Genomic DNA, 240,738 nt, shown 5'->3' on the forward strand with positions numbered 1-240,738 from the left:
TCCAGGCCATGCCTGAGCAGTCTGCTTATAGGGCATCAGCTGGTAGTGGGTTGTAAGAAGTTAAAACACAAAACCCCTATTTGCCTTGTAAATGGTTACACCTGACCAGGCTTGTAAGACTGAGGCACAACTTGAAAAGGAATTTGAGACCTGGGACTTGCTCCCTGGTATGGAGAAAGGCCTTTGGCCTGGGGGTACCTGAGGGCAAGGCTTTTCTTGGTTAGCCCCTCAGCCTGGAGAACCATCCCTGCCTCCTGTGCGCAGAGAGCAGGGGCTGCTGGTTCAGCCTTACCCAGAGGGCACCCACAGGCCTGGGGCTGGATTAGTGGGGCTGGTCAAGTCCTCAAGCAAGGCTGGCTCCTTCTCCGCACAACCCTGGCCATGGGAGTCTGAGAAAGCCCCCTCCCCTCTGGACCCAGGGTCTCTGTGCAGTGGGGGTGGGACAGAACAGTGTCTGGAGTTCACAGGATCCATGGTAGGAACTTGCTTACAGGGCCCACCCAGGAGCAAAATCAGGACAAAGTGGCAGGAGACCCAGGTGTGTCCTTGGCTCCCAGGCTGGGGGCAGAGGGAAAAACTCAGGTCTCTACTTGTGGTCCCCTTGCTGCCTATAGTCACAGGCTCCATGTCACTCCTGGCCTGTTCTTTACCCTCTCAGGGCCCAGCTGTCCTGACTTTCCCTCCTCAGTGCTCTTTTGGGTCTCTCATCAGCAGTGCCAGGTCTCCGCCCCGGTGTTCCCTGTGTGGCGGCCAGCCCAGCTCCCTGGGGAAATCCTGTCATTGTGGCTCAGAGCCTAGGTACTGCCTCTTGCCAGGTCAGCTCCAGTCCTCTGGGTCCCTTCCAGGTCCCCAGGTGGGGCCCAGGAGCCCAGAGAGGTTAGGGAAGTTGGCAAAGGCACCCAGATCCCCAGCGTGGCAGACCGGGCACGGTGCCCAAGACACCTGACGCCTGGGCCGTCCTGGGCAGACGCACCGGCAGGTCTCCCTACCCCACTGCCCACTCTCTGGGTGACCTTGGCATGTCCTCTACTTCTCTGGGCTCCCTCCCTGAGGCCATGACTTACGGTCAACCCAGCCCAGGCCCTGGCCTCCAGTAACCGGGCTCCATGAAAATGCCCAGATTTGCAAACTGGGTTCCATTTGCCTTTCATTCCCTGGAGTCACACACCCCCTCATCTGTGTATTCAAATCAGCCCAGGCCCTCCTGGGTGGGTCATTCACAACCAGCTGCTGGGGTGGAGGGAAGGATGGGACCTGGGCATGGGATCTGCCTTGGACACCTCACAGCACTATCTGCTCTGAGGGTATAAAGTAACAATAGCCAGGCACTGTGCTGAGTGCATTCTTTAATCTTTACCAGCAGGTTCTTACACCCCTTACACCCCTTACACTTATACCCCTTACACCCCTTATACTTATACCCCTTACACTTTAGAGCAGGTTCTTACACCCCTTACACCCCTTACACTTATACCCCTTACACCCCTTATACTTATACCCCTTACACTTTAGAGCAGGTTCTTACACCCCTGCTTTATAGAGCTGCACAATGAGGTAAGAGCCACACAGTTGATACATAGGAGAGCAGAGCTTTGAACCCAGGCCATCTGGCCTCAGAGCCCAGGCTTTTAACCACTGTGCTATTCTGCTTGTGCTGGGTCCCTAGGCAATGCAGGGCTAGTTTCCTAACCTGGCTCTGACTCAAAGCCCCTGCTCATGACCACTGAGTTATACAGCCTGGTGAAAGCTCTGAGGAGGGGCCAGGGTCCCCAACATGCCATCAGCATCCACTCCAAGGTCCCTGAGATGGCAGTCACCCTTGACTGGGGAAAGAACCCCACCTGAAAAGACCATAGGCTTTAGTTTTTAATCTCAGCTCGCTGCGTGACCTGGGACAAGTGACTTCACCTCTCTGAGCCCCAGTTTTCTCATCTGTAAAATGGACAACATAGTAGACCTAAACCCACAGGTCATTCTGAGTGCTAAGTGAGCTGGTGTATCTACAGTGGCCAGCATGGGCCTACTGGGCTGTAGATCCTCAGAACCCATCTTTTACTTGTGTCCACTTCCAAGGACCCAGCCTGGTTCTGCCCTGTCTTCCCCAGGACACTCCCCCTCTGGTCAAACTGTCTGTGACCTGACCAGGAAGCTGGCCAAGGGCAATACCCACCCAGATCCTGGAGGCAAGACGCCAACAAGCAGGAACAAAGAATTTTCCATGGCTCCGCAGTTAATGAGGAACTGACACTCTTCTGGGCCTCAATTAGTCTTTCATCCTCCTCTCCTTCTCTCAGATTTCCATCACTGGTGATATTTACATTGGAATTCTTCCCAGGACTTCAGGAATCCAGCATGGGCAAGTGGAAAACAATACAAAAAAAGAGATAGGTGTATTTTTTTAAAGGTAGTGTTGGCAAGTTTGCACTCTTGGTTATAAAACATATTACAAAGCAGCAAGTATCAAAACCAAATGATTTTGTGTTTAAATCAACTCAACTGGGCTTCTATTTTCAGACATTGCTGAAATACAAAGAAGAGAAAGATGTGGTCCCTTCCCTCAAGAGGGTCACGGCCTGGCTGGTACATACCCAAGTAGCAGATACTTAAGCATGTGTAGTAGTTAAGAGTATGCTCTCAGGAGACAGACCTGGGATTAAACTGCTACTAGTTACCAGGCATGTGATCTTGGACAAGTTACTAAATGAGTCTCAGTTTCATCATTTGTAAAATGGGATTGATAACAAGACCCACCTCAGTGGACTGTTGTGAGTTTAACTGAGAAAATATATGGCATTGATAGCTGGGTACCCAACATAGGTGCCCCCATTTTGTTAACAGAGCCCTGACTTCACTCCAGGTAGCAAAGACTTTGCCCCAGCCCAGTGCATGAATCATGAGTGATTTAAGCCAATCGCAGGCTAAAATCCTCTTTGCCAGATACTGGTTTTCTCAATTTCCTGGCTGCTGAGGATGGCCATGTGACCCACTTATAGCCAGTGAGGTATAAGGGGAAGCCTGCTGAGGGCTTCCTGAATAAAATACAGAGGATGAAGGCTTTGCTTTCCCTGCTTCCTCCCTATGAAGAGTTTTGATGCCTGGAGCTGCAGCAACCATTTTGTGGCCATGAGGCATTCAGCTTAAGGATGAGAAACCTACCCTGAGAATGGCCATGTGAAAGGAGGTTGAGTGGGGAGGCATTGTTGAGCTGCAGAACAGCCTGAGATCGCCCACATCCAGACTTCTTGTTCTGAAAGATGATTTTAAAAGTCTTTATTCAAAGCAAGTGGAAGATGAGTTATGTAAAAGATAAATGGTGTGGGTCACTCCACTTGCCTTTCCACTCAGTGTGTAAGTGGAATGGAGCTGTGAATCTGCTGGACCCGAGTATCTCTCAGGACCTCAAGGTGCAAAGGTAGCCTTGGGTGTGGGCTCCACTGAAGAAACCAAGGCTGCCCCATGCCTGGCTGGAAACCACCGACAGGTGATGGCATCTGGCTCCCCACCCCTTCCTGGAGGGTTTCAAGGGTAATTTCACTCATCCCCAGTTTTTGCCTTATGCGCCTGGGCCGTCCGTGCATTTGAATCAGAACTGCCGGAGGTGCCCCTTACCCAGCTAGATGGAACAGGTAGAGGGAAACCAGCAGACAAGGGGCTGACCCCCCACCAGAGAACAAAGGGAGGAAAAGGGAGAAACATAGCTCATTTAGAACCTAAGTGATTAATTAGTCTGAATTCATGAACCAAGGTTGTTCCCTACAACAGGCTGCCTGTGACCTCACGCAGGTCTTAGCCCAGTGTTAACACAGGCTCTGGGGTGAACAACTTGACATCTCAAGAGCTGGCTGCATTTTACATTAAGTGCCAGTGAAGACAGGGAGGGTCTGGGATTTGTGATAAAGGGGGGCGCCCAACCAAGCTGAAGCCCATTTGGGGTCTCGGTACCCAACACTTTCCAGTGGTTAACTTCCTGGGTTGTAAATATTCTGAATTGGGTTTTTTTGGTTGCTTTTTTTTTTTAACAGGAGGCAGTGTGGTTAAGTGGAGGTTAAGAGTGCAGGCTCTGCTCTCTGTTTCGCTGTCTGAGAAACGGGAATAATGCTAGAACCCACTTCATCCGTTGCCACGTGGCTCTGAGCACGGGGCCTGCCCTGAAGGACAGCCTTCGTGGTGTCACTCCACCACCAGGCAGAGAAAGGCATTCAGAGCACAGACCAAGAAGCGGTTAAGGGACCCAGTGCCCGATGAGGTGCTGTGGCTCTGTCCCTCACCTTAAAAATGATAAAATAGTGGAACCCAGGGCATCTGACCTGGAAAGACCCCTGAGTCATCTTCTCCTGTCTTCTCTCCTTGCACAGGTTGGACTCGAAGCCCGGAGAGGCCGGGGACTGTTCCAAGGAGAAACAGCGAGGCCATGTAGAGGGGAAAGGGGTCAGAGTCCTGAAGAAACAGGGAATGTTGTCAGCAAGAAGATAAATGAGGACAGATGAAAATGATACACGTTTGTGTGATGACATTTTCTACCATAAATGTCCAGAGAACAGCCACAGAACGGGAGACACAGAACAGCCACAGGATGGGAACCACCTGGGATGGCGATGCTGGTGGCAGCAGCCACACGCTCTTGCTCACGGATGGCAATGCTGGGACCTGGCACCAGCTGGACCACCGCCCACAGTGGAGGGAAAACCCGTCCCCGCAGGTGCACATGCAGCAGCCTGTTGCTGGGGAAAGCAGAGACTGTTCCTTGCAATGAAAGAAATGTAAGTTATGCATCCCAAGGGTAATCTACATGCCTATTAAACTAACACAAATTAGAAGAGAATAATAAATCCCAGTCCTGTCAGGGACCAAAGGAAACAGGGGCACTGGTAGGCTCTTGGATGTGTTCATTAAAACATGGTCTTTTCTTTCTGGAAAGCAAGCCAGCCCCATGCAGCACGGTCTATACCCTTCGATCTGGTCTTTCTAACCTGAGAATGTAAACTTTCCCTGCCCCACCCCCTTACTGCCGCCCCCCTGTTCACTGCCCAGGAGGCTGTTGGAACAGTTTTCCCAGTCCAATGCCAGGCTTTGTGTGTGTGTGCCCTCCTTTGTTTCCTGAGCTGAGTCTGCTCTGGATCTTTCCCTCTGACCGAGGGCCCAGCCCAGATCTCAGTAGATTCGCATTGTGATGCCCTGATGTCAGCCCCAGGGTTGAACAGTAAGGTGCCGACCCGACTCCAAGTCTGGACACCATGGACCCTGTCGGCCAGCCCAGCCCATGGGCACAGCCTGAGGAACCACACGCCCCGTCAACCCCCAGCCAGCCTGGACACAGGGTCCCGGGGGATGGGGGGACCCCAGATGCCTGGGAAGCCACCAGGTGCTTCTGCTGCCGCTTCAGTAAACTAGGCCATCACAGAACATCCCTGCCCGGGAACTTCTTGCACTGCCCCCTCCCCTTCAGAGAGAAGGGCCGGTCTGCGCTCTGGAAGGGAGCCCCCTGCAGGCTGCAGGGCTGGTGTGTGGCTTCTCCAGAATTCGGCCGGGCTTGGGTGGGCAGGTAAGATGGTTGGGGAAGCTTCTGCCAGCTGCTGGAGACTGTATCTGGCCTTCCCAGGAGCCATTCTAGCTGTGGCCCTAAGCAGGGGCAGCGGTGCCCTGCGGCAAGCTGACAGTATGCAGCCTGCCAATGACTGCGAGTACACCATTAGGGCTTCCTCTGTAAGAGAGCACCCCCTGGGAGGAGAGGTTAAACAAAGTCCCCCCTGACTTTCCGGGGACTTGGAGGGACCAGGTGAGAGGAGGAGACATGGAGGAAGGAGGGGGCTGGAAGGGGAAGCGGAAGCGGGGGCTTCCTCGAACACAGCAGCAGGGCCGCAGGCTCAGGTCTCAGCCAGCTTCCCATTTGCTGAGTGACCTTTGGCAAGTCCTGCCTGTCTTTAGCCTGCCTGATTTTTTGAGGTATCCCCTTCTCCAGGGGAACTAAGGGCACCTGCTACAGAATGTTCATGCCTCTGCCCAACTCAGGGACAGACGCACAGACATGTGATCAGACAGTCGTCCTGGTCCCTCACCCTCACATCCCCCACTGCCTGCCCTTCCCCCCCAGGCTTAGAGAGTGGATGTGCCTGGCCTGGGAGCTGGGAGATCCCCATTCCACTCTGCACCTGGGACCACACCTGCTGTGCAAATTCTGGCAGACCCCAGCCCCTCTTTGGACCTCAGTTTCCCCTCTTGCACAGTGGCTGGGGGATGGGGATGTATGGGAGGGATCAGGTGGTCTCCAAGGCTCTCCCCCTCCAGTTCCAGGTCTGTGACATTTTACACTGTTTTAGGCAGAAACGTTTGCTCAGAGGAAACCTTCCACAGAGCGTCAGTAGCGGGTGTGGGGGAGGGGCTGGGGGTGGGATGGGGTGGAGCCTCACTTGCTCCGCTACAACCCCTGAGTGGACAGAGCCTGCCCAGCTGCTGGGACCTGGGCAGTCCCTGCCCCTCTGGCCTCAGTCACTTTGCTGGCAGAGCGGAGGCTGAACAGGATGGTCTCACCAGCCCTTTGAGTTTCCCTCACTTCACAGCCTCGAGAAACCTCTCCAGGTGCACCTTGGGCATCCTCATGCCTTGGGACCAGGCCCCTGCCCTGCCCCAGCTCCCACACCTCCACCAACCCTCGCCCACTGGGGTCTCTCCTGGTTTGCCTCCTCCCCTCTGATTGGGCCTCCGGGGTCCCCTCAGTCCCTTTAGTCTAAGCGAGGAGTGAGTGATGTAGGCCAGCAGGAAGCCAGTCACGTGCCTGGGATCTTCCAGAGAAAAGGAAAGGGGCATCCGGAAGGTCCCCAGAGGTCCAGCAGAGTCTGAACTGGATGTGGTGGACAAATCTGGTCTCTTTTCAGTTGCAGGGGATACAAGCCCAATTTAAATAGGCTGAAGCACAAATGGGAAACTATTGGCTCATTTCTGTGAAAAGTCCAGGGGATGGAGATGGCTTCAGAAACGGCTGCATCAAGGGTTCTCAAATTATGAATTGGAGAATTTGTCTCTCTCTGCCTCTGGGATGTTTCTTCTGTGGTGGCTCCATTTTCAAGAGGGTTCTCTCCTCATGGTGGTAAAATGGCTGCCAGGAGCTCTACCTAACATCTCACTTGCATGGTCACCCTAGAGGAAGGAGATTCTCTCTGCCAACAGTTTCATCAAAAGCCCCCGATTTGAGTCTCCTATCCTGTGCTCCCATGGGATGTGGGTCCTGTGCCCCTTCCTGAACCAATCCTTGTCATGCTCCAGCTGGCTCTACGGAGTCATATGCTCTAAACCCGGGAGATGGGGGGTGGTGAGGAGGAAGAGGGAAGAGGTCAACACAAGGGCTGAAGGGGGTTCCTCAAAGGACAGTCAAGGTGCTGAACCTGGAAGAAGGGGTGCTGAGCAGGCAGGAACATGAAAGGCCACCACCACTGCGGGAGCATGCCAGGTCAGGGACCTCCTCCACAGGCACTAAGAGGGGCCAGCTCTGTGTGAGCTTCTGTGATGGTCCCAGGGGGAAGGGAGGAGGCTCCTGGCCAGCCCCGGGCTCCAAGGAGCCCCAGCAGTGGCACAGTCCTCAAGGAGGAGGCATAAGGGCACAGAGTGAGTGCTGAGTGCAGAGCAGCCCAGAGACGAAGCCTTATGGATGACGGAGGGCTGAGGAGGGCCCGTGGCCTTGGTGGACAAGTCTCTCTCCTGGGAGGCTGGGAGACTCTCGAGGGAAATGCCATCTGATCCTTATTCTTAGAAACAGGAAGTGATAGCTTCCCGAGAGCAAACTGACCTCATCCCCAGGCCCCGAGCCATCAGGGGTCCAGCCACTTCCAAAGGCATGTGGTTACAGTTCACACGAGGAAGCATAACTAATAGATCCACATCTTGCCTCTCTTTCCTCTTCTAGCCTCAAAGTGAATCATCATCCCCTTAAATAAAGGTACCTCTTGATCAGGCCCTTAGTAAGGGAGCACGGGTGGCGTGTCATAAACTTGATCCATCCCACTGAATCTTTCTGACTTTAATACCTTTCAAGTGTGACTGCCTCTCATGTGCTAATACTGCCATGTGCTAATTACCTCCTTGTGTTAATACCACCATGTGCTTATGCCTCCATGTGCTAATTATCTCCCATGAGCTCACACATTCTGTGTGCCAGTGTCTTCCAGGTACTAGTTTCATTCTGGGCTTGTGAAGGGCTTTAAACAGCACAAGTTAGTACTCGGAACTACACTCAGTTTTACCTGGGTATTGACGGCTCCTTGCTCTGAGCATCAGTCAAGGTCAGAGTCTGGACCATAAAGGATAAGGGCTGTCCCCAGAGTCTCCTGGAAATGATAGTTCAGAAAGAAATACCTGCTGTTCCTCTGCCAGCCTTTCTGGCTGGGAGAGCAGGGAGCAAGCAGAGCAACTAGAGCCGAGAGGCCAGGGTGCTGCCCTTGGCCCTGGCCCTGGCTCGCTGGGTGACCTTGGGGAACTCCTTGAGCTTCAGACCTCCTCAAGCCACCTGGTAGGCCCTCTGGATCTGTGCTGGCAGAGTCCGGGCTCCAAGGTGAGCCTGGGCCAAGCCACAGCCTCCCTCCTCTGGCTTCCACTGCCACCTCCACCCGGCGGTTCCCATGGCGGCAGCCTCGGTCCTCTGTTTACTCTGCTCTCTGTGTGTGATTTTTCCACAACAGGCCATTGAGGACACAATGCCAGCTTCCCCCCAAGGAGGTGCTGCAGAGCCCACGCCCACAGCCAAACAGCGGATGTGACTCTCCAGCCCGGCGGTGGGGGGTGGGGCGTGCGTCTCAGACTCCCACGGCCCCTGGGCCTAGACCTCAGCCTTCTGAGAGGGGTGCAGAGAGCCCGGGTCAGATTGGGGTTCCATCCCCAGAAACATGCGGGAAACCTACAGCAAGTCACCCGCCCTCTGAGATGACTCCCAGGCTGTAAAAGAGGTCATGTGCCAGCCTGGGGGCCTCTGTGAGGCTCCAAGAGCCCACCGCCGACAAAGGGTCTGCCTTAGCTCCTCCCAGAGGCAGCCGCTGCCCGGCGTCCCCCGGCACGAAGGGTCGGGGACTCTGGGCAGCAAACGCTTCCTGCTGCAGCTGGCTCCAAGCCAAGCGCTGCCTGGCCACGCTCAGGTCAAACCAATAGTATGGCTTTCGCCCCGGCCTCCGGTCCCCAGCCAGGAGCAGGCCCCGGGTGAAAATGCCAAGACACAGATCCTAAGCGTCACTGGGTTTTGTGCTCATAAGTGCATATACCATCATTGTAAAAAACTAAATGTAGACATAATTGGAAAACAAGTGTCCTTAAACTTCTTGGGTTCCTGGCATAAGACAGTAACTGACACTCAGCATGCAGTATGTGCTAGGTGTAATCTGAGCACTTTGCCTGACCTTACTCCCTTTATCCCCACTGAGGTTTTCCTCCTTTGATGGTTTACCTGGGCTCAGAGAGGCTAAGCGACTTGCCCAAGGGCACATACTTGTTTATGGTAGGTTCAGGAGCTGAACTCTAACAGTCAGGCCCCTGAAATTCAGAAGGCTGATCTCTGTGCGAGGTTGCCTGGAAACGCTGACATCTATTGTTTTGAGGTGCGGGGTGGGACCAGTTATTTTTCCAGGAGCTTAGAACAGTCCACCAGGCACTCTAAGCCTGGCATCCTCTAAGGATCCTTATCCTCAGGGCCATCCAGGCAGGGTGGGTGAGGAGCTTTCAGCTCCAGGACTTCTGTCTCCTGCCTCAGCCTTACCCCAACCCCAGACTCTGGGCCCTTTGGTCACTGGTGGGCTCCCCCTCCCTCCCAGCCAGCCTGCCTCCGGTCCCCTCATTTCAGTGTCCTCCCACCTTCTCCAGCTTATTTCCCCACTTGCTTTGTCGTCTTGTCCTATCTTTACTCATCATATTCCTTTCTCCTAGTCTGTCTTTCTTCATCTTCCAAGACCCAAACCATCCTGGCCTGAGCTGGGTCTGGCATTTAGTAGACCTGTCCTTTCCGAAATGGTGTGAGTGTGTCCCCTCTTCAAGGTTCTCAGGGGGCCTGGGAGACACCCAGCCCAGGGGTCTGTGTGGCTGGGACAACTGGATATTCACATGCAACAGACTGAAGTTGGGCCCTTACCTCACACCATACACAATAGTTAACTCAAAATGAATCAAACAGTTAAAACTATAAAATTCTTAGAAGAAAACATAGGGGTAAATCTTTATAACCTTGAAATTTATAATGGTTTCTTAGATATGACACTAAAAGCACGAGCAACAAAAGACAAATAGATAAATTGGACTTCATCAAAATTAAAAACTTTTACAAAGGAGGCAAGAATATACAATGGAGAAAAGACGGTCTCTTCAGCAAGTGGCACTGGGAAAGCTGGACAGCCACATGTGAAACAATGAAGTTAGAACACACCTTCACACTATGCGCAAAAATAAACTCAAAACGGCTTAGACTTAAATATAAGACTTGACACCACAAAACTCCTAGAAGGGAATATAGGCAAAATATTCTCTGACAGAAATCATAGCAATATTTTCTTAGGTTAGGCTCCCAAGGCAAAAGAAATAAAAGCAAAAATAAACAAATGGGACCTAATCAAACCTATAAGCTTTTGCACAGCAAAGGAAGCCATAAACAAAACAAAAAGACAACCTATGGAATGGGAGAAAATATTTGCAAATGATGTGACCGACAAAGGCTTAATTTCCAAAATATACAAACCGCTGATACAGCTCAATATCAAAAAAAAAAAACAAACAACCCAATCAAAAAAATGGGCAGAAGACCTAAATAGACATTTCTCCAAAGAAGACATACAGATGGCCAACAGGCACATGAAAAGATGCTCAACATCATTAATTATTAGAGAAATGCAAATCAAAACTATGGGCTGGCCAAAAACTTCGTTTGGTTTTTTCTGTACGATGGCTCTAGTAGCCCTTAGTTGTCTTTCACTTCATTTGAAACAACTTTGTTAGATTGTATTGTGACAACTGTCATATCAGTGTGCATTTTTAAAAAACTTATCAAAATTGGTGAGTTTTTGTGTAACCATTTTAATATTGAAGATGGAAGAAAAAAAAGTAACATTTTTGGCATATTATGCTTTATTATTTCAAGAAAGGTAAAAACGCAACTGAAACACAAAAAAAGGTTTGTGCAGTGTATGGAGAAGGTGCTGTGACTGATCAAACATGTCAAAAGTGGTTTGCGAAGTTTTGTGCTGGAGATGCTCCATGGTCGGGTAGACCAGTTGAAGTTGATAGCGATCAAATTGAGACATTAATTGAGAACAATCAACGTTATACCACACGGAACATAGCTGACATACTCAAAATATCCAAATCAAGTGCTGAAAATCATTTGCACCAGCTTGGTTATGTGAATCGCTTTGATGTTTGGGTTCCACATAAGTTAAGCGAAAAAAACCTTCTTGATGTATTTCTGCATGTGATTCTCTACTTAAATGTAACGAAAATATTCCATTTTTAAAACAAATTGTGATGGGCGATGAAGAGTGGATATTGTACAACAATGTGGAATGGAAGAGATCGTGGGGCAAGAGAGATGAACCACCATTAACCTCACCAAAGGCCGGTCTTCATCCAAAGAAGGTGATGTTGTGTATACGGTGGGATTGGAAGGGAGTCCTCTATTATGAGCTCCTTCTGGAAAACCAAACGATTAATTCCAACAAGTACTGCTCCCAATTAGACTGACTGAAAGCAGCACTTGATGAAAAGTGTCCAGAATTAATCAACAGAAAATGCATAATCTTCCATCAGGATAACACAAGACCACAGGTTTCTTTGATGACCAGGCAAAAACTGCTACAGCTTGGCTGGGAAGTTCTGATTCACCCACCATATTCACCAGACATTGCACCTTTGGATTTCCATTTATTTCGGTCTTTACAAAATTCTCTTAATGGAAAAAATTTCAATTCCCTGGAAGACTGTAAAAGGCACCTGAACAGTTCTTTGCTCGAAAAGATAAAAAGGTTTGGGAAGATGGAATTATGAAGTTGCCTGAAATATGGCAGAAGGTAGTGGAACAAAACAGTGAATACGTTGTTCAATACAGCTCTTGGTGAAAATGAAAAACGTGTCTTTTATTTTTACTTAAAAACCTAAAGAATTTTTTGGCCAACCCAATAAAATGAGGCATCATCTCACACCACTAAGAATGGCCATCATCAAAAAGTCTACAAATGGGAATTCCCTGGCTATCCAGTGGTTAGCACTTGGTGCTTTCACTGCCGAGGGCCCAGGTTCAATCCCTGGTTGGGGAACTAAGATCCCACAAGCCGCGCAGTGAGGCCAAACAAACAAAAAGAGCCTACAAATAACAAATGCTGGAGAGGGTGTGGAGAAAGGGAACCCTCCTACACTGTTGGTGGGAATGTAAATTGGTGCATCCACTATGGAAAACAGTATGGAGTTCCTTAAAAAAATTAAAAATAGAGTTACCATATGATCCAGCAATCCCACTGCTGGGCATATATCCAGAAAAGAAGAAAACTCTAATTCGAAAAGACAGATGCACCGCAATGTTCACAGCAGCACTATTTACAATAGCCAAGACATGGAAGCAATCTAAGTATCTATCAACAACAGATGAATGTATAAAGAAAGTGTGGTATACATTTATGAAGGTATGAAGAACAATGGACAGTCCCTCCCATCAGGAAACTTGCACAAGCCTCTTAGATAGCCTCATCCACCAGAGGGCAGACAGCAGAAGCAAGAACTACAATCCTGCAGCCTGTGGAACAAAAACCACATTCACAGAAAGACAGACAAGATGAAAAGGCAGAGGTCTATGTACCAGATGAAGGAACAAGAAAAAACCCCAGAAAAACAACTAAACGAAGTGGAGATAGGCAACATTCAGAAAAAGAATTCAGAATAATGATAGTGCAGATGATCCAGGACCTCGGAAGAAGAATGGAGGCAAAGATCGAGAAGATGCAAGAAATGTTTAACAAAGACCTAGAAGAATTAAAGAACGAACAAACAGAGATGAACAATACAATAACTGAAATGAAAAATACACTAGAAGGAATCAATAGCAGAATAACTGAGGCAGAAGAACGGATAAGTGACCTGGAAGACAGAATGGTGGAATTCACTGCTGCAGAACAGACTAAAGAAAAAAGAATGAAAAGAAATGAAGACAGCCTAAGAGACCTCTGGGACAACATTAAATGCAGCAACATTCATATTATAGGGGTCCCAGAAGGAGAAGAGAGAGAGAAAGACCAGAGAAAATATTTGAAGAGATTATAGTCGAAAATTTCCCTAACGTGGGAAAGGTAATAGCCACCCAAGTCCAGGAAGTGCAGAGAGTCCCATACAGGATGAACCCAAGGAGAAACAGGCCGTGACACATAGTAATCAAACTGGCAAAAATTAAAGACAAAGAAAAATTATTGAAAGCAGCAAGGGAAAAATGACAAATAACATACAAGGGAACTCCCATAAGGTTAACAGCTGATTTCTCAGCAGAAACTCTACAAGCCAGAAGGGAGTGGCATGATATACTTAAAGTGATGAAAGGGAAGAACCTACAACTAAGACTACTCTACCCAGCAAGGATCTCATTCAGATTCGATGGAGAAATCAAAAGCTTTCCAGACAAGCAAAAGCTAAGGGAATTCAGCACCACCAAACCAGCTCTACAACAAATGCTAAAGGAACTTCTCTAAGTGGGAAACACAAGAGAAGAAAAGGACCTACAAAAACAAATGCAAAACAATTAAGAAAATGGTAATAGGAACATACATATTGATAATTACCTTAAATGTGAATGGATTAAATGCTCCAACCAAAAGACACAGGCTTGCTGAATGGATACAAAAACAAGACCCATATATATGCTGTCTACAAGAGACCCACTTCAGACCTAGGGACACATACAGACTGAAAGTGAGGGGATGGAAAAAGATATTCCATGCAAATGGAAATCAAAAGAAAGCTGGAGTAGCAATACTCATATCAGATAAAATAGACTTTAAAATAAAGAATGTTACAAGAGACAAGGAAGGTCACTACATAATGATCAAGGGATCAATCCAAGAAGAAGATATAACAATTATAAATATACATGCACCCAACATAGGAGCACCTCAGTACATAGGCAGCTGCTAACAGCTATAAAAGAGGAAATCGACAGTAACACGATAATAGTGGGGGACTTTAACACCTCACTTACACCAATGGACAGATCATCCAAACAGAAAATTAATAAGGAAACACAAGCTTTAAATGACACAACAGACCAGATAGATTTAATTGATATTTATAGGACATTCCATCCAAAAAGAGCAGATTACACTTTATTCTCAAGTGTGCACGGAACATTCTCCAGGATAGATCACATCTTGGGTCACAAATCAAGCCTCAGTAAATTTAAGAAAACTGAAATCATATCAAGCATCTTTTCCGACCACAACGTTATGAAATTAGAAATTACAGGGAAAAAAATGTAAAAAACACAAACACATGGAGGCTAAACAATACGTTACTAAATAACCAAGTGATCACTGAAGAAATCAAAGAGGAAATTAAAAAATACCTAGAGACAAATGACAATGAAAACACGACGATCCAAAACCTATGGGATGCGGCAAAAGCAGTTCTAAGAGGGAAGTTTATAGCTATACAATCCTACCTCAAGAAACAAGAAAAATCTCAAATAAACAATCTAAACTTACACCTAAAGGAACTAGAAAAAGAAGAACAAACAAAACCCAAAGTTAGCAGAAGGAAAGAAATCATAAAGATCAGAGCAGAAATAAATGAAACAGAAACAAAAAAAAAATAGCAAAAACAAAGATCAATAAAACTAAAAGCTGGTTCTTTGAGAAGATAAACAAAATTGATAAACCATTAGCCAGACTCATCAAGAAAAAGAGGGAGAGGACTCAAATCAATAAAATTAGAAATGAAAAAGGAGAAGTTATAACAGACACCACAGAGATACAAAGCGTCCTAAGAGACCACTACAAGCAACTCTATGCCAATAAAATGGACAACCTGGAAGAAATGGACAAATTCTTAGAAAGGTATAACCTCCCAAGACTGAACCAGGAAGAAATAGAAAATATGAACAGACCAATCACAAGTAATGAAATTGAAACTGTGATTAAAAATCTTCCAACAAACAAAAGTCCAGGACCAGATGGCTTCACAGGTGATATTCTATCAAACATTTAGAGAAGAGTTAATACCCATTCTTCTCAAACTCTCCCAAAAAATTGCAGAGGAAGGAACACTCCCAAACTCATTCTATGAGGCCACCATCACCCTGATACCAAAACCAGACAAAGATACTACAAAAAAAGAAAATTACAGACCAATATCACTGATGAATATAGATGCAAAAATCCTCAACAAAATACTAGCAAACAGAATCCAACAACACATTAAAAGGATCATACACATGATCAAGTGGGATTTATCCCAGGGATGCAAGGATTCTTCAATATACGCAAATCAATCAATGTGATACACCATATTAACAAACTGAAGAATAAAAACCATATGATCATCTCAATAGATGCAGAAAAAGCTTTTGACAAAATTCAACACCCATTTATGATAAAAAACTCTCCAGAAAGTGGGCATAGAGGGAACCTACCTCAACATGATAAAGGCCATATATGACAAACTCACAGCAAACATCATTCTCAATGGTGAAAAACTGAAAGCATTTCCTCTAAGATCAGGAACAAGACAAGGATGTCCACTCTCACCACTACTATTCAACATAGTTTTGGAAGTCCTAGCCACGGCAATCAGAGCAGAAAAAGAAATAAAAGTAATACAAATTGGAAAAGAAGAAGTAAAACTGTCACTGTTTGCAGATGACATGATACTATACATAGAGAATCCTAAAGATGCCACCAGAAAACTACTAGAGCTAATCAATAAATTTGGTAAAGTTGCAGGATACAAAATTAATGCACAGAAATCTCTTACATTCCTATACACTAATGATGAAAAATCTGAAAGAGAAATTAAGGAAACACTCCCATTTACCACTGCAACAAAAACAATAAAATACCTAGGAATAAACCTACCTAGGGAGACAAAAGACCTGTATGAAGAAAACTATAAGACACTGATGAAAGAAATTAAAGATGATACCAACAGATGGAGAGACATACCATGTTCTTGGATTGGAAGAATCAATATTGTGAAAATGACTATACTACCAAAGCAATCTACAGATTCAAAGCAATCACTATCAAATTACCAATGGCATTTTTTACAGAACTAGAACAAAAAATCTTAAAATTTGTATGGAGACACAAAAGACCCCGAATAGCCAAAGCAGTCTTGAGGGAAAAAAACGGAGCTGGAGGAATCAGACTCCCTGACTTCAGACTATACTACAAAGCTACAGTAATCAAGACAATATGGTACTGGCACAAAAACAAAAACATAGATCAACGGAACAAGATAGAAAGCTCAGAGATAAATCCACACACCTATAGTCAACTAATCTACGACAAAGGAGGCAAGGATATACAATGGAGAAAAGACAGTCTCTTCAATAAGTGGTGCTGGGAAAACTGGACAGCTACATGTAAAAGAATGAAATTAGAACACTCCCTAACACCATACACAAAAATAAACTCAAAATGGATTCGAGACCTAAATGTAAGACTGGACACTATAAAACTCTTAGAGGAAAACATAGGAAGAACACTCTTTGACATAAATCACAGCAAGATCTTTTTTGACCCACCTCCTAGAGTAATGGAAATAAAAACAAAAATAAACAAATGGGACCTAATGAAAGTTCAAAGCTTTTGCAGAGCAAAGGAAACTACAAACAAGACGAAAAGACGTATCTCAGAATGGGAGAAAATATCTGCAAACGAATCAACGGACAAAGGATTAATCTCCAAAATATATAAACAGCTCATGCAGCTCAATATTAAAGAAACAAACAATCCAATCCAAAAATGGGCAGAAGACCTAAATAGACATTTCTCCAAAGAAGACATACAGATGGCCAAGAAGCACATGAAAAGCTGCTCAACATCTCTAATTATTAGAGAAATGCAAATCAAAACTACAATGAGGTATCACCTCACACCAGTTAGAACGGGCATCATCAGAAAATCTACAAACAACAAATGCTGGAGAGGGTGTGGAGAAAAGGGAACCCTCTTGCACTGTTGGTGGGAATGTAAATTGATACAGCCACTATGGAGAACAGTATGGAGGTTCCCTAAAAAACGAAATATAGAATTACCATATGACCCAGCAATCCCACTACTGGGCATATACCCAGAGAAAACCATAATTCAAAAAGACACATGCACCCCAATGTTCACTGCAGCACTATTTACAATAGCCAGGTCATGGAAGCAACCTAAATGCCCATCGACAGATGAATGGATAAAGAAGATGTGGTACATATATACAATGGAATATTACTCAGCCATAAAAAGGAATGAAACTGGGTCATTTGTAGAGACGTGGATGGATATAGAGACTGTCATACAGAGTGAAGTAAGTCAGAAAGAGAAAAACAAATATCGTATATTAACGCATATACGTGGAACCTAGAAAAATGGTACAGATGAACCGTTTTGCAGGGCAGAAATTGAGACACAGATGTAGAGAACAAATGTATGGACACCAAGGGGGGAAAGCGGCAGGAGGTGGGGTGGTGGTGTGATGAATTGGGAGATTGGGATTGACATGTACACACGGATGTGCATAAAATGGATGACTAATAAGAACCTGTTGTATAAAAAAATAAAATAAAATTCAAAAAAAAAGTATGGAATATTACTCAGCCATAAAAAGGAATGAAACAATGCCATTTGCAGTAACATGGATAGACCTAGAGATTATCATACTAAGTGAAGTCAGTCAGACAGAGAAAGACAAATATCATATGATATCACTTATATGTGAAATCTAAAAAAAGTTACAAATGAACTTATTTACAAAACAGAAACAGACTCACAGACATAGAAGACAAACTTATGGTTACCAAAGGGGAAAGGGGAAGGGACGGATAAATTAGGAGTTTGGTATTAACAGGTACACGTTACTATATATAAAAATAGATAAACAACAAGGACCTACTGCATAGCACAGGGAACTATATTCAATACCTTGTAATAACCTATAATGGAAAAGAATCTGAAAAAGAATATATATGTATATATGTGTATATATATATGTATATATGTGTGTGTATATATATATATATATATATATGAATATATATATGAATCACTTTGCTATGCACCTGAAACTAACACATTGTAAATTAACTATATGTCAATTTAAAAAATTTAAAACTTTAATGCATCAAAGGAACTATTAAGAGAGTAAAAGGACAACCCATAGAATGGGAGAAAATATTTACAAGTCATATATCTTTATCTTTACTTTTATCTAGATAAAAGTCTAGTTTCTAAAAGACACAGGATAAGCAGGGTGTATCTTACTTTTACTCCAAGATTTTTGGAGAACACATTCTTTAAATGTTAAGACATAATAGTAGAGAATGCAGAATTTACACAAAATTCTAGCTACCGTGGGAGACTTTAAGAAATGTGGAACGTGAAGTCAAGCATGTGGGGGGAATGTGAGTTCAACTTCTTGCTCTCCTGCCAACAAGGGAGTTGTACAGGAGAGTTTACAAAATCTGCAGGGTTCTGTGGATGGAAGGACCCAGAGAGCTGCCTTGCTGGGCAGGCTGGTGGGGAGACCTCAGACAAGGTCAGCCACCAGGAGGAAGCCTGGACCTTACTGGGTCTGTCTGTCACCGCCACGTCCCTGAGCCTGGCACAGCACCTGGCTCCTAGCTCACTGAATTAGGCCTCTTTTGGTTGCAGGTAACAGAAGCTGATCTCAGAGTAGGTGTGCAAAAATGGGAAACTCTCGGCTCCTGTGACTGACAAGTTCAAGGTAGCTGGTGTCAGGATGGCTGTATCAAGGGATGAAGCATCCTCATTCTTAGGCTCCTGACAGGAGCGCAGAAGGGCCGTGCTGATGTTCCTGTGTCCCAGCAACCCCCGTAGAGAGAGAACTTCTCTTTCTCCACAGTTGCGGCAAAGGTCCTGGGACAGAGTTTCATTGGAATGACTTGGGTCACGTGCCCACCCCTGGATGAATCACTGTAGCAGGGGAACAGAAGGCTCTGATTGGCCTGGCCTGAGTCCAGGCCAGGAGCGGGCATTCTGCTGGGTGAGCCCCAGAGAGGAAAACTTCTGTGAGAGAAGGGAAAATGGCAAGAACAGGTGCTTTATGTAATAATATACATGTATATTTACTGACATGTAAAAACGTTCACAGCGTATTACTAAATGAAAAAATAAGTTATAGTGTCTACAATTTTTTGACCTATAGTGAAAATCTCACAACATTTGCAGTAAAATATTAACATTGGTCATCATTGGCAGTGAGATTATGGGAAATATTCTTTTTGCTTATCTGTATTTTGAAAAAAAATTTTTTGCAATAAACGTGTGGTACTTATTAATAAGAAAGGAAAATAAAAGTTGGTTTTTTGTGTTTTGTTTTTTTTAACATTCTATTGTGAGAGTTTGCTTTTTCAAGTTTTGTTTTTAAATTTGTCACAGGGTTTGGCTTTCTGAGCTCCAGGCTGGAATATGTGGCGGGTTTCCTGCTTGGGGAATTGTGTTTTTCCAGGTTGCCTGAGAGGCACTGGGAGTTTGGAACAAACAGGAGCTGCCCGTTTCTCATGAAGCCCTGACCCTGGGGCAGCCCCTGGACCTGGGTCACCACACCACCCTTAACGCTGAGCCCCACATGCCAGGCCTCAAGCCTGCATATCTAATTTTATCCTTATTTGCACGAGCACTGTTACTCATGCAATGTTAATGTTGTGAGACTTTTCCTTATAGGAAAAACATATTTTTTCTTAAATAAATGGGATTGTTGACATTATTTATATCTTGTTTTTTTCATTTAGTAATATGTCTATCTTTACGCCAGCATCACACTATCTTGAAATTCTGTTGCTTTGCAGTAAATTTTGAGAGTGTGAGTTCCCCATTTTTCTTTTTTCAGGATTGTTTTGGCTATGCAGGGTCCCTTGTCATTCCATGTGAATTTTAGAATCAGTTTGCCAGTTCTTCAAAGAAGTGAGTTGGGAATCTGACAATGGATGGCACCGAATCTATAGATCAGTTTGGGGACTATTGCCATCTTAATAGCAATAAGTCTTCTGATCTATGTATATGGAATGTTTTAAAATCTATTTAGATCTTTAATTGCTTTCAACGTTTCATGGTTTCCACCGATAAATTTTGCACTCCTTTTGTTAAATTTACTCCTAAGTATTTTATTATTCTTGATGCTGTTTTTTGTTTGTTTTTTTGGAATTGTTTTCTTAATTTCATTTTCGGATTTTTCATTGCAAATATGTAGAAATATAATTGATTTTTTATACATATTGATTTTGTATTCTGCAACCTTCCTGAATTCATTTGTTAGTTCTAGTAGTTTTTTAGTGAATTGTTTAGGATTTTCCATATACAAGATCATGTCATCTGCAAATAGAGATAATTTTACTTCTTCCTGTCCAATAAAGAATCCTTTTATTTCTTCTTCTTGCCTAATTGCCCTGGCTAGAACCTCCAGTACAATGCTGAGTAGAAGTGGTGAGAGTGGACATCCTTGTGCTGCTCCTGATATCAAGAGGAAAGCATCCAGTCTTTCACCAGTAACTATGATGTCAGTGGGTTTTTCATAGATGCCCTTTATAGAAGAAGATCTCTTTTACTCCTAGTTTGTTGTTTTAATGAAAGGGTGTTGGATTTTGTCAAATGCTTTTTCTGTGTATTTTGATGATCCTGTGGTTTTTGGTTTTATTCCATTGATATGGTGTAGAGCATTAATTGATTTTCAGATGTTAAACCAACCTTGCGTTCCTGTGATAGATTCCATTTGCTCATGGTGTATAATTTTTTTCTGTGATGTGGATTTGTGCGAGTATTTTGTTTAGGATTTCTGAATCCAATTTCATAAGAGACAATGGCCTATAGCTTTCTTTTCTGGTGCTATCTTCACTATTTTGGTGTCAGGGTAATACTGGCCTCATAGAATGAGTTGGGAAGTATTCCTTCCTCTTCCACTTTTGGAATAGTTTGTGAAGACTTCTTTGGTATGAATTCTTCTTTAAATTTTGGTAGAATTCTGCAGTGAAGCCATCTGGTCCTGGGCTTTTCTTTGTAAGTAGTGTTTTGATTACTAATTCAATATTTTGTTAAAGATTTTCTATTTCTCGGAACTCCCTGGTGGTCCAGTGGTTAGGACTTGGCGCTCTCACTGCCAGGGGCCCGGGTTCCTGAAGGTAGTTTGTATCTTTACAGGAATTTATTCGTTTCATCCAAGTTATCTAATTTATTGGCATACAATTGTTCATAGCCTTCCTTTATAATCCATTTTATTTCTGTAAGGTTGGTAGTAATATTCCTTCTTTCATTTCTGATCCTAGTAATTTGAGTATTCTTTTTTATTTTCTTGGTCAATTCAGCTAAAGTTTGTCAATATGGTTGATCTTTTCAAAGACCCAGGATTTGATTTCATTGATTTTTCTCTATGTTTTTCTAACTCTATTTCATTTATTTCCACTCCAGTCTTCATTCTGCTTTCTTTAGGCTTAGTTTGCTCTTATTTTACCATTGTCTTAAGGTAGAAGTTAGGTTACGGATTTAAAATCATTCTTTTTTTAATGTAGGTAGTTACGGCTTAAAATTTCCTCTAAGCATGGCTTTAGCTGCTCTTTGGTGTTTTGTATCTTCATTTTTATTCACTTCATTTTCTAATTTTCCTTTTGGTTTCTTCTTTGACTCATTGGTTATTTAGGAGTATGTTATTTAATTTTCATATATTTGTGAGCTTCCCAAATTTCTTTCAACAGAATAACAAAGAGACACACTTGTGGGACTTCCCTGGTGGTCCAGTGGTTACGACTCTGCGCTTCTACTGCAGGGGGCACAGGTTCAATCCCTGGTCAGGGAACTAAGATCCTGCATGCGGCACGGTGCGGCACAAAAAAAAACAGAGAGACACACACACACACACTTGTGCACATGTTCTAAGGTTTCTGGGGGATACGTTCCTGGGTGTGAAATTGCTGGGTTAAGGGTAAATATATTCAGCATTTACTTAGATCTTGCAGAAAGGTTGCATCAGTTTGCACACCCACCAGCAATGTGTGAGACATCTGGGTAAGGTAGAATTTTCTAGTTTTTGTGAACCTCATGGATAAAACAGTTGTTTGAATTACATTTCAATTATAAATGAGATTACGCATTCTTTTTCATATGTTCTTTGGCCAGTTGTATTTCTTTCTCTGGAATTTATATTGATGTAAGGTGTGAGGTAGGAATCAAACTTTGTTTTCCACATCTGACCCAACATGCTTTCAAGCTTTCCTCTCCTTTGCAATAGTTCTAACTTTTGAATAGCCAAAGTTGTCCATCTCTCCTTTATGGCTCCCATCTTTGATGTCATGCTGTTTGACACTGCCTCTGTTGGACAGAGCTCTTTATGCCTGGCTATCCTGGGCCTCCGTTGCTCAGGGCCTCACTGAAGATCTTGTCAGAAGCTTCTCTTAAGGAGCAGCCCAGGGCCCCCCTCCCTTAGCAGAGAGGCAGGAATGGGATGGCTGTTTCTAAGAAGGATGGTGGACCTGTAAGCTTTGTGACTGACATGTCTAGGACCCACGTTTATCCTCTTTGCTTTTTCTTTTTAAAATTTTATTATTTTGGGACTCCCCTGGCAGTCGAGTGGTTAAGACTCTGTGCTTCCACTGTAGGGGGCGCGGGTTCAATCCCTGGTCAGGGAACCAAGATCTCACATGCCACGCGGCACGGCCAAAATAAATAAATAAATAAAATCTTATTATTTTATTTTTAATCTTCATTCATTCCTTTCTGTTATCTTGCCTACATTTATTTTGCTTTTTGATTTCTAACTTCTTGACATGAACACTTAGTTCATTTAATTTTGCTTTCTTTATGTTAGTAAAAATTCACTTATGGTTATGATTTTCCTTGAATAAAGCTTTGACCACCCTCCACATGCACAATTTTTATATTTTTTCACTGTCATTAACTTCAAAATAGTAATTGCAGTGTGGATTCTCTTTTTCACCAAAGAATGACCTACGATAGTTCCCTTCCCTTCCGTTTCCTTGTTCTGGTGGCTAGATTTCTAAACCTTTTGTTAATAACATCTGGTCTTACGGCATATAATTTCTGCTTTAAGTTTTTCATTGAGATATAATTCATAGAACATAAAATTTACCATTTAAAAGTCAAACACAATTTAGTAGTTTTACTGTATTTACCATGTTGTGCAACCATCTCCATGATCTAATTTCAGAGTATTTCCATCACCCAATTTCTGTTTTTAAAATATTTATTGAGAAGCCCACTCACATTAAGTCAAGTAAAAAGGGGAACACTCTCACAGAAATGAAGTGGAGGAACAATAGCTAGACTGCAGAGGAAAAAGAAAGTACCAGGAAGCTACTCTAGGGCTGGGAATCTCTTATTGAACCTCTTTCTTTTCATCTACTCCAATATCTACTCTGTAGATTAGTTTCATTCACTTGAACATGGCTCAACATGACCACCAGCCCCAATTTTATGTAATTCTTTAGATCCACGGTTTGCCACAGTTTTTGTGTCCTAAAATCCTTATTTCCTAAAGGGTCTGATTGCCGTAAGTTGGGCCAGGTGTTCACTCGTGATCCAATCACCTGTGGCCATAATGGATGGTTACTTGCTCACCACCCCCCCAGCTGGGCTAGGAATGGGGTCAGGTTCCCTTAGAAAGATTATATGGGAAGAGATGTGGTGTCCAGCATATCTAATACCATGGCTGAAATAGGATCCATTTTTAGGAATTATCCATGAGCACTGGAAAAGAAGGCCTCCTCTATGGGCATGATCTACATATACACACACAAGCACAGGTACGCACCCACACTTACTTAAGAATAGAGCAGTGCTAGTAACTGCTGTAAGACTCTTGAACAGAGAGACGGTGGGTGATTGTGTTGTGGTCTAGCCAGCCTGTTAGTACCATGATGGGAAGTTGAGTGGAGGTGTCCCTGTAGGAACTAGACATTTCCACTGCCCATCAGCCTGGGAAGAACTGGACCTGGGAGAGAAAGTGAGGACTTGGAGCAGGGGCTGGTGTAAGGTGCTTTATTTATTTTAAAATTTATTTCATTGAAGTATAGCTGATTTACAATGTTGTGTTAATTTCTACTATACAGCAAAGTGATTCTGTTATTTATACATATATATGTGTATATATATATATATATATACACACATATATGTATGTGTGTGTGTGTATATATATATATATACACACACACACATTCTTTTTCATATTCTTTTCCATTATGGTTTATCACAGGGTACTGAATATAGTTCCCTGTGCTATATAGCAGGACCTTGTTGTTTATCCATTCTACATATAATAGTTTGCATCTGCTAACCCTAAACTCCCAATCCATCCCTGTATAAGGTGCTTTAGAGAGAGGAAAAGGTAGCTCCTGTCCTTTCTGAATCCTGAAGGGTACTTCCTCCCATCCTTTGACTGATGACCAGAGCTAGCCAGTCACCTGTGGTAGATTTGGCTGTGCTGTGGCTCCTGCCTGCTCTGCCTTGGCCATCTGACAAGCCTTGATGAGCTGCCCAGCCCAGCCCTGGTTGTGTCATGGGGAGTAAGAGGAAGGCCTATGTCCATATCCAGCCTGCAGGGCAGAGGGAGCACAAGGCCCCCAGGGTAGCATGACATGGTCCACCCGGAAGGGGACCCTCGGCGACGGGAGGCAGGCCTGGGAGAGTCAAGGCCTGGGAGGGTCAACTGCCCTCCTTCTCAGGAGGTTCTCTCTCCATGGGCAGTCTCAGCGAAGGGGAGCTTTGTCATGAAAGCTTCCGTACAACTCTGCTGTTCTTTTTTTTTCAAATAACCTGCTGGTAAATGAGAAGGATGTCACCTACCTTCCATTACAATTGCTCAATTCTCCACACATTTCTAGCAGTGTTTGCCTTATGTAATTTCTGGTGGGATTTGGTACATAAAATTGTTTTAATTGCAAATTACACTCTTTAAAAAAAAAAAATATATATATATATATATATATATATATATATATTTAGCTGCGCCAGGTCTTAGTTGCAGCATGTGGCTCTTAGCTGTGGCATGCGGGATCTAGTTCCCTGACCAGGGATCGAACCTGGGCCCCCTGCATCAGGAGCGTAGAGTCTTAACCACTGGACTACCAGGGAAGTCCCACAAATTACCCTCTTTATCCACAGAAAATATTGATCCATAAAATGACATTTGGTCCAGTTTAATTTTTTTTTGTCTTGAATTGTATTGCCTAATACCAAATGACCCTGATTTTCTGGTCTCATCTGCTTGATATACCTGTGCTCATTCTTTTCCATGTAACCTTTTTGTTTTTAGATTGGTTGTTTTTGGATGTTTTTCTCCACTTCTGTATGGGAAACGTCTATACCACTAATGGACGAGGGGCGTCTTGCCCGGCAGGGTAGCTGAGTGGTCGAGCAGGTGTGCTGGCGTGACCCACAGCACACCTGCGTGGGGCTCTCCCGGCACATCTCCTGCCCCGTTGTCATGGACGCTGTGCTGCTCAGCAGTTCTGGGCTGACAACCTGCAAACTCATGGGTCTCCCAAGTAGCTTTGTAAACATGAAGTTAAATCATGGCTAGAAAACATCAGTTAACAACTTAGGGAAGCATCACGTGAAGAGACAGTGAGAGGCTGTCGCCACCGGGGAGTCAGTGGTGGGCAGCGGCCAGGTTGGAAAGGACAGGAGAACCATCACCTGGTTCTTCACCTTCACCTTTGTGAAAACCCAGGAGGGAAGCACAGCAGGGGAGGGAGGGGGAGGTGTGGGGAGAGACAGACAGACTGACCTGGAATCTAGCTTTGCCTGGAGCCAGATGCAACTTGGGCTTTTTCAGTTTTGTAAGTCAATAAATTCTCTTTTAAATTAAGTTAGTTTAGAGTGGGTTTAACTTGCAACTGAAGAAATCCCAGTAAATGCAGGGCAGCGCCTCCAGAGTTAGTCTGGAACTTCACTGAGCATGAGCAAAGCTCCGTACCAAGAATCCCTACAAAGGAGAAGAATAACTTGGCAATGGCTGCAGCTTAATGTCATCTGTGGCTTGACTGGACACTGTCAGAAGTCTCTTTGATTTTATTTCAGGAATTTTTACATATTTGCTTTCCATATACCTTTCATATTGACGTGATGAGACAGAAGTACGACATTTTTTCGAACTATTGGAGCCAAAGTGTTGCATAAATTTGGGTCAGAATTGCTTTCAGCTGTTAAGAGACCGCACAACAACATATTCTCTCTCATTCTCTCCCTCTCTCACACACACACATACACACACACACACACACACACGCGCGCGCGCGCACTTCTGGAGGTTGGTGGTTCTAGGGCTCATTCAGCGCTCAGTGTAATTAGGGGGTCAGGCTCTTCCTTCTGCTGCTCGCTTTTGCCCCGTGGCAGCAAGACTGCTGCGGGAGTGCCAAGCATGATGCTCTCTCACCACAGTCAAGAGGAACAAGTGGGGGCCGGGGCAAAATCCCTTCTCCAAGGCCTCCCAACAGGCTTAAGCTGAATTCTCTTTAGCCAGAACTGGGTCACACAGGTACCCTGACTGCGGGAGGGGCTGGAAAAGTGAACATTCAGCAAATAGAAATGAGATTACCGAGACGGATTTAAACCAATCGTGACTTTCCTCAGGAGCTAGCGGAAGGTCCTATCTTTCTTGAGATTAAAGTATCTCCAGTCGCCACCTGCAAAAAAATTGGATTCTGTTAGCAGGGAAGGGGAGTGGGTGGGAAAGGGCAGTGAGTAAGTGACAGGGTCCACCATATAGGGCACACAGGGCCATGTTTACATTTGGCCTCAACCTGGAGGCTGGTTTTGTTTTTTTGTTTTTAATAGAAATTACCATTTTAATTAAAATGCAGACTGGAGAATTTAGTATATGAAGAGGAAACACTGGGGGCTTAAAATCCTTGAAAACATCAGAATTTAAAGCCAGAGCCTGGGTTTTTAACCGGGTGGTTTACATGAAGCTCCAACACCTAGCATAATGCTGATTGGTTGAGGAAATTTGTTTGTTGAATGAAGGAGCCGGTGCCTACCATGGTGATAGCTTTGGGGCTGGTGTGTCAGGAGCACTGAGCTGGTCTGGCTCTGCCACCACTTCCTGTGCGATTTCAAGCTGACCTCTCACAGCTTCTAGTTCTTTCTCAAATGAGGAGGCTTGGCTGGTTGAACTGTGTTTCCCTTCCGTTCTTAAAGGCTTGAGTTCAGATTGCTTTTGACCTCTGTGACCTTCTATTGTTTATTCGTGGGTTAATCTCAGCAGGCAGCCTTTCCAGCCAAGCAAAAGCAGTGTCAAAGCAGCAGCACCGGGCTCAGACGGACAGAGCACAACACAGCCGGCCTCTCCAGGCCGACTGTTTGGAGTAAAGGCCCAAGAAATCAATGTTGCTTAGGTAACACTGTGAGACAGGAGAGGGCGGAAGCGTCACCAACAGGCTCTAGAGGGAGACTCAGCGGCTGCACAGGCCTTGGGAGCATCCAGTTCCGCTGAGCCTCACGCTGATCCAGTTTTCTCTCCGGCCTCAGGGGTGATGAGGGCTGAGTCTGTGTCCTGGGTCCTGGCCCCGGATTCCTCAGAAGGCTGTCTGGGGGCTTTAGGGGGGATGTATCAAGATGCTTTCAGGCCGGAACAGATGGGCCTCGAAGGTTGGTTCTGTCCAGCTCCCACCAAAGTCTCTCTTCTCTCATTCATGAGACAGCCCTCAGCACCAGGAAAGTGGCTGAGAAGGGGGCAGAACAGTAAGTGGCAAACCAGCGATGTGAGGGAGGAAGCACAAGACCTCAGAATGGGTAGACGTTGGCCTCGTGTTTAGTCAGAAGCAGGTCCAGAGGCAGGCAAGGAGGAAACCGGGCCCTGGAAGGGCAGCAGCCTCATGACCAGACCCCTGCCTTCCTCCTCTCGGCTGGCTGCACACAGGTCCTGTGAGCTACAAGAGGTGAGGGGTGCCTGGGATGCAGTTGGGGTGTGCGGCTGGAGAGGCGCTGACCGGGGAGAGAGCGTGTGTATGCACAAACCTCTGAGTAGCTGTGCAGAGGGACAGGCCCAGGGAGCAGGGGCTGAGCATAAGCCCCCAGACCATAAGCCCGAGGGGAGGGGCGTCTCCTGTACGGCTACAGTCAAGGCAGGAGGTGCAACTGGGAGGGGTATCGGAGCTAAGAACCTTTCTGATTCCTTTCTACCCTGAGGCCATGGGATTCTAGAAATTCATCAGGACGGACTTGGTAGAAACTCCAGGTATCATCTTCGTAAGAGAGGCAGAAGGAGGGGAAGGAGAGGAAAAAAAGAAAAGCCCACACACAAGTGTACCTTTTTATATAGAATTTGTACAATATATTTCTCTTCATTTGCATATTTTACCCACAACTTAACATCCTTTATACAGGCTGAACTTACTCAGCTGATATAATCAAAATTCTTTCCTTCAACCAAATAAGAAAAATTCAAAATCGTAAACCTGTAAGAAAACAAATTAAAAACGATGATGAAAATAAGTCACTCCTCGTTAGGAACAGCGTCTGTCTGTACAATATACATGGTTTGGAACAGATTTCTTTATAGATTAGGCACATGTTTCCACAACACCTTCATTCCTGCCAGTTTTATCTCATTCCAGGCAGTCCCGCCTAAGAAGGATCAGAGGGATGTTGGTCTTGATGGAAATCGCGCGTTCGGATGCTGCCGGCCCAGCTGGGGACCAGGGAAGCGGGGCCTGGCTCAGCGGCGCCACCCAGTGGCTGGAAGCAGAGGCGGATGGGATGCAGGGGAGCTGGGCCAGGCAGGGCCCTGCCAGGAGAGAGCAGCAGTTGTGTGTGAAGGGGAAACCGAGGCTTATTCTGTGCAAACTGAACACAGAGACCAGAATAGCAAGGGTGGTGTACAGAGAGAAGCTATGAGGAGTCCAGCGTTTATTTACAGTTTATCTTCCAGGCGGGAGGATGGGGAGCAAAGCTGGTGGCTGCTGTCAGTTTGAGGCACGGAGGGGTGTCGGGGAGGGGGGGGCACGGCGAGGGTAAGCAGTGAGTGCACCATCTCCCTGTTGACCTTCCGTGGAGCCCCTCAGTGAGCCCAAGCCCGCAGGAGGGACCTCTCCTCCCAAGCACAGCGCTTCTCTGTGATTTCCCTCCTCACTGCGAGACCCACCTGGGTCTGGGTGGTACGGAGCGTAGGCCCTTCTCTGGGGATGCAGGCAGAGCAAAAGATGAGAAAGCCGCTTCTACCAAGCCAGCGGCGCCTCACACCTCAACACCGTGGGACACCGGGCCAGGCCCGGGCCTTTCCGACGCCAGGGTGATGGGCTTCAGGTCACCGAGCTTCAGGACCTGTCCTGTTTGTTTCTGTCTCCTTTGAATTCTTCCCTCCATAATGGCTCCATATGCAGCTTGGGGCTGGGCTGAGAATCCAATTCCAGGGCTGCAGAAGGTCGCTGCACCTTGGCCTCCTGACCCAGAAGGCAAAAGTGCTCTTGTGGTGAGATGCTCCTGGGACCAGGAGTCTTGGGCCCTGCAGAGGGGGCTTCCGAGGCCATGGCAGTGCTGATCTGCTCAACTTGGCCCTGGCTATGATGAGCCTTCCTTGGGTTTGGCCCTGTGTGTGGGGGACATGCTCGGGCCCAGACCCCCGCCCTTAAATGGCAGCTGGCTCAAACATTCTTCAAGTGGCGAGTCCCACTGAGGCTTATCCACGGCACACGTGCCAACCCAGCCTCACACTCCAAAGCGTGGCTTTGGAAAGAGAATAGTAATCAGCACTTCAGGGCAAGACTACAACCACAAAAAAAAAAGGTGGAAAACAGCATTCACTAGAACTAATGTAGTTATTGCCAGACAAGTGACAGCCAAATAACCACGGAGAGTCCCAGAGGTGGATTACCACGACCGTGGAGCAGAAATACAATCATGTGGTTTTGTTTGTTTGTTTGTTTTTACTTCTAAAGTAAGATATCCTCTGATTACACTTCAAGTCTTTACGTACAGAAGCTAAAGAGTATTCTTCAAGTTCTGCTACTTTGACACAAACCAGTTTGTCCCCCTGAATGACCGACCCACTGGTCATGCCCCCGAGCCTCTCTCAAGGGAGTTGGTGTGGTTCTTTCTAAGAACATGAGGTGGGAACCGAAATATGTTAAAACAACAACTAAAACAACGCGGCTGTGCTGGGAGCAGTGCACAGGCGGACGTGCACGGCGGCCTGCTGGCTGTTCCCAAGGGCACTTTTTCTCACCAAGGATCTCTCCGGGACGGCCGAGGCTGTGCAGGGGGCCAGTGCGGCGGTGGGTTCCGTACTGAATGGTGGGGACCAGGTGGCAGCCCCGAGCGGCTCTCACTGGTTTTGGTTTGGATGACCCAGTCTCAAGAAGCAAAAGCAAAAGAGGAGCTCCCAGGCTGCTGCTGGAGGTCCTGCTGAGAAAGGTGGCCCAGGGCAGACCCTGTCTTCCTCTGAAGGTCAAGTGCAGGCAGTTCCAGCTCAACGGAGACAGAGCCCTTGCCAGAGCAGCTGCAGCCAGGTCTTCTTGGGGCTGCGGCTTCTGCAGGGACAGACCCTGGAGGAGGCTGGCCTCTGAACAACCTTCTCAAGGGCCTGCTGCCTGCCCTTTCTGAATAATTTTGCACTGGTCTGCTTATTCTCACATGCTATGGTACGTGCGGGTGCTGGGCCTGTGACACGGGAAGTTCTCGGAGACGTGGCAGCTTGGCATTCTAGTTGGGGTGGAAGGGGGAGCTCAAGGAGAGCCAGGCACCAACGCCACAGGAATCTTCCCGAATGAGTTTAGGCATCTGCTCTAAGGTCCTTGTGGACAGATTAGCTAGTTCCATGCACACCATACCAAGGGCTAACACTCAACATTCCAGAGGCGGGTGGCCTTGTTTGGGTAGTTGATGGCCAGGCTGATAGCAGCAATGTTCTGCAGAGCCTGTGGAGGGAGAAAGAGTCATCACCAATGTCAAGAACCGGTCACCTGCTGGGTCACTAACTGCTGACAGAACAAGACCCTCAGCTGAGCACCTGAGGGGGGCAGGGGAGAGGCAGACGCGAGCCAGATGTGGTTCCCCTCAGCAGGGGAACCACAGTCTAGAGTGAAAGACAAAGCTAGCAAGAAAGACCACATGGAAACTCCAAATGTAGGCAGAATCATCACTGTCCCGAGAGAGGAGCAGGGGCAGTTCTGCGGGCTCAGAGGACACATCTGCGGGGGGTCTGGGAAAGCCGTTTAGGGAATGGGGACAGCAGCACAAAGGTGCAGAAGGGAAGAAACAAACAGCCAGTGGGGGGGGCCCCCCCGGAAGCAATGCTGGGAAGGCAGAAGCCCTGGAGCCAGGCCAAGGCTGGTCTCCAAGCCAAGGCAGCAGGAGCCGGGGGAGGGGGGGCGCTGGGGAAGGAAGAGGTGGAAGCAGGGAGAAGAGGCAGAGCGCCGGTCCAGCGAAGCGGACAGGCTGTAGGGAGGGCCAGAATGAGGATGAGGAGACGGGACACAGCGGCCGGCGAGAGGCAGGAGCCAACAGGGATGTGTGACGCTAAGCTTCCGGTGTCAAAATGGTCAAATGTCAAGACTTCACTGTGTGAAATCTTGGGACACCACGGGTGGTGATGGCAGGGCTGGCAGGCACCTGTCGGGAGGGGAGGGAGTTTTCACTCGGCCTTCGGGTCTCAGGACAATTCACACAAACCCCTCTGTAGTGGATGGGGGAAGCCCGCTTCTAAGCAGGCACTCTGACCCCTTCTTGTAGGAGGACCGCAGGTTCACTGAGAAAACTTGCCAGGAACAGAGCGCAGGGCGCTGGCCGGGAGTCCCAGCTGGATGTCCCCTCAAGTGAGACCGCGGGCCAATCTTTCCCTTCTCTGAGCCTCAGTGTCCCCATCTGTCCACTGTGGATGCAGCCCACACGCTCTACGATGTTCAAGGAGTCTGTGAGCCTAAGGTTCTCAAAATGTAGTCTGGAGCCTGCGGGTTCCCCAGACCCTTTCAGTGGCTCCGCGTTGTGAAAACAATTTTCATAATAATACCGAGACATTATTTCTCTTTTTTCACTTTCATACTCTAACGAGTATACAGTGGAGTTTTCCGGAGGCTACTGTGTGATAACAGAACAACTGAAAGCAGAAACAGATCTGTGAATCCAGCTGTCTTCTATTAAGGCAGACATTAAAGAGATCTGCAAAAATGGAACACAACGCTACCCTTCTCAAAAATTATTTTGTTTTGAAAAATACCGTTGTTTTTCACAACTGTAGTACTAAATAGAATGAGATTATTTTAAAAAACAAATTGAGAAGTAAGTGTTTAGCATGTAATTTCTAACTTAATTACTAAATTTAAAATCTAATTTAATTCCTAAAGGTATATATCAATATATATAACGCACATAAACAAAAGCTTTTGGGGATCCTCAGTAATTTAAAAGCGTAAAGGGGCCCTGAGACCCAATAGCTGTCAGAGAGGAGTTCTCCTACCAGGGAAGAAAGTTACATCCAAAAATATCTGAAATCTAAAACTCTATGGAAACTTCAGGGATCGGCCAAACTATAAATTTAAGGCACTGGTTGTTCTGGTCTAAAAGCCACAAATTCTTGCTAGTGTCTACTGACCCCACAGTTTAATACGAACGACACTGATAAATGGGGCTCCGCTGCTCTCTGTGACACCAGCAGGAAGTGGCCGACTTGGAACACAGCCCCGTGTAAAGCCGGGGTGGAGCCTGCACGGGTGCCGGGGGAGGTTCGGCTGCCCGGGGAGGGCGTACCTGCGCCGCGCAGCGCAGAAGGTGGTCGTCGGTGGTTAAGGCCAGCAGGTAATCCTGCAGCAGGCCGAGCTCCTGCGGAAAGAGCGGAGGGCAGCTGTCAGAGGCCACCTGCTAGCGGACACCCACCCACGACCCACGACCCACGGCCCCAGAAGACTCGGGTGGGACACTGCTGCCCACTCCGCCGGGCATCTCACTGCCTGCTTTCCTTGGGAGCCACAGAAGGAGCGGGACGGAGGGAGCCAGGTGTCCTGACTCACCACAGTCTCCTCACTATAAAACGAGGGCTTAAGCTAAAGAGCTCTGAAAGGCCCTTTCATCTCTCACAGTCAATGAGTCTATTGTGCTGAGGGGAGGGAAAAGAGGAAGAAGAAAGAACCCGTTGGTTTATTTTCCCAAACTCACTGCTGTCAAGGGTCGATGCAGGGCAGTTTCCTTCCCCCTTTGGCATCAGGCCTGAGCAAACAAGCAATCTCAGGGAGGGCCTGGCTCCCTGGGGCGGGAGAGAGGGGAACCCTGGGCCCCAGGCCACGCCTGCCTCCCTGTGCGGGTTTGCCAAGCCCCCATGACACCCCGGGCTCTCAGAGGGCTGTGACCTGAGGCCCAGCGCTGGCCCCAGGTGGTGGGGAGGCAGGACAGGCCCTCACCTGGGCGCGGTTCTCAGTGACAAAGAAGAGCTCGGTGAGGGCGCGATGCAGGGGCAGCAGGATGCCAGGCTGTGTCACGTCCTCAAAAAGGCTGTACTCCATTTGGGTGAAGAGCTGCCACAGGGGCTTCAACAGCATGAGGTCACAGAGGTCGCTGTGGGGGAGGGGTATGGTTTGCTGGGGTCACGCCAATCAGACGTCAGATAGACGGAGGGTAGTTGCCGGGCACTGCAGCTCCAACGCTCCCCGCCCCGCCCCCGTCCAGTAAAGGCAGGACAAGACAGTTCCAGTCACCTCACACCCCCCAAAACAGCCCAAAATATTCACCAATGGCAAATAAAAAAAGGGGCAGCATCTCAACTTCAAACCAGGACTCCGGGGAAAAGGATATCCTCAAGCACATTCACGTAAATCAACTGCACATCTTTAAAAATGGTTGTTAAAAACTTCCAGTGACAGCGGAAAAAAATCTCAAGATAAATGTTAAGTGGAAAAGAGCAAATACGCAACATAAAATGTAAAAATTTAAAAACTGTATATATAGTATTGTGTGACCATATTAAAAACAATAGTAAATAAACATATAAAAAATGTTATCAGTGGCTGTCCCTGTCAGTTTTCTAGATTTTCTACAATGCTCATTGCTTTAATAATCAGAAAGGAAAAAAAAAAACTGATTTAAAAGATAACAACAACCACTGTTATGATCTTAGGCTCATAAAAGAAGAAATATGCTTATAAAAAGTTGCTCAGGCCAGAAGTCTTTCTAAGTAATGCAGAATCCTTCTCACTAGACAGACCTCTGTTGAGACTGCACTGAAGTTTTTTTTTACCCAGAGGGAGGTTAATTCCAGTTCAACATCCTTCAGAGGAGAAACATGATTCTGGGACTTACTACATGATTTTATACATTTATAATCTTAAATTTTGCTTTTTCTCTTTAATATATGATTTTTAAAAGAATTTAAAAGAATTTCAAAAGAAGTATAATCTTGGGGCCAATCACTTTCTCCCAGAGGAATAAGTCTTCGTAAAGTAAACCAATGGGAAAATGAGGTTTGATTTAAAGAGACAGCTTTACAGCTGAGTTTTCAGGAAAGCACTAGAGTGGGAGGTAAAATGCACCTGCACGGCTCACATCTGTGGCAGAACTTAGGCAGTTCTTCTGCTGGCCATCCTTCCCCTGGGGGCTGCCTTTCCCCTCTGCCCCCTCCAGTCTCGGCCCCTGGGACCGAGGGGCTGTGGGACAGTCCCTACGGGAAGGAGGGTAGGCGATGGCCAGCACACTGCAGGAATGCATCCACAATGCGGCTAGGAAGGGCCCGCCGGTCTGAAGACAGTAGAGATGGGACACGTTTCATACACGTGACTCAACCAGACAGTTCTCACTGGAGGCCGCTCTCACAAGAACGGAACTAAGTCCCGTGGGCCAAGTGACCCCTGATGTCTGTGTATGAGGACACAGTGGTGGCAGCCATCATGCCCAGCTTTCCCCTTCTCCCTCCCTTCTGCCAGCCTGTACATAGACTGACTACACAAGTCATCACTTTATCTTTCCTGACTTGGAGAGTCCTTTATTTTTTGAATAACAGCTCCATATTACACGACGAGACACCATGTTACTTTGAGTATCATCACTCCACTCTGACTAGCATTCTGTGAGTCTGTGTGCCTTAAAAATGCCGGAAAAGGGTGCACTGAACTCCTGACACGTGGGGGTCTAAGCAAGGAGGGTAGGGACTGAGTGCATGGATGATGTGTGTGGCACAGTCACCAATGCCTTCCCTCTGAGACTCTTATGTCTTCAATCCCCAGTTCCATTCAACACTCTACTGGAGGTCCCAGCTAATGCAAAACGGCAAAAGGGAAAAGTTTCTAAGGATTGAGAGAAAGAAATAAAGCTTACTATTTGTAGATAACATGACTGTGTGCCGAGTGATCTGCATATATACTTAGAATTAACAAACAGAGCAAGGTCACTGGATACAAGGGCAACACATGAAAAGTAATTATATACCAGCAGAAACAATTAAAAAGCAAAAAATTTAAATACCAATTACAATTGCATCAGAAACATTAAATACCTAGGAATAAATCTAACAAAATGCTGTGCAAGTCCTCTACATAGGAAACTATAAAACATTACTGAGACTTATACAATGGAGGACTGTGTATTAGAGAACTCAATATTCTGAAGACCTTGATTTTTCTCAAATTGATCTAAAGAGTCCATCAAAATCCCATCAGGTGAGAGAGGTGCACTCATGTGTGTACAGAGAAAATCAGGAACAAGACAAGGATGCCCACTCTTGCCACTTCTATTCAGTATAGTACTGGAAGTCCTAGCCAGAGCAATTAGGCAAGAAAAAGAAATAAGAGGTACTTAAATTGCAAAGTAAGAAGTAAAATTATCTCTGTTTGCATATGCCATGATATCATATATAGAAAATCCTAAGGACTGCAACAAAAAACTGTTAGAACTAATAAATAAATTCAGTAAAGTTACAGGATACAAAATCAATATAGAAAAATCAGTTGCATTTCTATACACTAACAATGAACTATCAGGAAGAGGAATTAGGAAAACAATCCCATTTACAATAGGATCCAAAAAATAAAATACTTAGAAATAAATTTAACAAAGGAGGTGAAAGATCTACACTGAAAACTATAAAACACTGATGAAACAAATTGAAGAAGACAAAGTAAATGGAAAGATATTCTGTGTTCATGGATTGGAAGAATTAATATTGTTAAAATGTTCATAGTACTCAAAACAACCTACAGCAATCCTTATCAAAACTCCAATGGCATATTCCACAGAAATAGAAAAAACAATCCTAAAATTTATATGGAACTACAAAAATACCCAAACAGTCAAAGCAATCTTGAGAAAGAAGAACAAAGCTGGAGGCATCACATTTCCTGATTTTAAACTATACTATAAAGATACAGTAATCAAAACAGTATGGAGTTGGTATTGGCATTAAAAAAAGACATATAGAGCAATGGAACAGAACAGAGAGCCAAAAAATAAACCTATGAATATATGGTCAATTAATTTTTGACAAAAGTACCAAGAATATGTAATGAAGAAAGAATATTCTCACCATTCAATAAATGGTGTTGGGAAAACTGGATATCCACATGCAAAAGAATGAAACTGGACCCCTATCTTACCATACACAAAAATCAACTCAAAATGGATTAAAGACTTGAATGTAACACGTGAAACTGTAAAACTCCTAAAAGAAAACATAGGCTGTAAGCTCCTTGACATTGGTCTTGGCAATTTTTTTTTTTGGCCATGCTGAATGGCATGCAGGATACTAGTTCCCCGGCCAGGGATCAAACCTGCGCCCCCTGAAGTGGGAGTGCAGAGTCTTAAACACTGGACCACCAGGGAAGTCCCCTTAATATTTTTCTTTTTTTTCGGCAATGATTTTTTGGATTCGATATCAAAAGCAAAAATAAACAGGTGGAACTACATCAAACTAAAAAGCTTCTGCACAGCAAGGAGAACAATCAACAGAGTGAAAAGGCACCCTGTGGACTAGGAGAAAGTATTTGCAAATCATATATCTGATAAGGAGTTAATATCCAAAATACACAAGGAACTCATACCATTCAATAGCAAAAAATAACCCAATTAAAAAAATAGGCAAAGGACCTAAAGAGACATCTGTCCAAAGAAGGCATACAAATGGCCAACAGGTACCTAAAAAGGTGCTCAATTATCACTACTCATCAGGGAAATGCAAATCAAAACTACAATGAGATATCACCTCCCCTGTGTTAGGATAGCTCCCATCAAAAAGATAAGAGAAAACAAATGCTGGCAAGGATGTCGAGAAAAGAGAGAACCCTTGTGCACTGTTGGTGGGAATGTAAACTGGTACAGCCACTATGCAAAACAGTATGGAGGTTCCTCAAGAAATTAAAGCTAGAACTACCAAATGATCCATCGATCCCACCTCTGGGTATACCCAAAAGAAATGAAATCATTATCTCAAAGAGATTATCAGTACTCCTATGTTCATTGCAGTATTATTCCTAATAGCCAATGTCTGGAAATAACGCCTGTCAATGGACGAATGGATAAAGAAAATGTGGTGTATATATACACAATGAAATATTATTCAGTTATGAGAAAAAAGGAAATCCTGCCATTTTCGACAACACAGATGAACCTGGAGGGCATTATGCTAAGTGAAATAAGCTAGATAAAGAAAGACAAATACTGCATGGTATCACTTTTATGTGGAATCCAAAAAAAAGTCAATCCTATAGAAACAGGGAGTTAGAATGGTGGTTGCCAGTGGCTGGGAAGTGGGGGAAATGGGGAAAGGCTGGTAAAAGGGTATAAACTTTCAGTTACAAGATGAATAAGGTCTGAGGATCTATTATACAGCATGGTGACTATAGTTGATAATAGTGTACAATACTATAACACATAACAGAAATTTGCTGAAAAGCAAATTTCAGCAAGAGGGTGAAATTTAAGTGTTGTCACATACCACAGAAAAAGGTAAACATATGAGGTGACGGACGTGTTAGTTAACTCGATTGTGGGAATCCTTTCACAATGTATAATGTATTATGTATCAAATCATTACCTTCTACACTTTAAATACATTACAATTTTATTTGTTAATTACACCTCAATAAAGCTGGGGGGGAAAAAAGAAATAAACTAATTCTAAAATTTACATGGACATGCAGGGTAAAACTAGCCAAGACAATCTTGAAGATGAAGAACCAGTTGAAGGATTTATACTGCTAGATAACGTAAATTTGCTATAAAGCTACAATATCTAAGTGTGGTACTGGCACAAAGATAACCAAAAAGACCAATGGAACAAAAGCAACCAGGGATGGATCCATGTGTATATGGACACCTTCTCTGTGATGAAGATGGCACTGGAGTGTGGTGAGGGGAAAGGTGGGCTTTTGAGTTAAGTGGAGATCCATGTGTGAGAAAAAGCAAAGCATGACCCTACCCTTCAAATCATGCACTAAAATTCATTCCATGTGGATTGTAGACCTAAATATGGAAGAAAAAATAATTAAGCTTTATCTTCATGACCCCAAGGTCAAGTAAGGCAAAAATTTCCTAAATAGGACAATGAAAGCTCTATCATAAAGGAAATGAGTGATGAACTGGAAGACATTAAAATTAGAAACTTCTTTTCATCAAAGACACCACTAACAGAGTGAATGGCAGGCCCCGAAGTGGGGGGAGATATTCACAATACAAATACCCAGCAAGGGACTCGTATCCAGAAGGCAGCTTACCTGTGGGTGCAGCATCGCACGATCCTCAGGAGTAGGTGGATGGCTTTTAACCGCTGATGACCAGTCTGGCGACAGGCCACACCCACCAGCCATTCCCAAATTTTGGCCAACGGGAGGTGCGGCACAACTCTTTCTTCTGACAGCATCTGCTTCAGAATCTCGAATCCTGGCAACCCGCACACACAGAGACATTTAAAAACTGTAAGCTGCTCAAGTTTTAACGAATAGGAGGAAACCACTGTGATCATTTACATTTCGCCTGAAATTATGCCTTATGTAAAAGCAACATAGGAACACTTTCAGTTCTTCCTTTTTGCAGAATGCCCTGGCAAATTTTAAGAGAACAAGCATCTTTCCTAGGTCCTGACAGATGGCTCTTTAGAAGTTACAACCTGCCCAACTCCAGTACATTCACGAGTGACGTGCGTGGGCCTTGTGAGACAAATTCGTTGAAGTCTCAGAGAAAAGTACCTGGTTTGATTTTAACAAAGATCAGTGACATAATGGCACCGACCCCCAGAGTGTCCCGGGCCGGGAGATCATGCAAACGGAAAGACCAGAGCACACACCTGTCTGGAATCGCCCCAGGTGCCCAGCCGTCACAGTGAATTTGTAGCCCCACTCGGTGTTGCTCATGTCAGAGGTGAAGCGGTAATACAGAGTATCTCCTGGGGCACACAAGAATCAGAAACAGGTCAGGATACTGCAGCAACAGGGAAAGGCAAGTGAGCGCTTTCCACTGAAACAGATTCAACACAGTTTTAAATCCTTCAACAATTTCCCTTCTAGGTACTTAACGTTAAGAGTCTGTATAACTCAGTATTTATTTACTACCTGGAAGCTCAAAATCTTTCCATTTCTGTTGAGACCCACTGAAGTTGTGTCGATCCTGCTGAAAGTCACCGCTGCTGGACATGGCTAGCTCGTCACAGCCTTCCTCTGTATTGCACTGAGGATCGAATTTGATTGAGAGGTAGATTGCACCAGGAATGTGAACTTTATCCTAGGAGGGAAAACAAGGACACTCCTGTCATCGCTGGCCACTGGACAGTGACTGAGGGCTTCCTTGTGCCAATCCTGCAGTTAAGACTGGGCATGTAAGAAGGGGTGAGTCACAGCCCCTGCCCTCCAGGAGCTCTCGGCCCAGCTGGGTCGGGGAGCACGCACATGGCTGCAAACACGGCAGGAAGCACACTGTGCAGCATGGGGCACAGCTCGAGGGGGGGGGCGGGGAGGGGAGGCGAGGGCAGAAAAGAGTCCCAGTGAAGGGATGTTTGGGTTGCTGTGGAGACTGGGGGCACAGGAGCAGCCTGTCCAGGAGGAAGGAATGGCAGGAGGCAGGTGAGAGAGAGACGAGCACCTGGGGGTGCATTCCAGGCAAAGGAAAGAGCACTGACTGGAAAGCCTGACATGTTCAGGGAATAACAGGAGCTTGATGTGTCTGAGGTACAGGTTGAGCTTTGTGTGCACATATGCTTGGGAGATGGGGGCAGGGGTGACGTGATCCTGGAGAGGCCGGCAGGGACAGATGCAGAAGGCTTTGTGTGCTAAAATGAAGCGTTGAGACTTGTCTGAACAGCAGGGGGAGCCCTGGAAAGACCGTAAGCAGGAGAAAGCCTAGGTTAGGTTTGTGTTGTACCAGGATCACTGTGACAGCTGGTGTGCAGCAAGGCCAGGGCTGGGGCAGGCCAGCAGTGGGGGATCAGAGAGCAGCAGCGGGAAGGACCCAGGGGAGGGGAGGAGTCCGGGCAGCGGAGAAGGTAAGGCGATCGCTCTGAGGCAGAACTCGATAGCTCACTAGGTGTGTCTACGTGGGGCTGGGGGAGTGGGGACAGAGCCTAGGAGCCGGGGAAGAAAAGAGGCTTAGAAGGTAGAGTGAGGAGGTTTATTCTTCTGCAGAACGAAACCTCAGCTGGCAACAACCATATCCAGGGTTAGTTTCTCTATCACCCACCACTGTGGCCACAGGCCGTCACCTACTCAGAACGACAGCTCCAACATTTTGAAAAGAGATGAAGAAATGCAAGCAGCACTAGGTCAGTGAAGATAACTGAGGCCGCCCCCCTCCTGCCTCATCCAAACTCCTGCATCTCTCTGTCCACGTACGGAGTTAAGGATGCAAGAGATGAGGCTTTTCAGTTCTGGGTAATTAAACAAAGGGGTGGGAGACTCCAAGGTGTGGCCAGGTCATCAGGAGATGGACAGAGTGAGGGCTGAACCCAGACCCACACTCAAAGTCTCTGCCAGACACCAAGGCCTCACTCTCAGGAGCTTGCTGCAGGAAGAGGAATCTCTCCTCCAGGGCCGGGTGGCCCCTTGCTTTCTATTAAAACAAGGTCAGGAGAAGAGAGGACTTGTTTGTATAGATTCCCGGGACTGGCTTCAGGGAGGCAGACTGCTGCTGAGACCATGGGAGCACTTTCTAGGCCATGTCTGTCCAGGCAGAAAGAGCCGCAGCGGGAGTTGATGAGATTCATGCTACTCAGCAACCCTTGCAGGTCCTGCCAGCTGCGTACCCTGAGGCTGGGCGAGTCTGGCCGACCCTGGATCGTACCTCAAAGTTGGTGTTGTTGTTATACGGGTGTTTCGACTCCCTCACTTGCACCTCCATTCCTGGCTCCTCCATGAACTGGCAGGCAGCCAGGGCCATGGTGCCTAGCATGTTCTCTCGGCAGCCCTGGAGCACCTTCTGCAGTATCTGGTGGGACACAGGCAGGAAACATGGGAAGACGGTGACAAAACTTCGTAGTTCAGCTAGAGACTGTGCCCAGGGCTCCTGAGTTCTGCTATGTGGGTCCCCTGGTTCTACACAGAAGGAAGTAGAAGAGATGCTTCCAGCCCTGTGAAAGTTTGCTAACCCAGCACTACTTCAAAAGACCAAGTTGAAGATCTGATTTAAAAACAAAACAAAAGATGATCACCACTTGTCAAGTTGAAACTTAAAATCAGAGCACTGGAGACTTTCCTGGCAGTCCAGTGGTTAGGACTCTGTGCTTCCACTGTAGGGGGCACGGGTTTGATCCCTAGTCAGGGAACTAAGATCCCACATGCCGCACGGTGTGGCCAAAGAAAAAAAGAAAATAGAGCACTGGACTTAAGAGAATGCACAGACTCTGGTAAGACCCCACGTCTGCCACCCAGAAGCTGGGAGCCTTGGACAAGCCTCCTGGGCTTGATTTCTTCACCAATAAAACTCTCTGGGTCACAATGTAACACAGGTGTAAGTGCTGGCAGAGTGTCTGACCTGAGGTAGACATTCTAGAAACCATGGTTTAAAACAGAAGACGTAAACCTTCCTGGAAGGCTTCCTGTATTACGGGAACAGGCTGTCAGAATCATAATTAACCCTGTCTCCCAGACTTCACACTGTGTGAGACCCTAGGGGACATGAGAAGAGACAGGCTAGCAAGGAGAGTTAGACTCATAAGTCTGAAAACAAAAAAAGAAAGCTGCAAGGGCAGGTTTCGTGGGATCGTTACATCAAACACTCTCTGAGCACCAAGTCTGCCTAGGCCATGAGCTCGGCTCCAGGCCAGTACTTGGGAGAGTTTAACAGCGACCTGACCCTGCCTTCGTTGCGTTCACACCTGTCAGGGGGCTGTACAGCCACACAGGTAACCTCACTCCAGGAAGGCACTCACTAGAGGAAGCCTATTCAAACCCCCCGGCGGGGGGCTGGGAGGGACACAGAGGAGGAGCAAGTGGGGTGAGTGCCCAGCCCGGCTGCCTAATTACCTTCTCCCACTGGTGCTTTTCTTCCAGCTGCATGAACATATCCAGAATGTAGGTCATGTGGGCAGGGCCACTCAGCTCCAGGATGTCCTCACTCACCGGCACGTGCCCCGGCCACTCGGCGAGCAAGGACGCGAGCACATGGCGGGCGTACAGGACTGCTGTGGCCTCGTTCACGCGGAAGAGGTAGTCCCGCACGGCCCTCTTGCTCTTGCAGTTGAGCTCTTTGTGCAGGAGGGCGGCGCTCTTGCTGCGCCGCTGCTTGGCGTAGCTCTGCTGCAGTTCACTCTCCGTGCTGGAGATCAGCTTCTGGGTCACGGGGTTTGACTCTGTGGTGGCCTGGTCACAGCGTGCGGGACGGGACTGCAACCCAAAGACCAGCGTCACAGAGGCCTGGCCTGCTCACAACTGGGGTGGGGGCGGGAGGGACACCTTGCTTCCCAGGTGGGGCGACATACCAAGCATGGTAAGATAATCATGTCTGTATCCACAGCTTTGGCGCTCTGCTCGTCCAGTCTCAGACTCCTGCTGGGCTGCCACCTCTGAGCCAGGGTCCGTATCCTTTCATCGGTGGTGAGCTCATCCCCGTCAAACCTGAAGAGAAGGAAGGAACACAAAGTTGGGCACCTGAGTTACAGAAAGGCAAGAGTTTAACCTGCAGTGAAACTTACAGAAATGCCGATCCGAGTTATTTTCCTGTTATTTTGCAATTACGTTATTACGTTCCATATTTCGCACACTAGATTCACAGTGTTCATCTATTCATGCATGCAAATGTGCACATGAACGTGCACGCGTGCCCATGTGCCCACAGCAGAGATGCAAGCCATCCCTTAGGATCCATTCTTCCTTTCATTTAGAAACAAAGTTCCCTGAAGTTTTAGCAAGATACACAATCACCCAGCTGGAGACACAGTTCCCAGTCCTCCTAGCAGCAATGCAACTAGGGTCACGCCAACGGGAGGCCAGTGAGGTAACGCGTGCCATTTCCGCAGCCTGCCCTCAAACAACTGGGTTAAGGATGAGCTCCTTTACCCACCTTCCCCCTTTCCTCTGGGCTGGAACAAAGAGCTGGTGTCGGGGAGCCAGGTCTGACGACACAGGTGAGGACAGCACCCTTGGGGGTGCGGGGTCCCTTGTGAAGCAGACCGCCCACCCACCCTAGGCTGCTGCCTACCTCTGGACTGCGCCATGAGAGGGAAAACAAATTCCATCCTCCTTGACCATGATACTTCTGTGTCCTAACTGATGCAACCCTGCCTCATCTCACAAAGGATCTGAGGCAGTAGATAATACATACGGGAAAATAGAAATATGAAATAACAAAAGAAAATTAAATTGGAATTGGATATAAATCAGAATAGGAAGTCAAAACTAGGATGTGGGGGATGGAGGAGGAGATTAGTTGCAGAAACATAAAGTTCTCCACAAATTTAAGAGCTGGGCCCGAGAACTAGCTCTGAACTTCCTGGCCAAGAGGAAGGGTATATTGTTAATTTTATAATAATCCTTGAAGAAAAAACACAAAAATAATGCACAGAAGTGAAAAAACAAACAAACGAAAGGACACTTTTGACCAGAATGTACCAGAAGGTCCTGCTCTGCACCGTTTGCTCCCTGGGCTGACATGGGAGAGAAACCTTGGCGTCTGTGTCAAAACTCTGCCCCCACAACGAGTTTACTCTAAGAGGCAGACTGCGAATATAAAGTTCTTCCTAAAGGAGAAGCACACAACACAACTCAAAGATGAGCCATGCGGTGTGGCACAGCCAGCTTTCATGTCGCTTTATGAAGAACTGAAAACCAACTGCTCTTTGGCCTGTCAGGAGTTTTTATCCACATCTTGTTGGCAGGAGGTAAACAGAGTCCCGCCCTTATTTGTTGCCTCACTCACTACACTTTGGCTGCATCTAAATGTCCCTTACCTCTTCTGAACCTCCAGGAAGAAAGAGTCGGTCCTCTTCATCTGCAGTTCGTATATGGCCCGGAGAATGTGCAGAGGGGCATTGAGGGCGTCGTGAGCCATCTGAAGGCCACAAGGAGGAAGTAGAAGAGAGACAATTTAAACTGCTTTAACACATTATTGATGATCTGACCTCAAAAGTGATAAAACAATTATTTCCTAAAGTTACCACAAGTTATAATTTAAGAACATCACATGGGCACTTCATGCATATAAGATTATAAGCCCTAAAACATGGACTGTAAAATCTGCATTACTGTTATAAATTCAAAGGAAGATATAAAACATGGAAACACCAAAAAAAAAAAAAAATCATGCAAACAGATGTACTGCTAATAGGCAGTAAGTACCCACCAAATTGTATCCATTGCTAGCTTCTCTGCAGCAGCTGCCTTGCACTCAAGTTTGATAAGTGGCACACAAATCTAAGTACTGGACTTTCTTTTCATGTTTTTAAAAACTGTACTTGCTTTTCTTATATCCACCCCATACTCTCTGTTTACTCTTCACACAGTTAGATCCTTTGAAGTCCTAGCCCTTGCCCATTTTCACATCATTCTGAGGAAGAGTGGATTATCCAGGGAAAGTAGGAGTGTGTCTGAGAAACTGTGAGGACAGACTGTCGTCTGGGGATTTATGGACAGGCCTGAAATTACATGTAAAATTTTACAAAAGTATTTGCAAGTACAGTTTATGGGAGAAACGATCTAAAGCTTTTGGGTCCATGACCCCCAAACATTAAGAACTACTGTTGTAATAGGGCTTTTCCATCCCTCTGGACGAATTCTGCACAATACCGACTGAGTCTTCAGGAAGTGCATTCTCAGGACATCAGTCTGAAGCATTTTCACATGGAGGCTAAAACACAGTCCAAGTCAAAGAGAATCCATTCCTTAGAGTCCCTTCCTCAGTCCACACTGTGACCCAAGAACGTACCAAGAAACATATTCTGGTGGGCTCATCCAGGCTTTCGAGAGGGTCTAGCTTTTTCTGCTCCGGCTCACCCGGGCTGCTGACTGACCGTTCCACCTCCTCCTCCTGGTCCCCTCGCTCATCCAGCTCCAGCTCTCCATGCTCAGCCAAAGTGCTGATCTCCTTTTTTGAGGAGTACAGCAAGATGGACAAAATCTACACAGAAAGAAAATCAGGCAGGGCAGGAACATGAGTGTTTAGTGGGTGAGATCTTTAACCCTCAAAGGGTAGAAAACATCTGACTGAACCTTTTAAAAGACATCAGAATTCACAAAAAGAATGTAAGATTAGTAAAGAAATATGAAAACATGTTCAACCATACTTATAATCAAAGAAATGCTGACCAGAAACTACAAGGGACCTTCGCGTTTAACTCTGCCCCTGACGGTGTAAGTTGTTATCACCCTTTTAGAAGGCATTTTGGTGAAATGTAAGGAGCTATACAAATGTTCATAACCTTTGACCTGGTAACTCATCTTCCAGGAATAATGTACAATGTGTAAAAAGCTATACTCCTGATATGGTCAATGAAGCATTTAATAATGGCAAAAAAACTGAAATCCATCTTTATGGACCATCTGCAGCCATTAAAGATGGTCGTTATGAAAACTACCCAGCAACTTAGAAAAATGGCCATCACATGACCTCAATTTATTTCCACAGTGTGCTTCATTGTACAATCTAAACCTATGTATGTAATATAAACACAGAAGGAAAAAAATTAGAAAAAGGAAATACACATAATACTAACAGTAGCTCTATTTGCGGGGGATGAAATTTGGAGTTTTTCTTTCTTTTCTATTTTTCAAACTTTCTGAATATAAAAAATATAAGTTTTTGAATGTAAAAAAAATTTACTTTAAAAATATTTCCTAAAGAACAAGAGCTCAGATGTTCACCAGGTTAGCCATTAATATGTTTTAGCGTTATCTTCCTAAAACCTAACCAAATCCTCCTGTGGCAACTGAGAGCTGTTTCCTGGAGCTCAGGCCTCTGTGTGACTGAGAATGGCCAGCTGAGCACCCCCATACAGCAGCAGCCTTTTCTGACCTGAAGCTGACACTTGGCACAGAAACGCCCCAGGGAACCACAGTAATTCCACTAAGAAAAATCGAAGGCCTATGGCGAAAAGTAATAAAATGAAAATTATCAACTAAAATCCTACATAAAATAAACATAAGTGAGGACAAATTTAGGAACTGATTTTAGCTCAAAGGAAGTTTAAAGGGAAATAATAATTCAAGGGCAGATTTACTACCATGATATAATTGGTCAACCGTGCGTTTCCACAAAATACTTCTCTTCCAATATTCTTTGAACAAACACCAAATTCATTTTCCCTGACAAGGGAGGACAGGTGTCATAATCTCTATTTCCAAAGGGGAAGACAAATATAAGACACTGTTTTAACAACTGCACCAGATGAGAGTGCACAGGGCAGAACCAGCTGTAACTGACTGGTGGTTCTAACTCCCAGGCCAGTAAATCTGCAGCAGGAAACAGCAGCAGGAATCACCCTGGTCCCTTACTTCCAGGTCCCGGAGGAGCCACGTTTTACTGAAGCCGGTCCCTTTGCTGCACTTTTTCACCAGCAGCTTCAGCAAATCAGTCTGAAGGAAGGTAGCATGGGTCTCTTCAAAACCATGAGCCTGCCAAACAGAAAAAGAATGATCTGCAACTGCCTCAGAGTGAAGAAGGTAAGGGTCACTTGGGGAGAAGCAGGCCTCTCTGTCAGAGCCCAGTCTCAGCTAGTGGCCCAAGTTCACCTTCTGGTGAAAATTCCAGAGTCAATGGGGAGGATGAAACTCTGAACCTGAGCCATAAGCTAAGTCTGTTTGCTCTCTAATTCATTCACTCAACAAGTATTTCGGAAGCCTCGTACACTCTATGTGCTGAGTCCTGTGCGAAGAACAGAGGTTTTATGTCCCTCTCCTGCTCCCTACCTTCCAAAAGCTTCCCACTGCCCTGTAGACTGAAACCCGAGTCCCTATTCATAGCGGACAAGGTCCTGCAGGCCCCCTGCCTGTCTCCGTGGTCTCATCTCCTCCTCGCACTGTCCTCAAGCCCTGAGGTAGCCCCTTCTACTCCCTGACAACCAGGCCTGGAGTTGGACCTCTCCCAGGATGTAATGCTCTGCCCAGACTCCTCATCTATCACCTCAGATTTCACCTCCTCAGAAAGGCTCTTTCTGACTCATGGTGGATTTCCTTGCAGGCTCTTTGTTGTCTCCCTTGCAGTTTAGGCTGAAAGCTCCACGACAGCAGGGACCTTCTTTCTAGATCAACACTACGTACTCAGTTCCATCTGGCCCCTGGTGCTCGACAAATAGACAAATATTTACGGAATGAAGGATTCAAAGACAGAAATGGTCTCTGCCCTCAGGGAGTTTATTTTCTCTTTCCTACTGTAATGCAAACAACTAAAACAACAGTAGATTGTGATAAATGCCATGAAATCAACAAACAGCAGATGTGTGGTCTCAAGCCTAAAAATATAAACTCTCAGGGCTGGGCCAGAGCTGAAATGCCATCTAGTCCAATCTCCTTGCGGTGCTTGAGTCGTTCCATGGCCTCCTCGCCAGTGTTGCCAAAGTCAGGGAACGCATAAACTTTCCAAATGAGATCCTTCTCCCATGGCTAGTTCTGTTGGAAAGATCCTCCCTATCGATGCCCCTCAGATGGTAGAAGAATCATGTTCCCCACAAGTCAAGGCTTCCCATCTCCGTGTCAATTATCGCCCAGCTCTTTAACTTGTCTGTCTTCTCTCACACCAAATGCCAAATCTATTGCTCCAAGATCCCATAAGATATTAGCCCCCTTTATTCTTCCTAGGATGAACCAGAAGGGACCGTGGTTCAGAGGGAAGTGAGAAACTGTTCAATTTTTCTTCTCATCTTCCAAGGTTACGGGCCCATTAGGTAATGGCACCTGGTTCCATGAGGCAGGACTGAAAAATTACAGAGAACCAACTGTTGGGAAAATTCTGTTTCTTCCTTAAAGTTATCCATGTGCAAGGCACCAATTATTTCTAAAAATAATCAAGATCCTATGATTAACCATCCATTGAAATCAGATAGTAGTATTTCCTTCTAGTTAATACCCTGCAGGAGTTAAATCACAGCCAGATTCATCAGCAAATGGAAGAAGCTCACCACTACCTTTAGTGTTTTGTATAATCCTTTGAGGGCCAGGGACAGGACCCAAGTTGCTTCCACTGCCTCGGGACAATGGCTGTCCATGCTGGTTTGCAGAAGGTGACTGGCAATAAAGGCAAAGTGCTGGGAGTACTGGCTCAGCTGGGCCTGAGAGTTGCTGCATTCCGGTCCTCCTCCTTTCTGGACCAGCTGGTAGTCCTTCACTGAAGGGTGATGTCAGGCAGGAAAAGAAGGCACAAAAAGCACAGTTAATACTTCCTGCAGATAAGTTTCTTCCCCAGTAATGTGCCTTACTGAAGCAAGAACTGCAGACCCCAAAACACAAATCTCTCTGGCTTCAAACTTAGCCATTATATTTAAGGCCAGCTTGCAGCTGAGCACAAAAGTGGTACTGGGCCACCTACCCACCAAGCAACCAAGAGATGCAATTCACATTCCTACCACTCACACAAACAGGTTGTCTCCAAAGGTGTTAAAGGAAGTTCATAAACACAGAACACATGAGAGACTTCCATTTCAGAACAAGCCTGAGTAAAAGGGATCGGATTTACTCTCTTACATTAAACAACCAGAACCCTGGAAAAATACATGAAACAATGGTTTGCAGACACTGGGCAATAGGTAGTATAGGACGATGACCCCTGAAAGAAGGGACACAAACCAGGTGAGCCTTCCAATAGCCCTGGCTATCTGGAGACTATTTCCAGCCTGCACAGCATGGAGTGGAAATCCAAGTCTAGTTTTAATGAACTGAGGAGACAGAGGTCAGAGTTCAGGGAAGTCAAGGCAGCTAGAACTTATGGGGTAGAATATCACAGAGAAGGGAGATGCACAGAGAGAGGGGTGTGTGGGAGACCCCTCTAGATATCTACAGAGGGTTCCCCATGAGTCTTTGGCTGAATACTGATCTACACAAAGGTGAGAGGAAACTATCTAGATAGGAAACTACCCAGTTCTAGGAAAGAACTGTCAAAAAGCAGTAGGCAGAACAATTCTTGGAGCTCACAAAGAACTCTGAGAATATTCTGTCTTCCCACAGTGAGAGTGGAAGTGTCCTAGTCGGGGGCAAAAAACTATTTGAAGACATAATGATCAAAAAAATCCCAAATTTGATGAAAACTATAAATCTATAGATCCAGGAGCTCTTTAAACCATCAAGCAGAAGAAACATAATGAAAATCATGCCAAGGCACATCATAATCAAAATGCTAAAAAGCAGTGATTAAGAGAAACATCTTAAAAGCAGGCAGAGAAAAGAGACACATTTTGAAGAGTAACAGAGAATGACGGCTTACTTCATGGCAGAAACTATGCAAACCAGAAGAAAAAAGATCAATATCTTTAAGGTATGCAAAGAAAAAACTCCCAGTTTACAATTTTTTACCTAGAAAAATTCATCTCAAAGATGAAGTCAAAGTAAGTATTTCTTTGGTTTGGTAGGACAAACCAAAAAAACGATTTTGTAGCAGCAGACCAGCACTACAAGAGTTATTAAGGGAAGTTTTTCAGGAAAAAAAAAAAAATGATACCAGGTACAAACTTGAACTTATACAAGGAATGAAGAGCACCAGAAATGGTAAATATGTGGCTAAATATTAAAGTTATTGTTTTCTCGTTTTAAGATCCCTTTTAAAGTATGTGACTTTTAAAGCAAAATAAATAATGTATTGTGAGGTTTATATCATGTAAAAGTAAAATGTGGGACAACAACAGTCCAAAAGATGATGGAATAAAAATAGAAAACCTATGTTTCTTCACTATATGTGAAGTGGTAGATTGTCTGAAGATAGACCACGATGAGTTAAAGGTGTATATTATAAACCCTAATGCAACCAGTAAGAAATTATTTGAAGGTAAACTACTGTAAACCCTAAAGCAACCACTAAAAAAATAAGATATACTTTAAAGCTAATAGTGGAGATAACATGGAATCATTAAAAAAAACAAAAACAAAAACGACTCAATCCAAAAGAAGTTAGAAGGAAAAAAAGAAAAAAGAACAGATGTGACAAACAAAAAACAAGCAAGAAGATAGTAGAGGGGCTTCCCTGGTGGCACAGTGGTTAAGAATCCACCTGCCAACGCAGGGGACATGGGTTCGATCCCTGGCCCAGGAAGATCTGACATGATGCGGAGCAACTAAGCCTGTGCACCATAACTACTGAGCCTGCGCTCTAGAGCCCGCGTGCCACAGCTACTGAACCCCATGCACCTAGAGCCCACGTTCTGCAACAAGAGAAGCCACGATAATGAGAAGCCCGCATACCGCAACAAAGAGTAGCCCCCGCTTGCCGCAACTAGAGAAAGCCCGCGCACAGCAACGGAGACCCAACACAGCCAAAAAACAAACAAACAAACAAACAAATAAATAAATAAGAAGATAGTAGATTTGAACTCAATCATCCTGATAAGTGTATTGAATACAAATGGTCTAAACATCTCAATTAAAAGGCAGGTACTGGGGAGGGATAAATTAGGAGTTTGAGATTAACAGACATACACTACTATATATAAAACAGATAACCAACAAGGATCTACTGTATAGCACAGGAAACTATACTCAATATTTTGTAATAACCTATAAAGAAAAGAATCTGAAAAAAGAATATATATATTGAATCACTGTGCTGTAAACCTGAAACTAGCATGACACTGTAAATCAACTATACTTTCATTAAAAAAAAACAACAAAAAAAAGGGCAGGTATTGTCAGACTGGATTAAAAAAGAAGACTCCACTATGTGCTATCTACACTTGAAATGTAAAGACACAGGGAGGTTAAAGCAAAAGAATAGAAAAAGATGCATCACGCAAATGTTAGTAACAACAACAACAAAAAAGCTAGAGAGGCTACCTAAATATTAAAGTAGATTTCAGAACATGGAATATTATTAGGGATAAAAAGGAACGTTTCATAATGAAATGAGAAACAGACCATACACGCAATTATAGCTGGATACCTCAACATTCCTTTCTCAGTAATTGTTAGAACAAATAGACAAAAAATCAGTAAGAGTATAGAAGACTTGAACAGCACTGTCAAATGACTTGATCTCAATGACATCTATAGGACACTCTACCAACAACACAGTATATGCATTTTTTTCAAGTGCACATGGAATCTTATTTGAAACAGACTAAATTTTTGACCATAAAACAAATTGCAGTAATCTTAATAGGACTGAAATCATTCATAGTATGTTCTCTGACCACAACTTGCAATCAATAACAGAAAGATATCTGGAATATCCCCAAATATTTGGAAATTAAACAACAAAATTTTAAATAATCACAGAAGAAAGAAAAAAATCACAAGATGAAAAGAAAATACTGTGACCTGAATGAAAATGATAACACAACATATCAAAAATTATGGATGTGGATAAAGCCACACCTAACAGGAAATTCACAGCATTAAAATGCTTCTATCAACAAAAAAAGAAAGGTCTCAAATCAGTGATTTAGACTTCCACTTTAAGAAACCAGAAAAAGAAAAAAGAGCAAATTAAACTCAAAGCAAGAAGAAATAAGGAAATTAATAACAGAAAGATAGAAATCAATAAAAGAGAAAACAGATATAACAGAGAAAAATCAATGAAACCAAAAGCTGGTCCTTGGCAAAGATCCTATAAATTGATAAATCTCTGGCTAGTCTAGGAAACAAAAAAGAAAAGATACAAATTACCAAAACCAGGAATGAGAAGAGGCATCTGATACCCCATGTGAGGTTCAGAGAAATTAAGGATCTACATTTTATAAGACCCAAATTTATCCCATAAGTGAATGGAGAGATATACCATGCTCCCAAGTCAAAAGACTCAATATTGGTAAGATGTCAGTTCTCCCAAATGGACTATAGATTCAATACAATGCCAATCAAAAGTCCAGCAGGTTCTTTAATAGAAACTGACAAGCTGATTCTAAAATTATACAGAAAGACAAAGGAACTAGACTAGCCAACAATTCTGAAGAATAACAAAGTTGGAGAACCTGATTTCAATACTCAGGAGAAATCTACAACAGTCAAGACAATGTGGTATTCCCATAAGGACAGATATATAGATTAATGGAACGTAACAGAATCCACAAATAGACACAAACATACACGGGTCAATTAATTTTCACAAAGTTGCCAAGATAATTCAATGAAGAAAGAATAGTCTGTTCAACAAATGGTCATAGAACAATGGGATAGTCATATGCAAACAAACAAACAAACAAACAAATAAATAAACCTTGACTTTTACATTGCACAGTACACAAAAATAGCACAGACAGTGCCTAGTGCTGAAGCTGAATGATAAAGCAGATTATTTCAAGAGCAGACCTGGGCACATAATGATGTACCTTCACTGTTCTATTGATGAAACAAAGTGGAAAGTGACATGAATGCCAATACAATTATGTGAAGTTATTTTACAGTCCTGTAGCCACCTGACTCCATCATATATTTAAATTACCCATTAGAAAACAAATGACACTGGCAAATGAAAAAAGTAACTGTTCAGAACCTAAACATCTAGCCAACCCAAAAACACAGAGCCATATACACAAAATAACAGTGTGGAAAGGGCCTTCAAAGTGATTCCAATTCAACCACATCACCTCAGAGACAAGCAAAAAGAAGTTCAGGGAGCTATAACTTGTTTTTTAAAAATTCACACGCAGGGGCAAGAACCAAGATATCTTAACTGATTTTAGGGTATACAGAGATTAGACAACTGTCTCTCATTCTTAGAAAAAATAATTATGCTTGGGACCTGTTTTCCTCTTCCGGGTTTTGACATTGACGATCACAGCCCTGTTCTTCTCAGTAAAGTGCTTCAAGATGATCACATTATGTGGTTCATTGGCATTATCCATATAAACACAGCGGGTCCCCGCGCAGAGGACCTGAACATGACACAGACAGAAAAGGCAACTCAGCAGCACATACAGCACAGTGCCTTTTGCTTGTGCCGCTGACTTCAACAAGCACTCAAGGACAAGGTTCTTCCCATCTCTAAGTCCAGGGCCTGGCACAGGCCTGGCACAGAATTGGTTTAAGTGCTTGCTGGATAAAGCCATGTTTTCACAGTTCTCTTCGTCCCAACCAGTTGAGAGACGTGAAAAGTAGAAATGAGATCAAGATGAATGCCAAAGTGAACAACTGTATTTTGAAGTTCTCTGTAATTTAATATATTACAGTTACCTATTATTCAAAGCCAAGAAAATGAATCAAATGGCTAAACTGTTAAAAATGCAAGTTGAACAAACCATCCCATAATCTTGAAAATATACCAATACTGTAAAGGCAAATTATACAACTAAAGAAAAAAAAACTTCCAAAGATATACGCTGTGCACGTGATGAAGAGGAGGCCAGGCCTTCAGTGGCGTACCTGGGGGAAGCCGACCAGCACCAGCAGCGTGAAGATGTTGGTGTGCTTCAGCTGGAAAGGCAGCTGCTTGATGCAGTGGTCTGTGAAGGTGGCAATGACGTCACGCCACAGGGGGGCGCTGTTGAGTGACCGCAGGATCTCCGCCATGGAGCAGGCCCAGTCCAAGCCCACGCGGCTAGAAGGCAAGAGCTCCATGAGATGGCAGCGCACAGGCTCCAAATTCAACTCATCAGGTCGCCACACTCTAAGGCAGACCCAGAAGCATGCCAATGAGCCATTCATTATATTAATTTAGAAACTACCAGAATGTTAGACAACTCTTTATCTGATCAGGAGCCTACTCCTCTATTCTTCCTTTACTTAAAGGTTTCCTTTAAATCATGAATAGATTGTTGTGCTTTATCAAATGATTTTTCTTCACTGGTTGATATGATCACATTGTACTCCCTCACTCCCATTTTGGTTGTTGTTAATGTAGTGATTTTAAAACTGTAAACCCTCCTTGATTTCCTGGAATAAATGTAAAGTAGTCAAAAACAAAACAAACAAACAAATAAACTACCAGAATGATGCTTTTGATATAATGATAAGTGTGTGTGGGGGGGATATCAAGATTTGTTACTTTATACTTTATATATACTCAAGTCTACAGCTATGCTTTTAAAAATCTCTATAAAAGGTCACGCACACATATGCACTTGTGCACACTCACATTCACGCACAGGAAATATATACTAAAATAGCACCAGGGAGTTCCCTGGTGGCCTAGTGGTTAGGATTCTGGGCTTTCACTGCCATGGCCCGGGTTCAATCCCTGGTCAGGGGGCTGAGATCCTGCAAGCAGTGTGGTGGCAGTGGGGAGAATAAAACAGCACCAGATGCATTGATGTGGTACAAGGCAAGGTGATTTTTTCCCCTCATTTTGGTTTTCCAAATTAGGTATTGTGATTATGTTACTTTTTTTTTTTTTTTTTTCTTTTTTTTAAAAAGTGCACCTGTGATTCCATTCAGGTTTTTTTTTTTTTTAAAGGTGTTTTCGTAGGTTAGCTAACTGAAATGCTACATTTTATTTATTTATTTATTTATTTATTTATTTTTCTATTTATTTATTTATTTATTTTTGGCTGTGTTGGGTCTTCTTTTCTGTGCGAGGGCTTTCTCTCGTTGCAGCAAGCGGAGGCCACTCTTCATCGCGGTGCGCGGGCCTCTCACTATCGCGGCCTCTCTTGTTGCGGAGCACAGGCTCCAGACGCGCAGGCTCAGTAATTGTGGCTCACGGGCCCAGCCGCTCCGTGGCATGTGGGATCTTCCCAGACCAGGGCTCGAACCCGTGTGCCCCGCATTGGCAGGCAGATTCTCAACCACTGCGCCACCAGGGAAGCCCTATGTTACTTTTATATAATGAAAATAGATCTATTTTCTTCAACCCCAAAGCCTACACTTATTACTCTCAGGAAAGAACAAACCAGAATATATATCACCAGAGAGTGCCCAGACTGCACAGCTGTCTTAATGTGGGTTTTAAGCGCAGTTTTAATGTTGGTTGACAGTGTTGCTAATAAAACAAATTCCACTCTCACAAAAGATCCCTAGACAAGAGCACGGAAGCACGCTGAAATTAATCAACAGCCAGATCACTGACCTAAAGAAATGAACACCAAGGTGGGGTAGAGTGGGGGTGGCTACCTGTCCAGACACACAGCTCCCAGGCTGAAGAGCAGGTGGGTGGTCTTCCAGCCATCTGGCACAATGGAACTGTCCCCTGCTGCAAACAGGTTGTGTTTGGCTGAGAGGACCTTGGTCACTGCGGCATCTACCTCCACTGGTGAAAGGCGGATGATTAACTGGCCGAGAAGACCCAGGGTGAGGTGATATGTTTCATTCAGGTGGCCTGCGTTTGAGATGACGACCTGGAACATGAGTGGGAGCACGTGCTCCAGGTCTATCAGGGGGACTGTGGGATCCTGTCGAGAGAGGAGAAGAATCTGTTCAATACAAAAATCTATGTAACCACACCAACTAAACACTCCATCTCCTTCATATAGTATTTATAACTGGCCTGGTGCCAAAGGAATTATGCAGTGTCTTTCACAAATGGCTTAGGGACAATCGACTGTGAAATAAACATTCTCAGGTATCATCTTACAATCCTACTTTACTTTATAATCCTACCCCAGGGATATACAGATGACTGCAATTAACAGTTAATTTCAGTATATGGCTTTCCAAAAATTTTTTCTATGCATAACACTACCCACCCCACCCCCCCTTTTTTTAAATGCCAATTTGTCTCTTACCGAGTTTAAGGGAGGTAACATGGCTGCTAATAATCCCAAAATCCTCTTCTGGGAACACTCAGCAAACACCTGCTCAGGGCTTGGAGTAACTGCCTTTTCCTCGATGGGCTTCTGACACGATGCTTCTGAATTTTCAGCATCTGAGTTGTAAAACACCAAGCTTTCAGATTTTGCCAGGTTCTATGTGTGTATGAAGAGGCAAGTAAACCACTGCACTGTTCCTGTGCCACTACAGAATCAAGCTGGGACTTTACAAACCTATTGCTGAACACGTCTTACTGAAGGAGGTCTGTCCTGATCACCCTGGTTTAAGGTTGAGCCCGCCCTCCGATCTCTCCCAGCCCCTCTGCGCTCTCCATTCCCCTGCTCTTTTGCGCTCATGGCATTTAATTACCTTTTAACACACCATATTATTTGATACTGATTGTTTACCGTCTGGCTTCCCTTCTAGATTTTTGTTTCTTTCAATGATGTATCACAAACACCTAGAAATGTGTCTGGAGCACAGCAGCTACTCAGTAAATACTCGATGGATGACTAAACTGTACGTGAACCGGGACGCTGCTCCTCAGAGGAATCAGACCAGAGTGGATTTTGATGACCTGCATTGACATCGAGTGTCAAACTGTTTTCTGGACCTTAGAATTATAGGCCCTGCAGAGAGGTAAGCGTCAGCCCCGTCTGAGAGCTGGCCCCACGGACGGGGCAGGATGCCGGCGCTCACCCCTGCCTGTCACAGAGCGGCCACGTGGGGAGGATCCCGCCTCCCCGGGCCCCCCTGAGGACAGGCTGGCATCCGCTGCCGGCGCTCCTTCTGCCCACAGCGCCCCCTCTCGTGGCTCCTCAGTCGCCCTGAAACAGCCCTGACCTTGCTGTCATCCCCAGCAGGTGTGCGAGGGCCTCCACAGCAGAGTGTACAGCACCTCTCCACTCCCTCCCTCCACACCTGCCCCCCAAGGGACTGCCTGGATTCTCTGGGGGTTCCCACTCTGGGGCCTTTGCTCCTGTAGTTCTTTCTGCCCTGAACGCCCTTCCCCCCAGCAGATCTCAGCACATTCAAGGTCCCATGCAGGCCTTATTTACAAGGGCTTTACACTGACACAACCTGTTCCAGCTACACACCCATCACCGCTAACACCCACTTGGGCCTCTCTCCTGGACAGAATCACATCCCAGCTCAAATGAGTTACACACACCTTTGTCTTAAACCCTTCCAGACTGTCAGCACTGTGAGGGCAGGAGCTATGTGTCCATTTGTCTGACTTGGTCCCTGTTTCATCCCCAGGGCCTAGCATAGTGCTTGGCACAGAGAAGGCACTCAGTAAATTAGGGAATGAACAAGGTAGGAAAGCAGGCAAGATGAAGGAAAGATGACTTTCAAAGTGTTATCAGTACCATCTGATGCAGAACTGAGAAACCATGCACCCTTGGGTGCTAGCCAATTTTAAATTGTGTGCAAGAAATAAGTCAGGGACGGGTATGCGTGCATTTTAAGATGAAAGAGATCAGGGTAACTGTCAGAGTGTTTACCTGGAAGTTCTGTAGGTGCGCGGGCATCTGCAGGTGAGTCTGAAATCTGCGTCTGGCAGGAAGGACCCTTCAGTAATGATGCACCTTCCCCTGCCTTGCTCCTCTGCTTGCAGTCTAAAGGTGTGACTTCCTTAGGGACATCCCTCTTCCCCTAAAAACAAAACGGTGAGTGTAAAAGAATTAAAGTTTCTTTCTTATAAAAGTTTACTTGTTAAAATAATACAACTTTTAAAATCACTAGCCAATCAGTCTTCACAAACAAAAATACTTTTGAATTAGAGAATGCCCCTCGTTTCTGATGATAAATCTGTACTCTAATTAAGACAGTAATCACTGCATCACATCCCCCCAACACCTTCCAAATGCCACTCTGTCAGAGCCTGCAGTCACATAAGCAATGGCTCTGGTACAAACCTCTAACACATTCTATTTATCTTCCAGAAGCCAGGTATGGACAGTTCTTCTCTTGGGGAAAAAGAAAAAAAACAAAGGTGTGGATTTCCTTCTAGCACAGTAAGCTGACTTTACACTTTTGAGAATTCCATTTTGGCAGAGAGACTTACAAAGGGGGCCCTCATTGGAGCTGGGAGGGTTTTCCAGACTCAGGAGTCTGGCAGTGAGCTGCCCAGACTGGCAGGGTGACAGTCCTTGACCTGAATTTCCTTAGGAGTCACTCAGAGTCACCCCAAAAATCACCTGCACTCCCTGGGCCCTCAGGGTACTTTTCCTTGCTGTCACACAGGCTTATATATGGAAACCAGGCCAGGCAGGAAGTCTTCTGTGCATGGTGGAGGCATCCTAGCTCCAAAGAGTCTGCGAAGGCAGGACACTTTGGAGCCAAAGATGGAGCGCTGTCCAACACTAAACACTCACGAGAAGATCCTGGCATCTCCCAGCGGCAGCTGACTTATCCTCCCCTCTCCAGATACTGTAACCTCAACAATCAATCCTACCCTCAACACCCCCCTAAGAAGAAAGTGGCTGTAAGACTGTCCAAGAGATTTGCCCGATGCACACCATGGAACCAAGACAAGAATGGAACTTGAATCTAAGCTTGAAACTGATCACAGCACCAGTTCTGTTTGACCACAGGATGATAGGAGCTTTCTGAGGTTTGTGGTAATCCTGCATCGAGCAAGTCCATCAGCGACATTTTTACAACATACTTTTTTAATTAAGGCATTCTCTATATTGCCCAAGATGCAGAAGAAAAAATGGAAATGGAAGAGAAAAAGTGGGCGCTTGAAGAGTGGACTGGAAACTGGAGTACCACTTACTTGGCTGCCAACAATGAAAACACGGTAAGTGAAAATGGACCACTAAGGATGCACTTCTGCTTATTAACGAGTCATCCAATGGTGACATCGGGGTCACCTTTTATCGAAGGGTTAATTGTACATGTCAAAGCTTCAGCCTCCTTGCGAAAAAAACCTGTGGCTATCTGGTTCAGCATGCTCTACTCAGGGAGGGACTAATTTACACACACTTCCTGATTGCAGGAAGGTATGTATTATTTTTCTAGTCAACATAAGTGAGGACGGCTTCATGACTTCCCTGACGATGGCCCTTGCCAAAGGCCATGATCTGAGCCCTGAAGACTATGAGGTTTTCAAAGAAAACACGAAGCAAATGGCTGTTCCAGTCAAAAATATCATTAAAGTCAGTGACACAGATACCTGCCCCCGTGACACTAATTAGCGACTCCTCCCTGTCCTCATGTCACTGTCGGTTTTTCCCTATGTTAAGTCAGCTAACTGCTTTCTGCATCTGGAAGATAACACATCTAGATCATGAATCGACGCATTATCAGCTTCATCCACATGAAGACAAATGTGCCTTTACTTTCCACTGTGTCCCCTACTTTCTCTCTCCCCTATGAAGCTGAGATCCATAGACCTGACCTTTTTTCCCAGCTCTGTTCCTGACTTGTTTCTTGATCTTGGATTTCTCAATCTCTATGTAAGTTTAAATACAGTTATTTAATAGAAAAAAAAAAAGATTGTCCAAAAAGGGGACCGAGACTGGGAGAGCTACCTGCCTTGTTAAAAATGTACCCTCTGAAAAGATCTCCAACACCATACTCTCTGTACTATGTGGCCCGTTGTGAAAACAGTATAATTCCAAAGTTCTGGCTGATAATGTTAGTCTTGATCTTCTTTCCTGTTATCACAGGACTCCAAAGAGCCACTGCAGTTGCACCACATGGCACTCAAGAGGGTCTCATTACTGGCCAGAGGCCGTTGTAGACAGATGATGTCTCTGGCTGAGACTGCCTTCTCAGTTGTTTAAAACAAAAAGTATCTCTAGACATTAGAGGGAAGGAGGGACAATACCCTTAATACAGCCTAGGATTGGCCAGAAACGCGTAGAAGTTCAAAAACAAGTAATTTGTACTCAGGGCCCAAATAGGATATGGTTCTTAGGACCACTGTAGTGGGGACATTTGGGTTCTGTTGTGGGCACAGTGTTGGAAACTGCAATTTGCTAGATAGAAGACTAAGAGCCAGAGCCAGAGGCAAGGTACCCTGGGTGTACCCAGCTGCTGATGGGACGAGGACCCAAAAGAGGTAGGGACACCTCAGGAATAAAAATAATGCCCTGGGAGATCCTTAGAAAAAAGCTGATTCCAGTCCCTAGGCAGGGAAAGCCTAAGATAAGCCTGAAACATCTTTTTGTATCAAAAATTAAGAAAGTGCATGGAGACATATCGAAAGGACACAAAAGCCAGCTGGAAGTTTCCATTGGCCAAACACAGGACAATTCGAGCATCAAAATAAGTAATAAAAAGTAAAAGATTTTAATCCATTGAATAAAAAAAATTCATTGAGTCCATTTTCATATAAATAAATGAATAAGTAGATACATGGGGAGCGCTGTGCTGATGGGTAGCATAAGATGCTGGGAGTCCACAAGAAGATACAATTATTCCCAGGCTCAAAGGTGAAGACAAGACTGCTGATTTATCCTGTCTCTGCTGATAATGTTCTTTCTGCCCCACCATAATCTGTGGGTGGGTACAATGCTGCCTGGAGAAGGGGTTTTGTGGTCAAAACAGGCTCGAAGGTTATTATGTCACCTGTCCTGTGCTGGCTCTCTGGTGGAATGAAGCTAATAGAATTTTCAAGTTTTTGCCAGCCATCTTTGCTTTTGCCTTCCTCTAAATGACAACAGGATCCCAGTGAGCTATAACTGCCAAATGGGGATCCTCCACAACAGAGACAGAGGACAGAAACAGCAGCAGCACTTAAGGCAAACAAAGCCAGGGGCATTTACAGCACCAGCTCAAACTTTGGAGGCAGCGTCGTGGAAGCTCTGCTTGCTCTTCCACAGAACAATCTCAATGTCACTGTCACAGGTTCCACCTGGATCCAGGAAGGCTTTTCTTCTACTTACACAAGCATTTGTAAACTACTGTAAACTACATACGTAAACTACTTGGTAGGTAGTAAGCAATTAGTATCACCTATTTGTTGGCTGAATATAAAAATAGTTTCACATATATAGTGTTCACCATAGGTCAGGAACCAACCTCTTTAGGTGCATAATCTTGTTCAATTCTTATAAAAACCACAGGAGGCAGGGAACAGGAGTAATTAACACTGACAGGGAACTTAATATGAACACTGCTTTTCTTAAAAAAATGTTTACTTATTTATCTATTTATTTATTTGGTTGTGTCAGGTCTTAGTTGCGGCATGGAGGATCTTCGCTGCTGCGTGAGGAAATCTTCGTTCCAGCATGCGGGCTCTTCACTGTGGCATGCGGGATCTTCAGCTGTGGCATGCGGGATCTTAGTTGTGGCATGCAGGATCTTAGTTGCGGCATGCGGGATCTAGCTCCCCGACCAGACACTGAACCCAGGCCCCCTGCACTGGGAGCACGGAGTCTTAACCACTGGACCATCAGGGAAGTTCCTGAACACTGTTTAAAGCACTTTACAGACATTAATTCAATGTATGTCATGCATGTAAATCCTCACAACAATCCTAAGGAATAGGTATTATCATTATTATCCTTCCATTTTTACCGACGAGAAATCCAAAGCGAAGAGATTCTGGTGACGTGCCCAAGGTCTGACAGAGGATCTGCACCCAGGCAATCTGGGTCACGAGCCTATACCGTTAACCTCTGTACTCCAGTCCCTCATGAGAAAGCTCTGAGCTCACCCGTGATTCTGCCCAGGGAAGGACTGTTACTTACACTGCGGAGCACAGGTGGGCCCGCGTCGGCTGGCTCCACAGCAGCCTGGATGGCTTCTGCCTCTGGCCGCTCCTCTGGTGTCTGGGTGGGCACAGTGACCGGTGGGGCCGGCTTTTCTGAAGTAGAGTCACCGTCTGGCAACATGCCAAGAAGAGCTAGCGCTTTAAGACCTACATGGGAAGCAAATAAGAGAATGGTTAAAAGTTTTATAATCAGGATTATTCCCTGCAAATGCCATAAATCACTTTGCTACTATATGGAAATACATGGCTGAGTTCTCCACAAACTGAACCAAAGAATACTCAGTCCAACCCTCCACCCTCCCACCCCGCCCCGCCACGGCTGTCCAAATCTACTCAGCTCCTAATTTCAGACACCGAAAGTTTCGATAGTGGGGGATACTTGTACTTTATTAACAACAGAGGACAAAAGATACAGTAGGATTGTCTGTTCAGAAAATCATAAACATTAAAATTTTGTAGTAGCCCCACACAGCCAGACTTCTAAATTTCCACTGGCAAATAGATAACGAAATAGCTCTGAAGCACTGGTATTACCCACCTGCTACTTCATCCAAGTCTGATTTCCCTAATGTTTATTAGAATGGGGAGTTAGTCCATTATTCTGAAAGGAATTTAAATTACTCAGAAGTTGAACATTCACATTATTTTTCTCCTTGGCACCCCTCAGTAGAGGCAAAGTCATCTAGATATTTTATTAGTCAAACTTTTTTTTAAAAATATTTATTTATTTACTTATTTGGCTGCGCTGGGCCTTAGTTGCGGCACGCAGGATCTTCGTTGCAGTGTGCAGGATCTTTAGTTGCAGCATGCAGGATCTTTAGTTGTGGCATGTGGGCTCTTAGTTGTGGCATGTGGGACCTAGTTCCCTGACCAGGGATTGAACCTGGGCCCCCTGCTTTGGGAGTGCGGAGTCTTAACCGCTGGACAACTGGGGAAGTCCCTAATCAAACTATTTTAGTTATAATTAGCTCTCATCTAGAACACAGTTGTGTGGAAGTAGATTTGCACTCCAGGTTAAAAAAAGGCTGCATTCCTTTGGCAAAGTTAAGTCTGGTGTATTCAAATACTAAATACTTCATCCCCAGACATCAAGAGTTTTAATTATTAATTTTTTTTACATCTTCATGAAATATTTTAGAGAAACTAAATGCTACTTTAATGCCAACATTTCTCTCAAATGAATCTGGGGATTTTTTTTTTTAATATTTATTTATTATTTATTTATTTATTTATTTTGGCTGCACTGGGTCTTAGTTGCAGCATGTGGGATCTAGTTCCCCGACCAGGGATCGAAGCCGGGCCCCCTGCATTGGGAACACGCATTCTTACCCACTGGACCACCAGGGAAGTCCTGCATCTGGGGATTTAAAATTAGGTTCCACTCCAGGGTGAGCACCTCTTGTGGAAAACTGGGTTTTACTGCCTCTGAACTGAGCACTGCATTTCACTTCCGCTGGGGCTGTTGCTTCACAAGCAGCTGAGGGGTGGTCTGGTTTCCATGCATGAGGAACAATTACCTTTTCCCTGGTGAGCCTTCATCAGACAGTCACCGACGAGCTGCATGCACTGGCTCCGCAGGGTGGCAGCACTGCTGCGGGCCTGGGGATCCAGCTTTTCGCCATCCACGTCCTCGGCGCTGGCCAGGTGGGTGCTATAGAGAGCCAGGGCGGCGAAGAGCAGCCAGGAGTAGTTGTGGATGTAGGGCTGGATGAGCCTCTGCCGGTCGCTGATCCGGATGGTCACCATCGGATGGGCAGTGATACTGTGGGTAGGCAAGTGGCTGCAAAGGCAAGACATTTTTAAGGCCTACAGGCCTTTGTGAGCCCCCAAAAAGGGAGAATGGGGCCTCAGGTGACCACCTGCATGGTCACGACTGGGCATCAGGTACCTCTAAGACTGTGGTTATTGAAAATTTAAAGACAGAGCTTCCCTGGTGGCGCAATGGTTAAGAATCCGCCTGCCAATGCAGGGGACACAGGTTCAAGCCCTGGTCCGGGAAGATCTCACATGCCGCAGAGCAACTAGGCCCGTGTGCCACAACTACTGAGCCTACGCGCCACAACTACTGAAGCCCGCACGCCTAGAGCCCATTCTCCGCAACAAGAGAAGCCACCGCGATGAGAAACCCGTGCACCGCAACGAAGAGTAGCCCCTGCTCGCCCCAACTAGAGAAAGCCCGCGCATAGCAACGAAGACCCAACGCAGCCAAAAATAAATAAATAAAATTAATAAATTTATATAAAAAAAAATTTTAAAGATGGGTATGGGCCCTCTCTTCAGAAAAAGGAACAAACACTGCACATTCCATTTTGGGATTTCACAACCCCCAGAAGACTGTCTATGGATACCAGGTGAAGTAAGAATTCCTTACTGTGAAGTTTCGCAGGGTGTGGTTATAGCATTTTGGTAACGTGAGAAAATGACCATAATCTTTAGAGATGGATATGAAGTATGCAGGAAGGAAATGATTTAAGGTTTGGAATTTGCTTTAAAATACTTTAACAAAGGGAAAAAAAAAAAAAGAATAAGCTAAGCACACATAGCAAAATATTCCTAATTGTTGAGTCTGGGTCATTGTTACATGAAGATTCATTGTACTACTCTCTTTACTTGTGGGTATGTTTGAAATTTTTTATAATGCAAGTTTTTTTTTTAATTATTAAAAAAAAGGCAAAGGAATACATGAAGAAAAGTTTACCAGGCTAGAGGTCATCTGAGACATACCCATAGGAATACTTCTTGGCCGCATAGCATCCGTAGCAAAGGTCAAAGTCATCACACACATTGCAATTCATCCTCCGGCCTATGATCAAACCCTGGCAGTGGTCACACGTAAACTCCATGTTGACCATTTCGTGGTCATCTCCGTGGCCCTCAGGCTTCACCCCACCTGGGGGAAAAACAGCAGCGTGAGGTGGATTGGGCAAAGGGCTCTTAGAAGGGCTAGTTTCCAAACCCAAACCAACCCCAGAAGAAGCAGGGTTGTTCCCAACAGACTGATCGGGGCGTCACGGGCCACAGGCATCTTCTGGAGACCAAGGGTTCCCCAGGTGGCTCTTAGCATATGCACGATGTTCTTGGCATGGAACATCTTAGCAATGGTACCGTGCATTGACCCTGCTTTTCCAGCGCAATACGGAGTCTGATCAAACAGGTCACCAATCCCATCATGACCTCCATCTGGCAGCACAAGTCCACACACCAATTTGTGGGCTGTCGCCCATGACCCCTCCTCTAACAAATATTGGTGTATTCTTCTTAACAGGCACTGAGAAGTTATCAGGTATTTGCTCTTACTTTTTCATTCCCGAATCACAGATGAAAACAGACTCCATAACCACAGACCCACTGAGTGAGAAAGAACGTTAGTCACGAAAGAGACTGACAGCTCTGGTCTCCTTCTTACTCTGAGTCCAATGGGTCTCTGAGCCCCGTCATACACCCTGATCAATGCTCCTTACCTCTGACCCACTTCAGTTCCCACTGCCAGGAACCCAGTCCAGGCACTAATCCCCTTGTCACTATTGTGATTGATTTCCTAAAGGAAACTCTTACATGGACAGAACCCCCTTTCTCTAGCATAGCTCTGGTCATGTTAACACCTTTCTTGAAAAACCTTCCCCACTGTCTGTAGACTCATTCAAATTCCTGAGCCTGGTATCTCTGGGTCCTACAACCTGGGCCCAACCTGTCTCAACCTATCACTCAGCGGCAGACACTGGAGAGTCTGTCTAAACACACTACATATGCTCACTCCTCTGTCCCTGGACTTGCTCAGCTTTGGATGATGATGCACTCTCCACTGTCTCCTTCACATCACCCAGTTCTAACTTTCTTCAAAGACCAATTCACATCCCATCTCCTCCACAAGTCTTCCTGCAACGGTAGCCTTCCTTACTTCTGAACTTTTCCAGAACAATCTATACTGCTCATCTGTAACTCAGCATGTACACTCTTGTCCTGGAATATACATTTTGTGAGCAGGTCCAGTCTCCTGCTAAGACTATAAATGCTTCCAGAGCAGGGGATGTATCTTATTCGACTGGGTGATGCACACAAAGAGCCTTCAACTGCTTACTACTGACAACCTGCTTTATCTCAGCACCTACAAGTCAAGAGGATTCAAGACTTTCTGAAGTTTGCTTGTGTGTATTTTACTTCTTATAAACACTGCATGATTCAGAAGGCAAAATCATTTCCTGAAAACTCAACTGAATGTACATTCATTGGTGCTGAGTGTTTATCAAGTGCCTATACCCAGCAAGATAGAAGATGACAGCACATCACATAACAGAGCTCTAGAGTTTATCATTCAGTTGGGGAGATAAGGGCCATATTCGCCAACAAGTCAGAGAACATTGCTGGGGCAGTATTGTTACTGTACAGTGGGAGTTTAAAAAATGACAAGATCACAGAAAATACAAATGCTTATTCCTTTTGGGTATGGCACACTCAGGCCGTGAAATTTACCTAGGAAGCAAGTCTTGCAGAGATCCATGTCGCTGCACTGCAGACACCGGTAGCGATGCCAGGGGGCAATCTCGTCACACCCATCACAAGAGATGTCCACGTTTAACAGGTCACAGTAGCGAGCAATAAACATGTGCATCTATAAGATGAAATAAAACACAATTAACCAACAGACTTTTAATGTGGCCACTATTCAGTAATCAATCCATCCTTCAGTATGTAGTTAAAATATTCCAGGCACTGTACTAGGTGCTAGGATTAGGAGATGAAGGAGCTTAGTGTCTAGCTGGGAATTCCCTGAAGCAAACAGATGACAGTATACAGTACGATAGGGGCTTGGATAGACAATTTCAGGAGGCTTACAGGGCACGTGGAGGTTTTTCAAAGGTGCTAATTCCTCAGGTGAGACCTGAGGGGCAAACAGGCATTAGCTGGGTGGGGGTAAGGGTGGGGGGCACGCCGGATAAAAGCAATAGCAAGTTCTACAGGAGGCACAAAAGGATCAAGACAAGGGCTCATGAACTTGGCAATAATTCCGTATGTAGAATACAGTGTGGAGGGGGGATAACCAGATAAAGTTAGAAAGGTTAAACCACAGGTGCCTGGGATGCTAGTCTAAGGAGTCACGGACGTTTTAAACGAAGAGTAACTGAGCATTCTGAAGGCCCCTCTGGTTGCTGAGTGAGAATGGATCAGAGAGGGCAAGACTGGAGACAGGGAGACCGACCCTGACAGCAGCTGTTAAAGCAACCCCCCAACAGGCGATAAGGGCTGGACTGGGCCAAAAGTGAGATGGTGGAAGGTGGGAGAGCTGAGAGGTAGTAGAAGGCAGAGGTGAGGAACCTTGGGGGCTGACTGGTTATAGGGGCCCGCGAAAGGGAAGGGTCAAGAACAACATCTAGATTTCTGGCTTGGGTACTCGGCTGGACAAGGGTAGTGTTCACAGATACCGGAAACACTGCAAAAGAAGCACTGTTTGCTGGCACTTAAGAAGAAAAACTTTCTGGGGGAAGAGTAAGGGCACCATTTCATGAGCAAAACAAATTGTTTTACTGCAAAGTCCCTGGAGGCTACAGTATGCTTTATCTTTACGGCCTAGAAATAAGGGAAGTAAACCACTAAGTCACCATACAGTAGTATAGCATAGCAAACATGCCAAGCCACCTTAGAATGGCTCCCAGTAAGGTATTAACATACAAGAGAGAAAAATCGCAAAGGCCAAGTTGGTGTGCTCCGTCCAAGTACCACAGAGATGCCAAATGAGCAAAGTAACTGGCACATAGTAGGCACACAAACTAAGAAAATGAATGCACCTGAGGTAGCAGATGCCTGGCATAATGTGGTGGTGACAGATAAACCCCTAATGTGGAGATGGACATGGCAGGCTACGTGAGCCTGATGCCTCTACACATATGAATCATGTAACTGATTCTGGGCACACATGGCTGCTTCCACGCTCACCAGGCAACCTTCTGATTGAAACATGACTTCCCAAGTTGCTTGCCTACAGGAAAAGAATGTACCACGGACACCAGAATCCAGGGCCTTCAGCAATTCTATTTCCCACTATAAATTAATAAACCGGCACCTATTATTTTACTTTAGCCCCACGAGCCTATTTCCTGCAGATCTAGTTCTACGGGAGGGAACCACCACCTGATTGTGGTCAAGTCAGGATTCAGGGCCCCTCAGGTTAAAGACCAGGCTGGGTGATGGCCACTCACTAAGGTACTGACTGCCGCCTGGAGCCCTCTCAGGGGACAGCCTGCTGGCACTCCCCCGCACAGACTCTCCTCTCCAAACTCCTAGCAAGTCACTTCAGGTTACTCTAGTTGAGAGGTCTTACTTTCCTCTGCTTCTCTGGATCTTCCTGGGCTATTTTTTCATACCAGGCCTCAAACATGCCATCCTGACACTCATCCATCCATTCTGAATTCTGCTTGGCATCAGCAAGCTCATCTTCTTCACTCCATTGGCTGAAAGAAGGACATAAAGAGAGAAAAGCATGCCTCTCCCAATAATCAAGGAAAGTGCTTGTTAGCAGACTCTGTGTCCTACGGGTCTAATACACGAGGCACTTTTAAACTTCTGAAGGGAAGAGGTCAATTTGGTTTTCAAAGCCCCAGGATTTGCCAGATGTTTGACAGATATATACCAATAAAAAGGGAGAAGCCCCTTCCAGAGTAGACTACAATGGGTGAGGAATTAGAGCTTGAAAGGTTGTACCTACGTGGCATAATCCCACTCAACAACCATTTGTGGTGAACCTACTATGTGCCAGGCACTGGAGCCAAATAAAGCAATTAAAAAAAAAAAAAGTCCGATTTGGACATGCTCAGCACACCCTAGTGGCAGCAGCATGAGAAGGGAGTCAGCAGACCCTGGGGCCTCAGCTCTCCCGCTGGCTGCTGTAAGAGCTGGACACAGCACTCAGCCCTGGTCCTCAGTTTCCTCATTTCTAATAGATAATCTCAGGGACTCCTTTTGGGTGCAAAATTATAGCTTTCCATAATTTCAGTTTACAGTTTGTTTCAGCAACCGGAATTTTAAATACAAAAGTATTTGCTCGACAGCAAATGCAAAACATCTACCAACCAACAAATACACATTTGTTCATTCACGTGTTCCAACAAACTGACTTCAGGCCCACTCAGACTGAGCTCTGCTGCGGGTGCTATGGGGAGTGGCGAGGAAGGTGCGGCCCCTACTCCCGAGGACTGGGTCACGTAGGAGCAGGCGGAGCTTGAAACAAGGAGCAGACTGATGGCTGAAGAGCCAGCACGCTGATGCCCCAGCCACTCCCCCCCACCCCGTGCTGTGTCCCAGCCCTCCGCCAAGAGCGCCCTCCGCCAAGAGCGCCCTCCGACAGCAGGGCAGTGGCTGCGGTTTGTGAACAAGGAGACCGCTTAAATTCTATCTCCTCTTCCCAGGATATCTCTTCTGAGAGAGTGAAAATTGGTGTTGACTCATTCACTGATTTCCTCCTAATTATCTCCTCTTGCTCTTCTTCCCCCTTTCTCTTCTTTCTTTTCTACAGACATGAGTGATTAATGGGTAAGTGGAATGAGAAGTGGAAAGAAAAAAAAAAAACTTTGCATACTATTTTTTCCCCTCATACCTTAAGTCCTTGTAATGTGCAAGAGGTTATAGTGGCTAAAAATCACCTACACACACCACCACCAACAACAACAGAAAAGGATTCTCTAATTCAACGAGCTATATGAGGATCTCCAAAAATGAGGAGAAAACTCATGCTGAGTTCACAATACCACCACCACCAGTTTATATACAACACCATGCACCAGATACCTGCTAAACACTGAGAAACAGAACTCATTCATTCTTCGCAGCAATCCTGAGGTAGGTACTGTTATTACCTCCAGCTCTAAGGATGAGGAAACTGAGGCACAAAGGAGTTTAAAAAGTTGCCCGAGGTCATCCAGCTAGTATGTGGCAAAGCCAGGATACTCCCCAGAAAGTCTAGCTCCAGGCCCGAGCTCTGAATGTGCTACGATCCCTGTACTTGACGAGCTACTGTAGGAACTGCAGAGTGCAGGACTGTGTCCTTACCTGATCACACTGTCATGGACACTTATATTTTCTTGTGACATTCTCATGAGGAGATCTGGTAACTGAATGTCAACAAAGAAGGTGAGATCACTGGGTTCCCAGCCCATATCCAAAAGATGAAGCAGGGCCGTCTGGACACAGGACAAGGCAGGCAGCAAGGACCTGAAGAGGCCACGAAGGTGAAAGTTACTAAAGCTGCCCATCACCCACAGAGACAACAGAAACAATGCGAATCAGAGACCTGGTGTGTTTGTCAGTGGAAAACAGAAGGGAACGCCAGATTGCTAGTTTGGGTTCCTTATAATCTCATTTCAAATTTCTCAGACTCCATACAAACCTTCTTCAAACAACAGCTTAAGCAAAAGAGTTCTGAAAGCATAAAGAGAAAGGTCTCCACCCTGCTAGGACTACCACAGGGGACACTTTACGGTAAAAGACCGAGTAGTAAAACTCACCTTTGATAAACAGCAAGGTCAGGGCCAGGCCCAATTAGCCTAGGTTATACAGCTCAGATGTAGAGAAGAACCATTTGATTTAAGGTTTATGTCTAAACCACTTACTATGGAGGAGACTGGGGAATGGCTTTCTATTCAAGTTTTGTTTGTTTTTAATTTTTATTGGGATATAACTGATTTACAATGTTGTGTTAGTTTCAGGTGTACAGCAAAGTGTCTATTCAAGTTTTTAAAACTGAAAAAAACAGGTCACAAATTTTCAGATGAACCAAAACCTATCCACCTTAAAAAACTGCACACACCATATAGAAAAAAGGCTGGGAGAAAATATACTGGTAAGTTAACATTAGCAATTAGCTCTGGACGGTAAGATTAGGGGTTATTTTTATTTTACTCTTTGTGCTTTTCTGTATTTTTAACAGTGGACATGTATTTCTTTAAAAAATCAGAAAAAACAGAAATAATTTTTTCTCTAGAAATCATAAAATTATCCCGTACCTGTCGTTTATGTTACTAAATCCTTTAACTGCTTTGACCAAAAACAGAACAAACTGATAGTAAGTGTCTCGAATTTCTTTGTGTAGATCGGCACCACAGCCCTCCAGGTGTCCAAAATAACTAGAAACAGAAGAAATTACCAGTCACTTAATTGCCAGAACATTAATCACTTAATTGCTAACGAAGTGGCACAGAAACTTAACTAAATAAAAACATAACTGCAGAAAGTAACAGACAAAACAGCAAGTGACTCATCTGCTTGGATCAAGAAGGTTGCCCACCAGGAGTATGGAGATGACAATTATTAACCTTTCTTTGTTAGTATAAAAACCACCCTTCCCACCACTACCTGAGCGCCTGGTACCATGTTAAGTATTCGTCACAAATTACCAAACTTAATCGTCTCCACACAGTCACGCCCACCCCTCTGCCTCCCTTCAGTGACGACTTTAGTGCCAAGCTCAGTGTCTTTCCGACCCTGATCCTTGTCACCTTGGAGACTCCAACACCCATGGGAATGATGCCCCAGTTCCGCCGTCTCTGGATTCTCTGCCATCTTCACCTCCAGCGATCTTCTCCTCCAGCCCCTTTGCCATCCCCATCTGAGGGTCATTTCCTTGACCTTGTCACCCCAGTAACGGCGTTACCTCTGAAATCCTGACTTCAGAACATCCTGCTCTGACTGTGACCTCTCACCCTGCTCACCTACACTGCGACTCCCACCAATCCCAGGGAGCCCCAAGCCATGACGCTCCCTCACGTTGACTATCCACCACTGCCGCCAGGCTTTCTCTTTGCCCCGTACTCAGCTTCAAGTCTATGGCCCGTCACCATAATCATACCTTAGCAATCACCAAGTCCTTTGCTGCCTTCTCCCTCCACATACTTGCCTGAGAAATCATATGCCTACATCAAAATAGCTAATTGTTGCTGGAGGAAACACCACACAACCAAGCTGACTAGTAGCACTTCACGTTCACAACCATAATTCTCAAATAATCTCTCCAAACTGTCAGGCGATCAGAACGGCTGTCTCAATTTTCACTACTAAGTTCAAACCTTCCTGCTTCTCCTTAAACTTCCACTGCCTCCTCCTAAGCCATTATTTAGAGCTGATAACTACCCTCAAATTTTATATTTTGAAAACAGAAATGATCCCACAGGAACTCCCCCATCTTCGCACCACCAAACCTACCAACCAACTTGCATCTTTATCCCAGTGCGTTTCCTCCTGCTGCCAGAGACAGTCTCCCTGGCTCTCAAAGGCCGACCACTCTACTTACACCACTGCTACTGCAATTGAGTCCTCCTTCCTGCATCGAGTTTTCCTCACTACTGACCCACTCCCGCCAGTGTACAGTATACTCTGCTATCTCTTCAAAACCCTCAGTTGATGCTACATCCCCTGCAATTACTATCCTAATCCTCTGCTCCCCTTTAAGGCCAAATTTCCTGAAATAATTGTCTAGTCTCCCTCTCCATTTCATCACCCCCATTCTCTTCTCAACCCAGTCCAACAGGGCTTGTAGCCTCATGGCTCCAGTAAGACTGCTGTCAAATCCACTGTGTTCTTATCTCGCTCAACCTCTCACATCAGCATGTGACACAACGGACCGTTCCTATCTTTTTTTTTTTCTTTTGGCTGTGTTGGGTCTTCATTGCTGTGCACGGGCTTTCTCTAGTTGTGGTAAGCGGGGGCTACTCTTTGTTGCGGTGCGCGGGCTTCTCATTGTGGTAGCTTCTCTTGTTGCAGAACACGGGCTCTAGGCGCATGGGCTTCAGTAGTTGTGGTGTGCGGGCTCAATAGTTGTGGCTCACGGGCTCTGGAGCACAGGCTCAGTAGTTGTGGTGCACGGGCTTAGTTGCTCCACGGCATGTGGGATCTGCCCGGACCAGGGATCGAACCCGTGTCCCCTGCATTGGCAGGTGGACTCTTAACCACTGCGCCACCAGGGAAGTCCCATTTCTACCTTTTGAGATACATTCTTCTGTCGGCTTCGACGGCACCACCATCCCCTGGTTTTTGCTCTTGGTGGTCACTCCCTGGTCTCCTCAGCTGACTCCTCTTCCTGTGCTTGACTTCATCTAAATAAAGAAGTGCCCCTAAGGCTCAGTCCGGGGCCCCCTCTTGTCCATCTCTCTGCACTCTTTCTAGAAGGTCTCATCTGGTCTCACGGCTTTACGTACCATCTATATACTGACAACATCCAAATTCTATCCCTACTCCTGGTTTCTTTCGAGAACTTTAGACTCTTATCTCTATTTTCTCATATTTACTTGGGTATGAAAGAAGCAGTTCAAACTTAACATGGCCAAAACAAAACTTTTGATTATCATCCCAATCTGTTTCTTCCATTCTCTTCCCCTCAGTAAAACCCAGCTGCTCAAGCCAAAATCCTAGAGGCTTCTTGCCCCATGACTCTTTTCATTCACCCTCTAAATCTAATCCATCAACAAGTCCTTACAATTCCACCTCCACGGTGTATCTTGAATCTCATCCTTTTCTCTCCTTCTCCAGTACTATCTCCTGGTCCAAACCACCTCCACCTCTTGCCTGGGCTACTGCAACAATCTCTCCCAGTCTCTCCACTGCTTTTCTTCCTTCCACTCTTTTTCATGTAGTAGCCAGAAGTATCTTTCATAAATATATATCACAGTGTGTTCCCCTTGGGCTTAAATTTCTCCGGGGACTTTCCATCTACAACTCTGGGTAAAATCCAAACACCTTAAACCATATCCTACAAAGCTTTACATAATATGGGCCCTGATTTTCTGACCTCACCTCCTCCTATTTCTCTCGCTCAGGCACACTGGCTGTCTTTCTGCTCCTCGGGCTAACCCCCCACCCTAGGGTCTGTGTGGTGGTCCTTCTGCCTGTAGTGTTCTTTCTCCGGATCTCAGCTGGTCACTCATGCCTTGGTTCCATGTCCTCCTCAGCCTGCCTTCCCCAACTCCACAAATTAGGTCACTCTGTATGAAATCACCACATAGCCAGATTACCACTATATATGTATGTCTGTTTTTCGTTTGTTTGTGTTTGTTTTGTTTTGTCTGTCTCTCCTAAATAGAATACAGGCTCCACTAGAACAAGGATCTTGTCTGCCTTGCCCACTGCTATATACAACACCTAGAACAGTGGCTGGTATAGACAACACTTGGGAGGTATTTACCAAGTGGCTGCTGAAACAACCTTGTGAGGTACTTAGATTTATGTTGTTACGGTAAATGAGCATTAAATTTGGCCCACAGCTTCCAGGAGCCAAATGATGAGTACGGGTACACAGGCAATACCACCCTCATTGGTAAAATAAAGCTGATAAATTCATCAAGAGGAATAAACATGTTCTGGTATTTACTTACTAAAAGGATAGAATGAGAGATAGAATAGAATAGATAGAAGGATAGAATCATTTCCTTAGAATGAGAGAATGAATTGTTCAAAAACATAAATTTGTATCCTATATGGAAATGATAGAGCTCTTAATTAGAGAAGACAATCAGGATTTCTTTAAAACGACCCCTGCTTGTTTCCCTTGCAGGCTCGTACTTTGGACTTACTTGGTAAACTCTTTCTGGCAGGTCAGAAGTTCCAACAGGAAAAGTATGAAAGGCGGGTGGAAGCAGTGAGGCTGCCCAAGGGACTCCGTACAACACTGAATGATCCTCAGGACCTCGAGGATGCTCCGGGCTTGGGCCTTCCTCAAGGAAAGAACCTTTACAACACTGGAGACAGAACTCAAGTCAGGAACACCCAGAAAACTCTCGAGCTGGGGCAGAAAGAAAACAGACCCCTACCCAGGTTCTGATGCCGTATTAATAAAAAGGAAACACTATTGTGAGGTATCATTCAGGAAGGATAGCAAGACCTGTTTGCTACTTTTAGTCATTACTCGGCAGCACTACAAATCAGTTCACTGTCCAGAAGCCCAACAACTCACGTTGAACAATTAACTGATTAAAAAGGAACTCTGTCTCTGTGGTAAACCAGGGACAAACTTAGGACAGGAAATTAAAACATGCAATACTTTCAGAGGTATAGGCCCACTGACAAGTGATTTTGTCAGAAAATATCAAATCCTGAATTTCTCCCAGCGTTAAAATAAGACAAATCTATTTTGGCAGCTACCAAGAGGAATGTTTCTTTTCTTATCCAAATGGTACATTATTGAGATATAATGTACATACAGCATAATGTACAAATCTCAAGTGAAAAAAATACTTCTTTAAAAGAAAAAAAAAATATTAAAACTTTTTTCTTGAACATTCTAAGACAAATCTTGATCTGTCCTCCAAGTATCATTTGCTCGTTTTTAACATGAACTTCAAGTCTTTGACGAGACTGGCTACCTGCTGCTTGAAAAGAGAAGGCACTCACCTCTCGTGGGAGAGTGACTGATCTTTAATGAAGTCCATGGCATCCTTCAGCACAGGGTACTTCTCTTTTACTGTGGGCAACGGTCTGGCCTCCTCCACTGAGCGGAAGGAGAGCAGCCGGAGCCGCCCCCGGGTGAAGGGAGGCCGCCGGGTGGGAGTGGAAGGTGACGAGGGCTCTTCGGCTGTGGCAGAGGACACTTCTGCGGCAGGAGCGCCACTGCTGGGCGGCAGCGTGGGCTGGACATCCAAGCCAGGACTCCTATCTTCCACAGCAGGGGGCGCTGCTTTGGTGGGAGATGCAGAGGCTTGGAAATGTTCTTCCACCACAGAGCTTGTCCTCTGGCGCTTGTCCAGTGGTCGCAGATGATCTGTGTCATCTACAGCCACCAACTTGCCACAGCCTTCTTTTGAACTTACACCCATGGGCAAACATTTCAGTAATAGCAGACTCTTCTGAATACACTCTTTCGCTAAATGCAAAAAGCAAGAAAGATAATGAAAAAAAGTCGAAATTAAACTTGTTGCCTACTTTTGCAGTGAAAGTAATCTACTTAAACTCTACAATTTAGGACAAGAAATACCCCCATTAACACAGTGATATACACATCTACTGACAGGACAGAATCAAATTTTCTCTCATTATATACATCAAAGTCTCCCTAGCACTATCATCAGCACACTTAAAGTTTTATTGTGGACATTTTCAAACATACATAGAGAGAGAACAGTATAAGGACCCCTCCCCTTGCCCAGGTTTAATAGCCATCGATCCAGGGCCAGTCTTCTTTCACCCACTCCCACTCCATGGATTATTTCCATGCAGATCCCAGGCATCACATTATTTCATCTGTAAAATCTTCAGTATATTTCACTAAAAAAAAGTTTTAAATAATAACGTAACCAGGAAATTTAAAAAATTAACAGTAATTCCTTAATTTCATTAAATATTTAGTGTGAATACACTTCAAAAACATAACAAGATGTAGCTCAAAAAGCACTTCGTGCCTCCTAAGGAAAGTAATTAGAAAGATGCTCCGTCTGGATCATGTTAATAAACAATTAACAACTGGCACTTCTCTATTTGTGAACATCCTTGGAAAATACATTTAGTGCCTGTGTTACCTTCCCTAGGTAAACACAGCTTCAACTAAACTTATCTAGAAGGTGGGTCACTGGTTTTCTACAAAATGGAAACAGAAGGCCCAGTGACGACAGCCGGAGCTGGCACTCACCCAGGCTCTCGGGGTTCACCTCAGCAGCTTCGGACCCGCGTTGTTCTTCTGCCTCACTCCCCAGGCTCATCTGGGACTTCTGCTTCATCTCTAACTGGGGAAGGATTTGAGCCACATAATTACGCTGTCCAGACAGGGCAGCAAGGGCAGCCACAGCAAACTACTTCAAAAGCACACAGTGTTGAGATCCTGGAGAACTTTACAGTTCTGTGCACAGCACTGAGCTGTTTTTGTTTGTCCTAGAAATAATTCAGGATTTGAAGCTGCCTAAAGGTCTACCTGCAAAACTTCCTCCTTTTCAACTATGTGTTATTTGGGAGGGATTTGTAACCATGACCCTATTCTTTAAAAAATTCTAGAACCCTGGATTTGGAGGGGCCCTTACCTAAAGCTGACCTAGTACAGATAAAGAAGTGAGGTCTCGGGACTTCCCTGGAGGTCCAGTGGTTAGGACTCCGTGCTTCCACTGAAAGGGGCACGGGTTCAATCCCTGGTCGGGGAACTAAGATCCTGCAAGCCGTGTGGTGTGGCCAGAAATCACACACCCGGTTTGCAGCAGAGGTTCAACCACAAGTTGATCTCTATTCTCCTCCGAAGGAGGGGACACCTCTAAGTGATGCTGAGACTGCCAGGCAGAGAACGGTGCTTCTAGTACCAGCACAGGCAATGGTCACAGTTTGGGCCATGGTGCTGACAGCCCAGACAGAAGACCACGTGTGATGTATGTAGACCAAGGTCTTAGAGAGAAGGCTGGTATCTCGTCCAATCATCGGCAGTCTGTCATATGCTAAACCAGAAGCATAATCTACAATGTGCTTTGTCACAACTGCCAAATCCTTTTTACTTGAACTGTGTGTGGCCGCTGACTTTATCGGACACTCTTTCTTAAATTGCTATTACTGCCTTGGTTCCTTTGTCAACACACTCTTCTGATTCACCCGCCACCATTCTGATGATGATACCTTTTAGTTTCTTTTGAGAGTCCCTGTTCATTTGGGTCTCCATCTATCTATCTCGTCTACATTGAGCACCAACAATGTTCTAATCATTGTGGATTTTGTCCAAGGCTGTCTGTTCCTGGATAAACTCATACATTTTTTAAAAAAACTATTACCAATGATTTGAAGTTATCGTTATCTCTGCCTTGACATTTATATTCTTTCACATTTACTAAATTCTCCAGCTAGATGTCTTAAATAACCTAGATGTCCTCATACTTAACATGTCTCAAACTGAACTTAGCACCCCACTCCCAGATCCAAGACCATTCTTCCTATTCTGGTCAACACTTCTACCCACCCACCAAGTCACCCAAACCAGGAACACAGAAACAGTCCTAAATTCCATTTGCCTGTTCACCACTCAGATCAATCACACAGTCTAATTATCTTATCTCCCAAGTAGCAGAAGCCATCCTCATCTAATTACCACAACTAGTCTCCTGCTTTCAATCTTATTACCAGCCTCTACTCATTTATTTTAAGACTGCTTTCTCAATTACTATACAATATTTAAGGTGGTTGTAAATATATATATAAATAATACTAATATATACTCATCTCCACACCTAAGAAATAAAAACAATTCTCCTGAATTTGATGTTTATCATTTCCATGCATCTGTATAATTTTACTACATATTTATGTACATAACAGAGATCTAGTTTATGTTTAAGCTTTATATGAGGAATATCATACCTATGCATTCTTCTACAACTTGCTATTTTTTGCTCATCATCACATTTGTGAGCACCACCCATGCTGATACAGGCAGCTCTACTTCGTTCACTTTCACTGTAATACAGTATTATACAGTAATATAATATATAATTTTTTTGTCCGTTCTATAAATGGGACATTTTGTTCTTCCAGTTTATTGCTGTCATGAACAATGCTGCAGAACTACTTTTCTAAAATGCAGAAAGCCCTCTCCTTTGAAAGAGTGCTCTCCTCTGCCTAAAACTGTCATTGGTTGCCCAGAATCTAACGCAGTGCTTTTCCCCCTGGTCTAAAAGGTTAGGTTCCACCGAGCAGCCTTTGGGTTACAGAAGGAGGTGAGGGGGGGGCTCAACTGAACCCTATTTACTCTGACAATCTCAACATTCACCAAATTATGATTTCAAGGGTTCTAAATTATTTTTTAATCCATTCACATCACTGAACTTTAGTTTTGAAAAACATTCCTAAAGTTAAATTCTTGAGAAGAGAGCTACTTACCTTAATTCAATGATATCACGGTGGGAAAACTCAAAATATATAAAAATCACATGCAAAGGAAAACCTTACCATCCATATTCGAATCCCATCTGCCAAGGAATACACCTGTGCGATCTCCTCACTCAGGGCTGTCTTGCCCCCACTGTTTACTGGGGAAAGGAGAGGTTACATTCAGTTAACACAATTCACTACTGCAACATGAAGCCCAAAGTCACCTCCCAATCTCCGCAAAGGAAAACTCTTCCCCTGACTTTCGCACATGGGGGGTCGTAAGAGAGGACTGGGGGGAAAAAACTATCAATTAAACCACAAACACCTGTAATGGGTTCTCTGTGTTACTTCAAACTAACTTTTTTCAAACAAACAGCATCTGAAATGGATATACTGTTAAAGTAAAATATTAAAAGTAAAAATATAAAAGTAAAATATAAAAAAATTAAAAGCAAAATAAAATTATTAAAAGTGAGTAAAAAATAATTATTAACATGGAAAATCTACAAACAATAAATGCTGGAGAGGGTGTGGAGAAAAGGGAACCCTCTTGCACTGTTGGTGGGAATGTAAATTGATACAGCCACTATGGAGAACAGTATGGAGGTTCCTTAAAAAACTAAAAATAGAATTACCATACGATCCAGCAATCCCACTACTGGGCATATACCCTGAGAAAACCATAATTCAAAAAGAGTCATGTACCACAATATTCACTGCAGCTCTATTTACAATAGCCAGGACATGGAAGCAACCTAAGTGTCCATCGACAGATGAATGGATAAAGAAGATGTGGCACATATATACAATGGAATATTACTCAGCCATAAAACGAAATGAAATTGAGTTATTTGTAGTGAGGTGGATGGACCTAGAGACTGTCATACAGAGTGAAGTAAGTCAGAAAGAGAAAAACAAATATCATATGCTAACACATATATATGGAATCTAAAAAAAAAAAAAAAGGGTTCTGAAGAACCTAGGGGCAGGACAGGAATAAAGACGCAGACGTACAGAATGGACTTGAGGACATGGGGAGGAGAAAGCGTAAGCTGAGACGAAGTGAGAGAGTGGCATTGACATATCTACACTACCAAATGTAAAACAGATAACTAGTGGGAAGCAGCTGCATAGCAGAGAGATCAGCTCGGTGCTCTGTGACCACCTAGAAGGGTGGGATAGGGAGGGTGGGAGGGAGACACAAGGGGGAGGGGATATGGGGATATATGTATATGTATAGCTGATTCACTTTGTTATACAGCAGCAACTAACACAACAATGTAAAGCAATTATACTCCAATAAAGATGTTAAAAAAAAAACATGGAAAAAAGTTCATGGTATATAGTAAGTAAAAAAGGCTGGTTATGAAACAGTATGTACAAAATTATCTTATTTAAAAAGAGTATACATAGTAAAAACATGGTGTGTATATATACATATGTACACATATAAATATACCTAAATAAAAGGCCAGGTAGATATATAGAAAAATGTTCTTGAAGTGGTGAGATTATAGTTGATTATTACTTTAAGCTTTTCTGTACTTTGTAAGTTTCTACATGAATAGGTATTATTTTTATAATTAGAAAAATAACAAAAAAGTTTTCTTTTTTGTCTTTTTTTTTTTAAAGAAAGACCCATGAGGCCTGCCCCTTTTCATCTAAAAACCAGAGGATAAATTACTAGAACACGGTGACGCTCTCTGTTGAGCCAATGTAAATGCAGTGTATTTTCTGAATACCTAGAATGTGCCAGGCTCTATACCAGGCACTGGGAAATACAATGCTGAAAAAAACAAACATGGTTCCTGCCCTCAAGCAGCTTAGAGTCTAGTTGAAAAACTCCTCCCGTACATTTCTAACCCAAAAGGGTGACAAATTTTTAGACAAAGATGAGCAAATTAGCTAGACAAGGACCACTCTCAAAGTAGTTCAGTCTTGAAGAACCCATGAATAGCCCCTTAGAGGCAGGGACAGAAAGAACCGGGAACCACCTGCACCTCTTTCAAAGCAACAGTGGTAGGTACTCTAGAAACAACTTGTATTTGGTAAAATATTTCTAGTTCCTACATTTGATTGTGTGTTTCTTAACTGCAAATAGGTATGTGATAGCTGAACACGATTTGAAAAAGAGCCGGGGGAGAGTTCTACCTCTCAGCTTTTAACTCACAAGGCTTTTATCCTTCCACTGAAAGTTCCCACAGGTAACAAAGGTTGTCCAGTTGTCTTACTACAATTTGATTATGAAAACATTTACCGAATTATTTTTTTCAAAACCATACAGGTCAGCTGGCCCCTCATCCCCAGGAGAAATATACTCTCCCATGTGACAGTTGTTTACTTAAATCACTCATGCTTCAGTATAGTTTTATTTACTTGAGCAGCTTCTTAAAGGAAATACTAAGATTTGAAGGAGTAATTGAGATGATTTAGACATCAGGAAATAAACTCTGCAATGTGGAACACACAGGACTAAGCAATAAAGGTAGCAGTGCTAATAATATCAATAATAATAATAATTAGAGCAATAAGCAATTACCTACTCTAAGGAAGGAAGCATTTGTTCCTGATTCTTTCATCGGCACCATAGAAAGAACACATATCCTGCCAAAGTGCTTGGGACAGCCCATAACTTGTCTTTACGTTGGGTTTGAAATGTTTTTCCCCTGAAAGATTATGAGTAGGGAGAGACCCTCCCTCTCCGTGGGTCCTGTTAGGCTGCAGTCTACACTTACAGTAAATACACAGAGATGGTATCCCTGGGGGACATGAGGAAAAGAAACGGCAAGGAGCAGGCTATCAACAAAGGAAACCAAGCAGGGATGGTGCTGCAAAGAAGCTGCAAGTCTAAAGATGGAGTTAATACCTGCATTTCCTCCTTGGTTATTAGCACATTCAATTACCTAAACATCTCAGGTTTAAATTGGAATTTCTTAGCATGTTAGAGCTAATCAACTCTAAACTTTACGGATAAGGATACTCAGGTGCAGAAAGGTTATCTGATTAACCTGAAGCTGCACAACTTCTAGTTTGTGAGCTGGGACTACAACCCAAGTTAAGGTTTCTTTCCATTAAACTTCTCCACAGTTTTCCATGAGAATTCTGGATAAAGACAAATTACCTGCTCATTAGGAAACTCAAGGCTACTTGCTATATACTGCAATCTGCTAACTATAAATTGGTCACAAATCTTTTGACTGGCAAAGTAGGACTGACAAGATGAAGTCTATAGTTGTAGAAGTATGTTTATGTTCCAAAATATTTTAACACTTTCACTTAAGATAAGCTTTCTTAAAACTTAGCAATTGGCCTTCAGATCAAAAACATTCCCTGTAATATAAGTTACCATATTTTTGCAGCTTCTCATATAAGTCTGGAGTGCGATACACCAGAGCAGCAAAGGTGGCGTTCACAGCTTGATCAATAGTGGAACCAGCAACTATATCTGTCTTTGGGGCCTGTTTTCTACATGCCTGTATGAATCCTTTGAAAAGTTCTGAATATGGCCCACAGAAGTTCTGGGCAGGATCTGACTGTGCAAAGTCAAGAAGAAATTGGTGGCAGGGATCATCAGGGATGTTCTTAACCTGGGAACAACAACAACAACAAGAAAAACCATCATGTTTAATGCATTCATTCAAAAAATAAAGTTTACTGAACACCTACTAGGCCAAAGCAGAAGTATAAAACGCGGTGCATACTCTCAGGAAGTTTCAATCTACTTCGGGGAGATCAGACAGATACATGGGTTAAAAAAAAAAAAAATAAAAGGTAAACATAAATAAAACATTAAAAGCATTAAAACTACCACTACTGTAAAGCATAAGATTATCAAGTGCCAAATGCCTAGAAGGGACACCCAGTGCTGAGAATTCACAGGAGAGAGCTCCTGGCAGGTTAAAGTAACTAAAAAAAGCCTCCTGGAGGGGATGGGCTTTGGACTGGACCCTGAAGACTGGGCAGGTTTGGCCCTGAGGAACACAACCATGAGCAAAAGTTAAGAGTCAGTGGGGAGACTGACCTGGCCTGAAGTCTCAGCTGGGGAGTGGTGGGAACTAGAGTCAGATAGGTAAGGTGAAAGGAGACTGTAGAGAGCCTTGACTGTCACACTGAGGAGTTTAGACTTCACCCTGTGGGCAACGGGGAGCCATTAATGGTGCTTGGCAGTGGAATGACAAGATAATGCAGTGATTAAAAAAAACTTGGTAGGTACCAATGTTAACAATGCAAGTGCAAGATGAGGGTCTGAATAAAGATGGAGACAGAGGAAACAGACAGTGATGAACATCTCAAGGAAGAAGCCACAGGGCTTGCAGCTGACTGGACAGGAAAGGTGAGAACAAGGTGGGGATAAAGGCGATGCTAGGGGGCAGTGGCTCAATGCCTGGGAAAACAATAATGACAGTAACAGGAGCGAGAAGTCCAGGGAGACGTCCTGGTTTTACACCTCTGAGTTAAAGGGAATCAGAACACTGAAATGGAAATACCTAACAGCAAGATGGGGATACACGACTGGAGCCTGGGAGAAGAACCAGGGCTGGAAACTGACATTTAGGTATTTTTCACACAGATATGACAACAGAAGAGAGGAGACAGGATCAAGTCTTGGTGGGGTGCAGGAAAGGGGAGAAAGCCCAAATGAAGCCTACTCTTTAGAGAAGGAGGAAGAAGAGAGGTCAATAAAGGAGGTAGATGGAATGGTGAGATCAAGAGAAGACAGTGGGCTGCCATGGAATAAGAGAAGAGAGGGTCTGAAGGAGCAGAGAGGCAAAGGAGAAGAGAAGCTGAGCAAGAACCCCTGGATTCAGCAATTAACTACTGAAGAACTGGGGTAGGGGGAGGCAGGAAGAAGGGAGGAAAAGTAGTAGAGCAGAGAGAGAGGGGCGGAGAGATGAAGAAGAGACAGTCGGCAAACTTGTTTCGTTTTTAATTATTATAAGCCTAAATAATGTGTTACTGTTCCATGGAGAACAAATAGGTACAGCATAAATCATTTATTCTGAAGTTTGACTCAGCGGGCACCGGAAATAGACTCGACTTGTTTGTTTAATAACTCCATCAAGAGAGATTTACTGAGCACCTACTGTATATCACTGAAGAATCAGTCAGTCAATACTTCTGAACACCCATTACACTGGCCCCTGTGGGGCACACTGGGGACCCCAAGTGAACAAGGGATAGTTTCTGCCCTCGAGGAGCTAACAGCTTAGTGGGGGTGATAAGATACAAACACAGATGTTTATAATTTAAAGTAATAAATATTAGTAAACATTTCCCATTCCAAATACAAAGACAAGAAAAGAGTAAATACCTCCTTATTATCCTGGGGTGGGTGAGTGGGCCAGCTTGCTTCTAATCCCAACTCTGGACATATTTGGTGCCTGAAGACAGGTTTCCACAAGGGGGAGTTTAGGACTAATGCCATTTTTGCCTGAGGTATTGCCATGTTACTTCCTAACTCTGGAAAGAGAAAAAGAAGGCTGATGAGAGCTCTATTTTTTCCTTAATATACTGAGAATCTTTGAACTGGTGAAGAAAAGGTTTTAAAAAAACTTGGGCATTAAGACTTGGAGGGAATTCACACACATTTAGCAGAATGTAATTGTGATACTTCATAAACAAATACCCCAATGAACCCAAGCCATCCGGCAGTCCTGAAATGTTACCATTCTGTACGACAGCTTCAGTTACAGGTTCCTCTGAAATGACTAACCTGTGTAGTAAGTTGAAAACAGAATGGGAACTACCTCTAGGGTATAACAGGAGACCATTTAGAAATGTTTCATTATGGGGACATGTTCACAATTCGTAAACTTAAGTTTGTAAAAAAAATAACAGCAATAATTAAATACCCACCATATATGTGTTTATGAATAAACAAAGAAAAAAGATTAGATAGAAATATATTAAAATGTTAATAATAGTTATCTCTGGGTATTAGGATTAAAAATGGCTTTTCCCCTTGGCTTTTTTCCATTACGCAATTTTTCTATGATATTTTACTTTTAAAGTGAGGAAAAACTCAAGACATGATATAGAAATAAAATACACTAGAAAGTTTCATTCTATTTCTTGTTTCACTCATCCTTGGATGAATTTAACAAATAAGTTGAAATCACTTTAAGGCTAAATCCACGTTCACATATTTATACATATTCACACAAATATTCACATAATTAGAGAATATACAATTAATTTATTCCATATTTCTGCCTTCTTGTTGGAGTACGCCAAAACTGACTCACAAAAAAATGATGACAACGCTGCCAAAACTCAGCTCCCCCCCCACTTGTCCTCCACAGACAGGGAAGCCACCGTGTCCTTCCTCGGCAATGTCCCCAGTGTCTGAGTCAAGCAGCTTGATGAAAATGGTGTCAATGTAGACATCTTATTCTGGTTTAGTTTAAAGGAAACTGAAAGGGAATTTTATCAATCCCCTTTGCTCTGTCGCTATGTGGAGACAACTTACACGAAAGGGGTACCACCTTGCTCTTCAGTGTGGCTGTTAGCAAGAAGGGAAGGGATGGTCTGTGGACTTACGATGCAGGGATTTGAGTGCCATGCACTGGGAAGCGAGGCGTCCCATCAGCCGGGAAACAAGGAGCTGTAAATCCAAGCCCCAAGACACGGCGACATCAGGCAGGCCATAGGCAGTGACGGTGAATTTGTAGCCCCACTCATTGTTGCTGCTGTCAGAGTGAAAGAGAAACTGCAGCCGGGGACCAGCCTTAAAGGTCACTTTCTAGAGACAAACAAAGAAGTCATGTGGTCAAACTGATTAGAGAAGGTAGCATTTCAGTAATAAGCATGTTCTTCGCGACTCAAAAAAATCTAAATATAAGATTGGTCTAAATATAAAATTGGTCCCTGGCGGTCCAGTGGTTAAGACCCCGCGCTTCCACTGCAGGGGGCATGGGTTTGACCCCTGGTCAGGGAACTAAGATCCCGCATGCCACGCGGCCAAAAAAAAAAAAAAAAAAATTGGTCTATATTCCTACCATTATATCTTATCACCCCCACCAAAACTACTAAAGGAGAAATGTATAACGGAGTGACTGAAACAGAAAATTCACAACTGCATGTTACGAAGAAGCAAAGTTGAAAACTGCTGGTCGGTTTTCTAAACCTCAGATGTCCATCTGAGGCATGCTGCCCGCTCCTCTGCTCCCAACCAGGACCGTGGACAGCAGAGAGAAGGTCAATGGTGAAGCAGCACTTAACTTCCCAGCCCCAGAGACCATGCGGCCCTAACTGTGAGGGAGATCCTGGCTTTCATCACCATGGTCAGGGCCCTCCTGGACTCACTGGCCCTTTCTTGCTAAGGATTACAACTCCCCATTTACTCTGACAATGTGATATAAACCAGGGGTGGCAAACTGGTCCTATGAAGAACCAGAGAGTAAATCATTAGACTTTCTGGGCCATACAGCCTCTGTTGCGACGACTCAACCCCACCACTACAGTGCCAACGCAGCTACAGATGAAACAAACAAATGGGCACAGCTGTATCCCAAAAAACTTTATTTACAAAACAGGTACTGAACTCTGCTATAAACACTTCCCTTTACGAAAAGTGTAATATAAGTGCTTCCCTTCAAAGACCATATCTCTATTACCGCCTGAGGCTGACAAAAGGAGAATTGACACAAAAGCAAGTATCGCATGGCTCTCTGGGAACACCACTCACCTTGGGCCATTTATCAGTGCCAACTTTTGTGTCATAGCGTGTTTTCCCACCTCTAGCGTCGGTAAATTCCAGATAATCATACCTGTGAAAGCATAATCTCTATCACTTTCCGTCTCTCATTTCTGATCCATTATTGCTTGGGGAAAAAGAACAGGTGAGTTGTACCTTTTTTCAGTTTCACATCTCTCATCAAATTCCACCTCAAAATAGGTTGCCCCTGGGCTAACAAAGACAGACACCTCGTGGCAGTTATTTTCATAGTTGTGAGCAGACTCCTTGGTCCACGTATGTAACACCACAGGACGTTCCTGTTGCCAAGTCTCGACATCCAGCTACGTAGACAAACGAGTTAAGAAAGAAGGGTTTTCATCACTCTACATCCAGCCATACACAGGAAACTGTGTTGTGCATCAGTGCCCCAGACAGTAGCCTTTGACATCCCTACTCAAATCATCACACAGGCTAAAAATATACCTGACGTTCCCATCTATACATATCGATCAACATACATTTACTCAGCAGAGAAGACATGGGGTTTCTATTGCGTTATAGTAACTCTGATTATCTTTTATTTTTCTAATATATTTTATTTTTCTAATATATTTTCTATATATGACTATCTGTAAGAACTATTTCTTACAAACCAGTACTAGCATGAAGTTCCAGTACTAGCATGAAAGACCTTACACTTCTATTTGAGACCTTGGCAAACCTGAGCCCATCTTGTCTTCTCCCTCCCTTTTTCAGTCTTTGCTTTTTTTGTCTTTAAAACAGGCTTTTAAATATATGCCCTTTCTACTCCCACAGAGTTGTGAGATTCAAACAAGACAGTGAAAAAGCTTTTTGTCCTATAAGGCTGAGTAAGGCAGAAAATGCTTTTAAATACCCAACCCTCTAATTTGCCTTTCAACACAGATTTTCTCTTCTGGACTTCAATTTGGTTAATCATTCACATGGTTTTTATATAATTTCATGTGCTATAGAACGATGAAATTAATCTATGTACAGCTTCCTCTGTGTCTCCCGTCTAATGCTGACCATGCCAAATCAACTCAGACTGGCATTTATCCTTGCTGGCAAAACCAACACTGATAAAGTTGATAGACACAGATAAAGTACTGATAAAACACAGAGGGGGCTCTTCTAGAGGTAACTTATTCGTGTAGACCTGTAACTGAGTGGTATGTCTCATTACGTATGGTCACAGCGCTCCTAAGAGGGGATACAAAGCAGGTTCAAATGCCAGCTCGAGGTACCTTGTTCAGTCCTCCATCAGGGTCACTGCAGAGCTCCTTCAACAGCTCTGTCAGGGCACTGAACTCTCTCAAGAGCGTGCAGTGTGAAATATCTAATGTGCAAAAGTCCAGCAGAAAGATCACCTACAGGAAGATGAACGAAGCACTTAGCGTCCACCTCAGACTCTGCCCCCTCCCACCCCTTACAAATGGCTGCCACTCTGTCTTACCAGTTGACGAGCTGCCATTGAAAACACCGAATTACATAATTTTTCTACTACGGTTTTCCCGCTATACTGTGACAAAAGAGATTCCAAAATCACTCTCATGCGTGCCAGAAACTGTCCCACATCTGTCAAAACATAAAGAAAATAATTAATATTTTATATGGTAGAAACATCACTTGCTTGGTCATCATCAAGGACAAAGCTGGAGAGGGTCACAGAAGCTGTGGAGGGAATTCCCTGTCAGAAAGACCACGAGACCATTTAAGTGTCATACAAACGTTTTCCTCTGGGAGGGAAAAGCACTGCAAATCTCAGTAAAAGTTTACTTTTAAAGTGAGTGATTTTTTTTTTTTTTTTTTTTTTGTCTTTGCTACTTTTCAATGGGGTGGAGATATCCCTTTTATAAGTGAAGGTACATGGCTGACCAACCCAGTTACTGGTCTGCCTCTCCCTTTGTTTACAAAGGGCCTGTCTCTAGGTACGCCATATGGCAGGCCAAACTTGAAGAGCCAAGACTCAATACTGTAAGCATTTTTGACATGGCTGCTGAGACCAAGTTTGATGGAACTGATTTTTCTACATACAAATTCTCAGAACCTGTTGGGTTTCATATAATTTTCTGTGGGTTTATGGGACATGAATCTGAATATTTTCAGTACCAGCAAAGATCACAGAAGTGCTCACATGTACCTTAGATTTTTAAAGTTCAAGACTTTCTTTTTTGGATAATTTGATTAAAACAGGGAAGACAGACTCTACTGAAGAATACAGTATCATCTAAGAGTGCTGTATGACCGCAGAGGCAATGTTTAGGCCGTGAAATTACCCAACCGTACAATAAAAACACTTAGGCATACTACTTCATTCAGACAGGAAACTGAGCAAAAAGACATGCTACAGAATTCCATCTTAAGAAGAAAATAACAACCTGAAAACAGATCTGATTTGTAATAATGAAATGAAAACCACACACACTCTGTTCTATGCATGAGGTACTAAGAAGAGAGCACACACAGAGTCAAACCCCAACATCTATCTGTTTTCATGGATTTTGTACTGAAACTCACATTTTTCAATAAGGTCAGCGGCAAGATCTTTGGCTCCAGAGTCCGTGCTCTTCAGCTGCAGGTAGCACCAGGACAGCAGGCTGCCTTGGACAGACCAGAACAGGGAGAAGAGCACAGAGCCCACCTCCCCTTGGGCCCCATCGACCATCAACAGCTCACACTACAAGGGAGGAGAGAAATGGAAAGTGTTTACAACAGGCCATTCACAGAACACAGCCAGGGGCGTACTCTAAGAGAGCAGCTGTCAGAGACAAAGAGATTCTAGAGAAGTGGGGAATATTCAACCCAAAAGTGACCAAGAAAGATGGTATTATGAAAACCCCTCTCTTGCCCTCCAGCTGTTCAGAGCCTTTACAGATGGTTTGGACTCCACGTGCCATCCCCCTTCCACCCCTTAGGAACCTTAGCCACGGTTATCTCGCCCCTCTCTCCCTCTCTCTCTCTCTCTCTCTCTCTCTCTCTCTCTCTCTCTCTCTCTCACACATCTTCAAAAATTCCTTTTCTCTCCGGCTCCGTCCCCTGAGCCTTCAATCAAATCTCTCCCATTTTAAAAGACAATTCTTTATCCCACTATGGCTCTCTAACCATCATCTTTATTCTCCAGTTTCTCTGAAGAGTCAAATGACCTCTAGGGATAAATTCTTGCATCTACAAACCACAAGATATATTACTTCCATGTAAATGCCCCGAATTGGAAACAACCCAACTATCCCTCCAAAGTAAAATGGATAAATAAATTATGGCAGATTCATAAGGGGAATATTGTGTGCCAGTGGGTTGGGGGTGGGGGGGGGGGAGAACTGCAACACATACATCAACATGCATGAATCTCAAAAATGCTGTTGAGTGAAAAAAACTTGTCCCAGAAGACTGTATGCCACTTGACTCCATTAAAGACCAAAACCAGGGAAAACAAGCCTGCTATGTAGGGATAAGTAGAAAGAAAAACAAGGAAATGATGAACATAAATTTCAGAATGGTGGCTACCTCTGATGAGGAAGGAGGAAGGTGAGCCATGGAAGGGCACTGGGCAGGGGGGGCAGACTGCAAAAATATTGGTAATGTTCCACTTCTTAAAATGGATAGTTGTTTCTTTAAATTGTCCATCAATATACATATTTTTTGTACGTGTGTTCCGTTTGAAAAAGTTGCCTACACCTGCTGTGCTTGCCTTTCCCCTCCCTGCCATTCTACCCCTCCTGCCCCCACCACTCGTTGAAGCCATTCGTCAAAGGCATTAGTTGCCACCTAGAGAGCAAAGCCTCCCCACTGAACCTCAGCCCTGGTAGCTGTGCCAACCACGGTCCTACTTGAAGCTCTCTCCTCTCTCAGCTTCTGTGGCCCCTGACTTTCTTCCTGCCTCTCCTTCTCACTCTCCTGGCTGCCCTTTCTACACAGATGCCCACAGGCGATGAGAGGACATTGACATTCATGGCTTCAACTGTCACCTGCTGGTGAATGACTGCAAATCCCCATCTCCAGCACTGACTCAGCTCCTGAGGGTCCAACCAGACACTGTCACCTGAAGTCCTACCAGAACCATAAACCCAACATGTTCAAAGCCTGGCCGTTACCATTCTCCTCTTCAAATACCTGCTCCTCCCCATCTTGTCACTGGCCTGTTACTTATGCCGTTCGATTAAGAACACCCCTTCCTCTATGCCTGATCAGACTCCGTTCGTGGGCTCACAAGGAGCTCCAGCACCACCTCCTCCAAAAAGCCCTTCTCAAGCTCTACTGCCTTCTCCCACCAGATAGGGTCAGGTGTGCTCTTCTGTACCCACAGGACCTATGCTTTTAGGCCCTTACTGTGTTATAACTGATCACATGTTTGCCTGCTCCTCAAGACTGTGCTCTTTTGGCACTGTACCCCCGTGCCTCGCACAGGGCCCGGCACATAGCAGGCTCTTAGTGGATCTCTACTGAATTAACAGACTTGCGAGAAATTTTTCAGACTAGGTACATTTCTGACCACCTTGAAAAAAAGTTTTTTTAAATCTAACTCTTCTTCTTTAGTACAACCATAAATGTTTCTTACTCAAAGAGATAATTCAAGGAAATATCTCAATGGCTGCAGTGATCCCTGGCCTGGGAGGTTCAGTGAAGTTTCTAACTTCCTTTGTATCACAGGAAAGTGACAGGGAAGAAAAGACAATCATGTGATCTCCAAATAGTGAAGATTATAAGGAATTCTCTTGGACAAATGCTATCTCGCTCTCTACGTACAACTCACAGCACACCTGACCGAGTGGAAAGGGGACAAGACTAAGAGTCGAATAGCCTGTGTTTTAGTCCTGGCTCCAGCACATACCGGCTCACGCAGGAGGCAGAATTAACACCCACGAAAACCAGTGAGAACACTGGAGACTTGTGCCCAGGGGCACTGATGATGGGAACGTAGAACTTAAGAATTCAGCGGTCTGGGAAACACAGAATTTAGATGAGCTCCAGAAGAAAGGGCAAGTGTGGGAAATGGCAGAAATAAAAACAGATGAGAATGACACACGGCTAACCAGGGCAGAGCAAAAACTGATGGGCAGTAGGCTGGAGTAAGATTTTTAAGGGAGACTCAAGAGATGGGTCTGGAAAGAAGACAGAAAGGAGAAAATAACCAAAGAGAACATTAACGTGACAGCAGAAAATAGAGCATTGATTAAAAACAGTTAAGGCTTATAAAGTCAATACATTACCTTAAAGAACACAGGCATCACAGTAAAATAAAAATAACCCTGAATTTAAACTAATATTAGGTCTAAATAGTGGCCAGCCCAGTGTGACCTAGCACACTACAAATGACAACCCAGCACACTGAAAGCTCTCTAAGGTCCCTGTGAGCAAATGGGGGGGTAAGTGCTGAGTGGCCTACCACCGCAGGCAGCTGGGAATGAACTAAATCACGGCTCTAGAAGCAACCTGAAAACAGCAAAGCACCAACAAAAACATAAGAGATTTAAAGACACCAAGTTCAGCCACGTCATTAAACACATCAAGGGTGTGGTCTGCACTCTCTCCACAACATCTCCTCTAACTCCCTGGTTCCTGTATTTTATCCAGAGAGGCAGTGCTTGGTCCGCTACTACAGGGCTTCTGCTACTTCAGAATCTCTGGGGGTGCTTGATACAATGCAGAGTTTTAAGCCCTACCCCCAGAGATTCTAAATCAGTAGCTTGGGGTGGGACCTAGAAATCCAAATGTTTGCCACAATGTACCAGGCGATTCTGATCCAGGTGACAAATGGACTACGTTTTGAGAAACAAAATCCTTCATGTTAAAAAAAAAAAAAGAAAAAAACTTTAAAATATCATTAGCGCAGAAAAAAAGAGACCATCTTTTCAGATTTGATTAGCCTGTGGGTTTGCTAAGTAATCTTAAATTTTAAAAAAAGTTAAAGGCTTTTTCCACAGAATTCACACCACAAATATAGGACTATGCGCTGGGCTCGCTGACTGACACCACGAGGGCACTCAGTAAATACCCACTCCTTTTCAAAGGGAGTCTTACTGAGCACTTTCAGGTATTTATTGCTGGCTGACTACCAAGGCGCAGGGAAGCACCCTCTCGCTCATCTGCAGGAGCTGCTGACTAGAAGCAAAGGCAGGCGGGGAAACCTCTGTGCACGTGTGTGACAGTCACCGGCAAAGTTACAATCGTGCTGTAAATGAGGGCTAAAGGGGAAGGAGCCATGACTGCCCCACCCCGTCTCCTAAAGGCAAGAGGCACAGGAAGCAGTGCGGCATCAGTTACCTCTCGAGCGGCAACAGACAGCAGAGCGCTCACGGCCGCCAGCACTTCACTGATGTCCACGCCGGCCAGGTCGCCTTTCTCAGGTAACAGCAGAAGGCCGCCTGGGTCCTTATCACTGGAAGGACACAAATTAGTCATGACACCTTGTTTCAGGAAGGGGATTTTCACGCTGTCTATCTCAAAAGGTTCCAAAAGGGAACCTAGCAAGATTTCACTGTCAGTTCTATGGGATGTGAGGAGTTTGGGTCAGGAAAAGGCCAGGGTCCCAGCTGGGTCTGTGCCACTGTCTGTCCACATGTACTTATGTAAGCACAGGCCCATAAATCTGCAAGTCCTCAGAAAAGATTCCAGGGAATAAATACGATGAATAAATCACCTTGGCCACCAACAGGAAATACACCTAACCTCATGACTGCTAATCTGACAATCCAGGCTAAACACTCCCTGTGTCTTCAAAGGTTCTTCACATGAGCCCCAGGCTCTTTCATCATCCTTGATAGTCGATTCTGAAGACATCTTATACAGTCCTCTAAATCGGCCTCCGTACCAGGTATAGTCTGACCTGCAGACAGTTGCTCAGGCTTTTAGTCCCCTCCCTCCTTCAAAAGTCTATATATACCTCTAATAATGCAACCTACAGGCCCATGAGCTTCTTTGGGAGTCAAAGCAGGTAATGGTCTCCATGTCACCCCTCCCAGCACAGTTTTTGCTAAACTACCACTCTGTGCCTCTGCAGTTGGGCTTTAACGTATCTGGGTTTTTAGACTTGAGGACTGGACTCCAAACTCCTTCAGCTTCTGTTTTTGTCTTCAAAAATCATGTAGAAACTGAAGCATTCAAGGCGATTCCCCATGGGTTCAACTCTGAAGTGTCTTACAGTGACTGGGACTTGGAGCAAGCTCTTGACAAGACTATTATTCTACCACTGTTTTGGTCACTTCTGAGTCTACTGATACCTCACTCTAGAAACCTGGCTGAGTGAGGGAAGTACTTGGTTACTCCAAAAGCACGGGAAAGGAAGGGAGAGCTCAAGAAAACAACGCTGCAAAGATCTGAAATACTGGACTGCTGAAAAGAACTGTAGACTTACCTAAAATACGTGCAGAGTGAGCGGAAAGTGAGCTGCAGGGACTGCTTGTGTTCCTGCTCGGTGACATTCTTCTAGAACACAAGAAGCTGCATAGTCAGGAAATCTATTCCACAACATTCTAGAGCCCTAGAGCAGCACAAAATGCCATGGCCCACTGATCCCAAACATGGGGAAAGCCGGGGTCAGCACACCACCTGACGGGCCCAACTTAGACCTGGCCCAGCGCGAAGAGGGAGCAGAACCAAGAGACGGCAGGTGTACGTCTGTTCACTGCGGAAGCTGACATTTCCAAGCCTTCCTGCAGGAAAGCTTGATGCAAATGTTAGGAAGGTGACTTCCAAAAGATGTCTATTTTCATCCCTGGGCAGGCCATCCCAAGAGGAGGGGGCAGAGACAGAGCGCCTTTCTGGTGAGCTTTCTGTTTGTTTTTTTAAACAGGATCTAAGCTTTCTCTGTATAAGTCCAAACAGCCTACGGGGACAGTTGAAGGAATCACATCCCCTGATGAGGCTATGGGTTACTCTGCGGGCACTTTTTTTTTTTCTTAATTCAATAAATGTGTTGAACACCTACTGCTATGCAAGGCACTGGCAGAGATTTCCAGAGGATTTAAGACCCGGGGCCCTGCCTGGTGCAAGAGGGCGGGAGAGATAAGATATGGTCACAAATGACAGCAGTTTAATTCATCTGCACGAGAAGGGAAAAAAAATATAGACCTTACCACTGCTGTCAGATAGATGGGCAAAGGAAAAGTTAATGGGCTGCTTTACTAACACACAGCAATGTCATTCAAGAGGTCGCATGTCCTCTATTTTTCTGTGTGGGACACGAGCTAACAAAAAAACCATTTGCTCAGCTGCCTGATAAATGCTTCCAGCAAACAAGTGGGACAGAGATTCTTCCACAATTCAGAGTCAGCTGATGCTGTCAAAGGTTAAAACTCACGAAGTAAAAACTGATCCAAAGGGAACCCCTCGTGCACTGTTGGTGGGAATGTAATCGGTGCAGCCATTATAGAAAACGAATGGCTTTTGAGGGTGCTCAAAAAATTAAAAACAGAACTACCATATGATCCAGCAAATTCCACTCCTGGATATTTATCCAGAGAAAACAAAAACACTAATTAGAAAAGATATATGCACCCTTATATTCATTGCAGCATTATTTACAATAGCCAAGATATGGAAGCAACCTAAGTGCCCATCAACAGATGAACGGATAAAGAAGATGTGAGATATATATATACACACACACACGATGAATGAATATTAGCCATAAAATCTCGCCATTTGTGACATGGATGGACCTAGAGGGTATTATGCTAAGTGAAATAAGTCACACAGAGAAAGACAAATATTGTATGATTTCATTTATATGTAGAATTTAAAAAACAAAACAAATGAACAAACATAACGAAACAGGAACAAAGTCATAGATACAAAGATGGTTCCCAGAAACAGGTGGTTCCCAGAGGGGAGAGGGGTGGAAGGAGGGAAGAAATAGATGAGGGAGATTAAGAGGTACAAACTTCCAGCTGCAGATTAAATGAGTCCCAGGTATGAAATGCACAGTGTGGAGAATATAGTCAATAACTATGTAATATCTTCATATGGTGACATATCATAAAATAGACTTATCGTGGTGATCATTTTGAAATGTACAGAAATATTGAATCACTATGCTGTATAACAGGAAATAATGTAGTGCTGTAGGTCAATTACACTTCAAAAACAAACAAACTCATAGAAAAAGAGATCAGAGGCAGGGGTCAGAGGAATTGGATGAAGGCAGTCAAAAGGTACAAACTTCTAGTTATAAGCTAAATACTAGGAATGTAACGTACAACGTGATAAATGTGATTAACACTGCTGCGTGTTATATATGAAAGAGGTCAAGAGAGTAAATCCTAAGAGTTCTCATCACAAGGAGAAAAATTGTTTTTCCGTTTCTTTAATTTTGAGATTTCTTTAATTTATATGAGATGATGGATGTTCATCCAATTTACTGTGATAATCATTTCATGATGTATGTAAGTCAGGTCATTATGCTGTGCACCTTAAACTTATACAATGCTGTATGTCAATATATCTCAATAAAACTAGAAGAAAAAAACCTGATCCCTCAAGCTGATATGCAAATTTTGCAGGCAGCTGAAAACAACCAAAGATCCTCCCTCCTCTCGGAAACCTTCCTCCATCACTTAACCTGAACAAAATTCTCCTCTAAACACCTATTGCATATAGGGTCAGTTTTTCCTTGTGGCAGTGCCCCCAACTGGACTGCAGTCATTTGGCATCAGGGACCACATTTTATGCTTCTTTTATTCCCTTTTTTGTTTCTATGGGGCTTTATGCATCCGACAGGGCACTTTTATTGCATTTACTAATTAGCTGTTACATACAGAAATGCCCTTTTAAATGCTGCATCTCGTTTTCTTCATCAAAGTCTTCTCAGTAATTCTAATAGTTGTTTGTCTAAACAGACAAAGAATGATTATTTGTTTTATTCTTTCTAATTGTTATTTTTAAAATTTCTTTTCTTTGTCCTACAGCACTGGCTAGGCCTTCTAATATAATATCAAAGAGAAGCAGTGACAGTAAGCATCCTTGTTTTATACCTCATTTTGGAAGGGATGAGTCAGTGTCCCAAAGACCAGTACATTGTTTATTGTAGGTTTTGGATACATGCCCTCCAAGAGATTAAGGAACTTCCCTTTTATATCAAGTTTGCTAATGGTTTTGTTGTTTGAATCATCATCAGAAGTTAATCTTATTAAAATTTTTTCTGCATTTATCAATATGATTTTTTTCCTCTCTGATTTCATTGACTGATTTTCTAATGTTAAACCATCCTTGAATTCCTAGGATAAATCATAATTTTGGGCGGGAAGATTAAAACTTGGTTGTATTTTCTTTACAGATATAAACTGAAATATTTATGAATAAAATAAGTCAGGGATTTACTTTGAAATAATAAAGAGGGGTGGGAGTGGGTGAAGTATATTACAGATGAAACAAGATTAGCCTAAGTTTATAATTATTGAATCTAGGTGATGAGTACACTTAGGGGGTTGGAGGGATTCATTATATGTATTATTTAGTCTAGTTTTGTATTTAGATTTTCCCATAATAAAAAGTTAAAATAGGGGCTTCCCTGGTGGCTCAGTGGTTAAGAATCCACCTGCCAATGCAGGGGACTCGGGTTCGAGCCCTGGTCTCGGAAGGTCCCACATGCCGCGGAGCAACTAAGCCCGAGCGCCACAACTACTGAGCCTGTGCTCTAGAGCTCGTGAGCCACAACTACTGAGCCCATGTGCTGCAACTACTGAAGCCCGCGTGCCTAGAGCCTGTGCTCCACAACAAGAGAAGCCACCACAATGAGAAGCCCGCACACCAGAAGAAAGAGTAGCCCCCACTCGACGCAACTAAAGAAAGCCCGCATGCAGCAACGAAGACCTAATGCAACCACAAATAAATAAATAAATAAATTTATTTAAAAAAAAAAAAAAGTTAAAATGTTGGAACCTCCCTGATGGTCCAGTGGTTAAGAATCCACCTGCCAATGCAGGGGACTAAGGTTTGATCCCTGGTCGGGGAACTAAGATCCCACATGCCACAAGCAACTAAGCCCACGCGCCACAACTAGAGAGCCCTCGTGTCGCAGCTACAGAGCCCACACACTCTGGAGCCCGTGCGCCACCAGAGAGAAGCCTGTGCACCACAACTAGAGAGAAGCCCGCGCCCTGCCACGATGAGCCCACGCTCCGCAATGAAAGATCCCATGTGCCACAACTAAGACCCAAAATAAATACATAAATAAAAATAAATATTAAATAAAAGGTTAAAATGTTAAAAAGAACACTTGGTTGTAGGCATGTCATAAAGCTGAAGGAGACTAAGCTCTCCCTTTGTGATTCAACGGGTTCTAAAACGGAGGTCAGGATTATCTGTCATCCCCACCCTGAGTACAGTGCTATGTCCTTAGATACCTGTGTCCCACACAAAACTTTGCACACAGTATTAAATACACATTTAGGAAACTGAAACTGAGAGGATATTCAGAGAAAACAAAGACTAATAAGTTTCACCCCAACAGAGTTCTGGAATGGAATCCGTACTTTTAACGTAAATAATTACCATCATGGTGAAGAGATGGTCCCGCCGGGTCTGTCGATCAGGAAAGAAGACGGCAGCCCCATTAAGAAGGGTATTCCTGACTTCTTGTTTCAATATTTCCATGGGTGCAGAGTCTCCATCCACCCTATCCACCACTGATAAAAATGAATAATCAGCTTTAATATATCCCACCTATTCACTTACAATATATATATCAGCTTTAGCCCATAAACTCGCTACCAGAGCAAAGAAATACTTCTGTACAGGCTAGGCAGTGTAAAGAAATTATTTTTTTATTTGTTTACATTTAACAAAAATAAAGACTCTATGTACCAGCTTTTATTTCATTATTTCTGTCTTTTTGAGACACAACTTGGCGAAGCTTTAAAAATAACTTCAGATGATCACGTGTTTTATTCTCAATTAATATTATCATCTCCCCACCTCAATCTATCAGCCTCATCCCCGTGTCTCAGTTGAAGTGAAGACTGGAGTGTGACAGCAATTACTCTCAATATAACACAACTGTATATCAGAAACCAGGAGGAAGTCGTTGAAGAGGGACTAAATCCTGAACTGCAAATAATGATTCAAAAGAGGATCACGGAAACTCATTTTCCAAAGATGTAAACCCTTTCCTGGGTTTGCATGGTCAGAGGACCCCCTGTTCTCTAAAGCAAAAGGCCCTGCAGGCTACGAGCTCAGGGTCACAGTAAAGAAGAACCCCAATCCCTACCATCACATAGGTGTGTGTAGAGCTCCTTGGCGGCCTCTACCCGCCTACAGCTCATGCTTGGAGCCTTGGCGTCCTCAGAGGTGGCCGACGCGTCTCCTTGCAGCACGGAGAAACAGCTCTGGAGGAGCTGCAGAAGCAGGGTTTGGGCACAGATGCATTCTTCCCTTGGGCTACAGAAAGACAAAGAATGTCAGAGAGCAAAAATGCAAGTTGCTTTTACCCTCCAAGCCAAACAACTATCTACAAAGGGCTCTCCCCGCTAGGCATCAGGCTCAGTAAAAAGAATGCCAACCAGAGGCAGAAAGGTGGAAAGGAAAGAACAATGGACTGGGTAGAGTCTGAAAACACAGACCCTGTCTGACTGTGCCCACTCTGGGTAAAGAAATGCACCTCTGATTCTGTTTCTTCAGTAGTATAATGAGAATACTATAATCCTTGACCTGCTTATCATTATAAGGTTGTAATATAAATGACAAAATGCTTGCAAAAACACTGCCCAAATAAAGCACTTTGTAGAAATGTAAGATGTTTATTTTCAACAATAACCAAATCTTTCGAATCAGAGCAGTATAAACTAGTAGGAAGTAAAAAATCTTGGAAGAAAAAAATTGTCCTTTTAGAACAGCAAAACTCAGTGTTTTCAGTTGTGCTTATCAATATACGATTATCATCTTGTAACAAATTCTGACTTACTTTTGCTTTAATTTACTGTAAAAATCCCAAAAGATCTGCAAATCAAGACCCGCGAAGTCCAGAAAAGATCTGTATTTTAAGCCACTTTCCTTCTGCTGTACCTAAAAAATAATAAAGACCAGAAAAAATAAAATTGAAAAATGCATTTAGAGAAATATTGTAATGGCTCATTTACTTCTCACTGTTAAGGGATAAGGTGGCTCCGCATGTGTAAAATTCCAACATAACTGATGCTTAAACTAAAAAGTCCGTGAACAACTGTTTTTGGTGTGAAACTTTCTAAAATACGTGTGTGTGTACATATGTACGTGAATGTATATATACACGTAACATATACACACACATCCCCATGGAAGCTCCTTGACTTCACAGATACTACACCTGGAACATAAGTGAATCTTTACTTGGCGATGATTATTGTCCAGGACCATCCTGCAGCATGCTTTGACCCTTCCCTGCATGTAGGCTGAAAGATCAATTCTGCTGTGATCGCTTCTGCTACTCCTACGCATCTCCCTCTCATTTGCTGTTTTCTGCTGTGATAGGAGAGCTCCAGTAACAAAGACCAAACAATCCATATACAAATTGAGTCACCAGCCTCTGAATGTGCCCTGAAGCAGAATGCAGGTCAAGAGTAGACACTGTTGCGTACCACACGTGAGAGGGCTCCACCGGATTCCTGAGTGATAAGCCATGTTCTCTGTAGTGATGGCTGCAAGAACCTTTCTTTGAGTAGACTGTCACTGTGTTTTTATTAGTGACTGTAGAAGTCAGTATCAAAAACACAATGTTCACAGCAGCATTATTTACAATAGCCAAGATATGGAAGCAACCTAAGTGTCCATCAACAAATGAATGGATAAAGAAGATATGGTGTATGTATACAATGGAATATTATTCAGCCATAAGTAGAACGAAATTTTGCCATTTGTGACAACATGGATGGACCTGGAGGGTATTATGCCTAATGAAATAAGTCAGACAGAGAAAGACAAATACTGTAAGTTTTCACTTATATGTGAAATCTAAAAAATGAAATAAACAAACAAATATAACAAAGCAGAAACAGACTCACAGATGCAGAGAACAAACTAGTGGTTACGAGAGGGGAGTGGAGTGTGGGGAAGGGCAAAAATAGGTGAAAGAGATTAAGAGGTACAAACTACTAGGTATAAAATAAAATTTAAGTTACAAGGATATAATGTACAATACAGGGAATATAGTCAATATTTTATAATAACTTTGCATGGATCAGATTACCATGAAACTAATACTGTAAGTCAACTATATTTCAATTAAAAAAAAAATCCTGTTATTATTTTTGGTACTTTTAGTAAACAAACAGAATTCACCTAAACTTCAGGAATAATTCTAGGGCTTAAAGAAGACATAAATCCCATAAATGTGCTTTGTCTCCCTGGCAACCAAAGCTGGGGCTCTTTAAGATCTGTATGCAGGTCTATCCCAGGAAACCTCACAATGGTGACCACATGCCACTTCGTCTGCCACTGACTGACGCCATCAATGCCCAACGCCTCACTCCCCTTGGCCTCCCAACGTCATCACAGCAGCCCGATGCCTGCCCTCCTCATTCGTACTGCATGGCTTCAGCAGGGCCAGGTTTCACCGGCTGGTGTTCCTTTCCCCAGACGCTGTCGTTACTCTTCCCAAAGGAATGAGGTCTAACAACTGAGGAAACACTACCAGGTCATGGGCGAGCTGCTGGATGAAGTGAAGGGTGCTGAGAAGCAGTGTGGCCCCACAGACGCTCTCCTCCACGCCCTTTCTGCAGTGAGCACGGACGATGCTCTGCTCCGCTTCTGCCCTCGCGGGCCGGAGGCACCCACTGACGCTCAAGCCTTGTACTCCCAGGCGCTCTGCCGACTCCTGGCGGGTGCAGAGGAACTTCACCATCAAATACTGGAAAAGGACAAGACAGAGGTGACGAGAAGGACTTAGAAGCCCCAGGTACTGACAAAAGGGAAATAAAGGCCTTTCTGGGCAGGTCTTCCTGTGACTTTAATAATTAATGAGGTACCACTATGCCTAGCACTGGAGACACAAAGTGTAAGTCCAGCAACTACAACAAACAGGGAAGAGACAATACAAACACTGAAGTCAGGTTTGGGGAAAGATCACAATATGAGAAACGGCACTATTCCTGCTTCAAGGCAAAAACAGGATAAGACAGGATGAATAAGAGAAGGACGTCTGTTCTGTGGCACAGTCATTTTGAAAAAGACAAGAGCTATATGGTGAAAACAGTCAATGACTGCCCTAAGGGATCATCTCCAAGCCCCCACTTACCTGTAATCCATGTGCTGGGAGCCCAGGACACAGCCTTGTCTGCTCAAAGCTAAAGCCATTTGCAAAGCCCAACTTCTATGCACACTCTCTGCTTATTATAGTGAAAGATCCTTTGTTGAGGGCCTTTCAGAATCCACTACTTAGCTGCGTAAATATTTACTGAGCGCCTACTATGTACAAGTCCTGAAGATAGTTCTTGTTTCTCTTATTTAAGCTTCTTACTAAGATTCACAACGGAGGTTAAAAAAAATTAAGTAGCCAGATAATCATTGTTTCTTTCATAGCTACGGAAAGACATCTCTCTTGCATTTAGGCCTGTGGACTTACTGCTCCCTCAGCCTGAGAGGCCTTTCTCCACACCTCTCAGCCTGGCTAAAGATGACAGCTTAATCAACTTTCAACACTTGGCATCGCACCAACTTTCCTGGGAAGCCTTCCCTAGTGAATTCCAGGCTGGGTAAATATTGTTCCTTCGGGCTGCAACAGCCCCGTGTGTCTCTTTATCAGCCCATATCACAGTGTCTCATACATCTGTGTCTCCCACTAGACTCGGAGCTCCGTGAAGGTCATGATCACGTCTGACTCACCTGCAGGGTTCCAGTGCTGGCACAGGACTGGCACACAATAACTGCTTGATAAACACAGTACAAAAGGAGGGGAGTGGGCAAGTGCGCGAAGGCCACACCTCACTGATACTTACCTTGGCAACCCTGCACTGTTGCAACTTGACATCTGCTTCATCCCACTCTTCCTCCAGCTCAAACCAGCCAATAGGATCATCCTCGCCAAGGTTATCAGACGGGCAACCAATCCTGTAAACACAAAGGTAATCACAAAATGTTCTCCTATTCCTAAACTTCTCAAGGGTCTAACGAATAAGGCACCACCTAAATGGCATTTAACTTGTTTACACGGCCTGTCGGTTAACAATCGAGGACGGGGTGTGGCACGTGGTGCCTCTCTGAGCATACGAGGGAGCTGGTGGTAACATCCTCCCCACTTCTCAGCCTCCTCATCTGTGCAATGGGAACTATTATTAGTCCCAAATATAACCTGGGAACTAAGGGAAGTTTGCTTCTCTAGATAACTGGCTTATCTGAAGAATGAGACCTGAAGTCAAGGCATCTGAGATGAAGATACTCAGGAATAAGGTACAATGCAACAGCTGGTGTGTGCTTCTGGAAAAATCCAAAGGAGAGGCAGGTTCAGTTTTCTTTCCCTAGGTCTGGCTAACATAGGTACGACTGGCCTGAGATTCACAATTGCAACAGCTGAAGGGTAAAAGCTGAGGAGCTTTCAGATCCTGGAGCTCCAAAAAAGGAAAACTTCAGCCTCCACAGGCCTCAGGATTTTTCCCTATTACTTAAGAAGTCCTGGGCTTCCCTGGTGGCGCAGTGGTTGAGAATCTGCCTGCCAATCAGGGGACACGGGTTCGAGCCATAGTCTGGGAAGATCCCACATGCTGCGGAGCGACTAGGCCCGTGAGCCACAATTGCTGAGCCTGCGCGTCTGGAGCTTGTGCTCCGCCACGAGAGAGGCCGCGATAGTGAGAGGCCCGCACACCGCGATGAAGAGTGGTCCCCAGTTGCTGCAACTAGAGAAAGCCCTCGCACAGAAACGAAGACCCAACACAGCCATAAATAAATAAATAAATAAATAAATAATTAAAAAAAAAATAAATAAGTGAGCTGATGGACAGGCAAACTGCTCTAAAAAAAAAAATAAAAGTCCTTCCAGGGAAGCATTTCAACCCAAAGGCTGAAGAAGTATAACTGTGTGCCATTTCTTTTCTTTTTTTTTTATTATTTATTTTATTTATTTATTTTTGGCTACGTTGGGTCTTCGTTGCTGCGCACGGGTTTTCTCTAGTTGCGGCAAGTGGGGGCTACAGTTTGTTGCAGTGCGCGGGCTTCTCATTGCATTGGCTTCTCCTCTTGCGGAGCACAGACTCTAGGCACGCGGGCTTCAGTAGTTGTGGCATGCGGGCTCAGCAGTTGTGGCTCACAGGCTCTAGAGCGCAGGCTCAGTAGTTGTGGCGCACGGGCTTAGTTGCTCCGTGGCAGGTAGGATCTTCCCGTACCAGGGCTCGAACCCGTGTCCCCTGTGTTAGCAGGCGGATTCTTAACCACTGCGCCACCAGGGAAGCCCCTGTTTCTTTTTAAAATTGGATACTTGAATGGTACTTCCTTTTCAGGAATTAAATAACTGAGAAGGAGAAAATGGCAGTCTTTTCAAGTAACATTCCTAAAACTTTAAACTATTTAGTCTGTGATACGGCTAACAAGCTAGCCAACACATGAGTATTCTGTATGGATAAGATAAGCAAACACAGGGATTTACAAGAAGAAAACAGCAAGAAGAAAAAGACAAAGGACCCAGAGTAGGTTCTGTAACAGAGAGAAAAAAACGTTCTCTTCTTACCATTAAGTCTTTCTTAGCATAAACCTTTCATGATATAGTTAACCCTAAAACCAATGGGACAGGTGGTATTCCATCTTAGCCCCAAACCATGTCAATGACTTTCATCAATATGGTGTGTTTGAGGATTTTTCAATTCACCCTTCGGGAGTCATCAAGGAAATCCTTGAGATACAGAGAGCTGGCAGGATGTCAGACAGTGGGGAGAAGCAACCTTGCTCACTACACCAACTCACAGGCAGGGTGGAGAAAACAGAGCTAAGTATCAGTCCTCTTAAATATGTACAGCAACCAAACAGCTGGTCCCAGAGTGTGCTGACTGACCGATGTCTGACCAGAGGGCAGACAAAAAAAAAAAAAAAAAGGCAAGAAGACAGACACATGTCTATTACCATTTTGATCTCCAAACTGGAGAGGGACTGATAATATGTAGCCCAAGCAAATCAGGATTTCAGAGTAGTTCAGGCTGGAACCAGGAGCTAAAATCAACAAGGGACTAGCAAATAAGCCTGCATTTAGGTTCAAAAAAAAAATCATCCTATATAAGATGTGAAAGATCTTGTTTGACAGCAGGTTTAGGGAAAAAAAAAACCTATATTAATATGTCCCAGGAGTGCGACACAGCTATTTAGAAACAAGTGTAATCTCTAGTTATTGTTTAAAAAGAAAAGCATCTTTTTAAAAAGCATGTATGCGTGATGGGAGACAGATTTGTTTCAATTCATTTAGAGGGCTGAAATTAAGACCACAGAGTTGAAATTACAAGTGTAGATTTCAATAAACATAGATAGAATATGTTACTGAAGTGCAGTGAGTTCTCCATCATTAAGGATATTTATTCTAGGGAGGCTGAGTGACCCTTTGTCAGGGATGCCACCAAAGGAAGTCCAGCAGAGAGAGGAAGTTATTCTAGATCCTTGTTATTCCAAGTGTGATCCGTGGTCGGGGAGCATCAGAGTCGCCGGGGAGCTTGTTAGAAATGAAGGTCTCAGGGCCCAGGCAGAACCACTGATTCAGAATCCGCATTTTCACACAATTATCGGTGGTTCATACGTACATGAAAGCCTAGTAGTACAGTACTCAGTGATAGTAAAAACTCCAGCACCCCATTACCTGTGAAATACAGGAGCAAAAAGGGCAAGTCTCGGGCTCAGCTGCATGAGTTTTAACTTGCTACTAGTAATTAGGGATGTAACACTGTCCAAGAGGTCACCAACGACGTCTGTGGCTAAATCCAACAAGTCCACTTCTAGACTTACCTCACCGACTCCGGGGTAACATCCAACACCGTTGCCCACTCCCTACCTCTTTAACCACGATTTTCCCCTGGCTTCATGAGGACACTTCCCTGGCTTCCCTGCTGCTTCTATGGCTGTTTTTCTCAGCCTCCCTTTCTCTGCTGCCCCATAAATGCTGGTGCCTCTCAGCATGTTGACCTAAAGTCTCTGTTCTTCCCAGCCCACACACTCCTCCAGAATGATCTCTTCTAATTCATTTTAAACTATCACCGAAATGTCTCTCATATCTCTGCCTTCAGGACAACATCTCTTCTAGGTTCCTCACCTGTTTATCCAACTAGCTGTGGGATATCTCAGAGACTTCCTAGAACCTCAAATCCAACAGGACCAAAACTGAGCTCATCATCTTCCCACAAACCTGTTTTCCCCGAGGTATTTTCTGTCTCAGAAAAAGGCGCTACCAATGTCCCCTCTGGCGAGCCAAAAATCCAGGACTCACTGAGGCCTAAGCCTCCTTCTCTCTCCTGCTGTACATCAGTCACTCACCAGGTCCTGCTGCTTCTCCTTTCTAGCCGTCTCTTCAATCGTCCACATCTCTCCATGGCTCCTGTTGCTGCTCTAGTTGAGGTTACCCACACTCTGGCTTCCCAGGTGACCGTGACAGCCTCCCCCCACTTCATCTGGCCTCCCCGCGCGCTCTCCTCCAGCCCACCTCACACAGCAGGCTCCAGAGCAGCACTTCCAAACCACGAATGCGAGCTCTCCTCGTTCTTCTTGAAGCTCCTCAGCAAACACTCCACCCTGCTCCCTGCCCCTGCCCCCATGGCTTTCAAGATAAAGTCTAAACCGTGAAACAGAGACAAAAGGGCCTTCAATGACCTGACCCTTCCCTAGCTCTCCAGCTTCACCTCTCCCCACTCTCCAACTCACGGCACACCTCAGCAACATGGGGCTCGTCAGTCCCTTGTGTACGCCAGACCCCACCTGAGCTCTCAACTCTGCTCTGCTCTTTGCTCAGGACACTCTGCTTCCACTTCTTCAAGTAGTTAATTAGCTTTAGCTCATCCATATTCAACACTTCCTCCAGGAAGCCTTCCCTGATCAGGTCAGGTGCTCTGCCATATGCTCCCAGAGCACCTTATCCCTCCTAGCTACCTCGCATTTATAGTACTGTGACACTGTAGGCTTTATCATCTGTCTTCTGAGCTAAACAGTAGGCTCTATAGAGCAGGGAACGGGCCAATCTGCTCATTACGGTATCTTCAGTACCTAGCATCAGGTCTAGCACATCGTAGGTGCTTAATAAATATTTTCGGTAAAAACACAAAAATAGGAGGAGGGAAGCTGGGGCCTGGGTAAATTTTCCAGTGGCTAGATAAGACTAGAGACCTCAGGCTGCCCACAATTCAGGCAGGTATTATTACCCAACCATTTTGAAGATGTGTACACCTGGTCACAGAAGGGACCGAGTAAGAGACTATGAACAAATTAAAATATATGTCTTCACATGTGCTGCCAGAAAGCAATGAATGCTCATGGCCACTGAAGATGGGTTAGTAGCAACTTTTCTATAAAGAAAACATACTTCACCAATAAGAGAATGTATACAATCTTATTAACTATAAAGATTTTTATTCTGTTCCTTACCTGCTTCTTACAAATTGCCTGAATTCCTGAAGCTTCCATTTGTCATATTTTTCAAACCTTTTGAAGTGCTCTTCTGCATGAAATTTATCAGAAGATGAATTATAGGCAAACACCAACCCACACTGGGCACCAATGCCACCACGTCGAACCTGGAAATAGAGATCTAAATAAAGTACATCACAGGGACCAAAGTTCTGTGGCCATTTTGTTCCCAAATAACATGGTCAAATTCAAATAGCTTAACGCAAAAATCAAACCAACAAAATGAGATTTCAAATACATTAAGTCCTGGAAAAGTAAGAAAGCTGCTTCCCTAGAAATGATTCCTTACTTTTCTTGATCCTTATACTCACACCATTTACAGACTTAACAATCTATTCATCTTTGTGCCCTTGCCTTCTGCTACAGGCCTGACACAGAATAAATAATCACTAAATGTTCAATGAAAAACCAGTGACATGGACCTTTGAAATACAATCCTATTTTTAAAAATAGTAGTAACATTTCCTAAAGAAGGCAGAATAAGAATTACCATAATTCTGATCTGAGTAACTTGGAAGGCAGATTCAGTTCCTGTAGAAAAAATAATACTTGCTCTGGTTTTTCCAGTCTCTGTAAGAAAACCTACAAAAAGGAAAAACTAAAGTTAGGATGACTGAGGCACCTGTAATAACCCTAAGAACTAAGACCAACAAAACCAAAGCATATCCTTTGAGGCAGAGGGCATCTAGTCTATCTGGTTCTCTCATAAAAATTAGAAAGAGAAAGAAGAAAATTAGAAAAAGAATTCCCCTCTGGGCAGAAGCAACCCCCCTGATAGACACCGAGGTAACAGATCATGGTCCAGGTATAACTTGGTCAGAGCACAATCTTTTCAACTTTTCAACAATACAGGCTGCTCGGCTCTGAGGTAACGATAAAGAAATAAAAAGTTGATAAGGACTGTGACTTTAATTCAAAGAGACAAAAGACTGGACAATCAATCATCTTTCTGAACCATTCCTAAAACCATGACTGACGTTTGGCTGGGCTGTTAGAAGCAAGCAGGCTTAAAGGCTGAGAGAGGAATTAGATAGTTTCTTGAATACTCTGTCAGGAAAGACTGTAAAAGTCTTTGAAATGGGCAAAAAAAGAATGCTGGGTGTTTGTTTAGTGCACTCTTTGGGTCATCTCCACCTTTCTTTGTCTCTGAACTATTTTACAACTCTGTAAATTGTAGAATAATAACAGTAATGCAAAAGATTCTTGTCCACAGAAATAAAAATTGTGTCTATAGGAACATAGCTGATTATTCCTTATGAAGACTGACCAATTTTGCAACCATCTGTAGATTCATGTCAGCATTCTTACTGGTCTACGTGTATTAATGAGTTCTCCTTTGACCTGCTTGTAACATCTTACTGGTTCCCTCAGTAATTAATGGGATAAATAAAAAGATTGACATGTGTTCATTTTATATTTGTATGAGAGTTGTGGTTCACCTCTTTTGCTGTTGTTAATTATCCTTTAAAAATTTACAAAAAGGTCTGTTAAATCCAAGGCTGCTTTTCTCTTTCCAACCTCTGTAAATTATATAACTTACACATTTACTCAAATCAGCCTGACCACCCATTCTTCCCGAAACCATGAACTGCTTTCAACCACTCTGCCTTATCAAGATGAAAAGACTAAAACCAATTTCATGCTTATTTTATTACACTGAGTTCAATAAAACAAAAATTTGTGAAGTTAAATCTCCATAAGACAATATGCATTATTTTTCACCAAAACCAAGAAAATTAAATCCAAAGGAACCTTTACTAAATCACAGGGAGAAGCTATTATTGACCTAATGCTATCAAATAGTAATTCTACAGACAATTTTAAGAAGCCATACGGCCAGAAATTCACACAATTCTACTAACAGTAATACTAAAAACTATCCCAATTATTGAACTGTCGCCTTTTCTCGGAGGTCTGGATGCCTCTAACTAATCAAACCTACTGTAAAGGCCGAAATGCTGCCTGGGAGTAGCTGCCAGTTTTCATTAGTCTCAAAGTAGCTGAAGCAATAATTTAAGTCAAAAGAATCAGACTCTTTTAAAATAACATTGCCATCAATTTTTTTAAGGCCCAAATAAATACATACATTAAACAAACAAAGCTTAAAAAGTAAATAAATAAAACCTCTGTGCTTCCTTTTCTTGGTAAAAAACCAGCTCATATGTCTAACCTATAATATTTTAAAGCTACAACTGTTTGGACACCATGCCCCGCCTGCCCAATTTACTCTCTTAAAATGACAAGAAGAAAATAACCAATCTCAAACGTAAAGAATTTAATAACCCTACTCCTTCCGTTCTATTGGCAGCAGCCTGCACTCCTTTAAAACACCAGACCCGTGGCTGTGGCTCACAGGCGGTCAGCCCTCGGAGTGCCCACGTTCGGGTTCTCCGGGCCCTCTGTGCAGCAAGGGGGAACGTCCAGTGTTTCCCAGCAGCTGGGGAACTTGAAAGGTAGCAGTGAAAAAGAGCTTTGGCCCCCGTAAGGGGAAGAAACAAATCACTCCTCAAAAGCCCACAGTTCCAGCTGTGAGGACTTTCCTCTGTCCTCCCTGTCTCGTCAGGTTCATTTTTTTGCAGAGGACCGAATCCTAACCTGAGTTACAAGAAACAGACAGTGACGGTTGTGAACGGAGAGACCAAGGGAAACCAAGGCTCCTCCCCACGCCCAGTCACACCCCACCTGGGTGCTCATCAGAAACACAACAAAAATAACAAATCCACACACTACAACTAGTTTATGCAATTTATCCATGCAAGGTTAGGTGGAAGGCAGGGAGGAGAGGTGGATGGATAAGACACAGGGAGAGTAACAAACTATTCAAATCAGACCAGGCAGAAGAGCTGGCAAACGCATTTCAATAGCTACAGAAAAACCTGTGGTGCTTTCAGACTTAGAATGGTGTTAAAAATCCAGACTGATTTTAAGGACAATGAAAACACCCTGTATGGTATTATAATGATGGATATAGGTCATTATACATTTGTTCAAACCCACAGAATGGAAGACATCAAGAGTGAAGCCTAAAGTAAGCTATGGACTTTGGGTGATTACGATGTGTCAATGTAGGTTCACCCTTCGTAAAAATGTACCACTCTGGTGAGTGATGTGGATAATGGGGGAGGCTCTGCATGTGTGGGGCAGGGGGCATATGGGAAATCTCTGTACCTCCTTCCAGTTTTGTTGTAAACCTAAAACTGCTCTTAAAAAAAAATAAAGTCTTTAAAAAGAAAGACTAGATGGAGATGATTTGAAATTGTTATAAAAGTTTAAAAAAGTAAGATAGAACAAGAGAGACCTTTCAGTAGATGATGATGAGAGTATGAAAAAAAAATCCATACACTGGTTTTAAGAAGATTCTGCCTTACATACTCCAGAGACAAAAATCCCAATTCTTCAGAGAGCAAAGGAAAAATGCAGGGGGCCTTTGGTAGAGTGGTCTTGCCTTTCCTGAGTGTGGGGAGGGGGAAACTGGCAAAGAGCTGCCACCGCCTCCTCCCGACCCCACTTTGGACGGCGGGTGACTGGGCGGTCTGCGGTGGCCCTCAGGGCGGCAGGAGATGAATGTGGGGGAGGAAATGTGTCTGCAGGGGCTGAGCTGCTCAGCGAGGACTGCAAGAAGCCTGCCTCGTGAGGCAGTCACGGTTTAAGAAGACCACCGGGAGGAGGTGTGACTGGTGAAGCACGTTTTCCCAGGCGTCTTTACTTCACTGGTGCTAATGCCCACAGGAAACAGGACAGAGAGGAGGCGACTACTGAGAAGGCACAAGGTCTGCTCTGCTGTGAGGAGAGCCAAGGGGAAACCAAGTCCAAAGTGGTAAGGCCAGTTCCCTTCAATGTTTGATAACTGCTGGAACATTCCACGTCCTCTTCTGAACTGGCAACATTCAAAGCAGTACAGTGAGTAGAAAGGGGACACGTGCAGGAGACTAACCAGCTGGCCAACACGATGGATGAGGAAGAGACTCACAAACACTCCCTGGATGAGGAAAAGAGCCACAGTGCTGAACAGCACATCAGCAATCACCATGCTGACGCCAGGCAAGGAGTGAGGCTTCCTTCCAGACACTTCAAATGCCAGAGCAGCCATATGGAGAAATACCCTCATCTTAAGCTACGTTTTTAGCACTGATCCACTGAGTTTCTCAATACTTTGACATAACACAACAGAAAGACAATCTGAACTTAAAAATGGTAACTTTTTATATTCCAAGAGGAGAAGTCTTTGCTTTTCAAAACTGAAGGCTCTCAAGTACTTTTAAGTTGTTACAGGTGCCTGACACCTAGCAGGTGGCAACGCTGTAGTAAAGAAATCACGCAAACGGTTCAGGAACCACTGAAGCCAACTGAAGGACATCACAGCGAAGACTGCGTATCTTGAAAGTTTTGAAGACCACAGCGCGGTTTCACACAGCCTCTAGTGAGCACCATGGCCCTTTTTACTCACTAAAACCCGACAGGTCCACCACTCACCGTCCCTCGTCCACGGCTCAACAAGGAGGTTTTCAGGTCCTGACTTCTCTTCTTTTCCCTTGACATCACAGGCCTGAAGAGTCAACTGCAGAGGTTTACCTGATCAAAGAAAAGAAAGAGGGAGAAAGAGACAGCCGGAAGCTAGCACTATGAAAAACTGGGAACTAGAATGCTCGTCGGCGCAAATGCAGAGCCTGCGGACACCCAGACTGCTCGGGAAACGTGCACCCATTTAACAGCTAAAATAGGAAGTAATATTAGACAAATGTTGACACCATCCTTTTCTGCTTTCCTGAAAGAGACAAAGTACAGCTTACGTCCCTAAGTAATTCTGAGGAGAATCATTCTAGAATAACCACTAGCTGGAAACAAAGCGCATTATAAGACACAGGTTAATAGCACAGGCTCAACATATTTGTGTGTCGAGTCAGGGGAAGGGAGGAATTCCTAAGACACTGTTTTGGAGCCAGTAATTAATTTTATTGTAATTGCATTTAAATATATAAATAATGTCTTAGCGTTCTGGGTCTTGTTTCTTTAAAACATCTCCAGGCAAATTTTGAAAGTTTTCAAAATTATAAAAATCAACTTTTGCTATAATGATCTGAAAACTTTTCTTTTTCTTTTGTTTTAATAATATAATGAAAACTTTATAACCCTATTAACCTATAACCCAACCCAGAACTAGAACATTATCAATAATGAACAGTCCCCCTATGCGTTCCTCCTCCATCCCATGCTCCTTGCTCAAGTAACTGCTAAACTGAATCAAAAACCTTTCTGGAGAATATTTTCCAGACACTACGTATCCCTCCCATTTGGCTGTGCCTTCTACGGGCCCCTACCCCTCCAAAAAAATGACCTTTCCAAAATTGGGGAGGGACTGGATTTACAAGACATCGATTGTCAGACTTAAAAAATTAAACATAAAATACATTATTAAGTGATATTAAGGCAAAGGTACAAACATCATGAGGAAATATCACAGTATTGCCTCTATTACTGAAGAGGATGGGATCCAATGCTGTACTTGTGGACAGAAGCTTTAGCACTAGAGGCCAGGACAGCACATGGCCACTGCAGTCATCTGAGAGTAGCTGTACGGACTCCAGTGTTGGGAAGGATTAGGAGGCCCCATCCTGGGTCAGTAGAAAAGTGCTAAGATGGATGCCGTTGGGCCCAGGAGGGGAAAGTGGTGGCAGGCATGTATGTATGACCATATATGTGGTTCCAACCAGCTATAAACTATCACGAGGATGCAGAGGGATGGATTCCAAGACAAGGATCCTTTGCTCTGGGTCTGGGGTAGTTTCCTCCCTGCTCCAGATGAGAGGTACTCCAACTTCCCAACCTCTTGACCTACACCATGAGACACTCCCATACTTTATCAAAGACGGCTGTGTTCAAATGGCCACCAAGCCTAAGTGGTTAGGCCAGTAACTCCTGGGAGTACAGCGTAGTGAACACTCAGCCTCTTCTGCTAACGCATCCATAAATGAACTAACATCTCCCTTCTCCCTACCAACCCCAAAGAAGATACGTTCTTCCAGAAATCATTGTATAACTATAACGACCGAGCCCACAAACTACACAAAAAGATAAGAAGATGCCGGGAAGACCCACGTTGGTGATGGTTTTATGACGTGTGCATCACGCAGAGGTCATTTACCATATTTAAGGAGCAGGCTCTGCCTGACTGATGCCATGGATGAGATGAGGGATGAGGCGTCATAGTGTGTGTCCAGGTGGTCAGTGACAGTACACAGGGAGCTCAGCACTTTGGCAACACTCCCTCTTGCTAGTGCAAAAGCCAGAAGAGTCAGCTCCACCTCTGGAGTAGAACAGCAGCTATAAACAAAGAACAAAAAACACTTCACTTCTTAAAATTATGAGAAAATCCAGGTAGCTCAAACTCTGTGTAACTGATTACATGAGCAAAATCAACCTGCCATATGCTTTCTCTGTTTTCCAGAAATACTTTTTCAAAATCCTTAAGACAGCCTAAAGAAAAACTAAATCAACCCAGAGGACCAGGAAATTAAATTCTCACTCCTGTAACCTTCACCTATAAGTATTAAGTAATGCTATCAACTTTAATAAGTCAAACTTTATAAACCAAAAATAAATAAGCTGTTGTAATAAACCCCTGCTATGAAGAAGCCTCGGGTAATAATTTGGCTTGGTCAGAGAGTTAAGGCTTGTTCCTTCAAGCACCAATAACATATTTTAGATCTATTCCACATCACATCTGCTTTTTTAAACATATTACACTGAAACTTTTAAACCTGTCTAGATGGGGACTTCCCTGGCGGTCCAGTGGTTAGGACTCCGTGCTTCCACTGCCGGGGGCATGGGTCTGATCCCTGGTCGGGGAACGAAGATCCCCACATGCCACGTGGTGTGGCCAAAAAAGAAAAAACAAAGAAAAAACCCTGTCTAGATGGCTCAGGGCCTGGTTTGTACTCTAACAGGGCTCACTGTGACAGAGCTGAGTGCCCCCACACTACGTGACCCCTCAAACAGCCTGCAGGGTGTCCTTTCCCAGGTCTACGGACAATCAGGCTTGTTAGACCTGTGCATGGAGACAGCAGGTGCTGGGCTGGGGATGTGAGGGAACTGAGAGGCTTTGCATTCTGGACTTTGAGACCCCTGCTCTAGCTGAATCCGAGGACTACTCAGCACCCACCCCCAATTCCTGAGGGCAGCTGTGCTGCTAGATCATGGAGTTTACATGGGTGCACCGTTATTTCACTGTCCCTTCAGTCACTACAAATGATTCTTAAAAAAAAAAAAAAATCTTTAAAAGATTTTAAAATTTAAAAAAACAAAAAAGACTTATCAAGCACATATGCCCTCCATCCCCCATCAGCCCTTATCAACCTTAATTTTTTTTTTTTTTTTAAACGGCTCTGATGTCCTGCTAGCCATCTTTTTTTTAATTTATTTTATTTATGGCTGTGTTGGGTCTTCGTTTCTGTGCGAGGGCTTTCTCCATTTGTGGCAAGCGGGGGCCACTCTTCATCGCGGTGCGCGGGCCTCTCACCATCGCGGTCTCTCCTGTTGCAGAGCACAGGCTCCAGACGCGCAGGCTCAGCAGTTGTGGCTCACGGGCCCAGCTGCTCCGCGGCACGTGGGATCCTCCCAGACCAGGGCTCGAACCCGTGTCCCCTGCATTGGCAGGCGGATTCTCAACCACTGCGCCACCAGGGAAGCCCTCAACCTTGATTTTACCTAGTTATCCTTATGAGGAAGCCGTCCACTTCTTCCAGAACGTTGGGAGACAGGAACGTTGAGAAATCTGTAGGTCCTGGCGAGAGGGAGAGTGGAGGCATGTGCTGCAGTGCCTTCCTAGGAGTGTAAGATGTGCGATCAGAACAATCCCTGGCAAACAATAAACTTAATAATACAATTTTAGACCAAAAAAAAAAATTGTTGGAAGCTTGTTTGGATTAATCCCTTATCAACAAACAGTGTTCCCACAGAGAACCTGGTACATAACACAGATCAGCCTTTTTCCTGCAGGGGTCCTGGTGCTAAACAGTTTAATGGGTTTTCTTTCTTTTCTTTTCCTTTTTCTTTAAGAGTTCCATTTCCCTCTATAAAAGCTCATTCAACCCTCTGGAAGCAAGTGTTCATTTTAAGTAGTATGAGCAAAAGACATATGTCTACAGAAAAACCCTGAGTTCTTAGAAAACTTGACCCCAGGGGCAGAGCCGTTTGTGACACACACAAAAAATTCATCTTCAGATCTCTTGTATCTAAAGATGCATCATGATATGTTTATTTTATCCTAAACATATCAGCACCTGTCACCTTCTCTATTCCTGCCTGTGTTTCTTGGCCTTTCTACCTCAGAGTCTGCTTTAATGTTTCTCTTTTCTCATCTCCTTTTACAATAGCTTTACCTCCTCTGGACCAGCAGTCATCTAATAAATTTATGCAACAAAATATTACTGAGACCTACTTGTGCCAGGAACTGTGCTAGGCAATGAGTGCACCACGAACAACGTGAAGGTACAGAAAAAGTCACTCAAAATTCTACACTTGATAGTCATTTTATGATAATAGTAGTGGGAATCCCTGAAATTATTTAATTTCTACATTTCACAACAGAGACAAAACAGCAAGGCTAACACTGTGTCAGCTTCCACTCTGCTCTCGTTTCTTGTCCCCTCTATATGAGCTGCATCAGTAGGGCAGCTACACTAACATACAGTCGATCAACAAGGTCAAATGCACCTAAGTGGCATGCAAGGATTTACAGAATTTATTTCCACTTTTGTTTCATAATATTTTTTTCTTACTTATTTTTCCTCATTGATTTTTAAAAATAATTTTTAAATTTTAGAATAGTTTTAAGATCACTGATATTTAAAAGTTAGGAGCGAAGATACCATTGCCAATTAACTATTACAACTGTTTAGGGACATATCTGTTCTTCAACAACGTGGCGTAGCTTCACAAAAATAAGGTAGAAAACTTTTCCTCTTCCCCTTCCTGAAAATTCAGTCCATAAAGTAGGGCTGTGCAAGGTAGGCACTCGTGTGTCCTTGGGTGGGTGGGGTGCATGGTGGCCCAGAGTGAGGTATTGGAGTGGGGTACGGAGCAAAGGGACAGCCTGGCATGGAATGCAAGCACCAAGAGGGTGAGGAGGGTGTCCAGGCAAGGGCCAGGGAGGTGGGAGACTGGTTATATAGAGCGGGATTGTTTAAATAAGTAAATATTTTAGGGATGATGGGAGCCAGGTTTCTCACAATCATAGAAGGGAGTTACAAATAGAGAAAGGGAGAAAACTAGAATGAACAGTAGTGCTGGATTAGAATTAGAAGTTATCAGAGTTTATTAGAAATATAAACTCAGAGTTTTCAGTGTTACAGATATAGAAATAAATATAGGTGTCAATGTGTCTGTGCATACACATATGCGTCTATTACTTACACACAAACATGTATTTCCCAGCTGTGTACACTGAGAGAAGCAACACTCCAACAGCAATGAGTTTAGTTTGTTTAGTTTCTAAACACAACTCTCCACTAAGAGTGACCATGACTCTTGAGCAAAACAGCTGATTCTAAGACTATGGCAGGGGACATTCAAGATAAGCCTGGAATATCTTGTTGTAAGGAAGTGTTCCAAGAAGATGAGGACATATCAAAAGGACATATGAACCAGACTGAAGGGGTTGCCATCGGCCAAATCTGGGCCAATCTGACCGCCAAAACTGTGATGGATTATAACTCAGGGAATAAAACAGCAATCTTGAGTCATACCAATATAGTTTGATGAGGAATGGGATATTTACATAGTCTCGAAGTACCTCCTCACAAAATATTTATTAATTACAAAGGGAAAAGAATTCTTTTACACTGGAAAAGTCTGGCAGACACCACTTTCATCAAAAGGTCGAAGTTAACATCACCAAACTAGTAATAGGACAATCTGAAGCTGTGTGTCGCTGATGGGATGCAATGAGAACCCATCATCACTTCTATGATATTCCTGCCAAAGATACAAAATCTAATTTTAATCATGATGAAACTTCAGATAAACCAAAACTGAAGGACACTCTTCAAAATAACTGACCTATAATTTTCAAAAGTGTCCAAGTCTTAAAAGTCAAGGAAAAAAAAAAAAAAAGTCAAGGAAAGACAGAGGAATTGTTCCTTATTAAAGGAAACTACAGATCCATGACAATGAAATACCAAGTATGATTCTGGACTGGATCCTTTTGCTATAAAGGACATTACCGAGACAACTAGCAAAATTTGAACGGGATCTGAGAATTAGATGGTAGCAATGTATATCAATGTTAATTTCCAGATTTTGATGGTTGTAGCAGCATGTTCTCATTTGCAGGAAATACATACTAAATAAAATATTCAGGAACCATGGGGCATCAGGTTAGCAAATTACTCTCAACTGGCTCAGGAAGAAGCCACTTTTTCTTTTTGCATCGAATTTGCAATATTTCTCTAAGTTTGAAATTTTTTTTATTTTTTAAATTTTAAAACAGGCAGGAAGAAAGGAGTCTGGCCAAATATTACCCTTCAGATCTAGCACTGCCAGCAGTATTATTTGCTGAAGAGTTTTATTTAATAGCAATAACAAATCTCAAAAGACATCTACAGAACAAACTATTAGCTATCTCTTTTATCTGATATTTTGATAGCCTGCACTAATAGTGCCTATTATCAGTTATTAAACTTACATATAATACTAATACTTCATTGCTACTGAAGCTAGTTGTTTTGCCTTATCTATTACTACTGAGTCTTTTTGCCCTAACAGTTTTTAGAAGAAAATTTTCAAAGGTACTCTACATTTAAAAATAAATTAATTTGGTGTCCTTGAAAAGATTTGACTCTTTAGTGAAAAGAGCTTTCAACCTAGGGCCTAGGTCCAAAGACCTAGATTCAAACTGATCCATCACTGCCTGGTCATATACCTCAGGGAAGGTCACTGTATTCCTGTCTATAAAACAGGGATAATTTTTACAGATACATTTTATGACATAAGTAGGTAAATAATATATAGCATCTGAAGGTGTTTTATCCCATATAAATTGCTATGTAAATGTGAACAACTGTTCCCCAGTGGATAAGGAAGAGGAATGGCATGTGGGACCCCCTCACAAGATAGGAGCTGAAGGCACAAACAGGAAACAACAGGGCACCTGGGGCCCAGCTGTTGACTGAGTCTCGATGATCAAAGGCTGCTTGCTCAGTGACTCGCCCTAAAGGGTTAGAGAATGAGCGCCCCGTGACAAGACTGGAAAGCAAAGCGACTTACTGAGTGTTGCGTAGCACTGTTTGGACAAAGGCGGGATTTGTCTCCATGGAAGCCGTCACCAGAGATGTCAGCAGAGACCAATACCATATTGCAGAAGCATCTGAGACTGAGACCCCAGACTTCTTGACTCTCTGAAAGCCAACAGCCCTCAGACCATGAATTCTAGTGTCACATCCATCACTAAGACAACGCTTTATGTTAATCTGGACATCTGTCAAGCGCAAACAACAAATTCAGTATTGGATTAACTTCTTCAGTTCAGCAAATGCTAGGCTTCCAACTAAAAGCAAGATAGTAATTCACATTTCGAAAAGAAAATTCTGAAGATATACTTTGATGCCAGAAATAAATGATGTGTGCAATGGAGCTAGTATATATAATAAATTTGTCAAAAAAGCATTGACCAATCTAAGGAGTCAAAAGAATCATGTGTAAAATTAAGGGTGGCTTAAATCTTTATATCACAAAGCTTCACAGGCATTTATGAGTTCTAATAATTAACACAAAGTGCATTTTTAAAATCCTGATTAAATACACGGGAAGAAAATGTCTAAAAATTTTTCCTAGAGTTCCAAAATTTGGATGTTGTTATGAAACAGCAGCTGGCTCATAGCAGTTGTGAGAATTTCTTTTTAATTATCAAGTCCAGATAAATGGCATAGGCATGACTCACTTTTAAGAGCTGTCATAATTTCTTATTTGGGTTGGAAAGGAGGTGAGAAGTTTAAAAGGACACAATTTAGAGAAAAGACCACCACAGTATAAGACAGGAAGCTTCTACTCCACAAGCTTAACTACTTCTTTGCCCAGGGGTGAGACACAAAGACTCTACCTCCCCAGGCCTCAGTTCCTTTGAGCAAAGTAAGAATACTTCTTTTGGCCCAGGAAAGCATTAGAAGAAATGAGACAAAACATGAAGCATTCCGGCTCCCTGAATGAAATAAGCCTGGAAAGAAATCACAGAATTGTGATTATTTCCAAAATGCTATGTGTGAAGCAAGGTTATAATAGTATAAAAATGGAAACAACCTAAATGTCCAAGAATAAAAGGCTTGTTAAAATTAAGGCATATTCTTACAACACTAAATAAAGGTGTGCATGAATATATGATAAGACAACACGTTAAAAAGTTACAAAAGAGCACGTACAAAATATCACCATTTTTTGTAAAAAGACATGTATAGATATATGTAAATATATATATATGCAAACCTATTTTTTATTTTTAAAAATGTGTATACATATATGTGCGTGTGTGTGTGTATTTATACACACAGACATACACACACACAGAAATATAAGAAAAGGTCTAGAAGGATCCATACCAACGCATTCACAGCGACAATCTCTGGGTAGTGGGATTTTGAATAATTTTTATCTAAATATTTCTAATTTTCTAATAAGAAAACAAAAATAAAATATTTTTAATTAAAATAGGTTTTACTGCTTTTCTATAACTTTTAAAAACACTGAATAGGCGAAATAATGACCACTTTCATGTATATGATGAGAAGCAAATCAGATCTCCAAAGAAAAGTAAACAGCTTTTCTACTTCAGAGGTCTTCCCGCCAAAAAACATGACTTCTTCCTCCCCTCCCAATCCCCTTAGTTAGAAGGGCAAGACGTATCTTGGTTGACTCACAGAGCTGACTGATGTTGGCATTTTCCAGCAGTGTCACGTAGCCAGTGACATTGCTGGGAATGTGCACGTCACGGACTTCCTGAAGATCGCTGGCACTCCTCCCCACAGCTACAGTCACCTGCTGCGGCATGTAGCTCTGGTCAGTGGCAGCCACTGCAATGGACAGGTGCCTAAGCACAACATCTGGCTTCATTTTCAAACTGGAAAACACGGAGAGCAGAAACTACAAGTGTTTATACAGGTTGAGAACTGGCAGGGCCCACAAGTCCCATCTCTAAGATCTTACATGTGATATACCCCAAGACTGATTCCCCTAAAAGCAACTAACTTCAAATGCTGGCTATTAGTTTCAAAGTCCTTATGACCTTCCCAAGTTTCTAAAATTCCTTTCAGTTCAAGATCAATCTTCTATTTCCTTTTAAGCTACTAATACAAGCAAGAAAGTACAATATGAACAGTCTAACAAAATCCCTTTACCTGGCAGGAAGCAAATTTCTAAACTGCATGCAAAGAACTGGGTATATTCCCTCATGTATAGATGGCTAAAGAGCATATTTATCCTCTATGAGAAAACAAGGTAATTATTTCTATTTCCATCAACTGAAATCAGCCCATTTTCTGAAGGGACAGGTGAAATTTTAGATAGCAGCTTCATCATAGTTTACTATCATCAATTCCACTCCAGTGGGGGAGATCCCTGGCGGTTCAGTGGTTAGGACTCCGTGCTTCCACTGCAGGGGGTATGGGTTCGATCCCTGGTCAGGGAACTAAGAACCACCCCCCACCGCGTGCTGTGTGGGGGTGGGGAAAAAAAAAATTCCACGCCAGGATTCCTGACCACCCCTGTTCCCTCTTTCTCTACTAAACTGGCCAACTTAGTTGCACACAAATTTTTTAAACGTGCAGAAAAAATCTTAAGAAGTAAAATCACATCAGATATAAGAAAAGCACATGTCCCTTGTGATATTAATCTTCCTGAAAACTAGTGAAAAAGAACTGAAATCCGTATCATAAAATATTAGTCAAATGCTAATTTTCTCCCTTAAAAGACCAAGTAAAGAAATTATCCATATTTATGAATATATGAACCAGGTTAGATAATTTTACATGATTCCTTTAACTTGATTCTTTTCTTTTTTAATAATTTTTAAAATAGATTTATTTTTTTAATTTATTTATTTTTGGCTGCATTGGGTCTTCGTTGCTGTGCACGGGCTTTCTCTAGTTGTGGCAAGCGGGGGCTCCTCATTGCGGTGGCTTCTCTTGTTGTGGAGCATGAGCTCTAGGCGCGCAGGCTTCAGTAGTTGTGGCACGTGGGCTCAGTAGTTGTGGCTCGCGGGCTCTAGAGCGCAGGCTCAGTAGTTGTGGCGCATGGGCTTAGCTGCTCCGTGGCATGTGGGATCTTCCCGGACCAGGGCTCGAACCCGTGTCCCCTGCATTGGCAGGAGGATTCTTAACCACTGCGCCACCAGGGAAGTCCTAACTTGATTCTTAAAGCATCTTTCCAGATAGTCACAAGAAGAAAAACACTAGCCAGTTAAATAGAAAATATTCTAAAATTTAAAAAAATAATTTTTTAACACATTGATGGGATAAGAGAAAGAAAGTGGGTAATTTTCTTGGACTTTCACTCAAGAATTGGTATTACAGCACCCACCGAATCCAGTGTGAGCGGGCACTGCCATCTGACTGCCAGTATGATGACGTTTCTCCATTTGTCATCTTGTCAATGTCTGCAGGGTTGGAGGATGTTTCTATATAAGCATAGCACTTTGCTACTGACTTGAGTTTGTCCATCTCTGGACTTCTAGTTAGATCTCCAGGGCTCTCTGCAAGAAAAACCAGATTTTATCATGACACCTCTTTCACAAAGAATTTTTAAAAAGATCATTTAAAATATCTAGCAGAAATATGCTTGGCACTTTGGCCCTAGAAAAATAAATGCTCCTTAAAAATCTCCTTCCAAATTGGAGAACACGTATAAAGCAGAAGGACTGCTCCATGAGCTGACTGTAATACAACACAAATCCATTGATATATCTGCAAAACCACCAAGAGATGAATATGATGCCTTATAGTTTGAATTTACATTTCTTTAATTATGAGTGAGATTTTTTTAAGCCACTTGTGTGTAAGCCACTCGTGTTTCTGAGTATGGCCTGGTCCTACCCTCATCTATTTTTGTTACTGGGTCACAAGTCTTCTTATCAATTTATATATTTTATGTACATTATGTAATGTATATATACACATACATAGTAAGTAATATTTACTGACTGTTTACTGTGAACCAGGCACTTTTCTACACATTTTTATGTATTAATTCATTTTAGAGATGAGGAAACTAAGGCAATTAAGTAATTGCCCAAGGTCAGAGTTAGTAAAAAAAAATTGAGTCTGTCACAATGTTACAAAATATACTTTTGTTCCCTAAAATGTCATTTGTCTTTTGACTCTGCTTATATTTTTTGCTGTACAGAAATTTAAATTTGCATACAGTCTAACTTATTAATCTTTTCTTCTGTAGTTTTTGAGTTTCATGTCCTGCTCAGAAAGGTTTTCCCATGTCAGGGTTTTTAGCTCTTATAGCTTTCTTTTTGGTTGAACTTTTTAATCCATCTGAAATTTATTTTCGTGAATACAGTGGCTTAAGAATCTTGTTTCATTTTTTTCTGCAAATGGCTAACCAGTTCCCTAACCCAACTTGTTTGCTAATTCACCTTTCCAACCTGACGTGTAATGCTAACTATATCTGGTACTAGATTCCCACATGTATTTGGGTCTATTTCTGGACTCTTATTATGTTCCACGGACCTGCCAATTCACAGTATCAACTTTTGTTGTGGTCACTAAGTGAGTCTGTAGTGTCTTCCCTCATTTACTGAACAACTATTCACAGAGTACCTACTACGTGGCAGGCATAGTTCCAGGTGCCAAGGATAATGAAGCGAACAGACAGACAAAAACGCCAAGTAAACACTAGTGCTACAACTTCAGATGATGGGAAGCGCCATTCAGACTATTAAACCTGCAAAGGGGATAGTAACAAAAAGGTGGGGAGTGGCGGGGGTGGGGGCACTAGTTAGATAAGGGTAATGAGAAAAGGCCTTCCTGAAGTCACACCTGAGCAGAGACTTGGGGTTATGAAGAGGGGGAGAGGGAGGGGAGGGGAAGGAGAGGGGGAGGGGAAAGGCAGAGCAGGTCACATTCTTGTGCTACAAACTGGTCACTATTACGTTTTCAGAAATAAAAGCAGGGAGAAGTATTGGCTCGTCCTATCAATAAACAGCACACTGGGAAGAAACGATGATCACGCCTTTCTCAAGAACGCCCCCCACCCCCGCACACGTACCCTTTTCTTTTTGTACCAGTTGATCCAGAGCCTCCTTCAGAACAGAAGACCTCATGGTGCTCATGTTATTGCAGTGGTCCAGCACAGGGTAGGGGATGACGGGGCTAGAGAGCCGGTTGCGATGCAGGAAGCGCAGAATCATCGACGAGTGAACATCCAGGCCCTCCTTGGACTCTGAAAATATGTCTATGAAACCTAAGCAGACAAAATCCATCTTTGGTGTTTTCGGGAACCCACCACAATAGTTTCTACATCCCCTGCCTGGCAGCCTCTCTGAATTAGCTGAATTAAAAGCAGCCGGTAAGAATCCTCACTGATAGTTTCAGTTTTAATCATTGAAAAATCTAAAAAAGCTTTTAAGAAGTGAATCAGTGGTAATCTCAATTTAAAAATTAACTTCACTGTAGTTTAACAGAAAGTTTAGAAGACTTAGAATAGTGATTATTTGTTTCAATCCAAGCTTCAAATTTTTATAAGTTTAATTTATAAACCTAAATACTAACTAGAAATTTTTAAAGAAGTTTTGCCTATAGAATGTGGGCTAGGAATAAAGTTTATCACGTTAGAGAGTAAAGGCATAACTGCTTTTATACTAAGCTACAGAAGACCACAATAATGAAAATATAACCACTGCCCTGACCACAATTCCCGATGGCATCTTATAGTTTTTAAGGTCCTTCCACACACAGCACCTCTTTTGGTCCCCACAATAAGATGGGGGGTGGAGGGTGGGGGGGAGAAGGCCCCGAAGGTACTGGTATCCTCCTCTTACAGCTGAGGAAAATGAGGCTCAGGTGACAGACCAAGACCACAAAAAAGGGGCAGGACCGGAAACAGCTCCTCCCACTGCCTCCGAGTGCTCCTTCCACCATTCCAGTTTTTTCTCTCCAGTGTGGCTCCTCTGGAGTCTCCCCCATCTGTCCATCCCTCTGGCCACTGCCCAGGCTCTGGCCTCAGCACCGCCCATTCATACACCTCCCCAGATATCCTAAGCGGCTCCCCTGGCTGCATTTTGTCTGACATTAACTTGAGTAATCTTCCAAAAACACAAAACAGGCCATGTCTACCCTGTTTAAAATCCTTTCATGGTTCCTCATAACCTACGATAACATGCTTTGAACTGAGGTGCACATAACCCAGGCGGTTAAGTGAAGAGAGAATAAACATGGCAGCTTTTCCTGGAGCTCAGATATGCTTGTAGATTTGGAGAGGATTTGTTTTTCTTTCTAATTAAAACAAAAGTACATATAATTGTATCATTTGATAAACTGTCACAAACTGAACACACCCACATAAGCAGCACCTGGAGCAGGACTCCAGACGTCCACAGGAGAAACTACTTTTTTTTTTTATTTTTTATTAATTAATTAATTTATTTATGGCTGTGTTGGGTCTTCGTCTCTGTGCGAGGGCTTTCTCCAGTTGCAGCAAGCGGGGGCCACTCTTCATCGCGGTGCGCGGGCCTCTCACTATCGTGGCCTCTTTTGTTGCGGAGCACAGGCTCCAGACGCGCAGGCTCAGTAATTGTGGCTCACGGGCCCAGCTGCTCCGCGGCATGTGGGATCCTCCCAGACCAGGGCTCGAACCCGTGTCCCCTGCATTGGCAGGCAGATTCTCAACCACTGCGCCACCAGGGAAGCCCAGGAGAAACTACTTTTAAGTGTGGAACAGAAACATTATATGAGAGCAGAAGGAAACTTTGCATTGATTTTTAAAGATAAACATAAGATTGAGGAGAAATTGTGCCCTTGAAGCGGCCCATTTGATTCTGCCCCCTACACAAAACCCAGAGACACTGATTTGATTTCCCAAGCCGCAGAAGTTGATGCCATCCCTTGCCTCTCCTCTTACAGTTCTTTTCTAAGCAGATGCCCACAGTAATACCCAAGCCTCACGTGATGACACTGCTGATGCTGCACTGATCTCAGAATCCGTGTGACGCCTGTAACGGGAAAACTTCTGTCATATGCTGAAACAGTCCCGGTAAAGGGACTGTCTCTCTTTTAAACATTCAGCACCCATACAATGAGAAACAAAAGGAATAAATGTCAGTCTGGGTTAGACAGAGGGACCAGGGAACTAGGATCCCACCAGAGAGGTGAGGTCAGCTCACCAAGGTTCAGCCTAGGACTGCGAAAAACAACTCTTTTAAGTTGGCTGTTGATAAAAATTTTGAGTAGAAAGTCCTAACTCATTGGGATTTCCCTGGTGATCCAGTGGGTAAGACTCTGAGCTCCCAATGCAGGGGGCCTGGGTTCCATCCCTGGTTGGGGAACTAGATCCCGCATGCATGCCGCAACGAAGAGTCCGCATGCTGCAACTAAAACCCGGCGCAGCCAAAATAAATAAATAAAATAATAAATAAATAAATAAATAATTTAAAAAAATAAAGTAGCGCTACCTTCAGTGTTGTAATTAAAAAAAAGAAAGAAAGTCCTAACTCACAATCCTGCTAATAAGGTAAGAACCTTGGGATCTGGACCCCCAACTTTTCTAACCTAATCTCCCCCTCTCCTCAAGGTCACCCAGAGCAATGGTGCACTAAGTAATGGTGGATCCCCTGGTCTCCACTCCTTTCCTCTCCTCCCAAAACATCTCTTTGAAGTGTTCAAATAAACTCCTGATGCTATCCACATGCTGGTAACACAGAGGTGGGAGTAATACGTAAATGCCAAGATGTAAGTTAGTTATGCATAATTCAAAGCATAATTTTAACTGCCATGAGAATAGGAGAAAAGTTAACATGTACACGTTACCTATAATGCTCTATAAAAATTACGCAATTAAAGACAATTTGAGGAAGAGTGGAAATAGGCATTCTTCGTTGAGATACAGAAACCATCCTTCCCTAGCTCAATAGATCCTCAGCAGGAAGTCAGAGAGGTCAAGGACAATCAGAGTTACATTTATGTATCCAACAAGTCTATCTGCCTCCTTGCTGCCCGAGCTCAGGCTCTATACTAAGTACTATGACTCCAAGTGCACAGAGCAGGAAAAGCTCTTGGATAAGATAAACTGAACCAAAAGGATGATATGCCAAGTTTGGTTTTTTTTTCCCTTTCAAACACAATTGTTTTCTCACTAGAAAAAAAAAAAGGTAATTTTATTTTGAGTCTGTTTCTGAGCCCCCTAAAGAAACCATCAAAAACATAGACAAAATTTTTTCATAGGTATAATGTAGAAGTATTGTTTAGTTTTAAGCTATTTTTATTCTTAGTTAAATTTCAGAGTGATAGCTTTCTAAAAAAACACTGGGTGCCTACCATGTGCCAAAAATTGTACTAAATGTGAGGACACAACAGAAATAAAAGAAAAGGTTCCCTGCCCTCATGGAGCTCACAGGATGAGAGTGAAGACAGACATTTACAAATAAGTGAGTAATAATTAATTAATTAATTACAACGGTAATATGCTGCAAAAAACAAATGCAGGATGCTAAGAGAACATACAGCTGGGGCCAAGGAAGGCTTCCTGAGAGACTGAAATAAAGAGATCCACTAAGGAAGGCAGTCTCATGACAAAGGTTCATAAAAATGGTAGAACCGCTCAACCATCACTGTACTGGGGAACAAGAGAAATGATTATACTGAACACTAATTCAGACCACGAGCTTCCTGAAGACTATCAGAGAAGTACATTTATTTCATGGTGCCCACAAGCTTGCCTAATTACAACCCATATTACAGCAAAGTTCATTTGGGCTTTAAGAGAGCGTTCTTCAGCATTCAGCACTCAGATGAGAGCCTTACCTGGAACAAGAGAACAGGCCTGCAGCTGTCTGATGATATGGCTCAGCTCCCCTTGAAGATTAGCTCCACTGGAATTCTTGAGAGCCTCCAACATGTTCTCAGCATCAACGGTACCATCACCCTCGGCATCAAACTGGGCAAAGGCCTAAAAGACGAGATGCAAGAAAATCAGGTCTGTTCCAAATCCTGAATAATTTTTTTTGACACTTCCCAAGACCAGTGATTTTTGTTGTTATTGTTGTTGTGGGAAGAGTTCCTATACATCATTCAAAGAACAAATACATTCAGGATAGTAATTCACTATGCTCTGCAGAATGTGTGCATAAGTATTGCTACACGTATGCACAATTTCATCATCTCATCTCTCAAGAGAGTAAGCCCCCTTCCCCCAAATAATTTCAGAAGAAAGCAACCACTGCAAAAATGTTCAACTGGTTACAAAGTGCCAAAAACAAAGCATTGGCTTATGGTAGCACCTCAGGTTTATCTGGGCTTTTTCTTTTAAACATTCTTTGGACACGAGCGCTAACTTGGTTTATCTACTTCATAGCCCTGTTTTCACTAACCTTTAACCATAATCTAATTTGCTCCCTGTTCATGTTGGGCCATCTGGGGAACTGGGTATAGCATGGGATTTGGCTTGAATCCTGCTCTGTCACTAACTGGCCATGAAACTTTACACACATTTCTTTGCCTCCATAAGCCTCAGCTTCTTGATCTGAACAATGGAGCAAATATTATCAAACTCACAGACTGCTGTCTGGATTAAGTAACATTGGCACAGAGCCCAGGATAGTGAAAGCAAAAGGAGCAGTGCAAAGTGGTCCTCTTCTCCTTTCTAATCTGCACTGTTACCTCCTCTTGTGTCCCTGACCCTCTCTCACATCCTAAAGACTTTCCTCACCTAGCAGCTGCCCCTCTCCCCAGATCTCAAGTCCTCCTTCATCAGGGGCTTCTTTCTTCCTGCAGATACACTCACTCACAAACATCCCTCACCATGAAATACTTTAGGAGTCTTCTACCTCCTTTCTAAGTAATCCTCTCTCTTTCTTAAAACCCCTGCCCTCTTTCCTTACTTCCCCCCTCCAAGAAAAATGGAAATGTACCACTGACGATTCATGACTGACACAAATACCCTTATTTCCATCACAGACCTCTGAACAATGCAGTGTTTAATAGGAACATATGCAAATTCCTGTGTTTGGGTCCAAAAACCACGGACATAAATGCAGGAAGGGGGACAGAGTTTAGAGGCAGAATGTGGGAGAAAGATTATAGCATCCTTGGGGAGGGGGGTGGGAGGGAGGCTCGAGAGGGAGGGGATATATGTATACATATAGCTGATTCACTTTGTTCTACAGCAGAAACTAACCCAACATTGTAAAACTATTATACTCCAATTAAAAAAAAAAAAGATTGGGGCTTCCCTGGTGGCGCAGTGGTTAAGAATCTGCCTGCCAATGCAGGCGACACGGGTTCGAGTCCTGGTCCGGGAAGATCCCACATGCCGTGAAGCAACTAAGCCCGTGCACCACAACTACTGAGGCTGCGCTCTAGAGGCCGTGAGCCACAGCTACCAAAGCCTGCGTGCCACAACTACTGAAGCCCACATGCCTAGAGCCCCTGCTCCGCAACAAGAGAAGCTACCACAATGAGAAGCCCATGCACCGCAGCGAAGAGTGGCCCCTGCTCTCTGCAACTAGAGGTAACCTGTGCACAGCAATGAAGACCCAGTGCAGCCAAAAATAAAAATAAATAAAATAAATAAACTTATTTTTTAAAAAAAGAGATTATAGCATTCTTTTTGCCTCTACTTCTTTTGGGGGATTATCCAAAGAGTTAACAGGCTACATTAATCCAAAAAGTTATCAAAGGCTACACTAATGAAGGCATAATGCTCAGAAGGAGGGAAGATACCATCCTGTTCTTTTCTGATTAGACCCAATCAGGAAAGCTGAGCTTAGCTGGGAAGTCACACACCCAAAGTAAATGAAATAGAAGAGATCAGAGGAAAGAGACCATGATGAAGAGAAGACGAGAATTGTGAGAAGAGCTGAAGGACCATGGAATCTTCAGTAAGGAGAAAAGATGACTGGGAGTAATAGACTCCTCTTCAAATACCTGATGGGTTGTAACGGAAGGAGCAGTTAAGGTCATTAGATAGAAGCTAGAGGGAAAAGCTCATCATAAAGATGCACATGTCTGGATGAATGGATAAAGACGATGTGGTACATATATAATGGAATATTACTCAGCCATAAAAAGAAATGAAATTGGGTCATTTGTAGAGATGCGGATGGACCTAGAGTCTGTCATACAGAGTGAAGTCAGAAAGAGAAAAACAAATATCGTATATTAACGCATATGTGTGGAATCTAGAAAAATGGTACAGATGAACCTACCTGCAGGGCAGGAACAGAGATGCAGATGTAGAGAACAGATGTTTGGACATGGTGGGGAAGGGGAGGGTGGGATGAATTGAGAGATTAGGTTTGACATAAATACACTACCATGTGTAAAATAGATAGTTAGTGGGAACCTGCTATATAACAGGGAGCTAAGCTCGGTGCTATGTGATGGCCTAGTTGGGTGGGATGGAGGCGGGGCAGGGAACAGAGGTGCAAGAGGCAGGGGATGTGTGTATGCGTATGGCTGATTCACTTCACTGTGCAGCAGAAACTAACACAACATTGTAAAGCAACTGTACTTCAATAAAAAAAATAAGTAACCTGCTGTATAAAAATAAATAAAATTCAAAAAATAAACAAATAAAATAAAATGAGATCAATATTTTATAAAATTCTTAAAATACTTATGCTTCATCAAAATAAAAAAAGATGGATGTGTCTGCTGTTACTGGGGTATAAAGATGGATTAGGAGGCTCTAGAGGGAATGCCCACCTCATCCCTCAAGGCTTCAGAGCAACAGCTAGACAACCAGCCAACAGGAGTGTTCAAAGAAGTCATACTAAACAAATGCATGTACCTCTGCTCCCTCATGAAATCCCACTAAGACAATATTATAAAGGGATTTTTTTTTAAAAAAAAAGCATAAGGACAAAGAGAACAGGAGATGTTGCAATAGCAACAAAATTTTGGAAGCTGGGAAGCAGATGGATGAATAGTACCTCTCTAAATAAAACTGTATGTACACTGGATATATCAGCCATAAAGGAAGATCTGTGGGACAACTGGATAAATTTTGGGGGGGACTGGGTATTACTTAAACAGAAATTAATGGAACAGTGAAGACCACTAACTGAAAAAACTAGGCTACAGAAGAATATTAGAGAATGATCTCCTGTTAGTTTGAACAAAAAGCAAATATGCACTTCCCACTTTGGTACCAAATATAGATAGATAGATACATAGATATATCTGAAAGAATAAACATCAAGATGTTAATAGTGGTAATATAGTAATCTACATATGTTGCTTTTATAATAATAAAGAGGAAATTATAAATATTAAGAAATTTTAAGCACACCCCAATATAAAAAGTAGAGCCAAGGGATATGGAGGGAGGTAGAGCAGAAGCACACCTCTGTCTGCCCTGAGGTCCCAGGATGTGAATACGCAGTACCGATGACAGCTACTTCCCAACTCCTTCACATTACAGAATAGTGAGAAAATAGTATTTGTATGACTCAGCGTCTGAGGGGATTAGTACAGCTGTAACCCATTAAATTGGGAATGACAGATGGTTGGGGAAGCTCTGAATTAATATTGAGCACTGGCTAAATTTTAAGCAGTGTACATATCATTTATTCCTCATAACAGCAAAAGCCCTTACTATTTAACCTCCCCATTTTACAGTTGTACAGAGAGGTCGGAGAACTTGCCCAAGGTCACACAGCTAGTATTCGACTACAAAGCTCCCAGAGCTCATGTTCTTCACCACGACTCCATTCTCCTTCCTTTGACCAGATAACCCCTGGGGTTCCTTGCAGTCCGGAGACCAAGTGTTCAAAAGGCCTCTCTTATCCATCTCTTTCCTCCATCTCTAAAACCTGCTCTCAGCACCTTGTGCTCATGTTAACTCAGTATAAACCTTAAAACTGAGACTCACCCTCTAAATTTCAAATAGCACTCAAGTCCTACTCCTACCAGAACTTCTGCACTTCGAGTGCCACCTGCATCTCAAGTGCTGTTTGTTCCCAAATTCCCACACAACTCCTGCCGTTTATGGCTGATAAAAATCCTATATAAGCAAGGCTATACAAACGGTGACATTCTGCTATTTTTAACAGACTCTGCTGATCTGTCAATAGTTAATGGATATGATAAAGAGAATTTTCAAACAAACAAAATAAAGACAGGTCGGGTGAGAAAAAATATCAGAAGAGCGTTGCTAACAGCTTCACCAAACAAATACATGATTTCCTAACACTCAGAAATCGTCCTTAAAGAGGGGCTTCCCTGGTGGCGCATTGGTTAAGAATCCTCCTGCCAATGCAGGGGACACGGGTTCGAGCCCTGGTCCGGGAAGATCCCACATGCCGCGGAGCAACTAAGCCCGTGCGCCACAACTACTGAGCCTGCGCTCTAGAGCCTGTGCTCCGCAACAAGAGAAGCCACCGCAATGAGAAGCCCACACACCGCAACAAAGAGTAGCCCCTGCTCAACACAACTAGAGAAAGCCCTCGCGCAGCAACGAAGACCCAACACAGCCAAAAATAAATAAACAAATAAATAAATAAAAAGGAATCGTCCTTAAAGAAAAGAAATGCACACGTTTTAAAATCTAACACTTAACATCTGGCTTGTTTCACAGAAGCCAATTTACTTAGCACTTATTCAACACCATCCGACGGGCAGCCATATACACTTGACCCATGCTTGGGTATGTGCATATTGGGATTCAGGGCGTAGTCCTTGCTCTCCAAAATCCTTACAGCCTAGAAGAAGACAGATACATAAACCGAGAGCAGCAATGTGATAGGTGTGATAATTATAACATAGAAGTAACAGCATAAACAACTATAATAGCTGATACTTCCTATTAAGTAAGCATTTGCTAGGCACCAGACAGAGTTCTAAGTACCTCACCTGGATCAACTCATATTTTCCACAACCCTAAGGTCGGTACTATCGCTTTACTAGAGAGGGAAAGAGAGGTTAAGCATTTTGTTCAAGGTCACATGGTTAGTACTGGTAAATGATAGAGCTTGGATTCCAATCCTGGTTTGATCTGGGACCCCACACTGTCAACCATTATGCCATGAGCTAACAGAAGCACTCCAGAAGCCAGAAGCCCAGGAGGGGTAGGGGCGTTTGGAGGAAATGGTCCTCAGAAAAATGACCCTTGAACTGAGCCTTAATGAATAACTAGGAATTCGCAAGTATATGAAGACAGGGAGGCCATCCTGGGTAGAGGGGACGGAGTGTGAGAATAGACACAGAGTGCACCACAGATTGTGAGAACTATAACCTACTGGTGGTGTGGAAAGGAGGTGGGGACGGGGGATGAAGAGACACACAGAGGTCAGAATAGAGAGAACCTGGCCAATCAGGCTACAAAGCTCAGATCTCGCAGCAAGGGTGCCATGAGGCTGCTGGAGAAGACTAAGGGTGGAGGGGGCCGAGCATCCCAGATCTATAAAGGCTCCCATATTGGAATGGACCTACAGATCTCTTAAAATATGTTCCTTTATACTGCTGAACCCCTTCTCCAGTGTCTCTGTGACATACATTGGTGATGGGAAGCTCATGTCTTCTGGCCAGTTGACAGCAACAATGCTCTTCTCTATATAAGAAATGGAAATCTCCCTCCCTGATGTTACCACCCCGTGGGACCCTTCAGAACACATCTGTTCCTTCTACCCCAACACAGCCTGCAGATCACTGGAAACACTGATCAGGTCCTCCGAGTTTCTTCAAACCCTCCATCCTTCAGCCAGTTGTCTATCTGGTATGGCTTTTGGTCTCATTCCCATCCTGGCTGCCCCCTCCAAGATCCCTCCAATTTGACAATAAACCTCAGAGCAGTGCTTCTCAACTTTCATCGGCTGATCCACTATAAGAAATACATTTTATATCATGAGCCAGTATACATGTAATTGGTATAAAAGTTTGGTGAAACAATGTAGTTTTTCTTATCAGATATAATGTACCCTGATCTTTTCTATTCCATTCTACTCTTTCATTTTTTTTTAACTTGCAGGTTAACACTGACTAAATAGATTTCCAACCCACTGAAGGAACAGTCTGAAACTCACTGCCCTGGAACGTGGGGCCCCAGACCCAACTCGATACACTGGGTCTAGCCTCATGGTGCAAAGTAAAGCAAGTCTACCTTCGCCTCTCTGCATACAGAGCAAGACCCCCAATTTCCATGGAGTCTCCACATAGACAGCAACCTGGACTGATCTGCTGTATTCCTCCTCCTCCTCCTCTCCCGCTCCAGGCCTCCTCCTGTCACACCCGCTACGGGCTCTGCCATCCACACGACAGCTATGCAGGCAGCTCCCAAGTGCCGGCATTATGCTAGAGAGCATGCGGGAGATAAAGAGTATAACACAGTCAGACTAAGGGGAAATGTGGACAAGAGGTAAGTGTCACATGGACCTCTTACTTTCTGTGAGACCTGGGACAAGACTCCTGGCCTCTCTAAGTCTCAACTCCTCTTCCCACCCAACCTTCCTTCATAGCTTGTTGTGAGGATCCAAAGATTTCATGAACAAGACTATGCCTAGTAAACTGCAAAGAACTATTAATACATTCTAATTAGAGGCCATAATTGATACACCTCTCAGACAAGAGACAGAAAAGTGGGCTGGCTGACTACAGATTTCCATCCATTCGCCTTGGCCCGAGGGCAGCATGGGGCAGGGCTCAGACCATTCCCGTCTAACCTTCTTAACCACTACTGGGATCAAGACCACAGTACACATAAGAGAATGAGCCAAGATCATCGCAGGCCAGAACTGTGGGCTCAGACAAGCAGAATGCCAGGCTTACATACAAAGGCTGCGCACTGGTTCAACTTGGAGAAGCACACTCCATCAGAAGTCAAAAGATCTAGGTCTGGTCCTAGTTCTGCCACTTGTTGGCTGAAAGGGTCACTTATCCATTTAAGGCCTTAGTTAACTCATCTGTAAGACTGTTTCACATTCCATGTCTAAGTGAAGTACTGAAGGGCTGTCACAGAAGATGGAGTATACAATCCTAGAGCAGAGACAGAACAACAGAATAACACCACTAACAGCAACATTTACTGAGCATTAAGCATGTGCCAGACACTGTTCTAAGGGCTTTACATGAATTCATTTAATCCTCACACTGACTATATAAGGTAGATACTATTATTATGCTCATTTTATAGGTGAGGCAACTGAGACCCAGAGTGGTCATGTAAGTCAATCAAGGTCACACAGCTTGAGGATGGTGGAACTAGGATTTGCCCACAAGTAGGCTGAGTCCAGGGCCCAATTCTCAAGCTCAGTCTAAAAAAGAACAGTGGAACAGGCAGACTTATAAATCGGCAAACTCGGAACTTCCCTGGTGGCACACTGGTTAAGAGTCAGCCTGCCAATGCAGGGGACACGGGTTTGAGCCCTGGTCCAGAAAGTATCCCACATGCCGTGGAGCAACTAAGCCCATGTGCCACAACTACTGAGCCTGAGCTCTAGAGCCCACGAGCCACAACTACTGAGCCGACATGCCACAACTGCTGAGGCCCATGCGCCTACAGCCCAGGCTCCACAACAAGAGAAGCCACCACAATGAGAAGCCCGTGCAGCACAACGAAGAGTGGCCCCCACTCACCACAACTAGAGAAAGCCCGTGCACAGCAACAAAGACCCAATGCGGTCAAAAATAAATAAATAAAATAAATAAATTTATTTTTTTAAATGTAAAAAATAAATAAGTAAATAAATCAGAAAACTCGCTGATACCTTTAACACGCTAACTGTCCAGGATGTTACAGAAGGGATCCTGGGGCAGGTGAGGGACAGGTTGCCTGCAATGGCTACAAAGGTCCCGGCCAACTCAGACTCTAGACCAGGTCCCAAAGAAACATCATTCCCCAAGTTTTGCTTTCTCTCACTATATTTGCACATGCTGTGCCTTTCAAATGGAATATCCCTTTCTTTCTTTTCCCGGCAAATTCTTTCAGCTTCTCAAGCTTTGGTTTGGTGAAGCCTTTCCCAAACTCCCATGCTACTGTTAAATGCTTCTATGTGGTCCTTGAAAGTGGAAAGGGCTTAGGAGGGAGCAAAGGGCTGAAGCGAGAGAAAGGGAGCAAAGGACAAAATTCCCCTCATATATGGGAAACAGTAAATGGACACGGCTGGCTAAATAGCACTGGGAGGTAAGAGTGGAAGGGTATAAAGACCTACATGTTAGACTAACATTTGATTGTGAAGGCAATGGGAAGCCACTGAAGTTTCTAAAGCAAGACAGTCCATAATGTAGTGGTATTCTGGAAATCAGGGAAAGGCAAAACAGATCTGTGACCTTTCCTCCATAGCTCTCATGGATTGTGAAGTTCTCCAAAAGAAAGCCAATACCATCACTCCCCCCAAAGCAAAGCACAAAGAGCCTGAATAACCTCCAATTCCCCCAGGATCTTCCTCTTCTGCACTGCCTCATCACTATCAATGGCCAACGCTTACTGAAGTCTTCCTGTGTGCTGGAGAAGTGCAGGCAGTGCCTCAGAGCCCCATGGCAGAGCAAGGGTACACAGTGTGCTCTAGGTGCCGGAAGACCTGTACAGAACAGGAAACAAGAGCCTCAAGGGTAGGACTGAAAATATGATCATACAGAAGCCATCCGAATCATGCCACAGGAAAGGCTCGGTCCCCACCAGGTGATGGTGCCAAGGCAGGGAATCTTGAAGAACTCATAGAAGCAAGGTCCACACACAGGACAAGGCAGGTGTCCCACAGGGGACAGAGGTAGATAAGGTCAGACAGGGAGACAGGCTGGCCTGTGGGCTCCGACTCATTCAGAGGAATATGTACTTGATCCCTCAAGCAGTGGGGAGCCTCTACAGACTCTGAGCTGAGGGTAAGCAATGCTTGTAGCCTGCTTCCGCGTTACGGTACATTCACATGTCTCTCACACTCTGTGTCTTCACAGGGTACAGAATTACATCTGCATAATTCTATTTGCATAGTTCTTGGGCTCAGAGCCATTCTAAATTAATTGATCAATACTATGACATGATAATGCTAAGATGGTACTTTTCTCCAAATTTCCTCTAAACCCAACAGTGACTAAGAACCTTTTTAAGTTTTCACTAAAACTGTATTTAACTGTTTCCTCCAATGTCAAGAAATACCTTCTTGGGGATTCCCTAGTGGTCTAGCGGTTAGGACTCTGCGTTCTCACTGCTGAGGGCCTAGGTTCAATCTCTGGTCAGGAAACTAAAATCCCACAAACGGTGCGGTGTGGAAAAAAAAAAAAGAGAAGAAAAATTTTCTTATTAAAAGGTTACGGATTAAATATAAAATATAAGGTTGGAGAATGAGGACTGTACCATATTCAGTCTGTCAAATCAAACTGAGGGCTCCATGGGGAAAATACCTACTGAGCACTGGCTATGAGTTGGGACTGTGCTAAGACAGTAAACAAATGAATAAAAATGGTCCTTCCTTAAATGGACAAACTCTTAGAAAGGTATAACCTTCCAAGACTGAACCAGGAAGAAATATAAAATATGAACCGAACAATCACAAGTAATGAAATTGAAACTGTGATTAAAAATCTTCCAACAAACAAAAGTCCAGGACCAGATGGCTTCACAGGTGAATCCTAACAAACATTTAGAGAAGAGCTAACACCCATCCTTCTCAAACCCTTCCAAAAAACTGCAGAGGAAGGAATACTCCCAAACTCATTCTATGAGGCCACCATCACCCTGATACCAAAACCAGACAAAGATACTACAAAAAAAGAAAATTACAGACCAATATCACTGATGAATATAGACGCAAAAATCCTCAACAAAACACTAGCAAACAGAATCCAGCAACACATTAAAAGGATCATACACATGATCAAGTGGGATTTACCCCAGGGATGCAAGGATTCTTCAATATACGCAAATCAATCAATGTGATACACCATATTAACAAATTGAAGGAGAAAAACCATATGATCATCTCAATAGATGCAGAAAAAGCTTTTGACAAAATTCAACACCCATTTATGATAAAAACTCTCCAGAAGGGCTTCCCTGGTGGCGCAGTGGTTGAGAATCTGCCTGCTAATGCAGGGGACACGGGTTCGAGCCCTGGTCTGGGAAGATCCTACATGCCGCGGAGCAGCTAAGCCCGTGCACCACAATTACTGAGCCTGCGCATCTGGAGCCTGTGCTCCGCAACAAGAGAGGCCACGATAGTGAGAGGCCCGCGCACCGTGATGAAGAGTGGCCCCCGCTTGCCGCAACTAGAGGAAGCCCTCACATAGAAACGAAGACACAACACAGCCATAAATAAATAAATAAATAATTAAAAAAAAAAAAAAAACCTCTCCAGAAGGTGGGCACAGAGGGAACCTACCTCAACATAATAAAGGCCATATACGACAAACCCACAGCAAATATCATCCTCAATGGTGAAAAAGTGAAAGCATTTCCTTTAAGATCAGGAACAAGACAAGGATATCCACTCTCGCCACTACTATTCAACATAGTTTTGGAAGTGTTAGCCACAGCAATCAGAGAAGAAAAAGAAATAAAAGGAATACAAATTGGAAAAGAAGAAGTCAAACTGTCACTGTTTGCAGATGACATGATACTATACATAGAGAATCCTAAAGATGCCACCAGAAAACTTCTAGAGCTAATCAATGAATTTGGTAAAGTTGCAGGATACAAAATTAATGCACAGAAATCTCTTGCATTCCTATACACTAACAATGAAAGATCAGAAAGAGAAATTAAGGAAACAATCCCACTCACCATTGCAACAAAAAGAATAAAATACCTAGGAATAAACCTACCTAAGGAGGTAAAAGACCTGTACTCAGAAAACTATAAGACACTGATGAAAGAAATCAAACATGACACAAACAGATGGAGAGATATACCATGTTCTTGGATTGGAAGAATCAATATTGTGAAAATGACTACACTACCCAAAGCAATCTACAGATTCAATGCAATCCCAGCAAATTACCAGTGGCATTTTTTACAGAACTAGAACAAAAAATCTTAAAATTTGTATGGAAACACAAAAGACCCTAAATAGCTAAAGCAGTCTTGAGGGAAAAAAACAGAGCTGGAGGAATCAGACTCCCTAACTTCAGACTATACTACAATGCTACACTAATCAAGACAATATGGTACTGGCACAAAAACAGAAATATAGATCAGTGGAACAGGATAGAAAGCCCAGAGATAAACCCACGCACATATGGTCACCTTTTCTTTGATAAAGGAGGCAAGAATATACAATGGACAAAAGACAGCCTCTTCAATAAGTGGCGCTGGGAAAACTGGACAGCTACATGTTAAAGAATGAAATTAGAACACTCCCTAACACCATACACAAAAATAAACTCAAAATGGATTCAAGACCTAAATGTAAGACCGGACACTATAAAACTCTTAGAGGAAAACATAGGAAGAACACTCTTTGACATAAATCACAGCAAGATCTTTTTTGATCCACTTCCTAGAGTAATGGAAATAAAAATAAAAATAAACAAATGGGACCTAATGAAACTTAAAAGCTTTTGCACAGCAAAGGAAACTACAAACAAGATGAAAGACAACCCTCAGAATGGGAGAAAACATTTGCAAACGAATCAACAGACAAAGGATTAATCTCCAAAATATATAAACAGCTCAAGCAGCTCAATATTAAAAAAACAAACAACCCAATCCAAAAATGGGCAGAAGACCTAAATAGACATTTCTCCAAAGAAGACATACAGATGGCCAAGAAGCACATGAAAAGCTGCTCAACATCACTAATTATTAGAGAAATGCAAGTCAAAACTACAATGAGGTATCATCTCACACCAGTTAGAATGGGCATCATCAGAAAATCTACAAACAACAAACGCTGGAGAGGGTGTGGAGAAAAGGGAACCCTCTTGCACTGTTGGTGGGAATGTAAATTGATACAGCCACTATGGAGAACAGTATGGAGGTTCCTTAAAAAACTAAAAATAGAATTACCATATGGCCCAGCAATCCCACTACTGGGCATATACCCTGAGAAAACCATAATTCAAAAAGACACATGCGGGACTTCCCTGGTGGCACAGTGGTTGAGAATCCGCCTGCCAATGCAGGGGACACGGATTCGAGCCCTGGTCTGGGAAGATCCCACATGCTGCGGAGCAACTAAGCCCGCGAGCCACAACTACTGAGCCTGAGTGCCACAACTACTGAAGCCCGCGTGCCTAAAGCCCGAGCTCTGCAACAAGAGAAGCCACCTCAATGAGAAGCCCACGCACCACAACGAAGAGCAGACCCCGCTCGCCGCAACCAGAGAAAGCCTGCGTGCAGCAACGAAGACCCAACAACGAAGACCCAATGCAGTCAAAAATAAATAAATAAATTAAAAAAAAAAAAAAAAAAAAAAGACACATGTACCCCAGTGTTCACTGCAGCACTATTTACAATAGCCAGGTCATGAAAGCAACCTAAATGCCCATCGACAGATGAATGGATAAAGAAGATGTAGGGACTTCCCTGGTGGTGCAGTGATTAAGAATCTGCCTGCCAATGCAGGGGACACGGGTTCGAGCCCTGGTCCAGGAAGAACCTACGTGCTGCGGGGCAACTAAGCCTGTGCGCCACAACTTCTGAAGCCCGCGTGCCTAGAGCCTGTGCTCCACAACAAGAGAAGCCACCGCAATGAGAAGCCCGCGCACCACAACAAAGAGGGGCCCCCGCTCGCCGCAACTAGAGAAAGCCCATGCGCAGCAATGAAGACCCAACGCAGCCAAAAATAAATAAATAAAATAAAATAAATGAATTTATTTTTTAAAAAAGATGTGGTAATGTATACAATGGAATATTACTCAGCCATAAGAAGGAACGAAATTGGGTCATTTGTAGAGACATGGATGGATCTAGAGACTGTCATACAGAGTGAAGTAAGTCAGAAAGAGAAAAACAAATATCGTGTATTAACGCATATATGTGGAACCTAGAAAAATGGTACAGATGAACCAGTTTGCAGGGCAGAAACAGAGACACACATGTAGAGAACAAACGTATGGACACCAAGGGGGGAAAGTGGCAGGGGGTGGGGTGGTGGTGGGATGAATTGGGAGATTGGGATTGACATGTACACACTGATGTGTATAAAATGGATAACTAATAAGAACCTGCTGCATAAAAAATAAATAAAATAAAATTCAAAAAAGAAAATGGTCCTTCCTTCAAACTTTACAACCCAACGAATTTCACAAAGTAGGCACCAAAGCTAATACAGAAAATTACTAAAATAAGACCTATTCGTACTAAATTCCCACATTCAAGGCATCTGCTATCATCCTGTGTTCAGCACTTTTTTCCTGCTCCAGAGCATACATGATTCTCTGGAAGCTTATCATATTAAGAGCACAATATCTAATCTCTAATCTCTGATGTCAAATAAGAATTTAACTCTAATTCCTCTTCTACATAGGAGTCAATTAAATTAAATATTGCTCCCTGTGAGCAAATCAAAGAGTCCTTCTCCATGGACCACACCCACCAAGAGAAAAGGTGTGTTGTACTATAAAATGATAACGTTTCAGACTTTGGTCTTTGGTACAAGTTCAAGAATTTTTTTAGGACAACACCTCAAGCAACTGAGGTCACAGGAATGTGAAGACAAGACAGCTGGGTACACATGGATGGCAACAGGAGCCGGAAGAACCAACATGTACAACTTGGAAACTCTTACCATTACACTAGTAAATACTATACACCGATGAGAACCTGCTCTACAATCTGGTCCCTGCCTGCTTCCTAGCCTTGTTCTCCTCCTGCTGCAGTTTATGAAATTGTAACCCAATATCTGTTTTCCTCTTCCTCAGTAATTAAATCCTGATTTTTAGCTGAATATACGGCCATGGAATAAGGATCTTTCCCAGCCTCCCTTGCAGTTAAGTGTAGCCATGTGACTGGGTTTGGCCAAACAGGTTTGTGGCCCTCTCCTTACTTTTCCCTTTCCTGCTGGTTGTGCAAAGCAACAGCAACAGGTCATTTGGGTCATTAAGTAAAGGTGACTGTGGAGGATGACAGCACAAGAAGATGGACAGAGTCAGGTCCCTGATAACTGTGAAACTGCTATATCAATCCTGGACTGCCTAAGTGGACTTCCACATAAAAAGCTTCTTTATCATTTAAAGCACTGATGCACTGGATTTTCTGTCCCTTGAAGCAGTTTTGTAACCATAACACATCCTACCATTTTTTCTGATTCTCTATTCTCTGGACTTGGGACTTGTGTATTCGACTCCCTCTGCCTGAAACACTGCTAACACCTCTGTTCCTTGTCTGCTTTCAGCCTTCAAATCAGAGCTGAAAAGTTAACTTTCTCAGGTAAGTCTTCCTTGACACCCTGGATGAGGTTAAGTACTCCTATTTTTTCACTATGCTTTCCCTTGGATAATACTCACCACACCTATAATTGCTGGGTTAATGTGCATCACTTTCAGTACTAGATACTCTTTAAGAACAAGTTATCTGCTTTGTCCACTGTCATCCAAGTGCTGAGCACTCAGTATATGCCCAACAAATATTTGCTCAATGAATGAACGGATAACGTCACAGCCCTTGAGTGAATTCTGGACCACACCTCGAGGACTCCTGGCCTTACATTACGGGAGTCCTGTAGCTCTATTCCTGTCAGACACTCTCACAATGTAAACACTGTTTCTCTCCATTCTCTTTTGGACAATTCTGAAATGTGCTAACTCCTTCAAGAGATCTGCACAGCTCTTTCTGACACTGCTTCATTTTCTCTTTATACACCTAGGACTAGAGTGGAAAGTATTGGGAATTCCCTGGCAGTCCAGTAACTAGGACTCCACACTTCCACTGCAGGGGGCCCAGGTTTGATCCCTGGTCAGGGAAATAAGATCCCACAAGCCACGCAGCATGGCCAAAAAACAAAACAGAACAAAACAAAAGATAGAGTGGAAAGTATTATGTATGCTCCTGGAATTAAAAAAAAAAAAAATGGAGACACTTCACTAAGTTATATGACCAACATTTTCAAAAGTCAGGATTCTTTACAGGTATTTTTAAAAGGAAAATATAAGAAACACACAAACCACATTATATGAATTCTGGCCATGTAGAGGAAAACATCCTTAAAATATTTTAAAAGCCTCTGGTTTTAAAGTGTACATCACTTTTTAATGGCATTACAAGTACCTGTCAGTTTACTGTTTTATGCACTCACCCTTCATTGACACTGAATATACTACATGGTTTACCCATTTTCACAAATTAAGCACCTTTTTGTTATAACATTGTGGAGTTAAAGAAACAGGGCTCCAAGAAGGAGGTAGTGTGATGTAAGAAAAACAAACAAAAAAACCAAGAGATCTGAGTGACGGTCTCCGTTTTGCCAATGATTCACAGGGTGATCCTGGATCAGTTCTTAACTCTAAAATGAAAAATGCAGTACAGATAATTTCTAAGATCCCTTTCTAGGAAAATATTTTGTTGCCATATCAATTTGCTGTTCATCACTTAACTGAGACAATGTTGGTGATTATGCCCAAAACTATTACATATAATTACAAGTAGTGACAGGAAACCTGGTATTTGCCTATCAGTTTTAGGTTCTAGGTAGGTTTAAATGAGTGGAAAATATGACTTTTCAAAGTTCTAAAACAAATGTGTGTTTTGGAAAAGCTAGTTTCTGCATGATGAGAATGGCTTTCAGAATGCGAAAATTTCCAATATGTGTTATTCTCCTCCCACATTCGTCAGGCCCACACACTGGATTCAGAAGGGTCTCTGCGAAAACCCACTGGCCAATAAAACAGAATGGTTTTCATGGCCACTCCCTTGATCCCTAGAGCACATCTCCCTTAAACCATTCTGGAGCATGATAGGGAAGCTCCAGAGGGTAGTTGATGCAGCGTCAGGCAACAGCACAAAGGTCTATACTACAGCAACATGCAAAGACATCTACACTTGTCCAGTACTTCCGAGCAAGAACGGCCTAGTCTAGGATTTCCACACCTCTAATAAAGGTTAAAGAGATTCACAGTCGCCTCCCGAAGTGAACAGGCTGGAAGCGCCCACTGTGAGTCCCGGCACACTCATGGTCCTATTCTGGGAACCTGCAGACCCTATGGGTTCCTGCCCAGCCTCTCCAAAGCCACCGCCCACCTCTTCACGCCCTTGGGGGCGACCGCCCTGCCCCCGCCCCACAGTCGCCAGTCAACCCTGACCTCCTCGAACCGCTCGCCCGAGAAGCCGGCGCCACGAGCCTCCAGCAGCTCCCCGAACTGCTCCAGGGTGACGGACTCTTCGCCGCGGCCCAGCCGCTCTTCCAGCCAGCGCAAAAGCGCGCCGTGGTGCCTGGACACCAGAGACTCGCAGGGCGGCGCGGGCCGCAGCGCAGCCGCCGCCTCTCGCAGTCGGGCCGGCTCCAGTAGCGCTGCGGCGGGAGGTAGCGCCGGAGCCGCGGGGCCCGGGCCGGGGGTCGTGCCCGAGTCCTTGGCCCAGTCCTGGTGCGGACCCCAGCCCTCGCCCCCGGCAGCTGCCGCCTCGTCTTCACTGCTGTGACTCGGAGCGTTCCCCATGAGGTCTCCGTCTCGGGCGCCCGGCTCTGCCGCCGCCGCCGCCGCCTCCCCGCCACGACCTGTCAACCTCCGACGGCACCCGGCGGGCGGGGACGGGGAAGGGACGGCGGCGGCTGCGGCTTCCGGCTTCCTCGCCGACAAGCGAGGATTGATGTCGCAAAGGCGCCGTCAAGCGGACTCCACCTGTCGTGAGACAGCTAGCTAGGGCAACCTGATTTCCAAGACGGCGCGTCTGTCATTACGTCTACGTCATCCCGCGGCCTCCTTTGCCACCGTCTTTGTTGGGGGCAGATAATCTGCCGGCCAGGAAGCCTTCCCGCTGCTCACTTTCTCGGTATCCCTCCACAGTCGCTAGCTATGCTGGAAAAGTACGAGAAAGAGTTGGAGCCAGGGAGTGAACTTTTCGCCAGACTTTCCCCTTTCAGTCCTCCGTTGTCCCCTTGGTGACAGGCGGACACAGGAGAGCGCGCGTCGCGCCGGTGACGTCGCGGCCGGTTCTCCGCCATCTTAGCTGTGGACAGAGAGGCAGCAACCTCGGAGGAGCCGAGGCGGTGCGGCTGTCTAAATGCTGAGGCTCGGCAGGCGTGGGCTCTGGCTGGGCCTGGCCGCGGCGGCGGCGGCGGCGGCCGCACGGCTGATGGGCTGGTGGAGTCCCCGCGCTGACTTTCGCCTTTTCATACCCGAGGAGCTGGCCCGCTATCGCGGCCGCCCTGGGGACCCGGGCCTCTACTTGGCCTTGCTCGGACGCGTCTATGATGTGTCCTCTGGCCGGAGGCACTACGAGCCTGGGGCCCACTATAGCGGCTTCGCAGGTATTAGCGGGGCGGTTCACGCCTTTTTCTGCTACGACGCGGGCCGGTAGGCGCCTGCGCTTCATTCATTCACTTATTCATTCGTTTATTCATTTCCTCTTTTCCTCCCCACATTCGTCAGACCAGCATGGGGACCGGGCTCAGCTGCATATCCTTCTGGTCTGTTTTGACTCGGGCAGGACTGTGGGCAACTGTTGCCGGCCTCTGCTTTGTCTTTCCCCACCACTCTTCCTGAGTTAGGCTGGAGAAACACATCTCTTGCCTCTTACTAGTTACTCTTTACCTGCCAGCAGAAGCCCCCAGTACCTGCTTTGTGCCACACTGCGTGGCTCTCAGGGCCCAGAGATGAGTGACGCCCTGTCCCCGGCCTCAAGAGTTCCCCAAATGGTTGGAAATGATTCCAACCATTTCTTCAATGTGCCCCAATCGGAAGCGATCTTCCTTTCCCCCCACTCCAGGTTTCCCCTAAAAGTAGTACATTTGGTTTGAGTCGTTCTTGCTTCTAGTACAAATGCATTTGTCTGCCTTCCTTAAAAAAGTTTATCAGGTTAGAGCACAGGGAAGGAGTCTGGCCCCATTTACAGTCCTTCAGTACTTAGAACAAAGCTGGCACGTTAGGCCTCAAAGAACATTTGTCAAATGAGGATTATTCTGTCCTCCCTATTTTATATCTTGGGGGATTGGAGGATGTGATTTGCCTAAAGCCCTCACAACTAAGTCCTGACAGCACTTGAACTAGGAGCACCAGCCTATTACTTTTAGAGATGTCGTTTTACCAGCCCAGAAGAATGACTATCTCCTAGATTAAAAAAGAAAAAGAAAATGACGAGCAAGCCTACGGCCAGTGACTAAGCTGATATGAAATAAGCATTTCCCCCTTGTCATTATCTCAGGAGAACTGGGAAGCTGCCTCTGGTACTTAAATACAAGTCACTTCCCTGTCTTTAGGGAGAACTTTTAAGAAATAGAAGCATTGACAGAGAAGGAATTAAGTTCAGTTGGTGTTGCTGAGCTCCTCAAACAGTCCAGAAGGGGAAGGGACTTACCCAGGGCTACACAATGAGTTAGAAGCAGAGCTAGAACTGGAATCAAGTGTTTTACTTACCTGCCAGGTGAGGACACTTTTGGTGCACTCTCCTGCCGCACTCTGATGCAGCCATCATGGCTGTATGCACAAGTGTGAGCAGAAAACGCTCCATTTCTGGAGTGATTTTTCTTTTGCAATGTGCTCTACTGTTGATTGAGTTCCTTTGTGCCCAATATTTATTCACCATCCATTTACTGACCACTGCCATGTAGCTGGCCCTGTACCACGTGCTGAGGAATCAGAGATTATAACATTGCTCCCCAACACCTATGCACTCTAGTAGGGAAGCAGGTATGTTCACTTATTCACTCAGTCAGTCAATATTTTTATTTTTTAAAAAGATATTCAGATGGTATAAAATCCACCCTTTTAAAGAGTACAAGTGGTTTTTAACATAGAAAGTTGTGCAAGTATCACCATTATCTCATTCCAGAGCATTTTTATCACCCCCAAAAGAAACCCCATATCTATTAGGAGTCATTCCCCAACCCCTCCGACTACTTAGCCCCTGGCAACCAGTATCTACTTTCTGTCTCAAAAGATTTGCCTCTTCTGGGCATTTCATGTAAATGGAGTCATGCATGTGGCCTTTTATGTCTGGCTTCATTCACTTAGCATAATGTTTTCAAAGTTCATTCATGATGTATCAGCATGTCAAGACTCCATTCCTTTTTATGAACCAAATAATATTCCATTGTATAGCTATACCACACTTTGTTGATCTATTCATTATTTCTTGGATATTTGGGTTGTTTCCACTTTTTGCTTATTATGAATAATGCTGCTATGAACATTATGTACAAGTTTTGTTGTGGACATGTGTTTTCAGTTCTCTTGTGTATATACCTAGGAGTGGAATTGCTGGGTCATATGGTAACTTATGTTTAACTTTCTGAGAAACTGCCCGTTGTTTCCTAAAGTGGCTGCACCAACCTACATGCCCATCATCAATGTATTAGAGTTCCAGTTTCTTCACATTCTCAGCAAACTTGTTACTGTCTTTTTTTTTTCTTTTTGATTATAGCCATTTTAATGGGTTTGAAGTGGTATTTCATTGTGGTTTTGGTTATTTGCTTCTTGCTGATAACTAATGATGTTGAGCATATTTTCATGTGCTTGTTGACCATTTGTATATCTTCCTTGGAGAAATGTCTATTCAAATCCTTTGTCCATTTTTAAATTGAGTTGTCTTTTTATTGTTGAGTTGTATATATGAGTTCTTCATATATTCTGGACACTTAGATCCTTATCAGATATATAATTTGCAAATATTTCCTCCCATTCTGCAGGTTGTCTTTTCACTTTTTTTTTTTGAAGTATAAATGACTCAATATTATGTTAGTTTCAGGTGTACACCATAGTGATTCGATATTTTTATATTACAAAATGATCACCACGATAGGTCTAGTGACCATCTGTCACCGTACAAAGTTATTACAGTATTATTGGCTCTATGCCCTATGCTGTATCCCCATGCTTATTTATAACTGGAAGTTTGTACCTCGTAATCTCCCTCACCTATTTCATTCAACCTCCTGCCTCCTTCCCTGTGGGCAACCACAAGTTTGTTCTCTGTATCTATGAGTCTATTTCTGTTTTGTTATGTTTTTTTGATTCCACATATAAGTGAAATTATACGGTATTTGTCTTTCTCTGACTTACTTCACTTAGCATAATACCCTATAGGTCCATCCATGTTGTCGCAAATGGTAAGATTTCATTCGCTTTTATGGCTAATATTCCACTGTATATGTGTATATCCATTTATCCATCTATGGACACTTAGGTTGCTTCCATATATTGGCTATTGTAAATAATGCTGCAGTGAACATAGGGGTGCATATTTATTTTTGAATTTGTGTTTTTGTTTTCTTTGGATAAATACCCAGGAGTGGAATTGCTGGATCATATGGTAGTTCTATTTTTAATTTTTTTGAGGAACCTCCATAGTGTTTTCCATAGTAGCGCCCCAATTTACATTCCCACCAACAGTGTACAAGGTTCCTTTTTCTCCACATCCTCGCCAACACTTGTTATTTGTTGTCTTTTTGATAATATCCATTCCGACAGGTGTGAGGTGATACCTCATTGTGGTTTTGATTTGCATTCCTCTAATGATTAGTGATGCTGAGCATCTTTTCACTTGTCTGTTGGCCATTTGTATAGCTTCTTTGGAAAAAAATGTCTATTCAGGTCCTCTGCCATTTTTTAATCAGGTTGCTTGGGTTTTTTTGTTTTGTTTTTTAATTAATTAATTAATTAATTTTAAATTTTTGGCTGCGTTGGGTCTTCATTGCTGTGCGCGGGCTTTCTCTAGTTGCGGAGAGCAGGGGCTACTCTTTGTTGCAGTGCGCGGGCTTCTCATTGCGGTGGCTTCTCTTGTTGTGGAGCACGGGCTCTAGGCACATGGGCTTCAGTAGTTGTGGCACACGGGCTCAGTAGTTGTGGCACACGGGCTTAGGTGCTCCACGGCATGTGGGATCTTCCCGGACCAGGGCTCGAACCCGTGTCCCCTGCATTAGCAGGAGGACTCTTAACCACTATGCCACCAGGGAAGTCCCTGTTTTGTTTTGTTCTGTTGATGTTGAGTTGTATGAGTTCTTTGTATATTTTAGATAGTAACCCTTTATCAGATATATCGTTTGCAAATATCTTCTCCCATTCAGTAGGCTGCCTTTTCGGGTTTTCTGTTTGTTTGTTTGTTTTGGCTGCGCCTCGAAGCTTGCAGGATCTTAGTTCCCCAACCAGAGGTCAAATCCTGGCCCCCTGCAGTGGAACCACGGAGCCCTAACCACTGGACCGCCAGGGAATTCCCTTGCCTTTTCGTTTTGTTGATAGTTTCCTTTGCTGTGCAAAAGCTTTTAAGTTTGATGTAGTTTCATTTGTTTACTTTTGCTTTTGTTTTCCTTGCCTGAGGAGACATTCCCAAAAATATTGCCAAGACCAATGTCAAAGAGCATACTGCCAGGAATTCCCTGGCAGTCCAGTAGTTAGAACTCTGCAGTTTCACTGCCGAGGGCCCGGGCTCGATCCCTGGTTGGGGAACTAAGATCCCACAAACAGCACGGCCAAAAAAAAACCCAACAGCATGCTGCCTATGTTTTCTCTTGGGTGTTTTATGGTTTCAGGGCTTCACTTTCTTGATAGTGTCCTTTAATGCACAAAATTTAAAATTTCTGACCAAATCCTATTTATTTTCTCTCTGGTGGCTTGTGCTTTTGGTGTCCTAGCTAAGAAACCATTGCCTAATCCTAGGTCACAAAGACTTACACCTATGTTTTCTCCTAAGAGTTTTATATTTTTAGCTCATATATTCAGGTCATTGATTTATTTTGAGTCAATTTTATATATGGTAGGGGTCCAATTTCATTCTTTTGCATGTCTCTATTCAGTTGTCCCAGCACCATTTGTTGTAAAGACTATTCTTTCCCTCATTGAATTGGCACCCTTATTGAAAATCAATTAACTATAAATGTACAGGTTTCATTCAGTCATGTATTTATTAAGAATTTAGGGCTTCCCTGGTGGCGCAGTGGTTGAGAATCTGCCTGCCAATGCAGGGGACACGGGTTCGAGCCCTGGTCTGGGAAGATCCCACATGCCACGGAGCAACTGGGCCCGTGAGCCACAATTACTGAGCCTGCGTGTCTGGAGCCTGTGCTCCGCAACAAGAGAGGCCGCGATGGTGAGAGGCCCGCGCACCGCGATGAAGAGTGGTCCCCACTTGCCGCAACTAGAGAAAGCCCTCGCACAGAAACAAAGACTCAACACAGTCATAAATAAATAAATAAAAGAACGTGAATTTCTTTAAAAAAAAAAAAAAAAGAATTTACTAAAGATCAGGCACTACCAGACACTGGGGAACTGATTCTTAAGTTTGGTGTGTTCTTTTCCCTGATAAAACTTGCAGACTAGTAGAAATGACAGACGTTAAATAGTTATCACATAAGCAATTAATCAGTTATTTTTGTGATGAGTGTTAAAAGGAGAACATACTGGTGTTACTAGAGGCCTTAGCCTAGTGGGGGAGGAGGAGAGTGAGGAGGGGAGTACAGTGGCAAGGTGAGGCTGGCGGTGACTGGTGCAGAGCCTTGAATGGCCTGTTAAGGAATATGTACCTTGTCATAGGGCAAAAGGAAGCCCCTGAGGATTCTGAAGCAAGAGATGATATGATCGACTTATTTAAAATATCAGCCTAAGTGTTGTATGGAAAATAGATTAGCGGGGGACCAAATGAATGCAGGGAGACCTAGCAGCTTACTCTAGTAGTTCAGATGAGAGATGACGGCAGCCCGGGCTTGCTTAGTAGTAGATGGGGCCAGGCAGACTGATATTTAGGAAGAAAGTATAGGACTTGGGGACTGATTGGATGTGAGGGATGAAAGAGTAGTCAAGGACTACATTTCTGGGCTGAGCAAGTGGTTATTAACCGAGACAGGGAGTACTAGAATAGAGGCAGGTTTCCAGGGGCTGGGGATGCAGTATGGACATTTTGAACTTGTGATGTCTGAAAGTCATCTAAGGCACGTTGAGAAGACAACTGGATATACAGGTCTGGAGCTCAAGAGAAGTCTGAGCTAAACATAAAAATTTGGCATCTTTGGCATAGAGGTGGTACTTGAAACCACGGGAGTGGATGAGACTGTCAAGTGGAGGGTGTGGATGGAGCAAAGGAGGTGAACAAGAATTGATGTCTGAGACTGGTAGAAAATGAGCTAGAGGGGTTGGAGGAAAACCAAGAGTATAGTGTCACAGAAGCCAAGGGACATGGTCCACCATGCGAAATGTTGCTGAAAGCCAATGAAAGAACAGGGTGCATGCCAGAAAGCATGTCCAAGATCCAGGAGCGTCTGTCACCGAGGGGGAGGAGGGATCAGCTTTGCTGGGGGCTGGGGAGTGAGGGTTTTTGGGAGATGTTTCTCAGAAAACAGATTCTTGAGTTGCTACAGTGTTGGTGATTTATAAGTTAATCTACTGGAAACATCTCCCCTGCAGGCCGAGACGCATCCAGAGCGTTTGTGACCGGGGACTACTCTGAAGGAGGCCTTGTGGATGATGTATCTGACCTGTCATTTTCTGAGATGCTGACACTCCAAAGTTGGCTTTCATTCTATGAGAAGAATTATGAATTCATCGGTAAGTATTCCACAGGTCATTTCCATAGATTTCATTTAGTTGTCTTGCAGTTGTTTTTTTGTTTTGTTTTGTTTGTCTTGCAGTTTTTTTAAGGGGCTAGAATTCTTTGGGGATTGGACTCAAGGTTAAAATCTGAAAAATGCCCATGGATTTTTCACCTTAAACTCTGGCTGTCAGTGTGGCGGTATGTCCCAGAAGGAAATGGCTGGGGCACTTGTTTCCACCACTTTTTTTTTTTTTTTTTTGGCCGTGCCACGGCTTGTGGGATCTCAGTTCCCTGACCGGGGATCCAACCCAGGCCCTCGGCAGTGAAGGCGCGGAGTCCTAACCACGGGCCCGCTGGGGAGGTCCCTGTTTCCCTCGCTCTCGCTCCTGGGAGAGGACTGCCCGACCACTGGCTTTGGCCTCTGCTGCCCCACAGCCTGCGCCACCCTTGAGCAACCCGCCCAGGAGGGCAGCTTCCCCGTCTCACCGTGTTCCAGGCGTCTGGCTTCAGCCACAGTCAGGGAGGCTCAAAGCCTGTTTGCAAGTGGTTTTGACAAATATCCTTTTACTTCGTCCCCGAAGGAGACAGACATTAACCTGTGCCCATCCTCAACGAACTCCCTCCCAGGTGGAAGTCATGCTCATCAAACACTTGTTCAAGCCAGTTGTGTGGAGCGCCGCACTTGCTACCTAAATGAGAAGATACCTAACGGTGTCCTAAAGAAATGTTAGACACGAAACAGTAGATTGCTTCACAAACACTGAAATCTGGGATGGTTGGGCCCCTTTTCTCCATCTACTGCTGCCCTGACCTCTCACTGGAGCCCACTTAGACACGGCTAATTTCCTGAGGAACATCAGGGCCACTTCACCACTGGAACAGGTCTAAATTGGAAGTTCTTTCTCTGCCCCTAATGCCCCTGCATGTCTGCTTCTGTCATTACTCCCTGGGTTACCTCTGCTGAGAACCTTGGCATTTTCACTAACTCCTCTGCTCCCTCCACATCCAACTAGCCGAGGCTCTTTTCATGAATCTGAAGTTCTGTTTCCGGTGCCCCCTCTTCCATACCCACCACTGTTGGCCCCTGTCACCCCAACCTGCAGCACTTTGTTTTCACCCAGTCTGCACCAGGCCACTCCTCAGATCACAACTGTGTTTGCCACTGAAGGAACTGACCTCTATCCGTCTGGCCTTCAGAAGGCTTGGTTCTCCCTTTTCCCCATAAAGTTGCCAAACCAAAGCTGAAACATGACTGTGTTAATAAGGAAAAAACCCAACACAGAAGAATAAAAGTGGAGTCCTGTGTGTCAGCAAAGGATGCCAGACCAAACACATCACACTGATATTGAGGGGCAAACTGATGTGTTTGGTAAGATGAGTGAACTAGTCTTGTTGAACAGTGTTCACGTGTAGGGGAGTGAGGGGCACATGGTCAGCAATGCCTCAGAAGGACTGCAGTTGAAGTCAGGATATACTCGAGTGTCTGCCGTGGATACGCTGTGGTTCTGGTCCTCGTGGGGCCACAGACGGGCTGAATGCAGTCCCTGTCCTCTGTTAGCACATTCTGTAGGGCGAGGGCAGTGTTAGGTTCCTTCAGGGCACCAGAGACCCTCAGGACAGAGCGGCAGAAGATGAAGGTTTATTACACGGGTGCACACTGAAGGGCGACAGCAGGAAGCCATCTTGGCAGCCACATGGCCAGGCCTCGAGGGGAAACGAGATGTCATTTTTGTGTTCTGGAGACCCGGCCAATGGTGACCGCCATTCTCACAACACAGCTTCTACCTCCTTCTCTGTTGCCTCTACTACTGCTGTCCTCTCTTTGGGTCTCATGTCTAAAACCCACCAGGACAGGCTTGTCACCATGCATACAGAGACCCTCTATAGGAGAAAGCGCGGTGCCAGGCCAACTCACAGACTGCAGGCCTGGGATTTGGGCCCTGACCCCTTCACTTATTCTCACAAGCGTTCAAAGTGAGTGCTCTGCACTAAGCAGCTTTGAGCGCTGGGGCCTCACTGGCGGGGAGAGAGAGATCATAAACTAGTAAAGTGACGAGACTATTCCAGGTAGGACTGTGAGTTAACGAAAACTAATGTGATGCATGTGTGGGCATGTGCGTGACACCTTTAGAGCAGACCGGTCAGGGGAGGCCTCCTGGAGGAAATGAAAATTAAGCTGAGACCTGGAAGGTGAGAAGGAGCCAGCCATCCTGAGATCTGAGAAGAGAGTATTTCAGGCTGAGGGAACAGAGTGCCCGAGGTGGGGAGCAGCGAAGCATGGTCAGGGAGCCTACAGTGAGGGAGGGAACAGCTTAAGAAGAGGCTGAAGACGCAAACACGAGTCAGATGGTTGTCTTGGAGGCCTTTGATAAGAAGTTTGTGTTTTATCCATATGTTTTAGGAAGCCATAGGAGGGTATAAACCAGGCATGGAGGTGCGATTTATGTTTTTAAAAGGTCACCCAGCTACTCCGTAGAGAAAGAACTGTGGGAAGGCATGAGCTGAAGCAGAGACCACTGGGAGGCCACTATCGTAATCCATCGCCTGGATTAGGGTGGTAGCAGTGGAAATGGAAAGGAATGGGCAGAATCAGGGTGTTTTTTAAAGGTTGGACCGACACGATTCGCTCATGGTTTGGACATGAACGAAGGGAAGTGTACATTTAGATGTGAAGGAGGAGTCAGAGATCCAAGGCTCCTAAGCCAGGGAACACAGGCAGAAGTGATAAAAATAGGGACTTCCCTGGCGGTCCCGTGGTTAGGACTCTGCGCTTCCACTGCAGGGGGCCTGGGTTCAACCCCTGGTTGGGGAGCTAAGATCCCGCGAGCCACGTGGAGCAGCCGAAAAAACAAAGTGGTAAGAATAGAATTGGAAAGGTCAGGATAGGGAGTTGGACTTGGGAAGATGAACTGAATCTTGGGTACATGAACGTACCCTGGAATCTCAGTTCTCGGGGACTGAGAAGATTGGACAGACACAGCAGGGACAGGTATGTATGGATACCTCCTCCTACTTGGGCAAACCTTCTAGAAGTGCTTTCTGCTGCTTCTCTTGCCCTGTGACAGGGGCTGCTGTGAAAGCCACTTGCACTTCAGGACTCGGAGATGAAAGTCCCTGCATCTAAGAACTGATCCCTTCTTGGCTCTGGCCTACAGGCTCACTGACCACTTGCTGACCACTGCCATAGCTTAGACCTTACAAATTCTGACAGGGATTTTAAACTGAAACCAGTTTCCACTCAGTTTGTCCACTGAAGGACTGAGCCAGAAAAGAATAGTGGAGGGGAGAGCATGAGCTCGGGGCCAGACCCACTTACTAGCTGCAGAGACTTCCCAGCTATTCAATCTCCCGTCTCCTAGGACCACGGGAGCACTGATTTCTCTCTCAAACGGGTATTAGGAGGATTACAAAATACTGGTAAAGTGCTAGCAGAGCTCCTGATGCTGAGTGAACACTCAATGAATGACTTATTTATATCCATATAAGACAAAATAATTCAATGTAGGGAAGAAATGAGCCACAAACATGTTATGCAATAAGCCATTCATTCATCAAGCATTTCTTGAACACCTACTGTGTACCTCAAGCACTGTGGAACATTGAAAAGTGAGTGATATGTGGTTCCACTCTCAGGGAACCGATGTCCGGAAGGGGAAAGATTTTATAATTTCCGTGCTGGAGGACTCTACATCTAGAACAGGGAGGCGTCTATCCAGAGTCGTATAAGATGTTGAGAGACATCGGGATAGAAGGCAACACAAGTCCCTCCAACCAGCTCTTAATAAATCAGCAGCCAGCAGGCTACTGTGGAAGGCGGAAGCCCTGGGGACTCGGCTTTACTAGGACTTCTGCAGGAGCTAAGCCTCTGTTCCTGCCCCCCCCTCCCACGGCTACTCTGATGTCAGCTTTCCTGTCACCACAGGGAGGGTGACAGGAAGGTTCTACGGAGAGGATGGGCTACCTACTCCAGAACTGACCCAGGCAGAAGCCATGATCACCAAAGGCGTGGAGGCAAATAAACAGGAACTGAAAGAGAAGCAGAAGTTTCCACCATGCAATGCTGAGTGGAGCTCAACCAGGGGCAGCCGGTTCTGGTGCTCCCAGAGGAGGTAAACGGGCTTCCCTTCTGTTCCTCCCGCCTCTCCCCCAAATCCATCTTCTAGGTCACCACATCTATGTTGTTCAGTGAGGCCATAAATTGACTGTTAACCCAGGGGAACTTTGTCAAAATACACGTGCTCTGGGATAGCGATTCTCAAGCCAGACGCTGCTTTTGAGACGCTCAGAGGCCAGTGGGGGAAAGCCTTTCACAGGTGTTGCCACCAGTGCAGGGAAGTGGCGCCGCCTCCTAGGAAGGCACAGGGCAGGGGCCGGAGCAGCAGTGAAAGCACGACGGGCTCTGCCCTCGGAGGGGAAGCTGGAGGGCCTCGGGGGAGAGCAAGAAGGTTCGGGTGAGCACTGCAGACCGCCGCCTTGGGAAAACACCAAGGCGGCAAGTGAAACGGCTTCTACTTTTCACAAGGCCTGGCTCACTTCTCCCTCTCCTCCCTTCCCAGAGAAACTCACGACTTCATGCTTCAAGCAGCCCTCTTTCCTTCTCTCCTTAGTGGAGGTGTGAGCAGAGACTGGATTGGCGTCCCCAGGAAGCTGTTTAAGCCAGGTGCCAAGGAGCCCCACTGCGTGTGTGTGAGAACAACTGGCCCCCCTAGTGACCAGACGCCGGACGACCCTACGCACAGAAATCGTGGGGACTTGGACCACCCCAACTTGGAGGAATACACAGGCTGCCCACCCCTAGCCATCACATGCTGTGTCCCCCTCTGAGCCGGGACCCTGTATGTCCATAACCCACAGGGAACCCTCACCTGCCTTTCCCTAATGGGCCCTTGACTCCTGTGCCCTAGGATGGCTCCTGCATGAAACAAGAGGGCCTGGAAGGACTGGGCCATGCTCTGCAGACAGGACTCATGCCCCTCCCCATGGGCTCACCATTTTGGTGACTGAGGCCCGCGCCTGGCAACCTGCCTAGTACTGGTCGGCCTGTTCTTGCCACTGTTCCCCTAGATCTCCTCACCATCATCCTTTGGAGTTCGCAGGTATTAATGGGCACAAATTTGACCAACTCAAAACTAACTGGACAGACACGCAGAAGGGCTCTGAGCTCCAACAGCTTCCTTCCCACGGACTCCCAGGCTGCCCAGATCAGCTGCCGGCCTGGGCCCTGCTTGTAACTCCCACCCTGGTCAGGACATCGGGGGCTACATCATTCCCTTACAACTCAGAAACAAGTAGACACATCCAGAAAAGCCGTATGAACTAACAGTATCAACACAACCCTGTTCCGGTTCCCCACTTGCTAATGTGAGCCCTGACTTTTACGACCTTTCTTAAAAGTAAGACCTCTGTCCTAAGGCAAACTTGAATTTATCAATACAACCAAAAGCCACATTGAGTTAATTCGAGCTGGACCAATATAGTGAGTGAGAGGTGACAATTAAAACAGGATGGGCTAATTCTGGAAATGGAAAAGTTTTTGCTTATAGGGATGCAGCAAATCCAGATGCCTCTGAACAAAGCAACAATTTAAAGCAAGGGTACTGTTTCTCTTTCAAACACTTAAAATTAGGGGTGGTGTGTTTTCAAAGGGAGAAGTCTGCATTTTGAGCAAAAGGTAGTTTCACAGCTCTAACGCGGACACTGGCTAGCGCAACATCAAAGTTTGGGCAAGGCTGCAAGTGCCAATACAAACAGCCTCAACAGTGGGTGGTGTGTCCAGGGTCATCTGTAATCTCCCACACTGGACCAAGTTCATTCCCATTACCTCCTGGATTCTAGTTAAGCTCATGGGGGCAAGGAGGTCCTACCTTACAGGTAAGGAAACGAATCTGGAGCGATTACAGGTGCATGGTCTCCCCATCTGCGCCTTCACCTCAACTTCTCCCAATCCCCTCAGCTGTTAATCTAAACATTCTCTGTCCTCCCTTTTTGGTCATTTTTCCTCTCCTTTATCATTAATCTCACTTAATAGCTTTCCAGATTCACGGACTAGAAAACGGAGGCTGCCTGCCCTGAACTGGCGTGGCTCGCTGCCCTTTGGCCACAGCTGCTCTTCTGCCACCCAGGATCTTCCTCACCTGCCTTTCCAGTACCTTTAACCTCTTCCTGCCTCCTGGCTCTTCCCTCTAAGTCTGCATTCAACAGCTCACTTCCCTTCCCTCCTGCCCCATCCTTCTGAGGCCCTGTCCCTACTTCCTGTCCCAGCAAAGCTTTGGAAAACGCTGCATGTGCTCAGTCTTTGCTCCTCAGCCCCCATTTGCTTGCAACACAGTCGCCCAGCTTCGCCCTTCCCTGCTCCACAGCAGGATAAATTCTGTACTGGCAAACCCACGGCCACATTCAATTATTACCTACCTGGACCGGTCACATTTGAGGGCCCTCGTGAAAGCCTCCCTTGGCTTTTTCCTCATTTCCCTTATCTCCCTCGGGGGTTCCTTCCAGCCTCCTGGGAAGCCTCTCCTCCACACGCCTTCCCACCAGCTCCTCTCACTACTGCGTCAGCTGCCAAGCCTGTCATCTCGTCCAGGCGGCTTTCCTGACCATTTCTGCAGGCACCGCAGACTCCACAGTTCTGGCATTTAGTCTTCATCTTCTCCCTGGTGATTCTTCTAGTTCCCCTGGATGGTTCCACCATCGCCATCTTAAAGCTCCCAGTCACACCAAGTAAGAATCCTGGCCATCATCCCCAGCCCCTTCCCTCCTGAGCGCCTCCTCCCGACCAGTCTCCAGGTGCTGGCAATCCCACCCCCGTACCTGTTCAGTACTCCTCCTCTGGCTGAGGCCTTCCTTTCTCACCTGATCTAACTGCACTCCCTGCAGCCCATCCTCCACGCTGCCAAGCCATCCCCGTGACGTTCAGGGCATTCTCCGTTTAAACCTCTTCAGTGGCTCCCTTATCTGTAAGGATCAGTTGCTAACTCTTCAGCGGCGCACGAGGCCCTTCTAGGGTCCGTCTCCTCTTAGCCTCTGTATCTCTGCCGGCCCTTCTAGGGTCCGTCTCCTCTTAGCCTCTGTATCTCTGCCACCACCTCCCACGTGCACTGATCCCTCCAGCCTTCACCTCGCTGCTTTATGCCTGCAACACCTTCACCCAGGCTGTCCCTTCTGCCTGGAATGACACGTCTTCTTCTCAATTTTTCTACCTCTTACCTCTTAATAACTTAGCTCAATCAAGTGGGAGGCTTCATTAACCACTGGCCCACCAGTGGATTTAGATGCACTTTCCTCTAGGAAAATAATACTGTGTTCACTTCTAAAATAACAAATGTCACAGTGTCCCGTAACTATGAATTTCCTATCAGCCTCTCGCATTGGACTGCAGACTCTCTTTGAGACAGGGACCAAGGATCACTTGGCTTTGTACCCCCATATCCACCATACCTAGGACACGGGAAGTGTGCAGAATTAGCTCTCTTTTGCAGATGAGGCAACCAAGGCCCAAAGAACTTAATAAAGGCACATAGCGATGAAGCTGAGCCTAGAACTCAAGGTTCTTGTCCTGATTCAGTGCTATCTTCGTGCCTCCATAGTTTGGTATGTCTCTGCCCTCCCTGGAGCAGGAGAAAATAAGGAGGCGAACTTAAGTTAGGACCTTATTCTGAGTTCCACACAGCCCTTGAGGTCAGTGCCTGAGGCATCCCTGCTGACTCAACCCCAGGCTAACTGGGAACTAGTCACTGCCACTGCTCTCCTTAGTCCTTAGTTATTCGACAAATATTTACCAAGCATCTGTGTGCCCTGGGGTCGGGGCTGGGGGGAAGCGAGGCTCCTGACCTCAAGGAGCTTGTAGTACAGCCGAGTAAAGCCCTGGTTAGAGCGGCCAGAGGCCACTCCTGGGGTAGGAATGCAGGGACAGCGTGGAGGCCAGGTCCAGAGATGTTTAGATCCTTCCAAAACAAACTGATAAAGAAAAAGAGCAAAACAAGGCACTTAGCGTCATCCCAGCCAGGTACAGACCTGAACTCTGGCTGATGCAAGACCCCTGAGCCCGCATTTCAGGGCACACTCACCCAGCCTCTGCGGGCTGCCCACTTCCTTGCTCAATGAGAACTCATTTCCTTTTTGATGCCGACCACTTACTTTATAGTAAAGAGCCTCCTCACACCAGGGCAGTGGGTGAATCTTCAAAAGATTTGCCAAGAGTAGGTTGTCATGTTAATGATCCAAAAGGCTCAGCCATGAGAGGCTAGTGGTTACTGGAGAAATGCCTCTCCTTCCTCCCTCCTGGGCAAGACTATGGAGGAGGAAGGTAGTCCCTCCCTGATAGAAGCCACAGAAAGTTCAGCTCGGGCAGCTAAGACTTGCTGACAGAGGGAAGTGGAGAAGAAAACTAATACATGTTGGGCAAACATGCTGAGCAGGGAGGGAGCTTTATCTGTTCTCACTGAACCTCGATGCCAGCCTTGAGAGGGTCTTTTATGGTCCAGAAAAGGGGCATAAATTCTCCCACCCCACATCTAATGGTTACAACAGTCATCACACGACAGAGCTGAGCTTTATACCCAGGTCTTCCCTCTCTGCCACACCATGAGCAGTGTTAAAGCAAAGGCTGGGCAGCTGCCTTCTAACATGCTAGAGGAAATTATAACGTCTGCCTTTTAATCCTGAGATTCCAGTTTTTCTAGAAACACAGAACTAAGAGTGAAGAGCCCAGAATTTTGTGGCCACAGCTCAGTCCCTTTAACTTGCAAAGGGACCCATACCAGACCACTGCCGCCATCCTTAGCTTGCTCAGCTCCAGGACAAACTGTGATCTAAAAGATAGACCCTACGGACAGGTTAGGGATATCTGTTCAGAAATCTGTGGAAATCTGAATTTCCATCCTCGAAAGCACTTCCTATTGCCTGGGCCCCCAGATTCCTGCAAATAGGCAGCAGACATTGCTCCCATCAGCCCGCACTGGAGGGGACCCTCGCTGTGCACACCAGAATTCGTGTACTTGCATGAGAGGAAGGACACATGACTTATTACTCATCACCTTCCTCAGGGCAACCCTGTGAGCTAGGACGAACCATGGTCACTTCTATTTTACAGACATAAAAATTAAGGCACAGAAATTATGAAACATGCCGGTTTGTACTCACATATTATGACATAATATGACCAGTGTTCTCCTCAGGGACGGCTATTAGGATTACTTGGGATTGTTACATGGAAGCCCCCAACAGTGCCTATTAAATAACTCTGAGTAAAGCCACGAGAGAATGAGATTTATCAGTCACCATAGCTGGTCCGAACCAGGAGTGAGCAAAATGGAAAACAGGTAAGGGAAAGGAGAACACTAGTTCAAGAAAGTGTGATGGCGAGGTGAGCTACTAGATTCGTGCAGTTTGTATGGGGGGATTATGGATCACTAGATTTTAACTTGCAAACCCCTAAACTTTCCTTAGTTTCCTCTGAAACCCACAGCACTGGTCCTCCCTTCAGACCAAGGCCAGCAGAAACCTCACCATGGGGGGATCTTCTCGAGTTGCTCCTAAATAACGGAGTCAGGGAGGGAATTTCCAGGGTCCGTGGGAGAGCTGCAGCGAGGTCAGGTGGCTGCGCCTGGGCAGCTGGGGTCACACACATCACCATGAGCTGAAGTCTGGGCCAAGAGCATAGGACGTCCAGGCAGCTGGTCATTATGCCTAAAACAGCTGCTTTCTCACTGCTGTCAACCATGTGTTTCTGAAAAGTGTTGGAAATTCAGATTTTCCTAGAGGATAGTTGTTAAAAGAAACGTATTCATATGGCAGGAGTGTTAAAATTTTTGTTTGTTTGTTTTTAATGCTTACTGGTACTTTTTGCATTAAAAGGAACTACAAATGTGTTATTAAGGTTTCCACTTTAAATGTACAATTTGACCTCATTTTATTTATAAGGAATTGTTACAGAAAATGCAAATATCAATATTTGAAAAATACATTCCATTACACGGACTCCAAACAAACAATGCTGCTAAGCGCCATGGTCCTATATGATGCTCTCGCCCCACACTGAGCACCACCCGGAATGGCTTGGTAGCCAAGGTGATCAACCCAAATGTGTGCCTGCAGTTTCGGCCCAGCCCTCCCCCTGGGTATAGCACACAGGTATGTCATGGTAACAGCCAACTCCACACATCTGCCAAAAAAGGACATTAAGTCATTAAGCTGAGCAGGCTGCCAACTCAAGACTCCCTAGCTACAGAAAACCAATGTTGTCGGTTGTAACAGGTTAATATATTATTTATGCCACACAAAAAAGTAACTGTACAGGCAATGATCTTCCAAAGAAAATCTTTAAGGCATCTATGATAACTTCTGGAAATTTAATAAGTGTTTAGTCAAATAATCAGCTCTTCACTAAATTACTTCCACAAAATGAGAATGTGGCTTCCAAACCCTTTAGAAAGTTATTTGTCCTCGGCTTCCTCCTCTCCCCGGCAGGGCTGGGGAGCTTTGGTGCTTCAGATTCGGAGGGGCTGGTCTTGCCAGCCCGGTGCCCAGCTCTCCTGGGCCTGGTCCTGAGAGAAGCAGTCCCAGGTCCTGGAAGAAAGCTTGTTTCTGGAGCTCTCTCTCAGTCTCAACCTGCAAGCTCCACGCGGGGCTGTCATGGAAGCATTACATTTACTTGCTCATGCTACTGTCACCTGGGGAGTTAGTCTGCCTTTCAGATCTAAGCATTACATAGTTCAATAGGGTTTTTTCTCCAGATTAAAAACAAACCTAGATGGAGATCAAGGTTTTCCCCTGTCCCAAGGCATTTCCTCCACTTCATGCCTACAGATAAGATTAGCACAATACCGTTCGATACAACAAGTGGGAGACATGAACCGGGAGTGGTGGTGAACCCACAAGCACGCTGAGTTCCATGCAGGGACCCCATTCAGGGAGAGGAGAGAGGAAAGCTGAACAGGGCGGTCACAAATAACTCAGGGCTCTGAGGTAGAGGACTAGTGGTCACGTGGACCCCACTCCTGGAGAGAATATGGCAGGTGAACTGAACAATCTAATCCAGCCTCGACTAAGTTGGTAACTGGGGTTGACAATGCACAGGCAACAAACTCCAAACGGAACACGTATTCTAATACATCATTCAGTGAGACGCCACTAAAAAGATAACTGAAAATTAACAAGTCCTAAGTGTAGGCACTTAAGTTTGTGGGAAATTCCTGTGTTCGAGGATCATAGCAAGTTAGTTTTAGCCATTCCATTTATATATATAGCACATGGTTTGTACCTTCAGCTTTTAAAAAAAAAAGAGAAAGGGCTGTTAAGAACACACTGTATCATAAATCTGGTGATGAGCATGAGGCAGTTAAAAAGCTAATTTAGCGTAACAACGTTGACTGATTCAGCAAATTATATTTCAGTAAAGTTTATTCTTCCTGCTCTACTCATTCACAGTTGGCAACTCTCTGAATGAATAAAATTGAGTTTTTTCTATTAGTCTGTAAGCTGTGGATTGAAATGCAACAAGAACAGTCAGGCAGTTCTAGAGCCAAGTCTGACGGCTTGGAGAGCGCAAAGGGGACTGAGAGCATGTCAAGTCCCCCCAGGTCAGCCACCGCTCAAGGGACCTGAGACACAGCCCCGTACGCATCGGCACGGCAGGGAGAGCCTAAGACTGTGGAAAGGTGCTTTTTCTAGATCTACAAGAATGCACCCTGAAGCCAATGCAGAACTCACAAAATGTTCCCCCAACTTGTGGCAGCTAGGTACCATTGCTATCCCTGGACTCTGTGAAGAAAAAGAAGCTTGACTCAACAGTTTCAAACATGATTTTAAGATTTTTAAGTGAAATTAGAGTGTTATTGAAATTGGTATAGTAGGGCAGGGGCAGGACAATCAACCTCATCCCTGATTGAATTCCCATCCTCCTCTCTCTACCATGAACGTTAAAAGAACAGGTATAAAAGTACCGACCACCTCAATTCACATCTGAAGCATAATTATCTTACTTTCCAATTAAAGAATCAAGCCACCTAACTAAGGCCTACTTCCTCAGGCCCTGTTCAGGCAACAGAAAATGGAAACTGACCACATGCTTCACGTGGTCAGGTGTTTGCCAAGACTAGCTGTTTTCCTATAAAAATTCTATATGAAATATGTCACAGACTTTAGGGGACAGGGGAACTCTTCTAATTAATTTTTTCTTTGAAACATTGTGCACAAGCTCATATTAACATAGAAAGCATATATATCTTATAAATCCACAGAAATGTTAAAAAAAAAAAAAAGTAGCACTCTGGTTTATCAGCTCATTTTACACACATATTTAGGCAGTAGGATGTATAAATCTACAGCAACATGGAGGACATACCACTATCCAAACAAAACAACAGGCTGCTGCAAAAAAATATTTAGTCCCTTTTACACATATATCCATATTTCATTAATACAAAAAAATGTAGTGGTTAAATGTCTGAAAAAACAGTATGTATGATTGAGATTGTTAATCTCTGAGTATAGCTGTACAACACATATTGTTCATCTCAGAGTTTGTTTTTTTTTTTTTAAGCAGTGGTAGAAGTTTCTCTTCAAATGTGCATTTTTTAAAAAACTGGCCAAACCTTCAAAAGAAAAGAAGTTTAACACTTCAGGATTAATGCATGTACTAGCAGCGACTAAGGCCTGGTAGGCTCTGGGGGCCTCATTCAGAACTCGAGCGAGCCTTCCAAGATGCGGTCACACACGCTTGGCCAGGGCCTTTGGCTGTTGGCTCTTATGGGGCAGGGATCTGGGACCTGGGACGGACAGCACTCACAACATAACTGGAAAAGTTTCAGCAAGAAGCACTCATGTCAAGGAGATGGGACCTGCCAGCCTGAGGCTGGAGATTCCCCTTCCCCTCACTTGGCCCGTGTCACTCTCCTGCTCCAAATGACACTCCGCAGGAGTCTTCCCTTTAAGACTTAGTGTGAGCTGAGGTCCAGTCAAAGCCGATCATTAGAATCACTGATGCACGGATGTGTGAGGGTATTTTTGAATATGGATTTTTAAATTGGAATCACCAATAATGCAGCTATATAAAAAGTGCAGCACAATAAAAGTGCATTTTCTCCACCACTGCCTAGTGGCAGGTGACTGAGGACTCCACAGACAGGACACAGCAAGATGAGAGAACAAGATGGCTGCTAGGAGGTGTCAAGCTGCCACACCGCAATCCTGACACCCGAGTAGCATGAATACTGGTAAAGCTTTCAGTTGTTAAGGCCACAATTTTTCAGCTCTCATCTTTGAACCCTGCTTAGAAAGATTTCACCTTTTTTAAAGGGGTAGTTCACTAAAAATACAGCTTAGCTTTTCCCAAAAAAAAAAAAGAGAGAGAAAGAGAGAGCGAGATTTCAGGGCAAGAGGATCCTATTACCTTTATGAAAACACTGTGCAGAAAAGTCCACAGCCACTTACCCTAGAGTAAAGCCAGCTCTTGTTGTGCAGCCAGATGCCAGCTTCCTACGGTTAGGCTCTGCCTAGGAAGTCCGCCCAGTCAGGAAGACTTCATGAATGCTCTGAGATGGACACTAAGCTACTGGAAGGGAAAATGGTTTTTGAAGCATCCTTGTACATCGCTAGCAGAATGGGGTCTAATTCCTATCACATTTACCACTTAGGCTAAAAGGCCTGGTCCAATCAGTGAGACATCTAGTGACCTTGATCATAGTCTGATAAACTGACAATCATACAGAATCATTTGAGATGGGATCTATCACACCATGGTCCTTAATTGTTCCAGTCTATTGCCGCAAGAAGACGACTGCCAGCTCCTGCTCTGGGGGGTGGGGGGGGGGGGGTGGGGTGGCGGTCAGGCTGGTGAGCAGAGCAGCTGCTGGGGAGGCAACCGAAGATGTGGCCTGGACCTTCCCGGGGGCTCACTACGAGACCCCACCCAAAGTCAGGACATCAAAGCAAATGTTGCAAACTCGCACAGGCTTGTTCAGATCAAACTTTATAATAGGAATCTCCTTGGTCGAGCATTTATGGCAAAGAAGACGTCCGCAGTGACGACTGTGGGAAGCAAAGAAAGGAAGTGTGAGAGGGGTTCTCGAGAGCAGACTGCCGCCCGGCACGCGAGCACAGCACGGCACTGCCCCATCGGACGAGCAAGCCCACACCTGGCACTCTGAGGTCCGCTCTGCCCCTCGCCGGCCAAATCATACCAACGCATGTATAATTTATAGTCCATGAAAACAAAATTCTAGCCAATAATTAAGTTAAAGTGATCCTGGAGAAGCCTCTTTCTTTAAAGCTCAAGAAAGGCTCAGCAAGAGCCAAAGGAGAGTCTCACTGTAATGGGAACAGCTCCGCAGTTCTCAGGAGAGTGGCCTGCGCTCAGGCTGGGAAGCACACGTCCTGGGAGCGCAGCGGTCAACTCAGCTTCACTGCAAGCAGGAAGCCTGGCTAAGATGACAGGAGGCCTGACAGGCCACCTAGCACTGTGAACCCCAGCATTCAGCAGGAAAGCCACCAGTCTGAGTGCCCGCTGGCCTCCGTATATCACCAGAAGTGTGCAGGGTCCCGTCACCTCATTGCTCCATGTGGTCAAGTTTTGCCCAGGAGAGTACAGGGCCCTGGCAAGTTCGTGGTTTATCACGGGACAAGCAGCAGCAATGGCATAGCAGAAATCCCCTTATTCCTCTGGCAAGTGATTGGTGGGGGGGGGGGGGGCGGGGACGGTCTTACCAGTGATGTTTGCGGGTTGTGACTCCAAACTTGGCGGCGCACGCATAGCAGCTGGAGCCGTCACACCACGGAGGCTCCCTGGACAGCATGTCTGCAACGCAGCACAAGACCAGCTCCTGTCGGATACCGGCTGCGCCCAGCCAGACCCGGGGCTCAGAAGCAGCAGGGAAGTGGCCCAGCAAATAAAGCAACACGTCGCAGAGGGACATGAAGGATAAGAAAGCAACATATAGGCACGCTTCCTTTTATTGCGCTTCGTAGATATCGTGCTTTTTACAAATTGAAGGTTTGTGGCGACCCTGCATTGAGCAAGTCTAGCGGTGCCATTTTTCCAACAGCGTTTTCTTCATGCCTCTGTCACACTTTGGTAATTCTCAAAAATGTCAAACTTTTTCGTTATTATTATATTTGTTATGATGATCTGTGATCAGTGACCTTTGATGTTACTATTTTAATTGTTTTGGCATTTTCTAACAATAAAGTATTTTTCAATTGAGGTATATACATTGTTTTTTAGACAGTGCTATTGCATATGCAATAGACTACAGTACAATGTAAACAGAACTTTTATATGCATTGGGAAACCAAAAAAATGTGTGTGGCTTAGTTTATTGCAATATTCACTTTATTGTGATGGTCGGGAACTGACCGAGGGCTGTCTATATTCTAATTGGGTCAGAGAAAATGTCACACAGGAAAATATGGAGAACCAGCGCTTGCCAGGCAGACTGGGGTAGAAGGAAACGGTCTTAAGGCAGTGAAACAGCACAGTGTCTGTGGGGGAAACACATGCAGTCAGGGATGGTATGGCAGGGAGAGGGCAGACCAACAGCTGGAAAGACTGGCAGGGGCCCAATGGGAAGGGGAACAGGGATGGAGGGACCAGACAGGAGAAATGAAGCGGGCAGAATCCGTCAGGTCTGGTGACTAAACAGAAGTCGGGGGTGAGAGGGAGGCAGGGAGCAGGAAGGAGACGAAGGTGATTCCCAGGTTTCTGGACAGAGTGACTGAGTCTGAGGTGGGACCACTGGCAGGGAAGAGACATCAGAGAGAAGCAGAGCAGCAGAGGAGCTCAGTTTCGCGTCCGTGGAAGCTGTGGGGCATTTAGCTTGCAAGTTACCAGTGTAGGTGACAGCAGCAGCCGCTAGTATTTCTCTAACCGCACGCCGGCACTGCTTTGAGTGCTCCGTGCACAGAAGGAGACTGAGCTCACGGGGAGGAATCAATCGTCACCAAGCACCTTCCACATGCCAGCACTGCAGATGGTGTGGGCTCCTGATCTGAGCTCCTAAAAGGTCGACCAAGAGCACGGCAGATAGTAGACTAGATACAGAAACACCGTGCTTCGGCGCTGCTCTGCTACAAACCAGCTCTGTGACCTTGGGCAAGTCACCTACGTCAAGATCGCACAGCTACCAAGTATGTCCGAGCTCGTTTCTCTGCACATACCATGGGGCTAAGAACCCCGTTCCATCTGCACTGTGGGTGATGACAGCACAGTGGCACTTGAGGCATTCTGAGTCTTTCCGCCACCTCAATGGGGACAAGTAAAGACTTGCAATATGACATCATCAAGCGTGACTCTCCTCTCGCCACAAAAGGAACACAGAGGAGGAAGAGTCAGTGGGGCTGAACCAGAAGGCAATTCTGAAGGATGCAGAGAACCGGCATCGGCTGAAGGACAAAGGGTGTGCACACACGCAGTCAGGAGCTGTGGGAAGGGGGAATGCCTGGAGCTGATAGATTGCTGGTAGGATCCAGGGACGTGGGAAACTGACGGGAGCCCCAAAGCGGGACACCCGGTAAACAAACTGCCAAAAGTGACCCTCCCACCCCTGCTCAAAGGCCCTTCATGGCATTCACAAAGTCCTAAACCATACGGTGCCTGGAAAACTGCTGGTTCAGATAGTGAAGCAAGTCATTATGAGATTTCAAGGTCACCAGTATGTCCAGATAATCAATGCTGTCACTGCGCTTGCACTGAAAGAGCAGAAAGTGGGCCACTCACCTAAGAGTCTAAACAGCAGCTGCTTGGTGGCAACCTGGTAGTTGAAGATGTTGACCCCTTGGTTGTTGTTCACCCCCAGGCGAGCACCCGAGCGGACGACGGCACGGCACAAGTTGGCATTCCCTTTCATGTACGCCAGGAGCAGCACTGGGAAACAAAACCACGGGCAGGGCTACTTCCCACAGCCGAGGGCAGGACATGTGATGGCAAAGTCCCCACTGACACACAAGGGCCCCGGGGCTCTCGTGGCAGCTCCGCAGCGGATCTGCAGCATCTTGCAGCCAAGGACCCGGCCACGAGCCAGGGGGTCCAGAGCAGCTCCAGCTCCAGAGACACACTCCTGCCCATTCAGAGTTTTGGCCACAAGAGAACTGAGGAGGGATCACACACTGAAGGGAAAATATACCATTGTTTCAGCTGCCTTCCTCTGGCATAAAACACTGGGGGGTGGGGGACAAAGCTCTTTTCACACAATGTAACTAATTCTAAAGACTCGTGAGGTGTGTACACATGGGAGAAAACAATACATTAGTGCAGTAGACCTGCTCCAGAAAGTTCTTCTACCCCATGGAGCCTCTCTCCTGTGCAGGTGCAGGCCTGGTGGGCACCCGGGCTCTGGCCAGGCCATCCTGCTGGCCCCGCCTACTTGGCATGAAGCACCTGCCCGCCTGCCTGTTCACCGGCTCCTGGGCAATGGTGCTCACTGGAGTAGGCTCTGGGTCCAGCAGCTCACTCCCAGGGCTGACTCCTCTGTCCTCTGAAGCTCAGGCTCACCACTGCTGGCTTAAAAAACATGTTCATGAATCAAGGCCAAGAACTCTTCCCAAGGCCAAGAACTGATGACAAAATATTTGGTCCCATGCTAAGGTTTGGGACACCCTTTGGTGACTGCATTGCTGCCAAAGGCCACGAGGTTCTGTCTGGCATGATGGCAAATGAATGGGAATACAGCAGCAGCAAAGAGCTCAGAGAGCCCTGGGCTGGGAAGAAAGAGATTTGGGTTTCATCTTTGTTTCCTTACTTGAAAAATGGGGACACACTATACGTACTGCTTACCTTATAAGGTTGTTGCGAGTATTCAACAAGAAAACGAATGCAAAAGTCCATCAAAAACACTATGAAAGCTACACAAATTAACATAGTGATTGTGGGTGGCTAGAGCACTACCATGACAGAGGCCTGTTTATTAAACCCCTCAATTAGACATCAGCCCTCATCTGTATGTAACGTGCCACTTTTTCAAAGCACATAAATACGCACTGTAGCACATTTCCTCCTTCTGAAGCACCTGTGAGGTGGCTATATTTCCTCTCTCTCTTGGGATTTGGAAGCTTGGGTAGGGATCTAGTTGACTGGATACGAGGTAGATGAGGGCAATAAAAACAGGTGGGCAGGCCTGTCTGGACATGGATATGGCTTTGGAGCACTAGACCCACTTCAGATGTGCCTGTGCCTAAAATCAGACACTGCCAAATTCCAAGTCAGGAATCTGTGACAGGTTCTCACAGAGCCCAGCCCACTGGGCTGAATGTCCTTAAGTAACGGCATGGGTGCCTTGTTTTTCGGCATGGGCTCTTGTTTTTCTAGGAAGCAAGGAACACCAGTGAGACAGGACAGACAAAAACCTTATTACATACCTGTGTTTCCTTCTGCATCTGGTTTATCCAGAGGATACTCAGGCATGCACTCTAAGAAGAGATCAAAGATGGCTGCCGCGTTCTCCTTGCCATATTGTCCCAAAATGTGCAGTGGCGACTGGCCTCTGATAAAACAAGTTGGAAAAGTTAGGGATATATCTGCCACAGCCATCATGCACAAGAGAAATGGGATTTTCAGAACTCTGTGATGCTGGATAAATCTAAAGGACACAATAATCATAAAAGTTTTCCTGGGCTTCCCTGGTGGCGCAGTGGTTAAGAATCTGCCTGCCAATGCAGGGACACGGGTTCGAGCCCTGGTCCGGGAGGATCCCACATGCTGTGGAGCAACTAAGCCTGTGAGCCACAACTACTGAGCCTGCGCGTCTGGAGCCTGTGCTCCGCAACGGGAGAGGCCGCGACAGTGAGAGGCCCGCGCACCGCGATGAAGAGTGGCCCCCGCTCGCCACAACTGGAGAAAGCCCTCGCACAGAAACTTAAGACCCAACACAGCCAAAGTAAATAAATAAATAAATAAATAAATTTATTAAAAAAACCAAAAAATTTTCCTAAAAAGTATTTTCAGAAAGAAAACTTCCGGGGTACTAAAGGCTGGTCAAGTGCCCTAGTGGACAGTTCTGCAGCATGCCCCTGGGGCTAATACAAGGGGCCCGAGACCACCAGCTCGGAGGGGCAGGCCAGAGGACGCGGAGCTCGGGCCTCTGCTCTGAACCCCACACACTCACCGCAGATTAAAGGCTTCAGCGTCCACGGTGCACTCTGTCAGGAGGACCCGGATGTTGTTGAGCCGGCCATGCATGACAGCGAGATGAAGAGCTGGGGAGGAGACCCTCTTACAGCGCGAGCCCAGAAGCACGGAGAGAAGATCTCGGCTCTTCCTCACCCTCACGAGCCTCCCTCTAAATAGGACTCGGCCAGAGCAGCCACCGTCCGCTCACAGAACCATCCTTTCCACGCTTCACCACCCCCAAGAATGAGTCCTAAACGCAACCTCCTAAGATTCACTTTCTGCCTCTGCCGTTATCCAGAGATGAGACTCAGTGGTTTCACAAGAAGCCATTTAGGCTTCTAGGGTTACCACTCACGTCAGGAGGCCGCTCAGGCCCTGGTCAGGAGCAGGGTGCATGCCCGGCCGAGAGCATTTCCTGGCACAGCCCTGCCCCTGTAAGAGCCAGCCTCCAGGATAGGGAGCAGACCCGGGGGGGGCAGTGCCCCTCCAACCCCAGAAGGGAGGGACTGCTCGAGGCGCTCAGCACTGCACACGGGCAAGGACTGGAAGTTACCGTTATTTCCGTTCTCATCCACAGCAGCAAAGTCCACTCCATTCTCCAAGAGGACTGAGCAAATGGTGGGCAGGTCCTGCTGGGCAGCAAGATGGAGGGCGGTCTGGCGGTGCTTGGTTAATTCATTCACTTTGGCTCCTGCAAGAAGCTGTTGAAGTTGATTACATGAGCAGCCGTTCTACCACAACCAACCAAGGTCCTGTGTAAGGGACCAAGCCTGCCTATCTTCTGGCATCCACAGAGTCTGCCCTGCTGGCAAAGCTGGGAGCAAACTCCTGGTGAGGCACAGGCCAGCAAAACCTATCCCAAGGGCAAACTGGCAGTTATCAAAATGTTTAAAAAGCCATCCCCTAGGACACAGAAATTCTAAGACTTCAGTATATAAAACTACACAGGACTGCAGTGCACTATATAAGGATGTCCACTGCGTGTAACAGTAAAACCAGACTGCAGGGAAGATTTAGTTACAGGAATTATAATGTATACAAACAATAGAACTGGTAGCCACTAAGATGTTAAAAATGTATGGTTTAACATGAAGGGATATCTATGCTATAGTAAGTTTAAAAAAAAGGCAAGTTAGGCCTCCCGCCTTCTGAGACGGCCCCCACTCTAGGGAGTGTGCTTCTCCCTAAGTATATCCACTGCTTACCCATCAAAAAAAGAAAAAAGAAAAAGAAAAAAATAAAATTTAAATTGAAAAAGGCACGTTAGAAGACAGGAAGATAGTGTGATTCCATTTGGTGAGACAGAGACAGAGAAATGTATAGACACACACACAAACATACACAAACTGTGAAGGTGTTTAAAAGCATACACGCCAAACTCAGGGCAGAGTCAGGAGTGAAAGGGAGTTACTAACTGCTTTATATCCTTACATACTTCAAGTTTATCCACAATAAAAATGTCCTTTTTTAAATTATTTTTTTTAAAAGAAAGAAAGCAACGCAAAGAATTACAGAATCAAAGGCAGGAAGGTCCTTTAAATAGTGTCTTACATATTCATTTAGTATCTGAAGTTCATTCATCATCGACTTTCTAACAAAGTTTCAAAGACAGCTGCTGTTAACAGAACAGAATCTCTACTTTGCAGTCAAAGCCCAATTTGCCTCTCCTGAGGTCTGCGGCCACCCTTGGTTCCTTTGTCTGTGTGTGCAGGCACTCGGCCTCTGGGAAAATCTAGGCAGTGATCAGCTTCTCTGGTTCTGACCCTGACTTCCAAGTCCCAGCCCCCCAGACCTCTGGGTGCCTGGTCAAATCACTCATAGGTCCAAATAGGACATGTCATAGAGGGGTATTCGTGGCCGTGAGTGCTGTGCTAGGGTCATCGCTAACCCCAAGGCTGGTTCACTGAGAGCAGGGGGAGAGGTTTGGAGAAAGGCACTGTTTCAGTGTGAACAGGTTCCCACATTAAGCTATACCGATTCATAGACAGAGGACTACGTGGCCATTGTTTGGAAGATCAGCTGTTTCTAGGGACTCTGATCACCTGCAAGATCAAGCCTTAGTGAGACAGAGGCACAACCTTGAGGAAGGGGCCATGACCCTCAAAACGCCTAGGTTCCCAGCGTGGCAGGCAGACTGACACACACGGGGCGCACCTCTCTATTCACCTCTGCCTCCTCCGCTGCCCCCCACATCCAGCCTACGCCTGGCGTCCGTCAGGCCCACCTCCTCATCACTCTCCACTCCATCCTTCCCTGCGGCTGCCTCCCCTAGGCCTCTTCTCGGCCGACACTGCCCCCACCCCCTCACACCCCACCCCCAAGGCAGATGCTCTCTCAGCTCCAACATATGTCAAGTCATAAGGATTTTCCTAAAAAGAATTCTTCAAAAACAAAAATGGCAGGGCACCAAAATGGCAGGGCTGGTCAAGTGCTCCAGTGGTCAGTTCCGATGGGAGGCACCAGCAAGTGCCGGCGTTGTAAGCCAGCCAGGTGACATGGAGCCCTGGTCTTGGCTCTGGACCATGCTCTCAGCTCAAACACTCTACTACTGAAAGGATAAAGGCTGCTCATAGTTCTTGGTTTGAGATATGAGACCCCATGACCTGGTTTCTACCTGCCTCACCAGCCACATCTCCTTCTACTCTCTGCTCAAATTTCAACCGAACTTTGCCACTTGAAACACCACATGCACTTTCCAGTCTCCACATCTTTGCTCAGACCCTTCCCCTGCCTGGGTGGCATTAAGTTGTCCTGGAAAAGACAGGCTTTGGGGTCAAACAGAAATGGCCAAAATCCCAGCTATACTACTAACTAGTTGATTTTCCTTCCTTCCTTCCTCCCTCCCTCCCTTCCTTCCTTCCTTTGGTCCTTCCTCCCTCCCTCCCTCCTTCCCTTCCTCCTTCCTTCCTTCTTTCTTTCCTCCCTCCTTCCCTTCTTCCTCCCTCCCTTCTTTCTTTCTTATTTATTTATTTATCTATCTATTCATTCATTCATTCATTCATTCATTGCTGCATGTGGGCTTTCTCTAGTTGCAGCAAGTGGGGGCTTCTCATTGCAGTGGCTTCTCTTGTTGCGGAGCACGGGCTCTAGGTGCACAGGCTTCAGTAATTGTAGCAGGCAGGCTTCAGTAGTTGTGGCTCGCGGGCTCTAGAGCACAGGCTCAGTAGTTGTGCCACACGGGCTTAGTTGCTCTGCAGCATGTTGGATCTTCCCGGACCAGGGATCAAACCCATGTCCCCTGCAATGGCTGGTGGATTCTTGACCACTGTGCCACCGGGGAAGTCCACTGATATTCTTGAGGGAAGAAAATTCTTTGAGATTAAATTTTCTCCTTTGTAAAATGTAAAACATTTCCTACATCCCTCTGAGTAGTTTTGAGAAGTAAGATGCAGTAACCTCCCTGACATCAGTACTGGTGATAGTTTTTTAGATCTGACACCAAAAGCAAATGCAACAAAAGCAAAAATAAAAAACTGGGACTACAAACTAAAAAGCTTCTGCACAGCAAAGGAAAAACAATCCAATTAAAAATGGGCAAAGGATCTGAATACATATTTTTCCACAGAAGACATACAGATGGCCAACAGGTACATGAAAAGATGCTCAACATTACTAATCATCAGGGAAATGTAAATCAAAACCACAATAAGAGAGACTTCCCTGGTGGTCCAGTGGGTAAGACTCCGAGCTCCCAATGCAGGGGGCCCGGTTCGACCCCTGGTCTGGGAACTAGATCCCGCATGCATGTTGCAACTAAGAAGTACACATGCTGCAACCGAAAAAAAAAAAAAAGATCCCACATGCCACAAGGAAGATCCCACATGCCGCAACTAAGACCCGACGCAGCCAAAAATAAACAAATAAATAAATAAATAAACATTTTTAAAAAGCCCATGAAATATCACCTCACACCTGTTAGAACGGTTATTATCAGTAACAAGTGTTGGCAAGGACGTGGAGCAAAGGGAAGCCTCATGCATTGTTGGTGGGAATGTAAACTGGTGCAGCCACTAAGGAAAAAAGTATGAAGGTTCCTCAAAAAATTCAAAATAGATCTATCATATGATCTAATAACTCCACTTCTGGGTATTTTTCCCAAAAAACCCCCCACTAATTCAAAAAGATATATGCACCCATGTTTACTTGCAGCATTATTTTCAGCAGCCAAGATATGGAAGCAACCTAAGTATCTGTGACGCAGGGATGGATAAAGAGCTGTGTTATGTATATACAATAAATACTATTCAGCCGTAAAAAGGAATGGAATCTTTTGCAGCAACATGGCTGGACCTTGAGGGCATTATGCTAAGTGAAATAAGTCAGAAAGAGAAAGACAAATACTGTATGACCTCACACATGGAGTTTATAAAACAGACAACAAAAAACCCCCAAGGGGGCTTCCCTGGTGGCGCAGTGGTTGAGAATCCGCCTGCCAATGCAGAGGACACGGGTTCGAGCCCTGGTCTGGGAGGATCCCACATGCCGCGGAGCAACTGGGTCCGTGAGCCACAACTGCTGAGCCTGCGCGTCTGGAGCCTGTGGTCCGCAACAGGAGAGGCCACGATAGTGAGAGGCCCGCGCACCGCGATGAGGAGTGGCCCCCGCTTGCCGCAACTGGAGAGAAGCCCTCCCACAGAAACGAAGACCCAACACAGCCAAAAATAAATAAATAATTAATTAAAAAAAAAACAAAAAAAACCCCAAGCTCACAGATTCAGAGAATAGACTAGTGGTTGCCAGAGGCAGGGGTGAGGTCTGGGCAAAATGGGTGAAGGTGGTCAAAAGGCACAAACTTCCAGTTACAAAATAAGTAAGTCATGGGGGTGTGATGCACAGCGTGGTGACTACAGGGAATAAACTGTAGTGTATATTTGAGAGTTGCTAAGAGAGTAAATTTAAAAATCCTCATCATAGGAAAAAAATTTGCTGTAACTACATATGGTGACAGATGTTAACGAGACTCGTGGTGATCATTTTGCAAAATATACAAATACCGAATCAATGTTGTATACCTGAAGCTAACTTAATGTTGTTTGTCAACTATACCTCAAAAAAAGATATAAAAACTCATGAAGGGCTTCCCTGGTGGCGCAGTGGTTGAGAATCTGCCTGCCAATGCAGGGGACACGGGTTTGAGCCCTGGTCTGGGAAGATCCCACATGCCACGGAGCAACTGGGCCCGTGAGCCACAACTACTGAGCCTGCGCGTCTGGAGCCTGTGCTCCGCAACGGGAGAGGCCGCGGCGGTGAGAGGCCCGCGCACCACGATGAAGAGTGGTCCCCACTTGCCGCAACTAGAGAAAGCCCTCGCACAGGAACGAAGACTCAACACAGTCATAAATAAATAAATAAAAGAACGTGAATTTCTTTAAAAAAAAAAAAAAAAAAAAACACTCATGAAAAAAAAAGAGTGGGGGGGGAGGGGGGAGGGGGAGGGGGAGGGAGAGCGCAGGCGCGCTCTCTGGAAAGCACCAGCTGAGCGCCTGACACAGAGCAGGCAGACGACAGAAGTGACCTCCCTCCCCTTGATGCTCCCACCCTGCTGCCGCCACCCACACGCCGCCTTCCCTCGCGGCCTCACTCCAGCATCTGCCCGCCCACTGGGCAGTCAGGACACGCTGCCCACAGACACACCTGCTTTCCTTAGTGTACCGGCTACCTCCCCAAATTCCTGCTGGCCTTTCACAATACCTGGCAAAACACCTGTGATGAGAGAGTGCGCACACACGCTACAACATGCTTTGTCCACACGTTTCATGCGATAATGTCTCAGCGACACTTACCAGATTGCGGACAATAATCTCTGAGCCCGCTTGGACAGCAAGGTGCAAAGGGGTCAACTTGGAAGCATCCTGGACTCTGGAATTCACGTGAGCCTGGACACTGATCAGGAACAGCACGCTTTCGATATCGGAGTTCTGGACCGCCACGTGCAGGAAGTTCCGGCCTTTGTTATCCACCTGAGGCAACGAGTGGGAGCCAAAATATTAGTGGGCTCCCCCCGCAAGAGGGCCTCCTGACCACCTGCGAGCTGCACTGACCACTGGAGAGGCCACGGTGTAGTCCTCCAGTTCCAGAAGCTCCCTCCCAAGAACCAACACTAAATGTCGCCCTACACCCCACGCCCCACCATAGACCCACACTGCGTATTTATGCGTGTGACCACATGTGCGTGCTCAGAAAAACGGAGCTAACCCAAGCTGCCCCGGCATCCTCCTGCAGCAGGAGTGGACTTGAAAGGCCAAGAAAGAGACAACCTGAAGGACAGGGAAAGGAAAGCATTAGAATTCCGGGATGCATGGGGAAAGGCAATGGTGGACATTGGCTTTGGGGGTTTCCTGCTTTGGCTAAAATAAGCATGCAGCATTCTAAAAACCACAGCTGCAATGCCAGCCTGACCCTTGAGCAGCCAAACAAACCTTCAGAAATTTCCAGAAAGTCTCCTCCTTCACTGAGCTACAGGATAATAATACATGTTGGGGGAGGCCGCCAACAGTATGTCATAAACTTGGCACCATTGATGTAAAGCAGACAAAAGCTCACTCACATCAAACCACACAGGACACTACAGCTACCAGAGCTGCCATATCAATGTGACGGCTCAGGAGGAAGTGAGGGAGACACACATGCTACACACACACCACATTCCGTCTCTCTCACACACTCACACTCACACACACACACACACACACACACACACACACACACACACACAGCAACATATCTGCCAAGGACTTCGATCAACAGCACCGGTTTCAGGCTAGATGGGGAGGAAATGTGAAATGACTATCTCCATTCATGACCATTTTACCCCATGTGAGCAAGGGTGAGGTCAACACCTACTCGATCAGTCACACTGAGGCAAATGCTGAAGAAAAGGGATGTACGGAAGCCTGAAATACAAAGCAAAAGTCTCCACCCACGTTAGCGCTTTTGTTCAGGTCCCAAGTTTCCAATTTACCTTCATAAATGGCTACTCATAAATCTTGGCGTAAACAGACAAATAAAGTGCTGGATGGAGATTCAAGGGTCTGAGAACTGACTTCGCAAGCCCATCCCAGCCCCCGCCTTACATCAGCTGCCTCTGGCCCCTCCCGCCCAGTGTGACGCTGCGGGTCAGCAGCCCGCCGTCCAGAACAAGGACACCTGAGCCCGCTGAGCTGACGCCGACAGCTCCTCTAAGACCCAACGTGACACCAAACGCTCAAGTTCCGTTTAACCCTTTTAAGACATTCATTACTAGGGCAAGGAAACCACCCAGCAAAAGCGAAGAACGCCCTCAGTTGTACCAGCACGGAACCCCTGTCACTGGGCCCAGCCTCCGCCAGCTCCCTTCTACACGCAGCACCAGCAGGTGGCTGGCATGCGGGGCACAGCAGGCACGTTCCGTCCAGCACTGACAGGGCATCGGAACGGCCGACGTTTAAGAGAGGGGAGTACAATGTCTGTAACTAGAAGAGCTCTGTTTAGTTGGTGGCACATGTTTAGTGCTTGGGGCGCCGTGGAGAATGTTGAGGGCCGGTCACTCACCTGCTCAGCAGCCCCGGACTCTCGTTTCAGGATGGCCTCGGCCGCCTTGTTGTTCTTGTAGGTCATGGCACAGGCAAAGGGGGTCAGGCCCTGCCTGTCTCGGACATTCAGGTGGATGTCAGGGTGGGAAATCAGCAGCTGAATGATGATGCCGTGTTGGTTGCTGATGGCCACATGGACAGGCGTTCTTCCTTCTGCATCCTGTGGGGACAAGGCACAGATTTCAATGTCCAAGCAAAGATAAAACCCAGGAAAAATATGAAGGGGAGTAACCTGTAAACAGAATTCAGTTCTGAGAATCAATACTGCCACTCTGTATTTGAAATCAACTTTTCAAGAGGCCAAACACAGAGATGACTGACAGCCACTCCCCGTTACCTCCACGCTCCAGTGAGCAGGGGCACAAACACGTTTGGTTTAGAAAAGCTGCGGTATGGGCTTTCCTGGTGGTGAAGTGGTTGGGAATCCACCTGCCAATGCAGGGCACACAGGTTCGAGCCCTGGTCCGGGAAGATCCCACATGCCGCGGAGCAACTAAGCCCGTGTGCTACAACTACTGAGCCTGTGCTCTAGAGCCCGCGAGCCACAACTACTGAGCCCGTGTGCCACAACTACTGAAGCCCACGCACCTAGAGCCCATGCTCTGCAACAAGAGAAGCCACCACGAGAAGCCCGCACGCCGCAACGAAGAGTAGCCCCCGCTCGCCGCAACTAGAGAAAGCCCACGTGCAGCAATGAAGACCCAACGCAGCCAAATATAAATAAATAAAATAAATAAATTTATTTTAAAAAAAAAAAGCTGCAGTCACCCTCACCTCTAAGTTAAACCACTACTTATGTGGCTGCAGGGCCAGATAAATCTTTTCTGGTTTTGGCCGCACCGTGCGGCACGTGGGATCTTAGTTCCCCAACCAGGGATCGAACCCGTCCCCTGTATTAGAAGAACCTTAACTACTGGACTGCCAGGGAAGTCCACTGCACACAAATCTTTACAGGCTAGAACGTTGAGAAGCATCAAGGAACGTAACTCAGGGATGCCCTATTGAGCTACTGGAACATTTTCCTAAACACAGTACTCAGCTTGGGACAGGAACAAATTCTCAATGGAAATCTGTAACTAATGTGGACAGGAGGCAAAGAAAAGTTGATTGAACGAATCTTCCTCACTTTGTAGAAAGGACAAAGGCAAAGAGAAGAAAAGTCTTAACCTGAAATCATTAAAACTACTAGACAGGCTACATGACCCAAGAGACCGTCACTTCGTGTGTCCGTCCCTTAGGCCCATTCATGGAAAAGCAGAGGCCCAAGACCAGAGACTCTGCAAGGTCCCTGGCCATAAGAGGAGATTTCCCTGATTCTGGGGTTACCATCCATCTCCCTGGAAAAGAGACACTCTCCTTACCTGTGCATTTACATTGGCACCAAACTCCAGAAGACACTGTATCGTCTCTTCCAGCCCCCAGGAGGCTGCCAAATGCAAGGGGGTCTGCCCATCCCTGGCCTCTTCCTCTCCTTCTCCATTAGCACCAGGTTGTCTGGGACTGTTCACATCGCAGCCACTGAAAGGAAGGGGAAGCAAAAGGAAGGCATGCTTCCACCGAGCCTGAAGGCATGCTAACAGGTGTAAAGCAGCAGCCTTATCCAACCCAACAGAAAGGCTGCCACCACCAGGGACTGCAGTCCTTGGTCCCTGGCCTCAAATACTGGTGTGTGTGTCCTGCTCCCATAGATTTTTTCTTTTTTTTTTTTTGGCCACGCCACGTATCTTGCAGGATCTTAGTTCCCGACGAGGGATGGAACCCGGGCCCCTGCACTGGAAGCGCAGAGTCCTAACCACTGGACTGCCAGGGAATCCCCTCCCTCCCATAGATTCTTTGGCAATTGCTCCTGGGGGCAACCTGGGTATCAGAACTCTTAAAAACTCCCCCGGGGGATCTGCATGCATTTAAAGTTTGAGAATTACTGCTCTAAAGCTTTCCTGAACAACCTCACCTCCCACACCTCCTGCACTCTGAGGCCGTGGAGGCTGGCACGACTCAGGCAACTCGGTGGAGTCCTGCAGAGGCCATTCGGTCTCCTCCACCCCAGCCTCCTGGTCTCACTGTGTGAACTGGTCTGACGTGACTACAGGGACCTATACGGCTCCCAAAGCAGGAAGCTGGCTTAGCTTTTAGACTCTTTGATCTGGGCACATAAGCCCCTCTCCCTGGCTGACTTCATCTGACAGAACAATGACCGTCTCTAGCCTTCATTACAAAGGTCAAGCTAGCTACAGGCAGGTCAAGACTATAGTTGGAGTAAATGAGAAAAGAGCCAGTTTGCAATAAGCTGAGTAAGATCTGAAGGGATACTCAGGCCTCTCAGACCTGCGAATAAGAAAGCAGGCGATGGACTCGTTGTTTCCATCAATGGCTCTGTGCAGCAGTGTCTGAAGGCACCCACTAGGTCCTGGGCCCCAGCACGTGGCGTCACAGCCATGTCTGACCTGCAGGGAAACACAGGTCACTCACAAGCACTGCCAAGCAAAGGTAAACACGTTTATTACCATCTGTGAGCCCTACACACATCATTAGACCCAGTTTTCAGGCGAGATACAGCTGATAGTTAACTGATACTTAGTTTAATCTGTACCATTCATTAGTTTTACAAACACTGATTAAAATCTGCTCGGTGCAAGTTTTTGCACTAGGTTCTGCGGGAGGGGTTTGAGAAATAAAAGGAAGATATGTTTGATTAGTGCCCTCTAGAGCTGTGTCCTAGAAGGGACAGAAAACACACACAAATGCCTGCATACACACACCCATGAGCCCCCAGTAACACACACCTGTAAACAGCAGGTAATCTCAAGAACAGTTGGGTAAAATCCACAGGTGTAAAATGCCTTTATGTCACATTTCAGGCCCTTCACAAAACTAAATGAGCTTCTGGGGCTACCTCCACTTTTGGAGCCTGTCTTCTGAATAAGGGGGACAAACCTGAGACTTGAGAACTTATCACTGTGGTGACAGTGAGGACATCCCACAGCCAGTTAAGCCACCTCTGGAGCAGACCCCTGAGGAAATGCCTCGGCTCTCTTGCTTCTTGGTAGTTTTCTTGATAAAGACACCCTATGAAAAGGTGTTGGCCAAGGCTACGTTGAACCGCAAGCTTCTTTAACATGACTTTGGACTGCTTGCCCTTGACCCAATCTGTCACTTGGTAGATCTCATGCTCCTTATGATTGCTATGGAGGCCCCAAATCCATCTCTGACACACAATATCCCCACGTGTAAACGGAGCTGAAGTTGAGCCTGTCTCACCAGAGTGGATGCGATGTCCTCCAGATTATCTGCCAGCGCAAGCCACAGCGGGGGGTTCCCCTTCTCATCTGGCACAGACATGTCAGCTCCTCGGGTGCATATGGCATCCACGACAAGGGGAAGCTGATTTCTGATGGCCAGCTGAAGAGCCGTCTCCCCATCCTGAGTCCTGCTGGGACATGGACACCAAAACCAATGTTTGTATCTGGGGCCAAATGATAAAGGGTGCCCTTCTGGGCATCCTAGAGGCCAGAGTCCACTGTATCCCTTAAACACACTTCACCCACATTCATTAATATTCTTTCAGAGAAAGTTAAGCTGTCCATAGCATCTGTCCCTCCTGTCTTTTTAAAAAATACAGCCAGGCTATCCTATTGCACAGAGAAGATAACTGCCAAACAGCCCAGCATGCTGAACTCTTACAGGCATACAGCTGCTTTCAACAGCATCTGAATAAAATGTCACCCCAACTACCCACTTGACAAAACACTTTCACCCACTCAGTCCTTCTGGGTCAGCTGACATTGGAGATAAAGATAAATTCCTTTGAAAAAACAAAAATAATAAAAATTTAACTGTGTATTTTCGCCCCTCAAGCCTTTTGATAGCTCATCTGTTGGAATGTTCTTTGTTATAACTGAAATTCCTTCTTAAACAATTGATTTTGGACTGTCCTTTTTAATGAGATTTGTGCAATATTGTGCCCTGGTCTCGAAAGGTTCAAATAAGAGCAAAGCACACAATTCTCCTTCTGAGTCTATGATTACATTTAATTACAACACTGTATTGGTACTTTTTCAAAGTCATTGTTTCTCTCCCTTTAACAAGGAACAAAACTCTTCTACAAGCAAGGCTATGAACCATCTCAACTAAACGTGACCTGGTGCTGTGGCGGAGTGCTGTTCCAGCCCACCTGACGTTTATGTCCGCCTGGTGCTCCAGGAGAAAGAGCGCGCTCTTGCTGTCCTGCCGCTGCATGGCCATGTGCAGCAAGGTCTGCCCGTCCGACATGGTGTCGTTGATGCAAGCCCCAGAGCCCAGCAGCTGGGCCGCGATCGTGTGCATGCCTGGGAAAGAGACACGCCCCGATTAACGTGGGCTCAGCTTCTCCCACTTCATCAACCTCTTACTACAACAAACACCCTCTCAACTCTGCAAAGCCAGCAGTTCTCCACTGGATATTATGGGCTGAACCCAAACAGAAAGGCTGTCCTACAACAAATGATTAGCTCCAACCCTTCCACCTCCCTTCCTCTAGCGCCCACCGTCTGGCGTATGTCTGTCTGCAGCCTCTGGCACCACCTTACCAGTCCATAATGCCAGGCCCAGCACAGTTTGGTCTCGGGAATCCTTGAGGCTGAAGTCTGGAATAATTTGCAGGTTGTTGGTGGCATGAAGAGCATTAGCTAAATTTTTTAAAAGGAAAAGAACACTTGATTTCACCATCCCATGGATCACATTTAAAGTATTCAAGAGAATACCAGCTCAATCTCAAACTGACTGACTGATCATTTCTATACAAAGAGAACTGATAAATCTTGTTGTGGGAAGTGGAAGCCAAGACATTTGATATTTTGGAGCAAAGTTTATGAGGAAAAATGAACGGTTTTAAAGGTTAAAATACTGAATCTTCACAAAAGGAAAACAGCGTCCATGATGGAAACACACATTAATTACTTGATTACTGAAAAGAGGATCAAAACAATGTCCTGGTGACATTTCCCTAACACGTAAGTCCTACCATCGCATACCTCCTGTGTGGGCTAAGAAAAAGGCACAGCCTACCTAACACTCCACTTCCTTCCATAAGCTCAGTGCTAAAAGATGCTGGCCTTAACAAGGGCACAGGAAAGAGTAAAACAAATTTCAAGGTAGGAAAGAGAAAAACTGGAAGATGACTTTCTGAGGGAAACGGGCCTCCCTCGTGGCAGGGGCTTCCCTCGGCCCCTCTTTCTGGCTCCTCTCTCATGGTTCACCTACCAGGGAGGCTCAGAGGTTGGTGAGAGGGCAGACCGGCTCGTGGAAGACCGGCGGCAGCAGAGTTTTCAGAGACAGTGCTCACGCCAAGGCAGAACTCTGCTTGACCTGCACTGAAGTGGCCTGGGACCACACCCCAAAACAACAGAGGAGTAGCCAGAGATTCTAAACCTTAACCCCGCGGGTGAAGTGGGCAGGCCCCATCCTGAAAATGTACACAGGGAAAAACAGTAGCCGGAGCCAGAATATATGCTTATCTGGTTTGACTGCAAAGGATTTTTTGGGTAAGAAAACTCACCAATGGAAGAAACAACAACTCTGTCATTAACTACTCAAAACCACTGTGCAAAGGTCACGGTGGTGGGCAGTAATCCCCAACTACCTACCTTTTTGCTCCAGGATGACAGACACCACATCTGGATGATTATAGGCAATCGCCATGTGCAGAGGTGTCTGCAGGCAGACGCTGCTGTCCGCTGAGCTGGGCAAGGACGCAGGCTCCTTTGGTGAAGGCAGGGCCTCCTCCGTCTGTAGGTTTGGGTTGGCTCCCTGCTGCAGAAGCTCTGCAGTGAGGTTGGCCAGGCCATGCCGACAGGCCGTGTGCAACGGGGTTTCTCCCTGAACAGAAACGAATAGTCCCAGTCAGAGCACTTCAGGCTAGGAGGCCCCTTCACAAAGGGCCAAAGACAGCCTACGTGCTGCAACTCAGGTCCCCAGTGCCAGGCACAGCCCCTGGCTCATCCTGTCTCCAGCTCCATGAGGTCTGTCCCACTCCTCAGGTCTCCTCTCCTTCCCTTTCTCCTGTGCCATCATCCTTAGTTCCTCCAATGTCCTCCCAAGCACCCTCCAAACACCCTGGGTCCTCATCCTCTGCATTTCCACCCTTCACTTAGTTTTTAAAATTATGTTGCTAATTATAAAAATAATACATTATTATTATTATTATTAAACAACAGACGACCTCCAAGCGTCACTAAAATAAACACTGTAGAAATCAGAAAAGCCTCACATCCACAGCCCCAGAGGTAAGCGGTGCTGTCAGTCGACCGTCATGGCTTTTTAATCCCCTCCAGCACACTGATGCCCTGATTCTTTCACCAGCTTGTATCAACCTCATCTTGAACTCTGATCAAGAAACACCTCTTTCCCCCACTTTTTAAAATTAAAAAAATTTTAATTGGTATTAGAAGTACCTGATTCAATATTCAAAAGGTGCAAGAGTGTACAGCGAAAAGAAGTTTCCCCCCATGCCCTCCCCCCCACCTACCCAATTATCCTCCCCTGAAGGAACCGTTATTACCAGTTTCATGTTTCTCTCCAGTGACGGAATATTCACACAAAGACATATACACACGTGTATATATGTGTGAATACATATACGTGTACACATGTATACACACACACACACACACACACACACACACACACACACACACACACACACACACACACACACACACACACACACACACACACACACACACACACACACACACACACACACCACTCTGCACCGGCTCCTACCGAAGCTACGCATCCTCACTGTTTAGAGTCCAGCAGCTTCACCTACAAGGCTTGCTGTGTGAAAAACGGCAAGATCTCACCTCCTTTTCCCTAAAAAAAATTCTCCTTCCCCAGAGGGAACCACTTTGAATTCTTTGAGCGGGTTTTGTTAATTTCCTCATTTCTAGCTAACGTGTTTTTATTGCCGCCCGTTGACTTTCCAGGTGTGGGATTCCCTGTGGGTCCTGCCACTGTGATCTCACTGGATGATAAGGATTTGGCTCTTTCACTTCTTTCTCCCAGTGGACCCCCTTCCCACCCCACCCTCTCCCTACAGCCTCCTCCTCCGGGCTGTCTTCTGCTCCAGTCCTTCCCCCCACACAGCCTCCCTGGGTACGCTTATCGACGCCCATGACTTCTACCAGGGAATACAAGCAGGGGACTCTCAAACCCGGATCTCCAGCCTTGTCTGTACATCCAATTTTCCCACTGCCTGCAGGATAGCCCCACCTGAATGTTTAAAAAGGAGTTCAACAATCACAAAATGGAATTCACTCTCCCCACAGCAGTTCTTCCCCCTGGCCAGTCCCCTGCTTCTCTTCTTGGATCCAACACAACCGTCTTAACACCTCTCCAGCCCTGGCTTCTGAGAGCCACAGAGGTAGGTCCCATGGACTATCTTTCTGCAATTCCTCTGAAACCCATCCCGTTGGGTCCAAATCTGGTATCAGAGGTCAGGACAAGCCATTGCTTGTCTAGATGATTCCCACCTGGCTCCAGCCTGGATCTCAATGGTACATCCACCCCACCAGCTAGCCCAGGAAGCTTTCTCAACCCGAAAATGATCATACTGCTTGTCTACTTCTGTGGATTTTCTCTTCCCACAGGATGAAGTCCAAAGACCTTAAACCAGCATTCCAGACCCGTCTCCAGTGTCATTCTCACTTGCTTTCAAGTCGAGTCTCCTCTGTGCCTCTACATCTTAAGGTTTCACCCAGTTTTGCTCTGAAGGGTATCAGAGAAGGAACAGTTGGTAGACAATGTGGGCTCAAGGGAGAATTTTTTTTAAAGTTGAGAGACAGTAGAGCATATCTGTATGCTATTAGAAATGAACAGTGGGCAACACTGATGATACAGGAGAGAGACAGACAGAAGCAGACACACATAATGGCAGGAGCAAAGCCAAGAAACCAGCCGCTGGTGCGTACAGGGCCATGCCATCATTCTAGCTGGAGAGCAGGCCGGGTGCAGGTTTAGGTGCAGACAGATTAGTAGATTTAATGGTGGGAAAAAATGGCGCTGCCCCCCCGCTGTGCTTCCACGACACATTGTCTCATACACCAAGCTTACTGTTTACTGCTTTGCCCAGCGCTGTTGAGAGAAAATGCAACTGTATGTTGTAGTGCCTGAGTCTTAATACTGGCTCCGTTATTTACGAGTCACTTAACCTCTCAGAACCTCAAGGTTCTTTACCCTGAAATGAGGGATTTACAGATGTTGATAAGGTCTCTTCAACACATGCTGCTTCTAGATCCATTGTGAGAACTGAAAGGGATAATAACCTTAAAGCTCCTAGCACAAAGTAGCTGCAGAATAAATGTGATCTTAAAGATAAACACATCCTCCCTGTCTGAAAAGTATAAAGTAAAAATAACTATCATTTAGTTTCTAATGTCCCAGATGTTATGCTAATAAGCACTTAAATTTATCATTTATTTTTATCTTAACCACACCTTATGAAATCAATATTAATCCCACTTTACAGATGAGAACTGAAGCTCAGAAACATTAAGCAACTTGCCTAAGACCACATACAGCAGGATGGGAAATGGGAAACCTGGTAAGTCCAGAAATGTCCAACCCGAAAGGCCCCCCTTTAACACTGCACCATCTGCCTTAGCTTGAGATACAGACTAAATAAACATTCACATAGGAAAACTTTAGCAAATGCAAAATGTTACAAAAAATTAAGATGCTAATATGGTAGGTTTTTGTGTCCATGTTTGCTACTCTCTAGTAGACCATGAAGTCCACAGTGTATTGTTTAGGACCTGACATACCACAAATGCTTAAGAAGTGGTTGCTGAATGAATCGATCAACCAATATTTGAGGATAAAAGCATCTACTAGACTCTGGTTTTTTAACAATGTCCATGTATTTTTTTTTTTTTTGGACAAAAATTGAAGAGAATCTATTCTGTTTTTTCCTACCCATCCACCACTGCCATTTCTTCCACAGACCAAAGCCGCTTCACCTGGCTGTCCTGTCACACTTACCCGCTTGTTTCTGTGGTTGACGTGGGCACCATTGGTTGCCAGGAAAAGAGCTGCTGCCTCATTTCCTGCTTCAGCTGCCCGCTGTAATAAGCAATTTCCTAGGAGAAAATGGGTATATTCATTCTGCCATTTGCATAAAAATGAGGTCAAGTTCCACACTGCACCACACCCTGCCCTTCCCTACCACCTTTCACAACTTACAAGCCCACACCAGACGTAGGTGACATTTAAGTCTACACAGGCACCCTGTGTGTGAACACAGAGACTCAAATGAGCCTGTGTGGGGAGAAAACACTTGGTCTGGAAGTCAGAAGACATTCATTCCTCCCTGGATTTCCCACTAGCCACCTCCTAGGACCAGGGGGAAGCTATGTCTCCTTACCAGGGTTGGTTAGAACATAATTTCTCAACAGCAGTGCTACTGACATTTTGGGCCAGATAATTCTTTGCTGTGAGGAGTCTGACCTGTACACAGTGCGATATTTAGCAGTATCCCTGGCTTCTGCCCAATAGATGCCAGTAACACTCTCAACCTTATTTTTTTTTTATTAATTAATTAATTAATTTTTGGCTGCATTGAGTCTTTGTCGCTGCGCACGGGCTTTCTCTAGTTGAGGCGAGCGGGGGCTACTCTTCATTGCGGTGCACGGGCTTCTCATTGCGGTGGCTTCTCTTGTTGCGGAGCATGGGCTCTAGGCACATGGGATTCAGTAGTTGCAACACTTGGGCTCAGTAGTTGTGGCACGTGGGCTTAGTTGCTCTGCGGCATGTGGGATCTTCCCAGACCAGGGCTCGAACCTGTGTCCCCTGCATTGGCAAGTGGATTCTTAACCACTGCACCACGACCCTCAACCTTATTGTGACAATCAAGACTGTCTACATATGTTACCAAACGTCCCTTGAGGGGTGAGGCTTGGGAAGTCATCTCTGAGAACCTCTGGGGTAGATGACCATTTTGAAGACACTGTGAGCTGAAGTTCTAGCAGAAAATGCTCCTTAAATACTTTAGTTTTACTCCTATGGCCTTAAATATGTTTGTTCTTGGCTTAGAAATGTTTTACTTCGCACTATCACTCTTCTAAATAAAAATCTTAGAAAGAAAAAAACAATAGGAAAAACTCTCTTTGACATAAACCACAGCAAGATCTTTTTTGACCCACCTCCTAGAGTAATGAAAATAAAAACAAAAATAAACAAATGGGACCTAATTAAACTTAAAAGCTATTGCACAGCAAAGGAAACCATAAACCAGACGAAAATACAACCCTCAGAATGGGAGAAAATATTTGCAAACGAAGCAACGGACAAAGGATTAATCTCCAAAATATACAAACAGCTCATGGAGCTCAATATCAAAAAAACAAACAACCCAATTAAAATGAGCAGAAGACCTAAATAGACATTTCACCAAAGAAGACATACAGATGGCCAAGAGGCACATGAAAAGATGCTCAACATCACTAATTATTAGAGAAATGCAAATCAAAACTACAATGAGGTATCACCTCACACCTAACAGAATGGCCATCATCAAAAAATCTATAAACAATAAATGCTGGAGAGGGTGTGGAGAAAAGGGAACCCTTTTGCACTGTTGGTGGGAATGTAAACTGACAGCCACTGTGGAGAACAGTATGGAGGTTCCTTAAAAAACTAAAAATAGAACTAACATATAACCCAGCAATCCCACTACTGGGCATATACCCAGAGAAAACCATAATTCAAAAGGACACATGTATCCCAATGTTCATTGCAGCACTATTTACAATAGCCAGGACATGGAAACAACCTAAATGTCCAACAACAGATGAATGGATAAAGAAGATGTGGTACATATATACAATGGAATATTACTCAGCCATAAAAAGGAATGAAATTGGGTCATTTGTAGAGATGTGGATGGACCTAGAGTCTGTCATACAGACTGAAGTAAGCCAGAAAGAGAAAAACAAACATTGTATATTAACACATATATGTGGAATCTAGCAAAATGGTACAGATGAACCTATCTGCAGGGCAGGAATAGAGACACAGACGTAGAGAACGGACATGTGGACGCCAAGTGGGGAGGGGAGGGTGGGACAAATTGGGAGATTAGGATTGACACATATACACTACGATGCATAAAACAGATAGCTAGCGGGAACATGCTATAAAGCACAGGAAGCTCCGCTCGGTGCTCTGTGACGACCTAGATGGGTGGGGTGGGGATGGGGGTGGGAGGGAGGTCCCAGAGGGAGGGGATATAGGTATACATAGAGCTGATTCACTTCACTGTACAGCAGAAACTAACACAACACTGTAAAGCAATTATACTCAATTACAAAAAAAATTTTTTTTTCTTCTTTTCCTCTTGAAATGGTTTTAGTCCCAGAACAGTATTTTCTCTATTAAAATCCATTTCCTTTTTGGATAAACACAAGTCTCACGTTCTACAGCTATGCTATTTGAAAACTCAAAATAAATTAAATACCAGGACTAAAACCAAGGAAAAGCAACGGGGCAAAGTACTGCTTTGTTTCCATGCCATTTTTATCTTTTCCCTCAGAGAAAGTGATTCCACGCCTAGTTAAGAGTCTTTCTAATTGAGAGACTCCTAATAAGAGTCCCATTTTCACTTCTGTAGTCATGCCAGTGTACACAATAACTAAATCATATACCTCCCTACAGAACAAAGATAACCTGCTACTGCTAAAACATTACTGATGTGTCTATGAAAACTCAAAGTATATAATGTAAAATTGACAGAACTAGCAAGAAAAATGGACAAATCCATAATCGCAGTGACCATTTCTAATATACCTCCCAGAAACTGACAGATCAAGGAGTCCAAAAGTTAGTAAGCTAATGAGTAAGATCTGAACAGCACAATGAACAAGCTTGATTTAATGGACGTAAACAGAGAATGCTACATGCACCCTACAATTAAAGAATGCAATTCTTTTCAAGTACACGTCAGCCTTTCATAAAAACTGTATCTCTAGGAGTCTAACATTCAAGTCCGAAACACCAAAGAACCTATCTCTTATATGTCACACTCTTCTATAATGCAGTTAAATCAGAAATCAGTAGAAGTATGGTCAATAACCAACATACATTTATAAATTAAAAGCAATTTAGTAACTATCTCATTTCCAGAGGATCTTTAGTCTAAAACACAGTTCTGCCTGTACTCCCTATCCTGTAGTACTGCTGCCTTTAGCTTTTATGTCACCCAAAGGGTGATTTCATTTGACCTTTATTTAAAGTTAATTATTAACTTCTTTTAGGGGAAGGGATATTTAATATCTATCTTTTTTTTTTTTTTTTTTTTTGGCCAATTCCCCTCATTAGTGGCACTTACCCATCCTTTATACACTGCTAGCACTCAATACTGAACCATATGGAATCCCGCTCCTTAAAATATCCCCATGTTTTATTTAGTCAGATCAAGGACATATTCACATTACAAGTGGTTCTCAAAGTGTGGTCTTTGGATTCGTAGGGGTTCCTCAGAGTCTTTCAGGGGGTCCAGGAGGTCAAAACTCTTTTCATAATAATAATACTTGATGTTATCTGCTTTTTCCCACTGTGCTGACATTTGCACTGATGGCACAAAAGCAATGGTGGATCAAACTGGGGAGCCTTAACACAAATCAAGGCAGGGGCCCCAAAATGTTCTAGTGGTAGTCACTGTACTCCTCACGGCGACGCACTCGGTCCAAAAAATAACCAGTTTCACTGACGGTGGCCCTTGATAAAGCAGCAGAAATTACTAACTTTAATAAACCTCAACACCGAGTACATGTCTTTAAAATTCTGTGTGACAAAATAAGAAGTACGCGTAAAGTAAATAAAGTATGTTACATCTGTTGTGTAGCAAATTACACAAGTTGTCTCAAAGGAAAGCACTTGTGCCATTGTTACACTGCAAGCTGAACTAACAGTTTTTTCATGGAACACCATTTTTACTTGAAAGAATGACTGATTAACAACACCATTTTTACTTGAAAGAATGACTGATTAACAAACTATGGTTATTCAAACCTGACTATTTGACAGACAATTTCTTAAAAAGTAAGCCTGTCTCTGTAAGAAAAACAACTGGCAATATTTCCACCAAATGATAAAATTTGATCTTGCAGGTGAAATATTAGAATTTTGGAAAATTTTTGTCTGCAACTGTAAGTTTAACAGCTTCTCAATACTGAAAGACTTTTCCAATGAGATCAGTGGTGATATTAATAAATGTGATTCTAAAATAAATGAACATTTTGAAGATCTGCATAACTCAGTGAAATAAGATCTTCCAAATGACTAAGGCATGATGTTACAAAATCACACATGAAGAAATCCATTCAAAGCACACACAGACCATGGATTTTATATAACAGAGTACAAAAAGTTCATTGATATAGTTTCAGATTCCATATTGCAACTAACCTTAAAAAAATTATCCCTTGATAAATTCTGCTCGCTGTAGTATCAAAGAAATATATCCACAATTATCTGAAAAGGCTCTGAAAATATGCCTCGTTTTCCAACTACATCAGTGTGTGAGGGTATTTTCTTTAACCAAAACAACGTATCTCAAAAGATTGAATACAGATGCAGATACTAGAAACCAGTCACTCTTCCAACTAAATTTTGTTCTGAAAGTTATTCTTCATAAAAAATGTTATATGTCAACATAAAATGGTTTGTTGTTATTTTTATTAATTAATACATCTTTTAAAAATTTCTCAGTTTTAATTTCTAATATGGTAAATACCAAAGATATCCACTTAAACAAAAGCTCTTTGGGATATAATTTTTAAGAGGGTGAAAAGAGTTCTGAGTCCAGAAAGACTGAAATTCACTGCATTAAATAAATAGAAGTGTTTCAGCTTAACGGACTTATAGAGTCTGGCTAGATTTTTGGAAGCACAAGATCGGGCTTTTTACTATGGTTAAAATTACGTACAAAATAATTCTCATAATAGCATGCCGTTCAGTTTTTAAATTTTTGGTAAAAACACTGACACAATATTTCATGGGGTCTCCAGACTTGAGCATCAGCTCTTAGGGGTCTGTGTTTTACCTGTTATTGTATCAGGTGCACTGGTGTTGCTGCCACGCTGAATGAGTCTGGCTGCAAAGCTATTTTCATCAAATGAAGTCCCATTTACCACAGGGGGGTCTTCAAAGGGATTTACGGACTGGTCGGAAGACACAGTGATGTACTGCACGGCAAGCCACAGAGCTGTGCTGCCCTCACGGTCTTTCAGCTCTAAATCTAATCTGGAATGAGGAAGCAATGTGAATAGCAAGTATAATCGTCTTCTGACACTCCGTACTGTCAACAGCCTCATTCTTTATCTTTGTACTTTATGAATGACAATTTTTTATTTTACTTTTACTTACTAAAATGGATAATGCTAAAAGACATTTTAAGAGAATTATTTTTCACTCACAATCCCACCCTCACAACTGCTTTTGCATTTCTCCATGTCTCCCTACGTACTGTTTACACTGCAGCAACTGGTTGAACACGTATTCATTCCTGGCCATGATGGACAAGTGTAAGGGAGACCTACAGGACGAAGAAGAAGAAGAGGTGTCAATTCAGGACGGGCCCAGTTCAGGACCACTCACAGCAGGAGGCAACTAGAATCCACAAGAAATTCCCCATTTCTGCCAGGGTTTCTTTTTCTATCCTGACAAACAGTCTTCCAAAACCATGACCAAGTATCAAAGGATGAAAATGGATCTGATTATATGTTACAATTTATTCAGTAGCCAAAAGAACAAGAATCAATAAAAGGAAGAGATATAAAATACTCTTCAATTAAATACTGACCCTCATTGAATGTATATGTACTCACGTTTTTAAAACAAATAAAACAGTAGTTTCTGCCATAGGTATGCCTACTTTCCCCTACCTATCCTCCACAATTCTGAAAAGAAATTTTTTTCTTCCCATAATTCTCTGTTATACTCAAACACACTATGAGTGGCAACGGTAGGAAATGAGTAACCACTCTTCACTGCTTTTATTTAGCCCTCATGTGCCCTGAGGAAGACGGCCACCACAGAGCACAGGGACTCCCAGGCTGGTATCTACCTCAGAGGTACAGAATGCCAGAATTTATTACACTTGGAGGAAAAAAATTAAGGAATCACCAGAAGAAAAAAAAGAATGCAATTATTTTGGGAAATAAGGTAATTATGACATTATACTGAGTTCATGGAGATCCGCCTTATTTAAGTACCTTACCCATCACACAAATCTAGTTTCCTATTCTGACAGGATCTCACAGTTATTTTTTGAGAGGGTTTTTTAAAGGTACAAAATACTGAGCTGCTATGATAAGAAGTGGGTCCCCCTAGTGTTGGTGATTCAGGTGGCTTAACTCCCTTCAATGCCTCACACACTGCTGTCCCAGAGATAAGCAGCCCGTTCTCAGATTCTAAACCACAAGGAATCCTCAACCAAATATTTCTGGGAAGGGGCAAAAGGAACACGACAACTACTGTCAGTACGCTGTGGAAGAAGATGGCAAGCTGTGAGGACAGAGCTGTCTAAAGCGGAGGTATTTACAAGAAGGTGGAAATGGAGTTTTGTGGAGATGGCAGAAACTGCTTCAAGATCCAAGGACCTCAGTCACCCAGGATGGAAATGGTTTCCCCAAGTGCCTCTGGCCTTAGTCGTCTCTCTCATTTGCAAAACGAATCGATGTTTGTAACTTCCATAGAATTCAGAGCGAATAATGCTGAACTAAAAAACATGAGGTCCCCGCCTGCCAGTTATGTGCCACCGTAAAATAACACTCCGGGAACTGTGCTCAGAGCAGGTGATCTGCTCCCCGACTTACCGGCCCTTGCTGTCCTGCATGTTGGGGTTGGCGCCAGCCTGCAGGAGGGCCTCTGCAATCTGTGCCATCTCGGACATCACATCTGCTGAGTGTTTTTTTGAACTGTACGATGCTACAAGGTGCAACGGTGTCTCCTGGGCACCCAACGTAGCAGCATTGACAAGGGCCCCGTTCTTAATGAGGAAAGTGGCAGCAAAGAGATCTCCTTGAAAAGAAACAATAGAAGAAATGGTCACATATGACAACACCCAGGGCAAGCTTTTCTGACCAATGTTTCCTCAAAAAGGTACCAGTCAGTAACTGCAGACAAAGAAGATCTCATCATTGAGATCACGGACTTACATACTCAAATTCAACTGATTACCTGTTGTCATCTGTCCTGACCCCTCGCTTCAATATCACTTCACAATTTTAAGTATACCAGGCTTCTATCCTTCGAAGGTCATTAACTCTCATAAAGGGTTCCGAGATTCCTCCACAACACAATTTATCTCCCTCTCTCATTCTTGACCACAGTCTGTACCTAAGCAATACTTACCTCTAACCTGCTATACGTGCAGTGGCTCTTACACAGGCACTTATGAGAAGTTTTCCTTTATATCTCGCAATATCGTTTCATCTTCTTCAACTATACTTTTGCTGTCTGAATATCGAGAACGGGGCTTAGGATTTCAGGAGTGGCAAAGCTCTCAAGTCTGTTAGCTGTATTCCTGTATTATTCATCCGAATGATATGAGTTTCATCTAGTCTTCAGTAGACATGGAATTTCAAAATCAACTGGTTTTCAGTATTTCCCATCCGCTCTATTCTTTCTTCCAAGGGACCATCTTGCTGGAGAGTGTGAGCTCTGGCACTGAGGTGGCTAGGTCACCACAGGCCCCTCATATTCTGATTGGTCCATGTCTGATTTATTTTTGTATCTACCACTGTCTTATACAAAACAGGCACCAGGGACATATTTGGGAAGAAAATGGATTGACTGGTTGAAGTTATAAGGTTCCACTTTAACAGACTGGCTCTAATTCCAATCAATTATGATTTTGGGTAACTTAAGAGTTCTCTAACCAGACCCTTCTGACATCTTTTCATTCTTCTGTCCCTGATTTTTTTCTTGGGGGGTAGGGGAAGATACAATCTTTACCAGCATCGTGTGCAAAGGACCAAAGCTTAGATTTCTTTACAGAAAGATGTCGGTAGAGCTCTGAAAGCAGCAGGTAACATGCATATCAGGGATTAGCCTGGATCAGACCTTTGCTGTCCATATGTACACAGACATACTAGGGTTCTCAGTAGGGCCCTAATGTGTAATATGAACAAACCCCACAGAGATTCAGTCTAGGAGAGAATATATAAAAACAATACATTAGCAATAGAATAAAATATCCTAGAGAAAGCCACTTACATTCTGGAAGTGGAAAGAAAATTTAGAATTATGAGGACAGAGAGCCTTAAAATGACAAATCTGATAAATAACGTACTGGGGGACAGGTGAAATGTGGTTTCATTATCTTTAAGCTTGGCATATATTCCAAACTAAGTAGTAAACAGATAGTAAAGCTAAAATATGTCAATGAAAAGCTTGTAATACACTATACACACAGAAGATAAACTGGGCAATAGTGCACACAGAAATAAGGGTACAGATCAATGGTTGGATTCAGATGGATGGCATAATAAAAAAACTTTTTATATCTTAAGCCCTCTTAAAAAGAATCATAGCTTTTAGATTAGATTTACTTTATTCATAAGCGCCGAAGTTTTTTTTTTTTTTTTAACTTACACATATATACATACATACAATATACGCACCCTACACAAGAAGTTATTTAGGAATTATTGGCAACTGAAAATTGATGATGTTTTACATTAACAGAAAGTCAGCCCATGGATCTACAACCTAGAGGAAATAGACAACTGACATCAAAAAAGCAGAACCAAGGGAGGGAACAGAAAATGCCAAAAACACCATTTATAAAGTTTCTGTCAATAAGAAAACTTCTAATACATTTTAGAACGACTTCCATCAAAAACCGTTGAAACAAAAACTGTTTGGTGCTTAACAGTTCCAATTACTTCATCACTTCACTCCCTGAAATTGCCAAGTAAATGTATAATGACTTGTCCACATAAAAATATTCCTAACAATGTAGTTAATGTTTAAAAAAAATCCACACACAATTTTTCTTTCAACAAAGCTCCCTGACCGAAGTTTCATTCAGGGACCAGGCAGTAACTTTCATTATTTAATTAACAAAAGCTGTATCTCATGCTGCTCCAGTTGGTGGCATCATCTGCAAACCTCCTACAAACAATTAGATAGGAGCATGCTGCTTAAGAGATCCACTGATTGATGTTGATCATCAAGGAAAATAAGCACAAGAAGATTGTTTTAAAAAGCAAGGATTCATCTTCTTGCTCAGATCCAGCTAATCAGAGGAGATGGCGTCCCTCTGGTCACATGTATATCTCCTGTGGACTCATTCACAGATGCACTCTCGAAACAAACTGATGGGTACACTTGGTTATTAGGATGATTGGTGACTCTTCTGGTTAGAGATTCTAATGTGTGTCCACAACCAGACCTAAACCTCATATACTGAGGATCTTCACTCATATTACAATGAACTTAAAGTAAGGTTAACAGTTAAATTTTAGGTATATTACTCAATTTAATCATTTGGGCAGGTCAACAGACTGACAGCTCAAGGTGAAGAAGGAAAGGTGAAAAAAATTCCTACAGAAATTGAAGCTGGTCATGGCACTGCAACACAGGGGCAAGGTAAGAGCTGCAGGCTGACCCTACCACATGGTAGTCACTGGGCGAGGTGTGCTACTAACCTGTCTCTCAGTCTCCCAACAACCAGTAAAGCAGAAATGATTCCCACCTTACAGGTGAGGAAAAGGAGACTCAAGAATGGTTAAGTGACTTGCCCAAGGCCACAGAGTAAGTGGATGAGCCAGGATTCCCATCTTGGTACATCCAGGCTCCAATGCCAATACTCCGTGCTCCACACCAGGCCACACTGCCACGTTCAACAATCAAGTTTACCATGCCCACACTGCAGCCCACACGCTTGCAAGCAACTAATAAATTCAGAGCAGAAGATTAAATCATCTGCAAATAAGCACCAAAAATGCACCACCAATTCTTGGCAATTCTTGTAACTAAGCAATCATCAAAATATTTAATAACTCATCAAAGATGTTTTTTCATCATACATAAGAATTTAAGTCCTTAAGAGGAAAGAGACATAATTCTGAGATTGTTTTTTTAGTAACAAGTTTACTTGTTTCCAAAATAAACATTTCAGACACTAAACAGTATGGGAAAGAATAGTTCCTGATGTGGTGGAAACTTTCCCCACTGAACACACACCCAGTGCTCAGCATCCAATGGCTTTGCACAGCGTGGAGTGGTGCTTGGGAAAAATGCATCTGCTCTTGACACTGACATACTCTAAGGATTTCCTTCCCCATGATGAACAAAATTTTCCTCTCCATCAGCCAGCATGCTTAACACTCTAACACATGACCTAGAGGGATATTTATATTAAAACCTATGCCCAAAAAGGGCAAAGCCACAGCTGCAACAGGACCTTACTTGAAGTAACTACATTCCACCAACTAGGAGCAACTTGTGAATGGTAAAAGTGTAGCAGAGATAATAACGGTATAATAATGCACAGCTGGAAGATTAAACATACATGATTAAGATATGGGGAAACCATTACACGTACTCTGTTTCTGATGTCCACATGTAAACAAAAAAGTGGCCACAGTCAAGTACTTCAATCAAGTCATCTATCCCTCTATACTCTACAAAATGAAGGCTTTGAGACATCTGAAAGGTTTCATTCCATACTGGAACTCTACCCCTATATAGCTTCTCACTCTGTCAAAAAAAATGACTACTGCAAAGTAGAGTCAGGCAGGATCCATTTGGGACTTAAGAATTACTAAGGCCATGGGAAAAACAAAAGACTAGTACTTGTTTCCCTTTAATTCAATAAGGTGAAAATGCTTTGATCGTAATTCTATCACTTACATAGCTTCCCACTACTAATGACAATGTACTCAAACAGAGCTACAATTTCAAATAACTTCCCAAGAACAAAATGAAACTTCATCACTTTGTCATGATCTATGACAAGTCTATTCTGTAAAAGTGAAAACTCTTGAATGCAAGAATATGTTTAAATATTCGTGTTCTTGATACTTTCCCTCTCTTACAGCAACTGATACAAGTAAAGTCTTCCTAGCACAATTTCTGGAGAAAGTGATGTACTGAATAAGCAAATAACACATCAATTGCTTACAAGTAAAAGGTACTTTTTCTATAAGTACCATCTTTCTAGCCTTCTTCTGGGGGTCCTGCTGACACTCTGAAGAGCCTAACCAACAAGGCATAAGGCAATAGCTCTTCCATCTCTCTTCTGACCCACTGATCACAAATTCTAAATCATGTAGCCTGCAAGTACAGACTCAAGAAGCCTTTGAGAATCTGTGGAACAGGGTCAGAGAGTCTTCAAAAGTTACCTGGATAAAAGTAAAATTGCCCACCGCGAAAAATATAATATACGCTTCTTCCTACCTCTTTGGATGCCTTTATGTAACAAGCTCCAGCCATTCTTGCCCACCATGTCCACGTCAGCTTTGTGACTAACCAGAGTGGTGGCGATACTCTCTAGTCGTCGTGAAAGGGCTAGATCTAAAGCAAGATCTCCGTTATGATCCAACTCATTCAGCTTCCCAGGGAGCTGCGCAGAGAAATTTGTAAATCAGCACCCATCCAGTAGAGAATACAACTGAATCTCTCACACCTTGACTCTTAAAAATCATCTCACACAAATGTCAAATTTTAGTCCTATAACTTACTATAGCTTACTCTCCAAATTCAACTGAATTCACAAACTTCTCTCAGGCCTCCTCAGGGCTCACGCCTTTCAGGCAGCCCAGGACTAACGGGGATCACAGAGCAGGTGCAAACACCATGGAAGACAGTACAAGGGGGAAATGCAGACAATGCTGTAGGAACCCAAGTGTCAGGACAGAGGTTCAGAGAGCCTGATGGGAAACAGCTCACATTTTCACAAAAGACTGTGGCTTGCTTAACTATCTAATTCCTCCTAGCAGTTTAATGCCTCCCCCACACCCTGGACACCCAGGATAAAACACACGACACAGCCATCTGCCCAGAGCAGCTACATTTCTTCTAAGGCGGTGTGGCAAGCAGAAGAACAGCCCCCAAAGATGTCCACGTCCTAATCTCCCGAACCTGTGACTATGTCACCTCACACAATGAAAGGCACTTGGCAGATGTGATTACGGTTAAGGACCCTGAGATGGGGAGAGTGTCCCTGGACTATCCAGGAGGGCCCAATCTATCTAATCCCATGAGTCCTTAAAAGTGAAAGAGGGAAGCAGAAGAGTAGGTCAGACAGTTGTGACACGAGAAAGACTTGATTTGCCACTATTGGCTTTGAAGACAGAGGAAGGGGGCCACGGGCTAAGGAAATGTGGTGGCCTCTAGAAGCTGAGAATGGCCCTGACTCAGCTGACAGCCAGAAGAAAATGCGGATGTTGGTCCTATAATCACAAGGAACTGAATTCTGCCAACAACCCAAACAAGCAGGCTTCCCTAGAGCCTCCGGAAAGGAACACAGCCTGCCAACACTCTGACTTCTAGATGGGTGATGCCTGTACTGGACTTCCAAGCTACAAAACTGTAAGATAATAAATTTGTGTTGTTTTAAGCCACTAGGTTTGTGGTAATTTCTTACAGTAGCAAAAGAGAAACTAAGGCAGATTTTGGTACCTGGAAGTTAAGTACTGCTGTAACAACTATCTAAAAATGTGGACGTGTCTTTGGAAGTGGGCAATGGGCAGAGGCTGGAAGAATACTGAGAAGCATGAGAGGAAAAGCTCAGACTGCCTCGAACAAACTACTAGTAGAAATATGCACATTAAAGACTGTGCCAGCAATGGCTCAGAGAAAGTGAGGAGCGTTGTAGAGAAGAACAAGAGAAGTATAGTTTGGGAAAAAGGTACAGTACCTGTGAATCCATTTCAATTAGATAAAGGAAGACCACGTCTTCTCTCTCCACTTTGATAGCTTTATGTAACGGGTACTCAGTCTTGGATTTGATCATTTTGTATAACAACTGAGCACTCATGCTGCTGAAGTCCTCCTTCCGTAAGTCATCCTAAGGATTAAAGAGACAGTGAAAAGCAGAACAGATTCAACATATCAACAATAACGGCAACTGACATTTCTTAAGAAACCCTTGGAATGTGTCTGGCCCTATTTTAAAGGGCTTAACATTTCCCAACTCATTTAATCCTCACGAAAACCCTATGAGGTAGGTACTATTATTATCCCCATTCACAGATGAAGAAAGTAAAGCATAAAGAGGCTAATTAATGTGCCCAGCTCGCACACTGAGTGAACGGCCAAGCCGGGATCTGGAGCCCAGAGGCCCACCTGCCGAGCGAGGACCCCCCCCCTCACCACAGCACTGCCCTGCATCTGGGCGAGACGGCACAGCACGGGCAACGCGGACACTCCACAGGGACGGAGTCACAAGGAGCCCTGCCCGCGAGAAGAGTCCTGCCCCTCAACCCCACAAGGGTGACAGCTACAGAATTAATCAGAACTTCCACAAACAATTCAGTCCACTGAGTCACCACCGCTCTCTACTGCTGCAGCTCTCTAAGTTTCTACCTGCTTTAGCAGAAAGGTTACCGTTCCTGTTTCAATTCTTTAAAATCCGGTTCTTTAAGACACTTTTTCTCATAATGCTGTGGAGCACCGAACAATTTGCAGAAACTAGGTTATAAACGTAGCCCTAGCCATGATTTTCTGAAAAATGCAAAACAGACGAAGAAGTGCAAAACCTGTCTTTATGATGAAAGCTAGCTAAGAAGGGCACGTGTGCATTTAACAGCGCCTTCCACACGACCAGGCGGCAGGGAAAGCCCGGAAGGGGTGCCGCCGAGCTCGGCAGGCCTGCGGGCCCCACAGCAGCACCCGCTCCCGGGGCTCAGCCGCCACGCCTGCAGACGGAGGGCAGAGCGGGCCTGCGTCCCTCCGCTCCAAGCCTGCTTCTTGACCTGAGCCATCTTCTGCTCCTCTACTCCGAAATCAGAACCATGAGACTTTTAGAGCCCAAAAGAATCTCACAGATCACCTAATGCGACTACTTAGCCTTCAATTTTGTTATAAAAGGAAATGAGGGGCCAGAGAGGTATCCTTCTGTGGAACCAGGTCCCAAGCCCCAGTCTTCTGACTTCCAGTGAAGGTGCTTTTCCACACCTCTCAGTCTCACACTCACCCAATGACTTGCAATAATTTCTGCACAGTAGTTCATCAGCGTGCTGGCGTTCAGTTCCTCCGCAGTCTGATAGAAGCGGATACAGTTCCTGACGTTCACCAGGGACATCACACCCTTCTCACATCTACGAGACAATTTTAATGATCAACAGTATTATTAGGACCAATTTATTCACAAACAAACAAACCAAAGCAATAATCTGGGTACTGCCTGGCCATGTCCAATAGCACTAAAGTGTAAGTAAGGTTTAAGCAAAGCAGCTACGAATGAATTGCAGCTGAGTTACTATATTTTACAAGTACTAGAAGTTCATTATTATATTGCTCATTCTGGTCAGAACCAAAGTAATCTGTAAATAAATATGTTAAGCATAACCCCCCAACTGCCTTGAAAGTAATCACGTGAAACTTGGTAATCATACCACACAGGCAATTGTAATATCAAACACGCAATGCATCAAATTCAGTCCTTTGGTATTTAACTGTAGGGGACATGTTTGCAGTTCCCACTAGCACAACTCTATCATGCAACCAGTGTGGCTTAGAAATCACTTCAAATATGAGGCTCTATGCCTCAATAAATGAACACCTCCTTAAAGGTCTTCCCCAAACGGTGATCTATATGGTATGTGAATTGTAACTCAATAAAGCTGATTTTAGAAAGCCCACTTTAAAAAATCTATCATGTATAGAAACAACTGAGTTAAGAGTCAAACTATAGTATACCAGACAGAGAAGAACTGGCTACAACGGATGTCCCATAGAGCCTGGTAACAACATGACAACAACAACAGCAACAATAACAAGACTCTCACAATCACTAGGAGAGCCCCAACTACGTCAGGGAAGAGAGGGCTGCACGCAGGCCTCTGGTAGCACAAAGCAGGCACACGCATGTCCTAGCCTAGAAGATGTAGCACTGGGAAGGCCCACACTTCCGCTGCCCCAGAATTCCTGGAAACCTTGGTGGGCCTCCACAGCACAGGGCCCGGGGGAAGGAGGCAGGTGACACGGCCCTCCCATCTCCTTTGCCTGAACACCTCCCTACAAATCAGGTTCACCTCCAAGGGCAGTCGAGAGGCCTAAAGTGGCGTCAGGTATTCCCCGACACCCCACCGCCGCTTCTGTCCCCAGCTCCCACAAAAACCATGTTCTGATCACAAGGGCAGCACACAGTGCTGAACGCAAAGTGAACCGTGAGGTAAGAAAGACCTGAGTTGAGGCCCACGGAATTTGAGGGGCCAAACTACACGAGCTCCCTGTGACCCCACCTTCTCCCCCGTGAGACATTACTCTATCTCAGAGGTTCAGGGGATCTCTGTGTGTTTTCCAAGATAAAGGAAAACTATGTAAGCCTTGCACAGTCTGAGGTACATAGGAGGTATGTTTGCTTGCAAGCTGAGGTCCTTCTCAAGGAAGCTGCATAATTTAATAACTAATACGAATGGGTTTCAGTACTACTATAAATAAGAATAACTGATTGGCGAGCGGATAACTCCCAGTTCTAACAGGTGAGGTTTGGATACCAAGTGGAGAGTGGGAGATGGGGGAGGAAAGCAGGAAAGTCATGAGAAAGACCTGGGAAGAAGGGGGAACAAACTTTCTAAACCTCACAAATGAGACCTTAGGGTAGGAGCAAGAATAATCGTGGAGTCATTTCTCCATCTGGCAGTAAATGCAGGCACCCATTTTATTCCAAGACCTGTGCTTAAGTGCTTTGTTTTTAAGCTACACAGCTTGGTGTGAAGAAGCATCTCCCCCAGGGCACTTATAAATCAAATTGTCACAATATCTAAATAAGTTACTATAATAATGAATAACAATGTTCTATTTCTGAGCCTCTGCTGTCTGTACCACTAGTTTCCCCAAACTATTAGCAGACTGACAGCAATGTTTGAAGTCATTCTGACCCAGGCTATGAAATCAGAGCATTCCAGGAGAAAAGTCCTCTTTTCAGGTATGTGAAACTTTTACCACTTTTACAATGACAAATATCCTAATATCCTAAAACATGGTGTGATCTCAGGGAGTACTGACTTTACAAAGCATTTTTACAGACAAATGCTGAGAGTCTGAAAATTCCATTCCCCTCCTTACTACTGCCAAAATACACTGCATCAAGATACTCAACTATGTTTCATGAAGACAGATGTTTTGTTACAACTGGCAGACACTTCATTTTCACTAAATTCTAGGATCCCCAGAGTGCCATTCACTATTTGGATAGCCTATAAATAGTAACTGACATGATTTACACAACTGAAGAACATGTAATTATATCTAAAAACTCAGATTCTCAGTTGTGTCTTCTCTTTGAAAAGTGGCAACGCAGACTAGCTTTCCTCTAAAGGGATTTTGTTGCTGTTAATACACGTTTTTAATTTTAGAGTACAAAAAGGACACAGATGCACAAAAACGATAAACCTAATTTTTAAAGTACAAAGTCAAGCATATACTCAAGCGTCCCACAAACTCCTGTCTAGTTTTTTATCAATCCCGTGTGTGAATATAAGGCAGAAAAATTACTGAAAGAATGAACAACAAAAAGTTAACAGTGGTTGAATTACAGACGATTTCCTTTTTTTTTTATATCATTCTATACTTTCTAAATACCATACACTGAACATGTAGTTAATAATCAGGAAAAATTATATAAACTGTCAGTTGTTAGCATACACTATTAATTCTCTCCTTTTTTAAGAGTATTTTCCTGATAATGCTTATGCCCAAAACTTCCTTTTCATCAAACTGGTGATAGCATTCCCAAACCACCAAGATCCCTACATTACAAAAATGAGCAACACGGGCTTCACATTTAACTGCACACATTTGTGTTGGGGCCCTTTCACTTACTATTTCAAATGTGTAATTTCTCCTGCAGGCAGCAGTGGGCGCTCTGTGACCTTTCAAAAGCCAACAATTGAACCCGCTACTGGGTCTCTTCCATCCCAGCCCTTAACAAAGCCATGACAGATAAACTTAATGCCCACATCCAACAATACAACATTGAGCATCTGGTAATGTTGACAGTTATGAAGCCTAATCAGTCAATAAACAACAAACATTCTAATTAAAGAATCCATTACACAGATTACAATTATCTAAACTACTCCAAACTGCAGGGCACTTTTATCAAAGCAATTTAATTTACAAGCAAGTTTGACAAGGTCAATGGGAGAAAGCTCAGGAAATCTGGGGGGGAAAAAGTAGATATAAATCACACTCAATCTAATTAAAATCATTCTCATTTCACTCTCAGATGATTCAAAAACTCACCCAAAGAAAGGCCCTGACAGTAAAGTTATCTTTGCTAACCTAATACTATATGTACCTACAAACCTTAGACCTGCTTGTTTGGTTTTTTTTTACTTATTGTATTTAGGTATTAAAATGCACTCAAGCCCACATCAATCACAGATAGTCAGGAGTAACCTGTGTACTGGACTCATGTGGGGCACAGTGGGCCATCTCAGGGGAAACATCAGGCTCATAATGAAAACAGAACAAGCAGCTCTAGTAGCAAGGTCTCTCTTGACTCACTGAGGGCAACACAACAAGTGGAATGCCTCTTGATAGCTGAAACTACCTCTCCACCCACCCAGGAAAAAAGCCATTCCTTCACGCACGCAGAATACAAAAGATTACTAAGTGACATAAAAAGACGCTCCATCTACCAAGCTGACTACCAAGGGCCACATCTCCAACAAAAACTCAAGGGCATTTTGCTTGATATCGTCTGGTGAACGTTTTGTTTTCTGTTGTTATAAAGGCCAACTCGGGAGGGCAACAGAGAAAATGCAATATAAAAAACATAGGAGGCTATCTCCTTGGAACCTAAAAAGCAGTTAACAAATGAAGTGAGACCTCAGAAACACTATGAAACTTACTGAGGCAGATTCTCATGTACTAATTTAGTCATTAATGTGTTTCTAACAAGAAAATACGACCAAGAACTCCTTCTAAGTAGATATACCAGAAAGTAGAACAAAATGTCAAAGGAAATGGTATAGGAGGGAAAGTTGAGGCGTTGGACATTGGATTATATTATTTCACATTCAGTTCATCAGCTCACATAGCTATGTAGTCTCAGGTAATAAACCAGTGACAGAAAAGAGAATACCTAAAAGCTTTGGCAAAATTTAGCTTACAAGATAACACGAAGCAAGGGAGATAAAATTCTCTCCCCACTATTGCGTTTAAAAGAACACCTTGCAAAAGTTATTTACATTAGCAGAAGCAGCTGTTTTCCCAGAGCTTGGCATAATTAAAGCTCAGCCACCACCATCTGAGGTGCTTGAATATATCTGCTGTGACTTGCCTCTCCCTAAGGAGCTGTAGCTGAAACCGATTAGCTAGTTTCATCAGCTCGGTCAGGAACACATCATCTTCTCTGAACTCCAACTCATCCGTATAGATCCAGCGAAGCATTGTCATGGTCACCTCAGGGTTAGCATCTGGTTAAAGAAAGAAAGTAGAAAAACTTTGAAAACAAAGCACAGATGACATACTCAGGCCTTCCTGAGGACCCCTAAAAGTTGAGGATAATAAACTAAATTCTGGTAGACCCCACTCAAAGAAGTATCACACAGCCATTAAAAATGGTAATTAAGCATTCTGGGTACCATCTGACTCCAGAAAAGTGTTAAAAGTTCTGCACGGGGCAGTAGGTGGGGGAAATGAACCTATTAAAGATATAAGTCAAATAAACTGGGGGAAACTATTTTAAACATATGGCAAAGAGTTTACATTCTAATAAAAAGATCTTACAAATAAAAATGAGAAGATGGACACTCAATGGAAATATCAGCAATGGATATAAATAGGTAATTCACAAAGATACATAAAATGGCCAATAAACCTTACTGATAACTAAATATAAACTTAAACTAGAATACTTTTTTTGTTTCTCAGACTAGCAAAGATTCTTAAAAGTGCGTAACCTTTTTTTTTTCCTTTGGCTGTGCTGCAGTGGAAGCGCAGAGTCTTAACCACTGGACTGCCAGGGAGGTGCATAACCTTTGACACAGCAATCATACATATAGATTATTATCCTAAGAAAATAACTAAGCAAATACAGAGAAACATAAGATAGTCAATGCAGTATTATTTTTAATAATGAAAAATTGGAGCAAAACTCTTAAGAGAACTAATGAAATAAATTAGAGTATAAACTGGAAAATGTTGCATCAATTAAAATTATTTAGATCTATATTCAACATAAAAAGATATTCACTACATAGCAAGTAAAAAAACTACATAACTAAAAATACATGTATTAAATGATTTCACTTTTTGTTAAATATATTCGTCTGTGTATATATGTGTGTGTATACACATACATACAAACACACACACACACACACACCCACACCCACATACATAGTTTCGTGTCTGTCTTCCATCCAAGTACTAACCAAGTCCGGCCCTACTTAGCTTCCAAGATCAGACAAAATCGAAGACATTCTGGGTGGTATGACCACAGAGAGATTGTCCATCTGTCTGTCTGTCTATCTATTGAGAGACTGGTAAGATATACACTAAAAGTATCGACCTGGAGGAATTTGTAACTAATTTTTCTTTTAGCTTCTTTTCTCCCTGATTTTTATTTAATGAACATGCATTACTTGTGTAGTTTTTTTAAGTTAAAATGCTTTACAGTAACTCGGGGAAATGCTTGAGATGAAAATCATAATGTAAAATATCTAAATTATGATTTCAACTAAAAGCAACTCTTGGCTAATCAGAAAAAGGTCAGTGATGGTCAGAGGATCACTCAAAAAATCATGGTCTACACACCAATAGTTCTCAACTGTGGTCCTGGGCTAACAGAATCAGCATCATCTGGGAACGTGTTAGAAAGTCTTATTCTCAGGCCCACCCTGATCTATTGAGTCAGAAAATATAAGAGTGGGGCCCAGCATTTGTGTTTTAACAAGTCCTTCATGTGACTTTGACGCTTGCTAAGGTTTAAGAAATGATACTCAATTCTTGATTACCTAGGAAAGGTGGAACGTGGGACAGGAACATCCCATTAACTTAGTAATTAGGCAACAACTGAATGGCTCTTATTAACCCCTTCTCTTCCAACTCTAGTGGGGAGGAGAGGGTTGAAGGGAGTAATGTCAAGTGAGTGAAACTGAAGGCCCCTGATTAACTTGCAACCACATTAATTCACCATCATCCCCCTTAAGTAGCCAGATAGTAAAAGGAGAAAAAAAAAGATGTAATTGGCGGGGAAAAAAAAACAGTGAAAAATAATGCACCGAAATGCTAACAGTGATTAGGTTAAGGTCTATTTTTTTTCCTTTTCTCTCTTACCTGCTGATGTAGTAATAATACTTTTTTAAATGTCTTAAGAGAGAGAAAAACATTTTAAAATCAGATGAAAATCTAATTAGATTTATTTAAACAATTTACTTGAAGAAGTACTTCAACTAAGCTGTCTAAGGTATACAAAGTAGATCTTGAAACAGTGAAATTCTAAGCTAGCTTTGTAAACTGGGTTTAATGCCTCAGTAGTCTCTTAATGAAAAGAAAAAATAAGTAGGCCATGCAATTTGTCCAGAGTCACCAAAAAGGCCAAAACTGTGTACAGGCAGACCTCATTTTATTACACTTCACTTTATCACACTTTGCAGATAGTGTTTTTTCACATATTGAAGGTTTATGGTAACCCTGTGTTATCAGATGATGGTTAGAATTTTTAGCCATAAGGTATTTTTAAATTAAGGTATGTACATTGTTTTTTTAGACATAATGGCAATGCACACTTAATAGGCTATGTGTAAACATAACATTTACATGCACTGGGAAAACAAAAAATTCATGTGACTCACTTTGTTACAATTTTTGCTCTTTATGGCAGTGGTCTGGGACTGAACCTGCAATATCTCCGAGGTCTGCCCGTATACCACCACTCGGCTCATACAGCCTTATCTTGGAAAGATAGCTTATTCCTAATGATGAGACCATCCCCAACGCCACAAGCCTCAAATATCTTCTCTGTGGTAGTTTCTTTAATTAATTTTGTTTTAAATTTTGGCTGGTTTCCTTTAACAACCCTTACCCCAACTGTCCAAACAAACAAATTTGACCTGTACGGTTGATAAACCAAAATCTAGTTTTCTTAAAAACCACATTAGCAGGGACGTCCTGGAAGCCCTCAAAATTTCAAATGAAATAAGATCCAAGTGATTGCCAAACTTTCCCACTCCTGCCTTGACTCTTCCCTTAATCTCCAAAATAAACTGAGAATAGATCCATTTTGAGACTCAGACTAAGCAGCCCGTGGTATAAGGTGGGCAGAGAACAATGAACCAGAAGAAGGGTATGTGCTTGCAACTGTGTACTTTTAGGCAAGTGATTCAGTCTATCTGCTTCCAATCTACGTAAGCAAGTGGCTATAAAAGTCAGATGACCCCATAAACCAGAAATTACCTTTAAAAAGATTAGACTCTGAGAAGTGAAACCAGTTGGCATCCATGACTTGCCTGGTATATCTGCTGCTAGAAGCCGTCACCCCCTCATCAGGCCCAGCGCAGAAGCTGGTAAAAATCTGTGACTGCAAGGATGAAAAGAAGGTAACACCCAACCTTCCGACTTCACTGTAGTCCACGATGCATATAGTCACGCTTTGGAAAACTTGACATTTTCTTTTGGAGAACTTGAAATTTTCTATGTGACCCAGTTGGTTTTTTTTTTTTTGGTCTGATTTTAAATAAATGTTTTATAAGACATTTGGAAAGAATGGGAATAAACTTATCTGTATGCAATTAACCATTAAATGAAGCAAACTGAGGAAATTAATTTTGTTACTTAAATCCTCTATTCAATCTGTCAAATCTGAGAAAGGTGTTTTGAATCTCCTACTATGACTCTGGTTTGTCTTTGAGTTTCCAACTATTTTTTTCTTCATCCACTTTACAAAAAGTTTTTAGCTCATAAAATTTAAAAATCATGATAGACTGTATCTTTTTTATTTTTGCCACACTGCAGGACTTGCAGGATCTTAGTTCCCCAACCAGGGATTGAACCCGGGCCCTAGCAGTGAAAACACCGAGTCCTAACCAGTGGACCACCAGGGAATTCCCATAGACTGCATCTTTTATCAGTATAAACATCCTCTTTAGTCAGTTTAAGGATGTACCCTTAAATATAACTTCTTGGAAATAAAAATAAACCTCATACCGTACTTCTAAATAATCCCAGTGTCAAAAAGGAATAAAAGGATAGAGGGTCTAGTTCTGTTATGGCAGTGTGACAACCCATGCTATTTTAACTGATTATAGCTAAAAACTGTAGACAGTGTACCAAAAACAGCTACCAGAGGATTCTGAAAGTAAACAAAAGCATCTGAATTGTAGGGGGAGGCAAACCTTGAAGAAGCAATTGCACTGGACGAGCTTCTCCATTGTTTTTTTTCCCTTTATGGCTTTGTCCCGAGGGTAGACCTGTCCAGGAGGAACACTGCCATAGTGACCACGAGGACGCCTAAAACTCCACCTTTCTGGTCAGATGAACCAGGAAAAGGAGCCCCAAGGGCGCTGAAGGGTCAGGGGAGAATCCCAGAGTGAAGAGAACCAGAGAAGGAGATCTCCTAATTCTGTGTACGAAGCCGCAAAGGCCTCAGGCTATCGGCCTCTAAGCCACTGATGCATGGAACAGCCCTAGCCCAGCTTTAAGAACTGAAGTGATATTTGAACCACCACCCACAGGTGAAACCGAACCTGCAGTTTCCACCTAAGGAGACTTAGCATTTTCCAGAGGATGACACAGGACCAAAGTCTACACAACATAATGGCAATGTCCAGAATACAATTCAAAATCATTTGATAAAGAAAAACATCTGGAAAATATGACCATTTTTCAAGGGAAAAGACAACCAACAGATGCTAACGTCAAGATGACCCAGATATTGAACTTATGAAAGACTTGAAAACATCTAGTATAACTGTGCTCCAGAAGGTAAAGGAAAACACACTTGAAACTAAAAGAAAAATTTTCAGCATATAAACTATAAGAAACAAATAGAAATTATAGAAATAAAAAATATGATATGTATAATAAAAACATACTCAGTGGGCTCAAGAGCAGAATGAAAACAGCAGTGCAAAAAGTCAGTAAACTTGAAGATAGATCAGTAGAATTTATCCTATCTGAAGAACAGAAAAAAAAAAAGGTTGGGAGGAAAAAAAAAGAGAGAGCCTCAAAGAGACCTGTTGGATAGTAACAAAGGGTCTAGTATGTGTGTCACTGGAGTCTCAGAAAGAGAGAAGAGATCAAGGAAGAAAAATATTGAAGAAATGATGGTCCTTTCCTAATTTGGTGATAGACCTAAATTTTTAGATTCAAGATCAGAGTACCCTAAACAAGAAGAAAATCATATCTAGATACATCATCAGCAAACTACTGCAAACTAAACATAACGAACAAGTCTTTACCACTTCACAGCAGGTAGAATAGCCTCTATCAAAACAAAACAAAACACAGTAAACAACAAGTACTGGTGAGGATGTGGAGAAACTGGAACCCTTGTGCACTGTTGGGGGAAATGTAAAATGGTGCAGACCGTATAGAAAACAGTCCCTCGAAAATTTAAAATAAAACTACTATATGATCCAGCAATTCCACTTCTGGGTATGTACCCAAGAGAACTGAAAGCAGGCTCCTGAAGAGAGATTTGTGCACCAATATTCACTGCAACATTATTTACACTAGCCAATAGATGGAAGCATATATTGCTCAATACGTAGATGACCATATATTCCTCCTCTATATGAGGGAATAAACAATAGTACTTACCTCAAAGTGTTATTCTAAAGATAAATGAGATAATACCTGTAAACTACCACCCCATGTTAATTGCTATACAAAAATTTCCTATGATTATTATTAAAACAGACTATTTTAAACCAACACACAGACAAAGTTAGCATAAACAGAGATTAGAGAGAAAAACACAAAAGCCATGTTAGGGTTGAGTAAGGGGACATGACCACAGATAACACAGATTATTTGAAGCTCTAAGAGAATCTCTGGGAGGGGGTCTCAGCTGTTAGCAGGAGGCCACAAGGCTGTTTGAGTGTCCTCATGACACAGCAGCGAACTTCTTCCAAAGTGAGCAATCCAAAAGACAGAGCAAGGAAGAAGTCACAATGCCTTCTAAGAACCTGTCTCTGCAGTAATATGTTATCATTTACAAGCTCAATCAGCCTATACTCAAGAGGAGGGGAATCAGGATCCTCCTTTGAAGGGAGGAATAACAAATAATTTATGGACATATTTTAAACAACCATGGATACCTTCAAAATACTGAAACTGAACAACCTAGAACTAGCAGTTCACATGGCATCTAACAGATACTATTGTCCCTGTGCGTTTGCTGGAGCACCTTAGCGTGCCTGAGCACAGAGTCTGGGACCCTATGCTCCTTCCACCGCACACTGCAACCTCCCAGGTCTGTGCTTTGGTGCGTAGTTTTCCTAACTGGACTGAAAAGGAGGGAAGGAGGATGCTTTCTGTTTTTGGAATGGCTTGACAGGACGCAGGACACATTCCAGGAAAGCGGAATGACTCACCATAGACTCTCATGCCAGGGAACCATAAGATCTTTGCTGGAGGAAGCATGCAAGAAATTATAGCTTCAAAACAGCCATTCTACGGCATTGGAACTGCTCAGTGTCAGCTGCTATTACTGAAGTGCTATAGAGAGGCTATAAACAAACCATTTAGCCTGAAGCAAACTGCTTTACTTCATAAAGAAGTAAATATCGTGCATCAAGATTTGTTGTACTGTGTTGAGCTAACAGTTATATTCTTTCTCTTCCCAGTTGATCAGTCAGTAACTTTATAAACATCTTTATACTTAAAATAACCAATAAATAAAAAGCAAATTTATACTTTTTACCTTTATATTTTGAAACCATTTCAGACTTAACAGAACAGTGGTAGAGTTCCCATATACCCTCTACCCATCTTCCCCTAATATTAGCATCTTACATAACCATAGCACAATTATTAAAACCAGGTGATTAGGACCGATACAATACTATTAACTAATTACAAACTTTGCCAATTATCCCAGTAATGTCCTTTTTATGGGCCAGAATCCAATTGAGGTACCACACTGCATTTCATTATCATGTCTCCTTAGTCTCCTCCAATCTCTAACAGTTCCTTAATCTTTCATGACCTTAACATATTTGAGTAATACTGGCCAGTTATTCTGTGGAATGTTCCTCAATTTGGGTTAGTTTGATGCTTTCCCATAATCAGATTGAGGTCATGCATTTATGGCAAGAATCCTACAGAAGTGATTGTGCCTTTGTCACTGCATCTTATCAAGCAGAAAATATTTTACTTTTTTGAACAAGGTATGATTTAAGAAAACTTTCATGTACCCAAATACATTTTAAATACTTGGTATATAATGCCTACTGTATCTTCATCAACATGTGCTAAAATTCTTATAACAATTAATAGAATTAAAGTTGTGCTTATTTTGAATTTTAAGAAATAGCAGTTACACAAGAACCTCCAAAGAAAATGTGAGACTTAGGATGTCAATCTCTAAGAATGTAAGTTCCATGCAAATAAGAATTTAATTTTGTTCACTGCTATAACCCTAGTACCTTGAAAGGTGCCTGCCACTCAGCATTTGTGATATTAATGGACTAATTCTGAAGAAACAAAATACCAATAAATTCATAAAATGATTTTATTAAGTTCATGAGTGTGGAAAAGATTCAACCATTTAAAGCACAGCTTTTACGCTATTTATACACTTGTTTACAAGAGCCTATTTCCAATCTCCCTCAGGGGTGAGGCAGCCATGGGCAGTAGTGCTTACAGGTATCGTATAACACACAGGCTTCTTAGGCAGTTTCAGTTGCTGCAAGCCCAGATTTAGGTAATCACACCCATGCCCACCCAGGCAACTCAGCAGGACCCTGCACAAAACACACAAACATGAACAGGTCCACAAATGCAACCACCTCCTTGGAACCCTTCAAAGATACGCTTCAAAGATAAACTTTATAAAGAAAAGTAAAGATGGGCTTCCCTGGTGGCGCAGTGATTAAGAATACGCCTGCCAATGCAGGGGCCACGGGTTTGAGCCCTGGTCTGGGAAGATCCCACATGCCGCGGAGCAACTAAGCCTGTGCGCCACAACTCCTGAAGCCCACGCGCCTAGAGCCCGTGCTCTGCAGCAAGAGAAGCCACCACAATGAGAAGCCCGCACAACGCAACGAAGAGTAGCCCCCGCTCGCCGCAACTAGAGAAAGCCTGCGCGCAGCAACGAAGACCCGACGCAGCCAAAATAAATAAATAAAATTTAAAAACCCTTAAAAAAAAAAAAAAAAAGAAAAGATACCATAAGCTCCACTACAGCTATTTTAGTAGATGCCTGATTTACCAAAGCCACCAGAAACATTGACTCTGCAGCCGCTCACTCCTGAAAGCAAACCTTGTAGCCCGGATCAAACCATGCCGATTATTTACAGCAGGAGGCATGTTCAGGGACATTTAAAGGCATTAACATTATACCTTCCTAAACTCTAGAAAATCTCCTGCTTCTCAGTGATCCAATCTTGTGGTCAGATAGTCACAGATAGTGTTAAAGCAGCTCTTAAATGTTCTAATGTACTAAAAAAGTAAAAGCAAAATTTTAAGTTCAATGTTTAAGCTTTTCATACATTAATGCAATTTTCTGTGTTCTTATGTAATTTTGTTTGTTCTGGGGAGCAGTCATATTTTATTTTTCCCACTCATTCATTTTGGTTGTATTCAATGTTTCACAGTTACATTTACCATGATAAACATTTACACTGTCTGAATTATCTATAACAGAATCCATCTGACAGAAGTCAGATGATGAGGTAAAAAAAAAAAGTATGACTATTTTATAGCTCATCTGTCTAACTGCTTTCTAAACCCTTCATACCCATTTATAATGTGACTGGCAATGTGCAAGAATGCCAATTTCATGAGCCTCGCAACTGCTGGGACCATCAATTTTTGACACTGTAGGTATCAAAAGGTGGTAACTTATTCTAAACTTTTTTCTAACTAAGTTGTATATTTTCAATATTTTATTATCTCTACTAGTCTTGGCAAACTATCTGTTCATGTAATCAAGATCCTATCATGCATTGTGAAGAACACCTCATGATCCAATGGGTTTTAAAAGTTATCCATAATTGTGTTATATGGGGTCAAAGATATACGGCTTCAAAAGATTTTACTTTTAAAAAAGAAAAACTGCTCAGATTTCAATCATGTGGACTGGTGTCCTTCCAGTAAAGACCGTTTCTCAAGTAGATGTTTTAGTTATAGGCATGAATGCATATGCTCCTGTATATGCATGCATGTATATTTGTGTGTTTACAGCTATGAATTACGGACCTCAGGTTAAATCCTAGAAATGATCATGAGACAGAGTTCACTCACAGTGGAGAAGCATCAGACATCTACCCCCTAAATTCTTGAGATAAATGCCTATTTAACCTGTGCAACACTGCTCAGGTGTTAGCCACCTCTGACACGTTCCTCATCAGCCCAAGTTGGTCTCTTCTGTACCTTAGACATAAAGCCATTATACTACTGTATATACAGCCTTGGCCTTAAATGATTTGTTATTAGCCCATTTCCTCCAACAGAGTATGAGCTCTGTATGGCAAGGATGGTGTTATAATCATCTCAGTGTTCCTAACACTACACATGGAAAACAGTACCTTCTGAATTGGCAAACCTTTTGAACAAAGACATAATTCAGACTTTCCACACAGTCAATCACTTCTGCAAGTAACTCATATCTTAATGCCTGGGTATGCTCCTTACCACATGTTATAATTCTCTTGATTATTAATAGCAGAATTAAATTCAAAATTTGCTCTTTTTATTTTTTTTAAGCAGCTGTTAGGCAAGTACTAAGTGAAAATGCAATTTTGAAATCAACTTTTGAAAACGATGTTTTTAAGTTTACTTAACCACCATATTTACCCAAATTCTACACAACATACTTTAAAATAAAACAACTAAATAATAACATTAAACAGCTCAATGCACTTATTCAAATCCTGAAGACTGATGGTCATCCTTTGATGTTAAAGAAAGAATATTCTTATTCTTTGAAATAAATGCTACTTCTGAATTCAGTTCTTATAGACCAGGAAAAGTAATTTTGGCAACTATGATTAAATTTTAAGCAACTGAACAGCAGCAGGACTTTTTCTTAGAGTGGAAGAAAAATTTTTCTCTACACATGCTCCCATATTCATAACATACTACTATATGAAAAGAGTTTCTGGATAAATATTCTTATTTTATAAATTATAAGAATACTGTAAATCCTCAAATATTTATGATTTATTAGCCAGATATTAAACAGAAGTGTCCACAAAGTACAATCTACTGATTCACGAATTATTTAACTAGTTTATGGTCACCATCAATTTATAAGAAAAGTATTCTACGTTCATTAAACCACAAATATTTCAAAATTACACACCATAACCTTCTGCCAAGTGCTCTTGTGCTGGGAGTTTTGAGTCCCCAGCCCGTCAGAGGCTCACCTGACAGGTCCAGCTCCTCGGTGGAAGACAAACTGGCCAGACTCCAGCTGTCACTGCGGGCCGCCAGGACAAACTTGTGAGCATTGATGTGCCTGCCCCCAACCTTTATCTTCAGATCACTGATGAAGAAAAATACCCACAGATATAAAACATCATTATAACTAGGTATAGCTAGGATTCACAGCTGATAAATATATGAGTATTGACTGATCAACATACATCTGCAAAAGAAAAAAAAAAATCACAGCAAAATTATTTCTCTATGCTAGCACTGAATTCTGATGGCTCATATTTACAATATGTTGCTAGACACGTTTTCTATTTCTAACTGCTAGCTTTAGTTCACATGGGATGTTCTGTTTTCAAAGACATTCCCTAATGTCACCCACAAGATGGTGAACCTACAAGTTATCGATACATAGGATTATTAATATTCACATAAAGAGTAGAAGAGGGAGTTCCCTGGCGGTCCAGTGGTGAGGACTCCGCGCTCTCACTGCGGAGGGCCCGAGTTCAATCCCTGGTCGGGGAACTAAAATCCCACAAGCCGCGAGGCAAAAAAAAAAAAAAAAAAAAAGAGTAGAAGAGGTTTTATGAAGAAAAAAAAATCAAGATTAATCATCAGGAGAGAGAGACAGAAAGATTAAAGACTGTGACAACAGCTCTGAGACTACAGTGCTGCAATGCTCCACACTATACTAATGCTCAAGCAAGGTTAAACCAAAAACCATGAGCAAATTAGCTTTGACAAAGCAGTCAAGAATATGAAACCCAATATCTACACTCCTGTTCTCACCAGAAACATTCAGACCTATTACTGGCCATTTTTTACTCAACCATTTATAAAGAAATGGGGTGAGAGAAATCTTTTTTTCAAACATGTTTCCATATGTATGACTTACCGCTATATGAAAAGAGCCTTCCAAATAGTTATTTATTTTTAACTCTGAAATGTCAAATGCCAAGGTGGGAAAGCATCTGAGCAGTTAACAAAAACCTAAGGGTGACCCACTGGGCTGACACAAGCACGTGCCAGATGGCTACGCTGGCAGCAATCCACAGGCACGAATCAGCATCACCCTGCCTGTATCTGCACGTCTTTTTATTTTCATATTCCCCTTGAAAATAATGTGTTAGGTTGGAAAGCTTTTAGAAACTAAATACACAAAAACTATTACATGAAGAAAGAAAGAAAGAGAGAGGGAGAAAGAAAGAAAGAAAGAAAGAAAGAAAGAAAGAAAGAAAGAAAGGGAAAGGGAGAGCAAGAGGGAGGGAGGAGAGAGACAGAAAGAGAGAAAGAAAAGAAAGAAAGAAAGGGAAAGAGAAAGGGAGGGAGGAGAGAGAGAGAAAGAAAGAAAGAAAGAAAGAAAGGGAGAGAGAAAGGGAGGGAGGAGAGAGAGAGAAAGAGAGAAAGAAAGAAAGAAAAAACTATTACATGAATTGACTCATCCACTTAAAAGGAGATGCAAACAGAATATTGTTTCTATATAATGCTTGATGCAAACACATTTTACCCCACAAAAGCACTGTCTAGAACATACTTTATAATTATGTAAGTGTATCAATTCTACTTCTATTAAAGAACTAACCAAGTTGCAACTAATTATGTTAGATCAAAAGAGTAACAGGGTACTTATTGTTTCAAACTATTAGAAAATACTGTTAACACAAAACACTATTAATAAAGAAGAAATAGAATTGATATTCTATTTAAAATGGAACATAAAACTCTGTCTCATATCATATCCTATGACAAGGTTTAAAAAATATAATGAAAACAAAGCACAAATAATTTTTAAACTCTAAATTTATTTGTAAAGTATTAAATTCTAATAATGTAAATGAACAGTCACTGCTTACTGTTTCTGCCACAAATCTGACTTTAGCCACAAAATTATAAAAATGAATGTTTCTATAAAATTCCTACTATTATTCATAAATGTCAAGTCAAAATTTTTTCTTTTGTAGTCTTAACATCTCAAAGGTAAATAAATATAAGGATTTCACTAATAATCTCTAATAATAATAATTTTTAAAAATATGATTCAAAAATGGAAAATTGGACAGGTCAAGTCTATGAGGACTCTATGCGGAAACAATTAGGAGGCTAGCAATTTTTTTAAAATTTCATCCTAGTCAATTAAAGGCATTTCCTTTTAAAATATGGATGTTAGGATGTAACAACTGGAGAGGAAACATAAATAAAGAGCTTCTTGCTAGAGTGTCTCAATCAAACACTTTAATAGGAAAAATTATAAGCTTGTTTGTTAAAAGAATGGTAGTAAATAACTACATATAACCATCATTTTTAACTGTCTTATGGGACCAAAGCCTCCTCCTGAACTTAAGAATAAAAGAAATGCACCAATTTCTTCCACATTGCTCAAATTAAAAATTTTAACACTGACTCTTCAGTTATTCCAATTACTGAAATACACATAAAAACACTATTTAAATTCAACAAAATGCATGTTCATGGGACAAAATTTTTTTTTCCCCCCTATCTTGGTAAAAGAGCATCTGCTTCAGAAATTGGTATTCCAGTTTCACTTATCCCATCTCAAAAGGTTAAGTCCTCTTTGAAGTCTCCATTCCTCATCTGATTATCAATTGTAGATAACAAAGGTATTCAGCCTTCTTTTGATAAAGGACAGGTTTTAGAAGAGGAAGAGAGATCCACCAAAACCATGGGATCATACCATAGCCGACCAGGTAAAAAGTGGCCAGAAGAGGAAACTGCCCAGTCTCATTCCCAGTCTCCTAGAAGGACTACAGTATAAGAATGCAATCAGGGACTTCCCTGGTGGTGCAGTGGTTAAGAATCTGCCTGCCAATGCAGGAGACATGGGTTTGAGCCCTGGTCCGGGAAGATCCCACATGCTGCGGAGCAACTAAGCCCGTGTGCCACAGCTACTGAGCCTGCACTCTAGAGTCCACAAGCCACAACTACTGAGCCCTTGTGCCACAACTACTGTAGCTCGCATGCCTAGAGCCCGTGCTCCACAACAAGAGGAGTCACTGCAAGGAGAAGCCCACGCACCCCAATGAAGAGCAGCCCCCTCTCACTGCAACTAGAGAAAGCCTGCGCACAGCAACAAAGACCCAATGCAGCCAAAAATTAATTAATTAATTAATAAAATAAAATTTAAAAAAAAGAATGCAATCAACTGTTATGTATTACAGAAAGTAAATTATGGGAATTCTAACGGGTAAGAGCCTTGGACAGTGGGAGAGCTCTGTCTGTAATAGAAATGCCAGGCTTTCTGGGGCCAATGGAAACAAAGTTTTCACTTGTCCATGGGAAAAAGAGGAGGGGGAAAAGAAAAAAAGACAATGAACTATATTTTACAAGTAGATACATCCATTAGATTTAAAGAAAGCCCTGTCCTTTACTCAGAGTATGTACTTCCTATTTTTTTGTTATTAAATTTTTCTTTTCTTTTAGAAATGATTAAGATGGTAGATGGCAATTTTGGATTTTGATCTATTTTAAATGTCATAATTTCAAAATTTTACTTAATCATCTAATCCAATCATCCTTCTCCCTAGTAGGCAAATCCTTCCTTCCACATACATTCATGTCCATGTTTCTTTTCCACATCCGCATCCCAGCTCAGTCCTTCATCCGTTCCGGTCTGGACTATCTACGACAACATCATGGCTGCTCTTGTCTCTTTATAATTTCATCTATACGATGTTACCAGGCTAATCTGCCTAAAACGCCACTTTGATTATGATAGTCCTATAACTCAAAAACACTGCTCCACACTTCCTAGAGGATCAAGTCCAAATTCCTCACCTTGGCATCCCCAATCCACCCTACCTTACCCACCTCTCCCAGTGCTCCTCTACATGGACATGTACCCTAAAATGGGCCCCTCACTGTCCTCTAAATCCTCCACATGTTTCCCATGTTTGAGCCTATTCTCAGCCACTCCCTCTACTAGTAATATCACTGTCTTTATCTATTAAATCCTACTCAGCCTTTAACATTTACCTCAAAACTCACTTAATAACAATATTGTTTTAATAACAATTAAAAACCGAGCACTTACTCTATGCTAGACTGTTGTTCTAAGTGCTTAAACAGTATTTTATTAATTTAATCCTCACAACAACCCTAAGGTAAACAGTCGTATTATTATCCCCATTTTACAGATTAGGAGCCTGAGGCATGTCATATAGCTCCAGGTCACATAGTAAGTGGCCAGCTGAGCTTCTAACACAGGCTGTGTGGCTCAAAGTCTACCCTCAACCATCACGCTACACTACCCACTAGTTCCAAGATGCCCTCTTTGACCAGCTCAAGAGAAAGTGACCTCTCCCCTCTGGATCCCTGGACCTGTAAGCTAATTCCTATCTATACCAGCGATGCTATCACCATCACTCCTATACTCTGTACTGAATATAAGCAGCAAACAACAAATCTTGCCTCAAGGGGCTTACATTCCAGAGACTAAAGGCTGGTCAACTATTAGAAATAAACTTGGGAAGAAAGTCAATAAGAGAGGAGAAGTTGCAATGTGGCCTGGGAATAAAGCAAAGGGCTTGCTTCCCCACACTGGCCCAGGGCCAGGAGCTCACCTATACTGCTCCTGCTCGTAGAGGTCAGCCACAATCGTCAGCAGGCGGCTGATGAAGGACTCTTTGCTGCTTTCCTTGTTTGCTTGCGCAGCCAAAAGGGTGCATCTCTTCTCTGTCTCTGCCAATTTCTTCTGCAGCTTGACATACTCCTGTCGGAGAAGCATCAAGTGCTTCTCCAACTTGGCCACCTCCTCTGCAAGGGAGACAAAGAATCAAGTTTACCACAGCAGGTGTAAAGCAGACAGCATCCACTCATCCCTCATCCTGCAGCCAGGATGGCTACCAAAATGACGACAGCTGACCCTCGAACACGGGGTTGAACTGCGTGGGTCTACTTACACACAGATATGTTTCATTAGTAAATATATACAGTACTACACCATCCACAGTTGGCTGAATCCGAAGATATGGAGGAATCAAGGTCACGGAGGGCTACAAATTACACGAAGATTTTCCACCGTGCCGGAACGTAGGTGTTCCTAGCCCCTGGAGTTGTTCAAGGGTCAACTGTAGTCACGTGACATTCCTATTTCTTATTGATACTCCTAAAAGATCAAGAATGGTTTTGTTTCAGGGTGCCATCACAGTCCAGGGATTCCTTCCCAGTTTCCCTGAAGATCAATATTTAATATATGGAGTCTCAGGAATGATTATCAAAATTACTTGGGAGGCTTTTTCAAACCACTAGTAGTAATAAGTAACTTCTACATATCACATGCTGTTCTACAAGCTTTCCGTGAACTCTCATGCAAGATTCATGACAACCCCATGGGGTAGGTACTATTACTAGCCACACTTTTCAGATGAGGACACTGGGCCACAGATTAAGAATTTGCCCAAGGTCATGAAGCTGGTGAGAGGCGGGGCTGGGGTATGAGCCCAGGCATTCTCATTCCAGGGCCTGTGATCTATTAACCACTACCCCACACTACCTGACACCTGCCCTCCCTCAGGAAGCCTCAGGGCAGTCAATAATGGTTCAGAGGGAAGCAAGTAATATTCCACAGGTGTGCTGGGGCAGATTTAAAAGGTTGAGAACCACTGTATTTGATTCATTAAATTCAACAAACATTTACCGAGTAGCTATGAGGTGCCAGACACTACAGTGGTAAGCAAAATCAGACATATCTTTCCTCAGAGCTTTTAGTTACCAGGGAAAGTAAATTTTTATAATTAAAATAACGATTGCAACAACCAAATGCAAAACTACAACTCTAATGAGTACTAGAAGAAAAGAACAGAGCTATGAGAACCTATAATAAAGAAATTTAACTTGGGACATCAGGGAAGACTCCCCTGAGGATGCAAGCAGTCAAGAGACTTCTCTCTTCCTTCACCCGGAGTCTTGGGGATTCATGCAACCATGCATAAATCATCGTATCTAGGGAACCACAGTGCTGCTATGGTCATTCTCTGGGCTGCGGTCCATCCACCCCCTACTCCCCACCACAGATATTCCAAATCTTGACACCGCCCTCAAGCCCATCTCCCATCCAATCTGCCTCATTCTTGGCCAATGTCTTGAGAAAACTGAGCTACTGCCACCGACCCCCACCGGGCCAGCAACTACTCCCATCTACCCTAGGCTTTCTCAGGGAGACCATCTCCCTCCTATCCAAGCTTAATCCCTCCACCTCTGCTCCAAACCCATCACTCTCCCCTGGTCCTCTGCTTGCTCATCAACCCCGCCTCCCCCAGCAACTTCAATCTCTTTCAGCTGGGTCCTTCTCATCAGCACATAAAGCTGTCCAGGTCCGTACCTAGCAAAAACAAAACTCTCCTTCCACACATCTGACCCACCTCTGCCCCAAACCCATCACTCTCCCCTGGTCCTCTGCTTGCTCATCAACCCCGCCTCCTCCAGCAACTTCAATCTCTTTCAGCTGGGTCCTTCTCATCAGCACATAATGCTGTCCAGGTCCGTACCTAGCAAAAACAAAACTCTCCTTCCACACATCTGACCCACCTCTGCCCTTCCAGCTCTATCTACCACACACATTTCCTCACCCACTATTCCCCTGCCACTCCCTCCTTCTGTCCCCACCACTCCCTTGAAACTCCTCTCACTGATGACCTTCTAATTGCCAAACCCAACAGACACTTGCCAGGGGGTCTCCTCCCTCACCTCTGTAACGTGACTCAGGACACTACTGTCCATCCCCTTTTTCTTCTCTTCTTCCAGCAGCCACAATGCCACCTTCTCTCCAGTTCTGGCGCTCTGTCCCTTTCACATGCTTCTCTGCATCCCTCCCAACACTTGACCTCTGACACTCCCCGGGGGTCTATCCTTGGCCCTCTTCTCCACTGTGTGATCTCCCAAGGCAGCAGATCTTTGGTCTGTGGTTGATACCAAAATCTAGTGCCAGTGATCCGTAGAGCCATCTCTCTAGTGCAGATCTCTCTTCTTAGCTTCAACTATCCATCTGCCCGACAGACACTTCTCCCTAGCGGCCCACAGGCACATCAAATTCTCTATCCCCAAAACAAAGCTTCCAGCAAATTTGCTCTTCCTTTGTATGGTCCCTATATTAATAAATGACACCAGCATCTATCCTAGTTACCTGAAGAAGAAATGTGGGAGGGATCCTGGATGTCTCCCGTTCACTCACCTGACTCTAACCCTACCCCAACTCAAAAACTGACCTTCCCACTTAAAAAACAAAGGAATGGTTAAATAAAGTGATACATGAGTTTGAAGTTATTATGCAACTATTAATGTTTTCAAAGAAATATGTAATACTAAACATGCATTTTCAAATTATAAATATTATTAACAGAAAAAAGGAGGCTGTGAAACAACATATTTTATAAGTCCAGTTTTATTAAAAACATTCACATATATGAGGAATAAAAAGACAAATACCACAAAATATCAGCAGATTTTTCTCTTCTTTGCGCTTTCCTACACATTTCAGGTATTCTACAACAAATGTGTTCTCTTTTCATAATTATAAAAAAATATTTAAAGAGAAATGTGTTTAAATACTTAAATACTAATAGCCTATCTTCTTCATACATACAGTAGGGAACTTCTTCCCCTTCATCTAGAGAATCCACATTAAATAAATGCCTGGAGTCAAAAACCTGGCTATCTCAGGTATAAATCAGTATTCTTGGGAAAATAAAGGAGAAGGCACTTGCAAGATGAAAACTTGCTTACAACTGCTAAAATGATCACTGCTCATGAGTAACATATCAGATGAGAATTCCTAAAACTATTTTTTTTTCAAAATACTGCAATTATTTGGCCTACTAACCGTTAAACCAAATATTGTTTTAAAAAACACTGGCTAAAGGAAAACAGTACTTACAATGATCCTATTGCAATATTTTTCAAATCTTAGCATTTACATTTACACAAAACCCCTTCAGTAGGACTCAGGTCTACACTTCTATTCTGGTGTGACAAATCACTGGTTTTAAAGAGTTCTTCATAGTTACTCAGACTAAAGAGCCAAGAAACTGCAATTATTTACCTAAAACGGGGACACATTTAACACAAAGCAATAAATTCACGTGATTGTAAAAAATTTATACTTTTTTTCTTCCTGTAGAGAAAGAAATGGAGTTGATGGGTCTCTTTAAAGAAAAACTGGCACTCATTTTCTAGATGTGGTAACAGAAAATGTAAAAGGACATATGAATTAGAAATAGCTTCAAATTATGTCCCAAAACTGCTAACACTAGTAGCAAAATGAATCTATGGTGTCACGATAATGGTTATCTTTGGAGGAATGGCAGGAGAGTGGTAACTGGGAGGGCACATGAGGGGTGCCCTCTGGGATGCTGGCAACATCCTTTTTTGTTGTTGTTTAACTTAGTAATGGTTACATTCATGTTTTATTTTGGTAATTCATTAAGCTCTATACTAATGCTTTGCTCTTTGCACGTATCTTATGCTTCAATTCAAGTTTTAAAAAATTCAAATACACCTGTAGTGAATTCTGGAGTCCAAGCGATGGGGATCTAAATCCTTTTAGTAACTAGCTATGGGGACCATGGGCAATTCAATTCTCTGAGCTTCAGTTTCTTTATATGTAAAATGGGGGGCGGCCAGGAATCTACTACTCAGTGCTGTAGTAAAAATTCAATGAAACTACTGTAACTTGCACATGCACTCAAAACTGTCAGCATTGCCTCCACCCTCCTCTCTGCATTTCACAATTACATAATTATTGGATAAATAGTTTAAACTATTATAACTGTTTACACAACATTTTTTTTGAGTCATGAAAAGCATGAGAATGCTTTTCAAAACTCATGAGAATGAGTTTCAAATGTTTTATTGACTTAGGAATTAAGATTGATCAATTAAAATCATGGCAAATCAACAGGACATTATCAGAAGGATGAGGTGATGAACAAAAGTAAAAACAGAAATGGAAACACCGCTAACTACTGAACGAGCTACTTGAAATACTGCATCACCTCGTATAGTAAGTCTGCACTGACAATTCCCAAACCAAAAAGTAAAGCCTAACATGCTTTAAAAAATCATCACTACTATTCATTTGAAAGAGGTGTAAGTTAGGCTGCACCTTAAAAAAAAGCTCTCAAAGAGGCAACTCCTAATCTACCATAGGAAAGTCAGTCAATGTCTATAATTGATCAATCTAGAAATGGCAGTATTATCACTTAGAGGTAAACAGAGAAGAGTGGAAAGTGGTCTGCGGAGTGGGTCTGAGGGGTAGCAAATTTATTTTTTGTTGTAAGTCTTGTAATATTATTTGAATTTTAAATCTACGTGCACTTACAAAGCAAATATACTATTTTACACAAATTTTAAAGATTATGGAAAACAGTTACAAGTATGAGGAAAAATAAATAATTTTCTAATACCCAAGTGTAAGGGTTTTTATATATCACAAAACTTTAGGAAGGGAAGGAACCTAAAGATCATCTCTTTTGGTTCAATTCCCAGATAGTGAACTGAGGAGCAGAAGGGGACAGGCCCACGACCAGCAGCCTACCCACCTCTTGCCTCAGACCGTGCTTGATGACACTACTCCCAAACTGGCTGCGTAAGAATCACTTAGGCAGTTTGAACTAAAGAGAGAGAGCGCACCCAAATTCAGTAGATCGGGAGTGGGGTCACAGGAAATACATAGTACTTTTAAGACTACCGCAGGTATGGGGATGACTAGCCTGGGGGAAAAGTTCAGCCCCCAGCACGTGCCTCCCCAAGTCACACACAGACTGCTCTGGGAATACTACTGTTTAGATAGAAGACCGACTGAACTGCAATTTTTCTGTTCATTCATTGACTTGTTCAAAGGTTTTCATCTCTTAGGAAGACAACTGTATAACCTAGTCATTCAGTAAAAATTTATTAAGCACCTATGTAGTGCCAGTGTCAAAGTAAAGAAAACCATCTTGGCACATGTTTTTTTACAAAGTTACAGGGTAATAGAGAAGATGGGCAATTAAAGAAGACAAATCAGTAAAACCTGACAGCACTCTGACAGGGGATGCAAACAGAGCACGGAGAAAGACCACCTGGCTTAAGCCAGCGCAAGGAAAGACACTCCAGACAAGTGATGCTGTACACCAGAAGATTTAAATAAAGCCTGTTTGTAGCATACTGGGTCGAGAAAATATAAGCAAAAGGCTTCAGTCTTTTGTTTTCCTCGTCAGATTTTCCTTTTAAACTAGTATCAGTCAACGGGTTTGTGCAACAGGCATAATACTAGGCTCTAGGAGAAATACAAATAATTAGAAGGCAAGACCTAGTCTTGTCCTCCATAAAAGTCAGTGGCACCACTCACCTGCCTCTCCCTAAGTCAACTAAATGGATGGCCAGAGGACACCTTATCTTGCTAGTTCAAACTAGTGGCTACAGTCACATCCCACTTGCCCAAGAGATAGCTTCCAAGTTTTCACAGGGTATATAGCCTGTGGCTGTCGACTGCAGATTTTTCTTCCCTGAAGCAAACTGGATCCTTTAACCTTGGTTTCAATCACGCCATATTCTAGCCAACCTTTTGCTCAAGAGCTCCAATCCATCAAGACTATAGCATCTGTAAATACTCTGTATTTCCATTTCACTTAAACTATCATTCTGTAAGTATTTATGAAGCACCAGCTATGAACTAAGCATTATGGTACATCAGCAGTTGCCTCTTTAAGAGTTTTTTAAAAGGGCAGTCTAATTTGCACCTCTTCCAAACAAATAATGTATTGATTGCACCAAAGGAGTACCAAATATAGAATCAAAGTAGTATCTACAGGAACTCACAAACAGGAGGGAAAAGAACAAAGCTAATAGTCACAAAGAATCTGGATACCGATTCATGTGGGGGAATTATGAGGACATTTGCCTTCAAGAGTAGAAAATTACCAACTCCTTTAACCCTTAAAGAAAAGATCATAAAAGTTCTGTTTGAAACACCTTCTCAAGGAATCCTTGTAAATTTCTTTGGATATCAGTTATACACATGTAAATCCAAAATCTACAGCAATAACCCTAGTCTCTCTCCAGAATTACTGACACAAATTTCTACCTGCAACCTCGACCCTGACACTGTTGTTTCGGTCAACAGTTCCCTCACAACACGAGACATAAATTACAAAGGTTATATAAATTACAAAGAGAAGAGGCAAGATGAAAGGAGGGCTTTAGGATATAGGGCTCTCAGTCATGAAATCAGAGATGCTCCCCGCCTAGCATCTTTTGTAGGAGGAAACCCTGATCCCAGGTGCACCTACCAGTGGTATTGCAACTGCCACACCATTTCATAGTATAATGGAGACAGCACCCAAGGCTGAGATATCATTCTGTGGGCAATGTGTCTGCTTGCAAATGGCAATACAAATGTGTCCTTGAGTACCACCAAGCTGTCGAGTTCTAATGGAGAGAGAATCTACAGCACAGCACAGTGGTGAGGAGCACAGGCTCCAGAGGTAGACTGACTGGGGTCAGATCCCAGCCCCAGCACTTTCTAGTTGCGACACTCTAGGCAAAGGCCTCCTCCTCACATGTTAAGTACGTTGTAAACATTAAACATGCTAATACATACAAAGACCTTAGAAGATAACCTGCCTTGCAGTAAGTGGTCAATAAATGTTAATTATTACAATTCTTAGAAAGGCAACATGATACAGCCCTTAAGAGAGTGTACTCTGGGACTTCCCTGGCGGTCCGGTGGTTAAGAATCCGCGCTTCCACTGCAGGGGACACGGGTTCGATCCCTGGTCGGGGAACTAAGATCCCACATGCTGAGCGGCCCAAAAAAAAAAAAAAAAAAAAAAAGAGTGTACTCTGGAGCCTCACTTGACTGGGCTGAAACCCTGGCCTGCCCATTACTAGCTGTGTGACCTTGGCAAGTCACTTACTCCTCTCCGTGCTTCGATTTTCACAGGTGGAAAGTGGCAATAATAATGGTGTCTCAGAGTGCTGTCGAGGAGTAATTGAGTTAAGATAGATTAAATTACTTAGAACAGTGTCTAGTTTAAAGGTTTACTACCACTTCTTTATCAAGTGACTAGTTTTCAGCTGTGGCTTCTTCTTTCTCTTCCTCCAACTTTCCTTTTGAAAAATAAGACTAGAAATTTAAATAATAGATAAACCTACAGTTTTGCCGAAAGAGCTATGCTAAGTATCGGTGAAGAATGTCAGCACTTGCACTATAATTTAATCATGTTTCTTTCCAAACAATACCCATTTGCTCTTCACCAATGCAGTTGGAGGCGAGACATTTTGATGAGCTCTCTGTAATTCATCACTCTTGACCTAACCAAAGATGCTTGAGACAAAAAAAATCTACATTCACTATGAATAGCCTAAAAAAGAGACCAACATCAACTGCAATATATATATATATATATATATATATTTTTTTTTTTTTAATCAGTAAGTCATGGGACAGTCAGAAAAGGAACCAACAATGATCCTTATAAGACTCTTCCTTCTAGGTCAGGAGTTGGCAAACTTTTTCTGTGAAGGGCCAGATAGTAAATAGTTTAGGCTTTGTGGTAGAAAGCAGATCAGTGGTTGCCAGAGGTCAAGGGAATGGGATTGAATGAATGCAAAGGAGTTCAAGGAAATTTTTTAAGATTATAAAAATGTTCTATAACATGATTTAAGATCTTAAGCCAAAGCCCATGCTCATCCCACTGTACCATGCTACCTATTTTCAGCTCTAATGTCAGGACATCAAACACGTATTTATTATTAATTCACTGATTTAGAAATTAAATGCTCTTTCCATTCCCTACCTTAAATGTGATTTCTACTCCCCTCTGCCTACTCCAATACTAACCCACACTGTATTCATTAAATCTTTTTAGACTAACAAAACCCTGATATTTCCTTTCTCTACACTTCTATAGTTCTTACTTTCTAGTCCCAATTTTAGCAGTGAATTAGTGTTCTTTGTATAATTCTTTAATTACTGACTTTCTCCCTACTCTGCTTTAACTATGTCCATCAGATAAAAGAAAAATATCGTAAAAGCTGTGATAACATCTCATTTTGAGAACTACAAGAATAATTTTTGTTTCAGACATATATTAGAGTCTTCCACATAACAATATTTCATTAAAGCATGTATCAAAGTCCCAGAAAATACTGTCTTCTTTGTTGGCATCAGAAAAGATAAGCCCCTCACAGGTGATGAATTACTACCACTACTACTTTCCTAAACCTGTCATACTAAAGGTGTAATTTTTCTTTCACTGGGATTACTGAATATTCACTAAGCAAGAGTGCTAACTATGGGAAAATTGTGTAATGGAGAATAAGAAATAAGTGGATATATTTACTGTTGAGAATTCAAGTTCACAAAATACCCTAATGAAAAAAGGAAGGGAAGGAATTCCTGGTGGCCTAGTGGTTAGGATTCCGGGCTTTCATTGCCGTGGCAAGGGTTCAATCCCTGGTCAGGGAACTGAGATCCCGCAAACTGCACAGCTAGGCCAAAAAAACAAAAGAGGAAGGGAAGGGGAAAGAAGACAGGAATACCATCAGGAGGAGATTACAAAGGAATAGTAAGATACCCCTGCCAGTCTGTACCCTCCCAGTTCACACAAAGTTTGTATATTACTAAAAACATAATGGTGCTAAGAGACATTTCACATTTTGACTTTTCACACTTTAAAGTCTAGCAATTCTGTCATAACTCAAATGCACTGACGAAGTCCAAAAGCCATTATTTAACAAAAGTTTGCTTTAAAAAATCCTTTTACACCAGTTTACAAATAAAACCAATTACTCAGGACTTCTTAGTTAGGAAAGATGACCTTATTTTATTTACGTATATGTGTGTATATGCACATAGTTATATTTGTTTAAAAAAATGATCCAGTAAAGCCCTCTTTTATTCAATATTGGCTCAGTTTGAAAAAAATGTTTTGTGGGATATACTGATCTTCGCTGAAGCTGAGTGATGCAAAAATCTGAGTTTTTAAAAACTCCCCAGGTGATTCTAATATGCAGGGTTCTCCAGGTTGAGAACCACTAGCATGAACTACCAGAATGACAGCAGAAAGGAAAGAACGTATGCGAGAGCTTTATAGGAGTCACGGGATTTGGTGACTGACTACAGGCTTAGGGGGAAGTCAGGGATGATTACTAGGTTACGGACTTGAGTTCGGCTGGACGGTAGTGCCACTAAGCATCAATGCAAAAGAGAAAAGTTAGTAAACTATAAAGCACAATATGCATGCTTTTATGAGAAACTTTGCCTTCCCCTCTCGGTTCCACTTCCATTAAGGCTGCAACTGTGTGTTGCTCACTGTGTCATCCCTAGCAATAGTTGCTTGTACTTAATAGAAATGAAATACATTTTTCCTGATTGTGATTCAACTCTGTTAAGACTTGTCTGCAAGTCAGTGGCGTGACTTAATATGTTTTTCAAGACCTCACTCTGGGGACTTCCCTTCGTGGTCCAGTGGGTAAGACTGCGTACTCCCAATGCAGGGGGCCCGGGTTTGATCCTTGGCCAGGGAACTAGATCCTGCATGAAGGCCGCAACTAAAAGTTCACATGCCACAACTAAGAAGTCCACATGCTGCAACTAAAGTCCGCATGCCACAACTAAGACCCGGTGCAGCCTAAATAAATAAATTGTTTTTAAAAAGCACAGCATTAAAAAAAAGAAAAAACCTCACTCTGTGTAGCACTGATCACAGATAGGGCTGGCTTCACAGGAGATAGTCAACAAATATTAGCTCACTAGCTAATTTTCACACAAACGCCAGTCTGACTGGAAATGCTTCCAACTGCCTGCTAAGACATAACCACCCAAAGGTATATTGGGCATGGCAAAATCTGTCCACACCTGAGGTCCAGATATTTGTTCTCAAATCTGTTCCTCTTCTTCCTGTTAACAGCCCAGCCATTATCTGAGTCACCCAGACCTAGAACGCTTGAGTCATCTTTGATATCGCCCTCTTGTCAGCATGCAAACAGGTTTCCAGAGTCCTGTCTTTTATGCTGTCTATAGTGAGTATCTCTCACAGCAGTCCTCACCAACCCCAATGCCCCTTACCCAAGGACTCATCTTCAATTGCTACGGCACCCACTCCAGCCTCCCTCCCTCGCTCCCTCCCAAATCCATCCTCTACATTATATAGCCTTTTCAACAGGCCTCAGACAATTCTAGTCACGTCACTACCTTGGCTGATACCTTTCAGTAGCCTCACCCCACGGCCCACAGAGCAAAATGCAAATGCTTAACCAATCCCTTCATAATCTAGCCCTTAACATACTTTTCCAACCTCACATCCTGCTATTGATATTTCTTCCACCGAGAATAGTGACCTCTTCCCACCCACATCTCCCCATGTCCAAAAGCGGCCTATTTTTCCAAAGTCCAGCCCAGATAAGCCCAGCTTATCTCCTGCAGCAAAGGCCTCCCCTGACACCCAAAGCATACTCCCCACTTCCCTAAAACATCTCTTCCTACTCTGAATTCTCAAAGTAACTCCTAAGCATTTTTCACCTTCCACCCTACAAGGCAGTTTCTTTTTCTTTTTATCTAAATTAATTTATTTTTGGCTGTGTTGGGTCTTCGTTGCTGCGCACGAGCTTTCTCTAGTTGCGGTGAGCGGGGGCTACTCTTCATTGCGGTGCGCGGGCTTCTCATTGCAGCGGCTTCTCTTGTTGCGGAGCACGGGCTCTAGGGTGCAGGCTCAGTAGTTGTGACTCACCGGCTCTAGAGTGCAGGTTCAGTAGTTGTGGCACACGGGCTCAGTAGTCGTGGCTCGTGGGCTCTAGAGCACAGGCTCAGTAGTTGTGGAGCACGGGCCTAGTTGCCCCACGGTATGTGGGATCTTCCCGGACCAGGGCTCGAACCCGTGTCCCCTGCAATGGCAGGCAGATTCTTAACCACTGTGCCACCAGGGAAGTCCCTACAACGCAGTTTCTAACACACATGCTTTCGTCTCCCCTCCTGGACTGCAGTGTTCCCTGTGAATAGGCTCTAGGTCTGGCTCTTCTTTTTTTAACCACCCCTACCTCTCCCTCCACCCCCACTCCATGCTCATCTCATCCTCCACCCTACAGTGCCTTAGTAGGTGGAGTTCAATAAATACTGTAGGTCCCTGGCCTACTCAGATTTAACAAGAGAGCCTGAGGACATAGTTTCTCATTTTGTTGGGCATGTCTGTAAATCATGATAATGTCGCAACTACAGCAACTCACCTTGCCGGTGACTGAACCCCACATATCTCAGCATGATTCAGTAGCTCTACTCTGGCACATCCACGGTCACTGCAGTGACTGGATAAACTTTGTTTCTTTGTTTTAAAAAAATATATATATCCTCAAGGAGAAAGCTAACAGCCTCTGCTGGTGACAGAAACGAAAGAAAGGGAAGATAGAGAAAAGAAAGGAATGGTATATAGAGAGGTACTGCTTGAGGGGTCACCAGACAGTACATAATTATGAACAGACTGGGACATCTGATGAATGAATAAAATAATAAATGGAGATAAACTTCCAAACTGGAAGGAGCAAAATTTCTCCTTTCCCTGTTTCTACCAGCCTATACCAAGCATTTTCTGGAACACTGCTGTCCAACAGCACCTTCTGGAATGATGCAAGTGTTCTATTCATCTGTGCTGTCTGCTAACATGGGAGCCGCTAACCACACGGTTATTGAACACCTGGAATGAGGCTAGCATGACTAAGGAACTGAATTTTAAATTTTATTTAATTTTAATTAAATTTAAGAAGACATATGTAGCTAATGGCTACTGTATACATTACTGTATACTGTATACATACTGTATAATATACTGTATTACAATACTGTATACTGTATTGTCCAGAATACAGAATGTCTTCACCTTGTTACTTGAATTGTTGTCAGAAGTATTTTCCTGACCAAATTCCAGTAAGCTTATAAAAGTCCATGATCATTTTTCCGTTTAACAAGTCACTTACATTTTTTTCCAATTTTCACTTTTATTTTATTGAGGGGAGAGTGGTTTAAGAGGAGACTAAGAGAGGGGACTTCCCTGGTGGTTCAGTGGCTAATACTCCACGCTCCCAATGCAGGGGGCCCGGGTTCGATCCCTGGTCAGGGAAATAGATTCCGCATGCCGCAGCTAAAAACTCCCGCATGGGGCTTCCCTGGTGCTGTAGTGGTTAAGAATCTGCCTGCCAAGGCAGGGAACACGGGTTCGAGCCCTGGTCCAGGAAGATCCCACATGCTGCGGAGCAACTAAGCCCGTGCGCCACAACTACTGAACCTGCGCTCTAGAGCCGGTGAGCCACAACTACTGAGCCTGCACCCTAGAGCCCGTGCTCCGCAACAAGAGAAGCCACCGCAATGAGAAGCCTGCTCACCGCAACTAGAGAAAGCCCGCACAGCAATGAAGACCCAATGCAGCCAAAAATAAATAAATAAAAATAACTCAAAAAAAAAAAATCCCGCATGCCAAAACTAAGACCTGGTGCAGCCAAATAAATAAATAATAATTTAAAAAAAAAAAGAGAGACTAAGAGACAAACTGCATGGCAGGTAGACTGCATGATACACTATTTCTTTTGAGATAGAGACTATCCCCCTTTCAAAGCTGAGGAAACTGAGACTGAGAGCAATTAATTGGCTTACCTGTGATCACAGCTTAGTAAAACTAGGATTCAAACCCATGTCTGCCTGCAGAGACTGAGCTCTTAAGCATGCTTAAATTGCTAAGACTGAACTGGGCTGGATGAAAAGTAGGTTAGGCAGCTCCCAGCAGGCTAATGTTATTCAGAGCACATTAAAAGCTGGACCAGCCAGCTTACTTGACAAGAGACTAAGGATGTATCCAGGCAACTTTCTTTCTTTCTTCTTTTTTTTATTTTATTTTATTTTATTTATTTATTTATTTTGGCCACACCGCTTGAGGGATCTTAGTTCCCCGACCAGGGATTGAACCTGTGCCCTCCGCAGTGAAAGCGAGGAGTCCTAACCACTGGACCGCCAGGCAATTCCTGGCAACTTTTCTTGATGTCTGGTAAATGATGCTCAATAATTCATCCACTCCTTCAACCATAGGCACGATTCTAAGTTGGAAGATACAGCAGTGAACAAAACAGGAAAAGTCTCTGCCCTCATGGGGGTTATATTCCAGTAAGGGAATTAAAAAACAAACAAAACCTAGGGACGATCTCTAAAGAGGTGAGAACTGAACAGACACCTGAGTGAATAAAAGTTGATTAGCTGCGTGGAGAAACTGAGAAAGACTGTTCGAGGCCAAGGAAACTGCAAGACAAAGATATAGAGGTGTGTTGGGAATGTACAATACAAAGAATAGCAAGGAAGTTAGTGTGCAAGAGCTCTGTGAAGGAGAAGAAATAAAGTATCAGTGTTAACCAGCGGCCAGATCCTGTTGGCCTGTAAAGGTCACTGGAAGGCTCTGGAAAAATATATTCCAAATATATATAAGATATAAAATATATAAATTATAAAATATATATAAGATCATGGAGAGCCACGGGGAGTGAGGAGAGCATGTGGAAGGGTAGGTGTATTGCGAAGAGTGGGAGAGACATGATCTGATTTATGCTTTAAAAGGAACACTGGAAACTATAAAAACAGGCTATGGGGAAGCAAAATCAAGGAGAAAAAGTAAAAGCGGAAAGACCAAGTTGGAGGGACTTGTTCGAGTGATGAAGGAAGCTTAGATGAAGGATAGCTACAGCGATGTAGAGTGGAAATGGCAACTAATTTTAGGAGAGACTTTAGCTAAATATATATGGTCAAACCAATACCCATGGATGCATGGAAAGAAAGAAGCTTGGTTTCTAAACGAGTCGCATTAAGAAGTTACTGTATAACTCAGCCCCTGCAGGTTCTATTTACTATTCCTAAGCGCAATTTCCCACATGCTCACACTCACACCACCTAACAAAGACCATTATCAGGGAAATTCCCACAGAGCGTGCTTACAGATCATCCAACTGTTACATGACACAGATTTCTGCGATTTGTTTATATTTAAATGAGTATTTCTGAACAAGCATAGCCAGCTCCGATAAATTCTGATTAGAGTACATGCCGCGTAACACCCCCGCGCAAAACACTGTTTAGATAACCTTGCCTTCCTGCGCATAACAAGCAGTTGCAGTTTAATGAGGTAACTGGACTAGGATGCTCCACTCAATTCTTCCCAAAGTCTGTGACACTGTTTCCAAAAAGCTTAAGTCAGAACACAGGCTAGGAAATTGGAACACACAAAAAAAAGTAAAATAAAAACTGTCGAGGGCTTCCCAGGTGGCGCAGTGGTTGGGAGTCTGCCTGCCAGTGCCGGGGGCACGCGTTTGAGCCCTGGTCCGGGAGGATCCCACATGCCGCGGAGCAGCTGGGACCGTGCGCCACAACTACGGAGCCTGCGCTCGGGAGCCCGCGAGCCACAACTACTGAGCCCGTGTGCCACAACGGCCGAAGCCCGCGTGCCTAGAGCCCATGCTCCGCTCCACGACGAGAGAGGCCACCGCAATGAGAAGCCTGCGCACCGCGGCGGGGAGTGGCCCCCGCTCGCCGCAACCGGAGAAAAGCCCGCGCGCAGCAACGAAGACCCAACGCAGCCGAAAAATAAATAAATAAAATAATAAAATAAATAAATTTAAAAAAAAAAAACCGTCGAGTCAGAACCTTCTGACTATGCTTACCTATCTGTACTCCCTTGCCAATTTAACCCTGAAAGGATGTTTTAAGGTGTGTTCTCCACCAGCTGCATGTCTCTCAAGGTTATCCTAACACAAATCTCAAGGCACTTGCAGGATAACAATCAGCATATTCAGCCAGTAGGAGCTCTTCAGGCTGGAACCGGACTGCGAGGCACAGCAGGTGCTCAGTAAAACTGCTGAATGAAAAACCAACTGCCTTCTACAATTTCAATCTTGGTAACCTATTCCCAAAACATTCCTTAACTTCCCTAACTGCTGTAAAAGCGATGGAGTCCCCGTCACCTCACATAAAGCCTTCCTGAACCTTTCCACCCCAACTCACTGCTCAGGGCAACAAGCTCCATTTCGCTGGCTGCCCACTGTATTAAAAAATCTTAAACAACATTCTGTGACTCATCCAAAAACTAGCTTCAGGGGATGCCTCAGCTTTCTTCTGTTCCTTTTAATCCTCCTCTGCTTTCATACAATATTTATCTGACGTTTCCCCCTCAGGGGGTCTAACATGGTAGAAAGAGCAGACAAAAAGTGGGTGCCTGACCCGGATATCTCTAGAACTCTGGCCTCAATTCCTTTATCTATAAAGTGCAAGTAACACCCATGCCAGACCTCCTTCACAAGGTTGTTGCCAAGTCTAATCCAAATGAGAAAAGCCTGCAAACTGTCAGGTGCTGCCCAAAAGTAAGATCCAAGTAAAGGTAGGTTCAGACAAAGCTTAGCTCAAAACCAATCGGACAGGTGGAGGACCAGCACACTGCAGTCACTCAATAAACATTAAGTCAAATAAGGAGTATTTTCCTCCAGTAATGGGGTGAACAGGAGAAGCACACTAGCCAGGTCCGACAGCGTCACTTTAGGGTCCCTGGCAGGTAACTCCCATCTCTGGGTCTCCTTTCCCGCCACCTGTACAACAAGGCTTTGACAATGAAGGCTTCTAATATTGCTACGTTAAGGGAGGCTCAATCCGAGAGGCCAAATTGCCTTCACCTGCAGGGGCACAAAGAAAGTGCCACAAAAGCGGGTAAAGACAGGACTGAGAGGCAAAGGAGTCGAGGTCTGGTTTAGCACATCTCTTAGGAGCAGCGTGACCTTGGCCAACTCCCCTACCAAGCAAACCCCCTCCTCCCGTCCACATCTCTCAACCTGGGGAAAGAATCCCAGCCGCCCCGAATCCCGAGGCTGCTGGGGAGCCCAGAGCCTACAGCCCCCTCCTGTTTGGCTCGTTGGCCCGTGACAGCCCTGGCTCACCCCCACCCCTCACCCTGGGAAGAGTCCTAAGCTCTTTCGCAGGGGAGGGATGTACCCCTTCCGGATGCGGGACCTGCCAGGACAGCAGTTTCGATTTCCTAAGGAGAAGGGTTACGTCCCCCGCCGTCCCAGCACCGCCGGGAATCAAAGGAGCCTCCCCGGCGGCCCTCGGGATCCCCGAGGCTGCACTTAGTGCCGGCACGGGACCTCGCGACCGGCCCGGCACCCTGCCAAGGTCCCGCGGGGTCGGAGACGCCGGGAGGGGCGTTGCCATAGGAATAGCGCTCAGTACCCCGGCCCGAGGCGCCCGGCAGAGGCTGGAGAGGAAGGCTCGCGAGACCCGCTGTGCCCCAAGCGAACACGCCCGGCCATTCCCTCTCAGGGCTGCTTCGCCCAGCCAGCAGCGCCCCCACAGCTCCGCGCCTTCCCGCGCTGCTCCACAAAAACCCTACCTTCCGCCATGTCGGGCCCAGCCCTGCCTCAGCCTCGCGAGAAGTGCGCTGCTCGACTTGGGCAGTGCGTAACGGAGGTCCCCAAGTCTCGCGAGAGTCATGGGGGCCAGGGAGAGGGAGGGGTCGAGACTAGGTAAGAGCAGTGAATGAAAGTGGAGGAGGTAGCTGGACGTGGGAAGAACCGAGAGCCTCGCTCTCTTCACCTATATTTTCGAGGCTCTGGACTTATCAAGCACTGACTGGACCAAAAAAGAGTGAAGAAAATTTGGGAGAGGAACCTGAATTTGGAAGGCCTGGTTGCAGGTGTCTTCTGAGTGTGTGGATGGGTCACTTTTTTCTAGCAGAACTCAGCCACCTGGCTGCAGAAGCAGAGAATATGGATTGTAGCATTTGCCCAGGGCTTGGGATTCATTGCCAAAAAGAAATTGAGAGTGCTGTGAGAATATAGCTCTGGTGCAGACTGGGTAGAGGCTGATGTACGAGTCATAAAACTGCAGGTCTCTATAATATTGAAGACCAATGCAGTGTGAACAAGGTTGTGAGAGCCCTGTGTTAGGGTGGCAAACTGAAGTTCATAAGTTAAACAGTACTAGGAGACAATAAACTCCAGGACAGAGCCATGGAATATGGTAGCTGAAGTGGAAGTGAGAAGCTAGAAAAATCAGATATTGGAATTCAGAGGTAGAGAAGGTGGGAGACCATAAACCAGGTGCTAAAATCTTTAGTCAATCTTTAGTCAATGTGGGGATGACTAATAGCAAAAAAGAGGGCTAACGAGTAATATAAGTGAATAGTGTGAAACCTGTCAAAACAGATTTTTACTCAAAGGACAATCAAAAGAATGCGGATTGCACCCATTCCTAGAAGCATCCACAGTTAAGGACTGCGGGGGGAAGTGGTGGCCCTGGAGAAGAGCCAAGAATAAGAGATGACAGGTTGAAGGAAGGATCTGAGAACAGGATGAGGGTGTCAGAACAGAAAAGGGGGAGGGTTTGAAGGTGGAGAAATTTTAGGTGCTGCCAAGGTTAACCATTTAGTGGGTAGTGAGGTGGAGTGGAGAAGGAATTTGGAGTTTAGATCATGGTAAACATAATCATGGGGTTAAAATGTTGAGGAAGGAGGAGGAATTCTGGGGGAGGGACACCTGGGAGATGAAAGGGGAGAGGGTATTGAAATGTGTAAGAACGGTGGTGTGCTCAGGGAAATAGCGTTCCAGTTGTGGCAAGAGACTAAAGATGTGGAGGAGGTGTGGGCAGGGAGGTGCGTAGAGCAGCTGCATCGAGCAAGCAGAGCTTAGAGGGCAGCAGAGCACTTGCCAGGCTCAATGGAGGTGTCTTAGCTCAAAGCTTCCCTGTCTGTCAAGAATGGTTTATAGGTGTGCTAAATGGTGAGCCCTTGGGGCCACTAGGGTAGCCAGGCAAGACAGTCTCCTCTGGCCACAGGCAGCCTCATCTGTTTATCTCAGAGTGCCCTACAGATATTTCCTGGGTCATAACATAAATGTGATGAAGAAGTCCTGTCATAGCTGACGCCTGGTTTTACATCATATGACTTAATCTTTGCCTCTTCACCAGCACCATCCTAGTGTCTGGCATACAGCAGGTGCTCAAAATTTTTTTAATACATTCTTTTTAAATTAATTATTTTTAGTTGCATTGGGTCTATTGGGTCTTCGTTGCTGTGCACGGTCTTTCTCTAGTTGCGGTGAGCAGGGGCTACTCTTTGTTGCAGTGCCCGGGCTTCTCATTGCGGTGGCTTCTCTTGTTGCGGAGCACGGGCTCTAGGCGCACAGGCTTCAGTAGTTGTGGCTCGCGGGCTCCAGAGCGCAGGCTCAGTAGTTGTAGCGCACGGGCTTAGTTGCTCCATGACATGTGGGATCTTCCCGGACCAGGGCTCAAACCCGCGGCCCCTGCATTGGCAGGCGGGTTCTTAACCTCTGCGCCACCAGGGAAGCCCTCAAAATGTTTGATGAGCTGTTGCTGTGAGCTATACCGGGAGTCAGGGGAACTGGGTTCAGATTTGGCTCTGCAACTGATCTGTTGTGTTGATCATGGTCAAGTCCCTGCACGATCTATGCTGCCATCTCAGATTCTCCATCAGTTTCAAGAGGGAGTTGGACTAGAATCCATGGTTCTTAATAACTTGGGGGATCATGACCTTGGAGAATCTGATGAAAACCAGGGACCCTCTCCCTTAGAGCAGCACACATGTAGCAATAAACAAATCTGTGCCCTTTCAGTTTGCTTGGCCTAGATGCCCACAGTCAAACAAGAACTCATCTTAAGGGATTTAATCAACTCAAGGGCTTCACTACCTCCTCGTCACGAACTACCTTCAAGAAGCCCTCTAGCAGAGGTGAGAGCACTCTTCTTAACGATGTCTGTAATATAACCCTATCTCTGGGCCCTTGTCTTCTGAGTAGACTCTTACTGGCTTGAAACCCCTGAGCTGTAGGACTTCTTAATACACCCTGTAAAATAAAGCATCTACAGTACTCAGTGAATTACAATACCCAACAGGGTTGGACGGAGCTACAATATTAGATATGACCTGAGAAATCTGAGCACTGAAACATGGTTCATTTTAGACCTAATTCATGTTTTGTTGTCTGATTTAGAAGGGAAAAATGCTGCCTGCCTTAAGAGCTTAGGGGAACAGACTCTTTCTGGGGAGGTAGTGTCATATCATGGTAGAAGGGGATAGGGAGGGGATCACTAGACTGGTAGTCCAATGAACTGGGTTCAAGTACAAGCCTCAAAACGCCTCAGTCTCTACGTGACCTGGGAAAAAATATCCCGGAGGTAAGAAGTAATGGCACGCAGTATGTAAGGGAGGTCATGAAACTGAATCCCGGCCATGAAACCTACTTGCTGTACAGTCTTGACAAATTAATCTGAACCTGTTTCTGAATGAGGATCCTTCTAAGAATTTGACTAGATCCTTTACGAAACACATCTAGCACAAGCCTGCCACAAAGTGGAGGCTCAATAAATAGGAACTTGATTGCTGGTGCTCATGAGGGTTAAAGGAGAGGTCACAGTGCTAACACACACAGTACTATTATACTGCACTTGTTCCTAATGGAGACTGCTGGTAAGGGAAAACCAAGTACCTTATCTATGACTTTCTGTGCAGCTATGTCTAAGATGTGTCTGGCTGCCTTTTTTGAAAGCCTTCCCCTTCTCCTTCACTGCAGCCCAATGGGGTGTGCAGACTCCAAGAGACAAGCCTAGTCCTACCTAGGCAGCCAAGTTACACCATCTGAAACTGAGCAACCAAAGATAACTGGATCCCGCTGGGGTTTGCAGTCCTCCAGAAAATGAACAATTTTAATTTGGTGAGGTGTTAACCAACTCTATCTTTATGAGAGGGAGGGAGAAAATCAACTGATCCTTCCTCAAAGCCTAGGGCCTTGCACACAGTAGGCAAAGTCAAAAGCTGTTCATCTGCATTGGACAGCACGGGAATAAAACTTTTTTGCTATATACCTCGAGTAGATGATTATGCTTAAAACTGATATTTAAAGTTTAGGGACATCATCTAGACCTTTCTATAATAGTTTTATTTCAAATATATTTTTCAGAAGAATTAAACCCTGAAAAATGAGGCCCCATTTTCCCCAAACTGCTCTCAAGGAGGATTTTCTTCTTTGTGATTAAGAAATCAGGCCTTATGTTCTTTTCTCAGAGTTTGTAAGGAAGAGGCCTTAAAACCACTGGCAACTTCTATCAAGACAAGCTTTCAACACCTAACACTGTAAATCCATATAAACTATATATAAAGATGCAGGGTGAAAAGCTGAATATTCACATCCTGAATCCTGTTGCGGTTTGCAGTCCTCCAGAAAAAGGAAAAAATTTGTTAAAATTAAGGGGGAGAAAACGGGAAAAAAGTACTCAGTTCTTGCTGCATTTGCCACTAACTTACTGAGTGGTACTGGGCAGGTATTTGGGCCAAGTTTGCCCATCTGTTTAGAGGAGGGAAGGTGGTGATTGAGATGGTGCCTGTGTTCTCT

At 44.0% G+C, this 240,738-nt stretch overlaps 3 protein-coding genes across 9 annotated transcripts; 1 reads left to right on the forward strand and 2 right to left on the reverse strand.

The window, feature by feature from the left end:
* Window positions 1–28,465: 28,465 nt before the first annotated feature.
* ZZEF1 (zinc finger ZZ-type and EF-hand domain containing 1) lies at window positions 28,466–144,198 on the reverse strand. Of its 4 annotated transcripts, none has more exons than XM_082370512.1 (55): window positions 143,526–144,198; window positions 127,161–127,305; window positions 123,412–123,585; window positions 121,717–121,888; window positions 120,060–120,259; window positions 118,417–118,627; window positions 114,859–114,975; window positions 113,297–113,475; window positions 111,628–111,726; window positions 107,645–107,736; window positions 107,113–107,261; window positions 102,510–102,621; window positions 101,207–101,422; window positions 99,503–99,603; window positions 98,810–98,979; window positions 98,095–98,228; window positions 93,959–94,029; window positions 92,869–92,983; window positions 89,125–89,284; window positions 88,061–88,182; window positions 87,852–87,974; window positions 86,761–86,927; window positions 86,596–86,677; window positions 85,449–85,650; window positions 84,220–84,368; window positions 82,255–82,495; window positions 78,987–79,066; window positions 76,702–76,795; window positions 75,471–75,939; window positions 74,654–74,818; window positions 71,096–71,215; window positions 70,143–70,304; window positions 68,419–68,548; window positions 66,573–66,711; window positions 64,827–64,992; window positions 63,620–63,882; window positions 62,080–62,249; window positions 57,880–58,030; window positions 56,350–56,489; window positions 55,739–56,016; window positions 54,053–54,227; window positions 53,433–53,565; window positions 48,676–48,875; window positions 47,048–47,167; window positions 45,483–45,674; window positions 44,509–44,609; window positions 43,042–43,177; window positions 42,587–42,946; window positions 41,406–41,549; window positions 39,686–39,854; window positions 39,421–39,519; window positions 38,852–39,017; window positions 33,557–33,710; window positions 32,910–32,981; window positions 28,466–31,081 (listed from the first exon to the last, which is right to left on the reverse strand). In XM_082370512.1, exons 1-55 carry the CDS (start codon window positions 143,877–143,879, stop codon window positions 31,001–31,003), a joined length of 8,886 nt encoding a protein of 2,961 aa, XP_082226638.1. In that variant the 5' UTR covers window positions 143,880–144,198; the 3' UTR covers window positions 28,466–31,000. The 4 variants fall into 4 exon arrangements, with proteins under 4 accessions (XP_082226638.1, XP_082226637.1, XP_082226636.1 ...); XM_082370511.1 differs by having other exon boundaries at window positions 93,959–94,026; window positions 123,412–123,606; window positions 143,526–144,197; XM_082370510.1 differs by having other exon boundaries at window positions 123,412–123,606; window positions 143,526–144,197.
* Window positions 144,199–144,254: 56 nt separating this feature from the next.
* On the forward strand, window positions 144,255–156,413 carry CYB5D2 (cytochrome b5 domain containing 2). Of its 3 annotated transcripts, none has more exons than XM_082370784.1 (4): window positions 144,255–144,691; window positions 150,774–150,914; window positions 154,823–155,009; window positions 155,457–156,413. In XM_082370784.1, the coding sequence occupies exons 1-4, from the start codon at window positions 144,445–144,447 to the stop codon at window positions 155,722–155,724; spliced, it is 843 nt and encodes a 280-aa protein (XP_082226910.1). In that variant the 5' UTR covers window positions 144,255–144,444; the 3' UTR covers window positions 155,725–156,413. The 3 variants fall into 3 exon arrangements, with proteins under 3 accessions (XP_082226910.1, XP_082226911.1, XP_082226912.1); XM_082370785.1 differs by having other exon boundaries at window positions 144,256–144,691; window positions 155,508–156,413; XM_082370786.1 differs by having other exon boundaries at window positions 144,493–144,737.
* A 4,380-nt stretch (window positions 156,414–160,793) lies between these two features.
* On the reverse strand, window positions 160,794–236,824 carry ANKFY1 (ankyrin repeat and FYVE domain containing 1). Of its 2 annotated transcripts, XM_082370541.1 has the most exons (25): window positions 236,724–236,824; window positions 219,906–220,098; window positions 215,322–215,440; window positions 205,067–205,202; window positions 200,750–200,873; window positions 199,472–199,621; window positions 198,010–198,175; window positions 193,419–193,623; window positions 192,068–192,136; window positions 191,645–191,844; window positions 186,586–186,683; window positions 183,192–183,423; window positions 182,136–182,234; window positions 181,742–181,895; window positions 180,829–180,997; window positions 179,896–180,014; window positions 178,932–179,088; window positions 177,530–177,730; window positions 175,783–175,959; window positions 170,553–170,700; window positions 169,995–170,085; window positions 169,249–169,373; window positions 167,612–167,758; window positions 165,604–165,694; window positions 160,794–164,928 (listed from the first exon to the last, which is right to left on the reverse strand). In XM_082370541.1, the coding sequence occupies exons 1-25, from the start codon at window positions 236,731–236,733 to the stop codon at window positions 164,796–164,798; spliced, it is 3,513 nt and encodes a 1,170-aa protein (XP_082226667.1). In that variant the 5' UTR covers window positions 236,734–236,824; the 3' UTR covers window positions 160,794–164,795. The 2 variants fall into 2 exon arrangements, with proteins under 2 accessions (XP_082226667.1, XP_082226668.1); XM_082370542.1 differs by lacking the exons at window positions 160,794–164,928; window positions 165,604–165,694 and adding an exon at window positions 166,199–166,377.
* Between the last annotated feature and the right edge of the window lie 3,914 nt (window positions 236,825–240,738).

The sequence above is a fragment of the Balaenoptera borealis genome (assembly GCF_965194805.1).
Source record: "Balaenoptera borealis genome assembly, chromosome: 20".
Lineage (NCBI taxonomy): Eukaryota > Metazoa > Chordata > Mammalia > Artiodactyla > Balaenopteridae > Balaenoptera > Balaenoptera borealis.

What these genes read in the sequence shown, in the direction of transcription:
- CYB5D2 (XM_082370784.1), top strand. Translation starts at nt 144,445, where the DNA reads ATGCTGAGGCTCGGCAGGCGTGGGCTCTGGCTGGGCCTGGCCGCGGCG. An exon ending in GAAGAATTATGAATTCATCG is followed by an intron (nt 150,915 to 154,822) that starts GTAAGTATTCCA and finishes CTGTCACCACAG; the next exon opens with GGAGGGTGACAGGAAGGTTC. An exon ending in TTCTGGTGCTCCCAGAGGAG is followed by an intron (nt 155,010 to 155,456) that starts GTAAACGGGCTT and finishes CTCCCTTCCCAG; the next exon opens with AGAAACTCACGACTTCATGC.
- ANKFY1 (XM_082370541.1), bottom strand. An exon ending in TGTCATCCTGGAGCAAAAAG is followed by an intron (nt 182,235 to 183,191) that starts GTAGGTAGTTGG and finishes TAAAAAATTTAG; the next exon opens with CTAATGCTCTTCATGCCACC. An exon ending in GGGCCTGGCATTATGGACTG is followed by an intron (nt 181,896 to 182,135) that starts GTAAGGTGGTGC and finishes TCTCTTTCCCAG; the next exon opens with GCATGCACACGATCGCGGCC.
- ZZEF1 (XM_082370509.1), bottom strand. Translation starts at nt 143,879, where the DNA reads ATGGGGAACGCTCCGAGTCACAGCAGTGAAGACGAGGCGGCAGCTGCC. An exon ending in ATGGGATTCGAATATGGATG is followed by an intron (nt 76,796 to 78,986) that starts GTAAGGTTTTCC and finishes ATCCTTCCCCAG; the next exon opens with TTAGAGATGAAGCAGAAGTC. An exon ending in GTGCGATGCTGCACCCACAG is followed by an intron (nt 33,711 to 38,851) that starts GTAAGCTGCCTT and finishes CCTCCCCCACAG; the next exon opens with CGACCTCTGTGACCTCATGC.